General features: G+C 42.1%; 2 protein-coding genes and 1 non-coding gene across 20 annotated transcripts; 1 reads left to right on the top strand and 2 right to left on the bottom strand.

Annotated features, from left to right (window-relative positions):
* Positions 1-27,037: 27,037 nt before the first annotated feature.
* Positions 27,038-142,983, bottom strand: LOC138744615 (microtubule-associated tyrosine carboxypeptidase 1-like). Of its 11 annotated transcripts, none has more exons than XM_069901037.1 (9): positions 134,395-134,577; positions 134,153-134,287; positions 121,947-122,046; positions 71,252-71,857; positions 68,238-68,381; positions 55,830-55,962; positions 53,728-54,033; positions 48,490-48,587; positions 27,038-27,116 (listed from the first exon to the last, which is right to left on the bottom strand). In XM_069901037.1, exons 3-9 carry the CDS (start codon positions 121,992-121,994, stop codon positions 27,060-27,062), a joined length of 1,392 nt encoding a protein of 463 aa, XP_069757138.1. In that variant the 5' UTR covers positions 121,995-122,046; positions 134,153-134,287; positions 134,395-134,577; the 3' UTR covers positions 27,038-27,059. The 11 variants fall into 11 exon arrangements, with proteins under 11 accessions (XP_069757138.1, XP_069757139.1, XP_069757135.1 ...); XM_069901034.1 differs by lacking the exons at positions 27,038-27,116; positions 134,153-134,287; positions 134,395-134,577 and adding exons at positions 42,747-46,559; positions 141,411-141,494; positions 142,797-142,983; XM_069901029.1 differs by lacking the exons at positions 27,038-27,116; positions 134,395-134,577 and adding exons at positions 42,747-46,559; positions 142,797-142,983.
* A 1,677-nt stretch (positions 142,984-144,660) lies between these two features.
* LOC138744614 (anillin-like) lies at positions 144,661-210,584 on the top strand. 8 transcript variants are annotated; one of them, XM_069901021.1, is made up of 24 exons: positions 144,661-144,749; positions 150,306-150,411; positions 151,014-151,193; positions 151,822-151,901; positions 153,054-153,114; positions 157,139-157,317; positions 167,743-167,850; positions 169,064-169,205; positions 171,806-172,062; positions 173,151-173,293; positions 182,619-182,757; positions 183,343-183,478; positions 184,091-184,273; positions 187,651-187,777; positions 188,168-188,216; positions 188,303-188,356; positions 191,127-191,162; positions 195,283-195,370; positions 197,340-197,449; positions 202,270-202,323; positions 202,959-203,045; positions 207,079-207,186; positions 208,426-208,598; positions 209,651-210,584. In XM_069901021.1, the coding sequence occupies exons 2-24, from the start codon at positions 150,321-150,323 to the stop codon at positions 209,772-209,774; spliced, it is 2,709 nt and encodes a 902-aa protein (XP_069757122.1). In that variant the 5' UTR covers positions 144,661-144,749; positions 150,306-150,320; the 3' UTR covers positions 209,775-210,584. The 8 variants fall into 8 exon arrangements, with proteins under 8 accessions (XP_069757122.1, XP_069757123.1, XP_069757125.1 ...); XM_069901022.1 differs by lacking the exon at positions 144,661-144,749 and adding an exon at positions 144,752-144,837 and having other exon boundaries at positions 157,160-157,317; XM_069901024.1 differs by lacking the exon at positions 144,661-144,749 and adding an exon at positions 144,752-144,837 and having other exon boundaries at positions 195,349-195,370.
* A 5,547-nt stretch (positions 210,585-216,131) lies between these two features.
* LOC138745147 (small nucleolar RNA SNORD45) lies at positions 216,132-216,204 on the bottom strand. Its single transcript, XR_011346068.1, has one exon. It is a non-coding gene; the product is annotated as a small nucleolar RNA SNORD45 (small nucleolar RNA).
* Between the last annotated feature and the right edge of the window lie 9,084 nt (positions 216,205-225,288).

Raw genomic sequence — 225,288 nt, 5'->3', positions numbered from 1 at the left:
ACAGTGCTGGAGGTCAGGACTGAAGCTAGGTCAGAGAAGGTGGGAGGCAGCAGCTCTACCAAGTTCCCCCACTGCAATGCCTGAGGCAGTAAACTTGATCTGGCTGATCTCATCCCTCTCCTGCCTGATGTAGATATTGAAGGAGGAAACTCTCACAAACATCTTCTTAAGAAATGTCTAGACAAGCACTTGAATTGCCAGAGCATAGAAGACTGGATGCACTGGAAAATGAGATTAAAGCAGATGGGTCAGCAGGAACTTGGTGGGCTGAAAGGCTTGCCTCTGTGCTGTACAACTTTACAAATTCAATTTGAAAATGAACTCTACATCTCATGCAGCCTTGAGACGGTTCACACTGGGAATACGCTTCCTGCCTCAAATCTAAATCTGCTATTTTAACTCTGCAAGCACCTTTTGGTTTTTTGCAAGGAAATCAGCCTGGTCTGGGAAATCAGCCTGGTCTGGGAATGTGTCTTCCTGTGAGATGTACCAGGCCCAACAGGCATTGGGAATAAGCCAGTTTGATCCTGACCCTGATGAGGTCGAATCCCTGCCCCCAGAATTAGTTGAGGTGGTGGGTGCTGTCGGACTCTGGCTTTACCTTACTCTTAATTTAGTCTATGTGTGGTCTGAGTCCAGCGTGTTCTTTGAATGAAGTGATAGGAGAAGGTATTCGGTTCAACAGTCAATTTATTACACAGCACAAGAATAAAACTTAGCAGAGCTCTGGGTCAGTCGTTAGTTCATAGGTCACCTGCACAGTGAGCTATTCCCCAAGACTGACCCCTATTGTCCAGTTGGCTCAGTTTATATAGATCAACCTTATCATACAGAACCAAAGTTGGCTTCCTTTGCTAGATTTCATTATCATACAGAACAAAAGTTGTCTTCCTTTGCTAGATCTTTTTGCATAAGGGTTATCACAAGTCATCTCCTGTTTTGCAGATATCTGGGGTGTAGCGCTCCCATCTTAATCCTCCAGGCCAGACTATCCTGTTGTTTTGATCAGAAATTAATTCATCCCCAGATATTTCTAATCACCATTCTGTTCCTGTCTGGCCAATTTCTGCTGTTCTCTTTAACACCTCCTCCTGCCTTAATCTTCCTCCTAGACTGTTTTCCATTCCCTTTGTTTCTTGTTTCTGGTCTGGCCTGTGTCTCCTGTGTTACTCACCACCTCCTTCAGTTTGAGCATTCCTCCTAAATCATTTTATGCATTTCCTCTCCCTGTATTTGGGAGCAGACAATTTTGCTCAGCCAACTTTGCTCCATGCTGTGATTGCCACTTAATCACATTTCTCTTTTTCCCTGAACCATGCAGTACATATAAACTTATTAATTAATCATTTCTTTCATAATGTTTTAACCCCTAGATTCCAACAGTCCCCCTTTTGGTCTCATGAAAATGAGACCAACCACCAGTTAACTTATGGGACCAAGACCTCAGGAGTTTTTGCAAGGACCGGCATCTCCGACCCCTTAACCTCACAAACTTGGCCATTATGAACACACTTCAGTCCAGTGGGGGCCCCAACACAGTGTTCAGGAATGTCAGTCCAATCCGCAAAGTACTGTTTCGGTTCGTTATGGGCCTCCCAGGCTGACCACAAACACTTTGTACAGTTGTTTCCTTCTCCAGATGCTTCAAGGGCTAGGAACAACATCACCCATAGTCCCCACATAGTGTCCATCACAGCCCCCTAAATTCTGTTGACTTCAATATAGAAATATCACTTCAAATACTGAAATACAGTCACCGTAATCCAATAGTCACTTTAAAGGGACCGTTCAAAAAGTTCTTAGTCTGTGGTTTCTTCACAGAGTCCCAGTCATCTCTGTTCGAATCTGTTCCAGTGTCCGTGTCGGTGGGTCCGTTGCTGGACACTGACTCCAATGATACCACGTCTCGCCTTTTCCCTGTAGTCGAACCGCGTTGGACGTCCTCTCCGCCACTCTGTAGGGTCCTGTCCACCTGGGCTCCGACCACTTTCTCTTGATGACCTTTAGCAGAACCCACTCCGCGACTGATGGTATCGGTGTTTCCCCTTTTCTGTTGGGACTTGTGACCTGTTGTGAAAAATCTGACACCAGAGCCATTAGTTTATCATAATAAAGCTTGCATCCCATTGAACTTACCTCATTCTTCGTATTCTGAATTCCGGCTCCCGGTCCCGGAAACTGGTGCCCCGTTTGTAGTTCATATGGAGTAAATCCTGTCACAGAACTTACCGAACTCCTTATTGACATTAATGCCAGGGGCAACGCATCCACCCAATTTAGTTTGGTCCGTGCCTGTACTTTCCCGATCTTACCTTTTATTGTTTGGTTCATCCTCTCCACTTTCCCTTGGGATTGTGGATGGTACACCGTTCCAAAGGCATGTTTCAATCCCAACATCGCTTCTACCTCCTGTACATCGTTATTCTTAAAATGACTTCCATTATCGGACCTAATTTTTCTAGGAAATCCGTGTCTCGGAATATACTGGTTGATCAGGAATTTACATACCATCCTTGCATCTTCTCTTTTGGCAGGGAGTGCCTCCGGCCACCCTGTGAACACATCTACTGCTACTAAGAGGTATCGATAGCCACTTACCCTCTCAATCATGTCCGTATAATCAAGTACAATTTCCTACCCTGGTAACTTAGGTAACGGGAACTGTCCTTCATGTGGCTTTACAGTCGCCTTGACATTGAAAGTTATACATACCTCACACTCTCTAATATGGTTCTCCACCATCACCGGCAGGAAGGGGTGCCACCAATGTATCAAATACCTTATCATCTGCTTCTTTCCACAGTGTGTTAGCCCATGCGCCTCCTCGAGGAGGGGTTTCATGAGTCCAGATGGTAAAACTGGCCTCCCGTCTGTCGATCTCCATAGTCCTTGATCCTCGGTTGCCCCCCTTTCCTCCCATACCATCCTTTCCTGAGGTGATGCCTTTGCTTGTTCCTGTATTATTACTTCTACCCTACACGGTGGTAATAAGTCATGTGCTGTTCTGTCTGCCTGTATCATAATAAACTGAGGGCCGTATCCTGCTGCCCTTTTTAGCGGCCATGTCCGCTTCCTGATTTCCCTGAGCCACCATCGTATCTGTTCTATCATGTCCTTTACATTTAAGAACTGCTAATGCCCTTGGTTTCAGGAGGGCCTCAGCCAGCTTCCTAACGTCCTTCTCGTGTTTAATTGGGGTCATTGCTGCTGTTAAAAGCTCAACCTGTATTGTCCCTACCACATATGCCGAGTCTGTATATATATTGACCTCCTTCCCTTCTGCCCATTCTAATGCTGCTATCATTCCCTGTAGTTCTGCGAGTTGTGCTGACTCCTTTCCTCTCACTCTCCCTGTAATGATTTCTTCAAATCCTCCTGTAGTTCTTCGTACCACCGCATAGGCAGCTTTCAATCCATCTGTGGGGTGTCTGTAACAACACCCATCTGTAAACAAGGTTTCATCTGGTTCTCTTAAGGGTGTAGCCTGTAAGTCAGGTCTTATTTTAATATCCTTTACTACCCTCTTCTCACAACAGTGTGGTTCTCCCTCTCCCATATTGTCTGCCATGTTAATGCCTTCATGGGTAAACGTAACATTTGGAGCATTCAGGATCTTTTCTAGTCTCGTCTGCCTTAGCGAAGTCATTGTAAATGCTGTCGAGCTCACAAATGCTACAATACTATATGTTGTTAGTACCGTCAGGCCATGTCCCATTACTATGTGTGCCACCTTTTGTAGAATCTTTGCTACTCCCGCTGCATGTCTCGTACATGGTGGGTGTCTGTCTTCCGTCGGGTCTAGTGTGATACTCACATACATGAGCACACATCTTCCACCCCCTTTTTTCTGAAAAAGAACACCATCAATTGTGTGTGCTTTTTCAGAAACATCCAAAAAGAAAGGTAGTTTATAATTTGGAATCGCCAAATCTATAGCTGTTGTAAGAGCTTGCTTCAATAGAATAAAACTCATCTCAGCCTGTGCAGTCCAATCAAGTGTAGCTCCCAGATTCCTTATCCCCTGCTCATTCACCAAATTTCGCAGTGGATGTGTCAACTCACCATACGATGGGATAAACTGCCTACTATAACCTGACAAACCCAAAAACGAAAGCATTTCCTTAACTGTCTTTGGTTTTGGATGATGTAGGATCGCTGTTCAATGTGCAGGGGAAATCCCTGTGCCTTTCGCTGAGACCATTCTCCCTAAAAAGGTGACCACCTGTCTGCAGCATTGCAGCTTTGAGCGAGAGACTTTAAAGCCTGCCTTGAACAGCTGCACTAGCAGGAGACAGGTGGCCTCCAAACAGGAATTATGATCAGGTGCTGCTAATAGGATGTCATCTACATACTGGATCAGAACTACCCCACCTGGCAGTGCTAGCCCCCCCAGCTGTTCTTTCAAAACCTGATTGAAAATCCCTGGGGATAAGATAAAGCCCTGCGGGAGTCAAGTATACCGCAACTTTCTACCTCTATACGTGAATGAAAACACATCTCTTAGTGGTTCTGCCAGCGGCAAGCAAAAGAAAGCATTCGCTAAATCTATGCAAGAGAACCACTTGTGGTTAGGGGTTAAAGCAGTCATGGCAGTATATGGGTTTGGTACTGAAACTGTGGGTGTTCTCACAATACCATTGATGCACCTTAAGTCATGGGCCATCCGATATTTGCCCGTGTCTTGTTTAGGAACAGGTAAGATGGGTGTATTCCAACTAGAACACGAATGTTCCAACACCCCTGAATACATAAGGCCATCAATGGTATCTGCCAAACCCTCCTCAGCTTCAGGTTTGTGGGGATACTGCATCTGCCAAATTGGGGTGTAGTCTGACAGTTCGAAGGTTATGGGATCAACCTGCTGACAAAAACCCACATCTGCTGATCCCACTGACCACAGGTTCTCAGGGAGAGAATCTAGCCTAGGGGCCGAGTCGGGGTGATCCATCTTCTCTCTACCATGAAAGCGTTCAATCTGTCTATGCTCAAGGAGGACTTGATCATGTATGCCTGACCAGATGAGGAGAACTGCACTGTCGGTATTTGGGTATCGGACCAGTCACTTAGGGACATCAAGTTCCGACACATCGGTCCCAAATCTTTTGCCTGGTGAGTAGTGCCAATTGCAAGGGTGACGAGGAATGGCCTCACCAGCCACCACATACCATTCCAGCTGCTCAGATGTCAGTGCCACCGTAGCGGCCACTCCCTCCTTTCTTACCACTATGTAGTCCGAATTAATCTCCCATTGTATGCCCTCTACCTCTTCATAAAAGGCATGCTGATAAATTTCAACCCCATCTCTATCGTAAAAGAGGGTAACATGGAGGGGGTCCGAGGGAGGGGTATATGGGTGTAACGTCTGGATCCACGGCTTCCATTGATTATAAAGCTTTAGCAGCCCTCCCTTTTGTGGGTCCTCCAGTTCCAACAGCCCCCAGTAAATGTCAGCCCATTGTCCCTCAGACGCGGATCCTCCAGCTGCCGCCAACAACATCTGAGAACCGGAATGAAGTGTAGTTAATGAACAGTTCATAGAATATCCATTTGGAAAGGTGACCTCTATTCCGCTGGGTCCACAAAGGATCGATGCTCCGCACCTGACCAGTAGGTCTCTGCCCAAAAGATTGGTAGGGCACCTGGCTGACAAAATGTATTGATGTGTAAAAGTCTGTCCCGCCACAGAAGTGACTAGTGGTGTAGAAAACGGCAGATTTTCTGGTGTACCCGAGAACCCTATCAGCTGGACGCTAGAGGATGATGTTTTAGCTTGAAACTCAGCGCCAGTGAGTGTTGAAAATTTGGCTCCCGTATCCACTAAAAAGGATACTTCCATGTCCATTACTTTAATCTGCAGGAAAGGGTCTGCCAACCTAGCCTGCTCGTGGGTGCTCGGCCTCCGACACTGTGGGCAATATTGCTCCTCCTCTATCAGCAAAGGGAATTGTCTCTTCGGAGCTAAAGCCGCATGGGGTGCCTGATGTACCAGGGGTGGCACTGACGATCTCTGGGGCTGGACCCAATGCTCATTTTGTGGTGGTCCATATCCCCTTCCCCCAGTGTCCTGAGGACCCCAAACTAGGGGGCAGTCCTGGCTGATCACATACAAAACATACGGCTGGCTGCATTCGTGGAGCACCCCGACCTCTCCCTCTTACTCGGAATCCCCCCATTGGACCTCCCGTTCTGCCCACATAGGTGGGACCCGGTGCCCAATATGGGGCCGGGTGCCAACTCATATTATTCCCTTGTGGTGGCTGCGGTGGCTGCTGAATCATCTGGTTCGCACCCTTTGAGGAATTCTTTTTTGTCTCATTTGCCTTTTTCCTAGCCTCTTCCAATTGAAGTTTAAGGAGTTGCACTTGTGCCGACTCCGTAGTTTGTTTGTCCTCCTCTTGCTTAGCCCTGTAACGTTTCATGTGATGGGTCAAATGTTTTTCCCATTGCTCATTCGAGCAGCCAGGAATATCAGGGTTATTCTCTAACGCTTCCCTAACTACAGCTGGCAGTCCACTCGTTACTGCAGCCCTAAAGAGTGTAGTCTGCAAGGGATCTGTGGCTGGGTGTACTCCTGCTTTATCCGTCCAACTCTCCTTACACTGACTCAAAAAGGTCAAGATCTCCTCATCCTCTGACTCCTTTTGTCTACTGTGAGGAGTAGGGGTGGTGTGATCCTCTGACATTCCTACCGAGAAGGCATTTTCAAGTGTCTGTTCTTGCTCTCTCTCATTTGTTTTTTCCAGTCACATACTAGTTTCCCTCACTTTACATACATCATTCTGTATTTCCTTTGTTAACTCCTTCATTTCCTCCACCCTTTCCTGCATAACTCTCTTAAGTCTCTCCTTCGCCTCCTGGAGTTCGTGACCTGCTAATTCAGTGACATTCACTATTCCCTCATTTATCTGCATCACTGGCATCTGGTAACTTTGGATATAGCGGGGCTGACAGCTTAACCTCCCCCGTTTTCTCCTTTATGATATGGGATCCCTTTTTAATATCATGTTGAAGGTTCGCTTCCACAGCCATGCAAGCCAATGTCATATTGTGTAAATCTGCCCTTCTCTGTTCCTTCACTTCTTTCTGTTGTTTAAGCCTTCTTCTATTCCATATAGATCATTGTCCCTTTGCCTCATGTTCCTGTACCTCCTTGGCTGCTTCCCTCTCTGCTTCTCCTAAGTACAGTACCAGCCGGATTTTTCAAACCCTCGTGGTACCTTCCCCTGACTCTGCAGTTCTTTCCATATCTGTTCGTACCGTGCCATAGACTGTACCTCCTCTCCCTTCGGTAATCCTCCCAGTAATTGATTCCTTGTTTTTTCCCACTGTCGGTTTACAGATGGGGGAACCCATCTGTCTTCCCCGAACTCTTGCCCTACATCCCTAATTACTCCTTCCATCTTATGTTCCGATTTTTAACCCTTTAGACTTCGTAGTTCACTGGGTCTCTCCCCGGTAGGATTTTGCCACCCTGCAATCTACTTCGACCCTTCCCACGTTATTATAAACACCAGCGGCACACTGTACACAATCCTTAAACAAATACTTATTATAAACTATTATGATACACTACACGATTCTATACACTATAGAAACAAATAACTATAACACAATACACCTTATACAGATACTTATTATACACTACTATGGTACACGATCCTTAAACAAATACTTATTGTACACTATAGAAACAAATAACTATCACAATACACCTTATTCTAATTGGCCAAGTGTCTAAACCTATCTCTCGAGATCGCTACGAGGGCACTCTAACCCCGTTCTACTAGGGGGACTCTAACCCCCTTTTTCTACAGGGAACTCTAACCCCGTTCTACTAGGGGGACTCTAACCCCCTTTTCTTGCAGGGGACTCTAACCCCCGCTTCTTACAGGGGACTCTAACCCCAGTTCCTTACGGGGGACTCTAACCCCCGTTTCTTGCAGGGGACTCTAACCCCTGAAACTTTTATTCTTTGGCTTTAACTAGGACTTTTGGAGAGTAGTGACAACACACAATTTTATCGTTGCCAATAGCAGAACTTGGTTTAAACAGGCGTCTGCTTACCTCCTTTTGTTGAATGGCCTCTTGTTGTTATCACCACACCACAATCGACCGGTGTTTCGTATCTTTTTCTTCCGTCACTTCTCCATCTTCATCACGTCGGGGTCACCAAATTGTCGGACTCTGGCTTTACCTTACTCTTAATTTAGTCTATGTGTGGTCTGAGTCCAGCGTGTTCTTTGAATGAAGTGATAGGAGAAGGTATTCGGTTCAACAGTCAATTTATTACACAGCACAAGAATAAAACTTAACAGAGCTCTGGGTCAGTCGTTAGTTCATAGGTCACCTGCACAGTGAGCTATTCCCCAAGACTGACCCCTATTGTCCAGTTGGCTCAGTTTATATAGATCAACCTTATCATACAGAACCAAAGTTGGCTTCCTTTGCTAGATTTCATTATCATACAGAACAAAAGTTGTCTTCCTTTGCTAGATCTTTTTGCATAAGGGTTATCACAAGTCATCTCCTGTTTTGCAGATACCTGGGGTGTAGCGCTCCCATCTTAATCCTCCAGGCCAGACTATCCTGTTGTTTTGATCAGAAATTAATTCATCCCCAGATATTTCTAATCACCATTCTGTTCCTGTCTGGCCAATTTCTGCTGTTCTCTTTAACACCTCCTCCTGCCTTAATCTTCTTCCTAGACTGGTTTTCCATTCCCTTTGTTTCTTGCAGGCCATTCTTTGTTCTGGTCTGGCCTGTGTCTCCTGTGCTACTCACCACCTCCTTCAGTTGAGCATTCCTCCTAAATCATTTTATGCATTTCCTCTCCCTGTATTTGGGAGCAGACCATTTTGCTCAGCCAACTTTGCTCCATGCTGTGATTGCCACTTAATCACATTCCTCTTTTTCCCTGAACCATGCAATACATATAAACATTAATTAATCATTTCTTTCATAATGTTTTAACCCCTAGATTCCAACAGTGCCTATTGTCTGAACCCCAGGTTGTACCTGATCACTGACCTGGATGGAGACTCCGGACCTCTTTGCTCCGATTTCCAATCCATTCAAGGCATCTACGTGAGGCGCTGCCTCAAGGAGGCCAACAAAATCATAAAGGACCCCCCCCCCCCCCATCACCCAGGCCACAGCCTCTTCTCATTGCTCCCTTCAGGCAGAAGGTGCAGAAGCCTGAAGACCAGCACCTCTAGGTTCAGCAACAGTTTCCATCCAACAACCACCAGGCTCTTAAACCTCCCTTGTTACACTAATTGCCACAGAATAACTGTCTGCTCTATTATAATGCCTCTTTTGTTTACCTTACACTAGGGTAACTGTGACTATAAATAATCTATCATTTGTATTTATGATCTCTTTGAACAGGGATTTAAAATGTACAATTTAATTCATTTCTTATGACTAATTGCTTGTTTTGCTGCCAGTAAGAATTTTAGTGCATATGTAAATTATACCATGTATATGACAATAAACTCATATCATTAAGGCTCATGATGGGTTCCAGTTGCAGATGCAATAAGACACCATTCTTGATCTGCATTTATCATTTCAGAGACATGTTTCAGATCTATGTCATCTTCAGCCTCAAATCGGGGACAAGAACTTTTTGCATATTGTGCTTTCAAAACATTCTTTGTGACCTCCCCGAGCAGAATCTTTCTCTGATCAACAGGAAATGCCATTCGTATGAGTTACATTTTCTCCCCTGCCAGTGGCAAGAAGAAATTTAGCAGGACCTCTGAAGTCGCCTTGGTAGTTCAAAGGTGGAATTAACTAGTCTGAAACTAGTTAGTTGGCTAAAAGCTCCATTGTATCCATTTGACAGAAGTTAAAGGTCTGAATCATCCCCAGAGGTGTTCTGACAAAAAGTTTTTAATCCTTGAAAGATGTGGCTGCTTTCTTCCCTCTCTCTGTAACCCCCTCTCTCTTTGTATCCCTCCCTTTCTCTGTATCCCCCTCTATTCCCCCGTCTCTCTAAATCCCCCCTCTCTGTATCCCCCTCGCTGAATTCAACCTCTCTCTAATCCCCCCCTCTCTCTAAACCCCCCTCTCTCTGTATCCCCTTCTCTGTATCCCCTCTCTCTAAATTCCCCCTCTCTCTAAATTCCCCCTCTCTCTAAATTCCCCCTCTCTCTAAATTCCCCCTCTCTCTAAATTCCCCCTCTCTCTAAATTCCCCCTCTCTCTATCCCCACTCTCTGTACACCCCCTCTCTGTATTCCCCCCTCTGTATCCATCCTCTCTGTATCCACTCTCCCTGTATTCCCCCTCCCTCTAAATCCCCTTTCTCTCTGTGAGAGAAGGGAAAATTGATCTAAAATTATGAACATGGAAGAAACTAAAATTCATCAGTTAATGGCTGTAACCAGTACAAACAGGATGAGCTTGGGGATTAGGATGCAGGAAAGCAGAGTCAGCACGATTAACATAAGAATCTTCTTTGTGACAAGAGCCACCATAAGACTAAGAAAAGGAATGGTAAGGTACAATAGAATGTAGGAAGTTTAGGTAGTCTGGATCAGATAACGGTCTCCTAGCACTAGATAGAAGTACCAAGTCCTACATATCTAATTAGCTAAACTTACACAGATTTATACATATTAAATTAGCCAACCCTAGATAGGATGAGTCAACTCTGCATACCAAGAGATTGTAGCCCTGAGAATCAGGAAGGTGTGAATAAGGACAATGACATGATGGGACACCCACAGGATACCCCCTGGTCCTCCAAGTGTACTGAAACTGCACGTAGGCAGGAAGGATTGCCTATGCCAAACCCATCCAGGGGGCAGAAGAATGTAAGGGGGAGGGCACTCTGATACTGAAATTGACTGTATAAAAGTTGGGTGAGCCCCAGTATGTGTGTGTATTCCCAGGGTAAGGGGAAGCACCCAACTTTGCATTGTTGTTGTAATAAATGTTTTTTGTTCTCAATTTTTGTCTCGAGCTATTTCTTTAAAGGTAAATTCTGTTTCTAACATCTCTAAGTCCCCCTATCTCTGTATCACCCTCTCTATCTACACTCTCTGTATTCCCCCTCTGTCTGTATCCCCCTCTCTCTGTATTCCCCTGCTCTCTAAATCCCACCTCTCTCTAAATTCCCCCTCTCTCTAAATCCCCACTCTCTGTATACCCCCTCTCTGTATTCCCCCCTCTGTATCCATCCTCTCTGTATCCACTCTCTCTGTATTCCCCCTCCCTCTAAATCCCCTTTCTCTCTAAATCCCCCTATCTCTGTATCCCCCTCTCTATCTACCCTCTCTGTATTCCCCCTGTGAGAGATGGGAAAATTGATCTAAAATTATGAACATGGAAGAAACTAAAATTCATCAGTTAATGGCTGTAACCAGTACAAACAGGATAAGCTTGGGGGTTAGGATGCAGGAAAGCAGAGTCAGCACGATTAACATAAGAATCTTCTAGTCTTTGTGACAAGACCATAAGACTAAGAAAAGGAATGGTAAGGTACAATAGAATGTAGGAAGTTTAGGTAGTCTGGATCAGATAACGGTCTCCTAGCCCTGGACAGAAGTACCAAGTCCTACATATCTAATTAGCTAACCATACACAGATTTATACATATGAAATTAGCCAACCCTAGATAGAATGAGTCAACTCCGCATACCAAGAGATTGTAGCCCCGAGAATCAGGAAGGTGTGAATAAGGACAATGACATGATGGGACACCCACAGGATACCCCCTGGTCCTCCAAGTGTACTGAAACTGCACGTAGGCAGGAAGGATTACCTATGCCAAACCCATCCAGGGGGCAGAAGAATGTAAGGGGGAGGGCACTCTGATACTGAAATTGACTGTATAAAAGTTGGGTGAGCCACAGTATGTGTGTGTATTCCCAGGGTAAGGGGAAGCACCCAACTTTGCATTGTTGTAGTAATAAATGTTCTTTGTTCTCAATTTTTGTCTCGAGCAATTTCTTTAAAGGTACTTTAATTTCTAACAAATGGGGGCTCGTCCGGGATCACACTCCCTCCACTGACAGAGTACCCCGACGACGAGAGTAGGTGCACCCCGGCTGATTCAGCTGGACTCACGGGCGACGGGTGGCTGGTCAGTGGAAGAAGCGAGTGATATCCGAGAAGAGGCATTGAGAACAAACGACGGAAGGAAGCGCGCTAGAGCATTACTACTGGAACTCGGTAAGAGTAATTTTACTTGTTTATAAGTATGGGAATAATGAGTAGCAAGGAAGAGAGTCCTGGTTCAGGATGTGAACACCAGATAGCTACGTACAGCCCGCTTGGGTTGATGTTATCTGAGTGGGGCACAGGAAAGACCCGTGGGAAAGACAAACTGACAATGGTCAGGTATTGTTGTATTGAATGGGTTAAATACCCGGTTAAAGGGAGCTCCGTGTACTGGCCAAAATTCGGATCCGAGGATGAATGGATGTGTCAAGCTTTGAACCTATGGCTCTATCAAAACCAGAAAGACAATGTTGAGAGCAGGGAATATGCAGCCTGCTGGCTCAAGGGACCCATTGAACAACTGGTTTTGAATGAGAAAGAATTCAGGGATAAGAGAGAGGAGGAACCTTTTGTCCCTGAATCACAGGGTTGGGATGTGTTACATTCCCTCCCTCCACCTTATGTTCCTCCTATGCCGGCTCCTATCTTTCCTTCCCCTCCTATGACCTACTCTTCTGCACCTTCCCCACCTCCCCCACCACTAGAGAAGAGAGAAGAGAGCAGGAGTGGTATGATAACTTGCTCACAAAGCACTCGATTACCACCTCTGTTGACAGGAGAGAGAGGTAACTTTAATTCAGAACAGCGTGAGACTCTTCAGGAAGAAAGGGCAGAACCCTTTGATTCATTTCCCAGGGAGCAGGAACCCAGACCTAATAAGCCAGAAACCAATTGGATGAGACCACTGCGGGAAGTTCCCATGGGAGAGGGTCTCAGTTTCGTAAATGTGCCCCTGACCAGTACTGAAGTGCGTAACTTTAAGAAAGAACTGACCTCCCTGATAGAAGATCCCCAGGGATGTGCCGAACAGTTAGACCAATTTTTGGGACCAAATATATATACAATATGGGGGTCTCGACATAGAAACCCCAGCAGGGGAACAATTGATACTAACAGGTTTTGTTACCAACTCAGCCCCAGACATTAGGAGAAAATTACAAAAGACAGAAAATTGGCATGAGCAGGGAATAACCCAGCTTCTACAGATCACACAAAAAGCATTTGTCCAGACATCTGAGGATAAGCAGAAAGCAAAGGCTAACATTTTGATGCAAGCAGTTAAAGTAATAGTAGATGAGTAACATGGAAAAGGCAGGGACTGTGTGCCAGCTCCTGAATGTTGGGAGAAGCGTCGGGAGTGGGAGAGTAGAGACCAGAGATAATTTCATAAATCACGACTTCCCACTTCAGTCACTGACCAATATTGATTAAAATTCATGCTAAAAATTAAATGTCATAAATGATCATTTTTCAATTCTGTAGAATTAGCGAATTTAACTACCAGTTAATTCCAATTTATGAAATAAATTGTATTCAAATGTGATTTTGCACAGGGAGTACCTGAGAGTTGTGATGTTATAACATTTGCAGGGAGAAATGTTTGCGCAAATAGGGTGAGTTCGACACATCTTATTTTAAGTGTATGCAAGATAAAGAAAGGATCTGATGTGTAAAGTGGCTGGATCAGCCAGTTGAAGGGGGAGTGTGCATGTCCCTTTAAGTGCACTGTGGCACTTGAAATTGAGGCTTCAGGCTCTTGTCTTGCAGTTAGAGGTATTTCTTCTACACATTCAGCAGTCAAGGTCCGTGAGTTTAAAGATCACCCACCTCTGGAGAATAAAGATACCTCTGGGGATTCCTATGGGGATTCCTATAAGTTTAATCATTCATTTCTCTGGTGCATTTTCCTCCGGAGTGAAATTAATGCCTCAGCACAATTTCTCTGTATTGCCGCTGTTATTTAATTCATGATAACTTTCCCCATTCATCAGGTTTATATTTAAATCCGGTAGTGCGGAAGTTACATTGTAAATAATCACGGAGGTAAACCCTGCGCGACTGGATTCAGCTTAATGGAGAAATAAACCTGCGAACTGGTCTATGGTGGTGTGTGAGTACTGCAATAGGTGGAATATGATTTACATTGGTGGCATCGTTCAGAACAATTGGGCGCATAGGAATAATAATAGCATTAATTACTCACAGATCTTGTACCTGATACTATTCACTACGTCCCGGCTTCAGGATTGGGAAATTGGCATGGTACAGAGAAATTGGCATGGCACCAATATTTCTTGATTCAATAATGACTCCACAAGCTCCAGGATTCATGCAGCAAAACTTTAAGTGCAATATTATAGAAATTAGCCGGTACTTAAATGATTGTGTGTGCAATCAACATTGGAAAAATATGAAAGGTAATACAGGTGCTCCCCTACTTATGATTTTACGATGACACAATAGCATGACTGTCATTTACTTTCATATAATGTGTTAAAGGTCATCACAAGCATCGTTGATTTTTCCAATAAACTTTGATAATTCCTCTAAGGTGAATTTTTTGTAGCCTCGTTGGTTAATCACATTTTCGGAAAGCTTATAGGGACTGTTGGGAGAGAGCAAGGTAGTGGGGTCCGTATGGGGACTGATACAGCGCTGTCGTTAGAGAGTGGGGCAGCGGGATCAGTATGAGGACTGATACAGTGCTGTCAATGTTAGACAAGGTACGTCTCCAATTAAGATTTTTTTCAACTTATGCTGGGTCTGCTGGAACGCAACCCTATCGTAAATTGAGGAGCACCTGTGATGTTCTTCCATCTAAAGCCAGCTTTAGATAAACTCTTATCATTCTGACAAATCCAGGTCTAAATCTAATTTTCCTCCAGTCTTTGAGCAAGCACTTCCACTGCTGCATCTTACTGATCACCTCCTCACCAATGAATCAGAAGACCATGGTGTATGGCACTCACTGCACAAGCAGTCTGAAAATGTGTACAAGCCTGTTCAACTTCATTTTACAAAATCAACAATCGTTTCCAGGCTCCCCAATGCTCTCTGTGGAGAGAAAATTGCCAGATTTTTACCCTTTTAATGCCCTTGGTTATGTTTGCCTCTTCTCAAAGATTACATGGCTGCACAGAGGAGCAAGGCTGAAAGTGCCTTGAAGTAATCTGTTGGCTACACTTGTGACCTTTAGTCAGAAAATGCATGGGCTCTTGTCTCACTTTGGGTAGTGCAGCGGTTAGTTCAACTATATTACAGTGGCACTGATGAATACATGGATGTGAGGGGGTTGGAGGGTTATGGGCAGGGAGTAGGTAGGTGGAACTAGTTGGAGTTTCATGTAAATCGGTGCGGACTAGAAGGGCCAATATGGCCTGTTTCCGTACTGTTATTGCTATATGGTTATTATATGGAATATGGTTGTGAGCTGTGGCACAAGGCATTTTACTTAAGGCAGAACTAAAGGTTGAATATGTTTCAAGTTCTCTTGCAGAGGCTCTTGTGCTACAATGTCTGTTATGTACTCTAACAAATTGGAGGGTTGTGCCCCATACAGACAAGCAGCTCCAACTGCATTTTAATAAGGTCTAACATATTCAAAACCCATGCAAATATGGTTTGTGTTTCATTTTACAATTTTTACACTAACACAAAGGAAAGTCAGATTGTTATTCATTTTATTAAAATCTAGTGATTGGTTATATGTAAAAGCATGGCAAGAGGATCAACTAAAACCTCCCTGGGATGGTCCCTTCTGTGTACTTTTAATTACAGACACCGCAGTAAGAACAAGAGAGAAAGGCTGGACCCACATTCAAAGAATTAAACCAGCTTCTGAACCACAACATCACGACACACAGATTCAACCCTCAACCTGGCGTGCAGTTCCTCATCCTTCAGACCTGAAACTTACACTGCGCCGTGACAAAGTGCCGTAATGTTACATTTATTGTTGTATTTTTTTAACTGTTTATACATTTATTGTTGTATTTTTAACTGTTTATTTTTTTAACTGTTTATTCATTTATTGGGGTATTGTTTGTTAACTGTTTATGTCACTTCATTACTCGCTATGTTTTAAGTCCCCCTGGAATAGGGGCAGCAGAGGTTACAATTGTGCTCCTTTAGAATGTAGACAGGGCATAGATTTAATGTATAGTCATAGTGGGATATGGGTTAACAAGGGACCAGGGGAACTGAACAGCTTTAGTGGAGTACATCTAATTTGTATCTTAGCCTACACAGGTATTAAAGACAGGAGTTTTAAAGCGATAGCACAAAGGACATGGTGGGACAAAGACAGACAGAATGGTAGTCAGGATTGTACATGTCGCAGAGAGAGAGAGTTAATACATATGCTAATGTACACAGACAGGCTGCAACTCACAAGTTCAATGATACATATGCTAATGTTAGCAGACAAGCTGCAACACACAGTTAAATCACAAGAAACAATCCCCCCCCAGCTTGGTCTCTTTTCATCACCCCGTGAAGGGGAGCACCAGTTACCAACAACGTGAGCTGCTTGACACTTTAATATCAGGCTCCAGACAGCCTTCGGAGATCGGTGGCCCTAGGGTTCGGGGCTGAAGAGGACATCAGATACTAGCCACAATTCAACGGAACCGCCTGACTACTGCTACTCGTTCGCTGCTGAAGGCAGCGTCTCTCACAGACTTCGTCAGGACAATGCGTACAAAAGTCGGGTGGTTAAAAGACACTGCTTCAATGTTTCAACGTGAATCTGCCCATGCCCATGTTCAGACGTGGCAACTTCGGACTGATGTGGGATGGACTAGACTCTTTACTGAGAACTGGAGCCTGATACTCGCAACCCTAATAAGCAGCTGGACTCGCTACTCTGACCTTCATGGTGCTCCCCTACCTAAAGACTTTACACAGAGATTACAATTCGGTTATTGACCAGCTGGGTAAAACTACACCTTACACTTGAAAGATCAGTATTACTGATCTAAAAGAAAAGTGAGGGTGGGGGGGGGGGATCAGTCACACTGACACTAGTAACCAAAGATCAGTAACACTGATCATGGTGAAAGATCAGTATTACTGATCTAAAAGAAAAGTGAGGATTGTGAGAGATGGGAAAATTGATCTAAAATTATGAACATGGAAGAAACTAAAATTCATCAGTTAATGGCTGTAACCAGTACAAACAGGATAAGCTTGGGGGTTAGGATGCAGGAAAGCAGAGTCAGCACGATTAACATAAGAATCTTCTAGTCTTTGTGACAAGACCATAAGACTAAGAAAAGGAATGGTAAGGTACAATAGAATGTAGGAAGTTGAGGTAGTCTGGATCAGATTAGGGTCTCCTAGCCCTGGACAGAAGTACCAAGTCCTACATATCTAATTAGCTAACCATACACAGACTTATACATATGAAATTAGCCAACCCTAGATAGAATGAGTCAACTCCGCATACCAAGAGATTGTAGCCCCGAGAATCAGGAAGGTGTGAATAAGGACAATGACATGATGGGACACCCACAGGATACCCCCTGGTCCTCCAAGTGTACTGAAACTGCACGTAGGCAGGAAGGATTACCTATGCCAAACCCATCCAGGGGGCAGAAGAATGTAAGGGGGAGGGCACTCTGATACTGAAATTGACTGTATAAAAGTTGGGTGAGCCCCAGTATGTGTGTGTATTCCCAGGGTAAGGGGAAGCACCCAACTTTGCATTGTTGTAGTAATAAATGTTCTTTGTTCTCAATTTTTGTCTCGAGCAATTTCTTTAAAGGTACTTTAATTTCTAACACCCCTCTGTCTGTATCCCCCTCTCTCTGTATTCCCCTTCTCTCTAAATCCCACCTCTCTCTGTATCCCCCCTCTTTCTGTATCCACTCTCTCTCTGTATCCCCCCTCTCTTAAATCTCCCTCTCTGTATCCCCCCTCTCTCTGTATCCCCCTCTTTCTCTGTATCCCCTCTCTTAAATTCCCCTCTCTAAATCCTCCCTTTCTCTGTATTCCCCTCTGTATTCCCCCTCTCTCTCTGTATCCCCCCTCTCTCTCAATCCCCCCTCTCTGTATCCCCCTCTCTCTGTATCCCCCTCTCTCTAAATCCCCCCTCTCTCTGTATCCCCTTCTATCTGTATCCCCCTCTCTCTATATTCCCCCTCTGTATCCACCCTCTGTATTCCCCCTCTCTCTGTATCCCCCCTCTCTCTCAATCCCCCCTCTCTGTATCCCCCTCTCTCTGTATCCCCCTCTCTCTAAATCCCCCCTCTCTCTGTATCCCCTTCTATCTGTATCCCCTCTCTCTATATTCCCCCTCTGTATCCACCCTCTGTATTCCCCCTCTCTCTGTATTTCCCCACTCTCTGTATCCCCCCTCTTTCTGTATTCCCCCTCTTTCTGTATCCCCCCTCTCTCTGTAATCCCTGCTCTCTCTGTATTCCCCTCTCTTTCTGTACCCCGCCCTCTCTGTATCCGCCCTCTCTGTATCCCCCCTCTCTCTATATTCCCTGTTACGCCACAACGTTGAAACTGGCTGATCTCCATCAGTTTGGCCTCTTCTCATTCTACCATTTTACCTTCAGACATCATCCTCTTCCTAAAACTCTCCCCTTTTTGACAATGCTCCTTCGTACCTCAGGGCCAAACGTTTGTCCACCTCTTGCACAATGGCAGATGTAATTTATTTAATGTTACTCCCACAACCCATTTTGGCACTTCTAGCCATGTTAAACTACGTAACAATAAAAATTGCTATTGTCAAATACCTTAAACTATCATTTTCAACATTCAGATTTCTGAGAATTAATAAACCTAGAGCAACGCTACATCCCATGAAGAGATTCTTGTCGTCAAGGTTAGATTTTTCAGTTGATGGTTCCAGCCTACAGTGCTATGGAAAATAATCACCTAAACTCATTTCCTCCCAGAACCCTGATGTGAACCCACTGACCATGATAAATAATAATTGAACATGACAGCACAGTACAGGTCCTTCAGCCCATGATATTGTGCTGACCTCTGTAAACCTACTCCCCAACAACCTAGGCCATACTAGATCTAGTATTGGGTAATGAAAGTGGTCTGGTGTCAGACCTCCCGGTGGGGGAGGATTTCGGTGGAAGTGACCAAGAATAGAACTCCCTGACCTTCAGAATAGCTATTGACAAGGATCGGATTAAAGTGGTAATGTGGTTAATTGGGGAAGGGCTAATTATGATGGGATGAGGCAAGAACCGGGGAGAGTGAAATGGAAACAGATGTTCACAGGGAAAAGCACAGAAATAAGGTGGAGGATGTTTAGGGACCACTTATGTGGGGTTCTGGATAGGTTTGCTCCATTGAAACAGGGAAAAGATGGAACCTTAGTTGACAAAAGAGGTGGGACAGCAAGTTAAGAGGAAGAAGGAAGCATCCACAAGGTTCAGAGAGCAAAAGACAGGAAGGGCTCATGAGAATTATATGGTGGCCAGGAAGGAATTTAAGAAAGGACTTTGGAGAGCTAGAACGGGGCACAAGAAGGCCTTGGCAAGTAGGATTAAGGAAAACTCTCAGGCCTTCTATGATTATGTGAAGAACAGAAGGATGATGAGAGTTAAGGGAGGGCCACTTAAAAATAAAAGAGCTAGCATGTAGCTGGAGGTAGAGGAAGCGGGGAGGTCCTCAATTAATACTTTGCTTCAGTGTTCACCAGAGGGACTTGGTCAAGGTGAGCTCAGTATAGAACAAGGTTATGTGCTGGAGCATGTTGAGGTAAGGAAAGAGAAAGTGTTGGATCTTCTTAAAAACATGAAGATTGATAAGTCCCTGGGACCCGATAAGTTATACCCAGGTTACTGCCATGAACAAAGGATGATATTCCTTGTCCCATCCCTGGCCACAGAGGAGGTACCAGAGGATTGGAGAATGGCAAATAGGGACCCCTTGTTCAAAACAATCATAGGGAAAATCCTAGGAACTGTGGACCGTTGATTCTTACGTCAGTGGTGGGCCATCTATCGGAGAAGATTTATGAGCATGTAGAGGTATAATTTTATCAGGGATGGCCAGAATTGTCTTTGTGAGAGGTAGGTCATGCCTCATGAGCCTAACGGAGTTTTTTGAGGAAGTAACAAAATAGATTATTGAAGGAATGGTGATAGATATGGTGGATATGGATTTTAGTATGGGCATTTGTCAAGATCCCCCATGATAGACTCATACAGAAAGTCTTGAGGCATGGGATCTGTGGATTCAGAATTGGCTAGCCTGCAGAAAGCAGAGGATGGAATGTATTCTGCTTAGAGGTCAGTGACTAGTGTAGTTCTGCAGGGATCCTTTCTGAGACCTGTGCTCTTTTTGGCCTGGGTGAAAAGGTAGAGGGATGGGTCAGTAAGTTTGCAGATGACATGGAGGTTGGAGGTGTTATGGGTAGTAAAGAAGGTTGTTGTAGGTTACAAGAGATTATAGGAGTTAGAGTTGGGTGGTAAAGTATCAGATGGAATTCAATCCGGATAAATGTGAAATGATGCATTTTGGAAGGTTGAATGCAGGCTTCTTAACTGTGGGCAAAAGCAGAAGGACGTTGGGATCCAAATCCATAGATCTCTCAAGACTGCTGTGCAGGACAGTAGCAAAAAAAGTATAATGTCAACTTGGAAATCAGAAGAGAGCCTAAGAGTACAGCAATGGTACATGGAAATGAATAAATGTATTCCATTGGAAAAAATAACATATAATTTAAAAATAAAGTCACATTATTTGAACAAATTTGGGAAGCGTACGTGGAACACAACAGAGAGGGCTTGCCGCGGACCTCCACCCCCTAAAATGATAGAATGAGAAGAAGACGAAATGAACTGACCCAGTGTGTAAAAGTAGATGAGACAATTTTCTTGTTTATTTTCATTGTGTGTTGACATTGTTTAATAGGTTTAATGTATTGTATATGTTGAACGTTTAATGGGTTTGGAGGGGGGAAAAAGGGGAGAAAATGCCACTGTGTATATTCAAGATGGAAATGTTTGTGTGTATTTTGATTAATATGGTTCATAGTATGAAAAAAAAAAAAAAAATTAAAAAAAAAAGACTGCTGTGTAGGTTGATAGAGTAGTTTAGGAGGTTTATAGAATGCTGGCCTTCATTAATTGGGATTTGAATTCAAAAGTCATGAGGTAACGTTGCAGGCTCTACAAAACTCTGGTGAGACCACACTTGGAATATCATATTCAGTTCTAGCTGCCTCATTACAGGAAGGATGTGGAAGCTTTGGGGAGGGTGCAGAGGAGATTTACGTGTCTTATGAGTCAAGGTTAGCAGAGCTAAATCTTTTTTATCTTGGAGTGAAGAAAGATGAGAGGGGACTTAATAGAGGTTGATAAGGTTATGAGAAGTATGGATAGGTTGGGCATCTTTTTCCTGGGGCGAGAGTTGCAAACACCAAAGGAGATCTGAATAAGGTGAGGGGAGGAATGTTTAGGGGAGATATACGTTTTTTACTCAGAGAGCCAGGAATGCATTGCCAGGTTGGTGGTGGAGGCTTCTACAGCAGGAACATTTAAAAGGCTCTGAGACAGACACATGGATATAAGAAAAATAGATGGTTATGGAAGTGAGGTAGGGAAAATTTTGTTTCTTGAGTAGGTCTATCTAGGTTGGCACAATATCGTGGGCCGAAGGGCCTGTACTGTGCTGTAATGTTCTATGTAATTTATTTTTCTTATATCCATATGCCTATCTAAGAGTCTTTTGAATATCCCCATTGTACCACCCTCCATCACTACACCCGGCAATGTATTCCAGGCACCCACCACTCTTTGTTTTAAAAGAAACCTACCTCTGACATCTCCCTTAAACTTTCCTCTACTCACCTTAAACAGATGTCCTCTGGTGTTTGCAGGAAAAAGGTGCTGGCTGTCCACCCTATCTAAGCCCCTCATAATCTCATGCACCTATCTTAAGTCACCCCTCTTCCTTCGTCTCTCAGTGGTTTCTAATTCCACGTTTATTTCCTCCGTTCCTGGATTTCACTAGCCTCTGTGACATTTAATTCAACCCTGTAGCCACATCAAACAACACAGCATGAAGGCCTCAGGCTTGTCTTCCAATAAATCAGGCTGACTGCCGCTGACAGTTGGACCACATGAGCACTCGGGGTCCATGACTCACCGCTCGCTGGAGGCATTATATGCAAAGCTGAAGGCACAGATTACATGGTGTAACTTATCTTAGAGGTGCACAGTCTTCTCAAAAAAAAGCTCAACATGAGAAAATGGGCATTTTGACAAAATGTCTGCTCGAATTGGAGTGAATTCCATATGATAAATACATGGTGCAAACAGCACAGAATCTCCTGGTGCAAACAGCACAGAATCTCCTGAATTTCAGTTGTTTCAACTTGCAAATTAATTTGTAGGGTACTTCATCCAGAAAGGCGGCATGGTTGGAGTAGTGGTTAGCACAATGCTGTCACAGCGCCAGCGACCCAAGTTCAAATCTGGCGCTGTCTGTAAGGAGTTTGTACGTTCTCCTTGCATCTGTGTGGGTTTTCCCCGGGGGTTCTAGTTTCCTCCCACCATTGGAAACGTACCAGGGGTTGTAGGTGTAATTGGACGGCAAGAGCTCGTCGGCCAAAATGGCCTGTTACTATGCTGAATATCTAAATTTAAATACATTTAAATTTAAAATTAAAATAGCCATGACTCCCTTTTGTGAGGGACATGAGTGGATGTTGGCAGGATCCTCATTTTCAGACAGCATGTGTGATCTGTTATGGGGGTTGGGAGTTGAGAGGGAGAACCCAGAAGGAGTCCTGGGAAGAGTGTTGTATTCTGACAGATGTTTCTGCAGAGTGATCAGGAGCAAAACCCTCAGTGGCGCATAAGAGAGATGCAGCAGAGAAATGGGCCATAAAGCCCATCAAGTCTTTGCTGACCATCAATCATCCCTTTGATTCAATCCTACATTAATCCTAATTCTCCCTACATTCTCCAACTTCCCCCAGAGCCTACCACCTATCTGCACATCAGGGGGCAATTTAAAGCAGCCAATGAACCTGCCAGCCCACACGTCTTTGGGATGTGGGAGGAAGCCAGAGCATGCTGGAGAAACCCACAAGGTCACAGGGAGAATGTGCAGACTCTACAAAGACAGCAGCTGAGGTCAGGATTGAACCTGGGCCTGAGGCAACAGCTGAACTGACCTCACTACGCTGCTGCCCATTTAACCATGGGCACCAGCTGGAGCCTGACTGAGATCAGCAACTTCAACATGCATCAAGCAGTAATTCTGGGGCTCTCCTGGTATGCATTGTCCACAACCCCCTGAACAATGCATGTAGAGCAGTGGTTCTCAACCTTTTCTTTCCACTCATGTACCACTTTAAGTAATCCCTATGCCATCAGTCGCGCATGCAGCCATCTTCAGCGCAAACTCCGGGAGATCCAAAATGAGTGGTGGACTAGCCTCGCCAAACGAACCCAGCTCAGCGCGGACATTGGCGACTTCAGGGGTTTCTACGAGGCTCTAAAGGCTGTGTACGGCCCCTCACCCCAAGTCCAAAGCCCGCTGCGCAGCTCAGACGGCAAAGTCCTCCTCAGCGACAAGATCACCATCCTCAACCGATGGTCAGAACACTTCCAATCTCTTTTCAGTGCCAACCGCTCAGTCCAAGATTCCGCCCTGCTCCAGCTCCCTCAACAGCCCCTAAGGCTAGAGCTGGATGAGGTTCTCACCCTGGATGAGACATATAAGGCAATCGAACAACTGAAAAGTGGCAAAGCAGCAGGTATGGATGGAATCCCCCCAGAGGTCTGGAAGGCTGGCGGCAAAACTCTGCATGCCAAACTGCATGAGTTTTTCAAGCTTTGTTGGGACCAAGGAAAACTGCCTCAGGATCTTCGTGATGCCACCATCATCACCCTGTACAAAAACAAAGGCGAGAAATCAGACTGCTCAAACTACTGGGGAATCACGTTGCTCTCCATTGCAGGCAAAATCTTCGCTAGGATTCTACTAAATAGAATAATACCTAGTGTCGCCGAGAATATTCTCCCAGAATCACAGTGCGGCTTTCGCGCAAACAGAGGAACTACTGACATGGTCTTTGCCCTCAGACAGCTCCAAGAAAAGTGCAGAGAACAAAACAAAGGACTCTACATCACCTTTGTTGACCTCACCAAAGCCTTCGACACCATGAGCAGGAAAGGGCTTTGGCAAATACTAGAGCGCATCGGATGTCCCCCAAAGTTCCTCAACATGATTATCCAACTGCACGAAAACCAACAAGGTCGGGTCAGATACAGCAATGAGCTCTCCGAACCCTTCTCCATTAGCAATGGCGTGAAGCAAGGCTGTGTTCTGGCACCAACCCTCTTTTCAATCTTCTTCAGCATGATGCTGAACCAAGCCATGAAAGACCCCAACAATGAAGACGCTGTTTACATCCGGTACCGCACGGATGGCAGTCTCTTCAATCTGAGGCGCCTGCAAGCTCACACCAAGACACAAGAGAAACTTGTCCGTGAACTACTCTTTGCAGACGATGCCGCTTTAGTTGCCCATTCAGAGCCAGCTCTTCAGCGCTTGACGTCCTGCTTTGCGGAAACTGCCAAAATGTTTGGCCTGGAATCAGCCTGAAGAAAACTGAGGTCCTCCATCAGCCAGCTCCCCACCATGACTACCAGCCCCCCAACATCTCCATCGGGCACACAAAACTCAAAACGGTCAACCAGTTTACCTATCTCGGCTGCACCATTTCATCAGATGCAAGGATCGACAATGAGATAGACAACAGACTCGCCAAGGCAAATAGCGCCTTTGGAAGACTATACAAAAGAGTCTGGAAAAACAACCAACTGAAAAACCTCACAAAGATAAGCGTATACAGAGCCGTTGTCATACCCACACTCCTGTTCGGCTCCGAATCATGGGTCCTCTACCGGCACCACCTACGGCTCCTAGAACGCTTCCACCTGCGTTGTCTCCGCTCCATCCTCAACATCCATTGGAGCGCTTTCATCCCTAACGTCGAAGTACTCGAGATGGCAGAGGTCGACAGCATCAAGTCCACGCTGCTGAAGATCCAGCTGCGCTGGATGGGTCACGTCTCCAGAATGGAGGACCATCGCCTTCCCAAGATTGTGTAATATGGCGAGCTCTCCACTGGCCACCGTGACAGAGGTGCACCAAAGAAAAGGTACAAGGACTGCCTAAAGAAATCTCTTGGTGCCTGCCACATTGACCACCGCCAGTGGGCTGATAACGCCTCAAACCGTGCATCTTGGCGCCTCACAGTTTGGCGGGCAGCAACCTCCTTTGAAGAAGACCGCAGAGCCCACCTCACTGACAAAAGGCAAAGGAGGAAAAACCCAACACCCAACCCCAACCAACCAATTTTCCCCTGCAACCGCTGCAACCGTGTCTGCCTGTCCCGCATCGGACTTGTCAGCCACAAACGAGCCTGCAGCTGACGTGGACTTTTTACCCCCTCCATAAATCTTCGTCCGCGAAGCCAAGCCAAAGAGAGATGCCATCAGTGCTCTGTGATTAGTAAGGGATTACTTAAAGTGGGATGTGAGTGGGAAGGGAAGACTGAGAATCACTGCTCTAGACCCAATTGTTACTGAAATATTTTGCTTGAGAAAAATTGTCATTTCCTTTGGAGTTATGAAACCATGCACATACCGAGTCAATTAGGTACGGTTAAAACAGTGGTTTTCAAACTTTTTCTTTCCACCTTCAGCAATCCCTTCCTCATCACAGAGCACTGATGGCATAGGGAATACTTAAAGTGGTATGTGAGTGGAAATAAAAAGGTTGAGAAGCACTGTCGTAGAGACATAGACAGCAAGATTAAAAGAAGATGCTAGGATAATGTGTTTATTGTCATTACAATGTGCCTCTGCACCAAAATTCTTACTTGCTGCAGCTGAACAGGTAATTTGCAAAACAAAATACAAAAACGACTACAATAGTTTACTTCATTTAATTAAAAAGGAATGATAAATACAAATAAAAAAGATATGAAATAAATATTCAGTTATCCTCGTGCAAAAGAAAGTGACTTGCAATAGTACAGATAGATTCATTTAATAAGGTAATATCCAAGAGTCTGCAAACTGTTCTTTAACCTTGAGGGGCCAAATTTTAAGGTAATCTGTATCTTTTGCCTGAAGGTAGCAGTGAGAAGCCAGAGAAGGCACATACTTTGTCAGGTGTCTGAAGAGGTTTGGTACGTCATCAAAGACTCTCATAAACTTCTACAGGTCGACCGTGGAGAGCATTCTTGCTGATTGCATCACTGCCTGGTATGGAGGCACCAATTCTCAGGAAAGGAAAAAACTCCAGAGGGTTATTAACTTGCACTGTGACATCACAGGCACCAGACTTCACCCATCAAGGTTGTCGACATTAGGCAGTGTCTTAAAAAAGCAGCCTCTATCCTCAAAGACCCCCATCACCCAGGACTTGCCCTCTTCACTCTGCTACCATTGGGAAAAAGGTACAGGAGCCTAAAGACGAGAGTTCAGCAGCACGAGAACAGCTTCTTCCCCTTTGCCATCAGATTCCTGAATGATCAAAGTCTCAGCCTTACTTTTCGTGCCCTGTAATTGTTATTTTTTTTATATCATAATGGTTATAACATGAATGTTTGCTGCCACAAAACACCGAATTTCATGACTTGTTCATGACAATAAATCCTGATTCTGCTTCTGAGAAGAGGTTGCAACTGGGTGGTGGGGGTCTTTTATGACGTTGGCTGCCTTCTTGAGGCAGCGCCTCGCATAGATGCATTCAATGGATGGGAGATTAGCTGCAGACGTTGGTTGGTTTTTAGATAGTGGCAGAAATGTCACAAGAGGTCCACTGCTTAAAGTCCGGGACTCTTAGCTGGGAGTAGAGGGAGAGGAATTGGCCAGGGTTGTTCCCATTGACTGCAAGCCACGATGACTGCTGGGTGATATTTACAGACAGTAGCTCAGGATTCAATGAAATAAAGAACACCTATGTAGCTTCCTGGTAAGATTTATTCATAAGGCACTTGTCAAGTATCAACTGATAAACATATTATCTGCTCGAATGAGAGAGGGGATTCTAGTTGCCGTGAACTGTATTCTGGCAAGAATTCATCATCCTCAACAAAAGAATGGTCTGAAAGTAAACAGAAGATCAAGGGTATAGATCAGATTAGAACACTGTTCAACTCTTCCACAGAAGTCAGAAATAGATAAACTGTATTAAATACAAATGCCAATCAATGCAAGCTTAATGTAATAATGTCTTCTTTCTTAATGTAATAATGGTTCATTGTTGATTTTTATTGAGTTATTTAGTGAATATGCACTTAATTGGAATTGAGAGAGTTGTGCACCTGGTTTGACTGTTGCCTGTGCCTTGACCTGCACCAGAATTAAAATGGTCAATGGTCAAGTTTTCTGGAACATTGTGGATTCTGGCTATTCTTTGTCTCTCCTTTCAGTGGATTTATTGGGATTCTTTAGAGAATATCTCCAAGAAATATGGCACATGCTCTTACCCAAACACATACCCACCACCAATCCTCCTCTTCGGAAGACTCTTGGCTTCAAGGATGACTTGTTTCCACTTTGGTTTTGTGGGGCCTAATGTGGAAACCGCAGACCCTCCCGCAGCCGGGGCTAGAGGGCTGCTGATAATGCAGGCGGCATTTCCCTTCTGTCATTTACTCAGGCATGTGCTTCTGCACGCCCTTGAGCTTCTCAATGCCCCACCCACCCTCTCAGCACACCTCCTCCACTTTGAGGAGTCTTGGCCCAGAGAACTCCAGGAGATGTTGGGAGTTTTACACTTCTTCAACAGTGAATGGTTTTCGAACCCCTTGTGGAACAGAGCTCGGAAAGAAGAGACTGGCACCTACGCCACACAATAGTAAAACGTAGCTAGAGAATGACTAGAGCCTTGGGGTTGGACTGGGAGAAGATGGTAATGTTGGTTCCCTTATTCTACTCCATGCCAACCAGCTATTTATTTAATAGGGTCTTCAATTGTACCCCCTTCACCAGTGAATCACACCTGCATTATCATTACTCTCATCAAAGGAAGGAAGTTTCATCTAGCATTTTACACTAACTCATTCTTTGGCCATGAGGTAGTTTAGTCTTTACCATTATGGGTTAAAATTGCTTTCTAGGAAGATTAATGACTGGCTGATTTTTTTTATTGGCAGGACAGTAAAAAGCTAGATTCAGTTCGCGTTGAGGGGTCAAGTGCATCTGATTGAACCCATGTATCCTTTCTACACGCTTGTGTTTGCTGTGCATCTTTAGCTGAAGAGTGTGACCCTTTAAGGTACGTCCTCCATGAGATCAGTGCCTGCAGGTTTGTGTATCACATCTTATGGGGATGATGAGATAGGAATCGCGAGGGCTTGTGGTCAGATTGGAACCGAGTTAACGTTGTCTTACTGGAAACTTGGGCTGAGGCCACCACGATGTGGTGATGTCAGTGAGAGATGGGTGAAGTATGCATCAGCTTCTGTGCTCATGTTTCTACCACCTCCAGCACCTCATGTCCCAAAATTTAGCACTTCCTCTGCAAAATTGTAGCCCACTCTGCAACATCTCCTTACCCAACAACAGGGATCCCCACATGGATAACAGGCATTGCATACAGTTCTCTCAGCTCCCCCCACTGATTTACTGTCCATGAAGCAGTTCCCCTGAAGGCACCAGATGTAAGTTATTGGACTGCCTCACCAAAGCCTTCCAACCAGTTTACAACAGGACTTATGGGTGTGTAGCATATCAATTTTCAATTCTTCTACAATGTCGCCAATGTTCCAAGGAAGCTCAATAGAAGCTGCATCTCATTTTATAACAACACACATTGCAAACGTTTAGAGTCAGGTTCTCAGGACATAATCATGCCTATTTTCAGACAGCTGTGTGTAGCTCCATGCTGGGCTTTTAAAGCTGCTTCAGGTTCATCCTAATCATTTTTTCGCTCTCATTCCATTGGCTGTTTAATTGCTGCTGCCATGACCGTGACCATGTACCTTCCCCTTTGTTTTTTCTTCTCCTTCTCATCTATTTGTCTTTGCTTTTAACTTGTTTCATCTTCATGCCAGGCCACTCTTCCCCTTGAATCTGTTCTGCCATTCAGTCTGATCTAGTTGTAACCTCCATTTTCTATTTCCATCTCCCTCTTCCACTCCCTTTCTTTGTCAGCTCTGCTGAACGATCCCTGACTTAAAATTTCAAACTCCTTCTCTCCCTGTGGATGCTGCCTGATCTGCTGAGTGTTTTCTGTTACATTGCCTTTTTTTAAATCTTTTTACGTTTTGCTCTAAGAATGCCTTTGAAGTTTTCTACCATCTTTTATATCCACCAATGCAGACAAAGTCTAGATCACATACTGAATGTTCCGCAGTGGAATATGCTCCTCAACCCTATTTTATGAAGACAAAATGTGGCAGAGTAGATAGAAATGTTTCTGGGAGAATGGAAAAGGTTTGTTAGGGAAGGTCATATGCAAAGATTTTAAAACAGATCTTATTTGAAATGCTGGAGCTCTGATAATACTGGAGACATCGGGGCTTTTTGCAAGAGCTTTGAAGAGTCACTAAATGGGTTCTTGTTTACCCAAAAGCACCAGATGTAAAAGAATGCTGGCTCCTATTGTCTGCAGGAGAGTTTTGCTGTTGTAAGAGGATCATGTGGTTTGGAAAGCAGAGAGAGAGAGAGAGAGAAGCAGAGATCAGAAGTTGTGAAACTGAAACAGGACAAGCTGGCAAGCTTTTGGAGGATAGCCTGGTCGAAGCCCTTGTGGTTCATGCGAGAGGAGAGGACTGGCTGTCTAATGTTTCACTTGGAATAAGGGAAACAAAAAGGAACTCTGTGCTGACCTGAAAGAAAGAGGTTATCATCTGGAGAACCCTGCCGGGGCAAGTTTCATCAGCAAGACCCTGAAGTGACTGATGGAAGTACCTCAATTCTGGATGTCCTGGAACAACACATCTCTCTCTCTGAAAACCAACAAGAACCTTCCTGAGCAGTAGCCATTCGACCACCAAAACCTGCTGAACTTTATACATGTTAAATTCTGTGCGTAGTATAAGAATTGTCTCCAACTAGTGAACTTGGAGGAATGAGAAGTGAGATTGGACTGTGAACCAAAGAACTTTTCTGAACTTATAAACACATTGCATGCACGTGTGCTTAGAATTAGAAGGGGGTTAGGTTAGGTAAAGTAAGTTAATAGTGATAAAGTGTAATTCTGTTTTCATGTTTAAAGATAATTAAAATCAACTTTTGTTTAAGTAATCATTTGGCTTGGTGAATATCTATTGCTGCTGGGTTTTGGGGTCTTCTGGGCTCGTAACAAAAAGAGTTAAGAGGAAGGTTCTACACAAATAGACAATGAGTAATGCTACACCACATGAATATTGCAGAAGTAATCAAAGCAGCCACTTCTTTAGTCCAACTTTTGCCATTGAGATAAGCTACAAATATTTATGCAGAGCAATGGCTGCCAATGCACTTATGATTCACTGTACAAATCCCATCCCTTCACTTTTAACTCTATCCACAGCAAACCGTGTAGCTCGGGAGCATTTACATTGCTCATACACTCTCGAGCCACGCATAATAGGCAGTCGGCAGCATCAGTTGTCATGCAATAATGGCACATAACCTGGTTTCAATTAAAGTGCAGAGTAGCATTGGAGCGCTTCTTAGAGGGCAAAGTTGAAAATGTGATCAGAGGAGAATGAAGCACAGGAAGAGGAGGAATTTCTGCCACTTCCTCCCATGACTCACAAAAGTCGGTATAAAACTTGAGCCACAAGTACGTAATACTTTCCCCCATGCTTTAGCACCGAAACTGAAGGAGCGCGCTTTATTTAAAATAATTAATATGCTAAGAAGTGAAATATCACTCATAAATACTGGTGAAGCAGGTTATATATTTTAATCCTTGAGCTACAGTGTGACTCCTGATATAGAGAGAGGGGAGATATTGGGGCCGTTTGCTGCAGATCTCATTCACTCCTCAGAGAGAGATTTATGATCAGAATTGGACGTTTGTAACCAGTGGCATACAGAAGGGGAAACCAAGAGGTCGAGAAAGAGCACCCACAGGAACTATGCCTCTTCAGCAGGTACAAGGCACATGCTATCTCTAAAGATGAAGACTGTCAGGAAATTTGAAACATTGCCCATGGCATGAGAGGGAGAAGGGGAAATATGCGTTGATAGTCCTGTGAATTACAAAAATGTGCTCGTTATATTTAAATATATCAAAAAATGGACAGTTGAATGTGGAGGTGCATGCTTTCAAAACTCCTGTATCTTCGTCCACTGGTAGGGAACGTGACTGGCGTGGGATGGGTCCTTTAATATGTGATCATCTTATAATGGGAGGTGTAGATGGAGCTGATGGAGGGGAGGTGTGATGGCCTGAGTTGTGTTCACAACTCTCTGTGGTTACTTGTGGACTTGGGTAAAACTGATCCCTTACTCAGCTGTGATGCATCTACAAAAATTGGTCAGTGACTTTGGGGACATTCCACATCTCTTTCAGCTTCTCAGGACTCCTTTCCCTTCACTCCATCTTCCTCTCCACAACAGGAAACCATGGCCAAGAAATAACACTGGACAACAATTTTCTTTCAAAGGGTTTACTTCCTGACAAAAATGATAGACAACTTCAAGCTGAATGCAAAGATAATTTTAGATTTGCTGCATCAAAGGAAGTTGGAGATGAAATGAACTTTTATTGAAATTAGCATGTTTAATCACAACATGATGTTGGTTCAATTGACCTAAAAATGTTTTGTTGCTGATTTTCATTTGTACTCAGCATCTGATGCCTCTCACATCAATGACAAACAACAATCAGCCAGCATTGATGGATTCCAGTTGCTTTTCCATGGTCGCAATGACCTGGTGAAACCTTTCACCCTGTTTTTCTTTTTTTTTTAAATTTTTTATTTTTCACACCATAAATCACATTAACCATGGTACACACTTTTTCCTTTTCACACATATACAATGCCATTTTCTCCCCCCTCCCATCCATTTAAAGTATACATTCTAGGATACATTAAATCAGTCACACAATGTTGTCATTCAATAAAAATACACCAGAAATTCTACTGAGTCCATTCTTTTCATTTCCTTTTCCTTCCTTAGGTAATGATTGTCCCCGGTAGGTTTTCGCTATTGTATTTAATGTAAGGCTCCCAAATTTGTTCGAATATTTCAATATTATTTCTTAAACTATATGTTATTTTTTCTAATGGAATACATTTATTCATTTCTATATACCATTGTTGTATTTTCAAATTATCTTCCAATTTCCAGGTTGACATAATACATTTTTTTGCTACGGCTAGAGCTATCTTAACAAATCATTTTTGTGCATCCTCCAAATCAATTCCAAATTCTTTGTTTTTTATGTTACTTAGGAGGAAGATCTCTGGATTCTTTGGTATATTGTTTTCTGTTATTTTATTTAATATCTGATTGAGATCTTCCCAAAATTTTTCTACTTTCTCACATGTCCAGATTGCATGAATTGTTGTTCCCATTTCTTTTTTACATCGAAAACATCTATCAGATACTGTTGGGTCCCATTTATTTAACTTTTGAGGTGTAATGTATAGCCTGTGTATCCAGCTATATTGTATCATACGTAACCTCGTATTTATTGTATTTCTCATCGTTCCGGAGCACAACTTCTCCCATGTTTCCTTTTTTATCTTTATATTTAAATCTTGTTCCCATTTTTGTTTAGTTTTACCATTTGTTTCCTCATTCTCCTTTTCTTGCAGTTTAATATACATATTTGTTATAAATCTTTTGATTATCATTGTATCTGTAATCACATATTCAAGGTTACTTCCCTCTGGCAAACTCAAGCTGCTTCCTAATTTATCCTTCAAGTAGGATCTCAATTGGTAATATGCCAGCGCTGTATCTTGAGTTATATTGTACTTATCTTTCATTTGTTCAAAGGATAAGAATCTATTTCCTGAAAAACAATTTTCTATTCTTTTAATCCCTTTTTTTCCCATTCTCTAAAGGAAAGGTTATCTATTGTAAAAGGGAGTAACTTGTTTTGCGTCAATATTAGTTTTGGTAATTGATAATTTGTTTTATTTCTTTCTACATGAATCTTCTTCCAAATATTGAGGAGATGATGTAAAACTGGAGAACTTCTATGTTGTACCAATTTTTCATCCCATTTATGTAATATGTGTTCAGGTATCTTTTCCCCTATTTTATCTAATTCTAATCTCGTCCAATCTGGCTTTTCCCTTGTTTGATAAAAATCTGATAGGTATCTTAATTGTGCGGCTCTATAATAATTTTTAAAGTTTGGCAGTTGTAAGCCTCCTTGTTTATACCATTCTGTTAATTTATCTAGTGCTATTTTTGGTTCCCCCCCTCTCCATAAAAATTTCCTTATTATTTTCTTTAACTCCTTGAAGAATTTCTCTGTCAGTTGTATTGGCAATGCCTGAAATAAGTATAATATCCTTGGAAAAATGTTCATTTTAATACAGTTTATCCTTCCTATTAGTGTTAGTGGTAAATCTTTCCAATGCTCTAAATCGTCCTGTAATTTTTTCATTAGTAGATAATAATTGAGTTTATATAGTTGGCCGAGATTTTTGTTTATTTGTACACCTAGGTATCTTATTGCTTGCATTTGCCATCTAAATGGTGATTCCTTCTTAAATTTTGAGAAATCCGCATTATTCATAGGCATTGCTTCACTTTTATTTACGTTTATCTTGTAACCCGACACTTCTCCATATTCCTTCAATTTCTTATATAATTCTTTTATTGATAGTTCTGGTTCTGTTAAGTACACTATAACATCATCCGCAAATAAACTGATTTTATATTCCTTGTCTTTTATTTTTATTCCTTTTATATTATTATCTGATCTTATCAATTCTGCTAGTGTTTCTATAGCTAACGCAAACAATAAAGGTGATAGTGGGCATCCCTGCCGTGTTGGCCTGCTTAAGTTAAATTGCTTTGATACATGTCCATTTACTGTCACTTTCGCTAACGGTCCTTTATATAATGCTTTAATCCAATTAATATACTTTTCCAGTAAAATGAATTTTTGCAATACTTTGAACAAATAATTCCATTCTACTCTGTCGAAGGCCTTCTCTGCGTCTAAAGCAACTGCTACTGCAGGTGCTTTATTTCCTTCTACTGCATGAATTAAGTTAATAAATTTACAAATATTGTCTGTTGTGCGTCTTTTTTTGATAAATCCAGTTTGGTCTAAATTTACCATTTTCGGTACATACTCTGCTAATCTGTTTGCTAATAGTTTAGCTATTATCTTATAATGTGTGTTAAGTAAAGATATTGGTCTATATGACGCTGGTGAGAGTGGATCTTTCCCTTGCTTTAGTATTACTGTAATTATTGCTGTTTTACATGAATCTGGTAAGCTTTGTGTTTTATCAATCTGGTTGATTACTTCCAGGAGGGGCGGAATTAATAAGTCTTTAAATGTTTTGTAGAATTCTATTGGGAATCCATCCTCTCCTGGTGTCTTATTATTTGGTAATTTTTTAATTATCTCTTGTATTTCTACTATTCCAAATGGCTCTGTTAATTTATTTTGTTCCTCTATTTGTAGTTTTGGTAGTTCAATTTTAGTCAGAAATTAATCTATTTTCCCTTCTTTCCCTACGTTTTCAGTTCAGTATAATTGTTCATAGAATTCTCTAGTTTTCCTTAATTTCTTTTGGATTATATGTAATTTGTTTGTCTTTTTTCCTTGATACCAATACCATTTTCTTAGCTTGTTCTGTCTTAAGCTGCCATGCTAGGATTTTGTGCGTTTTTTCACCTAGTTCATAATATTTCTGTTTTGTCTTCATTATATTCTTCTCCACCTTATATGTTTGTAGTGTTTCATATTTTATTTTTTTATCCGCCAATTCTCTTCTTTTAGTTGTATCTTCCTTCATTGCTAATTCTTTTTCTATATTTACTATTTCCCTTTCCAACTGCTCTGTTTCCTGATTATAGTCCTTCTTCATCTTGGTTACATAACTTATTATTTGCTCTCTAATGAATGCTTTCATTGCATTGAATCCACTGATTCCGTATTTATTTCAAAATACATTTTTATTTGTTTTTCAATAAATTCTCTAAAATCCTGCCTTTTAAGTAACATGGGGTTTAATCTCCATCTATACATTCTTGGAGGGATGTCTTCTAACTTTACTGTCAATATTAAGGGTGAATGGTCCGATAGTATTCTAGCTTTATATTCTGTTTTTCTTACTCTATCTTGCATACGAGCTGATAACAAAAATAGGTCTATTCTTGAGTATGTTTTATGTCTAGCCGAGTAATATGAATATTCCTTTTCCTTTGGGTGTTGTTTCCTCCATATATCCAAAAGTTGCATTTCTTAAATCGATTTAATTATAAATTTGGTTACTTTGTTCTTTCTGTTAATTTTTTTCCCAGTTTTGTCCATATTTGAATCCACATTCAGGTTGAAGTCCCCTCCTATTAATAAGTTCCCTTGCGTATCTGCTACCTTCAAAAAGATATCTTGCATAAACTTTTGATCTTCTTCGTTAGGTGAATATACATTGAGTAGATTCCAAAACTCTGAATATATCTGACATTTTATCATTATATCTCCCTGCTGGATCTATTATTTCCTCTTCTATTTTAAATGGCACATTTTTACTAATTAATATAGCTACTCCTCTTGCTTTTGAATTATACGATGCTGCTGTTACGTGTCCTACCCAATCTCTCTTTAATTTCTTGTGCTCCAATTCAGTTAAATGTGTTTCTTGCACAAATGCTATATCAATTTTTTCTTTTTTCAGTAAATTTAGCAGTTTCTTCCTTTTAATTTGGTTATGTATTCCATTAATATTTAAAGTCATATGTTCAACGTAGCCATTTTATACTTTGTTTATCTTCCCTTTCCGTTTCTCCATCATTACCTTTCCTTCTTATCCATTTCTGTTTTCTTGTTTTGAACCCTTTATAAGACAACATTCCTAAAACATCAAACATTTTCCTTATTCTCCTATTTAAAACTTCTTTAGCCCCAATCTCCCCTTCCCCTCCTGAGTTGTCCTTTATCCTTTGTCGGACAACCACATCTCCCCTCTCCATTTGGATTTGCGAATTCACTCGCAAGCGTCAGCTGATTTTGCAGTGACCGCAACTCCTCCCCACCCAGCCCCCCCCAGAAAAGATTTCACTTTTCATATGTAACAAAGGTCACTCTTTTAGTTCCCTCCTTATTCCCTCTATTCCATTTCCTTCCCTTATTAATTCTTGTCTATACTACCTATATTTTCCTCTAAATACGGATACATTCATGTATGCACATTATACATATACACACATATACCTCTTTACCCACATACATATAAATCGTGGTCATTTTTACTCTTATTACATATCTTCATCTCTCTGGTTGTTTTGTAGTTGTTCTGCAAATTTCCTTGCTTCCTCTGGATCCGAGAATAGGTTTTTTTTTCCATAAGATCGTTTTCGATGTAATGAACTCCTTTCTCTTCTTCAGGAGTTCAAAACTTATGTGTCTTTTTAGTTCTCAGTCTTTTGTACTCTCGTTACACGTCTTCATCCCTCAGTCTATTTTGTAATTGTTCTGCAAACTTTCATGCTTCCTCTGGATCCGAGAATAGTCTGTTTTGTTGTCCTGGAATAAATATTTTCAATACCGCTGGATGCTTTAGTATAAATTTATACCCTTTCTTCTATAAAATCGCCTTTGCTGTTTTGAACTCCTTTCTCTTCTTCAGGAGTTCAAAACTTATATCTGGATAAATGAAGATTTTTTGCCCTTTGTACTCCAGTGGCTTATTGCCCTCTCTTACTTTTTCCATTGTCTTCTCCAGTACCTTTTCTCTTGTAGTATATCTTAGGAATTTTACTAAAATAGATCTTGGCCTTTGTTGTGGTTGTGGTTTAAAGGCCAATGCTCTATGTGCCCTTTCTATTTCCATATCTTGCTGTAGTTCTGGACATCCTAGGATCCTGGGGATCCAATCTTTTATAAACTCTCTCATATTCTTGCCTTCATCTTCCTTAAGGCCCACTATCTTTATGTTATTTCTTCTGTTATAATTTTCCATTATATCTATTTTCTGAGCTAACAGTTCTTGTGTCTCTATAACTTTTTTATTAGATTCCTCTAATTTCTTTTTTAAGTCCTCTACCTCCATTTCTACTGCTGCTTCCCGCTCTTCCATCTTATCCATTCTCTTTCCCATTTCTGTTAAGGTCCTATCTATTTTATTCATTTTCTCTTCTGTGTTGTTTATTCTTCTTCTTAAATTATTAAATTCTTGCGCTTGCCATTCTTTAAATGACTCCATGTATTCTTTAATAAGAGAAAGTATATCCTTTGTCTTGCCTTTCCCTTCTTCTTCTATTTCACTGTACTCTTCCTCTTCCTCTTCTTCTTCCTCTGGGTTGGCCATCTGTTGTTTCTTTGTTGCCCTTTTCTTCTCTTCTTTCTTGTTTTCATTGTCTTCTATGTTCTCCTCTTGTTGCTGCTGTTCTGTAGCTGTCATTGCCGGCTGTGGAGATCGACTCCCCAGCTAGTCACCCCTCCCATCGGTGTGTTTTTTTGCATTCGCGGTTGTGCACTTTTACTCAGCTCAGCGAGCCATTTTTGTAGTCCACTTTTTACTGACCTGAGGGAGCGGGTTTTTCTCTCCACCGCGGGCCTCTTCGAGCAGGTAAGCCTTCTCCTTCTTCCGTTGTCTTCTCTTCCTCTCTTCTTACCGTTGATTTCGATTTTTCTTTTTTCGTCGCCATCTTCTTTCCACCTTTATATTCACATTTCTTTAATTTTAATTTTTGTGCCTTTGTGTTTTCCTTTGTTTTTTCCGACTTTTCTGGAGAGGGCTGGAGTTCACCGTCCGGCCACTACTCCATCACGTGACTCCTCCCCACCCTGTTTTTCAATGACTGCACTAAGATCAGCAGGGAAGAAGTCCAAGTCTGAATGCAGAAAATGAATTTTCATCGACATGTTGGAGTTCATGGCCTTGTATGCTTGAAGCATGTTGTCAATCATCTGGATGTAGTTGCTAAGAAAATTCTCAACATCTTTAAATGCTGTTGCCTTCATAACATTTTTCATCAATCCAAGTTTATTATGAAGAGGAGGCAGAAATATCTTTGTTGTGTCGACAAGTGGTTTATGTGCTGCATTTTTCTGACCTGGAACCAAATGCTTACAAAGCACCTTATGACTCTTTAGCATGGCTATCCCATTCACAAATGAAACAACAGTACTTGGTATATCCAAGCTGCATTCCTAGTAGCTGTGCCAATACTTTTAGATCACCACAGATGATCCAGTGGTACTTGTTGTACCGTATGTGTTTCAACAACAGTTCCATGTTATCGTAAGTTTCTTTTATGTGTATTGCATCTGGAGGCCTCTTCCCCACCACAGAGGCCCAATCACCACATCAGACTGGGCCACGCAGCCCCGCAGCTTTCTTCCATAGGTCTGCACCTTACTTCGAAGTTCACATATCTCCACAGCATTGTATCGTCCAATGTTCAGCAATTAAGAATTGTTGCATGGCACCTTACCTAACTGTTGCAGTAGCATTAGGTTGGAAGAAGCCGCTGCAGCCATTGCCACACCGGAAGAGAGAGAGAGAGAGAGAGAGAGAGAGAGAGAGAGAGAGAGAGAGAGAGAGAGAGAGAGAGATTGATTCAAGGCTGAGGGGTTGAGGAAGAGAAGGAAGGGAAGGGTCATAACCATCATGTAATGAATGACATTTTCTTAAATTTAAACATTTATTGTTCTGTATCTTTGGCTTGGCTTCGCGGACGAAGATTTATGGAGGGGGTAAATGTCCACGTCAGCTGCAGGCTTGTTTGTGGCTGACAAGTCCGATGCGGGACAGGCAGACACGGTTGCAGCGGTTGCAGGGGAAAATTGGTTGGTTGGGGTTGGGTGTTGGGTTTTTCCTCCTTTGCCTTTTGTCAATGAGGTGGGCTCTGCGGTCTTCTGTATAATGTTTTATTAATTACATGTATGGAACATTTTTAACTAAAATATTCAAAAAAGGGGAAGCAAAATCTTTGTTGTCCAGTGTCCTGAGCTGTTTTTTAGATATAACCCATCTTTCGGGAAGCAAACTTTTTGAAAAAAAATTGTTGTCCAGCGTGTTATGAAAATTTGAAGGTGATTTTCATGATCAGCACTCAGAACAGTCTAAAGGGTGGTAAACTCCCACCTGGTCCAGATCCTGCCCTCATCAGTGCTGCAGTTAGTACAAAGCTATTACAGCAAAGGGACCCAGGTTCGAATCTGCCACAGTCCGTAAGGAGTTTGCATGTTCTCCCTGTGACCTGCGTGGAGGTTCTCTGAGTACTCCAGTTTTCTCCCACTCTCCAAAGATATATGGGGTTTTAGGTGAATTGGGTGTAACTGAGTGGCATGGGTGTCAATAGACAGAATTGGCTTCTACTGTATTGTAGATAAATTTCTATGTACAGCACGGTAACAGTCCCTTTCAGCCCTCAAGCCCGTGCTGCCCATTTGCACACAATTGACCTACAAACCGAGGGAAACCCACGCAGACAACGGAAGACCATACAAACTCCTTACAAACAGCGCCAGATTTGAAACCCCATCACTGGTGTTGCAAAAGTGTTGTGCTCACTGCTACACTAACTGTTTAAAACTTAAATTTTTGATTCCTGCCCTCAGAACTGCATTGTGACATTTCCTGCATTTATCCTTGGAGCCTTGATGTCTGAGTGGTTGGCAGTTTCTTACCAATTGATGAATTGTGAGGGTAGGGTCTGTTGCAAACCTATCCCTGGGAACCTGGCCTGAGGAAAACACACATCCTGGATGTGATTTTTCTGAAGGATTGCTTCGCAAATGATTTTTTTTCACTGAATACAATTGTAAGCTGAATTGTTTTTAAAAATTGTGCCCCTTTTCAAATGGCTTCAATTTTATTAAGTATGATGAAAATGTAACCTTTGAGGTCACATCTGATATCGTGAGGAATTTAAAATAAGTGATACAGCCTCATGATCAATTCATGTTTATTGAACACGACACATTACAGAATCAGGATAAAAAAAAGTCAGTCTCTTCCATTGTTTCCTTAATTATGATAAAGATGGCATCAAAATAATATTTTAGAAGTTTAATAAGACAAAAAGTTAGTTCTAAAAACACAACAGCACTTTATCCCCCACCACCTGTCTGATTTGCCTTCTGAAAGATCAGTGGTTTAACCTCCCTCTGTGTGACCCTGGGGTCCCAACACTTGGGCTTCACCCTCTGTGTGACCCTGGGCTCCCATCACTCAAGACTTCACCCTCTGTGACCCTGGGCTCCCAACACTCAGGGTTCACCCTCTGTGTGACCCTGGGCTCCCAACACAGGGCCTCACCCTCTGTGTGACCCTGGGGTCCCAACACTCGGGGCTTCACCCTCTGTGTGACCCTGGGCTCCCAACACTCGGGGTTCACCCTCTGTGTGACCCTGGGCTCCCAACACTTGGAGCCTCACCCTCTGTGTGACCCTGGACTCCCAACACTCGGGGTTCACCCTCTGTGTGACCCTGGGCTCCCAACCCTTGGGGCCTCACCCTCTGTGTGACCCTGGGCTCCCAACACTCGGGGCCTCACCCTCTGTGTGACCCTGGGCTCCCAACACTCGGGGCCTCACCCTCAGTGTGACCCTGGGCTCCCAACACTCGGGGCTTCACCCTCTCTGTGACCCTGGGTTGTCAACACTAGCTGGAAAAACTCTGGAAATTCCATTACAAAGCCTTCCATCCCCCACTATCCCTCTCCCAATGAAACCAGAGATTACTTCCCCAAATCTGCAAAACTTCAACAACCCAATCAATAAGAAAATGAAATCCATCCTCCTTTTTAATTATGTTTTTTTTCAAAAAGACTCTCACATCAGTCTCCTGAAGATTAAAATTAAATTACTATTGGGTCATTAAATGTTTCATTTTATCAAAAGAGGTGCAAGGATTATCATCAATCCGCAACATTCTCGATGAACAGAGTAAGTGCTGTATCTGTGCAGGTGGCTGGATGCCTTGAGAATGTCCAACGACTGTCACTGGTCAGTCTGGCTGCTTAATGTCTGAATGATTAGTGACAACGTTCCAAGAATCAGTGGTCAGGTTGGGATGAGGGGTCGGGGGGGTGGGGGGTTGTGTAAACCTCTCAAATGTTTGGGCAAGAGGGTGAGGGCAGGCAAGGCATGCTCCATTCACAACTATGAGGGAAGAAGGCCAAGTGATGTGGAACAGTTGACACACCACAGATACTGGAAGCTGAAGCGAAATACTGTCCTGCAGGAACTCAGCAGGTCGAGTTGCTTCATTGGGAGAGAAGGGAAAGTCAATGCTTCACCTCAAGGTCCTGTATTGATAGGAGAGTTTCTGGTCAAGACATCGACCATTCTTTCTCACCCACTGATGCTGCTCAACCCGCTGAATTCTTCTGTCACAGTTTGTCTAGCTTAGGATGTGGGCTGGTTGATGGGAATCAGTGCCTGAATACTCCTAGAGATTCACAGTAACCCCTTTCCAAAGGAAATACTCCCAGACACTCACAATAACCCCTTTCCGAAGGGAATACTCCTAGAGACTCACAGTAACCCCTTTCCAAAGGGAATACTCCTAGAGACTCACAGTAACCCCTTTCCAAAGGGAATACTCCTAGAGACTCACAGTAACCCCTTTCCGAAGGGAATGCTCCTGGAGACTCACAATAACCCCTTTCCGAAGGGAATACTCCTAGAGACTCACAGTAACCCCTTTCCGAAGGGAATACTCCTAGAGAGTCACAGTAACTCCTTTCCGAAGGGAATGCTCCTGGAGACTCACAATAACCCCTTTCCGAAGGGAATACTCCTAGAGACTCACAGTAACCCCTTTCCGAAGGGAATACTCCTAGAGACTTACAGTAACTCCTTTCCGAAGGGAATGTTCCTGGAGACTCACAATAACCCCTTTCCGAAGGGAATACTCCTAGAGACTCACAGTAACCCCTTTCCGAAGGGAATGCTCCTGGAGACTCACAGTAACCCCTTTCCGAAGGGAATACTCCTAGAGACTCACAGTAACTCCTTTCCGAAGGGAATGCTCCTGGAGACTCACAATAACCCCTTTCCGAAGGGAATACTCCTAGAGACTCACAGTAACCCCTTTCCGAAGGGAATGCTCCTGGAGACTCACAATAACCCCTTTCCGAAGGGAATGCTCCTGGAGACTCACAATAACCCCTTTCCGAAGGGAATACTCCTAGAGACTCACAGTAACCCCTTTCCGAAGGGAATGCTCCTGGAGACTCACAATAACCCCTTTCCGAAGGGAATACTCCTAGAGACTCACAGTAACTCCTTTCCGAAGGGAATGCTCCTGGAGACTCACAATAACCCATTTCCGAAGAGAATACTCCTAGAGACTCACCGTAACCCCTTTCCGAAGGGAATACTCCTAGAGACTCACAGTAACTCCTTTCCGAAGGGAATGCTCCTGGAGACTCACAATAACCCCTTTCCGAAGGGAATACTCCTAGAGACTCACCGTAACCCCTTTCCGAAGGGAATACTCCTAGAGACTCACAGTAACTCCTTTCCGAAGGGAATGCTCCTGGAGACTCACAATAACCCCTTTCCGAAGGGAATGCTCCTGGAGACTCACCGTAACCCCTTTCCGAAGGGAATACTCCTAGAGACTCACAGTAACTCCTTTCCGAAGGGAATGCTCCTGGAGACTCACCGTAACCCCTTTCCGAAGGGAATACTCCTAGAGACTCACAGTAACTCCTTTCCGAAGGGAATGCTCCTGGAGACTCACAATAACCCCTTTCCGAAGGGAATACTCCTAGAGACTCACCGTAACCCCTTTCCGAAGGGAATACTCCTAGAGACTCACAGTAACTCCTTTCCGAAGGGAATGCTCCTGGAGACTCACAATAACCCCTTTCCGAAGGGAATGCTCCTAGAGACTCACAGTAACTCCTTTCCGAAGGGAATGCTCCTGGAGACTCACAATAACCCCTTTCCGAAGAGAATACTCCTAGAGACTCACAGTAACCCCTTTCCGAAGGGAATACTCCTAGAGACTCACAGTAACCCCTTTCCGAAGGGAATACTCCTAGAGACTCACCGTAACCCCTTTCCGAAGGGAATACTCCTAGAGACTCACAGTAACTCCTTTCCGAAGGGAATGCTCCTGGAGACTCACAATAACCCCTTTCCGAAGGGAATACTCCTAGAGACTCACCGTAACCCCTTTCCGAAGGGAATACTCCTAGAGACTCACAGTAACCCCTTTCCGAAGGGAATGCTCCCAGAGACTCACAGAAACCCCTTTCCAAAGGGAATACTCCGAGAGACTCACAATAACCCCTTTCCAAAGGGAATACTCCTAGAGACTCACAGTAATCCCTTTCCAAAGGGAATACTCCGAGAGACTCACAGAAACCCCTTTTCGAAGGGAATACTCTGAGAGACTCACAGTAACCCCTTTCCAAAGGTCTACCATTATAACATCCAATAAAAGGAACTGCAGTTGTCACCTATCCAGCTCCAGACTTACTGGGGTATGTCCGGAAATATTTAACTGAAACCAGATAGTAGTGATCCCAACCATGAAATGTGGATTTTTTTTTAATTTATCCACAGTTATTTCTGTGAGTTATGACATTATGGTATTCTTCTTTAGAAGGTTCACAATGTCTGCCGTTCACTTTCGTAGAGTTAGAGTCACACTGTGTGGAAGCAAGCCTTTAGTTCATCTTGGCCCGCACCAACCAAAATGTCCCACCCACACTAGTTCCACCTGCCTGCATTTGGCCCATATCCCTCTAAGCCCAACTATCCATTTAACCCCCCCCACCATTTAAAAAAAGACATTGAAATAGTCCCTGCCTCAACTACCTCCTCCAGCAGCCCATTCCATGCACTCAACATCCTGTGTAAAAATGTTACCCCTCAGATTCTTGCTCACTCTCTCCTCCTTCACCTTAAACCTATGTCTTTTGCTCACCGATTCCCCTTCTCTTGGCACAAGACTGTGTGCTCACCTGATCTGTTTCTCTCATGGTTTTGTACACCTCTATGAGATCACCCTTCATCCTCCTGGGCTCCTAGCCTGCTCAACCTCTCCCTATAGCTCAGGCCTCTGAGCCCTGGCAACATCCCCGTAAAGCTTCTCTGCACCCACTTCAGCTCAACAACATCTTTCCTATAGCATGGTGACCAAAATGAGCACAATGTCCCACATGGGGCCTCACCAACATCTTGTACAGTGTCGTCATCAGATGCCAGCAGACCTGGCCTGGTTCAGGGTCTGCATGTAAAACATCACGAAGTTACACAAGAAAGCTTATGGAGAGAGGGCAGTCAACCCATCTTATTGTTGTACCACCCTGCTCTTTCCCTGCAGCCTGCTAGGCTTTCTCTTAAACATTCTCTAATATTTCATTGATATCTATTATTCATTCTCCAGCCACTTGAGACCAGAGCACAACAGTCTGCGGAGTTTATTTAATAATCCCAGCCCTGGCACTTTTCCCAATGCACTGCCAGACTGAGACCACCCGTACAATGGAGGAACAACACTCCATCTTCCAACTGGGCCCTCTCCAACCAGGTAGATTAGTATCGACTTCTCTGGCTTTCATTAAAATCACACCCCCCTCCCCTTCCCCATCTCTCCTTTGCCTGTCTCATTTCACACAGACATGATAAATTCCACCTAGTCCCTTATCACATTCAATTAACACCTTTTGTTGGTCTGGATTCCTCCCCCATTGTTTGAATTCAGAGACTTTCTGAGACCGTACATCCTGCTTCTGCCTTTTCTGATTTTTCTTTGAAGAAGGGCTCAGGCCTGAAACGTCGGCGATATATCCTTGTCTCTTATAGATGCTGAAAAGACCGGCTGAGCTCCTCCAGCATCTCGGTGTGTTTACTGCCTCATTTCATATCCTCTGATGCCAGTGTGGAATCTCTGAACTGGCTCTCTAATTAAACTATCATAATTTGCATATTATATTGATCACCTTTCTCTGCTCTCAAAACAAAAATTTGACAGGACAACTGAAATTCCTCCTTTTCTCTGCAAAGAAACCACCCTCTTCTTTAACCCACTCCAAATTGTTCAGAGCTGAACAGGGCTTTTTAACATTGATAATTCCTGTTACAGCGAATACCACAACTTGATCTGCACCTGTAGCACATTTAACAGTCCCATTTAATTCATATTGCCTCTCCTGTGACTTCCTAGCACAACTTATCACTTCACCCTTCTCTACTGATTTCTCAGTCTGTGTGCTCCTGCAATTCAAGCTGTTGTCAAGCTCTGAAGTTATTGTCCCTTCTCCACAAAGTAAAAGCAACCCAATTAATTTAGTAGGATTTCCAAATTGAATCCAGTTGGTACAGTCGTCCACATCCTATTGGACAATTTGCACCTTTCCTGCAACTATCTTCTCTTTCCTGGATTTTCTAAGCTTCCTCTTCCCATCCAAATCCCCATTTCCTTCAGACCCAACTTTTGCTACCTTGCCTGTCCACGATTATGCATTTTGCGATTTTGCACCCTACTGTGCGCATTTCCTCCTCCTGTTCAACTGCCAACCTTCTTTTTCCAGACACCGCATTTTCCCAAAAGGTCACTCATCTTTACCGTCAGACGAGTTGCCATCAACCAAGATTGTAAACTCCGTTTTGGTCTCCTGCACTCCCGGGTGGTTTTCAGAATTTTACAAATCCATTTTTTAACTTTCATTCAAGCTGTGCGTGCCTTCAAAATGCAAACAGGGAGCCAGTTTAAAGGCGCAATGTCTCTGCAAGGACGTGAGAATTCAGTCAACGCCATCCGATTGCCTGGGCCGAGGAAAGTCTGGCTTGCGTTAAACTGTTTTACTGCAGGTATACTGGACGTCATCCACCTTGATGCAAGTGTGTCTGTGGTGTTTTCCTTGTCTTTTTTTTTCCATTTTCCTTCCACTCCCCAGCAAAGGAGTTAAGATAATTTTCTTTAAAAAAACAGCACCGTTGCAAATAATAAATATGTTTAAATAGGGGGAAAAAAATGGCACACAGGACAGAAGTTAGAGGGTGAAGTGGCAGCTACAGGCTTTGGCTTCAATTGTTACAAATCCCCAATTATTTTTCATACAAATCTCCGTAGATACTCCAAAAAAAAATCCAAGGCCGGCGTGTGCATTTGAGCACACTTTTTATACGTGCGCATGTGCACACACACACACACACACACACACACACACATGCTGCAGTGGAATAGTGCATGTAAAAATGAAACTGGATGGAAAGACCTGGAGAGGCCACCCTCTTCCACCCGAGGCACCTCCACTGCTGTGTCACAGTCTACTTGGGGATTAGCCTCAGCAGCTCCTCGTCCGTCAGGCCATTGACCGCAGTGATGTGGTGCAGCTGCTCCAGGTAGCGGACTTGGTCTCGCATGAAGTGTGGGATGCGCGTGTTCTGCAGGACGGCACATTTCTTCAGGTGATCCACATCCTCGAATGAAACCTGAAGTGTGGGGGGGGGGGAAAAAATATTACTGCCCTGACCGTGAAACAAGATGGCAAGGCTCAGAAATTGCTGCATTATTTCAGCATTAAAGTAGGAAAAAAAATTTCATAGGGCTTCACTGATGAATTGTTGAGTAAAATTTGATGCCGAATCACATAGAAAGTATGGAATGGCAGGAAGCCATAGACTCAGTTTTGCCTGTTACATTTAAATGCAAAACCCCAGCAGTGACTGGTCTTGTTACACTGTTTTTACTGGGCTGTATGTCTAAATGTTATATGTAAATGTAAGTTTTCACTGCATATCTGTCCTCGAGACAATAAACTAAATTCAGTAGGCCTCCTGCCAGGCTGCAGGGAATCGAGACCAGGGGTCAGGAATATGTTGGAGAGTAGGCTTCCCTCAGGCCACAGGGAATTAGCACCAGGTCCACAATGAAATGGAGGCAGCTGGATACGAGGTTCGAGCACCAGGCAATGAACTACATCAGGGAAGGACACATGATCCTCTACAATTCACTGTCTCGGTAGAGCAGTGGTTCTTGATCTTTTTCTTTCCACTCACATACCACTTTATGTAATCCCTGTACCATCAGTGCTCTGTGATTAGTAAGGGATTGCTTAAGGTGGGATGTGGTTGGGAAGGGAAGATTGAGAATCACTGCTCTAGGCCCAATTGTTACTGATATATTTTGCTTGAGAAAAATTGTCATTGGCCCATTTCTGAAACCGTGCACATAACGAGTCAATGAGGGACGATTAAAACAGTGGTTTTCAAAATTTTTCTTCCCACCCACATCCCACCTTAAGCAATCCCTTACTAATCACAGAGAACCTATGGCATAGGGATTACTTAAAGTAACATATGAGAGGAAAGAAAAAGGTCGAAAACCACCACTGTAGGGACTTCTAAATTTCCCATATTTTTTCTGCAAAACAACGCTGGAGTAAGGTGATGCTTTTGGACACCCAAAATAAAGCTTTTCACTCTATCCCATCCATGTGACAATGCAAACAAATTTAAATCTACGGTTCTCACAGATTGCCCAAGGTGAAAGGATTAGCTGTCAACTGGCCATTCAAAGACAGCTGCTGGATAATATCCCACAGATGACAGATGGGCGAAATACCCGAGAGGGCACAATTTTGATGTGGAGCAGGAAATGTTTTACAGAAATGTGGACATGCCTAAGATTTCTCCCTGTGTTTCACACATTCATTAGGAGAGACCCCAAGAGACAAAGAGCAATGGGTTTCTCCCCCAGCAGGGATTCTGACTGGGCATCTCTCAGCACCTTGACACGGTGCACTACACAAGAGGAAGACCACCATCTCGCATCTACACTCCACAGAGCAACACAGCAATTGCAAAGGGCAGTGTGCTTTGAGAGAATATAGAGATTGAAGGATGGATGTCATTCCAACCCAGCAGCTACCCAACAAATGCAAACCTCCAAATGCCCATTATAACCAGCATGGCGAGTACAAAGCTCCAACTGGATGACTTTCAACTTTATGGTACATGCATTAGGAAATATCAGCCATTCTATTGCTACTTATGCCAGTGGTTTGTGAACAAAACTTCCAATGACATATGGATGTTCCGCATTATTTTATGAAGGAGTTAAGAGAGCAGAATGCAAGGCCTAGAGGGCTCAGAAATCATAATAGAGAGTAGATAAAGAAGGGATGGATCATTAAATTCATGTGCCACATTATATTGATTAAAGGAATATCAAGAAGACTCAGATGTTGTTGCCCATCCTGTGATACAGTACATTCCTCAATGTTGAATTATTCTTTGGCATGGGTTCCAAACCTCTCCTGCCACTTCTACCAATGCAGGGCTATATTCTCCTGCCACTTCTACCAATGCAGGGCTATAACTATCAGATATAAATGATGAGATGTAGAGTAGGCACCATTACCTTTCCCAGTGCTGCCAACATCTTGAAGTCAATGGTCTTCCGGTATCGAAGCAGCATCAACACACCATCTAAATACACCTGATCCTTACTGAAACAGCCTGCAGACAAAAAGGAGCCGAGATATGAATGAGGCATTGTTCAGAAAACACCCCAAACAGGACCCATGGACACCATAAACATCACTAAATGTTATTGACTGTTCTTCCCTTTTCCTGTAAAAACCAACAGATGGTGACAGGAGGAGCAATTTTGATGCACTCCCAGGCCAATTAGGCATCTTTAAGAAAAATACATCTTTGCATGTGGTGTATGTGAAATCAGACGCATCGTGATCTAGACATGTGGTCACATAATGTTCTCTACATGATGCAATTGATTTTCTTTGAAAGAGAAGGTGTTCCAAGAGATCGGTTGTACAATTATTTGAATAGCCAGAAACTGATTAGGGATAGTCAACATGGTTTTGTGTGTGGTAGATCGTGTTTAACTAATCTTGTAGAGCTTTTTCGAGGAGGTTACCAGGAAAGTCTGACCTGGAGCCTGCATGTGATGCAGTCACAAAGAAGGCTCGCCAGCAGCTATACTTCATGAGGATTTTGAGGAGATTTGTTAAGTCACCGAAAACTCTTGTAAACTTCTACAGGTGTAACGTGGAGAGCATTCTGGCTGGTTGCATCATTGCCTGATAAGGAGGCGCCAACTCTCAGGAAGGTTCAGAAGGTCTGTATTCATGGTGACAAAGCGAACTGGATTCAACAATGGCTGGATGGGAGAAGCCAGAGAGTAGTGGTGGATGATTTTTTCTCAGACTGGAGGCCTCAGGGATCGGTGCTGGGATCATTGATGTTTATCATCTATATCAATGATCTGGATGATAATGTGGTAAATTGGATCAGCAAGTTTGTAGATGACACTAAGATTAGAGATGTTGTGAACAACTAGGATGACTTTCAAAGCTTGTAGAGGGATCTCGACCAGCTGGAAAAATGGGACAGAAAATGGCAGATGGAGTTTAATGCAGACAAGTATGAGGTGTTGAATTTTGGAAGGATAAACCAAGAAAGAACATACATGGTGAAAGGTAGGGCACTGAGGAGTGTGGTAGAACAGAGGGATCCGGGAAAACAGATACATAATTCCCTGAAAGTGGCTTCACGGGTGGATAGGGTTGTAAGGACAGCTTCTGTGAAAAATGACGTAGGATTATGGATTGAGGGGGCTACGAATACCAGATTTTAAGAAATATTACTTGGCAGCCCAGACGAGGTTTCTCGCATCTTTATTTGAAGATGATGATCCACCAAAATGGGTTAACATGGGACTACATAGTATGGGGGAGAGGGTGGCGAAAGGTTTCATTTCCAAATACCAAATAAATAAATAAAAGAATGCATAACCCCATCCTGAAACATCTTATAAGAATCTGGAAGGAAATTAATAATTGTTTTGGTAAAGTGAATGTAATAATCGCCAAAAGCACCCTTGAAACGTTACGAGCAGAAGCCTCTGAATTTTGGTAACAAAATTCTGGATATTTGGCATTGAAGGGGGGATCCAAAACACTGAGGACTGCTGTAAGAATAGTCAGCTCATGTCCTTCAAACAACTGAAGGATAAATATGATTTGCATAATGGAACCTCTCTCTATTTTCTCCAGTTAAGATCCTTCCTGAGGGAAAAATGGGGCCCTACCATGACCCCACCTGAAGGGAACAAGGTGGAAACGCTACTTCAACTGGGAGAGGCTCCCAAATTTAATTCCGGAATGTACTTGGTGCCCAAAACCGGGCCTGCAAAAATCGAGAGAGAGTGGGAGACGGACTTGGGAATAATGATGGATGAAGAGTGTTGGTCAGATTTATGTCGGGAGACCATGACATCAGTGATCAATGCCAGACTTCGATTGGTACAATTTCTTACACCAATTATACCTCACACCACAAAAATTACATAAAGGAAAGCCAAGGGTATCAAAAATGTGCTTCGGTTATGGGTTAGAAATTGGTACTTTTATATACTCCACATGGACCTGTGCAAAGGCAAGTTTTTGGCTTGAATTATCTAGGATTATGGGAGCAGACTTCCCACTGGACTCTGAGCTGTATTTATTGCGAAACCTGGCGGACATGGACAGAAAATTAACTAAATTCCAAATTAAATTTGTAGATATTGCCCTGTCAGTAGCAAAAAAAAATGCATTGTTATCACCTGGAAGTCCAACTCCACCCTCCTCATCTCTCGATGGTCCATGGAGATGCACAACTGTGTGCCCATGGAGAAAATAACATATAATTTAAGAAATAAAAATGACACTTTTGCCAAAATATGTCAACCTTATCTAGAGTAATTTGGTGCCCTATTATAAGAACAGCTCACAGATCTAAAATATCTGACAAAACAGCAGAGAAGCTGCAAAGACTGGAAGTTGATTAATCTGGTCGGATGCTGAATTTCTCTTTCCTTTACCAATTTCTGTCTCTTCAGTTGTTTTGTTTTCTTTAGATTTTGGGGGTGGGGGTGGGAGGGGTATTACAAATTAATATTGTATTTGACTCTCAGAAGCGAATTGTACTAAAAGAATGTGTAAATATGTTAAAAATGACTGTTTTTAAACACGATACTATGTTTTAAAAAACAGAAAAATAAAATTTTCAAAAAAAAGAGCGCTTTTGATATTTTGGCCTTCATAAATCAAAGTATTGAGTACAGGAGTTGGGATGTTATGGTAAAGTTGTATAAGACATTGGTGAGGCCATATTTGGAGTATCGTGTGCAGTTTTGGTCACCAAACTACAGGAAAGGTATCAATAAGATCGAAAGAGTGTAGAGAAGATTTACTAGGTTATTGCCTGGACTTCAGGAACAGGGAAGGTTAAACAAGGTTAGAACTTTATTCCTTGAAGTGTAGAAGAATGAGAGGAGATTTAAAATTATGAGGGGGAAGTAAATGAAGATAGACTTTGTTCCACTGAGGGTAGGTGAGATACAAACCAGAGGACATGGGTTAAGAGTTAAAGGGGAACATGAGGGGGAGCTTCTTCACATAGAGAGTGGTGGGGTGTGGAACGAGCTTCCAGCTGAAGTGGTGAATGCGATCTCAATTTTAACATTTAAGAAGAATTTGGACTGGTACATGGGGAGGAGAGGTATGGAGGGCTATGGACTGGTTGCAGGTCAGTGGGACTAGCCAAAAACATGGTTCGATACAGATTAGAAGGGCCAAAGGAGACCGTTTCTGTACTGTAATGTTCTATGGTTCTAATTATAACCATTATAATTATAAGTCATTTGATATCCTTTGGAAAATGTAATTCGGTATTTCTTTCCTATGTTCCTAATCTTAGAGAGAAACACTAGACCATGCAGACTGCTATATCTCTGCTCTTCCAACACACATCTGCACCTTTGCAAAACGTCTCTGCTCTTCTACCCAAACCTCTTGCAATAAAGGCCACCTTACCATTAACCTTCAGAAGTGCATTAACCATCTACGATTCATGAAGCAAGGACACTGAGGTCCCTCCAATGTCGTTCAATCCCTCACCTTCTAAAATAAAACTGTCCTTATACTTTTATGTGACATTATATTTCAGTTGCCGGGGCTTGTCTATTCCCTTTGCCTATTTATACCCCAGCCTGGAAGCTCCTCTGTAATCTCCTCACAGCTCATCCTGCCACCCTTCTTTGCATTAACAGAGAAAAATATTAGAGATTTTGATCAATCTCTTCCTCTGGTTTAGTGGTGCAAATTGTGAAAAGTTGGAACCCCGGCAGTAATCTGTGCAACCCCTACTGCTCATATCATTCCAGCTCAATAAAATGGCTTACGTATTCCCACGTTCTGTTTTCTGCCCTTTTTCATTCCATTCCATTCCATAGATGGTGCTCTCATTTAAAAATCTGTTGTGTAGCATCTTACTGAAACCCTTCTGAAAATAGTCATGTTGTAAGATGTTTATAATATGTATATTTGCACTATAATGCTGCAGCAAACACCGAATAAATTGTGAAAATCCAACCGTGCTGCTTCCACTGGTCTGCCCTTGTCTATCCTACAAAGTACTGTGACAGAGTATATAGGTATGTTTTTGGGAGATAAATTGGGAAAGGTTTGTTAGTGTAGGTCACATACAAACACTTTAAAACAGATCTTATTTGAAATACTAGAGCTCTGCTAATACTAGACATATCAGTTCCACAGCTTTTGCAAGAGCTTTGGAGAGTGCTCAAGAGACTTCACTAATGGATTGTTGTTTACAAAAGGCAACAGATGAAAGATTTTGTTGGAGCTGCAGATTGTCTGGAGTTGTTCTAAGAGGGTCATGTGGTTTTGCAAGCAGAGAGAGTAAAACAGGCTTTCTCTCAGAGATCACTTCTACAGTGTTACAGCCAGCAGACAGCAGCTGAGACTGGAACAGGACAAGCTGGCAAGCTTGTGGAAAGCCCCATTTGGAAGATGGGTTTGTAAGTGCTTTGTTCAGCCTGGTCAAAGCCCTTGTAGTTCATGCAAGAGGAGAAAACTGGCTGTCTAATGTTTCACTTAGAACAAGTGAAACAAAAAGGCACTCTGTAGTGACCTAAAAGAAAGAGGTTATCATCTGGAGAGCCCCGAAGGGGGCGTTTCATCAGCAAGACACTGGAGTGGCTGATTAAAAAGGAATCAGTTGTGGATGTCCTGGAACAACAAATCTCTCTCTGAAAACCTTCCTGAGTGGTAACCATTTACCTTTCAAGCATCAAAGCCTGGTGAACTTTATAAATGTTAAATTCTGTGCACAGTATAAGAATTGCCTGCAACCAGTGAACTTGGAGGAATGAGATTGGACTTTGAACCAAAGAACCTTTCTGAACTTACACACACATTACATACAAGTGCGCTTAGAATTAGAAAGGGGCTAGGTTAAGTTAAAGTGTGTTTCTATTTTCATGTTTAAAAGATAATTAAAAGCAACTTTTGTTTAAGTAACCATTTGTCTTGGTGAATATCTCTTGATGCTGGGCTTATGGGTCCTCTAGGCTCATAATAGTACAACAGTGAAATATTTTCAGCACCTTTGTCTAGTACTTAGTGCAGTAAGGATGGCTTTAATGAAGCTGAAGCACATTGTTATGGTGAAGGAGATAGAGTTTCATCCAGCAAGTGGCCCCTCCAAATATCAATTAGTGTCTTTGTAACAAACACAAAGGTTTCTTAAAACATGACAACTAATTGGTTTTATAAATATAAATGATCCAGACCTAGTTGAGAAGTATCCGTTTGCCCTCTTTTGGCTCGCACGCAGTACTCCCATCGAGTGTTAGGGTCTTCGACGAACTTAGCAATGTCTTCAAATAGCTGACAAAAAGGCATCTGACTGGCCTGGAAGACAGTGTAGTAAAGCAGAGCCGCTCGCCACAGGAATGGGTACTTGCGGTACAGGACGCTGTTTAAGCTAGCCAGCCCTTCTTCAGTTGGGTTAGCGGGCTTCAGGCCGTACTGCTTCCTGCCTGCTGCACTATGCCAGGGTTGGTGGCTGTTGTTGACCCCTCGAATGTAATGCGTTCCTGATAAATGTGACACATACCAAATAAATAAATGGAGTTAAAAATCCTCACTTCATTAACAAACGCCATCATCAGGAGCAAAGCTGGCACAACTTCAGTCAAAGTGGGCAGAATTTTACTTAAGGCTGGGCGATACAGTTACAACCACTTGGCAGGGGTAGGTTTCAAGATCCTTGGAACTGCCTGCGATGGAGAGGGGCAGTTAAACGGGACAGTCACCTCCCATCCCACCTTAAATAAATGGGAGGGAAAATTCAGTGTTTGCATAATGATTACACAGCTTGACATATTTTACATAGAAATCATAGATACAAATCATGGCTTGTTGCTTTCAGTGAGATCTGGAAGACAGAGGTTTGGTGAAGATTTGATCTTTGGAATGTAAAAAGTTCATTTTGCAGGATGGGACAGTGTCAGATCAGGAGATGGCAGAGACTATTGTTTCGTTTGTATTGCAGTTGACTTGAAATTAGGAATGTGAGGTATATACTAACAGACCAAGCTGCTAGGGATAGGCTGATGAGACAGACAGATAGATGGCTAAGAGTTTATGCAAGGCAATGTGAAGTGTTACATTTTGGCAAGATGAGGAGAGACTAGATAAACAGAGGGAACCTTTCTAAAGAGTATGGTGAAACACGAAGTCTGCAGACACTTTAAAAAAAAACCCACAGAAATGCTGGAGGAACTCAGCTGGTCTTGCAGTGTCCATAGGAGGTAAAGATATATAACCAACATTTCGGGCCTGAACCCTTCTTCAACAAAGGAAGACATCTGACTATAGACTGGAGAGAGAAAGGGGGAACAATGGGAGGGGGAGAGTCCAGACCACAAGCCAAACAATGTGAATTGGATATGATAAGAGAAAAGGTGAGAATTGATTTTGGCTCTGTGAAAGGAGACAGAGAGAAAAGGGGAGGGAGAGAGGTGGGAAAGGTGACGGGGGAAGGAGAAGAGGGGATGGGGTTTAACAAAAACTGGAGAAGTTGATGTTACTGCCATCCAGTTGGAGGGTGCCCAGATGGAAGATGCGGTGTTGGTCCTCCAATTTGTGGGTCGTCTCAGTCTGACAGTTCATAAGACCATGGACAGCAAGGGAATGGGGTTGGGAATTGAAATGGGCAGCCACTGGGAGATCCACTTTATTGCAACGGACAGAGCTGAAGTGCTCAACAAAGGGATCTCCCAGTCTGCACCCAGTCTCTCCAATGTAGAGGAGACCACAACGGGAGCACTGGATGCAGTAGATGATGCCTGCAGATTCTCAAGGGAAATATTGCTTCACTTGGAAGGTCTGTTTGGGGCCCCGAATGGTGGTGGAGGCGATCACAAGTACACGTGCCAAGGGGACGATTGGTGAGGAGGGAGGAGTGGACGAGGGAGTGCTCCCTGAGAAGGCAGGATGGGAGGAGAGGGGAATATGTGACTGGGGGTGGGATCACATAGTAGAAATTATCAGGGCTGTACAGAGAGGGGACAAAAAGAATTGCCAGTATGGATGGACTCAGGGGCATAACCATTGTGGAATTCTATGACTGGGTGCAAACCAGGCCAACACCAATGCCTTTGGCCTACATGGCAGCTCCTTTTCCCCTTCCAATGTCCCTATTACAGGATGTCCATGTATCACAGGGTCAGGGTCACCCATTGTGATTTAATTAAATTAGCACAATTACAAACAGCAACTGGCACCCAGAGCCATCAGGATAACACAGACAAATTCTGCAGAGCGGCGACAAAGGCAACAAACCAAAAGGCATCCCTCGATCCTACCCGATTTTGTTTCTGAAACGGACCTATTTCATGCCGCAGCATCCCTTCCAGCCAGTGCTGACGAGCCCCTGCCAGGTTAATGGTGAGCGTGGGCCGACAGTTCTCCACCATCATCACCGCCTGAGACAGCAGGTCATCACTCAGCCGCACCACCACCTGCAGAAGGAGAGGGTGAAACATACAGGTGTCAGGCAAGCCCATTGGGCCTCGTGACTTCGAATCCAACTGCCCACCAACTCTGCCCTTCACTCCCTCCCTTCGCTCTCTCCTGGGATGGTTATTCAACCAAGCCAAGAAAGAATGACTTCTCACTTTGGTAAAACCTTATTTAGATCTTTTCTTTCTTTTTACAATATTTTTATCGGTGTTTACATTATAAACAATTAAACAGCACGGTTATATATTTTGCTATAAGATTCAAGAGAGAAAAAATTCTTCCAAAAAAAATCCAGAGCACAATCATATTAAAGAAATAGAATTTAACAGCACAAAAAAAAAGAAAAAAGTCTTTAAAAAAATCTAAACCCCTACCACTAAGCAAGGTTAAAAGCTGACACGTAGGAATCAAGTGACCACAATCTGGAGATGGGCAGCACAGAACCCAAAGCTTCAGAACAACCCAAATTCTTAAGGGGATAGTAATAGTCCATAAATGGGCCTCACGTCTTTTGGAAATTAACATTTGACTCTTGAATAGCATATCTAATTCTTTCTAAAATTAAACAAGACATAATATAATTTAACCATGGTGCATGTGTAAGGGGAGCATTATCTTTCCAGTTAATCAAAATTGCATGTCTGGCTAACAACGAAGTAAAAGGGAAAATTTGGTTTTGAGTTGGAGTTCGTGAAAAGTCACCATCTCGAAATGATCTGAAAAGAGCAATTCAAGGGCAAGGTTCCAGTTTGAAGTTGAGAATCACCGATAATGTCTTTCCAAAATTTTTCTAAGCTAGGCCATGTCCAGAACATGTGACTCAGCAATTTACATCTTTTTAAACCTCTGGCACATCACAGCCAATGAAAAGTGGAGTTACTTTTCTGAAACTGGAATTTGTCATGCAAGATCCCAAAAACAGCAAATTATATATTTGTGCAGTTAAGTTTCTATAACTTAAGTGATGAAGATTGACTGGAACAGCAGAGAAGTGTGAGGGATAATGTTATGGGACATTTTACTGGTCTGCTCATCCTATTCAAGGAAGGATGCACTTCCAATGGATGTGGGGTACAGCAAAGGATTACCAGCTTGGTTTCTGAGTGGGTTGACTGTTGTTCATTCAGGGAGAGACTAAGTAGATAGGTGTGTTTTCTCGAGAATTTAGAAGAATGTGACCTCACTGAAATTTGAACAAAATTCTTCAGAGATTTGATGCAGTGCTGAAGTTCTTCCCAATTGGAGTGACTAAAATCAGGCATCGCAGACTCAAAATAAGGGAGGGGTCATTTCAGGATAGGGTTGAAAGGGAAATTTTTCACCTGGACAGTATCTCTATCCAAGATGGCTCTGTGGGCAGAAAGAGCTAAATGGAAGTGCTGAAGCCAAGAGTCCCATTATACAGTATGTTATACATTCCACTACCATTAATGTTATGGAAATTAGTTCTACCCATCAGCTCCTTTCTAAAGCCATCTGCAGCGTAGTTATTTAAGGGAGTAATTGATTGCTGAGAAGCTTTCGATAAACCCTTTTCCACTGGGATCACATGAGACAAGACAGTAAAAGCTTGGTTGAAATTGAGAGACTGGAAGAACTCAGCAGGTTGGGCAAGTGCAGAGTAATTGGCAGTGAAATATTCTGGGTCAGGACCCTTTATTAAGACGAAGGTGAGAAGGGTAGATAGCAACCGTAAAGACAGAGAGTCTAGGGAAGGGCCAATAGGTATAGGATCCTAGGCAGTTGAAGATGGGGGAGGTGGAGGGTGGGAGACAGGCAGGGGATTGTCTGTGAAGATTACTTGGTTCCAATGGATGAGTCCAAGAGCAGCCTCAGAATAAAAGCATGTCCCTTTACAACAGAGAGGAAATTTCTTCAGTCAAGTGGTTGATGAATCCATGGAATTCATTGTTACAGACAATAATGAAGGCCAAGCCACTGAACACATAAGAAATAGGAGCCCATCAAGCCTGCTCCACCATTCAATGAGATAGATCACAGCTGATCAGCTCATCTCCACCTACCTGTCCTTTCCCCATTGGGTAGATTTAAAGTGGAGATTGATAAGTTCTTGATTAGTAAGGGTGTTAAAGATTATGGGGAGGAGGCATGAGAATGGGGTTGAAAGGAAAATTACATGATTTGAAGGGCAGAGCAGACTTGATGGCCTAATTTGGCTCCTGCGTCTATGATCTTTCCATCTGTTCATCATCTGTTCCCATTCCCCCAGCCTACTCCAGCATTGCGTTTTACAGTCCCAGTGGTCTCCACTGTGTCTCGGCCCCTTTTTATGCTTGCTATCTCTCCTTCCCACTTGAGTCTTGAGAAAGGATTCTGATCTGAAATGTTTCCCTGCATGGATGCTGCATGACCTGCTGAGTCCCACCAAATTCTTATTGTTTGTTCAAAATGACAGCAACCATAGTTTCTTGTGTCTTGACAATTCCCATAATTCAACTCCTTTCTACAGCTTGTTCTAGAAACAGTCAACCTCTGAGTGAAAAGGTTGCCTGTTGAGTGTTTATTTCTGATTTCTACCATCCCTGCAGCTTTTTAAAAAATTTCAGTAAACCACCTGATTCTATGGCTAGGATTTATGAAACTGCAGTGTTTCCAGGTACAATTGTACAATTATACAGTTCAGAAACAGGCATTTCTGCCCAGCATGTCCATGCCAACCTCTTTGCCCATCTGATATAATGTTCTGTGACTTGATGGGTAGCTCCTACACTGACCCCATCCACATCGGTTGAGAAAGAGATCACATCCTGTTTAATGAGCCTCTGTGTGACCCCTGGGTCTCGCACACTACTACTACCCAACGGGTGAGGTGGGGGGGGGGGGGGGTGGCCTATCACACAGTAATGGAAATAACTTAGCCCTGCCCTTAGTGTTCCCTTCTGCCAGTGAAGACAAAGATTTTATATGCCCATTGACGTCCCTGATGTTTGGAGCCTTTCAAAGACCAATGCAAATCAAATAATTAAAATAGAGGCATCCCCTGCTTTTCTAAAGTTCGCTTTACGCCTCTTCGCTTTTATGAAAGACCTACATTAGTACCTTTTCTCGTTAACCGAAAGAAATCCGAAAAGGATTTTAGCTATTACGAAAAAAGGCGAAAAGAGGAAATAGAGTTCAGTGGGCTGGCGGGGAAGCGCGGGGGAGTGGGATCGGTGTGGGAACTGAGAGTGGCTGTCGGGGGAGTGCAGGGCAGAGGGATGGGTGTGGGGACTGAGAGCAGCTGTTGGGGGAGCACAGGACAATTGGATCGGAGTGGGGACTGAGAGCGGCTGTCGGGGGAACTCGGGGCAGTGGGGACTTATAGCAGGCTGTTGGAAGAGTGGGGCAGTGGGATCAGTGTGTGGACTGATAGTGGGCTGTTGGGGGAGCGTGGGGCAGTGGGATCAGCATGGGGACATAGCAGGCTATTGGGAGAGCGCAGGGTCAGTGGGATCAATGTGGGGACTGATAGTGGGCTGTCAGGAGAGCATGGGACAGTGAGATCAGCGTGGGGCTGTCAGGGGAGCATGGGGCAGTGGGATCAGTGTGGGAACTATAGTTGGCTGTTGGGAGAACGCGGGGCAGTGGGATCAGTGTGTGGACTGATAGTGGGCTGTGGGGGAGCGTGGGGCAGTGGGATCAGCATGGGGACTGATAGCGGGCTATTGGGAGAGCGTAGGGTCAGTGGGATCAATGTGGGGACTGATAGTGGGCTGTCAGGGGAGTGTGGGGCAGTGGGATCAGTGTGGGAACTATAGTGGGCTGTTGGGAGAACGCGGGGCAGTGGGATCAGTGTGTGGACTGATAGTGGGCTGTTGGGGGAGCGTGGGGCAGTGGGATCAGCATGGGGACTGATAGCAGGCTATTGGGAGAGCGCAGGGTCAGTGGGATCAATGTGGGGACTGATAGTGGGCTGTCAGGAGAGCATGGGACAGTGAGATCAGCGTGGGGACTAACAGTGGGCTGTCAGGGGAGCATGGGGCAGAGGGATCAGTGTGGGAACTATAGTTGGCTGTTGGGGGAGCGTGGGGCAGTGGGATCAGCATGTGGACTGATATCGGGCTATTGGGAGAGCGCAGGGTCAGTGGGATCAATGTGGGGACTGATAGTGGGCTGTCAGGGGAGCATGGGACAGTGGGATCAGCATGGGGACTAACAGTGGGCTGTCAGGGGAGTGTGGGGCAGTGGGATCAGTGTGGGGACTAACAGTGGGCTGTCAGGGGAGCGTGGGGCAGTGGGATCAGTGTGGGAACTATAGTTGGCTGTTGGGTTAGTGCGAGACAATGGGAACTCTCAAAATTTTTCCCATATAAATTTATGCCATTACGGCTTACAAAAGGTTTAATAGGGACACTCTACTTTGTTTTAGCAGCGGATACCTGTACTTAAATCAGTAATTTAGAAAACCTGAAGTCATCTCAAGCAGTTTAAAGCATAGTTGCCCAAGAAAGAATATTGCAACAAACAACATTTTTTTAAAATTGTAACTTGCCTTACACTTCTCCTTTGCCGTACAATATCTGTTCTGAGGCTTGGTCTAAACCATGACAGGATCCACGAGTAGATTCCTGGGACAAATGCCTGATGATTCCCAGTAGCTTTGTGCTTGTTTCCTGCTGAGTGCTCAGTGGCAATGATGCAGGTAGGACATGCCAGTGGGGCACGACCAGCGACTTCTCAACGGTCCTGGACCAACGTCATTCCTCCCTACTGGGGTCACATGACCACCATCTTGGTCTAGAGGCATGTTTTGCTGGTGTCCTTTGTTCCACAGAGTCACTGCTCAAAAATGATACTTCTTGAGAGTATCAAAGCAAGGAAGAACTGCAAAATCTCAACCTGTCAGCTTTATGCCAGGGGTAATGGAAGTATCTCCACAAGACTAGGATCCAATCTCACTCTTCAAACCCTCAGCTGCACATTTTCATAAATTTCTATAACTCTAAAATGTCCCGTGTGCAAATGCTCTGTCCCTTGGCTCAAACCAACCATCTTTCACTTCATTTTTACACATGTTCTTCTGCATCTGTCATCTAAAAGAGTTCCCATCTCACTTATCCACCCCATCTTGCCCTAACCATAACCCAACCATTTTCCATGCCTTAACTTTGGATGAACAAAGCTCACCACTTCTAAACTTATAGAATCACAGCACAAAAGTAGGTAATTTGACCTACCAAGTCTTTGTTGTTGACCATGCATTTACAGAAATCCAAATTTTATTCTTCCCACTGCTTTAACTCCTCCCCCCCCCCCCAGATTCTACCATTCAGGGCAATTTATAGCAGCCAAATAACCTACCAACCTGTGCATCTTTCACCCACCTGTGGGAGGAAACAGGAGCACTCGGGTCGGCTGCGGGGGGTTGGGGGTGGGGGGGGGAGCTCACACAGTGACAAGGAAGATCTCATCATGCAGGACACTGAAGGTTAGGGCTGGGGATGGGTCTCTGGAGCTGTTGGGCAGCAGCTCTACCAGCTGCATCACCCATTCTGTCTCCTGTAATGCAGCAGTGAGGAAAGAGGTGCCTCAAGTAGCTCCTACCAGCAGAGAGAGCCTGGAGATGGGCTTTTGTGACTGATGGTAATTTTGGGAACCAGCCATGCATGTGTGCGGGCCTGCACCAGAGGTATCCTATGTAGGGAAGCCCCCACGGACACTGCACCTGTACTGAAGCCTGAAACACAAGAACTAGAAGCTAGTTGGCTCCCTCTTCCCTACTTCGCTGTTCAATAAGATATGGCTTTTCTTTCAGTACACCAGATTCCTGGATTTTTCCAATATCCAAAAATCTATCCACCTTGCCACAAAATATGATCCATGACTGAGCCTCTGTGGTCCCCTTGCCTCGAGAATTCTGAAGATTTACTCCCCCTGAATGAAGAAGCATCTCCCTCTTGTCCAAATTGGCTGACTGGTTGAGTGTGTAATCCCTGATACGAAGTCCTCAGCCAGGGAAACATCATCTACCCTGACTGACTCCAGAGGAATTTTCAATGTTTCAATGTGATCGCCTCTCATTCTTCTGAATGCAGGATGGTGCAAAGTTGGCAAGGTGTTATGACAGAAGTCGCCTGCTTTCTCTCCTTTTCTCCTGAGAAGAACAAGGAATCACTGTGCTCTTTGCATTTCTGGTACACTTGATTTCTGCCCATTATGTTTGGAAAGGAAGTGGACTTAAATATTAGTTGATGAGATGGGTTCAGTTTAAGTTGATTTTTTTTCACAATCGATAACTATACATTATTGATAACTCTCTTGGAAATGTGCAGAGTTGCTCAGTACTGATTGACATAGGTGGAATGATATTTCTCTGGCATGAACCAGACATATTTCTAAGTCAAATTTTCCTGAGGGGCATCACAGCGTTTCCAGGGAATGTGAGTCTGCATGCTGCGCGCAGAATTAGCTACGTCTGAATTAGCAGCACAAATAGAACATGTTCCTCTCAGCCGTGGTTTTGGGGTGAACTGTAATTGGAGGCAGGACTCTAATTAATAGCATTGGGCACTTTGGGTTCACTCTTATGGCAACTTGTTACCTTCCACTTCATGCGAAGCCACATCCCACCCAGCTTAGGAAGAAACCTAATAGCCTGAATACACCTGGGACTGTCTGATCACGGAAGCTAACCAGGTTCAAGCCTGGTCAATACTTGGAGGGGAGACCGCCCGGGAACAGCAGGTACTGTAGGTTTCTCTAAGGGGCGTTGGACAAAGTGGTGAGTCTCTGTCTGCCTCACGGTTAAAGGATTTCATGTATGTTACATTCTAAATGTAGTATTGCATGACAATAATGGAACTTTTATCTTGTATATACAAGTAGCTTTAAATTCACACCAGCCCATTAGTTATTTAGCATTGGCTCTCCTCAATTTGCTTTATTTTCCTCGGGTTGTCTCCTTTCTTTTTCCAATGAGACTATGCCTGATTGGGTATAGTTACACAGACATAATTAAATTGGCTAAATTTCACTTTGCCAGCCCAAGGATGAAAGGCTAGCACAGAGGCTGACTAATTCTTGTCCTCACTGAGGATGTCCTCAGTGAGGACAAGAATTAGTCAACCTCTGTGCTAGCCTTTAATCTTCCATTTCTTTGGTCAGATTTAATTTTGGTAGGGATCTGTACTCGATCCACTGCTGTTCGGCATTTTACTCCTGATTAGAATGGCACGGTGAGTAAGTTTGCAGATGGGTAACATGGTTAGCGTAGCGGTTAGTGCAAGGCTGCACAGCACCAGTGACCGCGGGTTCTCCCTCGTCTGTGTGAGTTTTCCCCAGGGGCTCTGGCTTCATCTCACCATTCAAAAAATGTACCGGGGTGATACAAGTGTTACAGAGTTCTGTGTTTGTATTGGTCTATGTGTTGTGTGATTTTGTGTTGAAAAGTGACAGTTTGCCTTAGAGAGCAAAGGTTAAGGTGGACTGCTGAGAGAGTGGGAGATGGACTGAGCATGTGCAGAAAATGATCTAAAAATTTCTGGACTTGGACAATAAACCACCACTGGGGGTGCTGTGGAGTGGAAGGTGGCCCAGAGCATGAGGACAGTTAGAATGTTGGGCATTTTAAAAGGGATGAAAAATCCGAAGGCAGCCAGAAGGATCCCAACCAAGCCAGTGGTTCCCCTCTCTCTGTAGCAACACAAGACAACTTGATCTTTTGGCTTCAGTTTACCAAACAAACTAAATTCTGTTTCTGATCTTTGCTTCGGTTGAGATCGAAGTTTTGTGAGTCTTGTGTGTTTTGTGTTTGTTTTGTGTCTAAGTTTTTTCTGTGGGCTGGTTGGAAATATAACTTAGACTTTAATTACATATGTTATATTTAGGCTGGGGAATTTATTAGTTTTACACTGTTATAGAAATTTACATAGTAACCAGTGGGCATTGTTATAAAAGGGGGGATTTTGAATTAAAGTTTGAAGGTGAATTTTTGTTAATAAGGTAATTGTTCATCTTTACCCTTGTGTGATATGCCTTCTTTGTGGTTGCTGGTTTGATCTTGTAACACAAGTATATATGACTGTCAAAGGTGAGCTGGCCCGTCCACCACTGGTGACCCGCTCCCTGGTAATTCCTTCCCCTTGTGACCTCCCTCTCCCTGTCCTCAGTCAAGCACTTGGAATCGGGCCAGCACAAGTCTAAAATGTAATAAAGCCTATCGTTCCTCACTCTATCAGTTACTTGGGTGTATTTGGGTGGCATGGGCTCGTGCGCTTTATGTCTAAATTTAAAATGTCGATGAAATTGATAAAACTGGAGGTATGGTGGACAGTGAAGAAGGTTACAAGACTACTGAGTGATTCCTGATTAACTGGGGTGAGGAATGGTAGCTGGAATATAATTTTGCTTTGCCAAAATGCAACAGGACTTGCACTGAAAATGGTAGAGCCCTGGAGAGTGTTTGGAGAAAAGTGAGACAAAGGGGTACAGGTACCTAGCTCCCTGAAATTAGTGACATGGGTGGACAGGGTGGTGAAGAAGCCAACTAATATGATTGCCTTCATCGGCCAAGGCATTGAGTACAGGAATCAGGACATTATGTTACAACTGTACAAGATGCTGGAGAGACTCTGGTTGGAATATTGAGTGCAGTTTTGATTGCCTGGCCTCAGATAGGTCATTAAGTTGGAAGGAATGCAAAGAAGCTTCATGAGGATGTCACCAGGAATGGAAGACAAGTTAAAAGGCCAAGTTGGCTAGGCTGGGGCTGAGGGGAGACGTGACTGAGTTTGATAAAGTCACGAGGGGTGTAGATAATGTGAACAACCGTAGAATTTTTCCTAGATTAAGGAAATTGAAAACTAGAGGGGGTGAGCAGGGAGAGATTTAAAAGGAACCCAAGGGCAACATTTTCCACATGGACAGTGGTGCAGACCTGTATATGGAACTAGCTGCCAGAGGAAACTCTAGAAGCAGATACAACTATGACATTTAAAAGACATTTAGGCAGCTACTTGGAGAGAGAAGCTTTAGAGCAGCATTTCCCCAACTGGGTTCTGTGGAACGTCGCAGGGTTCTGCGGAAGAAATGATGATCTGCACAGGTGAAGCCAGTGACTGTGGGCCAAAGTCGGTGTCATTGCCATTGCTGGGGTGACACACATGGTGGTTTCTGGGAGCTGGCGACAGCGGCATGGAGATTTGCGGTGCGTGCGAGGAGGAGGGCTCTGAAATATAGCAGGAGGGCTGCGCGGCTGGCGGTGACTGATGTGGTGGGGGTAGCCCAGGCCTTTGGCTCTGGGTTCCGTGGAAAGTCGTAGGGGTTCCGCGGAAGAAATGACGATTTGCACGTCTCTACAGCTGGAGACTGTAGGCTAAAATCGGGCCACAGAGGCAGCCTGGGTCGTGGCAGGATTGCCTGGGCCACGGTGGGGAGGGAGGAGCGCCAGGATTAGCCGGGCCTGTGATGGGGAGCAAGGGGCGCTGAGCGTAGCCTGGGCCTATGGCGGGGACCGATATGTAGCAGGGGCAGCCTGGGCCACAGAAGGAGCAGCCTGGGCTGCACTAGTGAGTGAGGGGCAGTGATGGGGAGCAAGGGGTGGCCTGGACTGCGGCAGGGAGCGAGGTGTAGAGGGGCAGCCTGGGCCGAAGCAAGGAGCATGGGGTGACAGGGTTAGCCAGGCCTGTGGTGGGGTAGCCCAACTCCGTGGCAGGACAAGGTTGGGGGGGTGGGGGTGCCCAGGTGGAAGTTAATCCTCCACCGGGGAACTTATTTACTTTCTTATGACACGTGTATATACCAGGTCTTTTAAACTGTAAATGACAACTGGGGTTCCATGATTTCAAAGTGCTCCCCAAAAGGGTTCCGTAAGCTATGAAGTTTAGACACTCTGGTTTAGAGGGACACAAGCCAAATCCAGGGAAATGAGACGAGCTCAGATCAGCTACTTGGTTGAGTTGGACCAAAAGACCTGTATCTGTATTGTATAACCTCTGACTTTATGACTCAGCAGACTGAAGGCAGTTTATCTAATTGTGAACAGGTTGGTGGTGATTGTAACAATGTTTCTGTTTGTAGCTGCAAAGCTCTGAAGTCACAACAGGGTCTCTATTATGGAAAGAAACTTCACTACAAAGCAAAGTTTATAAAAGGCGCAATATCAATGCAAGACTTTGTTCTGTGATTAAACACTATGTAGATGGGGTGACATTTGCACTAGTGCTTCAATGCCCTTAAGTCACAACCTTCCCCCTCTCTCTATCCCTTGAGTCTCTTAACTCCTCTTCTTTCATTTCCCCACTCCTCCCACCCTTATACCACTCCTTGCAACACCTCACCCTTTCACTTTTATCCTTCCCACTTCCCCCTCACCTTCATCCCCAAATCCTCCAACCCATCCCTTCCCATCCTTATCCCCACTCCACTGCTCCCAATCTGATCCCTTCCCTTATCCCATGGCTCACCACCCCTCCACCCAGTCCTGCACCCTTCTCCCACCCCATGCAGGAAGGAGTCTTCAACAATTTTGCCCAAGGCCAGGAAGTTTCAAGGCATCAGGTTCAACTTGGGCCAGGAATCCTCCTTCTGAACCTACTGACCTCCTCAGCGGATGAATCAGTGCTCCTCCATGTTGAACAACACATGGAAGAAACATTGGCAGTAGCGAGGCACAGATGTTCCCTGGGTGGGAAATCTTCACTGTCCATCACTACAAGAGCCTTGGACAGAGTTGGCTGAGCCGTAAAGAACATTGATGAGGCACGTAATGCGGCCACCTAATCCTCGAGGAGACTCCCTTCTCCACACTGCTTGTACACTTGGATTCAAATGGCCGAGTTCTTTCACTCTTGACGTGTTCACAGCTAACTGATTTGCAAGGGATAAAGAGTAATTAGCAGACTGTTTTAATCAGCATGGCGGACAGCTGCAGGATGTCGGCATCCCGTCACCTTTCCAGATTTATTGTTGGAGGAGGAGGAGCAGCAGCAGTATTCAACAGTGTTTACTTGCGAAGTCAGTCCGGTGACATCTGTTAATACTCCCTCGTGGTTCTGCAACTTTAACAATAACAGGCACCAACTCTGACACAAAGAGAGTCATTAAGCCTTGCAGCAGCTTCATCCGGAGCTGCCAGGCTCAAGGCGAAGGTGGGAGGGGGGGGTTTGGCACGATGAAAATTGTAGAACAGCACTACGTATGAAGAAAGAAAATGGTGCAAACTGAAGGAGAAGAAAATGAAGAGAAAAAAGGTGAAATGTAAAAAGCTGGGAGTAAGGGGGAGAAAGAGGGAAAGGGGAAAGAGCATAAAATGCCATGCAGAATAGAAAGAAATACTGAGGTCAGGGCACTGACTCATCTGACGAGAAGGGGAGGGAATGGAGAGCTCAACCTGAAGAGAACAGTGCGGGATTAACAACAACAAAAAAAATCAGAGTGTGGAAGATTAAAACATAAATAGTGGAAAAAGGAAGAACTTGGAGGTTGAGCAAGGATAAGGAAAAAAAAAGCAATCACTCAGGAACTTTCGCGACCTCCAAAAAAATGATCTTTGAAATTAATTATTTTATACAAGGAATTTTAAATATTGGAAGATCTTGTAATCAGAATGCAGTGAGTCACTTGGATGGAAACTTGGAGGGATTGGAACCCCATTCCTGGTCACTGGAACTGTAACAATAGCCGTGCCCCCAACGCCAACTGTGCTGCCCCTTTGTGCCACTTTCCTGCACTAACCCTGTATCCCTTGATTCTCTTCATAACCATGAATATACTCAGTGATTGAACCTCCTGGGGGAAGAGTATTGTGAAGATTCACTACCCTCTGGGTGAAAAGGGACCTTTTCTCAGTTCTGAATAACCAACTTTATTAAGGTGACACCCGGAGCTAGACACCCTGGTCCCGTGAAACATCATCCCAGGCCTACACTGCCAAACCTCGTAAGAATTTTATGTTTCCATGGCACCGCCTCGATATAGGCCCAGACAGCTTAATCTCTGCTCACAGCACAAACAGGAAATTAAATATTTCAGCAAAAGTCCAAAAATCCAGATACCAGAAATTTGGGCCACCTAAGAATCCAGACTCACAAACTTTTTTTTGCATTTAGCGGGCTTTTTAATGCATGCAAAACGCCACAGATGTTCAGCGACAACAAGACACCAATACAAGTCATCTCATCATAAAGAAGTTTATTTGTATACTGTATTTTTGATAAAAAATGAACATTTTAAACATTTTTTTATAGTCTGGATTTTAGGATTTTTACTGTAGAACATGCACTCACTCAGCAAAGGCGCCATGTTTCTGCAGGTATGACCATTTTATCCATCTCACCTCTCCAGAGCATCCTTCTTTGCGCATGTAGCTCCTGATGCAAGTCCATATTTTACTCTTTGACAGCATTGCACCCCCCGTGGCCTCTTCAAAATTCTCGTAGCTACCATACATCTTGACAACGCTCTTCATGATTCGTACCGCCTAGAAGAGAAATGAAACTGGGCTGCATTTATCTTCCCGAAGCATTCTGGAGCTAGCCTTGTTTATGGTCTCTTATCTGTTCTAGCATTCCTCTGTAAAATCCCTAAACTCTTATTGAACTCTTCTGTCTATGGGTATTATATTGGCTGTCATACTAAGATCTGTAGACCAGAAGATCTTGCACCCACAGAGTGGTAGATAATAAGTTTTTTTCAGTGGGGCATGTCAGAAAGAAAGCCTTACTACCTTCTAATCATCGGAAGGGAATGAGTCATGATTTTTCTTCCCAATTCCGGCCAACTACACAGCACTGTGTCACAGTACCACAGACGTAGGTTTAATCGTGATCTTGGATGCTGTGTGTGTGGAGTTGGCATTCTCTCACTGTGACTGCATTGCTTTCCTCCAGGTGCTCTGGTTTTCTCCCATGTCCCACAGACTTGCAGGTTGGTAGGTTCATTGACTGTTGCAAGTTGCACTCTGTGTGCAGCTGAGTGATGGAAGCTGGGGAGGTGGGGAGACATCAATGGGAATATGAAGTATAAAATACAAGATTATCAAAGGATTTGTGCAAATGAAGGTGAATACAGACTCACTGGGTTGAAGGGCTTGTTTCTCTGCTATCTCTACGATCCTGTGAATGGGCAAAAGATGTATGCGGCAATCATTACAGAAGTTCACTCATCAATTCAGAGACTGTGTCACAGCCAAGGCTGCACTGAGGCGCTGTTGCACCATTGGCTGGATCACTTTATGGAAAGGACCCAAGTCCTACCTGCCCCTTGGTCCTGCAGATAACAGTTTTCATGACAGCAGTGGTTAAAGAGCAGGAATGTTATTCCAATATTGCGATCCATGCTTTTCCCTCAGCTATTGTCAAAAAAAATTGGACAACTGATTCTCATAGCATAAATATTTGCTCTTTAAAAATCAGCTGTTGTGTGATCCAGAATACAACTGTCACTGCACAATTGTAAACTGCAAAGCTTTTTTTTCAGGTATTCTAGAATTGTAAGTTCTTGCTTTGATAAATGCACAGAGAAAAGAAAAGTTGGATACATTTGAAGGTCAACAATTTTTTTAATGAATTCATGTCCAAAGAACAACTGAGTAAATCATGGAAGATGATGTGAGAAATGAAACTTTCCATTTGTTAGAAACAGAGGTCAAAATTACAAAATTGAAGCCAGAGTCTTTAGACAAGCAATCCTTTAAATACTTTCAAACAAACTAACTTAAAATAATGCAACATTTTATAGAAATTAATACACAAATGCCAGGAGGCAATTTTGTATAAATACTCCATATTTTGATATGAAATAGGAAAAAAGTAGTTGGAAATCAGTAATAAATGTACACTCGCACGCCTGCGCTCACACCCACATGGACACGCACATGCTGAGGTACAGAGAGGTTGTGAGAGAAGTTGAAGTCAAAAGCTAGAGAGGGAGAGGAGGCATTAAACAGGAGCAATTTTTTAAAACGTCCATTTTTCTAAATTTAGGTCGTGCCTACCTCCTTTTGGTTCCACTGTTTCCATCTCTTCTTTACCTACTCCTGTTCTTTACTTCAACTTTCTTCCTCCCTTCCTCGTGATCTCTCCAACTCTGCCACTTTCTGTCCAATTTCCTATCACCTCTTAGCCCCTCTCCAGCTTCTTACTCCCTTGACGTACTTGATATCACCTCTTCCTAAATGGGCCCCCAATTTTCATCTAATGGACACAACGGGACACGCTGAAACCCTTTGGCATCCCATCGTTTGCTCAAGGTTCCAGCATCTGCAGGTTTTGTGTGGCACTTTGAACCTCAGTTCAGAAATGATCAAATCCATGATGATATCAGGGCTGATGAGAGCAAATTAAAATAATCACAGTAAACTGCATTCAATACACCTGGCTATCAATACATTTTAAGCACAGACAGGAAAATTGGATTTACATCACGAAGGACGACAAGTACGAGGATAGAGTATTTAATGAGAATACTAGGACAGGCAGTGGATTTGAGGTGAGGTAGAGACACATCTGGGCTCCCAGAAAACAGGGCCCTCAACAACAAAGTCAGTTTACTCAAGAAAAGGACAAAGGAACCAAAATCTATGGCAGGGACGTAAAATTGTCTCTGAAAGGAAGTCTCCAATTTATCTAGAATAAAGCAGTGAGTAAAGGATAATTTCACACAAATTATAGACATGATGTCAATAACAGATCAATTCCAACTATGTGATCAGCAGGTTTGAATTGACAGGGGAATTACTCCATTTTCTGCATTCTGGTTTGGAATATCATTCTTGCCACATGCAGTCCTGCATTAAGGGCTCATTTACTTTGTGCCTTTAGCCATAATAACAGATTCAGTGAAGTTTCAAGGAATATAACCAAACAAAATTTCACACCAAGCCAGAAAATGAAATAATAGGGCTGATGGCCAAAGAGCTAGTTCGTAAAGAATAGTTTGAAATTCAGGGAGGGACAGATTTAAGGTGGGGGGGGGGGGGGGGCAAAATTAATTGCTCAAGGGGCCCAGGGCAGCTGAAAACAAGACTGACAATGGTGGGACAAATGAAATTGGGCATGCACCTGAGGTCCAAATCAGGCTGTGTGAAGACCTCGCTGGTCTGTAGAGGAAGAGATGGTTGCAGAACTTTGGCTATAGAGAGTTTCAATAAAAATAAGAGAAAATTTATGATTGAATTGAGAGCTAAAGCAGGACAAACAAGTGTAGAGGCAAGAGGTGAACAAAACCTGGGGTAAACTATTAAAGAACCAGCAGACTTTTGGATGAATTGAAGTCTGTGAAGTGTGTCAAGAGTTGGAAGTGAGGCAAGTACGGAAGTTCGAGAAACCAATGTTTAAAACAATAGCTCACCTGTTCGATGAAGCGATCAGAGGCCATGCTGTACTTGCTCATTATACTGCTGCTGAGGGGTTCGGAGTACTCAAACTGAGGATTGTAGGTGTACTTAGATTTGAAAAACGTCTCTTTCTCCTTGTCAACGTTCACTGGTCTCAGTGCCACCAAGAGGCATGGGCTTTTTACAGGGGGTGGTTCCTGTGGGATGTGCCTGGCAATGTGAGGGAGAGATGTGGCATTCCTGATCCTAGCCCGGGGGCGGCAGGAGCCGGCACTGTTCACACTGAATGAGCTTTCACTCCGTCTCATCCAGCTGCACTGTCCGTTGCTAACAAGCCCAGGCCCGGCTACTGATGACCTGTTGACCTTCAGCCTGCAACCCGAGGTCTGGGATATAGTCCTCAACGGAGCCTCCTGCTGGGCAGCGGAGTGGCTGCTCTGTGTCAGAATCCCATTTCTCTCGCTGTTCTTCCTCTCCACCTCTTTGTTCAGTGGTTTAGTTGTGCTGAGTTTCTTGCTGTTCTGAGGCCTGCCCAAAGCCTGTGCTCCTGGATCAAGCACCATTTCTGAAGCTATGAAGTATTGCTGTGGGAAGTTGAACTTAGCCCTCACGTTATTGATCTGCACAATAGAGAAAGAAGCACGGAATCAGTCCTAGAAAGAAACAGACTCTGACTCATAGGGTCTACTCTGACCATCATGCACCCGTAATTATACTAATTCTTTACAGTCTTATTCTCCCCAACTCTTCGCAGACCCTACCACTCATCTATATTTTTAAATGGTAACAGGCTATTTTGGCCTACTGGTCTGTGCCGCCCAATTTACACCCAATTAACCTACACTCCCGATCTGTTTTTGAATGGTGGGAGGAAACTGGAGCCCCCGGGGAAAACCCATGCAGACATGGGGAGAATGCACAAACCCCTTACAGACAGCGCGGGATTCGAACCCCGGTCCTGATACCTGGCGCTGTAAAGGTGTTGCGCTAACCGCAACGCCATCCGTGCCGAGGGCCAATTTACAATGACCAAACGACCCACTAACCAGTATGTCTGAGATGCAGGAGGGAATTAAAGCACCCGCTGGAAACCCATGAAGTCACAGGGAGAAAGTGGAAGCTCTACACAGACAGCACCAGAGGGGAGGATCAAACCCTGTGAGGTTGCAGATCTCCTGGGTAACCCACTGTTCCTCCCTCTGTGTCCTCTACAGATCTTCACGTTTCCTGACAATGTCAGAGGCCACTGGCCACTTGAATCTCTATTAAATATCCTGTAATTATCCCCTCTCATGTGCACGTCAACATATGTCGTAGTTCAAGCTGAGATTAGTTCTGCATGAATCAGACCATATGCCTTATCAGGCCGGAGTTCAATCTTGACCTCTGCTGATCCCCAGATGGAGTGTGCTAATTCTCCTTGTGACTTTCCAAACTTTCTGCATTTGCTCCTGTTTGCTCTCACATCCCAAAGTCTTGTTGTTTCTCAGGTCGATTATGAGTTCAATTCCATTTGGTGGGTGTCTCTGTAATCATTACCATTCTTGAAGAGGATGTGAAGACCAGATTAACATTCAAAATAGCAAAAAAATATGCACCAAAGGCTTCTCTCAATAGCTGGCCATTGTAACGCTTGCTTTATCACCCATCCAATTTTATGAACAGTGGGCGTCAATAGGAGTATAACACTGGACATCACATTTTTTCCAAAAGATTTGCTTCCTAAAAAAAAATTGGGCATCAGAATAGACAACTTCAAGCTGAACACAAAGATCATTTCAGATTTGCTGTATCATGTAGAAAATTGGAGAAACATTGAATTAACTTTTATTAAATTTAGCAGCAGGTTTAATTGCATAATGATGCGGACACATTGCATTAGTTCAACTGACCTAAAAATGTTTTGCTGCTGATTTTTATTTGCACTCAGCATCTGATGCCTCTCATGTCAGTGGGCAACAATAGTCAGGCAGAATTGGTTGATTCCAGTTACCCTGATTCTGCGCTTCCATGGTTGCAATGTCCTGGTGAAACCTTTCACCGTGTCCATCACCGATTGGACTAAGATCAGTGACAAATGCACCAAATGAATTTTCAATGGCATGTGGCATTTCAAGGTTTTACTGCTTGAAGCCCACTTAAAATATGACATAAAATCACAATAATAGGTTACATCTATAAAAATGTGATAGGAATATTTTAAGGTGATTTTTGTGATTAGCAGCTAAAAATCTATAAAACACACCCGAAAGTGTGCGGGAAGCAAGCAAGATCATTGTTGTCCAGTGTAATGAGGCTTGGGATGGGAAACAAATAATAAAGCCAGTCCTTGCCTCAGCTCTGCCAATGCTACCCTGAAGATTCACTGAGTTACACAAATCAGAAATGCCCAACTCAAAGCCTTGACAACTGCCTTTTGCTCCCTGTGGATGATGCGAGACCGACTGAGTTTCACCAGGAATTTTGTTTACTGTACCTAACAACTACCAGATGCAATGGTACATAATGTCAATGATCTTCCTGGATTAGTGATCACCAAAACCAGTCTCAAAGAACATAGCTACTGAGACAAAACACCTGTAATTGCACTCAATCACCTACATGCTAAGGACAACTGCACTCATCCACCGTCAGAGCATAAAATGGGCATTTTCTTGCATTAAAGACAAGGTCTTCAAGGGTTCACCTGACATCCAAAACTGAATCCATGGACTAGTGGGAACCCATGGCAATGGGGCTGAGAGTGAGAGTGATAATGAGTTTATTGACATACACATTGTACAATGTACATATGCCTGAAATTCTTACTTCCTACAGATGAACAGATAAATGGTCCTTCGTGTCTTTTCCCAGAAGGGTCCATAGAAGCTTTAGAAATTGGATAAGCCCTCAGTTAAAAAAAAAATGGCCATATCTGCCTTACCCTCTGCAAGATGTTTAATGGAACATATGGATTAATGTTCCTTCTTGCTGACAAAGATATTGAAATATTTACAGAATTATCAAAGGATAATTCTTTCACCTGTTGCAACCACTGAACCTCATTGTTCCACAAGCAGAATGTTACCAAAAGGCAAGCCAATTGTTGACCACAGATGTAGAATCTCCTGTTACTTTCTCTGATATAGGATGAATGCCTCTTGCCGGTTTCATTTTAGACCAAATGCAGCCTTGTAAAACAACTCAAAAGGCTGCAACCAAATGCATAAGATTAAGTCAATGAGGATATACAATTATTTGGAGGATATACCATTATTGCATGAACTGATTAGTGAGGGTTAACATGGCTTTGCCCATGATAGGTCATGTTTAACCAATCTTATAGAATTTATCAAGGATGTCCTCTTCACTCTGCTACCATCGGGGAAAAGGCACAGGAGCCTAAAGATGAACACTCAGTGGCACAAGGACAGCTTCTTCCCTGCTGCCATCAGATTCCTGAATAATTAATGAACCAGAGATACTGTTTTACTTTTCACGCCCGATTATTTAAATGTTTTTATAGTAATGTCATAAGATGGTTATAACATGAATGTTTGCACTATGATGCAAAACAACAAATTTCATGACTTGTTCATGGCAATAAACCCTAATTCTAATTTTTTTTTTTAATTTTTATTTTTCACACTATGAACCATATTAATCAAAATACACACAAACATTTCCCTCTTGAAAATACGCAGTGACATTTTGTCCCCTTTTCTTCCCTCCCTCCTTCCCACCCCCCCTCCAAACCCATTAAACGTTCAACATATACAATACATTAAACCCATTAAACAATGTCATCACACAATGAAAATAAACAAGAAAATTGTGTCATCTACTTTTATACACTGGGTCAGTTCATTTCGTCTTCTTCTCATTCTATCATTTTAGTGGGAGAGGTCCGTGGCAAGCCCTCTCTGTTGTGTTCCACGTACGGTCCCAAATTTGTTCAAATAATGTGACATTACTTTTTAAATTATATGTTATTTTTTCCAATGGAATACATTTATTCATTTCCATGTACCATTGTTGTACTCTCAGGCTCTCTTCTGATTTCCAAGTTGACATTATACATTTTTTTGCTACAGCTAAGGCTATCATAATAAATCTTTTTTACACTTCATCTAGTTTAAGGCCTAATTCTTTACTTCTTATATTACTTAGAAGAAAGATCTCTGGATTTTTTGGTATGTTGCTTTTTGTGATTTTATTTAATACCTGATTTAGATCTTCCCAAAATGTTTCCACTTTCTCACATGCCCAATTTGCATGTACTGTTGTTCCCATTTCCTTCTTACAACAAAAACATCTATCTGATAATGTTGGATCCCATTTATTTAACTTTTGGGGCGTGATATATAGCCTGCGTAACCAATTATATTATATCATGCGTAACCTCGTATTTATTATATTTGTCACAGTTCCTGAGCATAACTTTTCCCTTATTTCATTTTTTAGCTTTATGTTTAGATCTTTTTCCCACTTTTGTTTGGGTTTATAGCTTATTTCATCATTTTCTTTCTCTTGCAGCTTGATGTACATGTTTGTTATAAATCTTTTAATTATCATTGTGTCTGTAATCACATATTCAAAGCTGCTTCCTTCTGGTAACCTAAGTCTGCTTCCCAATTTGTCCTTTAAGTAGGTTTTCAGTTGGTGGTATGCAAACATTGTACCATGAGTTATTCCATATTTGTACTTCATTTGTTCAAATGATAATAAATTATTTCCCAAAAAACAATTTTCTATTCTTTTAATTCCTTTTCTCTCCCATTCTCTAAAGGAAAGGTTATCTATTGTGAAAGGGATTAGTTGATTTTGCATCAATAATAATTTTGGTAGTTGGCAATTTGCTTTTTTTCCTTTCTATGTGAATCTTCTTCCAAATGTTGAGTAGATGGTGCAGTACTGGTGAACTTCTATATTGCACCAGTTTTTCATCCCACTTATAAAGTATATGTTCTGGTACCTTCTCCCCTATTTTATCTACTCTATCTTGGTCCAATCTGGTTTTTCCCTTGTTTGATAAAAATCTGATAGATATCTTAGTTGTGCTGCTCTATAATAATTTTTTTAAGTTTGGTAGCTGCAAACCACCTTGTTTGTACCATTCTGTTAATTTATCTAGCACTATCCTTGGTTTCCCCCCCCACTTTCCATAAGAATTTCCTTATTATTCTCTTTAGTTCATTGAAGAATTTTCTCTGCTAAGGGAATTGGTAACGATTGAAATAGGTATTGTATCCTTGGGAAGATATTCATTTTAATGCAATTTACCCTTCTTATCAGTGTTAGTGGTAAATCTTTCCAATGTTCTAAGCCATCTTGTAATTTCTTCATTAATGGTTGATAATTTAATTTGTATAGATGGCCTTATCATTTAGTCTAATACCTAGGTATCGGATTGCTTGTGTTTGGCATTTAAATGGTTATTCTTTTCTAAACTCTGTGTAATCTGCATTATTGATTGGCATCGCTTCACTTTTATTTGCATTGATCTTGTACCCCGATATTTCTCCATATTCCTTCAATTTCTTATGTAATTCTTTTATTGATAATTCTGGTTCTGTTAAGTATACTATGATGTCATCTGGAAATAAACTGATTTTATATTCCTCTTTTATTTTTATCCCTTTTATTTTATTTTCTGTTCTTATCAGTTCTGCCAATGGTTCTATTGCTAAAGTGAACAGTGAGGGAGATAGTGGACATCCCTGCCTAGTTGACCTGCTTAATTTAAATTGGTTTGATATATATATCCATTGACTGTCACCTTCGCCATTGGTCCCTTATATAATGCTTTAATCCAATTAATATATTTCTCTGGTAGGTTGAACCTCTGTAATACTTTGAATAAATATCCATTCTACCCTGTCAAAGGCTTTCTCTGCATCTAAAGCAACAGCCACTGTTGCTGTCTTATTTCCTGGTGCTTCATGGATTAAGTTAATGAACTTACAGACATTGTCTGTTGTCCATCTTTTCTTAATAAATCCAGTTTGATGTAGTTTTACTATTTTTGGTACACAGTCGGCTAATCTGTTTGCTAATAGTTTTGCTATTATCTTATAATCTGAGTTAAGTAGAGATATTGGTCTATACGATACTGGTGTTAGTGGATCTTTCCCAGTCTTTGGTATTACTGTAATTATTGCTGTTTTACGTGAATCTGGAAAGTTTTGTGTTTCTTCTATCTGGTTCATTACTTCCAGGAGAGGAGAAATTAATAACTCTTTAAATGTTTTATAGAATTCTATTGGGAGTCCATCCTCTCCAGGCGTTTTATTGTTTGGTAGCTTTTTTAATATATCCTGTATTTCCTCTATTTCAACTGGTTTTATCAATTTGTTTTGCTCCTCTTGCAATTTCAGTTGTTCAATTTTAGCTAGAAACTCATCTATCTTGTCTTCTTTCCCTTTGTTCTCAGTTCAGTACAATTGCTCATAGAATTCCTTGAAGTTTTCATTGATCTCTGTTGGGTTATATGTAATTTGTTTGTCCTTTTTCCTTGATGCCAGTACCGTTCTTTTAGCTTGTTCTGTTTTAAGCTGCAAAGCTAATATTTTGTGCCTTTTTTCTCCTAGCTCATAATACTTCTGCTTTATTTTCATTATGTTCTTCTCTGTCTTATACGTTTGTAGTGTTTCGTATTTTACTTTTTTGTCCGCCAGTTCTCTTCTTTTTGTTGCATCTTCCCTTGTTGCTAATTCTTTTTCTGTACTTATTATTTCCCTTTCCAGCTGTTCTATTTCCCGATTGTAGTCCTTTTTCATCTTAGTTACATAACTTATTATCTGCCCTCTGATGAAGGCTTTCATTGCATCCCATAATATAAATTTATCTTTCACTGATTCCGTATTTATTTCAAAGTACATTTTAATTTGGCGCTCAGTGATTCTCTAAATTCCTGTCTTTTAAGTAGCATGGAGTTTAATCACCATCTAGATGTTCTTGGTGGGATGTCCTCGAGTTCTAATGCTAATAACTGGGGTGAATGATCAGATAACAATCTAGCTTTATATTCCATTTTCCTAACTCTCCCTTGGATATGGGCTGACAACAGGAACAGGTCAATCCTTGAGTATGTTTTATGTCTACTCGAATAATATGAGTATTCCTTCTCCTTTGGGTGTTGTCTCCTTCATATATCCAAAAGTTGCATTTCATGCATTGATTTAACCATAAATTTGGCTACTTTGTTCCTTTTGCTCATCTTTTATCCATCTTTGAATCCAAATATATTCCCCTGTGTATCTACAATCTTCAAAAAAATATCTTGCATAAACTTTTGATCCTCTTCATTAGGGGCATATATATTGACAAATTCCAGAGTTCTGAATATATCTGACACTTTACCATTACATATCTCCCTGCTGGATCTATTATTTCCTCTTCTATTTTGATTGGTACATTTTTATTGATTAATATAACTACACCACTGGCTTTTGAATTATATGATGCTGCTGTTACATGCCCTACCCAGTCTTTCCTTAATTTATTGTGTTCCACTTCAGTTAGATGCGTTTCCTACACTAATGCTATATCTATTTTTTTTCAATAAATTTAATAGTCTCTTTCTTTTGATTTAGTTATATATTTTTTTAATATTTATAGTCATATAGTTCAACATGGCCATCTCATACTCTGTTTACATCTTATTTCCATTTCCTCACCATCACCTTTCCCCTTTTCCCCATTTTCATTTTTTGAACTCAATGTATGACAACACTTCTAAAACATAAAATACTTCAACCACTCCCACATCTAAAATTCCCTTAACCCTAAGTGTTTCCCCCCCCCTCTCTGAGTCACCCCTTGTCCCTTGCCGGGCAACCACAACTCCCCTCTCCATTCGGACTGTGAACCCATTCACAAGTGTCAGCTGATTTCGCAGTGACTGTTATTCTCTCCCACCCAACCCCCTCCAGAAAAGACTTTTATCTTCACATTAAAACAAAGCTCCCCCTCTTTTCTTCTCTTTTTCTTTTTGTTAAACTCCCTCCTCTTTCCCCCCCCCCCACTTATTTCCCTTTTAGTTTCTTACTTATACATTATTTTTACATCTTTATATGTAGTTTATTGTTGTTTTTGTTACATCTCCTCATCTCTCTTTCTGTCTTCCAGGCGTTCTGCAAATTCTCTTGCTTTCTCCGGATCCGAGAACAGTCTGTTTTGCTCCCCCGGGATAACTTTTTTAAGTACTGCTGGATATCTTATCATAAATTTATAACCTTTTTTCCATTGGATCGATTTTGCTGTGTTAAACTCCTTCCTCTTCTTTAGGAGCTCAAAATTTATGTCTGGGTAGAAAAAAAATTTTTTGACCTTTGTACTCCAGTGGTTTTTTGTCTTCTCTAATTTTATTCATTGCCTTCTCCAATATATTTTCTCTTGTCGTGTATCTCAGAAATTTTGTCGTGACTGTGGTTTCGGGGCTAATGTTCTGTGTGCCCTTTCTATTTCCATTCCTTCCTGTATTTCTGGCATTCCCAGGACTTTTGGGATGCATTCTTTTATAAATTCTTTCATATCTTGGCCTTCTTCATCTTCCTTTAGGCCCACTATCTTTATATTGTTTCGCCTACTATAGTTTTCCATTATATCCATCTTCTGAGCTATCAACTCTTGTGTTTCTTTAACTTTGTCACTTTCATCCAATTTTCTTTTTAAGTCGTTCACTTCCATTTCTACCACCATTACATGTTCTTCCACATTTTCTAATCCTTTCCCTACATCTGTTATGACCAGCTCTGTTCTACTCACTTTTTCTTCTGTACTTTTCATTTTTTTCATTTCACTAAATTCTAGTGTCAGCCATTCTTTTAATGCTTTCATTTGTTCTTGAAAAATGTTTTTAATCTATATACTGTCTATTCATTTTACCTTCTATTCCTCTGTGCAGAGCTTGGTGTTCTTCTTTTTCTTCTGTGTCTGCCCTTGGGTTTGTGTCTTCTACTTCTCTTCCTTGTATCTGTGTCTCTTCTGACTTTCTTGTTGAGCTGCTCGTCTCAGTTTGTTGGGGTTTTTTTCATGGCTTCTTGATGTTGGTCCTCTTCTTCTGAGTTGGTTATCTGTTGGGCCTCCTGCTTCTGTTTTTCTTTCTCATCCCTCCCTTTCCTGTTGCTTTCTTTTTCTTCCAGCTGGGAGCTCTGCTGTCGGGCATCTCTCAGCTGTTCGTGCTGTGGAGTTTAACTCCACAGCTGGTCCCCCCTCCCGTTGGTGTTCTCCTTGTCCTCTGTTTGGCTCAGTGAGCCATTTTTGCAGTCCCGCGGTCGGTAGGTCACCACCCTGCAGGGTCTCCACTAACCTCGGGGAGCGGGTCTTTCCACGGTGGGTTCTTGCTTTTTCGTGCAGGTAAGGCCTTCTCCTTTCTCTTCCGGCGTCTTTCCTTTTTTCCACGTTGTTTTTGTTTTTTTTCTTAGGTGTCATTTTATTTCTTTTCTCCATACCTTTATCTTTTACTTGTTGTGTTCTGTGTATCTGGGGCTTTGCTTTTCCTTCATTTTTTTCTTCTTTTCTGGAGAGGGATGGTATTCTCCTACCACCCGCTACTCCATCACGTGACTCCTCCCTGATTCTAATTCTGAGGTTACCAGGGAAGTTGATGAAGGAAAGGCTGTGCATGATGTCTACATGGACTTTAGTAAGGTCTTTGACAAGGTCCCACATGAGAGGTTAGTTAGGAAGGTTCAGACACTAGGTATTTATGGTGAAGTAGTGAACTGGATTCAACAATGGCTGGACAGGAGAAGCCAAAGAGTAGAGATGGATAATTGCTTCTCAGACTGGAGGCCTGTGACTAGTGGTGTAACTCAGGGACCATTTTTGTTTGTCATCTATATCAATGATCTGGATGATAATGTGGTAACTTGGATCAGCAAGTTTACAGATGATGCTAAGACTGTGGACAGTGAAGAAGCTTTTCAAAGCTTGCAGGGGAATCTGCTCCAGATGGAAAAATGGGCTAAAAAAAATGGCAGATGGAATGTAATGCAGACAAGTGTGAGTTGTTGGATTTTGGAATGACAAACCAAGAAAGGACATACAATGTAAATGGTGGGACACTGCGGAGTTCAGTAAAATAGAGGGATCTGGAATACAGATACAAAATTCCCTGAAAGTGACATCAGAGGTGGATAGGGCTGTAAAGAGAGCTTTTGGCACATTGGCCTTAATAAATCAAATACTGAGGACAGGAGTTGGGATTTTATGATAAGTTGTGTAAGACATTGGTGAGTCCATATTTGGAATAATGTGTGAAGTTTTGGTTACTTAACTACAGGAAAGATATCAATAAGATACAAAGAGTATAGAGAAGATTTACTAGGATGTGCCTGGACTTCAGAGACTGAGTTACAGGGAAAGGTTAAATACATTAGGACTTTATTTCCTGGAGTGTAGAAGAATGAAGGGAGATTTGATTGAGGTATTTAAAATTATGAGGGGGATGGACAGAGTAAATGTAGGTCAGCTTTTTCCACTGAGGGTAGGTGAGATACACAAACCAGAGGACATGGGTTAAGAGAGAAAGGGGAAAGGTTTAGGGGGAGCATGAGGGGGGAACTTCTTCAAACAGAGCATGGTGGGAGTGTGGAATGAGCTGCTAGCTGAAGTGGTGAATGTGGGCTCAATTTTAACATTGAAGAAGAATTTGGACATGGTTGGGAGAGGTATGGAGAGCTATGGACTGGGTGCATGTCAGTGGGACTAAGCAAAGAAAATGGTTTGAAACAAACTAGAAGGGCCAAAGGGGTCTGTTCCTGTGCTGTATGGTCCGATGGTTCCGTGAGAAGTTGTTAAGTTCAGCAGTCAGAATTTGGTCAAAGCGGCAGAAGGAAAGATGGGGAGTTGCATACCAATGCTAAATCACCAAGGCATAAAACTGGGGCACCAGGACACATTCCCACTCCAGATTTGGAGATGAAAACTGCCTTCTGTGTTGCTTAAGTTTAAATGCTTCTTCTATTCTTATGTATCTGTGTGCGGGTGGATGGTGGGTGGGAGGAGGGCAGGACCTCATTGAGTTTTTACATCTCAAACCCATTCCCCAGAGGCTGATGGAGAAGCTGTCCTCACTGGGACTCAAACCCTTCTTTGTAACTGGATTCTGGACTTCCAAATGGAAAGACCATAGTCTGTCTGGGTCGATAGCAGAATGTCGAGCACCGTCACAATAAGCATTGTCGCACCTCAGGGCTGTGTGCTCACCCCGTTCCTGTTCACTCTATGGACCCATGGCTGCATCACCAGATCCAGCTCCCACAGAGTCATCAAGTTTGCAGATGACACATCAGTCATCAGCCACAACCATGAGTAACACTGCAGAGGAGAGGTGGAAAATCTTGTGAAATGGTGCAAGAGTCACAACATGGACAAGATGAAGGAGATGATCATGGACTTCAGGAGGACCAGGAATGACCATCCTCCAGTACACATCAACAACTCTGTTGTGGAGAGAGTGGAAAGCACCAAGTTCCTGGGAATTCTGTAGGTGCTCTATCGAGAACGTCCTGGCCGGCTACATCACAGTGAGATATGGTTGCTGCAGAGAAATGGATCGCAGGTCAATCCACAGGATCATAAGAGTGGCAGAGGATCATGGGAGTCTTCCTGCCTCCCATCGATGTGATCTACTGGGATCAATGTCTGAAGAAGGTGTGCAAAATCATTCCACCCTGCACACAGCATTTCAGCTGCTCCCTTTGGAGAAAAGATGCAGGAGGATCAGAGCCAGCACCACCAGGCTGAGGAACAGCTTCTTCCCACGGGCAGTGAGAATGGTGAATGACCAAAGGAACTGCTCACACTGACCATCCGAGACACTCATATTCATGGAACAATATTTATTTGTATAAATGAAATACTTGTTCTGCATATTTATTCTTTGTATGTGTGTTACATCTGGTTGTGTGTCTGGGTATTTGCACCAAGGACTGGAGAATGCTGTTTCATCAGGTTGTACTTGTGCAATCAGATGGCAATACACTTGATGGCGTCTGTTCATTCTATTCGGCCACGTCGCTTTTCGATACCCTCTCCACTTAGTCAAAGCAGCTTTCCTGCAAAAACCAAAGGGGTGTGGACAAAGTGGAACTGTTCAGTGATCTGCAACTTGGTCATTTGTCAGGTTGACAGACAACTCAGCCAAATCATAATTCCACAGAGAGTTTAAGTAGAAGCCATGCATCTGATGTTAAAGGAACTGAAATTCATACTTGATGGAATGGGAAGAAATCAGCTCCCACGGACCTCAGAGAGTAAAACCAAGGCAGTGCAATAAAAATAGATGTCTGCTATGCCTGTCAGTGTTTCACAGCATCTGCTCTCAGATTAATTGAAATTCACAGCACTCAGGGAACCCATTTGGCCCATGGTGTCCATGCCAATCTAAATGGTCTCCCACTTCTTGGCGTGGAACCCAGCAGGTCATGGGTCTTTGAAGTAGTCATCAAAGCACTACTTAAAATGTGGGCAGGGTTCCTCCCTCCATTTCCCTTTCAACCAATAATGACTTGAACCCCACCACTCTCTGAATGAAGCAAGTCCCCCTCTAACCTATCCATAATTACTGTCCTCTCTACCAACTTGTGTCTAGATCTAGCACAACTTTACACACCACAGTTCAATCAACAGCAACAACCAACCTGCCGGAGGAAGTCAGCGGGTCAAGTAGCACAAGTATACACAAAATCAAGCAAATCCTTTGAGCAGCTTAGAGGATGCAAGAGTTCAGGTAAGAGGGAAATAAGGAGGGCTAGGAGGGGGTATGAGATGGCTCGTGCAGATAAAGTTAAGGAGAATCCCAAGGGATCTATTGAAGCAAAAGAGTAACTAGGAAAAGAAAAGGGACCTTTAAAGATCAACAACAATGTGGTCCTTAACAATTATTTCTCATCTATAGAGAAAGACATGGAGGCTTGGGAAGTAAACTGCAATATCTTGGAGAGTCCGGGTGATGAAGATGAAGTGGAGGTCTCAAAATACATGAAGATAAATCCCTGGCAAGCGCATCAAAGGACATTTTGGGAAGCAAGGGATGAAAGTGCAGGAGCCCTGGCAGAGATATCTGCATTATTGTTGGGCGTGGGTGGCTAATGTTGTGCCTTTATTTTTTTTAAACTTCAAATGTAAACCTGGCAACTACAGGCCAGTGGGTTTGACAGCAGTCTTGTGACAAGTGGTGTTCCGCAGGGATCAAAAGTGCAAAGGTTTCTTTTATTATCACATTATAATGCATTAAAAATGTAATATACATAATAAACCACCTTTTGAAGCCGTAAAGCAAAAAAAAAGCTGTCATGAGCATTACAGTAGGAGAAAGAGAATTCCTTCAGAGATACCGAGTGTTGCCTGCAGAACTCCCATAGTCTCTGCAGCCGCCCAGATTCCAGTTCAAACCATCAGCAGCCCAAGCTCCAGATCCAAATCTCCGACACAATCAGGAAGCCTTCAGCACCTGAGGGCCTTCCAGAATTCTTCTTTCCCTCAGCACTCTCCTGAATGCCTGGGTTGCACGAATTGGTCGCCAGCAGCCCTGCAGCCTGTGTGGGTTCTTCAACCACATGTCGGCACCAGCCCACAGCCGGTGTGAGTCCTTCGACGGCAGGTTGCCAGCAATTCAAAGCCCATGTGGGTTCTTCAGCCGCTAAGACCCTCGCTGGTCCGCTGTGGTGGTCACCGTCCTATAGCATCGACTCCTTAGCTGCTGCTTCTTAATAAATGTTCTAATTTCTGATGCCCCATGCCAGTCCAGGGAGTCTACAACCCCTCGTGACATGCTGCCCAGCACAAGTGCCCCCACCTTGGGCACAGCCACCTTGGTTGCTATGGTGATGTTTCCTCCGTTGTATATAGTTATCATTGTCGGTTGTATATATGGAACTGACCCGCCCACAGATGACTCCTCCCCCGTGGTCCTGGGCCATAAAGGTTGAGCCACCTTTCCCTTGCCGTCATTCCTATCCTGGGATCCGGGCCAGCAAGGTTCTTCTGTGTATTAAAGCCTATTGATTCCTCAGCTTGTCTCTGTGGTTACTGGTAGTGCCCTACAGTTGCATGATTTTTTTTAAAATACAGTTGGCCTCTGCATGGAGCCATCAGCATTTGGACTGTGTGGTAAGGCCCTGGGGAGCAGCGCTGTGTTTTCACTCCCCACAGGTCTAGCAATGTTGCCATAGTGTTTTAGTTTGAAAAATCCAGACCTGAGCAAGCAAAGGCAGCATTAGGACTGGGTCCCCAGTGCTGGGGGCCACTGTTGTTCAGCATCTACTTTAACCACTTGGATGACAAGTTAGATAGCAAGGTTATTAAGCTTGTGGAAACACCAGAATTAGTGGAATGCTGGACAGTGAAGGTGGTTATCTGAGGTTACGACAGGATCTGGACGACCTGGGAAAGTGGGCCAAGGAATGGCAGGTGTAAGGTGTTGCAGTTACATAGGCTGGTGATGAAGATTATCAGCTCTTGTCAGAGCAATGACATGGAAATGGTAGAAGTAGGGACAATTTTGACAGGTACATGGCTAGAGAGGGTTTAGCGGGATTAAGGCATATACAAGCAAATGGAATGCCTGGAGAAATTGGGTTGAAGGGCCTGTTTCGGTGCTGCAGAGTTCTATGACCATGCATTCATACTTCTGATCAATCAAGCCTTTTCCATTAGAAATTCATGATCTTGATGCTCATTATCATACTCCCCAATCAATCCATCTTCCCAAGTTTTGCAATATAACAAATCTTCCAACCTTTCTGCATCCTCTCCAAAATACTGAGATCATTCCTACAACACAGTGCTCAGACCCAACAGTACTCCAGCTGCAACCTAATGGGCCTTTCCAAATGCTTAGCACAACTTTGCTTTTGTTTTCTCTGATGCTATTCATAGAGCTAAGCATCCTATATTTTCAGTTTGTGCAGTCTTCTCAGAATTATCCTGCCACCTGCGTGTACAACTCGCTTTATTTCTTTTTACAAAACCCTTAAAATGACATTTAGTACACGTTGGCTTTCCTCATTCTCGCTACATCACACTTGTATGCCTAAATTATATCCCCTTCATTGTTTATATTCCTCAGTTTTGAAAGAACTGGAATTTCAAACCATTCCCTACAGGAAATTGCTTCATTTCCTTTATGTCCAAAAAAAATACTTCCTTAACGAAAGTCTGCAGACACCATGGTTGAAGTCAAAACACAATTGTGGAGAAGCTCAGCAGGTCAAATAGTTCACAGATAAAGATACATAACCAACGTTTCACATATAGACAAAATGTGGGCAGCCCGCCTGAACAAAATGGTAGGTGGGGAGGGGCAGGAAGTAGTTGGTGGATAAGGGAGGGAGTGGTAGGTAGTACTAGTAATACCTGGTAATAAAAAACAGTACAGGGTTGAACCTCTATTATCTGGCACTCTGTGGTCTGGCAACTCCCATGGTCCAGCACATTTTGAATCTGCTGCCATTAGTACAAACTCTTTACAGACATCACGGGACTCAAACCCCAGTCCCAATCGCTGGCGCTGTAAAGGTTGAATCTGCTGTGAATGGAGAATGGTCTTGCAGAAACTGGAGAGACCGATGTTAATGCCATGCAGTTGGAGAGTAGCCAGGCGGAATATTAGATGCTCTCCTCCAATTTACAGGTGGTCCCGGTTTGGCAGTACATGAGACCATGGACAGACATGTGGGTGTCAAAATGGTCGGCCACTGGGAGATCCCCATCAAATGATGTCAACAAGGCGAAGGTGCTCATTGAAGCGATCTCCCAGTCTGCCTTCAGTCTCTCCAATATAGAGAGGGTCACAATGGGAGCACCAGATGCAGTGGATGACTCCCACAGATTCACAAGGGCGGTGTTGCTTCCTTGGTAGCATTGTTCGGGGCCCCGAATACTGGTGAGGGAGGAGGTGTGGGAGCAAGTGTGGCACTTCGTATGGACACAGGTTAAGATGTCTAGCGGATAATCAATAGGGAAGGGATGAGTGGACGAATGAGTTAAGGAGAAGGCAGCAAGAGGAAGATGTGACTGGTGGTGGGATCATGTTGTAGGTGACGTAAATTGTGGAGGTTAATATCTTGAATGTGGAGGCTGGTGGGGTGGTAGGTGGGGACAAGGGGAATCCTGTCCTTGTTGTGTCTAGAAGCAGAGGGCAGCTACAACTTGCCTGCAAACTTGCTGTCCCCCTCTATTTGCTGACTAAAATGAATGGACACAGTCTCATTAACACTTGTGTAGCTTCTTAATTCCAGCCATGTCCATCCTGACTGAGCTATTAAACATTGATCGATGCAGCCATTTCTGTCCCTCCAAGTTCTTTTAAATAATGAAACCAGGAATATCATGCACTTCAATTGTACATCAAGATTTCCCACAGAATAATTGTGCAGATAGCCTGTAGTCTGCAGCAGCAGTATGGTGAGGATATTGAACTATTCGAGTCTTATGACTTGTAGAGCACAGAAATAGGCCCTTCAGTCCAACATGACCATGCCTGACAAAGGGCTGTGGCTCTTTATGTGGTGCATTATTAGACAGAATCAGACACACACAAGGTAAAGACTGAACAGGCTTTAATCCACAAAAACCTCCACAGAGCCAGGCTGGCTGTGGCTGCAGCAACTCAGTGGGAGGACTCGGGAGGCTGGCACAGGCTTATAATCCCGGAGGGTGATTGACACCTGACTGGGTGGGGCTTGATCCATTCAGCTTGATCCATTCAGGACAACTGATTGGCAGCCAGCCAGGTGTTGTCCTGTCCCCTTACACTTCTTCAGGAACAGAGGTTGCCCCCTGCAGTAGGCTGGTGGTGTACCACCACACTTTACTTCCTGTGGATGTTGTCTGACTTGCTGAGTTTCTCCAGTACATTGGAGTATTACACACTCGACCCCAGCATCTGCAGATTTTCTTATTTAGATCCATGCCAACCTGAGCCTGCTTGCATTTATTCCATATCCATTTATTTCCTATCCAATGATCTACTGCAGTTTCTCCAGCACTTTTATAAATTGCCATTCATTAGAGCTAATTGATCTCCAGACCACTTGTTGGAGACCGGAACTGGAAAAGTGTGGCATGGAATGAGGTGAAGTGCAAGGAACAACATCAGCAAATAGATTCCAAGGAAGTGTAAAAGGGGAACAAATAGTTAGAAATGTGTGTGGGTGCATGAAGATGCAAACTCAGAAACTAAGGGTCCACATTTCAGAATGGAGAGGCCAATTCAGGTGACATTGGGCTCCCTCCCCCTCCCACCCCAATCGAATGCAGAAAGCCCTGAGCCAAGCGTACACGAGAACATACAAAATATGCAATCAGGCCTTGTATGAAGCACCACCCTGGAGACATTAATTAGAAGGGCGTGTATATTGTAGAAGCACAGCTCAATAGAGCTGGAAACGAGAAGAATTTTGTAAGTTTTTAAGATGATATACAAGATGAGTAACTGAGTTCTGGCATGATAGAACAACAAACCAAAATATTTGTAACTATTACAGAAAAAATGCAGATGCAAAAAGTGGACACATGCATATTGTTCACAGTGTGACAAATGACATTACAAGGATCTTGGTGTGCACTTATTACATGCTCCCTCAATGAAAATGCTGTCCCTGAGGATCATAAACTCTAACTGCTGTTAACTCAGCATCATTCAAGCTAGAGTTTAGATTTTTCTTTAGAATAGAGATGAGAATTTATTTTCACCTGCAACAATGTCAATAAGGGAACAAACTCAAGAGTCCAAGCACTCCCCCTAAAAAACTCTAAACTTAAAATGTGGTTGAAGATAAAGATAATAGAGCTGAGCCAAGAGTCAACAAAGACATCTAAAAAAAGGAGGCAGATGTGAATGCAGAGGTGGGAGAAAATGTTGACAACAAGAATACTGCTACTTCCAAATAACAAATTTTGTGACACAATCAGAACAATAAAACCCAACTCTGATTCTGATTCCTCTTCAGGGGCGAGTTGCTGATCTCAACACACCCCTCAGTCTGCTTCTTACTTGGCTTCATGCATTTCTAACAGTGCTTTACCTCCAACTCTAAATGCTATTGTGTAACATTTCAGCAACATTGAGACCAAGGATTCTTACATCCCTTCTTTTATTGGCTTAGTTGGCCTATCTGTAATTACACCGAGACTCATTGCATCCACTAATGTAGACAGACTCGAGCATCGTTTCATAGCATGGGTAAGTTTCAGTTTATCTAATGTCACATCGCAGGCATCTATTTTTAACCCTCAGAGGAAGGGTTCTTTATCTCTCTGCTGCCATTATGCTCACCCCTATTTTTGCTGGTCTGCTAGAACTGGAGTTAAAAGTAGGAAGTTTCTATTTGTGGCATGATGCCCAGTGCCCTGCGCCTGACCTCCACTACCACACATCAACATCTGCCAATCCCGAGCTGTTATATTTATATTTTAAGAAATAATTGCTCTGATGGGGTTACATCTCCAATCTTTCTTTTATACGCACCATTACCACCAAAGAAAATAAATGCATATTGCATGGGGAGTCAGACACGTGAGCTCCACAAAATGGTGAGCCTGCCTACCCCTAGTGTTTCAACGTTAAGTTTACTGCCACATATACTTGGTACAGCGAGAAGGGTCCGCTTCTCAAGCTTGCCAGAAAATCTAACAAGCACGCAAAGAGCGCATTTAGATGTGTAGTATTACAATGAAAGATCATTTAGTAGCTAGCAAGGACAGCATGAGATCAGTGAGTCTCAGAATGACAACATTGGTCTTTGGGACTACACCAAGTTGCAGTGTATCTAAAATGGTAGGCAGATATTGTTATACCCAGAAGGGAAAAGCAAATTCTAGCCTCACTGATGCTCTCCTAGGCCAGGGAATCAGGACATCCATGCAATTTGGGGGAAGATCAAGTTCCGAGCTGCTCTCCGCACATTCCCTGCTACTTGTGGAACCAGTGTCAGTCATTTCCTGGCTGGAAGCGGACTGAACCTGGACAGTAGAAAGCAGAGCTTATACTACACTGAGAGATTGGGTGGCTCCATCCAAGAGTCTATTGCTCTTTAATGGTCCCAACTTCCTAGTACAGCGGTGACAAGGCATTGACCAATACATGGGTCCCATTCTGGTGTTGTACTGTTCAGTGTCTGCTGAGAGGAAAAGTTGAGTACCAACCTCCACTCAGAGAGCTGCAGGAGCCCTTCTAACTTTTCTCAAAAATCAAAATTTATTGACATGAACAAGTCATGAATTTCAATGATTTGTGGCAGCATCACAGTGGAAACGTTCATATTATAACCATCTTACAACACTATAAAAATAATAGTGCACAAAAAGTAAGGCAGCATCTTTAGTTCATTGATGATTCAGGAATCTGACGGTGAAGGGGAAGAAGCTGGCCTTGTGCCACTGAGTGCTCGTCCTTAGGCTCCTGTACCTCCTTCCCAATGGTAGCCGAGTGAAGAGGGCATGGCCTGGGTGGTGGGGGTCTTTGAGGACAGAGGCTGCTTTTTTATGACACTGCCTCATGTAGAAATTCTCGATGGAGTGAAGTCTGGTGCCTGTGATGTCACAGGCTGAGTTAACAAGGCCCAGAAGTTTATTCTTGTCCTGAGATTTGGTGCCTCTGTACCAGGCAGTGATGCAACCAGCCAGAATGCTCTCCACAGTACATCTGTAGAGGTTTGAGAGTTTTCAGTGGCATACCTAATCTCCTCAAGCCTTCTTTGTGATTGCATCAACATGGAGGCTCCAAGACAAATCACCCAGGAATTTGAAGTTCTTGGCCCTCTCCACTACTGAGCCCTTGAGGACTGGGTATTGTTCCTCTGACTTCCTCCTGAAGTCCACAATCATCTCCTTGGTTTTGCTAACGTTAAGCTCAAGATTGTTGATGTGACACCACTTGAAGAGTTGATCCATCTCCTTCCTGTACGCTTCTTCATTGATGTTTGTGATTCCGGTGATAACTGTGGTATAATTGACAAACTTGTAGAGTGCATTGGAATTGTGTCTAGCCACACAGTCGTGGGTGTAGAACAAAGAGAGCAGTGGGCTAAGCACGCATCCTTGGGGTGCGCCTGTGTTGATAATCAGTGAGGAGGAGACATTGTTTCCACTTCGTACTGACTGTGATCTTCAGAGGTATTTAGTCACATTGGTCAGCATGTCAAGGTCTTCCACGTACATCTGATGCACATTCTTCATTTGCTGAAATTCTCACTGGAAGATCCAGTGTGTGACCTCACCTCTGAGGAGATGGTGCATGATATAACTTTTCTGATTGGGCAATGTATAAGCAATGTCTTCTGGGCATCTCAGTACATCAGAATCAGACTTTATTGTCATAAGCATGTCATGAAATTCATTGTTTTGTGGCTTTGTTATAAAATATTATTATAAAATTACATTTAAATAAATTAGGAGAAAGTGAGGTAGTGTCTGTAGTTCATTGTCAATTCAGAAATCTGATGGCGATGGGAAAGAAACTGTTTTTGTTCCATTGGACGTGTCTTCAGACTCCTGTACCTCCTTCCTGATTAAAGCAATGATAAGAGTGGTGAGGGTCTTTAAGGATAGAAGCAGCTTTTCAGAGACACTGCCTCTTGTAGATGTCCTCGATGGTAGATGCCCACGATGGCGCGGCCAAGTTCACAACTCTCTGAAGCCTTTTCCTTGTCCCGTGCATCGACACCTCCATCAGAATTCTCTCCACGCTATCTGGTAGAAATTTGCAAGAGTCTTTGGTGACATACCAAACCTCCTCAAACTCCTCATGAAGTATTGCCCCTGTCCAGCCTTCTATGGAGGCCCCAGGACAGATACTCAGGAATTTGAAGTTCTTACCCTTTCCACTGCTGATCCCTCGATGAGGACTGGGTTGTGCTCTCCTGATTACCCCTTCCTGAAGGCCATAAACAGCTTCTTAGTTTTGTCAACATTGAGTGCAAGGTTGTTGTTTTTGCACCACCTCTAATGCTCCCTCTATATTCCACGCAATAGCAAGACCCGAGGTGTTGGATGATGTGCTCTTATACATTCCCTCATCCAAGTTCAGTAACTCATCTGCACAACTAGAAAATGCCAACAACCTGACTAGAGAAAGGCAAAGGTAGACATCTATCAGGTGACATGCATGAAAATTGTGCAAATTCAGTTTCACATGGGATGAGAGGAGGTTGGTTCTGAAAGGGGTGATTTTACTTTAGGTTCCTGCTGTGATTGACAGTAGAACCAGGATAACTCAAACCCCCTTTTACAAATAGATGTTGATGAAAATGTGAGGATCTCAACAGTCTCATTCATGCGTTGTAAGCAAGATTCAACTGAATGAGAAAGGTAAGAGTGGTGGTTAATGTGTTTCAACACGTGGAAGTGAAGTGACCGCCGCAGTTGAATAGCGGCAAGTGGGCAATTGCAACAGTGATCATCTCGTCAGAGAGGAGCCGAGGCTGTCTGCAACAACCTTGACCAGACCTGCAAGATCATTAAATTGTTCCTGATCCAGAACCCATATTTCTTCTTCCAGAGTCCACAAAGTGTACCTTTGATCACCAGCCTCACAGCAAGATATGTTAATAGACCCATAGAATGCTACAGCACAGAAAACAAGCCATTTGGCCTTCTCGTCTGTGCTGACCATTGTTTAGCTGGTCCCAATAATCTGGTCCCATTCCATAACCCTACAGACCTCTCCCACCCATGTATCCATCTAATTTATTTTTAAAACAAGATCGAATCTGCACCCACCACATCAGATGACAACTAATTCCATACTCCCACCACTGAGTGAGAGTTCCTCCTAATGTTCCCCTAAACCAGGGGTGTCAAACTCAAATTCACGGAGGGCCAAAATTAAAAACTTGGACTAAGTCGAGGGCCGAACTAAACATTTATTGAAAATTTTCAACAACATCTGCATGTTTTCTCTTCTTTCAACATATGTAATGTTAAACTTTAGGATATAACTTTAGGAGGATAATGTTACAGGTCAGGAGTAGGTAGCTCAAGTTCACCCTTTGCTTGACCTGAGGGAAACCTATTTGGTCCCTGTGGAGATGTAGTCAGCATTCACAGGCTGTGTCCATTTTGGCCTGCATCAGGACTCAGCATTTCCTACTCACTCCTCAGGCTCTAGGCCTCTATTCACCCTCGACCCACCATCCCTCTACCTGACCAGTCCTTTACCCAACCTCTACTCACCCCTCACTCCACTCGCTCTGCCTCTACCCACCCCATCCTATACACGCCCCTCTACTGCCTCTCCCCTCAACCTGTTCCTCCCTCTACCTGTCTCTCACCCTCTAATCACCCTTCCCCTACTCGCCCTGCCCCTCCCCTTTTACCTCTTCCCTATCCACCCCTCCTTCTACTCATCCCTCCCTCTAACTGCCCCTCCCACCACCATAACTTCCCCTGCCCATTACTCCTCACCTACACCCTCTGCCCACCCCTGCTTACCCACCCACTCAGGCCCAGGGCGCTGCCGATCAGCCTTTGCGGACAGCCACCATCTCTCTCTTCACGTGCAGGGCCGAACCAGCCGTCCCTGGGGTCCGCGCGGGTGCAAGCGCTGAAGGCCGTGGCGACCGGGAGAACTGCGCTTGCGCTGTGGAAGGGCCGTCCGGTGCCAGTCGCGCGGGGCTCGCGCTGCCCAGGGGCCGTGCGCAGCCTGCCATGCCCGTCACGCCGACAGGAAATCACAGGCGCTCGCCCATCCGCCGCACCGCTCGACAGGTGGGAGAAGTGACTGGTTGTGCGCGGAGCCTTCCAACCGGCTTGCCGGCTGATGACATGGACAGACTTCTCGTGTTACAATTTCTCGTGTTACAATGGGGAAGGATGTGCAATGAAGGGGGAGGATGGTGGGGGTGATATTACCAAAAAACAGCATCAGCTCTCACTGCAGGGCGGGCCACCTCTAATACATTTTTGAAATGATCTTGCGGGCCAAATATTTGGCCCGCGGGCCAGAGTTTGACATGTGTGCCCTAAACCTTTCACCCCAAAGTCATGACATTTCATATGCATCTCTCCTAATCTCAGAGAAAAGAGCCTACTTGTGTCTATACCCCTCATAAATTTAAATACCTCTATCAAATCTCCCCTCATTCTTCTATGCTCCAAAGAATAAAGTCCTAACTTGTCTCATTTTCCCCTGTAACTCAACTCCTGAATACCTGGCAACATCCTAGTAAATCTTCTCTGTACTCTTTCAATCTCATTGAGATTCTTCCTGTAGCTAGGTGACTAGTACGGCACACAATATTCCAAATTTGGCCTCACCAATATCTTATACAACCTCACCATAACATCCCCAACTCCTATACTCAATACTTTGATTTATAAAGGCCAAATGTTTTCTTTACAACCCTGTCCACAGGCGACGTCACCTTTAGGGAACAATATATCTGTATCCCCAGGTCTCTTTGCTTCTCTGCACTCCTCAGTGCCCGACCATTTACAGTGTACATCCTTTCTTGATTTGCCCTTCCAAAATGCAATACCTCATACTTGTCTGCATTAAACTCCATCATCCATTTATTGGCCCATTCTCCCAGTTAGTCCAGATCCCTCTACAAGTTTTGATAATCTTCTTCACTGTCCACTATGCCTCCTATCTTTGTGTCATCAGCAAAATTGCTGATCCACTTCACCACATTATCATCCAGATCATTGATATATACAACAAACAACAATGGTCCCAGCACCAATCCCTGAGGCACACCACTTGTCTCAGGCCTCCAGTCTGAGAAGCAATTATCCACTCCCACTCTCTGTTTTCTCCCACTCAACCAATTTCAAATCCAGTTTACAACCTCTACATGGATACATAGTGTCTTAAACTTCTGAACTAACCTCCCATGTGGGACCTTGTTGAAGGCCTTACAAAAGTCCATGTAGACAACATCCACAGCCTTACCATCATCTACCTTCTTGGTAACTTCCTCAAAAAAAACTCCACAAAAAGATTTGTTAAACATGACCTGTCACACAAAAAGCCATATTGACTGTCCTTAATTAGCCCATGGCTATCCAAATACCTATATATCCTATCTCTCAGAACTCCTTCCAATAACTTACCTACTACTGATGTGAGGCTTACTGGCCTACATTTACCTTTCTATACCAGCAGGACAACATGAGCTACTCTCCAATCCTCCGACATCTCGCCCATGGCTAAGAACATTTTGAATATATCTGTCAGGGCCCTTGCAATTTCAACACTTGTCTTCCCAAGGTCTGAGGGAATATCATATCCAGCCCGAGGGATTTATTCACTGAAAGGCAATAATCACCTCTTCCTCCTTAATGTCCTAATGTTTCATGAGACTTCTATTTGTTTCCCTTCCATCAGTATACACTATGCCAGTTTTCTGAGTAAATACTGATGCAAAAAAAAAACCTGTTTAAGATCTCCCCCATTTCATGAGGCTCCACACATAGTTGACCACTCTGATCCTCTCGGATAGTTGACCGCTCTGATCCTCTCGGGACCAATTTTGTCCCTTGTTATCCTCTTACTCTTGTAGAAACTCTTTGGATTTACCTTCACATTATCTGCCAAAGCACCCTCATGCTTTTTTTTTTGCCTTCCTGATTTCCTTCTTTAGTGTTCTCTTACATTTTCTATACCCTGCAAGTACCTCATTTTCTCCTTGTTGCCTATACCAGTTATACACCCCTCTCCTCTTCTTATTCATATCCAATATCCCTTGAAAAACCAAGGTTCCCTATATGCCTGTTCATTTTGCCTTTAATCTTGTTAGGAACATGCAAACTCTGCACCCTCAAAATCTTACCTTCGAAGGTCTTCCACCTGCCGGACACATCCTTGATAGAAAACACCTCATTCTAATCGACTCTTCCAAGATCCTTTTTCATTTCCACAAAATTGGTCTTTTCCAATTTAGAACCTCAATTGGAGGATCAGACCTATCCTTATCCAGAATTTAACTTGAAACTAAAGACATTATGGTTACTGGAACCAAAATGCTCACCTACACAGACTTCTGCCACCTGACGTGCCTGGTATCCTAATAGGAGATCAATTATTGCATCCTCTCTTGTTGGTACTATGACAAACTAACAACCCGTTTCATTTATTTTTGGGACTAAAAGGATTTTGTTAGTACTAACACAGGAACAGCAATGGAAAATTCACTGGACATTAATAAAAACTATTAACAAAATACTCATCTCTAAACTTAACCCCACTATATGCAAATATGTGCGAGAGAGAAAGAGAGAGAGAGAGACAGACAGACAGATAGACAACATTATATCTTCAGGCCTCTTTACTCGAAATTTTCTTCCACAATGAATTCACAAACCCAGACAAGGGTTAAATGAAATGGCCATACAAAAATAGACCCAGTAGAAAACTGTCCTCTTTTCTAAAGAGACAGTGAAATGGTCTTCCTCATTTCAAAAGGCACTGATTCTGTGTTCCCTCTTCCCCCAGTAGTAACACATAACACCACCCCCAGTTGTGGTCACTGTAACTCAACCCAGTCTTTCACAAGGTTTCAAACCTTGTCACAGGGCTTTGACTTCTGCCAACTCAAAACTGAACTCTTTCAAAACAGAACTCAAAATGTCTGAATATGGTAATATATTTATCCAAATCATGTGACCGTTACATCATCACCGAAGCGAGTGCCATTTCTTGGAAATCACATGGCCATCAGTTTTATTTCTACCAAAATTCTGTTCCTTTTTCAAAACCATTCCATATCCATAACAACCTCTCTGACCTCATCTCTGTTCAAGAGGCTTAAGTGGCTTTGATTAAAAGCCGATGGCTTTCTCAGCAGGTCTTGAATAATTAAGACCCGCTTGAAATCCATTCGCTCTGTCTGTCTAAGACAGTTGACTCCGAGAATGAAAGCTCTTCTCATAAAACAATGGTTCTCTGTAAATATGCTGTGACTTGTGTCATAGTACAGATTGTACAGTTTACCTATCTCGGGTGCACCATTTCATCAGATGCAAGGATCAACAACGAGATAGACAACAGACTCGCCAAGGCAAATAGCGCCTTTGGAAGACTACACAAAAGAGTCTGGAAAAACAACCAACTGAAAAACCTCACAAAGATAAGCGTATACAGAGCCGTTGTCATACCCACACTCCTGTTCGGCTCCGAATCATGGGTTCTCTACCGGCATCACCTACGGCTCCTAGAACGCTTCCACCAGCGTTGTCTCCGCTCCATCCTCAACATTCATTGGAGCGCTTTCATCCCTATCGTTGAAGTACTCGAGATGGCAGAGGTCGACAGCATCGAGTCCACGCTGCTGAAGATCGAGCTGCGCTGGGTGGGTAACGTCTCCAGAATGGAGGACCATCGCCTTCCCAAGATCGTGTTATATGGCGAGCTCTCCACTGGCCACCGTGACAGAGGTGCACCAAAGAAAAGGTACAAGGACTGCCTAAAGAAATCTCTTGGTGCCTGCCACATTGACCACCGCCAGTGGGCTGATATCGCCTCAAACCGTGCATCTTGGCGCCTCACAGTTTGGCGGGCAGCAACCTCCTTTGAAGAAGACCGCAGAGCCCACCTCACTGACAAAAGGCAAAGGAGGAAAAACACAACACCCAACCCCAACCAACCAATTTTCCCCTGCAACCGCTGCAACCATGTCTGCCTGTCCCGCATCGGACTTGTCAGCCACAAACGAGCCTGCAGCTGACGTGGACATTTACCCCCTCCATAAATCTTCGTCCGCGAAGCCAAGCAAAAGAAAGAAAGTGTAGGATGACTGTGATTGCCTGAGAGCTTAACCACACCTACTGGCAGGTCTTAAAGGGTTGCTCCTAGCCAGACCAGGTCATTCTGGACTGGTCGACCTACTTGTGATATGCTCCAGTCTTTTAGTTAATAAAAACCTTGGTTTGGATCAACAAGTCTTTGGTTCTTTCGACGCGCTCTACAACCTGTGTGTGACCCTGTACCAACCCACAGCTAACTTACTAAGAATACAGATAAAATATTTTAACTCTATAATTTACTAAGACATTTTAAAAGACATATAGTTTAACATTAAAAGTTAACATAAATCTGTTACAGTATTTCTACATATTGATTTAGAAAACTTTCCTGTACACATTACAGCATTGTAAGGCCAGAGATAGCACAACCCCTACCCACCCCCCCCCCCCCCCCACCTGAACCTCTGTCCTCCGTTTTGGAGGTTTTAGGTACAAGCAGGAGAGCCTGGAGCAGCCATTTATTCTGAAAGAGATTTTAAACTTTATCTCAGGGGTGGCCAACCTTTTAATTTTTAATTTAGACATAAAGTGTGGTAGCGGGTCATTTTGACCCATGAGTACGTACCAGGGGTGGCATGGAACTGTGGGCTGAAATGGCCTCTTACTGTTCTGTATGTCTAAATTAAAAATTGAAAGGTTGACCACCCCTGCTTCATCCATTCTTATAAGTGATAAACCTCTGAAAAGCAATTGCCCACAGATGATTTGCACCTTAGGACTGGATGGGCAGAGAAATAAAAAAACAAAAACGTTGCAGGAACTCAGCAGGTATCATAGCACCCATAGGAGGAAATATTTTGGGACTGAACCTTTCTTCAAGGCTCTGATCTGTTAGAAATGTACAATTTGAGCACATCAGAATCCCTGAGAAAGGGCGTCATTACAAGAGGAGTCACGTGATGGAGTAGTGGCTGGACAGTGATCTCCAGCCCTCTCCAGAAAAGTCGGGAAAAACAAAGGAAAACACAAAGGCACAGAAATAAAAGTTACAGAAAAGTGAGTATAAAGGTGGAAAGAAGATGGCGACAAAAAAAGAAAAATCGAAAGCAACGGTAAGAAGAGAGGAAGAGAAGACAACGGAGGAAAAAGGTGAAGGCCTTACCTGTTCGAAGAGGCCCGCTGCGGAGAGAGAAACCCGCTCCCTCAGGTCGGTAAATAATGGACTACAAAAATGGCTCGCTGAGCCGAGTAAAAGTGCGCAACCACGCATGAAAAAAAACACACCGACGGGAGGGGGGACCAGCTGGGGAGTCGATCTCCCCAGCCGGCAACGACAGCTGCAGAACACCTGCAGCAAGAAGAGACCACAGAAGACAATAGAAACAAGAAAGAAGAGGAGGAAAGGGCAACAAAGAAACAACAGATGGCCAACCCAGAGGAAGAAGAGGAAGAGGAAGAGTACAGTGAAATAGAAAAGAAAGGCAAGATAAAGGAGGTACTTTCTCTTATTAAAGGATACATGGAGTCATTTAAATAATGGCAAACACAGGAATTTAATGATTTAAGAAAAAGAATAAACAACACAGAAGAGAAAATGAATAAAATAGATATGACCTTAACAGAAATGGGAAAGAAAATGGACAAGATGGAAGAGCGGGCAGTAGCAGCAGAAATGGAGGTAGAAGACTTAAAAAAGAAATTGGAGGAATCTAATAAAAAAACTAAAGAGACACAAGAACTACTAGCTCAAAAAATAGATACAATGGAAAATTATAACAGAAGAAATAACATAAAGATAGTGGGCCTTAAGGAAGATGAAGAAGGCAAGAATATGAGGGAGTTTATAAAAGAGTGGATCCCTAAGACCCTAGGATGTCCAGAACTACAGCAAGAAATGGAAATAGAAAGGGCACATAGAGTATTGGCCTCTAAACCACAACCACAACAAAAACCAAGATCTATTGTAGTAAAATTCCTAAGATATACTACAAGAGAAAAGGTACTGGAGAAGACAATGGAAAAAGTAAGAGAGGGCAACAAACCACTGGAGTATAAAGGGCAAAAAATCTTCATTTATCCAGATATAAGTTTTGAACTCCTAAAGAAGAGAAAAGAGTTCAATACAGCAAAGGCGATTTTATGGAAGAAAGGGTATAAATTTATACTAAAGCATCCAGCGGTATTGAAAATATTTATTCCAGGACAACAAAACAGACTATTCTCGGATCCAGAAGAAGCACGAAAATTTGCAGAACAATTACAAAAATAGACTGAGGGAGGAAGACGGGTAATGAGAGTAAAAATGATCACGATTGATATGTATGTGGGTAAAGACAAAAATAGACTGAGGGATGAAGACGGGTAATGAGAGTAAAAATGATCACGATTGATATGTATGCGGGTAAAGAGGTATAAGAGTGAATAGAGACAATGTGCATACGTGACTGTATCTGTACTTAGAGGAAAATATAGATAGTATAGACAAGAATTAATAAGGGAAGGTAATGGAATAGAGAGAATAAGGAGGGAATTAAAAGAGTGACCTTTGTGACATATGAAAAGTGAAATCTTTTCTGGGGGGGCTGGGTGGGGGGAAATAGTGGTCACTGCAAAATCAGTTGACGCTTGCGAGTGGATTCGCAAATCCAAATGGAGAGGGGAGATGTGGTTGTCCGACAAGGGATAAAGGACAACTCAGGAGGGGAAGGGGAGATTGGGGATAAAGAAGATAGAAATAGGAGAATAAGGAAAATGTTGGATGCTGTAGGAATGTTGTCTTATAAAGAGTTGAAAATAAGAAAACAGAAATGGAAAAGGAGGAAAGGTAATGATGGAAAAACGGAAAGAGAAGATAAACAAAATATAAAATGGCTACGCTGAACTATATGACTTTAAATATTAATGGAATACATAACCAAATTAAAAGGAAGAAACTACTAAATTTAAATGAATAAATGTATTCCATTAGAAAAAATAACATATAGGTTAAGAAATAATATTGAAATATTCGAACACGTATGGGAGCCTTACATTAAATACAATAGCGTAAACCTACCGGGGACATCAACCTAAGTTGATGGAAGGAGAAGGAAAGAAAAGAATGGACTCAGTAGAATTTCTGGTGTATTTTTGTTGAATGACAACATTGTCTGACTGGCTTAATGCAACCTAGATTGTATACCTAAAATGGATGAGGTGGGGTGGGGGGGGTGGCTTGGGAGGAGGGAGGGTGGGGAGAAAAAGTCACTGTATATGTGTGAAAAAGAAATAGTGTATATCATGGCTAATGTGATTTATGGTGTGGAAAATAAAAAATTTTTAAAAAAAAGGGCGTCATTACAAAGCAGGAGAGGGAGGAAGGTAGAATTGGTAATCTATCTGACTGTGGATAATAATTGTCTAAGCCATTGCCAATCTAGTCAAAGGTGCTCTGGGGGCATGGGATTCAAGCAAACCAGGCCAGTGCAGTATCCAGAAGGGAAGTCTCTGATAACCTCATAGTGTCCCGGAATAACCATTACATATTCAGGTGCCTGTCTGCTTTCAGAATCAGAATTTATTTTCATGAACAGGTCATGGAATTCAGTGTTTTGCGGCAGTATCAAAGTGCAAACATTTGTATTATAAACCATCTTGCGACATTACTATAAAAATTCTTTTTTTCTTTTTGGCTTGGCTTCACGGACGAAGATTTGTGGAGGGGTAAATGTCCACGTCAGCTGCAGGCTCGTTTGTGGCTGACAAGTCCGATGCGGGACAGGCAGACACGGTTGCAGCGGTTGCATTGGAAAATTGGTTGGTTGGGGTTGGGTGTTGGGTTTTTACTCCTTTGTCTTTTGTCAGTGAGGTGGGCTCTGCGGTCTTCTTCAAAGGAGGTTGCTGCCCGCCGAACTGTGAGGCGCCAAGATGCACGGTTTGAGGCGATATCAGCCCACTGGCGGTGGTCAATGTGGCAGGCACCAAGAGATTTCTTTAGGCAGTCCTTGTACCTCTTCTTTGGTGCACCTCTGACACGATGGCCAGTGGAGAGTCTTTAGTTCAGTGGTTATTCAGGAATTGGATGGCAGCGGCGAAGAAGCTGTCGTTGTGTCACTTGGAGTGAAGTTTGGTGCCTGTGATGTCACAGGTGGAGTTAACAACCAGCTGGAGTTTATTCTTGTCCTGAGAGTTGGCACCTCCATACCAGGCATTGATGCAACCAGCCAGAATGCTCTCCACGGTACACCTGAAGAAGTTTATGAACGTCTTCGGTGACATACCGAACCTCCTCAGACATCTCACAAAATACAGCTGCTGACGAGCCTTCTATGTGATTGCATCAATGCGGAGGCTCCAGGACAGATCCTTGGAGATGGTGACACCCAGGAATTTGAAGTTCTTGACCCTCTCCACTACTGAGCCCTTGATGAGGACTGGATCGTGTTCCCCTGACTTCTTCTTGCAGTCCACAATCATCTCCTTGGTTTTGTTGACATTAAGTGCAAATTTGTTGTTGTTACACCATTCAACGAGCTGATCTATCTCCCTCCTGTACACTTCCTCATTGCCGTTTGTTATTTGGTCAACAACTGTGGTGTCATCGGCAAACTGGTATATGGCATTGCAATGGTGCCCAGCCCTGGGTGTATAACGATTAGAGCAATGGGCTAAAGATACATCCTTGGGGTGCGCCTGTATTGATAATCAGTGAGGAGGACACGTTGTTTCCAATTAGTACTGACTGTGGTCTTCCGATGAGAAAGTCAAGGATACAGTTGCAGAGTGGGGTACAGAGGCTTAGAGTTTGTAGCCTCTTGACCAGCACTGAGGGAATAATGGTATTGAAGACCAATATGTAGTCAATGAAGAGCAGCTGTATGTATGAATTGCTGTTTTCAAGGTGATCCAGAGCCAAGTGGAGAGCCAGTGATATTGCTGTGGAGCAATTGTGGCGATAGGTGAATTGCAGTGGGTCCAGAACTTTGCTTAGGTATGTGTTAACTCTGGCCGTGACCAGCCTCTCAAAGCCTTTCATCACAGTCGAAGTTAGTGCTACCGGGCGGTCATCGTTGAGGCAGCTCATGCGATTCTTCTTGGGTACCAGGATGATTGATGGCCTTTTGAAGCAGGTGGGAACTGTTGACTGCAGCAATGAGAGGTTGAAAATGTCCGTGAATATTCCGGCTGGTTGGTTGACACACATATTCAGTCCCCTGCCAGGTACACTGTCAAGTCCTGATGCTTGGCGAAGCTTTACCCTCTTCAACGAGGTGTGGAAGTCACCCTCAGAGAGCAGGGTCCTCGGCCTTTTCAGGGATTCTAGTAGGTGGTGTTTGGAGTCCCTTCTCAAAGTAGGCATGGAAAGTGCTCATATTGTGATGAAAGGCTCTGCTTCCTGTGTGACCTGCTGCATTTCTCCAGTGATCCTGTGTATTCAAATCCCAGCGTCTGCAGCCTTTCTTGTTTAATACCATTATCTGTATGTGGGACAAGAGTTGGACACTTCTCTGATCAGTTTGAACCAGGAGAGGCCCCTTGCAGAATATTATGGATGTGCTCTCCATATTGTTTGCCAGGATCTGTTATCATCCACATCTACTTTACACATTCAAGAGCAGCACAGTCTTAATTAATAAGTGGAAAGTAGAAAGTTTCTCCATCAAGTTTGGTACCAGACAAGATTGCCCAGCCTTCTGCCTAATTTCATCTTGCACTGAGCCTTTGCTGTTCTCGAGGATCAGAATCGATCACATCAGATGCGAGGCCATGTTATTTTGTCAACTAGTCCAACCAATCCTTTGTTTCCTTTACCAGTCATATCTGATTAGATCATTTTTTGTAAAAATTTTAGACATACAGCACGGTAACAGGCCATTTTGGCCCACGAGTCTGTGCCGCCCAATTTTTTTACTCCCCATAACCTATACCCCGATCAGTTTTGAATGGTGGGAGGAAAGCAAGGTCCCCGGGGAAAATATACAAACTTCTTCTCGACAGTACGGGATTCAAACCCCGGTCCTAATCGCTGCCCCTATAAAGATGTTGCACTAACCACTACACCAGTCGCGCCACAAAGTTGCTGATTTGAAGAAACAGGAGCATGCACCAAACTGGGTATAAAGAATAGCCAAGGTGAAACCAAATTAGGAATATAGAAGGGGCATCCTATATTGTTGAATTATTGGCTCAAAGCTAGTCTTCAGGTGCACAAAGCTTCATATTACAGTATAATTACTCTATAAATCTGCAGGTATTCTTCAAATGTGGCGTCTTGAACAGCCCTAAACCTAACAGCGTGAACCCTGATCCCCATCTGGTTCTATCTCTTCTTTACCTACTCATGTACATCCTAGTTTGCCCCTCTCTAACTTTCCTTCCCCTCTTCCACCCCTTTCCTACTGTCCTGATGCAAAACCTTAACTGACCCTTTTTAAACCTATGGATACTCTCCGGGTACTGAGTTCCTCCTGCATTTCTTTTATGCTCAAGATTCCAATGTCCACTGCTTTCTCCTAATGGATCCTCAGCAGTTTGGTGAGAGGTGCTGTAAGCTCTGGAACATTGGTTCACACTACTGGAATGTTGTCTGTTCCCATAGATTTTCCTGTATCCATTGGATCACCCAATCAATATTTATGGCTGAAGGCAGCATGAGCCTCATCTTTTGTGGGATACTTAATGTCCAAAGTTTCAACCCAAACTGGGATTTGCTAACTTTATATCACATCAAAGAGTATGTATGAAGCTCTCTCCTATTCAGTAATTTACCCAATAACTCACTTCATCTACTACACAATAAAAATTGTTTTTTTAACCAGTGAAGTGTTAAATAGTTTATATCACAGCCCCCATAATATCTACAGTGGGGCTGCTCAGTTAGATTAGCAGTAAGTTACAGCACCAGTGACCCAGGTTCAAATCCACATGCTGCCAATAAGGAGTTTACATGTTCTCCCTGTGCCCATGTGGGCTTCCTCTGGGTGCTCTGGTTTCCTCCTACGTTTCAAAGACCATATAATCATATAACCACTTACAGCACAGAACAGGCCAGTTCGGCCCTACTAGTCCATGCCATAGCAAATCCCCACCCTCCTAGTCCCACTGACCAGCATCTGGTCCATACCCCATATACAGGGTTTGTGGGTTAATTGGTCATACAGGTGCATTTGGGCAGAGCGGGCTCATTGATCAGGAGAGCCTGTTACCCTGCAGTGTCTCTAAATTAAAATTAAATGAAAAATTAACATTTGAAGAGAAAATCCTTAATGAATGCTAAGTGTTATTGGGTGCCCTGAGGTAATGAAGAACATTATTTATATGCACATTCTATCTCCCAGTAAAATTTCTCTTCTAATGCTCAATGGACCTTTTATTGAATTTAACATATTGCTCGACAATCTAAAAATAACGATCTGACACCACAAACGGTCAATGAGCAACTTCTGAAATTTTGCCACGGTTAAAATAGACGTGACATGCTCTGCTATTTGCATAAAACAGGATCTGTTTCGACGACTATTGGGAAGGTAGTGAGGGAAGAAGAACTCTCCTTTTTTGTCAATAATAGGAAAGTTACTGGGGAAAAACTTAATAAACAGGATTAATTTAATCTTTGAAAGCCTGGTATTAATCAAAATTAGTTACCGGAGTTTTGTCAGGGGAAAATTTCCTACATAACCAACTGATTTTTCTAAAAAGAAATAACTAAATGCACTGATTAAATAAACTGCAGCTGAGTTGACATGGAGTTCAGTAAAAACCTTTGACAACATCTCATGAGGGGAAACCAGTCCAAAAATTTAGAGCAAATGACAGGATAACATGGAGTCAGCAAATTGGATCCAAAATTGGAGACAGAAGGTGGCGGTGAAAGATTGTTTTGTGATTTGGAAGCTGATGACTGATGGTGCACCAAAGAGGTTGGTACTGTGATCCTTACCTCTTGTAACATACAAGAACGATTTGGATGTGAATGGCAGTATCATTAGCGAGTTTGTAGACAACTGAAAAATTGATAGTATTAATAGAGGGGAAGGTAGTATGAAGCCACAGGAGATGCTGATTTGTTGGCAAGACGTGCAGAGCAACTGCATAAGAAATCTTGGCAAGTCTGCGGTGACACCTCTCAGGAGGATTAATGAAAGTGGAGTATACACAATGAATGATAGGACTCTAGGGTAGATTGAGGCATGGTGTACAGGTGGATAAGGTACTGACAAAGGCGCATTAGCCACTTGCCTTCATTAGCCAGCCATAGAATACTAGAGCGGGACTGTGGAACAACTATGCATTGCTTGGCCCACAGCTAGAGTACTGAGCTCACACCATACAAAGGAAATGATTGCAGGTTGCCGGGGATTTACCGTTTAGATCATGACGAGAGGCTGGAAAGGCTCGGGGTTGTTTCTTGGAATGGAACAGACTGACCAGGGAACAGAGGGAAAGGTTAGTCAAGAAGTCTTTAGTCTGTGGAGATCCCGCATTATCAAGACGAAGAAACAATAGGTTTCCACCCTCCAAACGATGGTGCACCCACCCATAATGCATTTTAGACTCCAAGGAGAGAAGGAATTTGAAGACCCGTTAAAACACAGAAATAGCACATACTTTTTCACCTTTTTTTAAAAAAAAAGCTCCGAAAAATAACCAATACGTCAAATATTTCGCCTTCTAAATCCCAAGGCGTCTACACATAACAATCTGGGATTTGGATTACATTTGCAAAGAGTAGGAAGTCATACGATTATTCCTCTCCCTGTTTCAACTCTAAACTGTGCAAGGATGGTTGTTCTTAAATAAAAGTCCGGCAAGTGGACAGCGTTGAAGCCGAGCAGGCGACATAATGCTGGCGTTTGAGGGACGGGGACGGACAATTGTTTGGTTCACAATGGGACGGCACTTTTCTCCCTTGCCTGAATCCGCATTCCAGCCGCCGAGACCATCCCCGATCGATTCCCCGACAGTGGGTGTGTCCATTCCAGACACAATAGGATACCCACGGCGCTGGTGAAGGTGACAGTTCGAAAGACAGCGTCTACCATGTGCAAACACTTCTAACGCTTTTTAAAAAAATAAAATCAGAAAATTCCACTTACTCAACAAATCACAGTGCAAAATGAAAGCGATCATTACGGGAATATTTTACACACGCACGTGTACAAAAACTTTGCAGAAACCCACTTGCTTTGCAATGGTCCGTGTGCCGATGAATGGCGTTACACACACCCCCCCCCCCCTCAGGACGGACCCCCACCCCCCACAACAGCCAGTTTCCCCGCTCTACGCCCCCTCCCCCATTCCCCTTCATCTTTCAGCCCTCTTGCTTGAACCCCCTCTTTGCCTCGCGTGGAAAATCGCACCGCAATCAAACAAAAGCGCCCGACAGTGAAACGCCTGCCTGAACAAAGTACTTTCCGATCCGGGGGTGGGGTCGTCGCTCAGGTGGCAGCTCGGCTGGGGAAGAACGAGAGCCACACAACTTACATGACAGCCGCCGGGCGAGTGCGGTGGGAGGTAGGAGGGTCGCAGGCTGGGGTTTGAGCCCCTTCGTCGCGCTCCTCAATTTCTTCCGAGGACCCCCGATGTCGGCGGCTTTGTGGGAAGCGAATCCCGGCTGGTGGGAGCGGCGGAGACGCGGATCCAAGACAAATAGGGAAGGGGGTAGGAAGATATTCGGGGGAAGCAGCGGGCTGCAATGAGTGACAAGCCCAGCCTCCGGCTATTATTAACTCCGGCTGCCATCAGGCGATCCCGGTCCTTCCCATCGCATCTTTCCAAAGCAATGGAACTTCAGAGGGAAGACGGCCGCTGAAATTGTCCAATCCCCCCCCCCCCCCCCTCCCCGACCGTGGGGGAGGAGGCTGGAAGCGGCTGCTGGTGAATGAATGGAGAGCCCCCGCTGCAATGACACTGTCAGTCCGGCCTAGGCTTCCTTCCTTCCACTCTCATGCAGGGCCATCGCCCAGAAGCTCCCGGGATAACAATTGCACACTCACGCGTTCTCCATCATGAACAGGCTTTTAAAACAATTCGTCGACCGAGATGGAGGTGGATCCCGAGCACGGCTTCTCTTCGCATCGTTCGTTGGTTCTCCGCCCGCCCGCCCGCAGCTTTCAAACCCTGCGGCTCCCAATCGTGTGCAGCAAGATTCTAGTCCAGTGGTTCTCAACCTTTTTCCTTTCCACTCACATCCCCACTTGAAGTTATCCCTGTGCCATCGCAGCTCCGTGATTAGTAAGGGGTTGCTTAAGATGGGAAGGGAAGGTTGAGAATCACTTCTCTGTTACTGAAATATTTTGCTTGAGAAATATTGTCATCGGCCTATTTCCTTTGGAGTTCTGAAACCAGGCACATAATGAGTCAATGAGGGACGATTAAAGCAGTGGTCTTCAAACTTTTTCTTTTCACCTACATCCCATTAGTAATCCCTTACTAATCACAGAGCACGACCTAGTCAGAGAATTGGAACCCTGCCCACCACATCAACAGCAATAACTTCTTCATCAGCAAGATTCCCATTCCCAACTAATTGCCAATTAATTCTAAATCAGATACGGTTTTGTGCCTCAGCCTCCGGGAATAAGCTCAATCACCTGCACTGAAGATGATTTTCTACTTGTCGTGTTGGATACCATCAAACTCAAGCCCATGATAATTTACTGGCCAGTTGTGAACTGCAGGCCAGCACCCACCATGAACCAAAGTCATCCCAAAGTTAAGTAATGCAGATTTGAAAATGATTAAGACTAGTCCAACTTGATATGGGCACTTAAAGGCAACAGAGGGAAAATAATCATAGAAGTCTGTGTTGGATTCTGATATTGGTTTCTAAAGGAGCCACCATTTGGTATCACACTGTAACATCCAACCTCTCTCTACATCGGAGACTGGACACAGACCGGAAGATCATTTTATTGAGCACCTTCACCCTATCTGCAGGATTGGCTCTCCCCGTGGCCAACCATTTCCATTCCGTGCCACATTCCCGCGCCAACATGTCTGTCCGTGGGCCTATGAACTACCAAGGCCTCACGTAAATTGGACGGCATTAATAGAAGTCATAGTTATAGTAATATTAAGGTTTATTTGTCATTTTTTAAGGAAAAAAGATTGAGATGTTTCCCCGAACCCACATTGCTACATAAAAACATAACAACTACAAACAGCGTAGGAACAGAAGCACCAGGTCCTGAAGAGGCCGCTACGAGCGACTGCTGCGCCGCCATCTTGGGCCCTGAGCCAGCACTACCTCCCCACAGGACAGTGAGATATTACAGAATTAAACTCTCTTACACATCTCCAGTTGCACACAACGACTTGAAATGTACAGTGCCGCAAAACATTGAGTTTCAGAGGCTGGGCCATGATTATGGAAGAGACCGTTTGAAATATGTCTTAAGATGTTAATATTGACTTCTCTTCTATTAGGCCACTCCCCTGTCTCCCCTCCTTTCCTCCAGCTCTCCATCCCCTTCTCTCTCCATTCAGAGAAGTATCCCCTCCCCCTAACATTTCTCAGCTTTTGTCTCGTGCCCTCCCACCCATATCCACCTCTTCCCAGTGGGCCTTGTACTCCTCCCCCTGCCCCTCCCTGCCACCATGTTATTTTGGCTTTTTGCCCATATCTTGATGATGACCTCAGGCCCGAAACATTGATTATGTATCGTTATGTTTTTATGTTTGCTACATCAACTTGCTGAGTTTCTCCAGCATTTTTGTGTGAACCTCACTGACAAAAGACAAAGTTGGAAAAACCCAACACCCAACCCAACCAACCAATTTTCCCTTGCAACCGCTGCAACCGTGTCTGCCTGTCCCGCATCGGACTTGTCAGCCACAAACGAGCCTGCAGCTGACGTGGACATTACCCCTCCATAAATCTTCATCCGCAAAGCCAAGCCAAAGAAGAAGAAGAAACAATCACAGTATCTGCAGACTTTCTTGTTTAACTTCTTTTGTTGCTTTGCCACTTGTGAGTTGGCTCTGCATTTGTGTGCTTGATTGGAAGCAAACACTTCACACTGAATTAAATGGTGTGAAATTTAAGATATGGCAACAGCAAGGGTAATGTTTGTAATGGACTGTTTAAAGATGCCAAAGATTCTGTAATAGTTAAGAAACATGATGATCTTTCCTGGGGAACCAGAATCAAAGAACCTATAAGGAATTTCAAATAGCGCCATAGGTTTGATTCCTGCAATCACGTTGTTTGCATTAAATGAAGGGCTCGTTGGCTCTTTGAGAGCAGAGTAAAAATCCAGAGACCTTATTTGATGAATAGGGAAGCTGCAGAATTTGGCCTAATAAGGAAGTCTCAGCCAATACCATTAAAACAACTCTTCCTCCTTTTTGTAACCCTATACAGAAGGAGTGGCTGGAGTTAGATTGGCTGCATTACTTCCAACACTGTAATCTCGAGAAATACGATCAAGTAGAATGATATTATGGACTTTAAATTATATGGTAGGCACTTCTTGAGAGGGCACAGATTGAGAGGGAGAGATTTAAGAAGGACTTGTGGAGCAAAGTTTTCAGTCAGAGAATAATCAATATCTGGAACAAAATGCCAGAAGCAGCTGTACAAATGGGCACAATTGCGGCACTCAAAACGTATTTGGATGGATGTAAAGGGGATCTCCAGGTTACAAACAAGATCTGTTCCTATGCCGGTCTTTAATTTCTTAGCGTCAGGTAGTCAAATATGTATTTTAGTTTTTATTTTTCCTTTCTATATAAAACTACTGGAGCCAAGATTCTTGAAGTAGACATCAAGGGAGGCAACGTGATCCAACTTAAAATGGCGGACGGCGTTCTCCTTCCTTGAGACGACGAACCACTGAAGCTACATGTAGTCCATTCATAAGTATGAGTTTTCCAGAAGTTGGACATTCATAACCTGGGCACTGCCTATATAGGGAAGTGTTTAGAAGGAGACAGGCAAAGCGACTGGCCAAAAATAGCCAGCATGATGAGTTGGGCTAAAGGGCCTGCTCCATACATACTGCATGAATTTCTCCCATTCTTGAAGATAATGTGATATTCACCTGTATCTTTTGCCTTGTTACCGTCAGTGGTTTCTCCTTCCCTTCTAAGCCATTGACAAGGAGTCTGACAAAGGGCGATGCACAAATGTTAATTTTTTCTCCCCACAGGCCTTAGCCTGCTGAGTTTCTCCAGCATTTTGTTGTTTTTATTTGACACTATGAATCAGTTTCTTGAAACACATTTCTCACAAAAGTGAACAGAACAACACAATCCTGAGTGTTACTGATTTAAGATTGTAAGGGGCATTGCAGAAATGTAACTTCTTTCAGACAGGAGAAATAGCCAGAAAGCTGCCTGTTTTCCCCAGATTCACTGTAACCATGTAAAAAAAAAACAAAGTGAAACCTCAACCTCTCGATCTCTTTATTTTTGGTAATTCGAAAGCCCAGGAACACAGAACGTTTCAGAAGGTAGCAGACATAGTCGGGTCCATCATGGGCTCTGACATTTTATCCATTGCAGACACTGATAAGAGGCACTAACTCAAGAGGGCGACTAAGATCATCCTGGTCACAATTCCTTTTCACTGCTACCTTTGACAACAAGGTACAGAAGCCTGAAAACCAGGAGCTCTAGATTCAAGTCAGTTTCATTCTAACGGCTATCAGGTTCTTGTTACATGAATATGGGCTACTCTGACATCACAAAAAGATGGTCTGCGTTTGCACTATGTAACACTTCTTTCTTGTATTACATTAACTGTGAATATTTATTATCTAGCTTTTGCATCCATTACCTCTTGTTTATTTAGTGCATCCTTTTGCAGTGGTCTTTTCTCTTTATGAAGTAAGGGTTTAGGGCAAGGTTAACATGCGGTGGCACGATTAGCATAATGGTTAGCACCACGCTGTTACAGCGTCATGGTTCAAATCCAGCGCTGTCTGTAAGGAGTTTGGACGCTCTCCACTTGTCTGCGTTGGTTTCCTCTGTGCTCCATTTTCCTCCCATCTTTCAAAATGTATGGGGGGTTGTAGGTCAATTGTTTTTAATTGGACTGCATGGGCTCGTGGGCTTGAAGGGACAGCTACCACGCTGTATGACAAACTTTTTAAACTTTACAAATTTAAATATTTAAAATTTAAATTTAATTTGCCAATCTGGCTGTGGCAAGTAAGAATTCCAGTGCATATGCACATTGTTCACTATGCATCATGAGAAACTCATTATTATTTCAAAGTTTTGCTGTTGTGAAAAGTTAATTTTCTCACTCTCCACTTTTAACATTGCTGGAAAGATTGACGGGACTTACAAAAGGTGACTGAGGGGTGACTGAGGGGTGATGGAGGAAAAGGGAACGGTCTTGTTCTTTAGTGCTTTTGTTCTTTAATTTCCTTCAGACCATAGCTGCAGCAGATTACATTGGGTGTAACATCATAAATATAGTAAAAAGCTAAGAAAGAAATTAGTCATAGGAAACGAGGTCATGGTAATTTGAGCAACACACAAAATACAGGAGCAACTCAGTGGGTCCCATCCATAGATACTGCCTAACCCGCTGAATACTGCCAGCATTTTGTGTGTTGCTCCAGTTTTCCAGCATGTTTGCCTCATGGACATTTGTAAATTCTTAACATACTTTTGCACAAGAAAAACCCCCAAAAAATTTTTTAAATCAGTTGTCTTCTGAAGTACAGCAGTGTCCTTTAACTTGAAGAGAGGTTAAGAAGGCAACTTGGTATCATAGAACCGTAGAACACTACAGCACAGAAACAGAACCTTTTGGCCCTTCTAGTCTGTGCCGGACCATTTTTCTTTTGCCTAGACATTGGTGAGGCCACCCTTAGAATACTGTGTGCAGTTCTGGTCACCCAGCAGCAGGAAAGATATCAATGAGACTGGAAAGAATGTAGAGAAGATTTACTAAGATGTTGCCAGGTCTTCAGGAATTGAGTTACAGAGAAAGATTAAGCAGGTTAGGACTATACTCCTTGGAACGAAGAAGAATGAGGGGAGACTTGATAGAGGTTTGTAAGATTATGAGGGGTATAGTCAAAGTAGATGTGAGTAGGATGTTTCCACTTAGATTGGGGGAGATAAATATGAGAGGTCATAGCTTTAGGCTGAAAGGGGAGAGGTAGAAGGGGAACATTAGGGGAAAGTTTTTCACTTAGATAGTGGTAGGAGTGTGGAATGATCTGCCATCTGATGTAGTGAATGCAGATTCAATCTTGAGTTTTGGATAAATGCATGGATAGAAGAGGTCTGGAGGGTTATGGAATGAGAGTGAGTCAGTGGGATTAGCTAGTTTTATTGGTCAGCACAGACTAGAAGAGTTGAATGGCCTATTTTTGTTTGCTGTAACCTTCTACTGACCTGTAGCTCTTCATACCTCTCCCATCCAAGTTCTTCAGTGTTATAATTGAGCACATATTCACTACCTCAGCTGGCAGCTCATTCCACACTCCACCACTCACTGTGTGAAGAAATTCCCCCTCACGCTTCCCCTAAAGTTTTCCCCTTTCACTCTTAACCATGTCCACTGGTTTGTATAGAAACATAGAAGATAGGAGCAGGAGTAGGTCATTCGGCCCTTTGAGCCTGCTCTGCCATTCAACGAGATCATGGCTGATCTTAAAGTTCAGTACCCCGACCCCACCTTCTCTCCATAACCCCTAATTCCCTTATACTGAAGAAATATATCTAATTCCCTCTTAAATATATTCAATGAACCTGCCTCTACTGTTCTCTGTGGCAATGAATTCCACAGATTGACCACCCTCTGGGTAAAGAAATTCCTCCTCATCTCGGTTCCAAATGGTTTGCCTATTATCCTCTAACCATGGCCCCGGGTTCTGGACTCCCCCACCAATGGAAACATCCCTTCCGCATCCATTCTGTCCAGTCCTGTCAGAATTTTATATGTCTCTATGAGATCCCCTCTCAATCTTCTAAACTCCAGCGAGTACAATCCCAAATTGTGCAATCTTTCCTCATAAGTCATTCCTGCCATTCCAGGTATCAGCCTGGTGAATCGCCTCTGCACTCCCTCCATTGCAAAAACATCCTTCCTCAGATAAGACAACCAAAACTGCACACAATACTCCACGAATGGTCTCACCAAGGCTCTGTACAGCTGCAGTAAGGTATCCTTATTCCTAGACTCAAACCCTCTTGATATGAAGGCCAACATACCCCATTTGCCTTTTTAACCGTCTGCTGTACCTGCATGCTCGCCTTCAGTGACTGGTGCACAAGAACCCCTAGGTCTCTGCACTTCCCCATCTCCCAATCTATTGCCATTCAAATAGTAATCTGCCCTCCGGTTTGTATTACCAAAGTGGATAACCTCACATTTATCCACATTGTAGTGCATTTGCCATGTATCTGCCCAGTCCCCCAATTTATCCAAATCACACTGGAGCTTCCTGACCCCCTCTTCAGTGCACACAACCCCTCCTAGCTTAGTTGGATATTACATCCAATCCCCTCATCTAGATCATTAATGTAAATTGTGAACAGCTGGGGTCCCAGTACAGATCCCTGTGGCACCCCACTGGTCACCGCCTGCCACTCAGAAAACGAGCCGTTTATCCCAACTCTCTGTCTTCTATCTGCCAGCCAGTTCTCAATCCACATCAATACCTTGCCCCCAATCCCATGAGCCTTGATTTTGCATGCCAGTCGTTTATGTGGGACCTTATCGAAGGCCTTATGGAAATCCAGGTACACCACATCCACTGGCTCTCCCCCATCTATTTTACCTGTCACCATCTCAAAGAATTCCAATAGATTTGTCAAGCACGATTTACCTTTTGTAAATCCATGTTGACTCTGTCTGATCCCTTCTCTGCTAGTCATATGCTCCGCTATTACATCCTTAATAATGGATTCCATCATTTTGCCCACTACTGATGTAAGGCTCACCGGCCTATAATTCCCCGCTTTTTCTCTACCCCACTTTTTAAATAGTGGGGTAACATTAGCTACCCTCCAATCCATGGGTACTGATCCTGAGTCTATTGAGTTCTGGAAAATAATTCTTAAAGCATCTGCTATCTGAATGGCCACTTCCTTAAGTACCCTAAGATGTAGATTATCAGGCCCTTGGGATTTATCTGCCTTCAATCCCATCAATTTCCCCAAGACCATGTCCTTAGAGATACTGATTTCTTTCAGTTCCTCCCTTGCATTAGTCTCTATGTTTCCCAACATCCTTGGGAGGTTATTTGTATCCTCTCTTGTGAAAACAGAAATAAAGTAAGAATTTAATTGGTCTGCCATTTCCTTATTCCCCATTATATATTTCCCTGATTCTGACTGCAAGGGACCTACTCTGGATTTCACCAATCTTTTCCTCTTGACATATCTATAAAAGCTTTTGCAGTTGGTTTTTATGTTTGCCACTAGCTCACTTTTGTAATTTATTTTTGCCCTCTTGATTAATCCCTTTGTCCTCCTTTGCTGCATCTTGAACTGTTCCCAGTCTTTGGATTTGGTACTCTATTGGCCAATTGATATGCTCTCTCTTTGGACCTAATGCTGTCTCTAATTTCCCTTGTTATCCACGGTTGAGTCACCTTTTTTGGTTTATTTTTATGCCAAACCGGTATAAACAATTTCTGCAATTCTTCCATTAGTTCTTTGAATGCTTTCTATTGTCTATCCACCGTCAACCCCCCTCATAAATACCACCCAATCAATCTTACTCAACTCCCGTCTCATACCATCATAATTCCCTTTATTTAAATTCAGGACCTTCGTCTCGGTTATAATTTCTTCACTCTCCATGTCGAGTGAGAATTCAATCATATTGTGATCGCTCCTACCCAAAGGGCCTCATACAACAAGATTGCTGATTAGCCCCTTTTCATTGCATAATACCCAGTCTAAAATGGCCTGCTCCCGAGTTGGTTCCTCGACATATTGGTCTAGATAACCGTCCCATAAACATTCAAGGAATTCCTCCTCCTCAGTATTTTTACTAATTGGACTAGTACAATCTATGTGTAAATTAAAGTCTCCCATGATGACAACTGTTCCCTTATTGCACGCTTCTCTAATTTCTCTTTTTATGCCTTCCCTCACCTCTAGATTACTATTTGGAGGCCTATATACCACCCCCACTAATGTTTTCCCCCCCTTGCTATTCCTCAGTTCTACCCATATAGATTCCTTATCTTCCGAGTTAATATCCTTCCTGTCAATCGTGTCCATCCCTTCTCTCACCATCAATGCTACCCCATCCCCTTTTCTTTCTTGCCGGTCCCTCCTAAATATTGAATACCCCGGGATGTTAAGTTCCCAGGCTTGCCCACCTTGCACCCAAGTTTCTGTAATCCCAATCAAATCGTATTTTTTTGTCTCAATTTCCACAGCCAATTCATCTACCTTGTTCCGAATGCTTCTTGCATTAAGATATAAAGCCTTCAGATTTGCTTTTTTCACCCTCCTTGCTCTTTCTGATTTTTTTACTTTTGCTGCCTAACCTAACTTTTCCTATTTTATCTTTCCTGTCCTTTGCCCTATCATACAGGTTCCCATCCTCCTGCCAAATTAGTTTAAACCGCATCCAACGGCTGTACCAAACCTAGCTGCCCCTTTTGGGTTTAGGTGTAACCCATTCTTCTTGTAAAGATCATGCTTTCCCCAAAAGAGATCCCAATGGTCCAAGAAGCCAAAACCCTGTCTTTTACACCAGCCCCTCAACCACACATTCATTTGTCTTAACCTTCCATTTTTGTCCTCAGTTGCACTTGGCACAGGTAGCAATCCAGAGATCACCACCCTGGTGGTCCCATTTCTTAGCTTCTGTCCTAGCTCACTGTAATCCTTTTTCAGTACCTTCTCCCTCTTTTTATCTATGTCATTGGTACCTACATGTACCAAGACATCAGGCTGCTCGCCCTCTTCTTTCAGAATACTCTGGACCCGATTTGAGATATCCCGTACCCTTGCACCAGGGAGGCAGCACACCATGCGGGTGTTCCTATCTGGCTCACAGAATCTCTTGTCTGTACCTCTGACAATGGAGTCCCCAATGACCACTGCATTCCTCCTTAACTTTTGTACCACCGTGTCAGGCTCAGTGCCAGCGACCTGGTCACTGCGGCCAGCTTCTGTCAGGTCATCTTCCTCAACAGCAGCCAACACCTACTCTCAGTGGAAAAAGCCTATCTACATTTACTCTGTCTATCTCCCTCATAATTTCAAATACCTCTATCAAATCTCCCCTCATTATTCTATGATCCAGGGAATAAAGTCTTAACTTGTGTAACCCTTCCCTGTAACTCAGTTCCGAAGTCCAAGCTACATGCTAGTAAATCTTCTCCACACTCTTTCTATCTTATTGATATCTTTCTTGTAGTTAGGTGACCAGAACTGGACACAAAACTACAAATTTGGCTTCACCAATGTCTTATACAACTTTACCATAACATCCCAACTCCTATATTCAATACTTTGTTATGAAGGCTAATATGCAAAAAGCTCTCTTTCCTCATTGTTCAACTCATCTCACTCACTGAGCTGCATGGTGGCCACTTTATATTTACTCTAGATTCTACAATCTATATTCAAGAACAGTTCCTACAGATTAAAATAAATATAATCACACTACTTTAAAAAAAAACCACGGGAGGGAAAATGGGGTGTTGCATGTCAGTTAGTTTGACACTAGTTTTCTTCTGGAATTTATGATAATGGTGGACCTAGAAAACAATAACTGAATTAATCTGAGTCAGTGTGGGTTTATGAAAGTGAAACCATTCTTGGTCCAAACTTTTTTGGAGTGGCAATGAACAGAACTGATCAGGGTAAAACTGTTAATGTGGTGTATTTCGCCCTTGATAAGTTGTGATATAAGTGATGTTGAGCAATTTTGGAGTACTTGCTATTGGGAGGGATATATCAACGTTCAGAAACGAGAAATAAACGGGCCATTTTCACGTTGGGAAGCTTTAGTGGAGTGCCATGGGAATTGGTTTTCATTTCTCAGCTGTTCCCTATCAATAGCTTGAATTAGGGGAATCAGGGGTAATATATCCAAGGTTGATAATATTGAGCTAGATAGCAGTTGTAAATTGGATTATACATAGTGGCTTCAGGAGGAGGAGACGTGGACAGATTAACTGAAAGGCAAGATCATAGCAATTGGAAGGGAATGTGGGAAAATGTGACATCTTCTATGTTGACCATTCAGAACCAAGATGAGGAGAAATAAATGTAGCAACCCAGTGCGTAGTCAATCTTTGGCATTTCCTTTCAAAAAGGGCTGTGGAGACTGAATATATTCAAGACAGAGGTGGATAGATTCTTTAATATTAAGGAATGGAGGGCACAGCGTAGGAAGTCAAGTGATCAATCATAATTTTATTGAATGTGGAGCAGGTATGGGTTGAATATCCTGCTCTTGCTTCTATTTCTTATTTTCATATCTTCATAAATGCAATTTTTAGACACTCTTACCCAATCTCTGGTATTCAGATCTTCGGTCCCTGTGTTTAATACTTCTTCATACTTTTCGATGATCGTTGTTGCGAACAAACAGGTAAAATCTGATCTGACCGATATATTTACCCACTCTGCCATCTGTCCTAACTAACCTTGCTGTTATAATTCCAGTGGAGCACCATTAACTTTAATACAAATTGCCCAGAAAAGACGAAACCAAAATCAGGATTGGCCAATTTGTATATGAATTATGCCCCAAACTATCAATGTTTGTGGTCTTTGCAAATTTTTGCATTGACTGAACATCTACAAAAACGAGCAGACATTCTAAGATGTTAAACAGGAAAGTCTACAGGCGCTGTGATTGCAGTGCAATACACAAAAGTGCTGGAGAAACTCAGCAGGTCACGCAGCATCTGTAGGAAGCAAAGGGTAACCAATGCTTCAGGCTTAAGCCCTTCGTCATGTTACGAGCAACATCAGGCAGGCACCTGCTTAACAGGTGTGGGAGGAGGGAAGAAGGGGCAGGGGAGGAGGACAGGCCATCAGGCAAGAAATCAGAAGAAGTGATATGGTGGGAGAGCAGAAGAGAAAAAAGGAGAATTGATAAGGGAGGGAGGCAGCTCTCTGAATGGAAAGGGAAGAAGGTAAGAGAGCTGGAGGAAAGGAGACAGAGAGACAGGGCAAGAGAGTGAGAGAGATGGAAGAGGACACTAACAAAACTGGAGGCCAATGTTAACGCCAATTAGGTGGAGAGGGCCCAGATACAATACTGGGTGTTGTTCCTCCAATTTGTGGGTAGCCTCAGATGGCAGTCCATGAGGATGTGGACAGATGTGTATGCATGGGAATGTAATGAAGAATTTAAACACTTGGTAATTTCAAGGATTTTTTTTCCCTCAGTGTCTCTGATTTTGACTTGCGTAACGTGAATTTAAAGTGAAATTCATCCATCCACGAATCCAAAAATGTCAAAGATATCCAGTGACCTTTGGTTTATTGTTCTTGCCACATTGAGAGGTCCTAAATCAATATCATTCATGTTCAAATGTGTGTCCTCAGGCTCTCTGATCAGCAAAACTGACAGAAGTCATCTCAATGCACTCCTGGTCCACATTTCCACTTCAGTCTTGTCCTCCTGCTGCATGAAAATTAAACTCTTTATTCCCCTTCTTTTCAGGAGTTAAGGATCACAAGCTTTCATACACAAATGCACCAGGATCCTTTTCCTCTCTTCCCTCTGATACCACTACTTCATTTTGTCACATCTTTTGCCCTGCTATCAACTGCCCTCTCTGGCATTTTCGTCATGGACAATCAACCTTCTGACCTTCTTCATAAACCTCAGTTTCATCCCCATGATTAACTGAGAAAAATGTCTTCATTCAGGGAGTTGTTGAATCCTTGGTATTTTATTTTCTAAATTGCTGAATGAACCTCAAGATCAGGATCATTGTTGTGGATGTTGTCTACATGGCCTTTACTAAGGCCTTTGATAAGGTCCCACATGGGAGATAAATCAGGAAGGCTCAGGCGCTCGGTATTCATGGTGAAGTAGTAAACTGGATTCTACATTAGCAGGACAGGAGAAGCGAGAGTAGTGGTGGATGATTGCTTCTCAGGCGGAAGGTCTGTGACGAGTGGTGTGCCTCAGGGATCGGTGCTGGGACCTTTGTTGCTTGTCATCTATATCAATAATCTGGATGATAATGTGGTAAATTAGATCAGCAAATTTACAGATGACACAGAGATTAGAGGTGTTCTGGACAGAAATGAAGGCTATCAAAGCTTACAGAGGGATCCAGACCAGCTGAAAAAATGGCGGATGGAATTTAATGCAGACAAGTGTGAGGTGTTGTATTTTGCAAGGACAAACTGAAAGGACATACATGGTGAATGGTGGGGCACTGAGGAGTGCGGTAGATCAGAAGGATCTGGAATACAGATACACAATTCCCTCGTAATGGATGGATTGTGTATGCTAATTGGCTCGGACTGATCCGCCCCCTGATGAGACTCTTACCTGGACCCCTCCCCTGGCACCCAGGCCATAAAGGTGGGTCACTTTTCCCTTCCCTGCACTTCCCTAGTTTGGATCCGGGCCATCTCAAATCTTCTGTCCAATAAAGCCTATCGTTCCCCTCAAGTCATTGTCATTGCAATTATTGGGGCAACTGATAGTGCTCAACATCCCTGAAAGTAGCAACACAGATAGATAGGGTTGTAAAGAGAGCTTGTGTTACACTGATCTCGGAAGCTAAGTATGCTCAGGATTGGTCAGTACTTGGAGGAGAGACCACCCGGGAACACCAGGTGCTGAAGGTTTCTTTGAGGGGTGCTAGACAAAGTGGTGACTATCTGTCTGCCTTGACAAAAGTTAAAGAATTTCATGTATGTTATATTCTAAAATAGTATTACATGACAATATTGAAACCTTTACCTTTTTACCTTTATTGGCCTTCAAGGTATTGCTTATAGGAGTTGGGATGTTATGGTAAAGTTGTGTAAGACATTGTTGAGGCAAATTTGGAGTATTATTTGCAGTTTTGGTCACCTAACTACAGGAAAGATATTAAAAAAAATAGAAAGCGTGTAGAGAAGATTTTTTAGGACGCTGCCCTGACTTCAGGAACCTGTTTAACAGCAGGTTAGGATTTTATTCCCTGGAGTGTAGATGAATGAGGGGAGATTTGATAGAAATATTTAAAATTATGAGTGGTTAAGACAGAATAAATGCAGGTAGATTTTTTTCATTGAGGTTAGGTGAGATACAAACCAAAGGATATGGGTTAAGGGCAAAAGGGGAAAAGTATAGGGGGAACAGTACAGGAACTTCTTCACACAGAGAGTGGTGCGTGTGTGGAATGAGTTGCCAGCTGAAGTGGTGAATGGTGGCTCAATTTTAACATTTAAGAAGTATTTGGACAGGTACATGGATGGGAGGGATATGGAGGGCTATGGTCTGGGTGCAGGTCAGTGGCACTAGGCAGAAAAATAGTTCAGCACAGACTAGAATGGCTGAAGGACCTCGCTTGGTGCTGTAATGTTCTATGTTCTATATTCAAGACTGAGATAAACTGATGGAAAGATAAATAACTTTGGAGTCGAGGGGTATAGAAATGAAGAGTGGAGTGAGAAAGTGTTGATATGTAGATTTATTTCTTACATATCCTGGAGAGGGTAAAGGAAGAGTTGGAAAAAAGATTCAGCTAGCACAGGATGATGAGAAAACATCTCATTCAGTCATTTTGACTATTACAAGTTTGCACATCATATTCCTGTGTTCTCCATACCAAAAATAACCTCCAGTGCAAACATTTCAGGAGTTTATCTGAAGGTGTCAAACTATGTTAAACATCTAGCACCAGGAAAGAAGTGAATCTGATAATGATGTGATCCCCAGGCTTAACCCAGCCAGACTTTGGCAAAATCAAAGAATCCTTTGGATGCAATGTCTGATGCAATAAAAATAGGTCAAAATATGAATCTAATTCACTTATAAGCAGACAGTGATTTATAAATGTGTTTCCCCAGCAATACTTGGGACCCCCAATAATCTGTGTAAAGCAAACGAACACTAAGACGTTTACGAGGCAGTTCGTAGAATGACAACAATATTACCAGGAAGGGAGATAAAGGAGGAAGGCAAAGCTCTTCATTCTGATACATGTTCTTCGGCTGCCACAAAGCCTTGCTGTGTGATGGAAAGCCTCAGATCTTCCTGCAAACAAAACATACCCCGTTGTCATCACACTGAACCATCTGCTTTAAGGAATACCGTTAACAAAGCTTGTGAACAGGGTGATTAGAAAAGGACCCAGAACATCTGATGTCATGACATTGTCAGTCAATATAATCGAGGTGGTATTTATGATGAGAAAGTTACAATAAGACAACATAATTATGAAAATCTTGGATTCAATCTTCCTGATGCTTATCTGTAGAAATGTGTGCTTCTCTTTGGTTGAATATCAGATTAGCTCTCTGGCAATACAGATAGTGTTATATGGAGGATTTTATGGAAGGGTAAAAGGGTAAATAAAATTGTTTATAAAGTTAGAAAAAAATAGGTTACATTGAATAGAAAAGACATAAAAGCACTGGTTAGATTTTAATTTAAAATTAATTTTGATCTATAAATTTTTGTTGACTGGGGGGATCCATTTTATTTGTTTTCCACAATAGGAGAAAAGAAACTGGCCTACTGAGGGGTCAGTGGTGGTCTCAGACCTTGGACATTGTATTTGTGATCTTGCAGCAAGCCTGAATGAAACTTTGGACCTTGGACACTTGCCAACAAGTGGGCATCACTGTCTTGCAGCTGTGCAGAGATCAGCTGTTGTGGAGTGGACTGTGAAAGGAATGTGAGCAGTTTCGTCAACTATGCCAGTAATCCACCAGGCAAAATGAATCATACAGCAGCTGCAGGCGACCTCAAAAAGAAAAAAAGGTGCAGAGTCCTCTCCAACTCCTTACTTTTACGTAAACATGCTAAGAATATTGTGAAAGAGCCCCTGTAAATTGAAATCAAGGGGGAAGCTGGCTGGTAGTGTTATCTTAGACAAAGTAGGATGCTTGTACCTAGAGGTTGGTCAGCTCCACTGAAAGATATTCTTTGGACCAAATCCTCAGCTCTACCTTTTTAACAAACTTAGAAGTACACAGAATAAGAAAGGTTTGGAGAGATACGGAACAGGTGCAGGGAAACGGGACTAGCTCTGGAAGACAACTTGGAAGAATTGGGTCAAAGCCCTGCTTTACATCTGGATGGCTCTATAGCTTTCCTTTCCACTTACAACCTGAAATGGTGTCACTTGCTAATGTTTGCAGAAGGCTCGGTCCCCTTTGTAATTCTTCAGATTACGAAGCAGTTTGTGCAGATGTGCAGCAAGACCTGACCCATATTCAGATATTGAATGAGAAGTACCAAGTAAAATGGATCAAGTAGATTTCAGAGTTGATCTCTGGTCTCTGCTTAATTAAGTGTTGCAAGTGGAAATGTGAGAGCGTATTACATTCAATGGCACTACTATCGACAGATTTCCACCATCAACATTCTATGGGCCAAAAACTCCAGTAGAATGGCATAAAATCTGTGGGAAAGCAGGGCATCCTGTAGCCAGTGATTTTCCTCCTTTCTGGATCTGAAAGTTATGTCACAAGTGTGGTGAAATAGATATTACTTTCCTGAATGGAGCAGCATGAAAAATGTTCAGGACCTCAGAACCATCCAGTGCAAAGCAACCTGATAGATTGGGGTCATATCCACCAATATTTCACAAAAGTCTTCAGGGTGACCATGGCAGGACCGTGAATTAACTACTGCAGAAACTTGTCAAAACTTCATCAACAGTGTGACAGAGTATTTAGAGGTGGCTTGGGAGGAATTGCTAGAGTAGGTTGCAAACACACACATTTCAAAACACAGAATTTTTGCAGGACTTTTGCAGAATGCTTTTTGCAAAAAGAGCAACAAAATCGCAGACTTCAGCTTGCCTGGGAGAGCATGTGATTTTTGCAGGCAGAGGGAGAACAGTTTTGCTCTCAGAGGGGAAGGGAGTAAAACAGAGAGGAGAGATACAGAAATCAGTTCCAGAGGACAAAGCTGGCAAATTTTCGGAAGGCTGTCTGATCAAAGGAGAAGACTGGCTTTCTGAGGTGACCTGAAAGGAAGAGGATCATCTGGAGAACCCTGAAGGGGGCAAGTTTCGTCAGCAAGACTGATTGGAAAGGAATCAGGTGTGGATGTCCTGGAACAAAAAGGAATCTCTCTCTGAAAACCAGCAAGAACCCTCCTGAGTGGTAACCATTTGCCTGTTACGACAGGTGAACTTTGTTAATGCTAACTTCTGTGCAAGAATTGTCTGCAACCAGTGAGATTGGACTGTGATCCAAAGAACTTTTCTGATCTTAAATATACATTACACACACCTGGCTTAGTATTAGAAGGAGAATTAAGTAGGTTAGGTAGGTTAAGTAAGTAGGTTAGGTAGTTAAGTAATAAGTTAAAGTTTAGTTCTGTTTTCTTGTTCAATTATAATTAAAAACTACTTTAAGTAATCCTGTGTTGGGGAGGAGTCACGTGATGGAGTAGTGGCCGGACGGTGAACTCCAGCCCTCTCCAGAAAAGTCGGGAAAAACAAGAGAAAATACAAAGGCACAGAAATAAAAGTTAAAGAAAAGTGAGTATAAAGGTGGAAAGAAGAGGGCGACAAAAAAAGAAAAATCAAAATCAACGGTAAGAAGAGAGGAAGAGAAGACAACGGAGGAAGAAAGAGAAGGCCTTACCTGTCCGAAGAGGCCCGCTGTGGAGAGAGAAGCCCGCTTCCTCAGGTCGGTAGAAAAAGAACTACAACAATGGCTCGCAGAGCCGAGTAAAAGTGCGCAACCGCGCATGCGCGAGGAGTCGCGCATGCGCGAGGCGCATGAAAAAAAACACACCGACGGGAGGGGGGACCAGCTGGGGAGTCGATCTCCACAGCCGGCAACGACAGCTGCAGAACACCTGCAGCAAGAAGAGACCACAGAAAACAATGAAAACAAGAAAGAAGAAAAGGAAAGGGCAACAAAGAAACAACAGATGGCCAACCCAGAGGAAGAAGAAGAGGAAGAATACAGTGAAATAGATGAAGGGAAAGGCAAGGTAAATGATATACTTTCTCTTGTTAGAGGATACATGGAGTCATTTAAAGAATGGCAAACACAGGAATTCAATGATTTAAGAAGAAGAATAAACAACACAGAAGAGAAAGTGAATAAAATAGATATGACCTTAACAGAAATGGGGAAAAAAATGGACAAGATGGAAGAACAGGCAGTAGCAGCAGAAATGGAGGTAGAAGACTTAAAAAAGAAATTGGAGGAATCTAATAAAAAAACTAAAGAGACACAAGAACTACTAGCTCAAAAAATAGATATAATGGAAAATTATAACAGAAGAAATAACATAAAGATAGTGGGCCTTAAGGAAGATGAAGAAGGCAAGAATATGAGGGAGTTTATAAAAGAGTGGATCCCTAAGACCCTACGATGTCCAGAACTACAGCAAGAAATGGAAATAGAAAGGGCACATAGAGCATTGGCCTCTAAACCACAACCACAACAAAAACCAAGATCTATTGTAGTTAAATTCCTAAGATATACTACAAGAGAAAAGTTTCTGGAGAAGACAATGGAAAAAGTAAGAGAGGGCAACAAACCACTGGAGGTAAAGGGCAAAAAATCTTCATTTATCCAGATATAAGTTTTGAACTCCTAAAGAAGAGAAAAGAGTTCAATACAGCAAAGGCGATTTTATGGAAGAAAGGGTATAAATTTATACTGAAGCATCCAGCGGTATTGAAAATATTTATTCCAGGACAACAAAACAGACTATTCTCGGATCCAGAAGAAGCACGAAAATTTGAAGAACAATTACAAAAATAGACTGAGGGATGAAGACGGGTAATGAGAGTAAAAATGATCACGATTGATATGTATGTGGGTAAAGACAAAAATAGACTGAGGGATGAAGACGGGTAATGAGAGTAAAAAGGACCACGATTGATATGTATGCGGGTAAAGAGGTATAAGAGTGAATAGAGACAATGTGCATACGTGAATGTATCTGTAATTAGAGGAAAATATAGATAGTATAGACAAGAATTAATAAGGGAAGGTAATGGAATAGAGAGAATAAGGAGGGAATTAAAAGAGTGACCTTTGTGACATATGAAAAGTGAAATCTTTTCTGGGGGGGCTGGGTGGGGGAAAATAGCGGTCACTGCAAAATCAGTTGACGCTTGCGAGTGGATTCGCAAACCAAATGGAGAGGGGAGATGTGGTTGTCCGACAAGGGATAAAGGACAACTCAGGAGGGGAAGGGGAGATTGGGGATAAAGAAGATAGAAATAGGAGAATAAGGAAAATGTTGGATGTTGTAGGAATGTTGTCTTGTAAAGAGTTGAAAATAAGAAAACAGAAATGGAAAAGGAGGAAAGGTAATGATGGAAAAACGGAAAGAGAAGATAAACAAAATATAAAATGGCTACGCTGAACTATATGACTTTAAATATTAATGGAATACATAACCAAATTAAAAGGAAGAAACTACTAAATTTACTGAAAAAGGAAAAAATAGATATAACATTTGTCCAAGAAACACACTTAACTGAATTGGAGCACAAGAAATTAAAGAGAGATTGGGTAGGACATGTAACAGCAGCATCGTATAATTCAAAAGCAAGAGGAGTGGCTATATTAATTAGCAAAAATGTGCCATTTAAAATAGAAGAGGAAATAATAGATCCAGCAGGGAGATATGTTATGATAAAATGTCAGATATATTCGGAGCTTTGGAATCTACTTAATATATATTCACCTAACGAAGAAGACCAAAAGTTTATGCAAGATATCTTTTTGAAGGTAGCTAATACGCAAGGGAACATACTAATAGGAGGGGATTTCAATCTGAATTTGGATCCAAATATGGATAAAACGGGGAAAAAAATTAACAGGAAGAACAAAGTAACCAAATTTATAATTAAATCAATGCAAGAAATGAAACTTGTGGATATATGGAGGAAACAAAACCCAAAAGAAAAGGAATACTCATACTACTCGACTAGACATAAAACATACTCAAGAATAGACCTATTTTTGTTATCAGCTAGTATGCAGGATAGAGTAAGAAAAACAGAATATAAAGCGAGAATGCTATCGGACCATTCACCCTTAATACTGACAGTAAAGCTAGAGGACATCCCTCCAAGAATGTATAGATGGAGATTAAACCCCATGCTACTTAAAAGACAGGATTTTAGAGAATTTATTGAAAAACAATTAAAAATGTATTTTGAAGTAAATACGGAATCAGTGGAAGATAAGTTTATACTATGGGACGCAATGAAAACATTCATTAGAGGGCAAATAATAAGTTATGTAACCAAGATGAAGAAGGACTATAATCAGGAAACAGAGCAGTTGGAAAGGGAAATAGTAAATATAGAAAAAGAATTAGCAATGAAGGAAGATACAACTAAAAGAAGAGAATTGGCGGATAAAAAAATAAAATATGAAACACTACAAACATATAAGGTGGAGAAGAATATAATGAAGACAAAACAGAAATATTATGAACTAGGTGAAAAAACGCACAAAATCCTAGCATGGCAGCTTAAGACAGAACAAGCTAAGAAAATGGTATTGGCATCAAGGAAAAAAGACAAACAAATTACATATAATCCAAAAGAAATTAAGGAAAACTTCAGAGAATTCTATGAACAATTATACCGAACTGAAAACGAAGGGAAAGAAGGGAAAATAGATGAATTTTTGACTAAAATTGAACTACCAAAACTACAAATAGAGGAACAAAATAAATTAACAGAACCAATTGGAACAGTAGAAATACAAGAGATAATAAAAAAATTACCAAATAATAAGACACCAGGAGAGGATGGACTCCCAATAGAATTCTACAAAACATTTAAAGACTTATTAATACCGCCCCTCCTGGATGTAATCAACCAGATTGATGAGACACAAAACTTACCAGATTCATGTAAAACAGCAATAATTACAGTGATACTAAAACAAGGGAAAGATCCACTCTCACCAGCGTCATATAGACCAATATCTTTGCTAAACACAGATTATAAGATAATAGCTAAACTATTAGCAAACAAATTAGCAGAACAGGTACCGAAAATGGTAAATTTAGACCAAACTGGATTTATCAAAAAAAGACGCACAACAGACAATATTTGTAAATTTATTAACTTAATTCATGCAGTAGAAGGAAATAAAGCACCTGCAGTAGCAGTTGCTTTAGACGCAGAGAAGGCCTTCGACAGAGTAGAATGGAATTATTTGTTCAAAGTATTGCAAAAATTCAGTTTACCGGAGAAGTATATTAATTGGATTAAAGCATTATATAAGGGACCGTTAGCGAAAGTGACAGTAAATGGACATGTATCAAAGCAATTTAACTTAAGCAGGTCAACGCGGCAGGGATGCCCACTGTCACCGTTATTGTTTGCGCTAGCTATAGAACCACTAGCAGAATTGATAAGAATAGATAATAATATAAAAGGAATAAAAATAAAAGACAGGGAATATAAAATCAGTCTATTTGCGGATGATGTGATAGTGTACTTAACAGAACCAGAACTATCAATAAAAGAATTATATAAGAAATTGAAGGAATATGGAGAAGTGTCGGGATACAAGATAAACGTAAATAAAAGTGAAGCAATGCCAATGAATAACGCGGATTTCTCAAAATTTAAGAAGGAATCCCCATTCAGATGGCAAATGCAGGCAATAAGATACCTAGGTGTACAAATAAACAAAAATCTAGGCCAATTATATAAACTCAATTACAATCCACTAATGAAAAAATTACAGGACGATTTAGAGCATTGGAAAGAGCTACCACTAACACTGATAGGAAGGATAAACTGTATTAAAATGAACATTTTTCCAAGGATACTATACTTATTTCAGGCATTGCCAATACAACTGACAGAAAAATTCTTCAAAGAGTTAAAGAAAATAATAAGGAAATTTTTATGGAGAGGGGGGAAACCGAGGATAGCACTAGATAAATTAACAGAATGGTATAAACAAGGAGGCTTACAATTGCCAAACTTCAAAAATTATTATAGAGCCGCACAATTAAGATACCTATCAGATTTTTATCAAACAAGGGAAAAACCAGACTGGACGAGATTAGAATTAGATAAAATAGGGGAAAAGATACCTGAACACATATTATATAAATGGGACGAAAAATTGGTACAACATAGAACTTCTCCAGTATTACATCATCTCCTCAATATTTGGAAGAAGATTCATGTAGAAAGAAATAAAACAAATTATCAATTACCAAAACTAATATTGACGCAAAATAAGCTACTCCCTTTTACAATAGACAACCTTTCCTTTAGAAAATGGGAAAGAAAAGGGATTAAAAGAATAGAAAATTGTTTTTCAGGAAGTAGATTCTTATCCTTTGAACAAATGAGAGATAAGTACAATATAACTGGAGATACAGCGCTGGCATATTACCAACTGAGATCCTACTTGAAAGAGAAATTAGGAAGCAATTTGAGTTTACCAGAGGGAAGTAACCTTGAATATGTGATTACAGATACAATGTTAATCAAAAGATTTATAACAAATATGTATATTAAACTGCAAGAAAAGGAGAATGAGGAAACAAATGGTAAAACTAAACAAAAATGGGAACAAGATTTAAATATAAAGATAAAAAAGGAAACATGGGAGAAATTATGTTCTGGAACGATGAGAAATACAATAAATACGAGGCTACGTATGATACAATATAATTGGTTACACAGACTATACATTACACCGCAAAAGTTAAATAAATGGGACCCAACAGTATCTGATAGATGTTTTCGATGTAAAAAAGAAAGGGGAACAACAATTCATGCAATCTGGACATGTGAGAGAGTAGAAAAATTTTGGGATGATCTCAATCAGATATTAAATAAAATAACAGAAAACAATATACCAAAGAATCCAGAGATCTTTCTCCTAAGTAACATAAAAAATAAAGAATTTGGAATTGACTTGGAGGATGCACAAAAAAGATTTGTTAAGATAGCCCTAGCCGTAGCAAAAAAATGTATTATGTCAACCTGGAAATTGGAAGATAATTTGAAAATACAACAATGGTATATAGAAATGAATAAATGTATTCCATTAGAAAAAATAACATATAGTTTAAGAAATAATATTGAAATATTCGAACAAGTATGGGAGCCTTACATTAAATACAATAGCGAAAACCTACCGGGAACAAACATTACCTAAGTTGATGGAAGGAGAAGAAAAGAAAAGAATGGACTCAGTAGAATTTCTGGTGTATTTTTGTTGAATGACAACATTGTCTGACTGGCTTAATGCAACCTAGATTGTATACCTAAAATGGATGAGAGGGGGGGTGGGGGGGTGGCTTGGGAGGAGGGGGGGGGGAAGAAAAAGACACTGTATATGTGTGAAAAAGAAAAAGTGTATATCATGGCTAACGTGATTTATGGTGTGAAAAATAAAAAATTTAAAAATAAAAAAATAAAAAAAAGTAATCCTGTGTTGTGGTGCTTATCTAGTGCTGCTGGTTTTTGGGGTCCTCTGGACTCTGTAACAACAGCACTTCCCAAATCTATGACTTTTCTTTTAGCTTGTGGGACAAGAGCATCCTGATGACCATTGTCATGTTAGGCTGCATCAGGCTGCAAGTGGAACTCAAGTACGAGGGCAATGTGCTGAGCTTCTACCTGTCCCAGGTGTCGCAAAGGATGGGCCTGGTTGCCATGTAATGTCTCAGTCAGCTGGACATTGCCACACTAACTACTATATATCATTTGTGGAAGAGTTTTTTCTGACAAACACCTTTGACCAGAAGTCGATCAGGCAGTGGTCAGCATGGAACATCCTGCAGACACTGAGAGATGAGGACTCAATGGACACAACGGGGTGGTTCTCTGAGCAGGCTGTTCAGGTCATCTGGCAAAAATGCCTCATCGCTGGTGCTCACTAATAATCCAGGACTTTGCCTGGCTGGTGGTGAGAGGAGCCTTCCCGGTCATATCCTTCCCACAAAGCACGATGTCCACGAAATGTCTGTGGTGGAGTGAGACAGTTGTACATCTCTTTGAAGAATGTTTTGAGAAGGGTGCAGGGGTCCTTGTCCCAGTTCATCCCCAGCAGCAGTGTGACAGAGGACTCTGTAATCTATGGGCTGTTCCTGGGGCCATAGGCAGAGGCGGACACCCAGAGCTGCTGGAACATCATCAACTCAGTGAAAGACGCACTTTGGCTTGTCCAAAACCAGTTGATGTTTCAGTACATCAAGATGTCAGTGAGGGAATATTGCCCACTGGCACATTCCAGGCTGCTGAGCTAACGCGAGGGCACTGTTGTGAAGGACCAGAGTTAAGACCTCTTCCATTACTGGGCATTAAGGAGCAGACACTGAGAGGAAGTCCCTCAAACAGAAGGGGGAGTAATGTCAAGGGCCACTGTGATGGCAATGGTGCTAAATAAAAAAAATTATTTCATTTTTCATTTAGACATACAGCACGAACAGGTTCTTTTGGCCCAGAACTAATGTAACAATGTGCATTGATGGAAATGTATGGGTAAGATTTTGAACACATCCTTTTTTTGTAAATAATTTGTTGTGAATAAAATTTATTTTTGGGGAAAAAAAGAACAGCAGGTACAAAACAACACTATGGATTAATACTTGACATAGACTGCAATGGAGATCAGGGTTGAACCAGAGTCATTGGAGCTGTGAGGCAGCATTCCCCACATTTCACCACTCTCCTGCCCCATGGTGCATTACACAATTGAATTACTAAGCCAATGCTTGTTCAGAATGAGTTAAAATGCTGTTTTAAGGGAAACACAGCTGCTTTCAAATATGTGAGAAGATTTCCCATCAGGGCACAGCCTACAGATCTTTGGTTGAATGCAACAGCACTGCCTCTCATTGGCAGAGAGATTCAGTTAGTCACACCCTTTCCCCATTTCTCTGCCAATTTTAAACATTCCAGATCAATACAACCCACCATGTAAATATTTGTTCTCTATATTTCCCTGATTTATTTTGCTAGTTGTTTGTTTTTGCTTGGTTACTGATCCTCTTGCGAGCAGAGTTTCCTCTTAGTTATTCTTTCAAAAGATATGGCAATTTAGAATATTTCTGTTAACTCACACTAAGATTCAAAGAGAACCATCTCAACTACTGTAAAACTAAACATATGAAATTGAGTTTTAAATGAATCTTTAGCAGCAAACTCCACTGTTTACAGATGACCCGCTGAATTCCAAATGTTTGCTCAAGATTCCAGTGTCCACAGGTTTGGTGTTTCTCTCTTGGATTGATGAGCGCTCTTGCAGGAGGAGGACTGGAAGGCTTTTGAATCATTACATCGTACCGCTAATATTATTGGTAGGCAGGAGTCGGCATGGTATTTTCCAAAGAGCTGTGCTTGTTGCTGTTAAAGGGTCCAAACCCGAAACATTGACTGATCATTTCTACCCATGGGTGCTGACTGACCCGTTAAGTTCCTCCAGCAATTCTTTGTCTGCTCGTCATTCCAACATCTGCAGTTTTTGCATTTCTCACACTTGTTGTTCTTTTTGAATGGCACCTGATGCTCAGAACTACACCAGGTAATTGGCTCATGTACTTATCTTTCCAATGTGATCCCAGGCCATCGCACAAACACCTTAAGTATTTTTGAAGCATACTTCTGAAGAATTTTTTCAGGAGATGAAACACCATAGCAAATTTATGCAAAGTTCAGCCTCATAATGATCAACACCTTTTCTTTGGCTTGGCTTCGCGGACGAAGATTTATGGAGGGGGTAAATGTCCGTGTCAGCTGCAGGCTCGTTTGTGGCTGACAAGTCCGATGCGGGACCTTTGGCAGAGAGATCATTATTATTGTTCACACGACTGGGGGAAACCAACCCTTGTGTATCACCATGTGATCTTTGAGAGAGGATATGTTCTCTGTTCAATGTTTCAAGTAAAAGGCAATGTAGCATTGGAGTTCCAAGCTAGGTTGCAGTCTCAAGGACGTAGAAATGCCAGCAGGCACGACAACAGGCAGCTTCTGACATGGAGCTGCTTTTGGCTCAATCTTTGGAAGGTAACACCAAGCAGTCGAGCATCACATTCACTGGCATACTGGGCACGATACTGTTTCAGTGTGAGAAAGAAATGTACCAAGCAGTGTGAGATAAGAGAGGCCTATAGCCTTACATAGCATGGAAACTTGGAAGCGCCCTTAAACAAAAGGTGACCAGGATGACTTAGTTGCAACAGTATGCCGATGTGTGGGTATGAGAAGGTGGATGGACAAAAAAGGGATATGGAGAGATGTCCATCTTTGGCCGATCAGTTGAAGAAGTGTAATTTCTTGCAGGCCTCGAGTGAAGGCACTTGACGCTGGCAGGATTGATCCTCCCCTTTCAGGTGGGCTGAAAAATAATAGTTAGTGAATTCATGGTGCTGCCTAATCCAGGTCCTCACTTCAAATCCCTTTCACTAATAATGCTCTTCAATTATGTGGCGGCTGTGATTCCATACAAATTCATTCCAGAATATTTAATCTTCTGTATTTACAAGCAAAGTTGGACATCAAACCACATGAAGAGATATATGAAAAGATGGTATGATGAAAGTGGAAGGTTAATGGGGCACTTTAAAGAACAAAAGAGAGATTGAGCTGTAGGGAATTTTTGGGAAGGAATTCCAAATCTGTGTACCCGGGCAGCAAAACAAATGACTGTCAATGGTGGAAAGTTGCACAAGAGGACAAAGTTGGACTGGACCTGTTTGGGCTACAGGACTGAAGAAGGATGCAGAAGTAAAGAGAGACAAGGTTGTAAGGAGATAGGAAAACAATGATGAGAATCTTAAAATCAAAGTGTGACCAAATTAGGAGCTGTCACTCATCACTGGCCCAAATACATCTTAAAAATAGCAAGGCCGTGACATTTCGGGTGGCACGGTTGGTGTAGTGGTTAGTGCAACACCTTTATAGCGCCAGTTACTGGGAACAGGGTTCAAATCCCATGCTGTCTGTAAGGTCTTTGTATGTTCTCCCTGTGTCTGCTTGGGCTTTTCCTGAGGGCTCCGGTTTACTCCCACCATTCCAAACCTACTGGGGGTGTAGATTAATTGGATGTAAATTGGGGACATGGATTCATGGGTCAACATGGCCTGTTATTGTGCTATAAAGTTGAATTTAAATTTTAAAAAAATTTAAATGAGAAAATAACAAGCCAAGCAATCCTTCTACCTTATCGTCCTGTTCCTCCAGGCTCTGAACAATGCACTGAAAAGTCTGCACAGAAGGTTTCTGCGAGATTAGTCACTAGACATATGTTTATTTCTCTCTAGAGGCCGGTAATGAACACTTCTTTTAAATTAAAATCTGCAAAACAAATGCAAATCGCATCAGAAAATTCTGAGACGAACACTTAGCCTTAATCAGAAATGTAGACATTAAACACAGTTTAAAATGGCTTCCCTTACACTTACTATTATTTTTCTGTCCTATTTCTTTAGGTGCCTCAAGTTATTGGAAAGTTATTAAAATTTTGAGCATCTCAAGTCATTCCATCATCTCCTAGTTTGAGGTTATGGGATAACTTAGGGACATGCATTTCCTTTTTCAACAGGGGGGTCACAATTTATTCACCACAATGCTCTACTCCAGTGACATCATGAATGGGTCAGTGCTTCATGCTGGGACTTTCCTTTTATGCTGTCAGTTGGATGGAACAGTGTGACATTGTCTCACAAAGAACCATCTTTACGTTTCCCCCAATTCAGAGCAGCCCTTCCCCAACAGTGCAACATGTGGTGCAAGGTATTAGTAAGTACCAAAATATCTTCTCCAACAGCTAGGAGTTACCTGTAATTACAGGAAAGGACCCATAAATGGATTACAGGGCTGCTATCTAGAAGATTGGAGAAATGAATATAAAAATTGTAGTACTCAAAATCTTAAATAAAAACGGAGAATGCTTGAAAGACTCTGCAAATTAGGCCACACCTGTAAAAGAGAAGTAAAGTTTCAGGCTGATAGATAATACAAAAGATCTGGAGGCATGAAGTTTAATCATACAATCCTGCTGGTTAATTTACTATCAGTTCATTTTAAAAAATGAAGCCAATATCAGTTATGGTGACTGTTGTATCTCTGTGTTACTTGGGAGGCTTCTTAAATAACTTAGAGATGCAAGGTTCAAATAACAAAAGAGAGTTTACTTACTGATGCCTTCCACCATTTTAGGAAACTTCACACACACACACACACACACACACACACACACACACACACACACACACACACACACACACACACACACACACACACACACACACACACACACACACACACTCTTATACATATGCCCCACAGTGGGGTATTACGGTTACTGCAGTGAGAAGGGTGTATTCTTACACAGTTACGAAATAGTTCACATTATCCTGACTATATTACAGTGTCATTGAAATTGTTGGACTGTTGTTAAAAAAAATTGAGCTTGCTAATGTCATTGAGGCATTTCTCTAATTTGCAAATGAGGGTAGACATTTGGAAGGGGATGCCATGGGACCATGCACCTTCATTCTCAGGGGATGGGGGGGATGGGGAGGTGGAAGAGAGATTAATAGCTTCAAGATTTTTGGTATCCTCATATCAAAGAATCTCTTCCTCAACCAGCATATCTGAAAATGAGAAGAAGACAACACAACTAGATTCAGTGTGTAATAAATAGATGATGCATTTTTTTTGTTTATTTTCATTTGTATGAAAATATTGTTTTATGGTTTTATTGTATTGTATATGTTGAATATTTATGGGTTTTGGAGGGGGTGGGTAGAGGGGAGGGAGGGAAAGTGGGGGGGGGGAAGGGGAGAAAAGACCACTATGTAAATTTAATAAAAAACGTTTGTACATATTTTGGTTGATATGGCTCATAGTGTGAAAAATAAAAAGAAAATTATAAAAAAAACAACCCAGCATATCAAGGTGACTCTGAAGAAGGTGCCCAACATCTCAACTTTCCTATGAATTTGAGGTACTTAATCAAACTTCTACAGGGGCCCTATGGAAACTACTGACTTAATACATCACAGCCTGTTTTGGAAACTCTAGTGCAGGGGTTCTCAGACATTTTCTTTCCACTCACATACCACTTTAAATAACCCCTATGCCGTCGGTGCTCTGTGATTAGTAAGGGATTGCTTAAGGTGGGATGTGGGTGGGAAGGGAAGGTTGAGAACCACTGCTCTAGACCCAATTGCTACTGAAATATTTTGCTTGAGAAAAATTGTCATTGTCCCATTTCCTTTGGAGTTATGAAACCATGCACATAACAAGTCAATGAGGGACAATTAAAACAGTGGTTTTCAACCTTTTTCTTTCCACCCACATCCCACCTTAAGCAATCCCTTACTAATCACAGAGCACCGATGGCATAGGGATTACTTAAAAAGGTTGAGAGCCACCACCCTAATGAAACACAAAAGTCTGCAGAGACTGTGATTGTAGTAAAAACACACAAGGCCCAGGAATGCAGAAGTTGCAGAAAGTGGCAAACCACTTTGACTCATGCTTTAAAAATATATTGGAGATTTTGCATAATCCAAAACCTGGGGAGTCCCCATATTTGAAGAGTAATGAAGAAACTCCACACTGACCCAGGAGAGGGTGCAAGTCCATGAGGTTGCAGCCCAGATAGTTTGTTCAAAGGAAAAGAGCTTTTTTTCTGTTGTTGGTCGTGTTAGGATGACAGTAGGCCCTTTCAAACTGCCATGTAATTTGCAGGGTTAGCGATCCAGTTACATGGTGATTTGAAAAAATCCAACCTGGTCAGAACCAAACTGGATCCATGACCAACCTCCAGACTTACCGGGGTGTTCTGGTCTGGTGGTTTGAAAAGAGAAATGGCCAACCCAGTTACTCTGGTGACATCAGCACTTGCACGTTGGCATCACAGGGAAACCCCTGGAAAGAGGTTGCTTCCAGAGGTGGAGAGAGGTTGCTTCCAGTGGGGGAAGGAAGGTCGCTGCCTCAGTGGGGAGAGATAGTGGGGGTGGTGACTGACAGGCGGGGGGCGGGCGATTGACGGCCGGTGGAAAGGGAGAGAGACTGACTGCCGATAGTTTCTGTAAGTGCGTGACGCATCATTATGGGGGCGGGATCCCCCTTAAATTGTCGGTTTGGCCCTGCTATTTGAGGTTCATCCCCATGCTATTTGAAAGATGCTTCCAGCACCTTTGCCCCAGTAATCACGTCCAGATCCCAGGAGGGCTTCCCAGGCGCTGCAGTTTAAAAGAGGATATTGGAATTTACTTCATTCACAAGCACTGATATCGCTTTCCTCAAGAAGGCAAAAAAAGGGCTAGTAATAAATTAGACATTTGATTTAACATTGGAATGATGCCAGATACCTGCCACCAGTTTTCTGACCAGTACTGAATCCATAATGACAAATCAGGTAAATTATGAGTTGAACAGACAGTTTAAATGCTACAGATTTCACTTCTTACAAAGCATTTAACTTAGATGCAAACACCTCCATAAAATATACACCATTTTAATAATATTCTTATGAATACCAAACTGGACAACATTGAAGGAGTATGTGGCCACCTCGGCTTCAGCACCCTCCTCTCCTCCTCTGCCACTGGATCTTTGACTTTCACTCTTTAAAAAAAATGCAATCAGTGTTGGTGGATAACTTCTCCTCCATGATCACACTCAAAGCCAGCACTCCCAAGGGATGTGTTCGCTGTCTCTTACTACCTCTAATCCATGACTGAACAGCTAAATGCCATTCAACTCCATGTTCTAATTTGCCAATGGCACTACAGTAATAGAGCGGGTATCAAATAATGACGAGACAAAATACAGAAAAGACGGAAAGTCTAATGGTGTGGTAGCAAGACGACAAACTCTCAACAGGAGATATAGGAATGATAATTGACTTCAGGAAGGGGGGCAGGATTGTGGACTATCCTGCCCACAATGACCTGACCCAGAACAAACACATTGATGTGATGTTTAGGAAAGTGCACTAATACTTCAACTTTCTTCCAGGATGAAGGAAGTTCAGCATGTCTCGATTTACCTTCAACAACTTCTGCAGGCACATCACCGAAAGCACACTTGCTGGATGGAATGCAACTTGATATTGGAGCTGCTCTGCTTAAGATCAGAAGCAGCTACAAAAGTGAATGATTGCAGTTCAGAGCATAACGCAAAACTTCCCTTCCCTCCATTGATGTGTGTGGTGCACTGTAGTGCAGCAAGCAGACACAAAACACAGAAAAATCTATACTACAGGCTTTAATCCACTTAAATTCTGTTGTACACCAGTTGTAATCTCAATGGCTTCATGTGTGACTGGCCTGGGAAGGGTCAGCTCAAGTCTATATACAGGTCGGTGATTAACAGCCGGCCAGGTGGAGTCAGCCTCCCAGGTATAGAGGACACCCCCTGCAGGAGGATGGTGGGCACATGGCCCAGAGCTGTGGTTATACCACCACAATATATAAATGCCCTCTTCCCCTTCCTCTCATTAGAGAATGCACTTACCAACGTACTTAAAAACAGTTGCATCCCCGCAACCATCAGATTCCTGGAAAAACTCCTGCTTGGTGCTAATTGATCTTTTTTTTTCCTTGCAATATGCTCTGTAATTGTGCTCTTTACACAGTCGTACAAATGTTAGGGATAACCTGCTCACAGAAGAACCCTTCTCGATGAACTAGATATTTTGTGACAGATAAACTTGGAAAACTCAAAAATATTTTGGTTATTTCGTTTTCCAAGAATGTACAAAATCTAGTTATACAGTCCAAGATATTATATTGTCTTTATTCAGTGCACTAAGTCTATACTTATATTTGCTTTATGTTACATATATTACATTAACCTAGCATCGCCTTTTAACTTCTAAGTATTTCATCGGTTAAAAGCTTGGGAGATTATTAAGCAGGCTGAGGCCCTTCGTGTTGAATGGCAGGAGGAATTAATTTATACGGTGACCATTCTCTATGAGCACATAGTATAATTTGAGAAAGCCACATAAAGAGCGCATACATGCCTGAAACTTCTGCTGCATGCCAAAGTGGACTGCTTTGGCTTCTGAGGAGCTCCAAAAAGAAATTAAAATTTTGTAATCAAAAGGAACAGACCTCAAGAAGCAGCTAATGATGACTTAGCCTTAAACTTTGGCCTGAGGAATTCCTTGGGCAAGAATTATTGACCTCAAACAATCATAGCCGTATAATCCACAACATAACAGCACCTAATAGCCTGAATACGCCTGAGATTGTCTGATCTCAGAAGCTATGCAGGCTCAGAGCTGGTCAGTACTTGGAGGGGAGACCACTTCGGAACACCAGGTGCTGCAGGTTTCTGGGAGGGGCACTGGACAAAGTGGCGACTCTGTCTGCCTCAAGGAAGACAAAAGTCAAAGAATTTCACATATGTTACATTCTAAATGTAGTATTAGGTGACAATAATGGAACCTTGACCTTTACATGAGAGTTCTCGCTGTGATTGACTAGAGTTTTACAGGGATGCAATAAACAATCAGGTATCAAGGGCAATGCCTAAGATTCAGCTCTTAGGCCCATATTTGGACCAATACTGTGATTTGGTCCTGGAGAAAGCCAATCGAAACATCAGTTGATATTAACCCCTTGATAACATTGCCAACGACACCTTGTGTCACTTTGCTTTAATGGGCAGTGTTTGAATTGCATTTTAATACAAGTAGCTTGCTAGAGATGCAAGCTGATTGTCCAGATAATCAAATTTATGAAAGGAATAGTTCAGCAGCAGCAGATTTTACTTAATTGCAAAATGTCTGGTGTATTGCATTTGAGGAATAACAGAATGTTGCAGGACATTTGTCAATGGTCTTAGAACTGCTAACCCTGAACGGTGCCATAGAACAATAACCATGTCCTAAACTTGTACAATTTCTTCAACAAAATATAATTTACTCAGATGCTTCACATAATCATCATCAACTGGACAAGCCACATCAAGCAAGATGGAGCAGAGACAGCGCTGATGGAAGCGTTCTAGGAGCCGTAGGTGATGCCGGTAGAGGACCCATGATTCAGAGCCGAACAGGAGTGTGGGTATGACAACGGCTCTGTACATGCTGATCTTTGTGTGTTTCTTAAGGTGATTGTTTTTCCAGACTCTTTTGTGTAGTCTTCCAAAAAGCGCTATTTGCCTTGTCGAGTCTGTTGTCTATCTCTTTGTCGATCCTTGCATCAGATGAAATGGTGCAGCCGTGATAGGTAAACTGGTTGACCGTTTTGAGTTCTGTGTGCCCAATGGTGATGTTGGGGGGCTGGTAGTCATGGTGGAGAGCTGGCTGATGGAGGACCTCAGTTTTCTTCAGGCTGACTTCCAGGCCAAACATTTTGGCAGTTTCCGCAAAACAGGACGTCATGCGCTGGAGAGCTGGCTCTGAATGGGCAACTAAAGCGGCATCGTCTGCAAAGAGTAGTTCACGGACAAGTTGCTCTTGTGTCTTGGTGTGAGCTTGCAGGCGCCTCAGATTAAAGAGACTGCCACCAGTGCGGTACTGGATGTAAACAGCGTCTTCATTGTTGAGGTCTTTCATGGCTTGTTTCAGCATCATGCTGAAGAAGATAGTAAAGAGGGTTGGTGCGAGGACGCAGCCTTGCTTCTCGCTGTTGTCAATGGAGATGGGTTCGGAGAGCTCATTTCTGTATCTGACCTGACCTTGTTGGTTTTCATGCAGTTGGATAACCATGTTGAGGAACTTGGGGGGGGCATCCGAGGTGCTCTAGTATTTGCCAAAGCCCTTTCCTGCTCACGGTGTCAAAGGCTTTGGTGAGGCAAAGGTGATGTAGAGTCCTTTGTTTTGTTCTCTGCACTTTTCTTGGAGCTGTCCGAGGGCAAAGACCACGTCAGTAGTTCCTCTGTTTGCACGAAAGCCACACTGTGATTCTGGGAGGACATTTTCAGCGACACTAGGTATTAGTCTATTAAGGAGAATCCTAGTGAAAATTTTGCCTGCAATGGAGAGCAGCGTGATTCCCCTGTAGTTTGAGCAGTCTGATTTCTCGCCTTTGTTTTTGTACAGGGTGATGATGATGGCATCACGAAGGTCCTGATCTGCCTTGAACAACGGGCTAATGAATAGCACGTATCAATGACGTGCATTGCAAGTCACGCCTCCTTAATGACCGCACTTCCAGTATGCTGTCTAAACTCCCGCAAGGAAACTGAGATCTTGAGTTTTGGTCGTTTGGTCCAATGCCGAGATGTTGGAGATTCTTCAGATCTATAAAGTCACGTAAGTTCTATCTGAAAAACATAATAGAGAAGTAGCAATGATGTTCCACTAAATCTGCACCCATTCCCAAAATCTTTTGGAAATGTTAATGCCCAATGGTTGCTGGAGTGGGAGAAATTCATCAGCTTCCAAACTGTTGACAAACCCAGAATGTTTACCATCAAACATCTTAGTGTGATAATGGGAAAAACTTACATCAAATATTGAGAAGTAAGATGATGATGATCCAATCAAAGTGGAGGATGCATCCACCAAGCTGTCATTGGCGTTATTTTTGTTCTGTGAAATAAAAGTTCAAGGCAAACTTGGGTAACTTGCAAGGAATCTGCAGTCAGCACCTATGCACATGGGATTGAGTTTCTTTGAGCAGTCACCAGGATAAGTTGTGGTCAGACTTCGTTATCTGGAGGCATATGTGGACATTGCAGATACAGTTAAAATAAAAGGATCAATGCGACAGAAAGGATGGTCAATGTTTCATACTGGAACCCTTCATGAAGAATCAAAGCTACTTAAGCTTGTAAAAGTGTAGAGGTCATCATTATTGTACCCATACCTCCTGGTGTTTAATAGTTGTTAGTTTGTAATATATTACATTTATAGTGCTCGTATTAACATTTTTATTCTTTGTAGTGTCTTAAAAAAGAAATTTTGGTTGTGATGCTCTTTCAGCCTTGACTGAATCTGGATGGGTTCAGTGAATAGACAACTACCTGTATGAGAAAGGTGAGGATGTTAAGAGAGGGAATTCCAAAGTGTATGACTTTGGGGAGCTGATGGCAGAATCACCAATGGTAGATCAACTACAATCAATGAAGTTCAGGGGGCTGTAATTGGAGAAGCCTTAGAATCTAGCAAGGTTCTAGTTGCAAAGAAGGTTACAGAGGAGGAGAAGGTTAAGACCATAGAGGTATTTGAAAACAAATTTTCAAACATTTTAAATTTGAAGTGTTGCCAAACTTGGACCCATTGTAGGAGAGCACTGATAATGTGGAACAGTGGGTCTTGATCCAATTTAGTGTAGGGGTGTGCAAAAAATTACAGAAGTAATTTATACATGGCAGTGGGTAGGAGATCAGGTAGGAGAATATTAGAAATACAAGTACAGAAATGCTTTAAACACTCTTCATCATACAATCTTTCTGAGCAGCACCAGATCTTTGCCTTGTCTCCCAATGAGAAAGCTCACCTCAATGTCAGAGGGATCACTAATCGTCAGATAAACATTCAGCAAGGAACCAGTAGCAAAAAGAAGCCTGGGATTTGGCAGAATTATTAGTCTCCCATGAGTACAGGCAAACATTGACCATCGCTTCCACTCGGATCCCCTCAACAAACTGGAACCTTCCCTCGACCGAAGGGGTTTTCACCTTATAGGTAGTTATGTGTCATCAGAAAATTTTTTTCTGACCCTGAACTAAATCCCAGCACATTAAGGTAAAAGGAATAAGTGCATAGATAAAAATGTTACAGATTGATAGTTCTCATTATAATTTCCCACCATTTCTTTTTACCAAAGCATGCTAACTGCCTAAACCCTGCCCTTCAAATATCAACTGTTTCTTAGGATGTTCCCAGTACCTGGTACGGTCTTGCAATACATCCTGATCTGCGGTTTCTCCATAGAGAACATAATGAAGATCGTCCTTTTCCTCATGAATCAGATCAAGTGCTGAAAACAGGTGTGTTGCTCCCATTGTTTAAGAATCAATTTATGTGCCACCAGCCGTAACAACTGGCCTTTTATTGACTTGCTCAACGTAGCATCAATCTGCTCAACTCAAAATTTTTGAACATCACTAATTGTGATGACATAACTATCATCACGTGTCCTGCCTCTGTCATCATTAGTTAATGCATGTCACATGCAATCATGTGTATATTATGCAAACAGTCACATAATCCTTGACCATAGGCAGGATGAATGATTGTCCTGTTTTATGGTCTTACCTGCGTGAAACCAAATCATTCTGTAGGCAAACAAACTGAGGAAAGAACAGAAAGAAAGCAATTAGATCTTATTTAGCTGAGATGATCCTATTTCTTGATTCCTTTCACTAAAATTGACCTTTAAGCAAATTGAGCATTCTTCTTCCAATTTCTATAGAAATAAACAGGGGTGCAGTCCTACTAGACCTCACCTGCACCTCAGGGAGAAACTCCAGCACCTCATGGGGCTGCTCCAAACACCTCCCTGTTGCCGTTTTTGGTGAGCGTTGGCATCTAAAAAAAAATTAGCCCTGCACCTCTGGAAATAAAAGCTCCCACCCTTTACCTATTCTAGGAATGTACTGGGATTTAAAATCCAGACCCTCCACTCCACCCCCCCCCCCCCATGTAGCTGTTTGTTTTGCCTCAAATTATCCTCAATCCTTTCCTTTCAAATGCAGTAGATAGGAGAAAGTTGGAAGGCATGCTTAAGCAAGTCCCTTCCCCAGCTATTTGATTAGGGAATGGTATTCAGAGTCAAGATGAGTTGGTCTTTTACTGATGACAGATTTTTTTTCTCTTACCACCTCCCTCAATCTCGCAATATCCTGTAGTTTATTTTGCTTGAGTAGATCTCGCAATATCCTGTAGTTTATATTGCTTGAGTAGTTTATAATTTTCCATCACAAAATCAATAATTAATTCAACAATTTTAGTTATTCCCTCACATTTCCAGATCACAAAATCAATAATTAATTCAACAATTTTCGTTATTCCCTCACATTTCCAGATCACCTTTCCATTTCATTGGGCGGCACGGCTATCGCAACGCTATTACAGCGCCAGCGACTGGGGTTCAAATCCAACGCCATCTGTCAGAAGTTGGTACATTCTCCCTGTGTCTGCATGGGTTTCCTTCAGGTGCTCAAGTTTCCTCCCTAATGTTCAAAACCTACCTGAGGTTGTAGGTCAATTGGGTGAAGTTGGGCGGAAAGGGCCCGTTACTGTGCTGTACGTCTACATTTAAAATTTCCCCTCAGATTTCATTCTTCTCTTCTTTTTTGTGTCCCTTCCAGTCAAACTGTCACATGCCTTTTTTAAAATCTCTCCTAAAAAAAGTGCAGAATATGGAAATCTGAAATTTAAAAGAAATTAGAAAAGTGATAGAGAAACAGAATTTATTCTCCAGGATGATGATTTTTCTTCAGAATTGAGGAAACTTGTAAATCAAGCATTTTTTAAGTTGCAGAATCAGAGCAGGTCCACAAACGTCTGTCTGCACTACTGAAACATTGCCTTTTTAACACTAATTGCAACTGTGAATGTTTATTAATGTATTTTTACATGTGAGTCTGTTTCTGTCACTACACTAACTTCCTTTCTACTATTGTATTTGGTGTCTCTGGTTGCCATCTCTCAACCCCACTTCTGAGTGACAGGGTAGGAGCCTTACACCTTCTCACCGAGAGGGGCGCTACACTCCAGGAGGCCACCGCTGCCGCCAGGGCTTCAGATATCGGCCCATCTTGCGCTGCCAACGAGTGGTGGGCGGTGGTTGGGCGAGGGAAGCGCAGGCGCGGAAAAAGGCGCCGGAATTTAAACAGGGTGAGCGGCGGTTGGGGCGTGTTGAGCGGTTGAAGCGGGCAAGAGGCGTTAACCCGACATCGGGCTCAGCAGCGGTCAGGAAACCGAGGTGGGAGCCGTGCTCTCAGAGCAGTAGGTGCACGGGGATTGAGGGGAGGAGAGGGGAGAGGAGAGGGGAGGGGAGAGGAGAGAGGAGAGGGGAGAGGAGAGGGGAGAGGAGAGGGGAGGGGAGAGGGGGGGAGGGGGGAGGGGAGGGGAGGGGAGGGGAGGGGAGAGGAGAGGGGAGAGGAGAGGGGAGAGGAGAGGAGGGGAGAGGGGAGGGGAGGGGAGGGGAGAGGAGAGGAGAGGGGAGGGGAGAGGAGAGGAGAGGAGAGGAGAGGAGAGGGGAGGGGAGAGGAGAGGGGAGGGGAGAGGAGAGGAGAGGAGGGGAGGGGAGGGCTGCGCTGCGCTGCATCGCATCACATCGGGCCTTCCTTAGACTTGAAGCCGCGCCGCTTGTTCCCTTATAACGTGCTGCTTGCGCCCTGAGAGGTTTAGTGGGAAGTGCATAAGCACTCTAGTTGAATAAGGAATGCCACTGGAAACCCATCAACGAGCTGGGGGAGGGGGGTTTAGCCCTCCTCCCCTGGCAGGGCGCCGGGGAGCCCCATCTCCTCCCTCCCCCCTTCCCACCCCCCTTTGTTTCCACGATATGCTCAGATAGAAAGATCTACATCATTTAATAGTTTGAATATGCCTGGGATTGTCTGATCTCAGAAGCTAAACAGGCAGAGGACTGGTCAGTACTTGGAGGGGAGACTGTCAAGGAACACCAGGTGCTGTAGGTCTCTGTGAGGGGCGCTGGACAAAGTGGTGACTGACTGCGTGCCTTACGGTTAAAGAATTTCATGTGTGTTACATTCTAAATGTAGTATTTCAAGGCAATGCATCCTTGACTTTTATGGAAATTAATTGCTGCTTTGGTCTGTGTATTTTTTTTTGCAGAAGGAATTTTTAGATTTTGGCCAAGTAGAAATGAAAGATTAGTGGCATTTCCATTATAATGCTATATAATTTTGAGTTTCTAGGTGATGTTCCAAGAGTCTTTCCTTTTATGTGCTAAACCGTTTTAATCTCTGGCTTTTCTGATGCTGTATGTTCTCCCCGTGTTTGCGCGGGATTCCTCTGGTTTTCTCCTGTCCTTCTAAATGTATGAGGGTGTAGGTTAATTGCTATATTTGGACGCCAAGGGGCTTGTGAGCTGAAAGGGCCTGTCACTACTGTGTGCTTACATTTTTTAAAAACTTTCATATTATGGAAATTTTATGTATGTTATGCAGTTAGTTTTTGTGTACCCGTTTAGCTGCAAGAAGCCAGAATTTTGCTGCATCTTATACACGTGTTTCTGACAAACTCTTACCTTTCTCTGTTTAGACAATAGGGGTTGTAAGTTTGACTGATACATTCATAGCAACCTTTACAAGCTGTTACAAATGGTACTAATTTTTTAGGTTGCTGGTGGAATGTTGATTATTGCCTGTATAAAACGTTTAGTATTAGTAAATAAAGGGTCCATTTCTGATTTGACCTGGTTACAGGAGGGACAGGACTGGCAACTAAATATTCTAGAATACAAACGTTTTAGATGTAATAGAACCGGGGGGGTAAAAAAGGGGGAGGAGTTGCTCTGCTTATTTCTTCTTTAGCTTGGCTTCGCGGACGAAGATTTATGGAGGGGGTAAAAAGTCCACGTCAGCTGCAGGCTCGTTTGTGGCTGACAAGTCCGATGCGGGACAGGCAGACACGATTGCAGCGGTTGCAGGGGAAAATTGGTTGGTTGGGGTTGGGTGTTGGGTTTTTCCTCCTTTGCCTTTTGTCAGTGAGGTGGGCTCTGCGGTCTTCTTCAAAGGAGGTTGCTGCTCGCCAAACTGTGAGGCGCCAAGATGCACGGTTTGAGGCATTATCAGCCCACTAGCGGTGGTCAATGTGGCAGGCACCAAGAGATTTCTTTAGGCAGTCCTTGTACCTTTTCTTTGGTGCACCTCTGTCACGGTGGCCAGTGGAGAGCTCGCCATTTAACACGATCTTGGGAAGGCGATGGTCCTCCATTCTGGTGGAATGTTGATTATTGCCTGTATAAAACGTTTAGTATTAGTAAATAAAGGGTCCATTTCTGATTTGACCTGGTTACAGGAGGGACAGGACTGGCAACTAAATATTCTAGAATACAAACGTTTTAGATGTAATAGAACAGGGGGTAAAAAAGGGGGAGGAGTTGCTCTGCTTATTAAGAAGGACATTACTGCCGTGAAGTGGCAGGATAGTTTGGAGGGGTTGTCCAGTGATGCTGTTTGGGTGGAATTGAGGGGTGAAGGAGGCATGAGGGCACTAATAGGAGTGTATTATAGACCACCAAATGGGCCAAGAAAATTGGAAGAACAAATTTGTAAGGAGATAGCATATATGTGTAATAAACATAAGATAGTGATCATGGGAGATTTTAACTTCCCTCACATTGATTGGGATACCCATACAGTAAGAGGGCTGGATGGGCTAGAGTTTGTCAAATGTGTACAAGATAGTTTTCTTAATCAATACATAGAGGAACCGACTCGTGATGGTGTAATACTGGATCTCCTGTTAGGGAACGAGATAGGTCAGGTGTCTGAGGTTAATGTTGGAGAACAAATTGGGTCTAGTGATCACAACTCTTATTAGTTTTAGGGAAGAGCAAAGAAGGGCCTAAAGTTGAGGTTCTGGATTGGATAAAAGCAAATTTCGAAGGAATAAGAATGGATTTGGGGAGAATTGAGTGGGACTTGATTTTTTTCAGGAAAGGATGTAAATGAAAAATGGAGAATATTCAAAGAAGAAATTTTGAGAGTACAGAGTAGATATGTCCCAGTGAGGATCATAGGGAGCCTTGATTTTCGAGGAATATTAGAAATTTGGTTAGGAGAAAGAGGGTTAGTACAAGAGGTATAAATAGCAGGGTGATGAGAAATTGAAAGAGGACTACAAGGAGTGTAGAAAAAATCTTAAGAAAGAAATTAGAAAGGCCAAAAAGAGACACGAAGAGGCTTTGGCAGGCAGAGTAAGAATCAATCCAAAGGGTTTCTATAGGTACATTAAAAGTAAAAGATTAGTGAGGGATAAAATTGGACCCCTTGTAGATAGGGAGGGTAGGCTATGTGAAAAATCAGAGGAGATGGGGGAAATTTTAAATGATTTATTTTCCTTGATATTCACTAGGGAAAAAAAATATTGTACCAGTTGAAGTAAAGAAAAATAGTGGGGAGGTCATGAATCATATAAGGATAACCGAGGAGGTAGTGATGGCAGTGTTAACAAAAGATAAAGATGGACAAATCTCCAGGTCCGGTCAAAGTATTCCCAAGGACACTCGGGGAGACTAGTGTACAGATAGTGGGGCCATTAACAGAGATATTTAAGATGTCACTAGTCATGGGGGTAGTGCCAGAGGATTGGAGGGTGGCTCATGTTGTTCCACTGTTTAAGAAAGGGTCCAAATGTAAGCCTGGAAATTATAGACCTGAGAGTTTGACGTCTGTGGTGGGTAAGTTGATGGAAAGTGTTCTGAGGGATGGCATTTACAAATATTTGGAAGAACAGGGATTGATAGCTAGTAGTCAGCATGGTTTTGACAGGGGTAGATCATGCTTAACAAACCTTGTAGAGTTTTTCGAGGGGGTTACAAAAAGATTGATGAAAGGAAGGCTGTGGATGTTGTCTATTTAGACTTTAGTAAAGCTTTTGACAAAGTTCCCCACAGGAAGTTAGGAAAAAAGGTGGAGGTATTAGGTATAAATAAGGAGGTAGTGAAATGGATTCAGCAATGGTTGGATGGGAGGTGTCAGAGTACTGGTAGAAAATTGTTTGTCAAATTGGAGGCCAGTGACTAGTGGAGTTCCTCAGGGATCGGTCCTCGGTCCACTATTGTTTGTTATATATATTAACGATCTGGAAGAAGGGGTGGTGAATTGGATAAGTAAGTTTGCAGATTATACAAAGATTGGTGGTATTGTGGAGAGTGAGGAAGATTACCATAGCTTAAAAAGAGATATAGGAAAGCTAGAGGAGTGGGCTGAGAAATGACTGATGGAATTTAATACGGATAAGTGTGAAGTGTTGCATTTTGGAAAGGTAAATCTAAATAGGTCGTATACATTGAATGGTGAACAATTGAGAAGTGCAGAGCAACAAAGGTTAGGAGTTATGGTAAATAGTACCCTCAAAGTTGATACTCAGGTAGATGGAGTGGTGAAGAAGGCATTTGGAATGTTGGCCTTCATAAATCGGAGTATTGAATTCAAGAGTTGGGATGTTATGATGAAATTGTACAAAGCATTGGTGAGGCCAAATTTGGAATACTGTGTGCAGTTTTGGTCACCGAATTATAGGAAGGATATAAACAAAATAGAGAGAGTGCAGGGAAGGTTCACAAGAATGTTGACAGGATGTCGGTTTGAGTTACAGGGAAAGGTTGAGCAGCCTGGGGCTTTTTTCTCTGGAGCATAGAAGATTGAGGGGGGATTTGATGAAGGTGTTCAAGATTTTAAAAGGGACAGAGAGAGTCAACGTGGATAGGCTTTTTCAATTAAAGTGGGGGGATATTCTAACCAGAGGCCATGGTTTGAGATTGAAGGGGGAAAATTATAAGGGGAACATGAGGGGAAATTTCTTCATGCAAAGGGTGGTTGGGATGTGGAATAAGCTTCCGGCAGAGGTGGTTGAAGCAGGGACATTATTTGCATTTAAGGAAACACTGGATAATTACATGGAGGGGAGAGGATTGGAGGGGTATGGACCAGGTGCTGGTCAGTGGGACTAGGAGGGTGGGGGATTTGTTCCGGCATGGACTAGTAGGGCCAAACTGGCCTGTTCTGTGCTGTATATGGTTATATGGTCTCTCAGCAAGTCTGTTATTGGTTGGTAAGGAACATTCAAGAAAGGGTTAATCCAGTTGGAATGGTCCTCAAGTGGCCTACCACATCATGGAAATGAGAATGACCCTTTTTAAATCTTGTGTATACACTTGCTTTTTCCTTTTCTAAAGCCATTGTATGCAGGTATTTTATCAAAATCCATCCTTATCAACTTCAGATTGGGCATTACAGGCTATTCTCAGATCTCAGGGGCCATCATAAACTGCAACTGGTTGGTGCCTTTTTAAATTTGCCTAAAAAAAATCGTCATGTACAAGATGTTGTCCATGGCCAAATGTTGCAGACTGGGACTATACAATGCCCAGATATAGATGTTGAAAAAACTCATGGAAACTTCCTGCAGTAGTTACAAATGCTTGTCCGGGTATGTTGTGGTTTAAGACTCTTCCATCATTGCATCTAAAATTACTGCCATCTATTTTTGGGTAAATGTAAATGAATAGCTGGATTTATAAACTGGCTGGTTTTAATTTCTCTTAGACTGATATTGACTTGGTGCAGTGTTGATTTGTCCATTGCTTTGGGCATCATGCAGTACTTTGCATGAGGCATTTTTAAAGTTATCTCCTATGAATGTGAAGGAGGCAAATTGCATTCCTTATGCGGGCATTTCTCCATTCTGCATTTACAGGCAACATACTTAAGAATGTCATCTCATTGCACTGTGGAAGCGATGAAGCGCAGTCCTTTGAAGCGCATGAGACAGCCTTCGTTAGAAAAGGAAGGAAATGATGGAGGTAAGTTAGACTGGTTAAACTGAAAGCAATCCTTCAAAGGTGTTCTTTCTCTCTGCCTTTGTGGTACCAATTTGGTTGGTCAGAATCTATTATCCTTTCATATGCTTTTCATTTTAAAGTGTTACCTTTTTCTGATGACAGACTTTGCCATTTTGTGATCCAGAAATTGAATTGGCTGTAGCCAATGCATGGCCATTTTCCACATCCTTTTAAACTATAGAAATTAATTCATAACATGAGGTGTTCTTACAAATGAATTTTAATCCATTTCTGTACTGCATTTTCTGTGTCTTAATATTTGCTCATTAATTTATAATGGCCCCCATGCTTTTGAACATACTCTTGACCCACACTTTATTTACCAATCTGCAGATGTATTTCCTATTAGATATGAAGTTCTGAATCTTGCAGACCATCGCCCCTAATGTTGATCACTAATTAAGTGGTATTTAGCTGTTGGTGAGAATAGGCAAAAATGCATCTCTGATGGAATATTTGTGCTGAGAGCACTTCTGTGGATTTGTGTGCTAAATCTGATTTGTGAATTTTTTTTTAAAAAAACCTTGTCTACACCACCTCACCCCATCATGGGTTGTCAATAGATTCTCAAAAGAGGCAGAAACCTTTATCCTTGGATGAAGATGTGGAAAACCAAAATCGTGTTGGTATGTGGTCAAACTTCCGTGCCTTTGAGCAAGAAGTCAAGCCAGATACTCCCATTGTTCCCTCTGTAAAATCACGGCTTCAAAGACTAACTGAGAAGAAAGAATTGTATTCTGATGGTATGTATTGTGCCATATTTTTAAAGTACATTTTATTTAGTTTATACAGTATTCTTAAAAATGCCATCACTTTTTTGAATAGCAGTAAAGTGTGAATAAGTATTATTGTGAAACAATGGTACTATGCTGGTCTGTCTCCCAATTACAGCAGATAGGAAATTTGGTCCTATCCCTGGCTAGAAGGCCTCGTGTAGACTAATTTCAATCTATTCATTGTATGTCCCTTAAACCACAATGCGAACTATCAAGGGGAATCAAGCCATCTTGGGTGAAGAAGTTTTGTTTGAGATGATGGAACACTTGCTCATTTTGCGTTTCTAGACTGGGAATTGTCAACAACTCTGATAAATTGTGCTTTGAAGGGTATCCTATTTCTAGCTCAAACTTGTAATGAAAATGTATTGATTGCATTACATTTTGCCAAATTGAGCAAAATTGTAAGTTGAGCAATAAAACATGATCAGCAAGCAGGAGACTAAAATTGTGTAATTTGGAATTGTTTAGCTGGATACTCTGTTGCACATGGATGTCCCGGGTGCTGGAGCTGTGAGGGGGAAGCTGGCATGAGAAGATGATTGTAGTAACCTGCATCTCTTTTATCTTCTCCCAAATACATGGTTATCTTCAGAGAAGGAAAATGGATTGGTTTCTACCACAGAAATGACCAGCTACTGGAAGAATGAACTTGCCAGGCCAGCTATTAAAAAGGTAATTCGATTGGTCTGTGAGATGTGGAGTTGAGCTAGAGTTGGGAGTAATTCTTCTTGTGAGCATGGGGATCTGGGAGAAACATTTAAAATCATGAAGGGAATAGACTATTCCTGTCAACGTGGGGAGCTAATAACGTGGAGATAAGATGCCAGTAATTGGTGTTAGAACCAGAACTGACCAGCTCAGATGTGGAATGCACTGCAAGGATTAGCAGTGAGGCAGATTTTTGCCCCTAAAAGAAAGATGGGTAAATATTTGAACCAATTGCAAGGCTGCACAAGAGTAGATGAGAGCTGACAAGAACTCAATAAACCAAAATGTCTCTGTACTGTAACCATGTATTTGTATCAATAAATTGACCTAGGCTTTGGATCTTGCCCCGACTTTGGCTCCATGTCAACTAGTCCTATCACTTGCCCTGGCCGTGCAAATTTGTCATGATCAAATTGATTATATTCTTGGCCAGGCATGTTTCCATTTCTGATGTTGAAATTTGCTTGCCATTTAAAATGATCCTTTTCCAAGTTCCTCCCAAAACCTCTCTGCTTCCTGATTTAGAACTGTTGCTCTAAACCTCCAAATGTTCATCTTTACTTGTAATGGCGCAGAAACCCATTTGTCCATTACATCTTTCAGTTCTGGCCACTTGGCTGTCCCTTAGTTTATTTTAAACTGTCTTGAGCTGATCAGGCCTGTAACTTTGAAATCACTTTTACTCTGTACCCCACTGCACCAACCATTCTTTTAAAACTGAATCTAATATCTCTAATAGCCTTCCCCCCCGCCCCCGTGTTTTTGGTCACCCTTTTGTAGTGCTCCGATTTTAAGATTCGTTTTGGACACTAAGTGAATGACTATAATTAAAGCAACGCAACTACAAATGGTGCAATTTCCAGTTGTGTACATTAGCAACAAAGCAAATGAATCCATGGGCTTGGTCTTAAAACCTTGTGGCAGGCATTGGGATTGAGCAATGTTCCAGTTTTCTGTAGCAGGGTTTCTATTGCGATGCTGCTCGAGAAAAGTTGAGGTAAAAGCTATCCAGAATTAACTATTTTGTGTCATTGTCCTTGTGACTCTTCTGTTGCTTACAGATTTCTAAATGAACATGTTAAGTAGCCAGATTTTAACATTGTTTTGCTGAAACAGGCCAGAAAAGTGCTTGAAGATCAAACCAGCAGACCTTGTATGGAACCCGTATTTTCCTCCAGTAAGTGCTTTGCTTGAATCATTGTTTTGCTCTTTTAGCCTGTGATGTGATCCTATTATAATTAATTCACTTGCTACAGTTAGAAATGTAAATATCAGCATGGATCTTGAACATAGCAGGGTTTGAAACTTCTTCCTATCTTCATCCTGATTCATGGGTGCAAACCATTTGAAACGCAAGTAAGAAGGTAAGACATGATCTGCCACTCCAGCATAAGGGAGTCTACTTGTTGCTTTTTCCTTTTTGTTCCTTGCAGCCATTGATTGGCCTCTGACTATTTGGTTAATCTAGATTTTTTTTTCTCTAAACCTTCAGATGTCCCTCTGGGAATGGCACAAAGCCATTTGTCCACTCAGTCGAGAACAAACCAGCCCATTACCCTATTCCCAGTCAACTTTATCTCTTTCACAATGGGCATCAATTTTCCCTTGAGTTTTGATTGTTTTGCTGTCGATTAAATTATAATTTACAGTACCAATGATGGAGGCGGATACCACAGTTGTTCAAGCTTTGCATAAAACACAAGGTCACAATCCAACCAACATCCTAGAACTGAGGCAGCAGCACTAACTGCTCTGCCAATGTGGTACAATTCCTCTTTGTTTTAATATTGTTATCCACAAGTCACTAATATAAAAATCAAAACCTGTGGAGCAGATTTTAAAACATTGTACAAATTTGATTTTTACCAGTCCCTGGTTCTGGATCACATGGGGATGATGTGCAATTTTTTTTTAATGCACTTGTATAAAAAAAACTTGACACACACTTCATTAACAATTGCAGATGAATGTTGGATCGCTATGACCAGAATTTTCATTTGTGCAAATAATCACTAAAATGCTAACATATGGGGTGATCCAGTCGAGACAATGAAGTATTATTTCCTACAGGGGCTACACCATCAGCACCAATCTTTTTTTCTTTACCTTAAATTTGCCTTTTATTCCCTGTCTGTTTCCACTCTCCACCATCTTAAAACCCTTTTTAATCTGAATTTATTTTTTCTGCAGCTGTAGCAAAGTGTGAAGTAAAATGGCCATGGCTACTGCCTGACTGGAGTATTTTGATTTCCTGTGGATGTCCAGTGCAACGTTGCATCCTCTTTTGGGTGCCTTTTGAGAGGGGAAGTGGGAACCTGGTTAACTGGCCCTAGATGGGGATTAGTCTAGGTCCTCAGCTGGAGTAGCATCTGGAGGATTGCATGCAGGGTCAACACAAAAATTGTATACTTGCACCAAATCGATCACGCTATTCAGCAGTTCTTTTTGCATGGATAATCCCCTGATTAACTCTACAGGTACATTCATTAGTCGCTATATGATGATTTGGAAATCTTAAATTCAAGATCTTGTGATCCTGTCATATTTTAAAGTGTTGGTGATTGATGAATTCTGGACGATTTGACTGGGCTGAAGAATTGTCCTGAATGTATTAACAATAAGAAGTTGGACAAACTTGGGTTGTGTTTTTTTTCCTCTAGCATTGGAGGCTGAGATGAGACCTAATTAAAAATGTATAAAATGAGAGGCTTGGTTAGTTGAGATGTTTTCAGGGGTAATATCAAATATGATGTGGCATAGTTTTAAGATGAGGGGAAAGTTTGAAGGAGGCATGCAAAGCCAGTATTTTCGTGATAGGTGCCTGGGAGATAGTAGAAGCAGGCACTAGTGATGTTGAAGAGGCATTTAAACAGGCATGTGAGCATGCAGGGAATGGAGGAATTATAGATTATATGCAGGCACATGGGATTATCTCAATTTGGCATCATGGTTGACGCATGACGTGGGCCGAAAGGCCTATTCCTGTGTTCTGTTCCTGAAGTAGTTATGAAAGAACCAATAGCGATCAACTTGGTAATGAATATCTACCTGATAACTTGGTGGGAGATATTTGTGACACTTGATGAAAGTGGGAGAAAAGATGCAATGCTGGAAATCCTCAGCAGGTCAGGCTGCATCTGCGGGAAGAGAAAGAATTGATGTTTTAGATTGGAGATTGTTTGTTTGAGGTCTTCAACCTGAAACGTTGACTCTCTCTTCCCACCTAAGTGGCCTGGCTTAAACACCTTCAACATATTTCTTTTTTATGTTGGATTTCCAGTGTCTGCAGTTCTCATATTTTCATCAGAAGAGACACCTTTTGAGAATACTGTAATGGCATAGGGCACCCTATAAATTGTGCAAAGGTTGTTGGTAAATGGTGGACTATGTGGGGAGAATAAATGCAAGAAGTACTGCTTGTTGATGACAATCGGTTTTATCAGAGGGGTTTACTTTAGATATTAGTCTTGTTCAAATGTGTCTAAAGAACCAAATTCCAGGCAATGTGACAGGAATACATAAGCAATTGTTCTAGACCCAACACTAATCAAGGTCTGAAGTGATAAACCTGTTTGATTATATCAGCATTTCTTCACATTGCCTCAGCCCTTGCCCAAGTGCAGCTGGACCTGGACTACTAGGACTGCCAGCAGATATTTGCTGCTTTCATCTGGAGCTTGTCCCTCTCCCCTTAAAATTCAAAGACAGCTGATCAATCTCTTCTGCATAGTTGATGGGGGTTATCTTTATCCAGAAACCTGATGAGCTCCAAACTTGCAAGAAAATAGTTTGGAAGCTGGTTATGTAATAGTGAATTACTTGCTACTGGTGTCCCTTTCGCAATATACAGATACAAGAATGCTCCATCTCCTATAAATCTTCAGTAGCTTGAAATTCTGCAGGACTATTGGCATGTTTCATAGGCACCACTTTTTAAATCTCTGAATATCTGCTCCCTCCAATAGTAGTGCTTTCTGGCTGCAGTACATGTATTTGCAAAATGTGCTGCAAACTTTGAAAGCTCTCCGTACCTCCAAACCCATAATAAGTAATAACACAATACTGAAGAAACTCAGCAGGTCAGTGTACTTTACATAACCAATGTTATGTATCTTTGCTATTATAAAGTACACTGTTTGACCTGCTGAGTTTCTCCAACATTGTGTTTTTACTTCAACCATGGTAGACTTTCATGTTTTAGTTTCCACTAAAAGTATTCTTCTGAAGTAGAAGAACAGCTTTTAAAGAGTTGCTGGTTTCTCTTTATATCTGGACAATTCTTGGAACTCTTCCTACTGACCAGGATCGGGTTGCATATTTAATTGAGTTTGGGACCTTGCTGTCTCGAGCAATAGTTGCCAGAAGCACTGTCTTGAATATGAACCAACTTTTGTAAAGTGGTATTTCAGTTATTTCTTTCTCCACTTGAGGTACTGTATGGATTTATCTACTTGTTCTGAAGTCGGCTTGTACACAAATCCAAAATTTGACACTAATCCCAGTCTTTGAAAACTATCATGTATCTGCCAGACTTTTGACATTTCGTTGGCATTGTGCCTAAATGTGCATTTTGTGTATCGATGCTTTTGAAATGTAAAGGACACTAAATTAGTGTATTTGTATCTGTTAGTTGAGGTATTATCAACTAAATAAATTAGATCCACAAATCAAGAGCTGACAGGTTCCAGATCATAGCTCCCCCAACTTAGAAAGTGAAAGTATTGGCGTGACAACTTTAAAAAAAATTTTTTTGGTGGTTTGGACTGGCCAACATTATTCTTTGAGTGCACAATGAGGGATATCATTGAAGAACTGGGCAATTGTCAAAGTTGTTTTATCTTTGTCCATCTGTTTTACCGTCAGTAAAAATGCAGGGAGATTGAAATCTCAGCCAAAATGATCCCTTGTTCAATTTTGAGGAAATGATCACTGATCTTGTTTTGAGCATGGTGTAACACTTTTTTGGGTCATGTGTTTTGAGTTCATTTGAAGGCAGTATGAAAATATAATGTAAACTAGTATGATACTGAATTGTATATCATTTGTTGCAGATATCGATTATATCTGCATGGCTTGGCTATCTGGCTCGTTTTTGATGTTTTGTTTACAATTGGTGTACATAATTTAAGAGTTTTAATTTCACCTTTGTGCATAAAGACCACTTTTGATATGTACTTGTACTTTTTTAAAAAAAAAATCAGCCAGTGTTGTTGTGCAAACAGTTCGAGAAAAATTTGAAGAGATGAATCACGAGAATCTGAACCAGGGACAAATGGGGAACTTCTTTATCCCTGAAGGAACTCCAAATACCAAAGTCATTCAGGCGATGCTGCTTCAGAAGTCTACTGCTAGTGCCTCTCAAGTTATTCGGATAAAAAAGGTAAGCTACAAACCATAGAATGCCACTGAAAACAGGCCATTTGACCCTTCTAGTCTGTGTTGAAACATTATTCCACTGGTCCCATTGACCTGCACCGTGGATCTTGATTTGGTAACATAAATGCAAAATGACTTGATTGACGGTGACTTGAATGAATTTGTAATTTGCAAAGCAATTTTGTATTGAACCCAGAGCTGTGAGCAGGTAAATAAAGGAACAGTCAAAAAAAATTATTTTTGATGATAGTCATGAGCAAGGCTGATGAATGTGAATGATAAAATGTACCGTGAAACTTCTCTGATAATTTGCTATCTGACTATTTGGAAATCCTGTTGATGGTTTCTCATCTAGCTCAAGGGGGCCCTGGTCATTGTTTAAAATTAATGGGTTCCTAAGTAAACTAGCACTGTGTGACCAATTTTTTAAAAACCAAGGTAAATTGATTGTGTGGTGTTAATTCTGTCAGTTTTGATGTTGGATTATCAGACTTTCATTGTGCTAGTTAGCAGTATTCTGCTAGTGAATTTGGGAAATTCATTATGAATAAAGGTGATTGTGGAGTTGGGATGGACTGGAATTCAGTTTAGGCTAAGGTGGATGGATTTCAGGTGAGCAAAAATCTGGAGTGGAGGAGGTGGCAAAGTCTTGCCTAAAAGTGATGACTGGGGAAATTGCATTGAAATTGTGCAGTTAGTGAGTGACTGCTTTTGGCCTCTTGTGTAAATGGTGGTAATTATGCAGGTGAGGCTTTGATGGAAATGTTTTACTGTCAATTATTTTAGTCAGAGACTTTTTAGCAAGTTAAAAAGTGCAGAATATTTAAACTATTTGCTGTGATATGAATTTGTTTAACAATGAAGTTGGAGTACAGAAATGTTTAGTCTTGGTAAAGATATTTAAAATATTTTGCAGATGAAAATGTTCTACCCTCTTGTTCCTTCTGTCAAAATTCTTCCAGCACTTTGGGACTGGATCTTTGTAGTCTTGTGGGACCAGTCACTGATTGATTCTTGGGTTTGGTCTCTGCCTGTGTGCCTCTTGCAAGATTTGGCTTTTTTGAATTTGATTTGTAGTCAACAAACTAGAACAGATGCTACTTTCTTGCAATCCCTCTTAAGCATGTCTTAAAATTAAGTGTCAGAAATGGGAGCAGATGTTGGCCATCTAGCCCATTGACCCTGCTCTGTCATTCAGTAAGATCATGGCTGATCTCAATGCTCTATTTACTCTCCTTTTCCCCCATGACTCTTAATTCCCCATCTATGCAAAATATCTAAATCTGCCTTAAATGTATCTAATTAGGTATTGTCTACAGCTTCCTTGGGTGGAGAATTCCACTGATTCATACTTCCCTGGGAAATGCAGATTCTCCTCATCTGTCCCAAATCTTGAAGTTGTGTCCTATAGTTGCAGAGGATTTGATTGTTTCTCATAAACTAATCACCACCTCTCTGGTATCAACCTGGTGAACCACTTCTAATGCCAATAGAGTACATCTTGGAGCAAGAAGATTAGAGCTATGCAATACTCCAAGTAGGCCCTCACCAGTACCTTGTACAACTGCAGTAGAAATTCCTTGCTCTTAAATTCAATTCCTCCAACAAAGGCCAATATTCACATTGTGAAACATGATATGTGATTGTAGTAAAAATACCAAAATGCTGGAGGAACTCAGTTGATCTTTTCAGCATCTGACGTTTCGGGCCTGAGCCCTTCTTCAAGGAAAAATCAGAAAAGGCAGAAGCCGTATATCTCAGATTTCAAACAATGGGGGAGGAATCCAGACCAACAAATGTAGCCACCCATTTCAATTCTCCATCTCATTCCTTTGCTGACATATCTCTCCATGGTCTCATGTAATGCTAGACTGAGACCACCTCACCTTCTGACTGGGCACCTGCCAACCAGATAGCATTAATATCGACTTCTCCAGCTTTAATTAAAAAAGACCCACCATCCCTGCTTCCCCATCGTCTCTCCATTCCTTGTCTCCTTTCTCACAGACATGAGAAATTCGACCTAGTCCCTTATCAGATCCAATTAAGTTTTTTGTTGGTCTGGATTCCTCCCCATTAGAATTTGAACTTTCTGATTGTATCCTGCTTCTGCCTTTTCTAATATTCTCTCTTCTTTCTCCCCCCCCCCCAACCAAAGGGCTCAGGCCAGAAATGTTGGCAATGTATCTTTGTCTCCTATAAGATGCTGAAAAGACCAACATTCATTTCTTAATTACCCAGTGCACTTACAACCAACCTTTGTCAATTCTTGCACAAGCATTCCCAAGTCCCTCTGCATAATTACCAGGAGTATTGTAAAAAAGGTGGATGAGCTGAAGGTGTGGATTGATACTTGAAAGTGTGATGTGGTAGCGATTAGTGAGACATGGTTGCAGGAGGGATGTGATTGGCAACTGAATATCCCTGGGTTTCGTTGTTTTAGGTGTGATAGAGTCGGAGGGGCAAGAGGAGGTGGGGTTGCATTGCTTGTCAGGGAAAATATTACAGCGGTGCCTAGGAAGGATAGATTAGAGGGCACATCCACGGAGGCTATTTGGGTGGAACTGAGGAGTAGGAAAGGAGAGGTTACACTTGTAGGGGTGTATTATAGACCACCCGGAGGGGACCAAGACCTAGAGGAGCAAATCTGTAGGGAGATAGTAGATATTTGTGATAAGCACAGGGTTGTAATTATGGGAGATTTTAATTTTCCACATATAGATTGGGAAACACATTCTGTGAAAGGACTGGATGGGTTAGAGTTTGTGAAATGTGTGCAAGATAGTTTTTTACAACAATATGTAGAGGTGCCGACCAGAGAAGGAGCAGTGTTAGATCTACTGTTGGCAAATGGGATGGGTCAAGTGACGGAGGTTAGTGTTGGCGAGCACTTAGGGTCCAGTGATCATAATGACATCAGCTTCAATGTCATTATGGAAAGAGAGAAGTCAGGGCCAAGGGTTGAGGTTTTTGATTGGGGAAAAGCTAGATTTGAGGAGATGCGAAAGGACTTGCAGGGTGTGCATTGGGACAATTTGTTTTATGGGCAGGATGTAGTAGAGAGATGGAAGTCTTTTAAAGATCAGATTTTGAGAGTGCAAAAGCTTTATGTTCCTGTTAGGTTAAAAGGAGGGGCAAAAGGTTTGAGAGAGCCATGGTTTTCAAGGAATATTGGAAACTTGGTTCAAAGAAAAAGGGAGGCGTACATTAGATATAAGAAGCATGGAGTTAAGGAGTTGTTTGAAAGATACATTGAATGTAAGAGGAATCTTAAGAGAGGAATTAGGAAAGCTAAAAGAAGGTACGAGGAAACTATGGCAAGCAGGGTGAAAACTAATCCAAAAGAGTTCTACAAATATGTTAATGGTAAGAGGAAAGCTAGAGACAAAATTGGTCCCTTAGAAAATCAGAGCGGAAAACTGTGTGTGGAGCCTAGAGAAATGGGGGAGATATTGAACAGTTTCTTTTCTTCGGTATTCACTAAGGAGAAGGATATTGGGAGATGTGAGATAAAAAAAAAAGCAAATTGGGTAAATATGGGGAATATAGAGATTACAAAAGGTGTAGTTTTAAGGCTTTTGAAGAATATAAAGGTGGATAAGTCTCCGGGACCAGACGGAATCTTCCCCAGGACATTGAGAGAAGTGAAGGAGGAAATAGCAGAGGCTCTGGCGGTAATTTTCCAGATGTCATTAGATATGGGGATAGTGCCGGAGGATTGGCGCATTGCGCATGTGGTTCCGTTATTTAAAAAGGGTTCAAGGAGGAAGCCTGGCAACTATCGGCCTGTAAGTTTGACGTCTGTGGTAGGTAAATTAATGGAGAAAATTCTTAGAGATAGTACTTATAAACATCTGGATAGACAGGGTCTGATCAGGAGCACTCAACATGGATTTGTGGGAGGAAGGTCATGTTTGACCAATCTGATTGAATTTTTTGAAGAGGTGACTAGGAATGTGGATGAGGGTAGCGCAGTGGATATTGTCTATATGGACTTCAGTAAGGCCTTCGATAAGGTACCACATGGAAGGTTAGTTAGGAAGGTTCAGTCTTTAGGTATAAATTTTGAGATAGTCAAATGGATTGAACATTGGCTGAAAGGGAGAGGCCAGAGAGTGGTAGTGGATAATTGTCTGTCAGGTTGGAGGCCGGTGACCAGTGGTGTGCCTCAAGGATCTGTATTGGGCCTATTGTTGTTCGTTATTTACATTAATGATCTAGATGATGGGGTGGTGAATTGGATTAGTAAATATGCAGACGATACTAAGATAGGTGGAATAGTGGATAATGAAGAAGGTTTTCAAGGATTGCAGAGGGATTTGGGCTGCTTAGAAAAGTGGGCTGAAAAATGGCAGATGGAATTTAATGCTGATAAGTGTGAGGTGCTTCATTTTGGTAAGAAGAATCAGAATAGGACATACGTGGTAAATGGGAGAGCATTGAGGAATACAGAAGAGCAGAAAGATTTAGGAGTGACGGTACATCGTTCCCTGAAGGTAGAAACTCACGTGAATAGGGTGGTGAAGAAGGCTTTTAGTATGCTGGCCTTTATCAATCATTGCATGGAATATAGGAGTTGGGAGGTGATGTTGAGATTGTATAAGACGTTGGTGCGGCCTAATTTGGAGTTCTGTGTGCAGTTCTGGTCGCCTAATAGGAAGGATATAAACAGAGTGGAGAGAGTGCAGAGAAGGTTTACCAGAATGTTACCTGGGTTTAAGCATTTAGAGTATAGGGAGAGATTGGACAGATTAGGTCTTTATTCTTTGGAGCGTAGAAGGTTGAGAGGGGATTTGATAGAAGTATTTAAGATTATGAAAGGGATAGACAGAGTGGATGTGGATAGACTATTTCCGTTAAGAGGAGGAAAGATTAAAAAAAAAAGAGGACATGAGTTAAGAATTAAGGGGCAGAGGTTTAGAGGTAACATGAGGGGGAACTTCTTTACTCAGAGAGTGGTAGCCGTGTGGAATGAGCTTCCGGGAGAAATAGTGGCGGCAGAGTCAATTGTATTATTTAAGAAAAGGTTGGACAGGTATATGGATGAGAAGAAGATGGAGGGTTATGGGCATTGTGCAGGGAGGTGGGACTAGAAAGGGGTGTTTGGTTTGGTGCGGACTAGAAAGGCCTAATGGTCTGTTTCCGTGCTGTAATTGTTGTTATGTTATTTACAACCAACCTTTGTCAATTCTTGTACAAGCATTCCCAAGTCCCTCTGCGTAATTACCCAGTGCACTTACAACCAACCTTTGTCAATTCTTGCACAAGCATTCCCAAGTCCATCTGCGTAATTTCATGCTGTATGTTTTTTCACATGTAAATGATATTTTGACATTTTTTCCTTTTTGAAGTGGATGATCTTCAACTACCAATGTTGTACTCCATCTGCCAAACCCTTGCCCTCGGTTATACTCTTCTACATTTCTCTGCAACCTCCGTACACTTTGTTTTTTTAAACTCCATTTGGTGTCATCAGCAAATTTTGATACACTTTGTCCTTTCTTCCAAATCATCCATGTACATGTATATAGCGAACAGTAGTACTTGTAAATTTTTTAAATTTTTTGAATGTTTTTATACCTGATTGTACTGTTTACAAAAATGTGAAGGTCTGGTACCTCGGAGCTCTTTGTATTTGTGTGAGAAACAGAAGTACCTTCACAGAAATTGCTCGAGACAAAAATTGAGAACAAAGAACATTTATTATACAACAATGCAAAGTGGGGTGCTTTCCCCTTACCCTGGGAATACACACATACACTGGGGCTCACCCAACTTTTATACAGTTGATTTCAGTATAGAAGTACCCTCCCCCTTGTATTCTTCTGCCTCCTGGATGAGTTTGGCATTAGGCAATCCTGTCTGCCTACGTGCTGCTTCTGTGAACTTGAAGGACCAATCCTGTCGGTGTCCCATCATGTCATTGTCCTTATTCACAAACCTGCCTTTGTTCTTATTCACACCTTCCCGACTCAGACTAACTTCTTGTATGCAGAACTTGCTAATTCTGTGTAAAAGGCTAGAAGACCCTTGTCTTATTCAGACTAACTTTACTTCCTACATTCTATTAACTATCCTTATCCTATTCATACTGGCTTTATTCATTACTAGTTTTCTTCATCTTTCATATTTTCATATTAGTTTTACTCATCTCTCACATTTGTATCTTTACATTTCTTGCTGGACTGCTCGAGTTGTTTTGTGTGTCTAAACCCAACACCCAACCCCAACCCACCAATTTTCCCCTGCAACCGCTGCAATCGTGTCTGCCTGTCCCGCATCGGACTTGTCAGCCACAAACGAGCCTGCAGCTGACGTGGACTTTTTACCCCCTCCATAAATCTTCGTCCGCGAAGCCAAGCCAAAGAAGAAAAAATTTAAAACAAGACTTTGCTTTGAACTTGTGCCATGTTTCCCCACTGATTTCATTTATGAATACAGAGTTGAAGGACTGCTTTTTTTGACTAGTTTACATGTAAATGAATAGTTTACATGTAAATGAAGGTTGCAAATTGAAATGCATATGTGGTGATCATTGTATGTAGATCACAATGTTGAGGAAGCTCTGCAGCTCGTATTTCACATGAGACATGTGACCTGTTAACTTATTTGGTTAAAACTTGGTGAGTTGGCAGAAAACTGCAGAAGCCTAAAACACATCTCTGGTGGTGGTGCTGGTTGGGAGCTGAAAGTTATTCCCTTGTATTCTTTGCAGCAAAGAAACACAACTGTTGGGATGGGGTGAGAAATGGGTCCATTGTCACAGTATATACTGTAAATAGTGAACACGACTCCTTTGGAAAAAATGAATTCAACCATGTTTGCTTGACATTTGGGCTTTCAGCTTTTCTGGATCACAATTTCCATTTGGGATTTTTTCAGTAAGTTTTTTTTTTACTGTGTAGTTAAAATGCCATCATAGATTTTGTCAAATCCTGGCCAGCTTGTATTAATTTATGTAAAGAGAAAGGATGAAATTTTCTTGGAATATGTGGAATGTAAAATCAACTTTTAACCTGAAATTACTATACTAGACATGCTGTGATTAGTATGATTGCAAGAACCATAATTATTGTACATTTGTAGCCTATTTTGTTACAGCTAAATTTGTGCTTGTGGGTTGAGACCTGTAATATTCATCTTGGCAGCTCTTGAGGAGGTAATTTATTTTACTTTTATTTTTCACTGCCTAGATCAAGGCTTTTAAGTTTGTGACCCCAAAATTTAACTTGAGTGGTTAAACAGATGATTAAAATCATGATTTATCATCAGAAGATTCTAAAACAACGTGTTGTTTTCCGTGCAACAGGTCACCTGCTGCTGGCCACTTTCTTTCATGTTAACTTGCAACATTTTCAACAATGTCTTGTATCTTCAAATTTAAAGAATTTTCAATAATTGTTTTTTCCTAAAGAGTTTTTATCACGGTGCCTCATCGACTTTAATTTGAACAATATTGCTTATCCCCTTAAAATATTCACCCACTGACCCGCTAACTGGGACGCGACCCGATAAGCAAGATGGCCAATGAACACAACATCCACACAGACCTTGTGGGGGCCAACAACCTTCGTCCCTGGACAATTCTTTGAAGGGCAATGGCAGCCCCTGGCTTCCTTTAGCAGGCACCTCTGGCCACCCAAACTCAAATACAGTGCCTTTGACTGGGAGTTTTTGGTGGTGTACCTGGCAGTCAGGCACTTCAAATATATATTTTTTGGAAGGTAGACAATTCAGGGTCTTCAGAGAGTAAAGTAAAGTAACCAACCTGTGGTCGGCAGGCAGCAGTGACACCTCTTGTGTCTGTGTTGACCACGGACATTCAACACATCATGGGTAAGACTAATGTGATGGGTAATGCGCTTTCCAACCCTGTAATAAGAGTTCATCCAGGCCCTGTCCCAGGGAATAGACTATTCAACCCTAGCAGGAAGACCCTGTGATCCCAGCATATAGACCGGCAGTTTCCAGGCTCAGGCCAGAGAATGTTGCCATCGGCCCTGGTAACCAGATGCTCCTCTGCAATGACTCCACTGGCAAACCCCACCCCATCATGTTGGCAGCAAGGAGATGGCAGTTTTGCGATGTGGTGTACAACTTAGCGCACCAAGTCATCTGAACTACTGTCAAGATGGTGGCTAGTAGGTTCTTCTGGCACGGCCTCTGGAAACTGGTCAGTCAGTGGTCCAAGATCTGCATGTTCTGTCAGATGTCCAAAATACAGACACACATTAAGGCACCCCCCCCCCACCAGACTTCAGAGCCAGCACGACATAGGTTCAGCCATGTCCATATTGACATTGTAAGGCTGCTACTGGTCTCCCATAGGGTGAGATATCTCCTCACCATAATTGACCACTCCACCAGGTGGCCGAAAGTGGTCCTGCTGGCCAATGCAATCACCAAAAACTGCCAGGGCATTGATTAACACCTGGATGTCGTGATTCAGAATCCCGGAACATAAGATCTATGATAGAGGTACACAGTTCACCAGGACTCTGGGCGGTGCTGGCCAATTTGCTGGGAATCCATTACCATGACTTACCACCCTCAGGCCAATGGGTTGGAGAATACTTCCACAGGCACCGAAAGGCAACTTTGATGGCTTGGCTCAAGGGGCCAAACTGGGTAGACCAACTACCCTGGGTCCTCCTGGGGATCCACACCATGCCGAAAGAAGATTTCAACACTTCAGTAGCTGACATGGTTTATGGTGTGCCATTGTTGATTCCAGGGGAGTTTGTTTCCTCTGGATCTTTGACAGCTGATGGCCTCATTGACAAAGCTGAGGGAAACACTGGGTACTCTAGCCCCTCCGCAGCCTCCACTGCACAGCCAGGCCAAAACCTACGTCCCCAAAGACCGTGACCCTTGAGAATGTTTTTGCACACCGAACACCTCTGCAACAGCCGTATGAGGGGCCGTATAAAGTTCAGAGACTGCGGGTCGATATGTGCTTGATATTGGCGGTAAGGAAGAGACTTTCACCATTGATTGACTCAAGCCAGCACATCTGAACATTAGCCAACTGGACTCCACACAGCCCCCACAATGCAGAGGTAGGTCACCGGAAGCAGCGAAGCGTTCTGATCACCAGTTCTTTGGAGGGGGGGGTGTGGGTCGTATAGTTGCCCGCTAACTGGGACATGACCGGTATACAAGATGATCGACAAATGCAGCGACTGCGCAGACCCCATAGGGGCCAATGACCTTTGTCCCAGGTGATGACCTGTACAGCAGGAATGCCAACTAATCCAAGACCAGCGCTCCTCTGACGCCACTCCTTTTGTTAGCAGCAGGGAGAGAATATAAGCAGACCTGCCATGGCAATAAATCGGTCTTTGATTTCAACTTCTTGGGTGTGTGTCATTCTTTCCACACTTTGCAGTAGCATTTGTGGTATACACTGGTGATTTTATCCATATATTCACAGGCATATGTTTGGGCTGAAAAAGGGGTACGAGTCAGGATCTAGAATGGAGAAACTGCATGGGTGGTGTAAAAATGCCCATCTTGCTTAATATCAGCAAAACCAAGGAGCTTACTGGGGAAGCAGAGTGGGTGGGTGGTGGAGGGTTAATAGCTTCAAGTACCTGGGTATCCACGTGTTAGAAGACTTCTGATGGGGCAGGCAACTGAAGAAAGTTAGCCATTGCTTCTATTTTCTAACAAGTCTGAGGAGATTTTGCATGTTATAATCCACTGAACTACACGTGTACTGTAGAACATGTACTGAATGGTTGTATCATGGCCTAGTTTGGAAACTGAGGTACCCAGGAATGCAGAAGGCTGCAAAAAGTGGTAAACCTAGCCAAGTCTGTCTCTCATCCATTGAAGACAACTATGCCTCAAGAAGGCAGCCGACATCACATGGTCATATGCTCTTCCTACTTTCAACTACCTTCGGGTAGAAGACTAGCACCTCAGTGTTCAAGAACTGTTTTTATCCAATGCTATAAGGTTCTTGAACCTCCTACATTATCTTAACCAGGGCCACCAAAGATCTGCACTATTGTAATATCACTTCATTTTATTTATTTATCTATATTTATTGTACCAACTGTAACTGAATATTTATCTTTTCCCCCACTTGAGTGGTAATTTAATGTGTACTGTTTGTTGGTGCATTTGCGTATCTGTTGCTATATCAAGTGAGAATTGCAGTGGATCCCATGCTTGTGAATTCATTCTCATTCATTTAAATGGTGGCCATGTTCTTGATCCAGTTATGGCTCTACAATAGGTCATTTGTACAATGTGAATGTTGGATTTTAATCTCTGTAACAACTTGTGCTTTTGTTGGACACTGGTCTTTAGGGCTTAGTGGCATCATGTAATGAAAAAGATGGCTTGTTTACTTTCCATTGTTGAACTTTGTGGTAGATGAATTTCCAATTCTGGATACTGACATCCAGGCTTTTGTCTCCAGGAGCGAGAACAGGAACTTGCTGTGCTCCGGGGCAAGACTGAAGGGAAGAATCCTTGGATAGAAAAGAAAACCCCCAAGTCTTGCAAAAGAAGTGAGGAATCTCCTGGGGTAAGGAACAATAAACTTTATTCTCCTGGAAGAATATAGGTGCTGTAGTACATTCTACTGAGCATTTCACTGGTTTCCACTGGTATTTCTGTTTTCAATAGTCTGTTGGTATAATCTTTAATTCTGAGTACCTCTCGAAATAAAGAGATGAGATTTGTAATTATTTAATATAGTTTCCCAATTTTACTCATTGATTATGTTGGCCAAGATTTTGATAAACTATTTCCATCAACAGACCCTATCATGGGCCATACCACACTTGAAGATGTAGCATCCAGCCCAGTCAAACTTATAAGGACTACTAACATGGGGCATGTGCTAAAATTGGGGAAGCTGTCAATACATGATGTGGTCCAGCTACTGAACTATTCAGCTAATATTCATTTTTGTCTCGGGAGTACCTGGTAAACAAATGAAATACTAATCTAGTGAGCTCACAATAGCATTTGTCAAATACTCTGTTGAACATGTACTGCATCAGACTATGGAAGGTTGAAAACTGTTGAGCCAAAGTAGACATTTCACTGGGCATCACCATCCTTGTCAATTATATCATCCAGCATATGCAAAAGTTCAAAGCTGAGTGGATGATTCTTTCCTACCTTCTAAAGTCTGTCCTCAAGCCAATTGTCTTCAAATAAATCATTTTTGAGAAATGGCTAAATGCATTAGATGCAGCAAAGCCTTCAGTACTACAAGCAGGATGTTGTAGATGGTCCAAAGCTACCTATTGTCTCAAAGCAGGATGTTCCACTCATTGCTCCTAGTATCTAGCCTAAAATATGGGGGATTGTGTCTGCTACAAAGCAAAAAAGATAGTCCAGCTACCACTCTTTTTGATCTACTCCAGATTTTTGTTTACCTATATCCCAAGCAAATTAATAATTGCTGGCAAGACCGGCTTTTATTGCCCTTCCCTAATTGCTTTGTCGGTGAGCTGTTAACTTGAATGTCCTTGTACAGTGGTCAGTGTATGAGGAAGCCATACATTCTGCACAGCCAGACTATAATTAAAGTGGGTTGGTGAGTTACGAGTAATAACTGTTCCTGCTAGACCCAGACTGGTGGTCTTTAATTGCTTTCCCATAACATTTCAACTGCACCATCATTGTTAAAATGTCATCATCTATATTTGAGTCCATGCAATGAAGATATTGCTGCAATAGGTGCTATGCCTCCGTAAAGTTGCTGGTTTTATTGGTTTCCCCTAAAGGAAATCAACTTTCCAAATGAACAAAAAGAGATGAAGGAAAATGCAGAATCTCAAATGAACTCTATTCCTAACAATAATCCCACTTTGGAGTTTGGGAAGACTCCAAAATATGATGAAATCCTCCAGATTATTGAAGACCAAGGTAAGGCTCTTGTTCTCTCCTTGTCTATGTTGATTGAGGCTTTGCAATGGCAGAGTAATTTGCTATCTTACTACTCTATATTGGGACTTTTGGTTTCCCATCCTATTGAGCTATTTTTTTTGTTTGTTTGTTTTAACTTTGCAGTAGTGATGAAATGTCAAATCTTCAGGACCCAGTTTTTCAGATGGTGGCATTCGATAGATAAATTGTGTTCCTCTTCTACCACACAGCCCTGCCACTTTGAATAAAATATGGCAGGAATTTAAGATCAACAATTGAGCTTTGTTCCTTCCTATTTCACTGGTTGCATCCCTGATCATGTAACTATATGAAGTTTAGATGCACAACTGACTAAACATAAGTGGGATAATGTCCAGTTTGTTCCCAATTTTCCATACGGAGCGAAGTTGGCATTTCCTCATTGATGTGTAACCCTTACAAAATGTGTTCATCCCAAACTAAGTAATTGTAATGGAAAAGAACCCATGAATTGGTAGACTGTCCTAAAAAAAAAGTTACTTTTGCATGAAAGCCACAAACAATTCCATCATCACCAGTGTATGGAAATTGAAAGTGATGAGTAGTGCGTCTGAGATGGTAGAGAACTTTGGCTGCTTGATGCAATTTATTTTTGTATAACAATGCTGAGTTGCAACTTGAGAAATGAGAGGATGCAGGGGCAAGAAGAAAGGTTGTTCTTTGTTTTTATTTTTTTCCTCATATCTGTAAAAATATTTCCTTGTGATTAGGATGAACTGACCAGGGCTACTATAATCCATAGCTCATTGTGGAGCATTTATTCATGAAGTAAACTTTTAAATGTGGGTATAAAATCAATATACCTTGGGTCCATTTTTGGCCAAATATGTTGAAACAAAATATATATAGACGTGTGTATAGCTCAAAGTCCAATAGTGTGTTTGAAAGGATTTTTTAAATTGAAGTTTTGCAAAACTCTTTTATTAATCCTGCCAATCTGTCCCAGTTTCTGATCTTGAGATAGGGGTCTATTAGAATTTATATGCATATCGCATCCAAGTAGTGAGATGTTCCTTGAAAAGGAAAGATTAGGCTAAAATAGTTAAACGAGAAGGTCTGAAGACTGATTATAGTTTCAATACACAAGTGCTGGAGAAACTCAGCAGGTCACAATGTTTATATAGCAAAGATGGGTAACTGTTTTGAGTTTGAGTCCTTAGTCAAGGCATGAGCAAAAAGCGAGGTGGTGCCTGATTAAATGGTGGGGGGGAGGAGCACAGGCCCATAGGCAAGATATGGGTGGGAGGGCAGATGTGAAAAAGTTTAGGTGATTGGGGAATGGTAGAACTCTGAATGATGTGGGAACAGGATGGGGAGCTAGAGGAAAGGAAATGGAAGGATCGAGAAAGAGGGAGAGTGACAGAGCGGGGACATACTAGAAACTGGAGAAGTCTGTCAACAGAATATTAGGTGAGGCTCCTCCAATTTGCAGGTGCCCTCAGTTTTGGCAGTATATGAGGTGATGGCCAAGTATGGACCACACCATACTTGGGTTGGGTGCGGAATTGAAGTGGTTGGCTACTGGGAGGTCCCTGCAATTGCAGCGGACAGAGCGAAGGTGCTCAACAAAATGATCTCCTAGTTTGCGTCTAGTCTTCCTGATATAGAGAAAGTCACACACACCAGGAGCATTGGATGCAGTAGATGACCCCTCCAGATTCCTGAGTGAAGTATTGCTTCACTTATTTGGGCCCTGAACTATCACTTCCCAGCTTTTTTTCTCTTCTGCCCTCCCACCCATAACAATTTATGACCTCTTGCCTCTGCTCCCTCCATCATTTTATTCAGGTGCCTCCCTTTTGCTGATATCTTGACAAAGGTCTCGGGCCTGAAACGTTGGTTACATATTTTTGCTACATAGTTTGCTCCATGATCTGCTGAATTTCTCTAGATATCGTGTATTGAGTTAGGCTAAAATATCTTTGCTCCATTAGTTTAACCTGGCTTTATTCAGTTTGTTGCATTGCTGTTTTCAAGTAACCATCTCTCCTCTCTACTCCCTTGAAAACATCTGGTCTTTAAATTTAGACATACAGCATGGTAACAGGCCCTTTTGGCCTATGAGCCAGGGCACCCAATTGACCTACAACTCCTGTACATTTTGAAGGGTTGGAGGAAATCCATGCAGACATGGGGAGAACTACGAACAGCGTGGGATTTGAACCCATGGTCCCGAATGCTAACTGCTTCGCCAACTGTACCACCCCTCTAACTGTGCTGTCCCTTTCAGATTTTCTCTTGCTGAACATTGTCAGCATTCTTTGAAGATTTTTAAGGTTAGAGTATTGAGAACTGGTTTTGTAATTTTTAATGTTGACTGTTCAGCAAGAAATGCCCCAGACTGACTGTGGCTGGCCCTGATTGGTGTGTATGATGTGGTATTTTTCATCATTTGGTTGCTGTTCAGAGGCTGTGTTTAGCTTTGCAGTGATGTAGACTTGTTGATTTACAAAAGATTAGGTAAGAATTTGCTACAATTATACTATGTTTTAATTTATCCTCTTCCATTTTGTGAGTAAATTTAAAAAAAAACACTACTGAGAGATTTGTTTCTCTCTCAGAAATGGAATTATCTCGGGAAGAGCAAAGTAACTCGGAAATAATTGACGAGCTGTTTAAAGAGGTCCTTGACACAGATCATGCAAGTCAACAAATGAAGCAGGGACCTGAGACCCAAGACCAGGAGTTGCAAAAATCTCAAACTGGAAAGCAGAATGAAGAAAAAGCTAAAAATGAAGCAGATGAGCTGACTCTTCCCAGCATAAATGTGTTGTCCCCACTTGCTCACTCTATCAAATTAGATGCTACAGCTCCTCTGGTGAGTCTTCGGAGGACTTGATACCCTGCACTGTGTTTTGTTTGCATTCTAATTTAAGTATTGATTGTGAGAAGGCCCAACAACTTGCCAATATAATTCACCTGATCTTGACTTTGTTTTTGATCATGTTTTATTTTTAAATGTATTGGAGTAAGGTAGACTGGTAAATTTGTAGAGGACCAAGCAAAATTTTTCAGTGGAAAAAATGGCTCAAGATATTAATTCTAATGCTCATCCACCTTGACACCGTATCAACTTAATCCACTATTTTTAAGATAACTTAATATTGGTTTGGTGTTTAATGTTGAGTGTGTGACATATAGTAGAAATGAATTGCCTTTTCTATTTGTTTAAATTTTCAGTGAGGAAAACATGATTGTTGACTTGAGATTTGATTTGTTTCAGCATATAGTTTAACAGCATGGAAACAGACACTTTTGTCCCAACTTGTCCCATTTGCCTGTGTTTGGCTAGTATCCCTTAATGTTTTAAACATTTTAGTTGTACCTGTTCCATATACCCAGCATCCTCTGGGGAGAAAAAATTGCCTTCGGCTTCTTAAATCTTTACCCTCTTGACTTGAATCTATGCTTTTTACATGACAATCTCACTGAGTTGCTGTCACAGCAAATTGACCTTTTTGTGGCCTATTCAGGTGTATTTGAATCAAACATCTTGATTGTTTAATTTATCCAAATATTACTCGCATTTTGGATGAAATTCTAAAATGTAAGCAATAACTTAAATGTTAACATTCTCCAAATCTAAAAATAGGAATTGGGATTTTTTTTAAAGAAAGGGTCCCAGAGGTTGCACGTATCAAAGAGCAATACCTTGTTCAGATGTGGTAGGCAAGGTCCATGTTGGCTGGAGTACAACTCAATATCTGAGATCTAATGCAATTGTTTTGAGCTGTCAGGCTATGATGATAGATGTATAGATTTAATCAGGAATCATTTTTGTGAAATTCTTGAATTTAAAAGTACATTATTCAATGGAAGTAGTGTGAGGGTTTGTATTTTCTATTAGCTTTGGATTCATGTAACATTTAATTTTATCTTTTTCACCCCTGCCCCGTATTTGTATAGGCCACAGTACTGACATCCCTAAACAATAGTCTAATGGAATCCTGCTGCTCCATCTATTCCACTTTCAAGATGGAGACACCTGGGCAGAATCAAAATCCAACTGGGAATCGTCCACCAGTGATGGATGCCATGCCATTCTACAGGTAGTGCAATGGTTCTTTGTCTTTTTGTTGCTCTCACTGGTATCCCAATAACCACACTTTAGGAACTGAACTGAATACAGATTGCCTTAATTTGTAGAACGTTTAAAAGCACATTTTCCTTTGTAGCTCTGGCAAAATTTCAGAACACTCTGGCTTTAGATAGGATGATGGAGGACTGTTAACCTGGAAGCAGTATATCAAAAGGGAGAGGGTGATATTTGTGGTCAACCAAATGCTCTTTCCTATGAGGATAAATTATTGGAAAAAAATTAGAGAGTATTGATTGGGCAAGTCAATTTAAGACAGTTCACTGGGATTCATTAGGGAAACCTGCCTTTTCAATTTTGTTTAAAAGGTAAATGGGAAAATTCAGAGGATATAGTTTTGATGTCCAATGTGACACTGATGAGAAAATTTCAGGCTTTGGGTGGCAAATTAGATCACCATATCTGGCAGGAAGCTGAGGCTTATGGCTAATATAGACTTTTGTGACTAGAGTGAAACACAAAGGTCTGCAGACGCTGTAACAAAAAAAAGTTTCAATTGTGTTCAAACTGCTTACTGTCAAAAGCTTGCTTTTTGATATGAATTTTGACCTTAATGTGGGATATAAAGTTTATAGATGATGCAAATATTTGATGTAGTTGATGGGAGCAAGGGGGCTTGTGAAAAGTTGTAGACCACAGGAAGATGTCAATTAACTGGTCAGATGGTCTTAAAAAAAAAGGCAGATGGAATTGTTGGGAAGTGAAGAAATTAACTTGGGGCAAATGTAATTCTGACCAGTACAGAAGAATGCTGGAGTGCGCTTTCGTTTATATTTGATGAATATTAAGATTGTATTAAGATTTTTGCCGAGGCAAAAAAATAGGTGTTGAGGGTTTTGTGCTCGAACAGTATAAAATGCTAATTTGGCCATAAGATGAAGTACTCCCGTTCAGTGTGATATCATTACAGTAGAGAGTAAAAAGGAAATTTACAAGTATGTTGCAAATATGTATGAAGAACAATTGAAAAGGCTGGGCATGTTTTAAATAGGAGATTAAAGGGAAGATAAAATTTGGGTCTAAGGTGGCTCTTTGCTTTCGATTATACGAAGGGGCATGCATTTGGAAGTCATTTGGGTAGTGAAGGATTCCATTGCACACTGAAAGGTAGTCTGTGACTGCATTAAAATGGCTTTACATTTTCAGCATGTGTGATTGGAAAGATGAACTTTGATTGACCATTCATAATTGTCCTCTGAGTGGCATTTCTCAAATAACCACATTGGTGGGTCTGGAGTGGCAAGAATTTCTGAGCTGGTATTACTTTTTTTTTTGGAGATTTTCATCTTTCTAGTACGCTTTGTCTGTAATTTTTAAGATTTTATTCCAGATTCCCCACAATGTAAAGTGCTTTACTTATAGCAAATCAATGCTGGTAAATCTTAATCAACCCTTTATCTTCTGACAAATGGTTAGAAGCCTAATGCACAGAAGACTGAATCGTGTTCTCTCCAAATTTAAATGCTTAAAATGTAAAGCATTGTGGTGAATTAATATATCCTTTTAAAGTACAGAGCTTGTGCTCTGGACCTAATTAAATCAGTATTGGAATACTTTTTAAAGAAAGGATTCTTGTTGATATTTTTTTAAATGGCAACTTGTCTATTTTATGGGTTCCTTACTCAAATATTAAAGGTAAATGGACTCTGCAAATCACTTTGGGTCTTTGATTTGTTCGCAGCTTTTCAACATTTAGTAAGTGGTAGAGTCACTCTGATTTTGGAGTAAAATTAGATCCACTCCAGCTTCATTCATATGTGCCAACCAAAGTTTCTTGCCTACTGTTTGGAGTTTAATTTTGTCTTTTACTTTGTGAATGTTAGTACTATTGAACTTGATGCACATGACTGCATCAAATGATTAGTATAAGGCCCCATTTATATTTTCCTGCATAAAACATTTGATTACTTTGGAGCAATTAGATTCGATGTTACCTACAAATCTATTGATGCCTTTTCATCTCAAATTATTTCTCCAGAAGTCTTTTTTGCTTTATGCTAATTGCTTATGTTCCCTTTTGAGGCATCAGTTCTTGATTAATCATTAATTATTTGCAGTGTTTGTTGTGATTTCTGTGAATAGTACCTCTGGCAAGACCAATTTGACAAATTACATTATTGATTCCTAAATCTTTAACACTGGACCGCAACAGTTTTGATTTTTTTTTTGAAAAAAGAAATGGTGCAGAAAAGTTTTTTGGAAGCATTTGAAAGCTGAAGGTTTTGACATGAGACAATTTGACTTCAATGATTAAGTAATTTCAATCTGAATTTGATGCTTAAAATCTCAAAAGTGTAAGTCATAATCATGATACTGGAGGCCACCCAGCCCATCAAATTCATGCTGCCCCTGTAGAGCAATCCCAGTCTGTCATGAACCTCCACTGTTTTTATTTCTTGCAAATGAAAGTCTTAACTTCCTGTTGAAACTGGTAATCTTTGCTTCCACATATTCTAGAAATTAAATTCTAGTTCATCACAACTTGCTGCATTTGTGTTATTTTTGGTTGGGTAAATTTTAAAGTGGGTTAGACCTAAATTAAAGTTAATTGTGTATCATAGAAACATAGAAGATGGGAGCAGGAGTAGGTCATTCGACCCTTCGAGCCTGCTCCGCCATTCAACAAGATCATGGCTGATCTTAAAGTTCAGTACCCCGTTCCCGCCTTCTCTCTGTAACCTTTAATACCCTTATACTGAAGAAATATATCTAATTCCCTCTTAAATATATTTAATGAACCTGCCTCTACTGCCCTCTGTGGCAATGAATTCCACAGATTCACCACCCTCTGGGTCAAGAAATTCCTCCTCATCTCAGTCCTAAATGGTTTGCCTATTATCCTCAAACCATGGCCCCGGGTTCTGGATTTTCCCATCCTTGGAAACATCCCATCTGCATCCATTCTGTCCAGTCCTGCCAGAATTTTGTCTCTGAGATCCCCTCTCAATCTTCGAAACTCCAGCGAGTACAATCCCAATTTGCGTAATCTTTCCTCCTAAGTCATTCCTGCCATTCCAGGTATCAGCCTGGTGAATCGCCTCTGCACTCCCTCCATTGCAAGAACATCCTTCCTTAGATCAGGTGACCAAAACTGCACACAATACTCCAGGTGGGGTCTCACCAAGGCCCTGTACAGCTGCAGTAAGGTATCCTTGTTCCTATACTCAAACCCTCTTGATATGAAGGCCAACATACCATTTGCCTTTTTAACCGCCTGCTGTACCTGCATGCTCACCTTCAGAGACTGGTGTACAAGTACCCCTAGGTCTCTCTGCACTTCCCCATCTCTTAATCTATTGCCATTCAAATAGTAATCTGCCCTCCGGTTTGTATTACCAAAGTGGATAACCTCACATTTATCCACATTAGTGCATTTGCCATGTATCTGCCGAGTCCCTCAATTTATCCAAATCACTCCTGACCCCCTCTTCCATGCACACAACCCCTCCTAGCTTAGTGTCATCTGCAAATTTAGAGATATTACATCCAATCCCCTCATCCAGATCATTAATGTAAAATGTGAACAGCTGGGGTCCCAGTACAGATCCCTGTGGCACCCCACTGGTCACCGCCTGCCACTCAGAAAATGAGCCATTTATCCCAATTCTCTGTCTTCTATCTGCCAGCCAGTTCTCAATCCACATCAATACTTTGCCCCCAATCCCATGAGCCTTGATTTTGGAAGCCAGTCGTTTATGTGGGACCTTATCGAAGGCCTTTTGGAAGTCCAGGTACACCACATCCACTGGCTCTCCCCCATCTATTTTGCCTGTCACCATCTCAAAGAATTCCAATAGATTTGTCAAGCACGATTTACCTTTTGTAAATCCATGTTGACTCCGTCCGATTCCCTTCTCTGCTAGTCATATGCTCCGCTATTACATCCTTAATAATGGATTCCATCATTTTGCCCACTACTGATGTAAGGCTCACCGGCCTATAATTCCCCGCTTTTTCTCTATCCCCCTTTTTAAATAGTGGTGTAACATTAGCTACCCTCCAATCCATGGGTACTGATCCTGAGTCTATCGAGTTCTGGAAAATAATTCTTAAAGCATCTGCTATCTGAATGGCCACTTCCTTAAGTACCCGAGGATGTAGATTATCAAGCCCTTGGGATTTATCTGCCTTCAATCCCATCAATTTCCCCAAGACCATATCCTTAGAGATACTGATTTCTTTCAGTTCCTACCTTGCATTAGTCCCTATGTTTCCCAACATCCTTGGGAGGTTATTTGTATCCTCTCTTGTGAAAACAGAAATAAAGTAAGAATTTAATTGGTCTGCCATTTCCTTATTCCCCATTATATATTCCCCTGATTCCGACTGCAAGGGACCTACTCTGGATTTCACCAATCTTTTCCTCTTGACATATTTATAAAAGCTTTTGCAGTAGGTTTTTATATTTGCCGCAAGCTTACTTTCGTAATTTAATTTTGCTCTCTTGATTAATCCCTTTGTCCTCCTTTGGTGCATCTTGAACTGCTCCCAATCTTCGGTTGTGATACTTTTTTTGGCCAATTGATATGCTCTCTCTTTGGACCTAATGCTGTCTCTAATTACCCTTGTTATCCACGGTTGAGTCACCTTTTTTGGTTTATTTTTATGCCAAACCGGTATAAACGATTTTTGCAATTTCTCCATTAGATCTGTGAATGCTTTCCGTTGTATATCCACAGTCAACTTCCCCATAAACACCACCCAATCAATCTTACTCAACTCCCATCTCATACCATCACAATTCCCTTTATTTAAATTCAGGACCTTAGTCTCGGTTTTAATTTCATCACTCTCCATGTCGAGTGAGAATTCGATCATATTGTGATCGCTCCGACCCAAAGGGCCTCGTACAACAAGATTGTTGATTAGCCCCTTATTCCATAATCCCTAATCTAAAATGACCTGCTCCCGAGTTGGTTCCTCGACATATTGGTCTAGATAACCGTCCCGTAAACATTCAAGGAATTCCTCCTCCTCAGTATTTTTACTAATTTGGCCAGTCCAATCTATATGCAAATTAGTCTCCCATGATGACAGCTGTTCCCTTATTGCACGCTTTTCTAATTTCTCTTTTAATGCCTTCCCTCACCTCTACACTACTATTTGGAGGCCTATCTACCACCCCCACTAACGTTTTCCACCCCTTGCTATTCCTCAGTTCTACCCATATAGATTCCGCATCTTCCGAGTTGATGTCCTTTCTGTCAATCGTGTCGGTCCCTTCTCTCACCATCAATACTACCCCACCCCTTTGCTTTCTTGCCGATCCCTCCTAAATATCGTATACCCCGGGATGTTAAGTTCCCAGGCTTGCCCACCCTGCAGCCATGTTTCTGTAATCCCAATCAAATCATATTTGTTTATCTCAATTTCCACAGCTAATTCATCTACCTTGTTCCGAATGCTTCTTCCATTAAGATATAAAGCCTTCAGATTTGCTTTTTTCACCCTCCTTGCTCTTTCTGATATTTTACTTTCATTGCCTAACCTAACTTTTTCTGTTTTATCTTTTCTGTCCTTTGCGCTATCATACAGGTTCCCACCCCCCTGCCAAAATAGTTTAAACCACACCCGACGGCTGTACCAAACCTAGCTGCCAATATATTGACCCCTTTTGGGTTTAGGTGTAACCCATCCTTCTTGTAGAGGTCATGCCTTCCCCAAAAGAAATCCCAATGATCCAAGAAGCCAAAACCCTGTCCTTTACACCAGCCCCTCAGCCACACATTCATTCTTCTTAACCTTCCATTTTTGGCCTCCGTTGCACTTGGCACAGGTAGCAAACCAGAGATCACCACCCTGGCTGTCCTATTTCTTAGTTTCTGTCTTAGCTCTCTGTAATCCTTTTTCAGTACTTCCTCCTTTTTATCTATGTCATTGGTACCCACGTGTACCAAGACATCAGGCTGTTCGCCTTCCCCTTTTAGAATACCCTGGACCTGATTTGACATATCCCACACCCTTGCACCAGGGAGGCAGCACACCATGCGGGCATACCTATCTGGCTCACAGAATCTCCTGTCTGTATTTCTGACAATGGAGTCCCCAATGACCACTGCATTCCTCTTTACCTTTTGGTCCACCATGCCAGGCTCAGTGCCAGCGACCTGGTCACTGCTGCCATCTTTTGTCAGGTCATCTCTCTCAACAGCATCCAACAAAATATACCTGTTACTGAGAGGGATATTCACAGGTGTGCTCTCCATTTTCCTGGTATTTTTCTTCCCTCCCCTGACAGTTACCCACTTACCTGACACATCTGGTCTTGGGGTAACTATGTCCCTGAAAGTTGAATCTATCAACTCCTCACTCTCCCTTACCAGCCGTAGGTCCTCAAGTTGCAGCTCCAGTTCCCCAACTCGGTCCTTAAGGAACTGCATCTCGGTGCACCTGACGCAGATGTGGCTATTTGGGAGGGTGGGACTCACCTATGGTTCCCACATCTGACATCCAGTACAAAGCACTAACCCCATAGGCATGACTGAGCTAAAATAATGCCACTTACCTTTCTCCTCGCCTGCTTTTGCCTAAGCCTGTTGAGCCAAAGGCTGGAAGTCCCACACCTTCAGTGCCCCACTCACTCAGTGCGCCGCTCCTCGCTGGCCACTCCCTCCCCTTTTACTCCTTTTGCTGGCCCCTTGACCAATTAACCTTGACCAATTAACCCAGTCACTCTCTCCAAGCTCCTGCTCCTCTGACTCACAGCTCAAACTCCAGCTGCTGCCTCCTCTGACTCCCAGCCTGATTTGAGTAGGCCCAAGCCCCAGTAAGTCCTTGTATTTAACTGTTTACCTCCACGTCACTCTCTCCGAGATTCTCCTCCTTCGACTCCCAGCTCGAATTTACATATAGATTGGACTAACCAAATTAGTAAGTCCAGCTATTTAATCTACTCACCCTCTGATGCTGTCTCTTGGCTCCTCCTCTCACCCGACACCAGGCACTGACTCGCTGTCTCCTCCGGCCCCGAGTCTGACCTATCAAATTGAATTTTTATGATTGGCTTTAGCCGTTTCTAGGAAGCGCATAGCCATGTCTTGAAAATCAGATACAGATGTTGGGATGGAGAGATAGCATGCTGAATTGTGTAGTTGTCTTTGGCTTGGCTTCGCAGACGAAGATTTATGGAGGGGTAAAAGTCCACGTCAGCTGCAGGCTCGTTTGTGGCTGACAAGTCCGATGCGGGACAGGCAGACACGGTTGCAGGTGAAAATTGGTTGGTTGGGTGTTGGGTTTTTCCTCCTTTGTCTTTTGTCAGTGAGGTGGGCTCTGTGGTCTTCAAAGGAGGTTGCTTCCCACCGAACTGTGAGGCGCCAAGATGTACGGTTTGAGGCGATATCAGCCCACTGGCGGTGGTCAATGTGGCAGGCACCAAGAGATTTCTTTAGGCAGTCCTTGTACCTCTTCTTTGGTGCAACTCTGTCACGGTGGCCAGAGGAGAGCTTGCCATATAACACGATCTTGGGAAGGCGATGGTCCTCCATTCTGGAGACGTGACCCACCCAGCCCAGTTGGATCTTCAGCAGCATGGATTCGATGCTGTCGGCCTCTGCTATCTCGAGTACTTCGATGTTAGGGATGAAGTCGCTCCAATGAATGTTGAGGATGGAGCGGAGACGACGCTGTTGGAAGCGTTCTAGGAGCCGTAGGTGATGCCGGTAGAGGACCCATGATTCGGAGCCGAACAGGAGTGTGGGTATAACAACGGCTCTGTATACGCTTATCTTTGAGGTTTTTTAGTTGGTTGTTTTTCCAGACTCTTTTGTGTAGTCTTCCAAAGGCACTATCTACCTTGACGAGTCTGTTGTCTATCTCATTGTCGATCCTTGCATCCGATGAAATGGTGCAGCCGAGATAGGTAAACTGGTTGACCGTTTTGAGTTTTGTGTGCCCGATGGAAATATGGGGGGGCTGGTAGTCATGGTGGGGAGCTGGCTGATGGAGGATCTCAGTTTTCTTCAGGCTGACTTCCAGGCCAAACATTTTGGCAGTTTCCGCAAAACAGAACGTCAAGTTGTATTCCACAGAGAAAATAACATAATTTATGTAATAAGGGATTTTTGAAAATATGGAGCCCATACTAGCAACATCTTGCTTTGAAAATTTAAAGGACTCTCTGAAAGTTCATCCTTTTGGTAACCCCGCCAGTTCCATTATTATTGGTATTGAGACTTTATATTTCTTTTTGACATTCTCCCAACTCTTTTTTTCCCTTTTTATATTTTTATTTGGGGTGGGGGGGAAGGGTGGGGAGGTTTACAAATATACACACAATTTTTTTCTCTTCTAGCTTTATCGAATATGTATAAATTTTCAAAACAAAACTTACTTAATTTACTCAATTATTATCCTATCTTGCAACTCTAGTTAACAGTGTCTACTTTGTTTTAACTTATTTAAATTTAGACGTGCAGCACAGTGACAGGACCTATGGCTCACGAGTCCGTGTTGCCTATTACATCCAATTGACCTACAACCCCATTATGTTTTGAATGGTGGGAGGAAACCCACACAGACATGGGGAGAATGTACAAACTCCTTACTGCGTGTGGGATGAGTCCCAGTTGCTGGTGCTGTAACAGTGTTGCAGTTCTGTCCTGTTGTAATCTACAATCTCCCTGCTATTTGCAGCAAGTTCCTTGCTCCAAGCTCCCCCAACCTAACCCCTGACCTAAGATTTCTCATCTCTCAAACCATACTGGGAAATTTCCTCTGCACCTTACTAAAGATACTCTCATTGAAAATCCAGTGACTAGATTAAGGGTATTAAAATTTGGTAGATTATTTGACATGTTTTAGGAAAATTTATGCAAGCAGAAAGATGGGAAGACTTCCAAGAAAGCAACATTTTTTATATCTCTTTGAACTGTATGTGTTTATAAATTATAATAATAATAAAAAGATTTAAAAAAAAAGAAAGCAATATAATTAATAATAAAGATTATCAGGGCATCAGTGACTTCTTGAAATATTCTGGTCAGTCTCTGCAGTTTTCCTCTCCTATATTTTTGGATGCATCTCTAACTTTTATTTAAGTTTCTTTGGCTTGGCTTCGCGGACGAAGATTTATGGAGGGGGTAAAAAGTCCACATCAGCTGCAGGCTCGTTTGTGGCTGACAAGTCCGATGCGGGACAGGCAGACACGGTTGCAGGGGAAAATTGGTTGGTTGGGGTTGGGTGTTGGGTTTTTCCTCCTTTGCCTTTTGTCATATATTTAAAGGGAACTTGCCTTCATTGCATTACATTAAATTTAACTATGGTCTTTAATGTCTCTTCAGTATTGATTTGTATAGAACACAACGTCGCAGTGCAAGGCAGCAAGAAAGAAAAAAGAAAGAAATCAACAAGACTAATACCCAGGAAGCAGCAGAGGGTTCTCTGGCAACAAAGCAAGTCACTACAAAAGAGAAAATAAAGGTGCAACAAGAGTTTCCTCCAGATGTTTTTTTTCTGTGCCTTTTGACTTGTTTTATTTTTGAATGCAATCGCAAAATAGTTTGTGTCCATTTGGTAAATGAAAAGACCAACCAATTTATTTTTTAAAAAAAAAAGATCCTTCTAACTTGGCCAAATGGTGGTTTGCAATTGGATGATATTTCATGGTGTTTATCTTTGATTCAGTAGATGATGACCACCTTTAAAAAGTTAGATATAAGGATTTGGAATGAAATGTGAGAATTGAAGCAAATTGGCTAGAGAGGACAAGGATTAGGCTGAGATTGAAAAGTGAATTTAAATGTTCTTAAATTGTAAGGCTGATCCACATTTCAAAAAGATTCTGGTTTCCTGTTGCATTGTTCTGGACCTGAGGCTATTAGATTTCTATTAACAATTGTTTCCTTGAAGGAAAATTAGCAATGTTAGTTATGAGACATGGTTTTCTGAAGGATTAATATGAAAATCTAACTTAAAGATTGATTCTTCATTTGCAAGGAACAACTGATAGAATATCCTGTTTCTTAACACCTCCCTTCCCCCCCACCACCTCCACTCCTTTTACAGATACTTAATGATGAGATTAAGGGTTTGTACAATATTATGTATCAGGCAAGCCAAGCACTAAACTGTTGTACAGACAAAGAGCATGGTAAAGGTTCACGGGAAGAAGCAGAAGCTGAGCGTCACCTTCTTATTGCTTGTGAGTAACACCTGAAGCCAGAAATGTTGGACCATGATGTTATGTGTAATTGGGATTGGCTGGAACTGTATAATTAAACAGTAGGGAGTTTTTATCTGGTGGTAGCTGAAATTCGGTAGTTTAAATCTGCATGCAAATTCTTGATGAGATTTTTTGAATTGCTTGCCTCTATCCCTTCTAAGATGGCAGTGGAGAAAATCAGAACCCAGCTTTCATTTGGTATACTAACTTGATGCATTTTCTTTATGATCACAATTCCTAAATCTGTTGTCTTTTTCCTACCCCTCCATCTGCTTCTTCACACTGCTAACTTCATACAACACTGTGCCTCTGCTGCTTTAGTTATTTTATTCACTTGACACTGGCAGTTATGCCTACAGCTTCCTAGGCCTCAAGTTCCAGAATCCTTTCAATTTATGATGCATTACTTTTTTGACTATTTTTGTTCTAAGTTTTAATGTCTTATTATGAAACATCTTTGTATTTTATGTTAAGCATGTAGTATGGATGGCATTGGTCACATAATTATATATTTGAAAAAAAGTAAGATTCCTTTATTGCCAGAAACTTAGATTGGAAATTACTGATATAAAATGTAATTTCATTTTAAAGCTGAGAAACATGTTGCATTACTGACTGAGCTAAGTCGGATAAAAGGACAGGGCAATTCTGGATCTCGAGGTGAAGCAGCTCAGCTGACAAATGGCCTAGAGTCCTGTCGAGGCGTCATCTCCATCTCTAGCCTTCGCCTTCCTCTAAAAGCTGAATTTGTGTGTTCATCACTATGTAAAAAAGGTGAGCAATTAAATTGAAGAAATATTGGTCTTTGTTTAATAAACGTAGATGGTTTTGGGTGAAGAAGTTTTATTGCCTTGTTAATACGGGCAAGACTTTGGGTTTCACCTGGCAAGTGTTTTACGAAGTATAATGAAATCCATGTATAAGCTTTCTTAACCTATTTTACTTGCCTGGTGAGTACTGCCTGGTCCAGAGTTCTCGTTGGATGTCTGTCATGGTAGTTTGGTGTGGAGAAAGAATTCGGGATAGAGCAGTTGAACCTTAAGCAGGAATAACTGCTGCTAAATGATCAGATTTCAAATTTATTGTTGGAGTACATACGTGACATTGCATACAACCCTGAGATTCCTTTTCTTTCAGGTGTGGCAGAATTGGCACAAATTGGTAGTGCAAAAAATATTTACACAGCGTCAGTATAAACAAAAGTACTGTAAACTGTTAACAAATGTAAAACTGTGCAATACAGAGAGAACAAAAGATAACAAAGTGCACAAGTAAGACTCCTTAAATAACTGAGTTTGTTGTTAAGTTTGATGGTAGAGGGTAGCAGCTGTTCCTGATCCTGGGGGTGCGAGACTTGTGGCACCTATCTCTTTCCTGATGGCAAGGGCAGAATGTGTGGTGGATGGTGTGGGCCTTTAATGATTGCTGCTGCTCTCCAACGGCAGCGTTCCCTGTAGATGCACAGTAGTGGGGAGGGTTTTCCCTGTGATGTCCTGGGCTGTGTTCACTACCTTTTTGGAGGGCTTTATGCTCAGGGGTATTGGTGTTCCCATACCAGGCAGTGATGCAGCCGATGAGCACGCTTTTCCACCACACCTCTGTAGAAATTTGCCAAGGTTTCTGGTGTCATACCAAAAATCCTGAGGAAGTAGAGGTGCTGACATGCTTTCTTCACAATGCCATCAGGTATTTGCTGTCATGCGAGAGCCATATTCTAAGTTGCAGTTGGCACGTTAATGGTTATCATTAGAATTGATAATGTCTGGAATTTTTTTTTGTCAAGTTTCTTTTGGTCATGTTTACCTTTTCACATATTTGGAGTTTAAACTTTGTTCAATAAAATATTTTTTTTTAAAAAAATCTGAAGTATCAACCAGTAAACATTTAATTTGAAACATGTGCCAAATAGTCCCTAATTTTTTTTGTTGTTGTTGTAATGTAACAATCCTATACAAAACTTCATTTGGGCAATCTATCTTTGGGCACGTCTGTGTTGAAGTCGTCGCTCCCAAATGGCAATCGAGCATGAGGCCAGAGGATGAGGCAATAAAGTTGAGCTAGGCAAATTAGTAGTATCAATGGATTTGCTCTTGCAGCAGCACTAACTTCTGAATTCCAATACCAAATAACATATTTCCTCTGGCATTCTCCTCACCCACCCCCATCCAAATCACCGCTTGTCTTGAATATATAGTAACCTTTTCTAATAGAAAATAGGTGCAGGAGTAGGCCATTTGGCCCTTCAAGCCGACACTGCCATTCAATATGATCATGGCTGATCAGTACCCGGTTCCTGCCTTCTCCCTATACCCCCCGATCCTCTTAGCCAAATCTAACCTACTCTTAAATATTGACAAGGAACCGGCCTCAACTACTTCTGTGGCAAAGAATTCCACAGATCCACTACTCTCTGAATGAATAAATATTTCCTCATCTCAGTCCTAAAAAAACTTCCCCCTTATCCTTAATCTGTGACCCCTGGTTCTGTTTTCTCCCAGCATTGGAAACAACCTTCCTGCATCTAGTCTGTCTAAACCCTTAAGAATGTTATGTTTCTATAAGATCCCCCCCCTCAATCTTCTAAATTGCAGAGAATACAAGCCTAGTCTATCCAACCATTCTTTGTCTAAGTCCTTCCATCCCTGGTATCAGTCTAGTGAACCTTCTCTGCACCCCCTCCATGGCGAGGATGTCCTTCCTCCGATAAGGAGACCAAAACTGCACACAGTCCTCCAGGTGTGGTCTCACCAAGGCCCTGTACAGCTGCAGCAGGATCTCCCTACTCCTGGACTCTAATCCCCTTGCTATGAACACCAACATGGCATTCGCCCTCCTCACCGCCCGCTGCACTGCATATTCAACATGTGTATAAATGTATGGATGCAGATAATTCTTCATTTGGATCTGCCTGAGTTTTGTAGTGCTTCTAGTAAAGGCATATCTACAGTAATTTTGACTGGATTCCAAAATTTTGATCCAGCAATGATTAAAAATGGCATTTCCATTAGCCTTGATAAAGATCCCAGACCTGGAATGTTGACTGACCATTTCTACCCATGGATGCTGTCTGACCTGCTGAGTTCCTTTTTTGTCCACACAAGATTCCAACATTTGCAGCTTTTGTTTTTCAATAGCATTTTCCAAGTTGGGATGATATAAAGTGGCCACCAATCTTGATTTCTCTTAGCACGAGATGCTTTGCCCTTAGTGGTAGTTATTACTAGTTTAGAGGTTACTGTAGAAAGTTTTGCTGTAACATTAGTGTACTTTGAGCATAGTGCACTGGAGTCTTAATATTCTAGTGGTAGAGAGTCAAGTTGTGCTTGTTATCGTTTATACCATAAACCTTGCAAGTGTACAGTGAAAATGAGAAGGCATTTCTCCAGACCATGGATAAATTACCTCCAACTTTTTGTAAAAAAAACATATCAAATAATATCACATAAATATCATGTTATAGCCCTGTGTCCCCAGAGTTCAGAACCTTGGGGGGGAAAAAGCTGTCTCGTAATTTGGTTGTGAGGGCTTGAATGATTCGGTACCTCTTCATGGATGGCAGGAGGGAGAACCGATTGCGGGAGGGGTGTGGGGAGTCCTTTACGATGTTTATGGCTTTCAGCAAACAACAGCTGTTATAAATGTCCACCCTGGCATGGAGAGAGACTCCATAATCCCATCAGCAGTCTTTACTATCTGCTGCAGGGACTTGTGTTCTGAGGTGATACTATTCCCGACCAGGCAGTGATGCAATTACATAGGATGATCTCAATGCATCCTCTGTAGAATGTAGTGAGGGTGGGCAGCTGAACTTTCCTCAACCTATGCAGGAATAAAGATGTTGTTGGGCTGCCTTGTCAGTGGATCTTGTGTTGGGGGGACCAGGAGAGATCCTCCGCCAGGTATATGCCAAGGAATTTGTTGGTCTTGACTCCCTCGACGGAAGAGCCTTCAATGGTCAATGGAGAGTGGTCCCCCAGGCTCTCCTGAAGTTGACCACCATCTCCTTTCTTTTGTTGAGTGTTTCTGCTAAACCCTAAAGGCTACTGTGTCCTAATATAAATGTACATTCAAAATAACTGAAAGCAAAACCCTTTGCCTGATGAAACAAAGAATATTGATGCAAACCTTTCTTTTCTGCTTGTTTTCTTCAGGAAATCCCAGCCACTATTTCTTACTGATAATTAAATGTGGTCCACATAATATTGTAGCAACTCCATTAGCAACAGCAGATGATGCTCAACAGGGTGATACCATTATTTTCCCAACCATCATTACACTGTGAGTTCCTATCTTATAGGTTGTTTGCAATTAATTTTAATTCTAAAAACAAATGTTGGTTTTCCATCCTGACTTTTGACTTAAAATTTTGAGGGAAAATGGAAGCCCACATTTTCAAAACAGGTTATAACATGTTTGATTTAATTTTTATTGTTATAAATTTAGTGGTACCCTTTCTGTAGTTTTAATACAATGCCATAAGAATTGTACAAGATTAACTTGTTTCAACACTAAACTCGGAATTTCATTTTATCTGAACTTTTTAAGGTTATGTAGGAAGGTTTATCTGACACGAGTTTGTCTCTGAACTGTAGGCAGTATTTCACAAAGCTAAATTATTGGTGTCGTGCATTCAAAAAATGTAATCCATTTTAATGGTGATCCTTCCAGGCGTGATATTCATCACAAGTTTGAAATTGATGTGGAGGTGTACAGCTTGGTAAGTAAACTGCTTTCAATTCAGCTAATTGATAGCGTTTACAAACTGTTTAATTTTAATGTGTAGCAATTTTTTGCTTTCCTTAGGCTCAGACTTCAAATGTTACCACTACTGAGAAGCGTAGATCAGCAAGGTCCAAGGTAATGTTTAAGCTATGTATTCTGATCTGCCAAGCCATCAACTGCAATTCATTTGGTTAGTCATATTGTGCAGTTATCTCTCTTTCACCACAACTGTTGGAGATCTCAGTTTGTGAACTGAGAGGCAAATTATAATTGAGACACGGTCTAACCCTTTGTGCTAATTGTATGGTGGTACTTAATTTTTCACGAAGACATCTAGAAAATGCTGAAAATGTATTGCACAACCTAGGAACTGCTTTTAACCAATTTAAAGTTGATGCATGTGATTGCTGTATGTTCAAATGAATGACCTGCTGGCGCACTAGAATGCTTCTTGCCTTAGAAATTGATTTTGAAAAAAGCTGTTCTACTGGACCCCCCCCCCCCCCAATGCTGTGCTTCTCGAAGTTGCTTTAATGCTTGTGATATTTGAACCTCAAAGTCCCAATTCTGTTTGTAGACATTTTATTGAGTTGATTTTGGAACATTCGGAGTCTGATTTGTGTTGCAACAATCTAGTGAAACCCACACATAATTTTCATTTGTACAGCATATGAATTCTTGCAAAGTTGCTGCTAATTTTGTCATCCACCAGCAAGCTGAAATCAATGTTGTTGAGTGATTGTGTCCTGACTTTATGCTTCAAATGAGCTGTTATATTCTGTTCTTTAAAACAAATCTCCAGCCCATCTTCAATGTTACTTATCCATTTTTAATGCAATTTATTTTAATGAGAGCAAGATAAAGAGCATAATCTCAGTTATTTCTCATCACTGAATTCTTAACTATACAGTACAACTCCAGTTATCTGAATTGGTCAGGACCTGGCATGTCGGATGAATGTTTTTTGGGATTACTGGTCTTTTTTTTAAAAACCAGCCCAGTAGCAACAGCAAATCACTTGTATCAATATTTAAACAACAACAAATAACAAAGGAAGGCTTTTTAAGCAATTAAAAATGTTAATTCTAACCAAATAAAAAAGCTGGCCACACACACACACACACACACACACACACACACACACACACACACACACACACACACACACACACACACACACACACACACACACACACACACACACACACACACACACACACACACACACACACACACACACACACACACACACACACCACTCCTTGGTGACACTGAGACAAGGGATTCCTCCATCCATTTGCAGCTGGGAGAAAGCAGCATGCAGTTTGAGAGGGAGAGAAAAGTCAACAGGGGAAGGTAAAGAAGAGAGGGGAGGGGGATACCTGAAACATTAAGTCTTTCTAATTTCATGTCAGTGATTGTTTTCAACCTGAGGTCAGTTTGGCACAAAAAAATTTGAGATAAATGAGGATTTCTGATTAGTTTCAGATATTCTTGTTTTATCCAATATTTTTTATGTTTTGGATAATTTACGTTTTGGATAATGAGAATTTCAGAGAATCTGATTTCAGATAATCATAATTGTGCTATACCAGGGATAGCCAAATTTGCTTAATGTAAGAGCTGCATACCATAAACTTCAGATGTTTGAGCCATAGCAATCATGTGATCACAAGCCACACCCACTAACACTATCGTTAGCCCCGTTCAGGTGGCCATAATACCCGAATGTAAAGCCGCTTAAAATACCTGAATGCGGCTGTCGGGAGGTCACCTGAAAACAGAACCTGTCCCCAAGGTGTACTCAACCCACCTCGGGGAGTTATATTCTCCACTTCCGAGCGCTCCCCCTAGGCACCCGAAAGCTGCTGCTGCTTTCAGGTGCCTAGCAGCGGGCAGGCTGTTGACAGTCAGCTGGCCACCTGATGACAGCCACCCTCCCCGTGAGCCGCACGTTACATGTCAAAAAGCCGCATGTGGCCACCCCTGTGCTATACCAACTTATTGGACCAATAAACCCCTAAAAAGCTTCTGATGTCTATTACTGCAAGACCAGGTAGTATTAGAGTTTGAATTCTTCAGCCCCCTGGAGCATCAGTGGTGTAGACTGGTATACCTCTAATCATGTACACCCTATTCATCATTCATATCTTCTTCTGTTTCACCAACAAGGCATGTTTTTGAGTGATGATCAAAATGACTAAAGTCCCCCCACTTTTATCACAAGTGTATAAATTGAAACCTCTTCCCTTCTAATTCATCATGGATCATGTAATTTGAAAATTATAGATGTTACAAATCACTCAGTATGATTTTATATCATCCATTTAAGGATGAATTTGTTTTTTTTTTTAATATGGCTAATGCCTAATTAGAGATTACTTTTAGTTTTGGTGAAGCCTAAACAACTGGTAGCAAAAACCAAAAGTATTATAATGCATTTTTTATAATATCTTTTCCCTTGATGACTCTAAAATGACCAGTTCCTCCCTAATTATTAGCTGCAAATAGCACCAATTGTCATTTTAAGAACTGCTGATTATAGTATGTTCTTCATAAATTGGAAAAATTGAGTAATAATCGAGCAGTAACAACAAAGCACAACTTAATACAATCCAGTGTAATTTGCATGACAGTTCCATGATTTCAGTATCGACGGCATATGTAAATCTAAGAGCAGTGACTGGCATGCCAAAAGTACAGCATAATTGTATTTGCAAAGAGTTTTTAAAGTGCTTGTTAATAGCTTCAAATTTGCTTTCAGTATAATCCAATTGAGGAGATAAATTTTCAAGATGATATCTTATTTGAATGGCTAATGCACATTCTTGTTCTGTGATCTCTATAAATTCTATTGGTGATTTGTAAAGAAATCAAAAATTAATATTTTTGTACTACTACACAGGTTATTACCCCTAAAAAGCTCCTGACCTCTATTACCGTAAGTACTAGTAGCATTCCAGTTCTTTAAAATCAGGATTAGCTCTCAGTTAATAGCTGGTTCACATGATGCAGTGTTTTTGTGTGAAACATGGTGTTAGATCAAAGTCTAATTGCTAAGTACTATAACATGTATGTTTTGCAGACCAATGAATCTTTTTAAACTGGAGTTGAGATGCCTTTGCATTTTGAGGTGTTAGTAGTGAGAAAGCAGCCTCAACATTGATTTTTGTTGTTGCTTTTATCCAGCATAATGTGCAAGTGTAGCAGAAAGATGCTGAACATACAACACTGGCGTGAGAGCTCTTTGCAAGATTTGAGTACTGTTTCTGCACTGCTGGGATTTAGGTGGTTTGAAGCTGTAGGATATGATGTAGAGCACATAGCTTCCCAGATTTTTTTCCTCCTTGCCAACCATTGTACTGAGCCTTCTGAGTGTAAGAGTGTATACACCAGCCCCTACTATGATAGATTTGGTATTTTGCTGATAGCTAAGAGTTTTTAAAAATGTAACTGAGGCACAGCTGTTAGGAATTTTTTTAAATTGAAAAAGCCTCGAAAGAATTTGTGAAAATTAAACTTCTTTGTTTACGTGAGGTTTTTTTGCAGTTGAAATTTGAATAGAAGGAAAGAGTATGTTGGACGTTCAGTAAATATGTCTTGTAGTTGAATATTATTGGTTTATCTGTTGGCCATACTGAACTAAAGATTTTTCTAATTTAATGATTAGATTAAACTCCAGTTGTGGGACAGAATAAATTATTTGTAGTCACTGTCTGGCCAGGTTGGACAAAAGTTTATTTGGAGCAAAAAATGAGCTTATTCTGGAAATTAAACAAAAGCATGAAATTTTCAACCTGCAACATCAGATGTGAGAGAAACATTGTGACATTTCTACTTGAGGTTCCTTCATCAGACTTGGGGGTTGGGGGGGGGGGGAGGTAAATGTTTTGGGTTGTGGCGAGAACAGAAGAAATGTCTGATGCAAATCATTATTGTCAAGGTAATGGTAAAGACAGCAGTTGAAGGTTTTTAAAAAGAAAACCAATTTGAGAGCGTCAAAATTAAAATGTGAAAAGGGGAGTGGGTTCTGGGGAAAAAAGGTCACCTGAACTTGTTCCATATACTATGCAGGCTTCAGTGACCACACCTGGACAAGGTGCATATTAAATGTCTTTCAAAATTTAAGAGTTAAAAGACTGAATGAGACAGAGTTACTGTGACTGGCTGCCCTTGCACACTGAACAAAACTGTTCTGCAAAGTGGTCATGTAATCTGTTTCTTTTATCCAATATAAAGGAGACAACACTGAATGCAAGGAATAGCAGAATAACAGAATGGAGACAGTGAGAGCAGAAGTGCAGAAAATGGGTCTGAGGTCATCTTTCCCCACTTCCTCTCTCCACCCCCCCCCACCCCAAATCAATGCGATTTACCGGAATTGTTGTTCAAAGAGAGCTTGCAAAGTCTGTAAGAACCCTGCAAACAGCATCTTCCAACTACTCCTGTCAGGAAAGAGATACAGAAGTATTAGAACCAGGACCATCAGGCTATAGAAGAGCTTTTCTCACAGGCAATGAGGCTGCTGACCTACTAAAACAACTCCCTGTGACTATTAACAAAATGTTAGCCAGAATTCAAGGAACTGGCAAAAAAAAAATTATGGAAAATAAATAGGTGAAAAATATGGAAGTTTAAACTTGGTGTGCATTGCCGTTCACCAATCAGGCAACATATAATTCAAGATTCAATTATTATATAATTAAAAACAGTGTCATATTACACAGAACGGCTTTTGTTTGCTGTAAGGCAGACAGATTCACCAAAGGCAGAAATTGCCTGAAATGCTTCTTCCAGTCAGAGAAAGAAGCAAGAATTCCCCTGGTGTCACTGAGTGTCCGTGGATTCGCCTCCCACAGCCCCAGTCCAAACCATTGGCAACCAGAGTTCCACATTCGAACCTCCAGTCCCATTAGGAACTGTTCAATGCCCTCAGCACTCTTGCATTCTGGTTCTGATACCTGGTCCCCTTCAGCTAATCTCCAGCAGTCCTGTGTGGCTCCTTCAGCTGCAGAACCACACTAGTCTGTCACTATAGTCACCATCCTGTGGGTCATCTACTCGGCTTCTCCTTTTCAGGTGGGGGTGATCTCCCTGTTTTCTGGTGCCCTGTGCCAGTCCCCACCCCACTTCCCTGGAGTCTGTAACCCCTCTTGACCGCTGCCAATCATAGATGCCACCATCTTGGGTCCAGACCCCGCAGTTGTGGGATTTTGAATAAAACTACAGTCGGTTCCTTTAAAGCTTGTACAGAGCTGATGGCAGTCAAATTGGGCAGATGGACCCTGAAAGAGTGCGGTCTCTGCTCCTCGTGGGTCTGCCCAGCAGCAGCGTTGCCGTTATAGCAGTTCTGGCAGTCCTGCCATTTTTTAAATGCAACCAGAAAATTCACTTGCTGGCATCTACCAATGTTCATAGGTGCTTGGATACCAGAGATCTATTGTATCTGTGCATAAGTACAGTTTGTCAGTAAGTGTGGCACTTTTTTTTGCACCGTGGACTGGATTTGTTGGTTGTCGTGCTACAATGGGATGATAAATAAACTTGACCTTTAAATGGAGATGATAGAGTTGATAGTCCAGACATGGTTGGGAAAGCTGTGGTTAATTTGAAAGGGGGAAAAAATCTTAAAGAAAACATGGAAAATTGCATCAACAAACCTGATTCAGAAACAGGATGTGAAATGGGGTCCTGACAAGATGCTGGGTGGAAGGAGAGGTGGCAAGATAGTAAGTGGACTTAGAATGGATATTGAGTGCTAACCATTTCCCTAAGAGGGGCTGAGGTCAAATGAATGTGAATGCGATGTGGTTCAAGTGAAAGGAGAGTTGAATTTGGCAGAAAAGTTAATATTTCAAAGTTTTGTATGAATGCAGGAACTGGCACCAATACTGTCAGCGTAACAATAGAGTTGATTGGGGTGGTGGAGGGGCCTTGACGACAACGTTCCACGTCCTCCAAATAAAAGGGCTTCACTTGCACCTCTGCAATTTCCCTGTAGCTCCAGTTTCAGTTTAAAGAAGGTGGACATTTATGTCAATACAACATAAACCAGCCAGATGAAAGAAACTGGTAGAAGAAGACTGGTTGCACCTATGCAAAGATTGTGAAAGGCCTTGTTCATCCTTGTGTGGGTATCCATTGTGAAGATGGGCCATCTGAGACCAAGAAACTGTAAACCTTCAAAATGGCATAGAGCATCAGAGGGGATGCAAGAAGGGACTAGCCATGGAAGGGATTCTGTGTGGCAAAACAAAGGCTGAAATGATGGATCTGCTTATTAAATTCTGATTGACGATCTTGGGAAGGAGGTGGAAATAGAAATTAAAGTTCACAGCTACAAAAGGAAACACAGTGACCAAACAAGTTGTGTTGCTTCCTCTCACCTCCAACCACATGGTGAACCATGAAATCTAGTTTGTATATTCTCCCTGCGACTGGGTTTCTCCCCAATGCACGTTCTAAAGAAATGCAAGTAAATTGACCACTATATATTGCCCTCTGTGTGGGAGGGATGTTTTTGGAAATGTTAGGAGAATGGGTTATGGGGACAATTGGTGCAGGATAGGATTCCATTTTAGGGTGGCATGTACTTTATGGGTCCAAATTGCCTCCTTCCATGTTTAGAATTTCCAAAATAATAGTAATTTGGAGAAATTGGGAGTTGTCTGAGAGCATGGCATTCACCCTCTCTTGGTCATTCTGCCAAATCACAGTAGTGCTGCTGTTGACAGCGGGTTCAAATGTATGTGAATAGTTAAATGTACATGGTTTCCAATCACGTAGCTACTTTACAATTTGTTTGTAATGAGGTATGGAAATTCCCCAAGAGGTTTACTGCTGAATCCTGAATCGATAGAAAGCACTTTCATTGTTTACTGGTCTTGGTATAAAGTTGGAGGGCTGGTGCTTTTTCTGCTTTTCCCAGTCCAGCATGCTTTGGCTTATATTGCTGAGCGCTAATATTAATGTTCTAATATTCTGTTTAAGTTGAATTGCTATTTTAACATTGCACTTGATTGCATTGCATAACATGGTGAATCTACTATGTTTCTTTCTAGAATTATGCTTCTCAGAATCGGTCACCAGAAGGAAAGAATTCATGTTGTATTATTTTTCCTTTTCAGAAAACAAGTTTGCAGTCTCCTGGTGAGTTGATGAAAATTAAAATATTGAACAAATTATTAAATGTTACTAGTTACATTAGTAATTTTTAACTTCTGCCAATTCCGTGGCTGTGCACTGCCTCTTACAATACCCATCCATCCACTTGTACCTTTTGCCATATTTTGCCCTGGACTTGTTGCAGGTATTGAGGATGGCATGGTGAATCCCAGGTTAACGGCACTGAATGGGTGCATCGCTGCAGTTAACCATGATGTGCTAATTTTAAAAGTTGTCATTGTTACAATATAACTGTGATAGTTAAATATAACAGAAGATTTACTTTTCTCTCTACAGACTAGAGTTCGTATGTGTCCTCTTTATATATAAAAAAAATTATTGGTCTTCTGACTTGGGAGTGGAAGTGCTAATTCTGTGGGCTCCTGCTAATTTGCTGATGCCCATTATGTGGGGATTAAGGTTAGCCCTTCTCTAGTTCAAAAAAAAGTAACCTTGCTGAGGTGCACACTGACGAAATGATGAGCTGTTTCCTCAGACTGTTGAATCTCTGGGAGCTTGTTCTTGGATGTTTTGGCCATGTCAGATGGCTTGAGAAATTATTCTGGTTTAACTCTTTGCCAACTTCCTCCTTTCCTGATATTCAATAATTTAGCATCCACACATATATTCAAGGCTGATTGATATTTTGAATGCTCTTTGAAAAGATGGAGATCAAATGAAAGACTAAAGGGCATGGGTAAAATTTTCTTGGGTGAACTAAAACATTAGTTGTTTGAAATCCTGTGACAGCGGGTCTGTGCCCAAGACTGGCGCCTGTTGATTGGCAGTAGCCATGAGGGGTTATAGGCTCCGGGGAGCAGAGGATTGGCACAGCACCAGAGGTCGGAAGGCCAAGCCCCCATGTCTGAGAAGAAGTGGAAGATAACGTTCCCTGTTACCGGCATGGACTTGAAGGGCTGAGATGGCTCGTTTCCATGCCACAAACGAGCCTGCAGCTGACGTGGACATTTACCCCTCCATAAATCTTCGTCCGCGAAGCCAAGCCAAAGAGAAGATCACCCAGGGGGACAGTGACCATAGCAGCGGACCAGTGAGGGGACTTTGCGGCTGAGGGACCAGTGCATGTGCCAGGCTGCTTGCTGGTGACTGCAGTTGGGAGACGTGCCAGGCTGCGGACTGCTGGAAACTAGCTCGAACTGGTTGGAGGGGTACCAGGATTTGGAACCAAGATGCAAGGAGGTAGAGGGTGATGAAGGTTTCCTGACTGCTTTGGAGGTTCTAATCTGGAGCTTGGGTTGCCAATGGTTTGGATTGGACTGGACTCTGCCGCTGTGGAAGCGCTGGAGGTGAATCTACAGACACTTGGGGACTCTAGGCACTTAACCAATTTCTGCTGGTGGCAAATCTGCCTTGCAGCAGGCAAAAAAGTTTCATGTAATATGAGACTTTTATTACCATGATAATTGAATCTTGAATATTTAGCTTGCTCCTGTTTTTCCTCCTCTCAAAGAATGGATAAGAGATCTGCTGGTCTTTTTCTTTCTGTGCAGCCACTTTTATTTGTGGTTCTTTTTAGATGTCAAGCTGTCTCTGCACAGCCTAGCATTCTGTCCTTTTGCTTCCACATTCAGAATTTGAAGTGTAGAGCCAATTGCAGTAAACTTATGGAGCCATTTAATGACTTTTCTAATTCCTGTGGCTCAGATCATTTGTGAATAATTCGAAGGAACGTGGGGATAGACAATTCATCCAATGTTCCTTTTCAATTAAATTGTTGCCAGTCTTCATTCATTTCCCTGGCTTGGTAAGGGGGGGTGGAAAATATTTCAACCTTTTTGAAATGTTTTTTTGAAAGAGCCTTTTATTTTTACCACTGTTTGAAGTGCTCTCTGTTGCCTTTTAAATGTTCTAGTTCTAATTTAACACTGGCATTTTTTGTTTACTTTCAATGCCTGCTTATCGCTCACTTCTACTTTATGCTTTGCCTTGATAGGTGCTAGTCCTCATGCTAGCAGTTTGATACGTTCCAGTAGGTTTGTACTGGTTGGGTCCCACACCATCACTCTGGGATCTCTGGGCAAAGACAAGTTTGCATTGGACAAAGTAAGTCTGCGGGTCTAATCAGTTCCTTGTGGGTTGCTATGTGCATTAAGGTATGAATGACCAATAAGCTCTGGCTTTCATCTTTAATTCTTCAAAGTGCCTTGATGCAAATTTGCCGTATAATCTATTCTTGCATCTAGAAGTGGAGACTAATCCATAGCACTTTGTTGTTCCTTTGAAGTCTGTAGACTGGATTTGTTTTGCTGTGGGAAGGGTGACCATCAAAATTTAGGACTTGATTTTAAAGTGAGGATGTTTGAATACCAGTGCAGATTTTTCATGTATGGGTTGTTGTCTTATTTTGTTTGGCTTGCTCTGCAAATTGGTAGTTTTGCTTTTTAACAATAGTCCGAATAAGCTGTAATGTAGTCAGAATCTTGCTTTACACTGCATGATCCTGCATGATGGATAAACATTGCATTAGTGCTAAATTTTAAAATACTTGTGTTATCTCCTCATCTACAAGCAAATTAGATTATATATTGGCTTTGCAAGAGAAATGGCAGTAGATGATTGCCTCTGTGACTAGAGGACATTATACACCATTCCTTACATGGTGTCACAGGTAGATAGGGTCATAAAGAGAGCTTTTGCCACTTTGGCCTTCATAAATCAAAGTGGTGAGTTCAGGAGTTGGGATGCTATGGTGCAGTTGTACTAGACATTGGCAAGAACCAATTTGGAGTATTATGGGCAGTTTAGTTCACCAAGAAAAGATATCAGTAAGATTGTAAGAGTGCAGAGAAAACTTGTATGTTGCCAGGACTTGAAGAACTGTGTTATAGGGAAAGATTGAATATAACCATATATAACCATATAACCACTTACAGCACAGAACAGGCCAGTTCGGCCCTACTAGTCCATGCCGTAACAAATTCCCACCCTCCTAGTCCCACTGACCAGCACCCGGTCCACAGGGAGGACTTTTCCCTAGAGCATTGGAAAATGAGGGGAGATTTAAAATGAATGGGTGCATCGCTGCAGTTGACCACTATGTGCTAATTTTAAAAGTTGAGGTGTGGAGGTGGGATAAATTCAAGCAGGCTTTTTTCATTAAAGTTGGGTGAGTCGAGAAAGAAAGGACTTGGGTTGCAGGTAAAAGGGTAAATGATTTGGGGAACTTCACTCAGAGGGTGGTGAGTATGTGGAGTGAACTTCCAGTAGAAGTGGTGGATGAAGTTTTGATTTTTGACATTTAAAAGATTGGGCAGGTTCATGGATGGGAGGAGCATAGAGGGCTATGGTACAGGTGCAGATTGATGGGATTATGCTGAATGATAGTTTGGCATGGATGTTCTATGGGTTCCATTCTCTATAGCAACCAAATTTTAGTTGTTATTCCTGGTTGCTATTGAACTCGCATGCTTCACAAGAAGTCTTCCAAAGAGTAGATGCACTTACAAATAACTAGCTGTTAAGATTGCACCATAATGATAGTAGAACTTCTTCCATTGATGCAAGGGAAATTGAATCTGCTGACTTGGTACGAAAAGTAGCTGGCCTGCCTTGCATTTCCCTTACCGTGGAAGCACCAGGTAATCTAAGCATGGAAGATGGACAGTGTTGTCGAGTTGTGATAAGAAAGCAGATTTGTATTCCAGATCGGTGTCTAGTGCAAGGATAAAATCAGGGTTACCTATTATTCCTAGTTTATTTTGATTATTTCTTCTGCAAAGAAATAATCAGCAACTAAAGTTGGAAATATTTTCCAAGTGGGAATTATTTTGGAAAACAACTTTGCAAAAATGAATTTACTCCATAATTTGTTCACAAAAACTCTCTGCTGGATATAGTGATTGTGTGAATAAATTGGAGTTGTCCAAGTCCATCCATTCCCAAAGGCACAAAAGCTGATCTGATCTGCTTTCGTCGTAACTGGCAAATAATGGAGGGTGCAATTTATTTGACATAGCAACTGCTAGTTATTTGTGTCCGCCGCCCTTTGCTCCTGGAAATGTCTTCTCCACATGCACTTTCAGTAATCTGAATGTTTGGAAGGGATCTCCCTTGAAATTCTAAACTTGAGTGAGTACTCAAATACTCCTCGTATCTTAACCCTCTCATTCCCAGGATCATTTTTGGAAACCTCTGGACCCTCTCCAATGCAGCACATTCCTTCCTTGCACATGGGGCCCCAAATTGATCACAAATATGCTGTGGCCAGACCAACATGTTGTAAAGCCTCATCATTACATCATTGACTTTATAATTCACATCCTCTTGAAATGAAATGAACGCTTTCATTGCATTTGCCTTCCTTTCTGCTGACTCAACCTGCAAATTAACCTTAAGGGAATCCTGCAGTAGGACTCCTAAGTCCCTTTGGACTGCTTTCTCCATTTTCTCTCCATCAGCACAATGCTGTTACAGCATGAGGGACTGGGATCCATTAGGTTAGCATAGCGGTTAGCTCAGTGATGTTACAGCGCAAGGGATCCCCTATTGTCTGTAAGGAATTTGTACAGTGTTGCAGACCTAACACGGACCCCTTTATTTCTATTCTTTGCCTTCTACCAGTCAGCCAATCATCTATCTATGCTGCTACCATGGGCTTGCAACTTGTTTGGCAACTTTGTGGGTGGGACCTTTTCAAGGGACTTCTGAAAATCCAAACAACATCCACTGACTTTGTCCAGCTTGTTATTACTTCACTGAAGCCCGACAGATTTGTTGGGGCCAAGATTCTCTCCTGAAAGAAATGATGCTGATTTTGGCCGAGTCACCTTGTGTTTTCAACACTTCTCTGAAACTTGTCCTTCATAATAGGTTCTAGAATCTTACCCATGCTAGTTAGGCTAGCTGGCGTCTTAACTTACCATTTGCCTCTCTCCCTTAGTGAGTGTCATTGGCAATTTTCCAGTCCTCTAGAACTATTCTTGAAGAGTGTCGGACTATGTGTCGTCTGAGTCCAGCGTGCTCGTTGAATGAAGTGATAGGAGAAGGTATTCGGTTCAACTAGCAGTTTATAACACAGCGCAAGAATAAAGCTGAACAGAGCTCTGGTTCAGTCGTTAGTTCATGGGTAACCTGCTCAGTGAGCTATTCCCCAAGACTGACTCCTACTGTCCAGTCTCTTCTGTTTATATAGATCAACATTATTACACTGAACAAAAGTTGGCTTTCTTTGCTAGATTCCTTGCATCTCAAGCAATTTCCTGCTCTGCAGTTATCTAGGGTGTAGACCTCCCATCTTAATCTTCAAGGCCAGAACATCCTGTTGTCTTGAGCAGAAATCAATTCATACCCCATATATTTCTAATTATTTCTTTTTTGTTCTCGTCTGGCCATAGTCTTCTGTTCTACTCAACACCTCCTCATGACTTAGCATTCCTACTAAATTGGTTCATACACATTTTCTCTCTTTTGTGTTTGGAGGCAGCAAATTCTACACGTACTATAATCAGCCAACTTTGCTACATACTGTGGCTGTTCCTTAATTGCATTCCTATTTCCCTTAAACAGTATAATTGAAGTAAATTGTTACATAGTACTGGATTAATGAATACATAATGAATAGTCATATAGGCATATTTTCTATGATTACTTAACCCCTTGGTTCCAACAAGAGTCACTACTAATGAGTTCAGATACTTCTTTCAGAACACTGGAGTGTGTTTTTTATTTTTAAAAAAAGCTCCCCAACCCTTTGGCTTCCTGCTAATGTTTCCAATTACAGTATGACCTCTTTTGCTTTTATTCACTGTCCTCTGGCCAGCATTGACTGTCTATTTTACTTGCCTATCTCAGGAAAGCTGGCAACATGCTAAAGGACCTACCCACCCTGTCACACCATCATGCTCTTTTTAACCTGAACCACCAAGTCTAATTTTTCCTCTTTGACTTTTTTTAAAAGAGCTCTTTGTAGTAGCACATGTCTGAATTGTTCTTGCCTTGGTTTCTGGGCAATGTTCTAGCTGTAGCTGTGTCAACTGTTTTCTTTCAATAATCTTAAATCTGGTCCATCCAGGTCTGAAATCTGCATGTAGTCCTGTAATGAACCCTGTGCCAAGGTGCCAAGAAGTTCTACATTTAGTGAAATCTGGTTGTGCCATTAAATGTATGGATTATCTTCTGCTTGTTTGCCAGGTTATAGTGGACTGTGCATACCTTTTAGTTGACATCATTGCAGTTGAGCTGGTGTTCAAAGCATCTGCAAACTACTTTTGTACTCTAAATGCTCTGGTATGTTAATAGGTTGTAATTGGTTGCCATTAGGTCTTTGTGTAACTTCTGTCTTGGCTACAATGATGGAAAGCATATGATGTGCTTCTGCCTTAGTTTTTGGGGTTGTTTCTTCTGCTTCCATATTATTATAATAGTAGCTGGATAGAAAACCTCTTCTATCAACAGTTTTCTAGTTTATTTATCATCTGATTGTAACAAGTACAACCCAACAAAATGGTGTTCTGTGCTTCTTGGTGCAAACACAAAATACACATACAGACAAATGATACAATATTGCTCAAGAAATAGTCTCTGAGGGTTTGTAGGACCAGTTCATTTCATTCATTCAACAGTCTCACTGCCAGCAGGAAGAAGCTGTTTCTCAGCCTGGCGGTTCTGGCTCTGGTATCTTTCCCGGTGGGAGTAGTTGGAAAATGCTACCTGTGGGGTGGTAGGGGTCCTCACTGATTTTTGCGAGCCCTCTTTAAACAACTATCGTGGTGAATCATGTCAATGGGGGAGGGAGAACCAAATGATCCTCTCTGAGTTGTAGACTATCCTGTAAAAGATATCTTCCATAGGCTAGCCTCGTTTATATATAAACAAAACTTGTAGTCGTAAATGTTAATTAATTTTTATTGTGCTCTTTACTGTAGATGAAGCTTGATGGAAAAGTCAAGCAACTGCTTGGAGATGAGTTTCAGGACAAGGTTTCTACAGTTAACAAATGTCTAAATCCACCTAATCATTAGATTTTCCTGTGTATCATAGCTTTAGTTTGGGACTAGAAAATGTGCTTCTGGATTGCAAAACCAGTGTCTATTGTCAACACTTATCATGCTTGCGTTTGAAGTGCAGTAGTGTTTTCAAGAGCTTGCAAGTTCATTGCATGTGACTGAAATATCAGAGCAACGGTGGCTGAATATCTATTTACCACTATGGACAAATCACTAAATTGTGATTTACATGTGGTAGCATGTACAATTAGCTAATTGTGTGTTCTCTAGTCCAAACTACAGCTTCATCCGATGTAGCAGTAGCTGATCTATCTGACTAAAAATTTCCCCATTTCTGGCTGGTCTTTGCTTGGCTCCAACTTCAATATTCTCAACTATATCAAGTGATGCAGAAGTTGCCTATCAACTAAGCTATGGCTTTGTTGTAGCACTTGCTTGTCTGAAATTCTTAGATTCTGCTATCTTGCAGTATGTTTAATTTTGACATGTGTTATAATGCCAATGTGAGCTTGTTTCTGTTCTGGTTACTAAGTCTTGGTCTGGAGTTTAGTATATGGAGCTATATTGGTTATTCAAAATACTAATGCATTTTCTTTAACCAAATGTAGGTCCCTTTCCTGTCTCCTCTTGAAGGTGCCATATATTTAAAACTGCAGTGCCATTTTGCTTCCACCATCGAGCATTCAGGATTCTTGGTAATTACTGACACGTTTGATCTGGGTGAAACTAGTTTCTTTTGTTGAAAGTAGAACACTACAGTGTTCTACTCTTTGGCCCTTGATGTTATGCTGACCATATTCCTTTTTTAAAAAAATGTACCAACCCCTCCCTACCTAGTATCCTTTTTCTTGCATCCATGTTCCTGTGTAATAGCAAACACTAGAGGACACGTACAAAGGGAAGGAAGTTTAGGGGAGACAGTTATTTTTCTTAAAATGTAAACAGAGTTATGGGAACTGGAATGCCTTGAGAAGGATGGTGGTGGAGGCTGAAACATTTGGGGCATTTAGGAAACTCTTAGTGTTTGCTATTCCTGGTGGGTTGGGGGGGGGGGAGTGGGGAGAAAGAAAGAGAGACTTTCAGACCACTACTACTACTCTCTGATTGCTATGTGCAAGCCAAATTTTCATTCCACATCTGAGGTTCCATGGATCCCATGTATCATGACTTTCTGAGTGAGTCTCTCATGGGGTCCTTGTCAAATGACTTACTAAAAGAGGACTCAAAATCATAGCCATTGCCCCAGCTATCTCTTTCCTCACTTCCCACAGCAACTTGGGGTATATAGTGTCTGTCCCTGGGGACTTATCAATGTTACTGTTTTAAAGATCCAACATTTCCTTAATCTCAACAGTGTACAGCACACAAGCCTCCTCCATTCTGACCTCGCCCTGATCAAGGTCCTTTTATATAACAGACAACATATATTCTTTTGTGAATACTGAAGCAAAGTATTAGGACCATTCCAACTTCCTCTACGTCCAGTCACATGTTACCTCCTTCAACTTTAATGGCCTCTCCTTTATTCTCATCATCCTCTGCTCTTCACATATATGTAGGTCTTGGGGTTCTCCTTAATCCCTTCTCATACCCCCCCCCTTAAATTCTCCTAAGTCCTTTCTTAAGCTCCTTCCTGTCCTTTCTTAAGCTCCTTCCTGTCCTTTCTTAAGCTCCTTCCTGTCCTTTCTTAAGCTCCTTCCTGTCCTTTCTTAAGCTCCTTCCTGTCCTTTCTTAAGCTCCTTCCTGTCCTTTCTTAAGCTCCTTCCTGTCCTTTCTTAAGCTCCTTCCTGTCCTTTCTTAAGCTCCTTCCTGTCCTTTCTTAAGCTCCTTCCTGTCCTTTCTTAAGCTCCTTCCTGTCCTTTCTTAAGCTCCTTCCTGTCCTTTCTTAAGCTCCTTCCTGTCCTTTCTTAAGCTCCTTCCTGTCCTTTCTTAAGCTCCTTCCTGTCCTTTCTTAAGCTCCTTCCTGTCCTTTCTTAAGCTCCTTCCTGTCCTTTCTTAAGCTCCTTCCTGTCCTTTCTTAAGCTCCTTCCTGTCCTTTCTTAAGCTCCTTCCTGTCCTTTCTTAAGCTCCTTCCTGTCCTTTCTTAAGCTCCTTCCTGTCCTTTCTTAAGCTCCTTCCTGTCCTTTCTTAAGCTCCTTCCTGTCCTTTCTTAAGCTCCTTCCTGTCCTTTCTTAAGCTCCTTCCTGTCCTTTCTTAAGCTCCTTCCTGTCCTTTCTTAAGCTCCTTCCTGTCCTTTCTTAAGCTCCTTCCTGTCCTTTCTTAAGCTCCTTCCTGTCCTTTCTTAAGCTCCTTCCTGTCCTTTCTTAAGCTCCTTCCTGTCCTTTCTTAAGCTCCTTCCTGTCCTTTCTTAAGCTCCTTCCTGTCCTTTCTTAAGCTCCTTCCTGTCCTTTCTTAAGCTCCTTCCTGTCCTTTCTTAAGCTCCTTCCTGTCCTTTCTTAAGCTCCTTCCTGTCCTTTCCTGGCTACCATGTACTTCTCATTAGCCCTTCCTGCTTCTTAAATATAGTGCATACTTCCTTCTTCCTCTAAACTAGCTGCCTCACCTGTTTTGGCGACTAGTTTCCTTTTCCTGCCATCTTTTCCCCTCCCAGTGGGATAAACCTATTCTGAACCTAGTGCAAGTTTCTAAATTTCCTCCACATTACTTCTGTTCTTTCACCTTTGAACATCAGTTTCCAATTTACTCTTGCTAGTTCCTGCCTCATCCCATTGTAATTAGCCTTTACTCATTAAACACTTTCTTGTTTTGTCTGCTTTCATCCTTATCCATAACTATGCTAAAGCTCAGGGAGTTGTGGTCACTCTTCCAAAAATGCTCCCCACCTGACCAGGTTCATTACCCAGCATTAGATCCAGTATGATCACTCCTCTTGTCATACTGTCAGGAATCCTTGAACACGTGACAAATTCAGCCTCTTGCAGTCAAGTAGTGCCAGTCAATATTTGGGAAGTTGAAATCTCCCATAACACAATCCTGTAATTTCTGCACCATTCCAAAATTTGTCTGCTTATCTGCTCCTCTGTCCCAAGCATTATTTGGGGGCAAAGATACTCAAGTACAGTGATTGCTCCCTTCCTATTTCAAAACCACACTAATTCAGTGGACACTCCCTCTGCAGTGTCCTCCTTTTCTATAGCTGTGATACTATCCCTGACCAATAATGCAACTTTCCCCCCATCCTATTTTTAAAACACCTGAACCCTGATACCTGCATCAACCAATCCTGCCCTTCTTCCAGCCAAGTATCTATAACAATCACAACATACTGATCCATGATCTAAATTGATCTTTATTCCTAATACTCCCAGCAGTGAAATAGTCACATTTCAAACCCACTAACTGACTTACATTTATGTTCGTCCCTTGCCTGTCCTTCTTTGCAAGCTCAGAACAGATTGCATCATGCTTTTGATCCTCTACCCTAGTTTCTGCATTCACATTCTGATTCCCCACCTCCCTGCCAAACTAATTTAAACCATCCCTGACAGCTCTAGCAAACCTGCCTGCCAGAATATTGGTCCCTTTTAAGTTCAGGTGCAGTCTGTCACTCTTATACAGATCAGACCTTCCCCAGAAGAGATCTCAATGATCCACAAATCTGAACCACTGTCACAACTTCCTGTTCCTACCCTCTTTTGTGCATGACACAGGCAGCAATACTGAGATTACCACCCTTGAGCTACTATTTTTCAACTTTTCTAACTCTCTATATTTCCTCTTAAGGACCTCATCACCACACCTTATCTATACCATTGGTCCCACAACATCTGGCTGTTCACCCTTCCTCCCAGAGAATGCTGTGGACTCCATCAGAGCCTGACCATGGTACCTGCAAGGCAAAATGTCATCTGAGAGCCTTGACCTAATTCACAGAACCTCCCATCTGTTCACCTAACCAACAAATCCCCAATCACTATAGCTCTCCTCTTCTTCCCCCCACCCCCCACCCCACTTCTCTTGTAAGTCAAAGGGCCAGACTCTGCTAGAGACATGACCACCAGAACCTGTCCCCTCCCCACACTTGTATTTAAAACAAGTCTACTTATTATTGAGGGGAATGGCCACAGGGGTGCTTTGTACTGTCTGCCTATTTACCCCCCTGCCCCCTTCCCAGCTACCTGCTTCTTGATATTTAGGGTGATTGTCTCCCTGAAGCTCCAATTTCTGTCTCCAAAATGATCCAGAGTTCAACCTGGTCCTGTTCCATAACTGTCTCCAAGGAGCTGCAGCTGGTTTTACCTCTTGCAGGTGTGGTCATCACGAGCCAAAGCCTCAGTCTCACTCACACACTCACTGCACTACTTGAGCTTTTTAAAATTTGTCCTCTAGTATTCACTCCCACCATTCACTGTTCGTTTAACCCTCAAATTGTCCTCTGCAAATGCACTTGTTCTCCTGAGTCCCTTACTCCTCCTTACCGTGTCTGTTCTGAAACTACATGGCCGAGCCCCCTCTCTGCTCCTTTCTTAAATACTTGCCAAAAGCTTAGAGGTGAACAGTTTTGACAGTAAGTGGGTGAACTTGTTTTCTTTCCAATCTGCTATACGTGCTACCAAATATAAAAAGACACTTGTCCATGTGGAACAACAATGCTGTAAAATGTTCTTTGTCCTATGGATTCTCTGGTAAATTTGACCAAATAGTACAATCCAAAATATTTCAAAAGCTACTTTGCCTAATTCTTGAATATAAGCTAGAATTGTTTTAATACCAGGTCTCTTTTCACAGACTATATTTGAGGACGTGAGTGGCTTTGGTGCATGGCATCGTCGGTGGTTTGTTCTATCTGGGAACACACTTTCCTATTGGACTTACCCAAATGAAGAGAAATGCAAGGTAGTTTGATGAACAATTTTTACTAGACTTGTACACCATGTAAACAGATTGGATATTTTGGCATTTTTAAAACTAAGTGGAATTATAAAATTTGATGCTAATTGGAATTCCATTAACCTGGTGAAAAAGCCGATTTTATTTGTTATGCAAGTTCACATTTGTCCTCTGCTACTCTTTATAAACTACAGTAGTTAATTTGATCATGGGGATCTGTCACATCAGCAGATTAATGTACAGAGCCATGTTTCTAATTTTTCCCTTTTGATGAACCAGTTTAAATTAAGTGATTGCAAAGGTGCTGGGGACACTAACTTCCCAAATATAAATACTTCCTAAATTGAATTTCTTTGCATGATGTTCCAGAGAGATGAGGAGTCTTCCAAGCATCAGGTCACTGCAGTCTTGATAATCCTGCCATGCCCTTGGATTCATAGAGGCAACTGAATAGAAACCTTTGCAAATGCTTTTGCTTTTCAATGTCTAATCTTGAATATAGATTCTCAGTCCTAGCTGAGACCAATAACTTATCAACCTCAGGCTCCACATTTTCTGTATAAAGTTTGAATCTTTTCCATATTATAGAAACTTAATTACTGGTTCATTGTGGATTAGGTGTCTTCTTTCTTTGGCTTGGCTTCGCGGACGAAGATTTATGGAGGGGGTAAAAGTCCACGTCAGCTGCAGGCTCGATTGTGGCTGACAAGTCCGATGCGGGACAGGCAGACACGGTTGCAGGGGAAAATTGGTTGGTTGGGTGTTGGGTTTTTCCTCCTTTGTCTTTTGTCAGTGAGGTGGGCTCTGCGGTCTTCTTCAAAGGAGGTTGCTGCCCGCCAAACTGTGAGGTGCCAAGATGCACGTTTTGAGGCGATATCAGCCCACTGGCAGTGGTCAATGTGGCAGGCACCAAGAGATTTCTTTAGGCAGTCCTTGTACCTCTTCTTTGGTGCACCTCTGTCACGGTGGCCAGTGGAGAGCTCGCCATATAACACGATCTTGGGAAGGCGATGGTCCTCCATTCTGGAGACATGATCCACCCATTAGGTGTACCCAAGAATAAATGGCTTAAGATCTGCTTTTCATTGGGACTTTCAACTCCTTTGTCGTGCATGCTGTCTCGTGTCAGCTCAAATTACTATTACGAATTTGTGCAGTGGGATGAAACAATTTAGTTGTGTTTAAGATGGTAGTCATAGCATTTTAGAAACTTGGGTTAAAACATTAGTACACTGTTCTTTCCAGAAACCTATCGGCTGTATTAACTTGGCTGACTGCACCACTGAGATGATCGAACTTGCCAGTCGCGAGTTCTGTTCAAGGCCGAAAACTTTGGAGCTGATCACAGCACAGCCTCAGTCTAAAGAGGATTTCGAAACTCTAGTTGTTCAGTGTCGAAACAAACTCTGCTTCACCAAGTAAGTCTCATTAGCAATAATTTTAAAGTGAGATCCCAAAAAGATGCTATTAATTTTTTTTACCCAATTTTAAAGTTCTGGAAATACTAAAAAAACAACAGCCCCTGGCCATCTTGATTATCTTGGTAAACACATGCTCCATGCCACCTTTTTGTGATAATCTTCATCTTGATGGTACTATCTTTCTTTCTTTGGCTTGGCTTCGCGGACGAAGATTTATGGAGGGGGTAAAAAGTCCACGTCAGCTGCAGGCTTGTTTGTGGCTGACAAGTCCGATGCGGGACAGGCAGACACGATTGCAGCGGTTGCAAGGGAAAATTGGTTGGTTGGGGTTGGGTGTTGGGTTTTTCCTCCTTTATATATTATCAGTTAAATGAAGTCCTTGTATCTTTGCTACCTTGCCAATGGTTTTGGTTGGGTGGCAGGGTACTGCCTGCAAATGATGAAACCAGTAAAAATCCTTTGGCTGTTGGGTCAGTGCAGTGGACAAAACCTGCAATATAAAGTTCCAATTTTTCAATGTGGTGTCAAAGTGAGGCCCTGAGTAACCCATTCATGCCTTGACCTTTGTTTCAAAAAGTCATTGAGTTATGGGTCCATCCTGTGGCTAAAAATCTGACTGCATTGATTTGATTCCAAAATTATCTGAAATTTTGAGTCTTTATTTTACCAATCAAGTGCTGATGGTTGTTGACCCAGTCCTTCAACCCATTTTTATTCTTCTAATGCTCTCACTATCTTGTCCGATTTTACAACTCGCTCCCCAATGCACACATTTAGGGTGTGGGTGGAACCAACATGGTCACAGCAAAACTCCAAGCTTCACCCAGACAGCATCTTTGTGGAGACTGAACTTGGGCCAAGAGTACTGAGGCATATGTGCCACCTGTTGGTTGTCTGTGAGGTTGCTAGTTAGGCAAGAATTAAGATGGTCTTTTGACACTTAAATGAACATTTCTGAAAACTAGAATTTCAAATGAAGGACTTTTATTCTCAATATGTGGAATAAAAACCAAACTGTGCGAGTATTAACCTGGTATTGTGACTTGCAGAAACTGGCTGTCAGCTGACACAAAAGAAGAGATGAATATGTGGATGGAAAAACTTAACCAAGTCCTGTTCAATCTCCGGGCATGGCAGCAGACATCAGACTTGACAAGCAAACATAGAATCTGAGATTAACTGCAATGGTTCATCCCAAGGCTATTCTCGCTACAGGAAATGAGCTGGGGGGAGGGAGGGGGTGGGGAGTGTTTAGCTGCACTTGATATTTAAGGGCTTTGCAGGTAGTTGTATTCAACTGCTGAGTTATTTAATTGCTGCTAAACATTAGTAACTGAAATTAATCCAAAGAATGTAAAAAGATTCAATGTATTTCCTGAAATTTCTCCTTTACTCACCATTATATTTGATTTACTTTCTGAAGCTATTGATGTGCTTGAATTTGTACTTTATATAACATGCAAGTTATCCTCTTGAACAATAAATTTGTCATTTTAATAGTGGCAGTTCCAATATGCTATAAGGAATATTGAAAGAGATCATCTTGAACATGGCAGCACCATTCCATGTGGGAAAGCCCAACATTGAGTGGTAAACACTGATTTTTTTGTTCCCAATTACAGTCCTGATTCTTCTCTGTATTTGCACATGAACTGCTAGTTTTTGGTTATCTTTGGCAGATTTTATCCAAGATGTCAAATTGTTGGTCATTCCTCAAAGTCCTGGAATTTGTACGTGTTTTCTCCCCCCCCACAAAAAAATTATATTCAATCATGGTTCAGGTTTTGATTCGATGCAGAGGAAGAATTGATTGACTAGAAATAGTCTAAACTTGTTGCAATATTGCAAAACATTATTGCACATAATTTACTATGTTAGTCTATGTAAAATTTCTATTCTATTGCTACAATTTCAAATGTAGTTTTAACTCTTCTATCTCTGTGTAATCCTTGAAAATAAATATTTAAATATTCCCCGTTTAAATTTTCATCTTGCATTTTCTGAAGCCATGACTTGCAATTTCATAGCCCAGGAAGAGAATAGAATACTGCAGCTGGTGGTAACCTTTGGTACATCAGTGAAATGCATCATGTGTAATATTTAATAAGTTTTAAGAGGGGGTGATGGGAAATATAAAAATAGTACTAGACATTGGGGATGGTAACCAAAAAGAAAGATGAGTCAACAAGAGTTGTACTCATTTTGAAATTTCTTCATCTGTCACTTGGGTATGTTGTGGACTATAGGATACTGCTGCACATATTTTAGTGAACAGTTTCAGAACCAAATATAAATTTATTCCAGCTGGGAAGTGTTCAGAGCTCTTAAACTGCAAAGAAGTACATGTAGTACTTAGGAAGGAGAGGGTAGAATTGTTTGAAATGTACCAGGGTGGCATGGAGAAAATGTAGTGGAAAAAGTCAAGCAGGGATAACTGAGGTCTTTGCAGAAAGTTCAAGCAGAGTAAAGGGGGGCTTGGAAATGTTTTCTAGAATCTCAGAACAGTGGTCTGGCCTCAAATAATTAAGGTGGCCCAGTTTAGGATTGGAGCTGATTCAAGTAAGAACCATGCAGAATTAAAAATTTGGGAGAAAGAGATCAGGAGACTCCAGTAACAGAAATGTTAAGTCACATGGAGCAGGTGCTATCTGGTGACCTGGAGTTCGAGTAGAGCATCACCATAGAAGTGAAGCTCCATGAGATGGAACAGTCAACAAGGGACTGGTCATGCTTTAGCAAGAACAAGCAAGAGGTGAGGGTTAGAGTGTGGATAAGTAAACTATTCAATCTTTATTGGTGGCAGTATAACTAAGGTTAGTGCTTGGTGTGGGAGATGCTAAGTCTCAGTGATGCATCAGGTGCAGATCCTAAGAGACTGTTAAGAGAACTGGAGCTGCAACTTTTTGGGAGAATGAAGAAGTGATGGGCAGGAGCTGCAGGGTGGCAAAGAGCATCTGTGTAGCTGTCTCCCTCTGCAACCAGTATCTCTTTCTGGATAGCATTGAGGAGAACGACCAGGTTCCTGGCACTCAGCATGGTACTGTTGTGTGCAATAGTGATACAAAATTCTAGTGAGAACAGACCAGACCAGAGATTCTGCGAGCCTGATAGATACCCAGATGGTGTGTTGTCTCTGTGGTACCAAGCACAGGACTCTCCAATCAGGTCCTGAGGATAGAGGACAAATAGCCAAATATCTTGGTACATGTTGGTACCAATGACAGGGGTAAGATGAGTGAAATATGAAAGTATGTAAAAACACCCTGAAATGCTGAAGGAACTGTATTTTCAGCATCCATAGGAGACAAAGATATCACAGAAGTCAACCTTCCAATAAGTTGGGTCCCCATTTTTACATGGGTTTGTAGATCAGGCATATGCTTTCCCTTTCCCCCCCCAAAATCACATTGAGTGAGGGTGGTTATCATGGAGCCTCCAGCAGTGACAAAAGTATGAAGCAAGTTTTAAGTTAAAAGAATTAGAAATGGCCAAGAATTCCAGCATCTGCTGCTGCAAGGACGTTGAGAAGTTGAGAAGAGACCAGGGAAGATGCTTTAAGAAAAATACCAAAGAGGATGCAGATCAATCCAACTCCCTTTCCTCGTGATGAATCCAAAACGTAATCTGTCTAATATGAGCTGCCCAATAATAAAATCTATAATTAAGCAATACCAAATCCCCTTTTTTTGAGTTTGGAAAAAATTAAGGGTGTTTATTTTTCCAGAGATGATTGAATCAAGCAAATAAAAATAAGCGTTGGAAATAAGTAAAGGTTCAGCTTGAAAAACGTATAGGAAGTGGGTAGGATATTCATAACATTAATCCATCGAATTAAGGATATTTGAGAGAGGTGGCCATTGGGTTAAGGACTTCTTGACCTGATTCAGTGAGAAAGTTCTTAAACAAATTATTGAAGTTCTTGCTAACAGTAACACCTAAATAATTGATTTTTATGAATTTTAAGAGTAGGGTCTAGAGAACTGGAAGAGTTCAAAACATCTTACTTTTCTTTAAATTTAATATCTATTGAGAATTGACCAAATTGGCGTGATTTAATTGAACAATCAGGGTCAGATATATGCAATAAAAGGTCATCCACATAAAGTAAGACCTTGTGAGCATTCCCACCTCTTACAATTCCAGAAATATTAAATTGCTGAAAGGCCCCTGCTGATGGCTCAAACGCCAGATTAAATAATAATGGGCTTGAAGGGCAACCTTGTCTAGTATTCTCTCATTTTGATAGTTGGAATCCCATTACTTTTCTTCTGCTTCTAAATTAACTAATAATTTTGTTAAACATGTGGAGAATTTGCTTTCAAATTTAGAAGCATTTTGGATTCTATAGATTTCTGCTAGTCAGTCCCCTTTTAAGCTAATTTTTTTTTACCTTCGGTGGTTATTGTGCATGGTCAATGGGATGAAGTTGAACCCCATCCTAATCCAAGTGCCTCCCTAAAATAAAATTCCCATCATGAAAAAGGGTAGATGAAAGTACTGTAAATCTATGGATAGACAATATATGGAACAAGCAGCCAGGCACAAAGTGTTTGTTGTACGCTGAATCTAAGGTCTTATTTTTGTATCTGGCGTACAAGTCAACCTATGCATTTTGAGGGTGTCTTGGGTAAACTTATCTCTCATTTTGTTCATTTAGATTGGTCACAGTGTTTGAGCTACCGAAAGAAAATAGATACACACACCGAGAGCAGTTCAGTTTATACAAATGTTTATTACTAATTCAAAAGCTGATTTCACACTACAATATGCAAGCCCTTCCCAACTATACTTATCAACGCTTGGACTGGTCCCAACTGCCGAAGCGAGGCAACGACTGCACACTTGTAGTAGGTTGTCAGGGCGCTGGTAGCAGCTTCTCCACCTCCCCCGACCGGGACGTTGCTTGGACTCTGGCTGTTCTTCCTTCTTGACAAGGGGTGTTCCCACCCCTCGGAGAGTCTAAACTTCAGCAGCAGGACCACAGGCTTATATACCCCAAAAACAATTAATCATGCGCCTACTCCTTCTAATATTTGTCAGTCAAAATCAAAACTGAACATTACATTCTACAATTTAGAAGATTAATTATTATGGAACCAGGATGTTATAACTTCCTGGTTTATCTCGTAGATACAAAGACTTATTAAAACTTCTCGAGCAAGACAGGTTGTGACCAATTCGTCAATTTCAGAGTGTTGCATTTGACAACTGCTTTCCCTGGGCCTCACAGTGGAATTCCATTTCAAAGTGTATCTTCAGATAAGTCCCCATGGCTGAGTTTAATTACATCTGCTAGTTCTGAAAGTAAGGTGACCTGCGTGTGGACCCAGTGTCGTCAGTTCCACATAAGCAAAAAGCATCTGGGTACATGGTTTTAATCCTCCATTACAGAGGGTTTCAACACTTGTAGGGAAACAGCAGTTATTTGAGGGATAACCCCACACCTCACCCTAAACTCAACCCCTAACCTGACAATGAAATCCCAACATGTGCATTCAAAAGGTCAGTTTCCACTTCAGTTTAATGTCCTGTGTGTACTCCAGTAAGGCCTTCCTCTTGCTGAACAATTTAAAACTTATTCGTATTGTAACCTGCACAAATTCATAGTACATGCTTGCCAAGCAGCATTCAAATTTTAAAATTGCTTGCTGTTCCTCTTGTTCTGATCTTGTGATCAGCTAAATTTAATTGTTCCACATTAACAGCCTTTCTGCTCCCCAATTTTCTTTCTAAATACTTGACCATGCTTTTAGCCATGTGTCTTAATATTGCTTTTGTGAATCCTTGTGAAATTTACAAGGACTCTGCTGGTGGTAGAGGTGTGTTGAAGCTTCCACATTCACCATCAATTTTGCAATGTGAATTTGGGACAAATTTCCATAACCTATTCTCTGTGCCAGTTCTCACTGAAGACCAGCCATTCTCAATCCTTTTATTGGCTAGGGCCCCTTTCCCTGTGAAGCAGTCAAGTTCTGTTCTTGTCAGCTGCCTTTAAAAAAAAATATATTTTGATTTCAGTCAATGGACTGGGGAAAAGGAGGCTATATGGCTCCCATTCAGAATGGCTAATATAATCCAAACAAGAGTATAAAAATTCTTAAGCCAGATTGTAATGTTCAATGATTTACTGAATATACTATTTGGTTGTGTATCCTTGTTTTATAATATTTGCATCTTAATTTAAAATTCCTCCCATTGTACTTGAGCACCAAGAACCAGAAAGAATCAAACTCTTGGCAAAAAGCCCTTTATTTAATTTCAGGGTCAAACACATTCCAGAGTTTGGTCACTTACAAAACGTCATTCATCATCAGCTGAAGAAACTGAGTCAGTGCAGAAAACAAACCGGTTCCTGCTGTATTGGGGCGAGAATGGAAATCCAATTTTGCAAGTGTACGTGAAATCCATCCGAAGCTGGATATTAATGGCAGCAAAATTAGTTCTGCATTCCATAGCACCTGAAACAAAGTTCACCAAAAGTATCCTGTCAAAACACCTTCAATTAGAATCAATCCTCACTTCTACCTTGTAAAATTGTTCTGTGAACTGCTCCTCTTTTTCTGACTGTTTACAGGCTCTTCAGGCAATTTCTGCCAATGGCAAATCTGCTTGAAAGCAGAGTTCCCATGATAAATTGCATTCCATTATTTAACTAATATTGGAACTACTGAGTACAAAGTGTAGCAATTCTCTTTTTGTGTTCCCACTTTATAAGAGAAACTAGTTCACTGAGTGTAAAGCCATCATTCAGTGGGAATGGCTTTGCACACTACGCTAAGTGCCTTGACAATCTGCAATTTAGCTTAGATTAATACATTGCTTAGTGGAAATGTGTGAATTTAATGTATACAATTGAATATTTATTACCTCCCAAAGCATCCAATCTTTTATCTGAACATTTTTTTCCATGGCTGTCAGCTGCACACCAAACATGACCCATCATGACCTGGAACAGCATGCATTTATCAGTATGAGATTATACCAGTTTATTCAATGAAAGAGACTGCTTAGATAGAAACCCATTGATGAAACAGATGACATTGGAAGAAGTCTTTTAAAAATACTTCAACCTCAAGACAATGGTCACAACACATATCTGAGATCAGGACAATTACTTAACATACCGCTGTTTCTATTATCCGAAATGTGTCTGCTCCCAAGGGTTTTGGATAAAAGATTCTGTACCTGTAATAGATAATTGCAAACCTACATTTAGTCACAAGCTCTTCAATGCAGTATAGCAGAATGTTCTTTCATGTATACTCCAGGATACTAGTAAAGCATGGAAATCCATTTTATTCATGCTGCTGTTGGATGATCAACAATGAATGTGTTTTGATGGCCATTATATCACTTTGCTTGACTGTCTAATCTAAGGAACTTTGCTCAACAAATGGATGAACATTCAGTGACCTGCAGCACATTGAACAGGTATCAAATAGTGATAAAATGGGAGTCCTGCATTACTGAACCAGTACAAGAATCTTTGCTGTCTCTACAAGATCTTTCAAATCCTTGAAACAAAGACCCAAGCTCTCAGAGTAATTATTTTAACATTAGTCACTGACTATTCAGATAATACATGCCAAACTCATCACTGAACTTGAGAACTAGAAAACAGAACTGTAGAAATCAAAGTTTATACAAAATGCAAACTAAAATGTAGTAAGTTATAAAATTAAATATTGATATACCAGTGCATTAAATGAAACCAAACTCAAATAATTCATGTCATTTAATCCAAGATCACAAATGTTTATGGAGTTCTAAAAATAAATGGTATTGTACCTTGTCATTTGCATCCATCTCAGTTTTGACAATCTCTTCCATCGCCTATGTACTCATGGATTGAAGCGCTGCTTATGAGGTTGACACCATTCCAGTGAAAATGCAACATTTGATGGCTGTAAATTAAAAGCAGTATCATTTGTTTTGCCAAACTACAAACTCAATTTTTTTTAAAAACTGCTCTTGACCTATAATGCCATAATCAAATCTAAAAGGCTTTAATTTAAACAGGGTAAAAGTAAACATTAAAGTTCCTGTTACGTGACTGAATACAAAATGTGGAAGCTGATGACAGTGGTCTATTTGAAAGACCTGCCATTGAAGAGTCTGACCCAAGATTGCAGAAGATTTGTGCAGGGTACCAGAAAACAGGGAAAATACCCTCAGTTTGAGAAGAAGCAGAGGAGACATCCTATGGGATTATGACTACGGCAGCGAGGGGTTCTGAGGCATGCTGTTGGCAACTCGTGGCGAGGCACCCGTTCAGCCCGCACGTGATTGGGAGTCACGCCAGACTGCAGGCAGGTATTGGAACTGAGACACAAGGGGGGTGTCATGTCAGAGGTTTGAATCGGATGGTTTGGGGCTGCAGGAGCACTTGGAGGTGAATCCACAGACACTCGCTGTCTCAGGGGCTCTCTTTTGTTCCTCTTTTTCTGACTGTTTACAGGCTCTTCAGGCAATTTCTGCCAATGGCAAATCTGCTTGAAAGCAAATTCTGTGTAATGTTGCACTTTTTATTATATGAATCTTCAACAGAATTGTTAAATTATTTCAACTAACTCACTAGCCGTTACTTATTGTGTGGATTACTTTTCAAACTTGGGCGACATACCTCCTCAAATCATTTTGTGCGAGCTGCATTGGTCCACAACCCAGTTGTGGCCTTCAGTATTGTGGATAAGGTCAGTGCCATTCTTTTCATCACTCCTTCCAAATTATTCTTGAATATTTCCTCAGACTAAAGAAATAAGAATCAAAGTCACATATCCCCCCCCCCCCCACCAAGGCATTTCCACATTAATATCAATGCTAATCAAATCAACATATACTTGCATTTAGCAACAATGTTAAACATTTTCACTGAAATACTTTATTCTTAGGATGAGTACCTAGGACAAGATCAGCAACACTTGGCAACAATCATATATATTCCGAGGCCACTGAAAAAAAGTTCAGGATTGACCAGTTTGACACTGGACTGGAGTCAAACAATCTGACCAAGCATTGTGTAAAAACTCAGCAGGTCGAACAACATACTATAAATAGCAAAGATACATAACCAACGTTTCAGGCTTGAGCCCTTCATCAAGGTATGGACCAAAAAGATGGTGAGAAAGCATCCTTTCCTACCAGTTAGCTTGGACCTTAGTAATCTTGTAATCAAATATTAACTTGTGAGTTGTCACTTTTTATTTCTAGCTATTTAAAAAACAATTTCTTAAACAAATCTACTGGGATTTAAACTTGCATCTTCAAGGAATGATGCACACTACTTAAAACACCCACTTGTAGCACGCTGAGCCCTTGATTTCCCTTGGCTTCTAGAAATTAAACACTCGCACCTTCATAACAATGACTACTAACCAGTCTTCAACCAGAAAGTAAAACCCCAAGCTCTCAGAGTAATAATTTTTCAGTGGATGATCAAATAATACATGCCAAACATCACTCATCATAGCAGCTGGGGAGAAGATGCAAAAGAGCACAGGAGAAAGGAATCCCAATTCCAAATGTATCCTTGCATAAACAGATTCAAAACTATTTCCTATGTGCAGCTTTTTAATGTGGTCAAGATGGACAGCAAAGTGGCACAGCATTCACCCTTGTAACTCCACATTCTGCCTGTGGATTTGCTGCCTCCTACATACAAAGGCATGCAGTTCACAAGTCATTTGCTTCCAGTTTTGGTGGGTGGTTGAGGAACCAGGGCAGAATTAAAGGTTCCATTATTGTCACATAATAACACATTTAGAATGTAATGTACGTGAGTTAAGCAGAAAGAAACCTACAGCACCTGGTCCTGAGTGATCTCCCCTCCAAGTACTGACCAGTCCTGTGCCTGCATAGCTTACAAGATCAGTCAATCCCAGGCGTATTCAGGAAAAGATGTAGCATTTGTGTAAAGAGTGCTCGACAGTCATCACAGACATGGCAGACTCCAGGGCCCATTTCAGGTTGTTCTAGGGTACTTCAGGAGTTAGTCATTGTTTATCAATCACTAAATTCTGTACACTATTAATTTGATGGAATACTGCACTATTAAGTTTACAATCTTAAACGTCAAGTAAATCAACTGCAAGAAATGCTGCAAAGTCAGTTATGTGCTGTATTAATCCTATAGCTAACATGTTATCTCCTCTGTTTAATATTGATGGGTTTCATGCTTTTTAATAAATTCTATTCATTCATGCAACTCACCAAGTATGTATATTGTGATTAAGTAACTTCCTGATCATCTCCTTAATGAAGTTGATACAGCACACTGTTTGAAGATAAGAATGTCAAAGATTAGCAAGATGTCTTTGGATCAGTCCAGCGTTTGGGCTGGAAATGTATTTTTTTATATAAAAGACCTACAGCACGGTAACAGGCCATTTGGACCCACAAGTCCATGCCACCCCATTAACCTACACCCCTGGTTTATTTCAAATGGTGGGAGGAAACCAGAGACTCTCGGGAAAACCCATGCAGACACGGGAAGAACGTATAAACTCCTTGCAGACAGCCTTCATATCAAAAGTAGCATTTTGACATTGCATGGCTTACAATCAAACACACCCTTATGCCTCCTGGCCCTAGGCATCCAATCACTGAAGACCAGTTACTGTTATGAAGCCAAATACACCAGCTATTTTGCCATGGTCTCAAATTCTAATGAGATAATCACAAAAGAGGAGCTTCCCGCTCTTCCTAAATTCATTAAATTTTAAATGTTTAAAACCATCTCTGAAATTGAATTAAGAGAACAGATTCCTGGACCACATTTAAAAAAAATAATTTAAGCAAGCAGAACACCAGTGCATTACAAGGCTTCACCAGCAAGTCAGAAATTGAGAACATATTTTGGAGCAAAGGGGTGAGTTTCTCCACAAAGAACATGAAGATGTTGAACACCCCCCCCTCCCCAACTTTAGCAATCAAATCCTAAATCCCCATTAATTGGAAAATAGATAAATATATTGTGCAAAGGAATGAACACCCTCCCATGTACATTGAGTGTGACAGTTCAATTGGGACATGAAATCTGCAGATGCTGGAACCTTGATCAAAGAATTGCTGAAGGGATGGACCACAGGCACACATATGGGCTGTGTCTGCCTTTTAGCCAGGAATGTGGACAGCCCCTTCACCAACTCATTCTCCACAATACTGACAGCTGCATAGGTGCTACCTCCAGTATCTGTGTTGAATTTGACTATTTCATTACCTTCATCAACTTATACTCAATCCTTAAATTTATCTGGACTGTTTCAGACACTACTCTCCTCTAGGACATCCAAAATGTCCTTTAACAAAGATGGCTTGTCCCTTAGCCTCACTGATAAAACCCCATGCCCATATAGCCTCTATTTCTCACACTTCTGTCCTTGCCTCAGCTCCTCCCACAGAGTACCAGAAGAGTCACTCTGCTCCTCACTTTCAACCCCCCCCCCCAGCCGACAATATTCTCTGACCCACTAACAGCCACATCTACTCCTCTCCACCTCCAAGCCTTCCAGGTGAGGCAGAGCTTTATATGCACATTGTCCAACATAATCTACTGCATTTGGTGCAACGGCTGAAACAGCAGTTTCTGTGTCTTAACTGGACCTTCCTGTAGCAAACTATTCTAATGTCCCAACCATTCCTAAAAATGGTATGGCTGTCCTCAGCCTCGTTCATTGTCAGGGAGAGGCTAAATGTAAACTGGACAGATTTAAACCTAACTATGAAAAATGAGGCTGGGGTTATAATTTTAGATAACTCCTACCTCCATCCAATTCCAGTTTCAATCTCCTCTTTGTCCATTCCCAATTCAATTTTCTCTCCAACTTCTTTCCCCTTCTAAATGATCCCACTCCCTATCTCTTCACCTCCCATACTCTCTGCCTGATCACCACTGGGACCCTCCCCCAGCTTCTTTCCCCCTGAACATCTGGAATCTTTTCACCCAAACTACTGACTGATCATTTCTACCCATGGTTGCTATCTGACCTGCTGAGTTCCTCCAGCAATTCTTCCATCTGAACATGTTTGTGCTCATCAGCGGTAATAACCATGAGGCTGGGCTGGCAATTCAGTACTGCTCTGCGGGAGTAACCATTTCATGGAGGCTGCCGCAAAAGATTAAGAACGCTGATTTGAAGAGTAGGGATTTTCTGCATTTAAAGCAAAGTCTTTACAGAGCAACAGCATAAATGGCCCTACAAAATACTGTTGCAAATTCTGTGGAGTAAAATTCTAAATTTTGCCATCGAAATACGTAACGAGGCATTTAGCACTTACTCACTGCTCAAATGGGCTACAGGGAGCATAATTCAAGGAAACAGAAAAGGTCACAAGCTCAGTAATTTTCCACAACTCTTCACTGGCTGTTCAGATAATATACCTGGTTTTATAACAAGTGGGGGGGAGGGGGGAGGAAGGAAAAATACTCCAGAGGACAGAAGAGTCCCAACCAAATGCTGGTCTGGAATGCTAGTTGTGTTGCTCCAGCCCATTCAGTATTTCCACATTATTACTGGTATGGAAGCCCAGTCGGCCCCCCTCCCCCCCCATCTTCTCTACATGGTTGACCCACCTGCACTATGAGGGGTCCATTACCCCCTCCCCGTCTTCTCTACATGGTTGACCCACCTGCACTAGGGGTCCATTACCCCCCCCCCCATCTTCTCTACATGGTTGACCCACCTGCACTATGGGGGGTCCATTACCCCCCCCCCCCCCCACACCAAGTGCTTGGGATGGAGAGGTGTACAGACGCTGTGACCGTGCTCGGTTCCTTTCTGGGAGGGGGAGGGAGCCGGTGTGGGGGGGCCACGGGGAGGGAGCAGGACCCCACGCAGCGGCGGAGGCCGGTGTTGAAGGTGGGCCAGAGGCCCCCTCTGGTAATCGGCGCTCCACTAATGGGCCTGTGAGGCTGCACTTTCTCCAACCATTCCCCTCATTTAAACTGATTGAAGGAACAAACCCAGATTCCACCCCTGGGTCCCTGGGCGCCGGCCTGGCCCGGTGGACGAGCCTCAACGGCCGGGCCCTCCGGTAGGAACAAGGCTGAGGGCTGCAGGCCCGCCATACGTGGCGGCCTTCATCTCCGAAGCCGAGGCGCCGCCCAGCGTAGAGGAAGCCCTAGCCGGGCCTCGACTGCCGGCCTCGGCGGCTCGTCGGTCCAGTCGGCTCCACCGCCTATACTCACCTCATGTCCATCGCCTCGCAGAAAGAGCGCTCGCTCGTGGCGCATGCGCTAATATTCCCCGGAACGCCTGACGTCATCGCGCTCCCGGCGTTTACTCCTCCCCGATAGCCGCAAGGGGGCGCTCCGACCGAAAGCCCGATGGAAACTGCACGGGAGAGCGGCCGTCGCCCGGCAGCCAATCAGAACCGAGCAATTTGCTTGATTGACAGAATGGCAACAGTAGCGGTGAGGCGCCTCGGTGAAGTTTGTTGAAAGGGAGCCGAGTGGTCGTAGCTGCTTTAAAGTAAAAACAAGTCGTTCAAAGTGTGACCACGAGGAAATGTTCGCTTATTTATTGGAGTGAAAGGTTGCACTTGAGTCTGCAGCAATTGAGACTATTTCCAAGATTCAGGTGGGCTGAAGAAGTGTCGTCGAAGGTGCATTCACACAGCAAATGGCTGGAGATTGCTTCACGTCTCAGATTAACTGGCAGACATCACATACAACTCTGAGATTCCTGTTTCCTGAGGGCGCAGCAGAATAAGTGCAAAAGAAAACTACAAATGAATGTAAACAAACAGAAATCAATAAAGTGCATAAGTAAGGATCCTTAAACGAGTCTCTGTCCCTGCCTTGATTTTCTTTTCATCATTGATGTAGAACCTGAAATCTGGAGTAGAAGCAGTCAGCCGGTCTGAGGGAGGGGTATGGTTAACATTTCAAGTGTGATTAGATTTGTACTCAATGTTGACAAGTTGGGAAAGTTTGATAGAGCATCCGATGACCTGCCAAATCTCCAGAGACTCCAGGAAGTGGAGGCGTTGGGGAGCTGTCTTCACTATTGTCTCGATGTGCTGGGTTTAGACTTGTACCCAATGTTCACAAGTCAAAAAGAGGAGACCTGCAAAGACGGAGACACAAGATTCTGCAGTCTAGAGCAAATGGTAGACTGATTCTCCCTGGCCTCTTTACTGTCTGCCTATAGGGAGGGTCTACACCAGAGGTTCTCAACCTTGTTCTTTCCACTCATGTACCACTTTAAGTAATCCCTATGCCATTGGTGCTCTGTGATTAATAAGAGATTATTTATGTGAGTGGGAAGGGAAGGTTGAGAATCACCAATTGTTATTGAAATATTTTGCTTGAGAACAATTGTCATTTGGAGTTATAAAACTGTGCACAAATCAATTAGGAATGATTAAAACAGTGGTTTTCAAACATTTTCTCTCCACCCACATACCACCTTAAACAATCCCTTACTAACCACAAGTTACTTATGGTTCTGTAATAGAGTGACTCTCTTAAATCTTGCTTCACTGTTTATCCACCCACATCCCACTTTAAGTAACCTCTATGCCATCGGTGCTCTGTGATTAGTAAGGGATTACTTAAAGTGGTCTGTGAGTGGGAAGGGAAGGTTGAGAATCTCTGCTCTAGACCCAATTGTTACTGAAATATTTTGCTTGAGAAAAATTGTCATTGGCCCATTTCCTTTGGAGTTATAAAACCCTGCACATAACGAGTCAATGAGGTTCGATTAAACCAGTGGTCTTCAAACTTTTTCTTTCCATCCACATCCCACCTTAAGCAATCCCTCACTAATCACAGAGCACCGAAGACATCGGGATTACTTAAAGTGGGGGTGAATGGAAAAAAAAGTTTGAAAACCACTGCTATCGAGGATGTTTTATAGAAATCATTTGCAGTTAATTTATACCTTTAATGTCATTTAATTTATCTTTATTTTGTTATTTAATTTATAAGTAAAATAAATAATTTTTCATACTTATCCCATCTGACCTTCCCCCACTAGCCCCTGCTCAACCCCTCTCACCCGGCCTTTGTTAGAAGGCTGCCTCCCTTCGGCATTGTCAGTTTTGCGGAATGGTTCCGGTTTGTCATGTCATCCATTCTTTTTCTCCCATTGTGCCGCTTGGCCTGCTGACTTCCTCCAGCCATTTGCTTGTTGGTCCAGACACCAGCGTCTGCAGGCCACATGTGTCTTCAATTAATACCTATTGTTTGGTAGTGTATTTGTAGATGTAGCAGGCAAAAATTTTAGTACAAGCTCTCATCATCATCATCCTTGAATTTCATTAGGCATTGCACTTGCACGGGAAGCTGAAATTGTTGCCAGGACAGAAAATGTCAGAAGACAGAAGCCCGCTGACTCCGCCGGATGGCCCTGTTCAGCCTCAGACTTTGCTGGAGATCCATACTGCAAGCCTGTGCTTCAGGTCAAAGCTTGACGATATGCCCTTGTCATGTGACACAAGTGAGTCTCCTTTCCGTTGGCCCTTCCTGCTGCTTAACCTGCTGCTTAATGTTTGGGACAAAGGCACTATTTTCCTTTATTTGCCCCTGTGCTCCACAATTTAAAATTTGTAATCAAACAATTCACATGTAATTAAAGTGCACATTGCAGATTTTATTCAAGGTTATTTGTATAAATTTTGGTTTGGCCATGTAGAAATTACAGCAATTCTTATACAAAGTCTCCTCATTTCAGGGCACTATAATGTTTGGGACATTTGGTTTCAGCTGTTTGTGAGTACTCAGGTATGTTCAATTGCTTCATTGGTGCAGGTATAAGAGAGCTAGGTGTGCTTCTATGCTTTTGAGCACCTTTGGAGCCTGTAGTGTGCATTTTTCAACACGAGGACCAGAGTTGTGCCAATGAATGTCAAAGAAGTCATTAAGAGGCTGAAGAACAAGAATAAAACAGAAAGAGACATCACCCAAACCTTAGGATGATGACAATCAACAGTTTGGAACATCATTAAGAAGAAAGAGCTTACTGGTGTGGATGTGTCAATTTTATGACTTTGTCTGTAGAACATTTCATGAACAGAATTACAAAGACTACTCTGCATGATGCAAACCATTAATTCACCACAGATCAAAATGGCCAGATTATAGTTTGCCAAGAAGTATTTAAAAGAGCCTGTAGAATTCAGGGAAAAGGTCCAATGGACAGATGAGACCAACGTTAACCTGTATCAGAGTGATGGCAAGAGCAAAATATGGAGGGAGCCGTAAAGGAACTGCCCAAGATGCAATGCATTCCACCTCATCTGTGAAACTTGGTGGTGGGGGTGTTGTAGCCTGGGGAGATATGGCTGCCGCAGGCGCTGGCGCACTGATCTTCAATGATGATGTAATTGCTGGTGGCAGTCACAAAATGATACTCTGAGGTGTATAGAAACATCTTAACTGCTTAGGTTCAAGCAAATGCCTTCAAACTCATTGAAAGGCACATCATCCTGTAGTAGACAATGATCCCAAACAGTCTGCTAAAGTCACAAAGGAGTGTGGCAGCTGAGAAAAAGCCTTTGACAGGGTAGAATGGAATTATTTATTCAAAGTATTACAGAGGTTCAACCTACCAGAAAAATATATTAATTGGATTAAAGCATTATATAATGGACCATTGGTGAAGGTGACAGTAAATGGATATGCATCGAATCAATTTAAATTAAGTAGGTCAACTAGGCAGGGAAGTCCATTATCTCCCTCACTGTT

The sequence above is a fragment of the Narcine bancroftii genome, chromosome 10 (assembly GCF_036971445.1).
Source record: "Narcine bancroftii isolate sNarBan1 chromosome 10, sNarBan1.hap1, whole genome shotgun sequence".
Taxonomy (NCBI): Eukaryota; Metazoa; Chordata; class Chondrichthyes; order Torpediniformes; family Narcinidae; genus Narcine; species Narcine bancroftii.
This window is presented reverse-complemented; position numbering and strand designations above follow the sequence as displayed.

Bases quoted from the DNA above. Each gene is read 5' to 3' on its own strand.
- LOC138744615 (XM_069901034.1), bottom strand. From the start codon at position 121,994: ATGTATCAGAATGAAGAGCTTTGCCTTCCTCCTTTATCTCCCTTCCTG. The intron at 68,382-71,251 runs GTGAGCTATTGT...TTTCTCTTCTAG, and splicing joins CTGATCGCTTCATCGAACAG to GCGGTACGAATCATGAAGAG. The intron at 55,963-68,237 runs GTGAGATGGATA...CTCCTTCTGCAG, and splicing joins AAGAAGGATGCTCTGGAGAG to GTGGTGGTGCGGCTGAGTGA.
- LOC138744614 (XM_069901021.1), top strand. From the start codon at position 150,321: ATGTCATCTCATTGCACTGTGGAAGCGATGAAGCGCAGTCCTTTGAAG. The intron at 184,274-187,650 runs GTGAGCAATTAA...TGTTTTCTTCAG, and splicing joins TTCATCACTATGTAAAAAAG to GAAATCCCAGCCACTATTTC. The intron at 187,778-188,167 runs GTGAGTTCCTAT...TGATCCTTCCAG, and splicing joins TTCCCAACCATCATTACACT to GCGTGATATTCATCACAAGT.